The sequence below is a fragment of the Chionomys nivalis genome, chromosome X (assembly GCF_950005125.1).
Source record: "Chionomys nivalis chromosome X, mChiNiv1.1, whole genome shotgun sequence".
Lineage (NCBI taxonomy): Eukaryota > Metazoa > Chordata > Mammalia > Rodentia > Cricetidae > Chionomys > Chionomys nivalis.
This window is the reverse complement of record NC_080112.1, coordinates 25,790,168-26,071,479: the sequence shown is the minus strand read 5'-3', so window position 1 is coordinate 26,071,479 and position 281,312 is coordinate 25,790,168. Positions and strand designations below refer to the sequence as shown.

General features: G+C 46.2%; 14 protein-coding genes, 1 non-coding gene and 1 pseudogene across 34 annotated transcripts; 6 read left to right on the top strand and 10 right to left on the bottom strand.

Moving 5' to 3' along the window:
• Positions 1-3,907: 3,907 nt before the first annotated feature.
• LOC130867702 (40S ribosomal protein SA-like) lies at positions 3,908-5,253 on the top strand (annotated as a pseudogene).
• A 4,685-nt stretch (positions 5,254-9,938) lies between these two features.
• On the top strand, positions 9,939-21,611 carry Glod5 (glyoxalase domain containing 5). The gene is made up of 4 exons (XM_057759822.1): positions 9,939-9,965; positions 12,475-12,612; positions 19,588-19,743; positions 21,486-21,611. Exons 1-4 carry the CDS (start codon positions 9,939-9,941, stop codon positions 21,609-21,611), a joined length of 447 nt encoding a protein of 148 aa, XP_057615805.1.
• A 36,773-nt stretch (positions 21,612-58,384) lies between these two features.
• On the top strand, positions 58,385-65,993 carry Gata1 (GATA binding protein 1). The gene is made up of 6 exons (XM_057760222.1): positions 58,385-58,441; positions 62,185-62,420; positions 63,003-63,380; positions 63,483-63,628; positions 64,643-64,768; positions 65,230-65,993. The coding sequence occupies exons 2-6, from the start codon at positions 62,204-62,206 to the stop codon at positions 65,599-65,601; spliced, it is 1,239 nt and encodes a 412-aa protein (XP_057616205.1). The 5' UTR covers positions 58,385-58,441; positions 62,185-62,203; the 3' UTR covers positions 65,602-65,993.
• An 18,593-nt stretch (positions 65,994-84,586) lies between these two features.
• Positions 84,587-107,953, top strand: Hdac6 (histone deacetylase 6). Of its 5 annotated transcripts, none has more exons than XM_057759963.1 (29): positions 84,587-84,770; positions 85,491-85,610; positions 85,699-85,824; positions 85,958-86,046; positions 87,943-88,027; positions 88,122-88,162; positions 88,895-88,991; positions 89,134-89,231; positions 91,042-91,146; positions 91,250-91,318; positions 98,295-98,421; positions 98,512-98,577; positions 98,675-98,734; positions 98,802-98,891; positions 99,853-99,959; positions 100,044-100,111; positions 100,309-100,480; positions 100,564-100,692; positions 100,857-101,025; positions 101,237-101,370; positions 101,939-102,007; positions 102,128-102,320; positions 103,836-103,985; positions 105,464-105,638; positions 106,115-106,629; positions 106,711-106,812; positions 106,940-107,086; positions 107,180-107,308; positions 107,550-107,953. In XM_057759963.1, exons 1-29 carry the CDS (start codon positions 84,663-84,665, stop codon positions 107,616-107,618), a joined length of 3,609 nt encoding a protein of 1,202 aa, XP_057615946.1. In that variant the 5' UTR covers positions 84,587-84,662; the 3' UTR covers positions 107,619-107,953. The 5 variants fall into 5 exon arrangements, with proteins under 5 accessions (XP_057615946.1, XP_057615945.1, XP_057615948.1 ...); XM_057759962.1 differs by having other exon boundaries at positions 85,696-85,824; XM_057759965.1 differs by lacking the exon at positions 84,587-84,770 and adding an exon at positions 84,860-84,985 and having other exon boundaries at positions 85,696-85,824.
• A 4,973-nt stretch (positions 107,954-112,926) lies between these two features.
• Eras (ES cell expressed Ras) lies at positions 112,927-113,613 on the top strand. Its single transcript, XM_057758953.1, has one exon. The coding sequence runs from the start codon at positions 112,927-112,929 to the stop codon at positions 113,611-113,613; it is 687 nt and encodes a 228-aa protein (XP_057614936.1).
• Positions 113,614-114,447: 834 nt separating this feature from the next.
• Positions 114,448-117,954, bottom strand: Pcsk1n (proprotein convertase subtilisin/kexin type 1 inhibitor). The gene is made up of 3 exons (XM_057759994.1): positions 117,746-117,954; positions 115,118-115,584; positions 114,448-114,781 (listed from the first exon to the last, which is right to left on the bottom strand). The coding sequence occupies exons 1-3, from the start codon at positions 117,854-117,856 to the stop codon at positions 114,586-114,588; spliced, it is 774 nt and encodes a 257-aa protein (XP_057615977.1). The 5' UTR covers positions 117,857-117,954; the 3' UTR covers positions 114,448-114,585.
• A 2,514-nt stretch (positions 117,955-120,468) lies between these two features.
• Positions 120,469-121,963, bottom strand: LOC130868282 (E3 ubiquitin-protein ligase RNF26-like). The gene is made up of 2 exons (XM_057760550.1): positions 121,015-121,963; positions 120,469-120,791 (listed from the first exon to the last, which is right to left on the bottom strand). The coding sequence occupies exons 1-2, from the start codon at positions 121,961-121,963 to the stop codon at positions 120,469-120,471; spliced, it is 1,272 nt and encodes a 423-aa protein (XP_057616533.1).
• Positions 121,964-131,387: 9,424 nt separating this feature from the next.
• Positions 131,388-139,972, bottom strand: Timm17b (translocase of inner mitochondrial membrane 17B). Its single transcript, XM_057759745.1, has 6 exons — positions 139,912-139,972; positions 138,413-138,512; positions 135,946-136,009; positions 132,056-132,184; positions 131,862-131,972; positions 131,388-131,765 (listed from the first exon to the last, which is right to left on the bottom strand). The coding sequence occupies exons 1-6, from the start codon at positions 139,935-139,937 to the stop codon at positions 131,677-131,679; spliced, it is 519 nt and encodes a 172-aa protein (XP_057615728.1). The 5' UTR covers positions 139,938-139,972; the 3' UTR covers positions 131,388-131,676.
• Positions 139,973-140,060: 88 nt separating this feature from the next.
• On the top strand, positions 140,061-145,729 carry Pqbp1 (polyglutamine binding protein 1). 5 transcript variants are annotated; one of them, XM_057759440.1, is made up of 8 exons: positions 140,111-140,190; positions 140,543-140,587; positions 140,828-140,907; positions 144,034-144,145; positions 144,313-144,425; positions 144,532-144,810; positions 145,195-145,258; positions 145,416-145,729. In XM_057759440.1, exons 3-8 carry the CDS (start codon positions 140,841-140,843, stop codon positions 145,570-145,572), a joined length of 792 nt encoding a protein of 263 aa, XP_057615423.1. In that variant the 5' UTR covers positions 140,111-140,190; positions 140,543-140,587; positions 140,828-140,840; the 3' UTR covers positions 145,573-145,729. The 5 variants fall into 5 exon arrangements, with proteins under 5 accessions (XP_057615422.1, XP_057615426.1, XP_057615423.1 ...); XM_057759442.1 differs by having other exon boundaries at positions 140,808-140,907; XM_057759439.1 differs by lacking the exon at positions 140,543-140,587 and having other exon boundaries at positions 140,061-140,190.
• Positions 145,730-145,802: 73 nt separating this feature from the next.
• Slc35a2 (solute carrier family 35 member A2) lies at positions 145,803-155,562 on the bottom strand. The gene is made up of 5 exons (XM_057760540.1): positions 155,254-155,562; positions 153,739-153,921; positions 149,212-149,363; positions 147,339-148,072; positions 145,803-146,055 (listed from the first exon to the last, which is right to left on the bottom strand). Exons 1-5 carry the CDS (start codon positions 155,342-155,344, stop codon positions 146,028-146,030), a joined length of 1,188 nt encoding a protein of 395 aa, XP_057616523.1. The 5' UTR covers positions 155,345-155,562; the 3' UTR covers positions 145,803-146,027.
• Positions 155,563-155,822: 260 nt separating this feature from the next.
• Positions 155,823-161,825, bottom strand: Pim2 (Pim-2 proto-oncogene, serine/threonine kinase). Its single transcript, XM_057760587.1, has 6 exons — positions 161,476-161,825; positions 161,237-161,346; positions 160,329-160,379; positions 158,277-158,649; positions 157,474-157,650; positions 155,823-157,379 (listed from the first exon to the last, which is right to left on the bottom strand). The coding sequence occupies exons 1-6, from the start codon at positions 161,534-161,536 to the stop codon at positions 157,216-157,218; spliced, it is 936 nt and encodes a 311-aa protein (XP_057616570.1). The 5' UTR covers positions 161,537-161,825; the 3' UTR covers positions 155,823-157,215.
• Positions 161,826-165,625: 3,800 nt separating this feature from the next.
• On the bottom strand, positions 165,626-195,533 carry Otud5 (OTU deubiquitinase 5). Of its 5 annotated transcripts, none has more exons than XM_057759427.1 (10): positions 194,436-195,533; positions 194,194-194,306; positions 183,802-183,895; positions 173,642-173,706; positions 173,399-173,555; positions 173,152-173,300; positions 168,244-168,447; positions 166,719-166,920; positions 166,523-166,636; positions 165,626-166,250 (listed from the first exon to the last, which is right to left on the bottom strand). In XM_057759427.1, the coding sequence occupies exons 1-10, from the start codon at positions 194,785-194,787 to the stop codon at positions 166,126-166,128; spliced, it is 1,575 nt and encodes a 524-aa protein (XP_057615410.1). In that variant the 5' UTR covers positions 194,788-195,533; the 3' UTR covers positions 165,626-166,125. The 5 variants fall into 5 exon arrangements, with proteins under 5 accessions (XP_057615410.1, XP_057615411.1, XP_057615407.1 ...); XM_057759428.1 differs by having other exon boundaries at positions 165,626-166,247; XM_057759424.1 differs by having other exon boundaries at positions 194,194-195,533.
• Positions 195,534-199,122: 3,589 nt separating this feature from the next.
• On the bottom strand, positions 199,123-216,409 carry Kcnd1 (potassium voltage-gated channel subfamily D member 1). The gene is made up of 7 exons (XM_057760813.1): positions 216,361-216,409; positions 213,772-216,150; positions 205,406-205,568; positions 205,227-205,310; positions 205,041-205,139; positions 204,425-204,675; positions 199,123-201,042 (listed from the first exon to the last, which is right to left on the bottom strand). The coding sequence occupies exons 2-7, from the start codon at positions 214,890-214,892 to the stop codon at positions 200,805-200,807; spliced, it is 1,956 nt and encodes a 651-aa protein (XP_057616796.1). The 5' UTR covers positions 214,893-216,150; positions 216,361-216,409; the 3' UTR covers positions 199,123-200,804.
• Positions 216,410-218,213: 1,804 nt separating this feature from the next.
• Gripap1 (GRIP1 associated protein 1) lies at positions 218,214-249,340 on the bottom strand. 5 transcript variants are annotated; one of them, XM_057759156.1, is made up of 26 exons: positions 249,285-249,340; positions 246,417-246,483; positions 246,217-246,278; positions 244,253-244,279; positions 243,418-243,525; positions 239,457-239,607; positions 238,137-238,321; positions 237,894-237,941; positions 237,250-237,281; positions 237,110-237,157; positions 236,876-236,975; positions 235,047-235,124; positions 234,745-234,837; positions 233,979-234,113; positions 229,032-229,127; positions 228,572-228,784; positions 228,333-228,446; positions 226,767-226,844; positions 226,569-226,664; positions 226,390-226,446; positions 226,205-226,304; positions 224,407-224,537; positions 220,774-220,896; positions 220,544-220,637; positions 219,512-219,666; positions 218,214-218,776 (listed from the first exon to the last, which is right to left on the bottom strand). In XM_057759156.1, the coding sequence occupies exons 1-26, from the start codon at positions 249,324-249,326 to the stop codon at positions 218,684-218,686; spliced, it is 2,526 nt and encodes an 841-aa protein (XP_057615139.1). In that variant the 5' UTR covers positions 249,327-249,340; the 3' UTR covers positions 218,214-218,683. The 5 variants fall into 5 exon arrangements, with proteins under 5 accessions (XP_057615139.1, XP_057615142.1, XP_057615140.1 ...); XM_057759159.1 differs by lacking the exon at positions 234,745-234,837 and having other exon boundaries at positions 249,285-249,329; XM_057759157.1 differs by lacking the exon at positions 237,894-237,941 and having other exon boundaries at positions 249,285-249,329.
• Positions 227,076-227,239, bottom strand: LOC130868746 (U1 spliceosomal RNA). Its single transcript, XR_009056559.1, has one exon. It is a non-coding gene; the product is annotated as a U1 spliceosomal RNA (small nuclear RNA).
• A 13,879-nt stretch (positions 249,341-263,219) lies between the features above and the next one.
• Positions 263,220-276,495, bottom strand: Tfe3 (transcription factor binding to IGHM enhancer 3). 4 transcript variants are annotated; one of them, XR_009056468.1, is made up of 11 exons: positions 276,190-276,495; positions 273,698-273,811; positions 271,768-272,071; positions 271,027-271,272; positions 270,696-270,800; positions 269,194-269,311; positions 267,891-267,947; positions 267,647-267,722; positions 265,895-266,042; positions 264,258-264,971; positions 263,220-264,223 (listed from the first exon to the last, which is right to left on the bottom strand). XR_009056468.1 is itself a non-coding variant. In XM_057759669.1 (10 exons), exons 1-10 carry the CDS (start codon positions 276,303-276,305, stop codon positions 264,531-264,533), a joined length of 1,725 nt encoding a protein of 574 aa, XP_057615652.1. In that variant the 5' UTR covers positions 276,306-276,495; the 3' UTR covers positions 263,220-264,530. The 4 variants fall into 4 exon arrangements, 1 of the variants encoding a protein (XP_057615652.1); XR_009056470.1 differs by lacking the exon at positions 276,190-276,495 and adding an exon at positions 275,270-275,314; XR_009056469.1 differs by lacking the exon at positions 276,190-276,495 and adding an exon at positions 275,240-275,273.
• Positions 276,496-281,312: the final 4,817 nt, after the last annotated feature.

Genomic DNA, 281,312 nt, shown 5'->3' with positions numbered 1-281,312 from the left:
AGGGGAAATGGCACAGGAGGTCCAAACTCCTGCTATGAAAGCCTCAGAACCTGACTTCTATTTCCAGAACCCACGTAAATGTGGAAGGGTAGAAGAACCCACTCCACAGAATTGCCCTCTGACTGTCACATATGTGTCATGGCACATGGGCCCATACCCACATATGGACATAACAATTTTTTTTTTTTTTTTGCTTTTTTCGAAACAGGGTTTCTCTGCAGCTTTGGAGCCTCTCCTGAAACTTGCTCCAGGACCAGGCTGGACTCGAACTCACAGAGATCAGCCTGCCTCTGCCTCCTGAGTGCTGGGATTAAAGGCATGTGCCATCACCACCCAGCATAATAATAAATTTAAGTAAATGGAGAGATAGCTCAGAGGTTAAGAGCACTGACTGCTCTTCCAGAGGTCCTGAGTTCAATTCCCAGCAACCACATGGTGCCTCACAACCATCTGTAATGAGATCTGGCACCCTCCTCTGGCATGCGGGCATACATTGAGGCAGAATGTTGTATACACAATAAATAAATAAATCTTTTTTTTTTAAAAAAAGAATTTTCAAATAAAGTATGCATTAGCTCCAGTTTTCTCATATGAGAACGAGCATGTGGCACTTACCTTTCTTTCCCTGGCATAATGACCTCCAGGTCCATCCATTTTGCTGCAAGGGACATGGGTTCACTCTTTTTATAGTTGAATAGTATTCCATTTCATTCTTCTTCATAGCTGAATAGCACATTAATAGTATCCTAATAAACATGTGCAAGTCATATGTTAATGACAAATGAATTTTTGGCAGTGCAAGGAATTGAACGGATGCTAGGCATGCTCCCTACCCTCACCCACAGTCACTGTCTAGAGTATCACACTATATACACTGCATGGTGTAGCTAAAGTTCACAATGTACCCTATAAGAGATATTTTGTTTCGTTCTCAAGACAGACTCTCTATGATCCAGGCTATCTAATTTAGAGCTCTCTCTCGCTATCACAGGCTGTTCTTCAGTGCGTGACCCTCCTACTTCAGCCACTTTCTGGCCTCTACAAGTGTCAGACACGCATGTAGTGTACAGGCACACATGTAGGCAAAACACTCATACATATTAATTTTTTTTGAAATTCAGTATCTGGAACTATCATCTGGATGGGTCCTAAATGGAATCATAATTATTCTCTTTGTTTTATTCTGCATGTGTCTGGGGCAGGGGCGACACCCAGGGCCTTCAGTATGCTAGGCAAGCACTCTAGCACTGAGCTTCAGAACCAGCCCCTACAGTGTTTTCTTTTTTAATTTTAAAATTTATTTTATGTGAAGCCAGGTGGTGGTGGCGCACACCTTTAATCCCAGCACTCAGGAGGCAGAGGCAGGCGGATCTCTGTGAGTTCGAGCACAGCCTGGTTTACAAGAGCTAGTTCCAGGACAGGCTCCAAAGCCACAAAGAAACCCTGTCTCGAAAAAAAAATTATTTTATGTGTATAAGCGTTTGCCTGCATGGATGTGTTGACCACATGTTATGCTACATACAAGCCTACAGAAGTCAGAAGAGGGCACTGGCTCCCCTGAAACTGGAGTTATAGACAGTTGAGAGCAGCCATGTAGGTGCTGAACCCAGGTCCTCTGCAGGAGCAACAAATTCTCTTAAACCGTTGAGCCACCTGTCCAGTCTCCCAGCCACAGTGTTCTTACAAGAGGAAGGTAGACCAGGTGGTGGTGGTGTACACCTTTAATCCCAGCACTTGGGAGGCAGAGGCAGGTGGATCTCTGTGAGTTCGAGGCCAGCCTGGTCTACAAAGTGAATTATAGGACAGCCAGGACAGTTACACAGAGAAACCCTGACTCAAAAACACAACAAACAACACAACAAAACAAGAAACAAACCAAATGATGAAGGTAGAGTGACAGAACACACACCCAGAGGAGAAGGCCACATATCAAGAAAGGTTGGCAACCATCAGAAGCTGGAAGAAGCAGGGAATGAAGTCTCCCATAAAGCCGGGGAACAGCAGTCCTGCTATCTGCCTTTTGCATTTGTGTCTCCCACCCTCCCCCAACCACTAACTGGGAGAGAATAGCTTTCTGATGTTTTCCCAGTACCATCTGGCCCCAATCTGTGCACACAATAGATTGTCAATAAATAATGTTTAAACAGGAAGAAGCCAGGCAGGGTGGTGCACACCTGAAGCCCCAGCTATCTGGGAGGCTGAGCCGGAAGCATCACTTGAGTCCAGAAGTCCAGATCCTCTTGAACAGCTGAACGGGAGTTGTCTGTGCAGTGGGTTGGCTTGCTGAAGGGACTCAAGGCGGTGTTGCTACAGGGCTCGGCCTGCAGGTGGCAGCAAAAGCATAGTCAGGGAGACAGAAAGGCCACTTTTTCCTCTGGGGCAGGCAGGGTGGGATTTCTAAGCAGCTGAACTTAAAACATCAGCCTGGAAGGTAGCCCTTGCTCCCTGGACAAGGGAGGCTCTGCTTGCTTTCTCTGCTTGCTCCTCTCATCCCTCACAGCAGGCTCCTCACGACCCCAAGAGCACAGACCTTACTTTTCTCTTCTGCCCTTGAGCCACTCGGCCCCCAGCATCTAGGAGCTAAATTCAAGACCCTGCCTGATTCCTTCATTGATCAACTGGAGAAACAGGGACACCAAGAGGCCCAGGAACCTGTTCAAGATCATCCAACATGACAACAGCAATGAAGCTAAGGCACAGATTTCCAGAAATGAACCTGTCTCCCTTGTACACAGTCACAGTGACCTTTTCTTTTGTTTTCCTTCCTTCCTTCCTTCCTTCCTTCCTCCCTCCCTCCCTCCCTCCCTCCCTCCTTTCCTCTTTCCTTCCTTCTTTTATTTTGAGACAGGGTTTCTCTGTGTAGCCCTGGCTGTCCTGGAACTTACTCTGTAGACCAGGCTGGCCTCGAACTCAGAGATTCACCTGCCTCTACCTCCTGAGTGCTGGAACTAAAGGTGTGTGTCACCACCACCTGGCAATAAAAAAAATTTTTTTTAAAGGAAATGGTGCCAGGCATGGTGGTGCACGCCTTTAATCCTAGCACTCATGAGGCAGAGGCAGGAGGATCTCTGAGTTCGAGGCCAGCCTGGTCTACAGAGTGAGGTCCAGGACAGCCAGGCCTGTTATACAGAGAAACCCTGTCTTGAAAAAAAGGAAGGAAGGAAGATAAGAAAAACAAGGACTTTTTTTTTTTTCCTTTTTGAAACTATATACCTTGGAAAAGGACCTTTTTTTGTAGGGTAGAAAAACACTCTCTAATAGAAAGGCGACCCATAGAATGGAAGAAACTATCTGCAAATCATACCTGGTGAGGAATTTATATCCAGAGTAGATAGAGAATTCCAGAAACTCAATACCCCCCCCCCAAGAAAAAACAACCAATGTAGAACTGGGCAAAAGGGGCTGGGGAGGTGCTCAGGCAGTGGAGTATTTTCTCGCAAGGCTGAGGACCTGAGTTCTAGGGCCAGCATCTGTCATTAGAATGCCGGCTGGTATTGCGGCTCCCAATGACAGGAAAGAGTAACTGGTGAGCTCCAGGCACGAGAAGCATTGCTGGAGGGAACGACTGAGCTTGTCCTCTGGCCTGTACATGTGTGTACACACATGAGCACACCTACATAAACACACACATTAAAATAAAATTTGAAAACTTTTAAAAAAGAAACGGACAAGGAGGAGCTGGAGAAATGGCTCAGAGTTTAAGAGCACAAATGTAGACATTTTTCTTTTTTTCCCCCACCTTTCCTACATTGCCCTATATGCTGTTCTTTTTTTTTTTTAGAAATAGACAAGGAATACACGTACATACATTTGCTTATTTTTTCCCACGTTTTCCACACTATGAAAGCAACAGGTCCCTATGGTGCTGTTCTTGATTCCCATTGTAACTTAAAGGGACACTTACACAATGTTCAGAGCTATTGATGTCCTGAAGATGAAGGAGAAGGATGTCCTCAAATCCCTTGTCATAGGAACCCACTTAGGTGGCACCAACCTCAACCCTCGACTTTCTTTTTTTTTTTCTTTTTTTTTTTTTTTGGTTTTTCAAGACAGAGTTTCTCCGTAGCTTTGGAGCCTATCCTGGAACTAGCTCTTGTAGACCAGGCTGGCCTCGAACTCACAGAGATCCGCCTGCCTCTGCCTCCCGAGTGCTGGGATTCAAGGCGTGTGTTGTCACCACCGCCCAGCTAACCTCGACCTTCAGATGGAGTAGTTCATCTACAAAAGGAAAACTGATGGTATCTACACCATAAATCTGGAGAGGGCCTGGGAGAAGCTGTTGCTGGCAGCTTGGGCTCCTGTTGCCATTGAGAACCTGGCTGATGTCAGCATCATCTCCTCCAGGGACATTGGCCAGCGAGCCGTGCTGAAGTTTGCTGCCGCTGCTGGAGCTACTCAAATTGCTGACCGCTTTACATCATGGGTCTTCAGTAACCAACACCAAGCAGCCTCCAGGAAATCACTAGAAGTCACTACGTCTAGTGGTGACTGATCCCAGGACTGACCTCCCCACCAGCCCCTCACAGAGGCATCTTACACCAACCTGCCTACCATTGACTCTGTAATGCAGACTCGCCTCTGTAGTATGTGGACATTGCCAGCCTGTCAGGAGCCGTGTCCCCCCAAAATTTACAGGAAGCACCGCCGTGAGGAGTTTTTGCAGAGGGCTTCACTTTCCAATTGTATTGAGAATAGTCTTATTGACCAAGCCTATCTCACACCCAAATTAACTGTTAATAGAGAGCCTCTGTTAAGGGAACCTGCCTCACATTCCAAACTATCTAGACAACTAGGTGTGTCAACTTGTGACTTCCTGACCAAGGAATCGTGACCTGACCGATCATAACCCCTTGGCCTACGTGACGGACCTGGACCACGTGGCAAGACCCCGTGCCCCAGCCCCCCAAGCTCCTCATCCAGGGGCTATATAAGCTGTAACCATGACTCTAATAAAGGGAGGCTTCGACAAATATGCCTAGCCTCCTTCCTTCTTATCAGCCTATGTCTTTCAGGTAGTGCCTCTCCGTGACCCTGGAATAACTGACCAGCCAGGCGGGTTACAAACCCTAGACAGAGTAACCCGTCAAGGCGGCTACACCAGCCCACGCAACAACGAGGGTACTCACTCGGTGGGTCTGAAGCGGATGCTGGCCCCGGAAGTACTCAGCATGGGATGTTATGCCTGACCCAGAGGAGACTAAGAAGGAGGATCAGGCCGCTGCTGAGAAGACTGGGACAAAGGAGGAATTTTAGGGCTCCTGAGGTCACTGTTGCTCAACCAGAGGTGACAGCCTGTTCTGAGGGTATGTAGGTACCCTCTGTACCCAGCCAGCAGTTCCCCACCGAGGACTTGAGTGCCCAGCCGACCTGAGGATTGGTCAGCAGCTCCCACAGTGCAGGCCACAGATGGGTTGAAGTCACCACCGAGCGATCCCAAGCCGCTCTGCAGACACCCGCGCAAAGAAAGGAAAATAAAGTTCCTAAAGCTGAAAACATTTTTTTTTGCAGGGGCTGGAGAGATAGATGAGCGGTTAAGAGGACCTGGGTTCAGTTTCCAGCACCCATGGCCAGTTACAGCTACAGTTCCATGGGATTGGTCACCTTCTTCTGACCTGTGTGGACACCAGGCATGCATGTGGTGTACACACAGACATGTAACATACACGTAAAATAAACAAACCTAAAAATATATCTTCAGCACTCAAAAGGCAGAGAGCCAGGTGGATCTCTGTGAGTTTGAGACCAACATAGTTGACTTAGCAAGCTCCAAGCCAGCAAGACTTGAGCTTCCAGCCCTCTATCAGTATTTAAATATTGCTGACCTTACTGTTAAGTTGTGGGATATCAAGGGGGAAAGTCAGCAGGCTCAAGCACTTTACCTCTTCTGGGCAGAGACTGCTGTGTCAGGTTAGGGGAACAGCTGCCCTATTTACTGTACTCATTTGGTGATTAGCGTGGCTTTATGAGATGCATGTCAGTGCCAAGTTGACAAAGGGTATATATCTTAGTCACTGGTCTATTGCTGTAAAGAGACAACATGACCTTGACAACTATTATCAGAGAAAGCATTTAATTGGTGCTTTAATCCACAATCATCACAGGGGAAGAGCAGGGTGCAGGCTGCAGGTGTGGCAGGCACTGTGCTGGAGAAGTAGCTGAGAGCTACATTTTGATCCGCAGGCAGGGACTGGAGTGGGCTGGGCCTATATAGGCTTTTGAAACCTCAAAGTCCACCCCAGTGACACACTTTCTCCAACAACGCCACGCTCCTAATCTCTCTCAAGTAGTACCAGTCTCTGATGACTAAGCAATTATATGAGCCTATCGGGGGCATGGGGCATTCTTTTTGCTTTATTATGTATACAGGTTTCTTCCTGGATGTATGCCTTCTGGCCAGGAGAGGGTGCCAGATCTCATTACCGTTGGTTGTGAGCCACCATGTGGTTGCTGGGAATTGAACTTAGGACCTGTAGAAGAGCAGTCAGTGCTCTTAACCTCTGAGCCATCTCTCCAGCCCTGGGTTTTGAGACAGGGTTTCTCTGTGTAGCTCTGGCTGTCCTGGAACTTGCTATGTAGATCAGGCTAGTCTTGAATTTACAGAGATCCTCCTGCCTCTGCCTCCCAAGTGCTGGAATTAAAGGAGTATACCACCAAGCCTGGCAAGGGTGGGGCTATTCTTATTCAAACCACCACAGGTGAGCTTTGCTGTGTTGGGCTGACTGTGATGTGAGGTGCCCCAGTTGAACATTTTTCTGGGTGTGTCAGATGAAGTGACACTCACTTTACTGAGTGACTGGACTAAACAATATAGAATGCCCTCCTTCCCTTTTGTGAACAGGCTTCATCCAACCCACTGGGGGTCTAAACAGAACAAGAGGCAGAGGAAGGGGGATTTCCTCTTTGTCCCTCAACTGAACTTCTATAATTGTCCTCCTGGTTGTTATAGGTTCCCAGTTTTCAGGTGACTTATTACGGGACCTCTCAGCTTCCATAATAATGTGTTAGTTCCTTTAAATAAATCACATATTGGTTTCTTGGAAGAAGCCTTAGTAATACACCCAATAATTTTACTTGTGCCCCTAACACTAACATAAGTACACAAAACAGTGGACACAAGTCTGAGAGGAATGATGAGGAAACCTTGTAAAACGCAAAAGATTTGTGCTTGCTGCTCTTTCAGAGAACCCACGTTCAGGTCCCAGTACCCATGCCAGGCAGCTCACAACTGCCTGTAACTCCCGCTCCAGGGGACGTGATGCCTTCTTCTAGTCTCCATGGGCACCTGCACATGCGTGACATTTAATACATACACATCAATTTTTTTTGTTGTTTTTCGAGACAGGGTTTCTCTGTAGCTTTGGAGCCTGTCCTGGAACTACCTCTTGTAGACCAGGCTGGCCTCGAACTCCCAGAGATCCGCCTGCCTCTGCCTCCCAAGTGCTGGGATTAAAGGCGTGCGCCACCACCGCCCGGCCATACACATCAATTTTAAAATTAATTTTTAAAAAGTGTAACAATGAAGAGAAACATGAGTGGAACAATCCTTTTTTTAGATTTATTTATATTTATTATGTATACTACATTCTGTCTCCAAGTATGCCCACACACCAGAAGAGGGCGCCAGATCTCATTACAGATGGACGTGAGTCACCATGTGGTTGCTGGGAATTGAACTCAGGACCTCTGGAAGAGCAGCCAGTGCTCTTAACCACTAAGCCATCTCTCCAGCCCCAGAACAATCTTATAAATCTTCACTTATAACTCAGGTATACACCCTGGAATTCCAGCACTCAGAAAGTTGAGGCAGAGTCAATCACTCTGCAGTTAAGTTCATCTTGGGCTGCTACATAAAAAGACTCTCTAAAAAAGCACAACAGGCCGGGCGGTGGTGGCGCACGCCTTTAATCCCAGCACTTGGGAGGCAGAGGCAGGCAGATCTCTGTGAGTTCGAGACCAGCCTGGTCTACAAGAGCTAGTTCCAGGACAGGCTCCAAAACCACAGAGAAACCTTGCCTCGAAAAACCAAAAAAAAAAAAAAAAAAAAAAAAAGCACAACAGGAAAAGGTCATTCCTAGTCAATGACTATTGCTGAGTGATTCAGATGATCGGGGTACGGGCTTCCTATTGTATACAGAGTGGCCACTAAGTACAGAGCAGAATACATGCACTCTGCGTGTACTTACAGAGTAAGGTGCCCTTTGCAAGACAAGCAAAGGCAAGCCACTTGTGGTAACCCAGACTGCATGCCTAGACATGCTCACAAACACACAGCGAAGTATCTAAGAGATGAAACACCTGGAGGTGCCTCTGCCCATGGTCACTTTGCGGATGGCACAGGGATGGCCTGTGTGGTCCATACACTAATAACAGGTGGCATTCACATGCATCTTTAGTTTTCAGTGCTGGCAATCAAACCCACACACAGCCTGGTACTGTCAAGGCCTGAGTCACTAAGTCACATCCTCAGCCCTTTTTTTGAGGCAGGGTTTCACTATGGAATTCACTCTGTGGCCCAGGCTGGTCTGGAAACCACAATTTTCCCGCCTTGGCCTCCTGAAGGCTGGAAATGCAGACCTGTCCCGCCAGCCTAGTTCTACAAGACAGCTTTCTCTATTGTGCTGGGAACTGACCTTAGAACCACTAAGCTGCATCTCCACCCATTTTCACCTTTTATTTTGATAACTTGCCCTGGTTGGCCTGAAACTTAAAAAATATACATTTTTATTTTAGGTGTATGCATGTTTTGCTAGTGTGTATGTCGGTGAGTTACTTGTATGCCTGGTACCTGAGGAGACCAGGTTAGACCTGGTTAGGGTGTATCTAGAAGCAAAAAATCTCAAACTCACCTATCCCTGGGTCCAGATAGGTAACCCAGTAGAGAGAAGGGAGCTTGATTTAGAGTGAGGCAAACAGTAGAGGGGGAGGGGACCGAGAGTGGGTAGGAACTAGGTATAGCAAGACCCTGCTTCAAAAAAACCTTGCCTCTGGGTAGAGAAATGCATCAGCAGTTAAGAGCACCTGCTGCTCTTCTGGGGAGCCCAGGTTCAATTCCCAGTACTCGCATAGCAACTCAGGCCTGTCGGTAATTCCCATTCCAGGGGATCCAATACCCTTTTCTGGTCTCTGTGAACAGGAAGCAGGTAGGTGGTGCAGACATACAAGCAGGCAAAACATCCATATCCCTTGTAGAGAAATCTTTTTTAAAAAATATTTATTTATTTATTATTATACAATATTCTGTCTGTGTGTATGCCTGCAGGCCAGAAGAGGGCACCAGACCCCATTACAGATGGTCGTAAGCCACCATGTGGTTGCTAGGAATTGAACTCAGGACCTTTGGAAGAGCAGGCAATGCTCTTAAGCTCTGAGCCATCTCTCCAGCCCCCAAGAAATCTTAGCTCAGAAGCAGACTCACAATAAATGAGAATGGTCATATTCTCTAACTCAGACATTGAAATGCTTCCCACCCTGGTCCAAGACTCCAAGATCAAAGCTTTCTCACATGGTCATGCTAGTCATGCTAGTCTCCAGACGGACACTCGGGATGGGTGGCTTTCTGTGAGTTGCTGGATTCCACACATCTGGAAGCTGGCGGAGAAGGAGCATTAGAGGCAGCCTGACGAGCAAAGAAGGCCCTCATCTCAAGAGGAAGCTTTTATATTTGTGCTGTTACTTTCAAGGCCTTCGGGGTTGGTTTAGCATTTGCAGTGCCTGGAATGGAACCCAGGGACTCTTCAGAAGCACACTGTCCCCCCACTGAGCTACACCCTGAGTTTTAAGTTAGAGTCTTGGTGCTTTGCACCTCCTGCCTCTGTCCCCACCCAATGTCCTCAGTCAGCACCTCCCATTCCTGCCCCTTGATCTCCAGGCACAGAGCCAGCCCCAGCCCCAACTTACCTGCCAGGTAGCACTGTCTGCTCTCCGGTCCACCAGTCAGGATGTCGGGTCCAACGTCCGAGACTCAGGTGAGTGTGGGGGCCCTGGAGGCTTTTGGCATGTGTCTTGGCGAGGCTTGGGGTACCCAACCTGGGTCTGCTGACTTGCTTCTCTTCTCGGGAACACTTGTGTGGTCTTCCCATCCTTTCACCAGCTTCCCTGGGCCTCTTCTCTCAAAGATCATCAGAGGGCAGCAGAGGCCCAGCTTAGGCTGGTGGAGGCTGGTCATGTGTGGCATACTTGAGAGAGCCTAGGCTGAGGGCTGGCTGCTCTTTAGGGGTGGTTCAACTGGGGGTCAGTTCAGCCTCAGACTTGTAGAGATAGCCCAAGCTGGCCCCCAGGGAATGCTCTGGGGCTGTCCTGATAGAGCAAGAGAAGCCCCCCCCCCCAAACCTTGACCTTGAAGCCTGTCAGAAGTTCCCGAGGCCCCGAGAGCGTGAAGGAAACGTTGAAGAGGACTCTGAGGTAGACCAAAGGAGGGAAGGCGTGGTGTCCAGAGAATTGATTACTAAGGCGACCACCACACCACCACCACGGTTGCCACTGAATTGGTGCTGAGCGGGAGCCAGGCATAGACTGGAAAAGAAGAAACTAAAAGTCAGTGACCAAAGCGCCCATGTCAAGAAGCTGGGAAACACAGCTTTTCTTAAACCATAAAAAAACACTGGAGGAGGGAAAAGATAAGAGCAGAGCTAGGGAAAGAGAAAGCAAACATTCAATAAAGATCGGCAATGTCCAAGGCTGGTTCTTCAAACAGATTCAGAAAATACTAGTAATTTCTGTTTACACCCTAGAAATTAGAAGAGAAACATAAATTAGTGATATCAGGAACAAAACAGGGCGCCCATACAGATTCTACAGACATTTTAAAAAGTTGAAAAGACATTTTTGGATTTTTTTTTTTTAAATCATGTGGATGTTAGTACATACCCACGGAGGCCAAAAGAGGGCACCAAATCCCCTGAGTTGGGGTTCCAAGCGTTTGCAAGCTCTTTGGAAGAGCAGAAAGCGCTCAAGCCAAGTCACTGCTCAAATCCCAAATAGGATTGAAAAAAATAAAACAAAATATACGGCTTTCTCTTCAGTGGGGCCTAAGTGGCAGCAATTTACGTCTTTGGTTAGTTGGTTGGTTTTGAGGTTTTTTTTTGGGGGGGGGGGTTCCAGACAGGGTTTCTCTGTGTAGTACAGCTCTGGCTGTCCTGCAACTCGCTCTGTAGACCAGGCTGGCCTCTAACTCACAAAAATCTGCCTGCCTCTGCCTCCCAAGTGCTGGGATTAAAGGCATGGGCCACAACCTAGCTGGTTTGGTTTTTTTTTTTGTTTTTTTTTTTTTGGTTTTTCGAGACAGGGTTTCTCTGTGGTTTTGGAGCCTGTCCTGGAACTAGCTCTTGTAGACCAGGCTGGTCTCGAACTCACAGAGATCCGCCTGCCTCTGCCTCCCAAGTGCTGGGATTAAAGGCGTGCGCCACCACCGCCCGGCTGGTTTGGGTTTTTGAGACAGTTTCAGAACTGACTCTGTAAACACACACATTCCCAGAAACTTTTCTTTAAAAAAAAATAACTTGTTTTTGTGTATGCATGTTTTGCTTGTATGTATTCATGTGTGCTGTGTGTGTGAGTGATTGGGGAGGCCAGAAAAGGTGTTAGAGCCCTTGCTACTAAGTTACAGACAGTAGCTACTAAGTTAGAGCCACCCTGTGGGTGCTGGAAACCAACCAGGTCCAGCAAATACCCTTAACTTTGCTGGGCATTTCTCCAACCCCCTTTTTCTGCGATTTTGTTTCATTTTTGAGACATGGTTTCAGGGCAGTCCCTAGTTGACCTTGAATCTGTGACTTCAGCCTCAGCTTCCCAAGGGCTGAGGTTACAGGTGTACAGCAGCACCCTGGGCTTCAGATACCTTTAGTTCATCTCAGACACTCCTTTTTGTGGGGGCCAAAAGAAGACATCAGAGTCCCTGAATCCACAGACACAGGTGTCAGCCACCATGTGGGTGCTGGGAATCGAACCCAAGTCCTTCGCAAGAGCAGCCAGTGTTCTTAACCACTGAATCATCTCTGCAATCCTACCCACCCCAGGTTCCTCCTTGCCATGCCCCCAACAATTAGAGCTGCAGATCAGGAAGGGAGAAAGTGAGGGGAAATTGGCCACTGGAGGCTTTGAATGGCCTGGTCTGAATCTTGTAACGTCTTCAAAAAGAAATTCCAACTTGGGGAAAACAAGGGCATGTTTGTGTCAATTTCAACTTCCCTAGTCTTCACCTTTGCCCTTCTAGTAGGAAACAAAGAAGAAAACAGGGAAGAGGTGACATGTGGCCTCTTGTATGACTCCATACAGGAGCAATGGACTTTACAGAGATTTTCGGCAGGAGTTTTCTCTTGAAATGGGGGCAGGCGAGAGGGATCACAGTGTTTGGGGAGGTGGTGGGAGACGAGCAGAAGAAAACAGGAAATGTCTCGTGGCATTTTGGCTTTATCTGAGTTTGGGTGGGTTTTTTTATTTTTTTTTATTTTATTTTATTTTATTTTTACATTTTAGTTACAGAGGAACAGCAGCCAGACCCCTTCCCCGGGTCTTATCCATAGACTTGACCACGTTGTGATGACTGTAAGGAGCATTGAAGACACTATCACGTTCTATTCCAAGATCCTGGGCATGGAGGTCACAACCTTCAAGGTAATTGTGTCCCCATATTTAAAACTTCAAGTCTGGTAAAGTGTATGTATGTGTGTGTATGCACCCGTGCATATGCAGGTGAAGTGTGTGTGTGTGTGTGTGTGTGTGTGTGTGTATGTGTGTACCTGTGCAGATGCAGGTTAGGCCGGAGGTCTAACTTAGCTAGACCAGATGGCTATCAACCCCAGGGGGACTGCTGTTTCGGCCTCCTGAGATAATGAGTGTGTGATGTCCCCCCTGGCTTTTTTTTTTTTTTTTTAACATAGATGCTGAGGATCCAAACTCGGGTGCTAAGGCTTGTGTAGCAAGCATTTTACTGAGTCATCTCCTTAGCTTCCTTCATTAAAATTGTTAACATTTTTTATAATTTATTTAATTTTGTGCACATTGTTGTGATGGTGTCAGACCACCAGGAACTGAGATACAGACGGTTGTGAGGGGCCATGTGGGTGCTAGGAATGTTTCCTCTGGAATGGCAGCCAGTGCTCTTAACCGCTGAACCATTTCTCCAGCCCCAAAATTTGCTAACATTTTACGGCAGGGGATGAAGCTCAGTTAGTAGAACGCCTTATATACACAAAGGCCTTGGGTCAGTCCCCAGTACCACATAAACCAAGTATGGTTGTGCACATAGTAATCCTAGCTGGAGAGACTGAAGAGGTGGATGCAGGAGAATGAAATCTAAGATCATCCTTGGCTACTTAGCAAGTGTGGGACCAGCCTAGGATACATGAAATGCTGTCTTTTTGCTGTTGTTGTTTTTTGAGACAGTTTCTCCGGGTAGCCCTGGCTGTCCTGGTGAGATACTATCTTAAAATAACTGATAATACTTTAAACGTAACTTACAGCTGAGGGTACAGCTCTGTGATCATTTGCCTAGCATGCATTAAACCCAGATAGCAATCCTAAGCCCTGCCAAAGAAATGTTTTTTAAAGATAAAACATAGCTTAAGTCCAAACCCCCAAACACAGGGAAAAAATGAGAACTATGAGAGAAAAGGTAAGAGATTGCAACCTACGAGCAGGGAGATATTTGGAAAGAGGGTAAAGAAAATGGAAGGGGGTAAACTTTGAAAGACATAAAGCAAGAGGCTTTGTTAGTTCGAGGTCCCTGGTCTCAAAAAAAAAGTGCAAGAGAACTTTGCAACCTTTATATACAAAGAGTTAACTGTGTGCCCAGCCCAGGGACACTCAGATATGCCCTGTGGGAATTGCAGAACATCCCTCTGAAAAAGTCCATCTTAAGACTTTGCCAAGAGATTAAAAAGTAGTTCATCTACAAAAGAAAAAGAAACATGCAAATGTCAGAATTCTTGAGTCACACCAGAGGCCAGAAAACAATAGGACTATACTCTTAAGACTCTGGGAAAAGCACTCCCACCCCGCCTCCCGTTCTGCCTCAGCATCTCTCCATGTGGTCCCTACTCCCAGAACAAAAGCTGTTCCCAGCCTTAATCAGAGAAGCCTCTCCCTACAAAGAAAGGCGATGAATACAGACACTCAGGCTGCCTAAGATGCAGAGAATAGCAAGGGTTTTGGACCCAGCCCTACACAAGATATTCCAGCCACCCCCTCTAAGGCTCAGGAACATTGTGAAAAGGGGGATGGCAAATATGTAAGAGCCAGGAGATAGGGTGAAGGGCTATGGAATTCCATTCTATAGACTCTATACAATTAGTGCAATTATTAACTCACAACTGTAGTTACCTGGGCCCATACAAGACTGATCCTATCAACAGGAAGTAGAGGAAGGGGGAGGGATTCATGGGGCCCTACCTGCTACCTCTGAACTATTGGCTACTGATAGACTCTGGGGGGAAGGGACCATTGTCTTTAATTGTGTACCCACTGCTGAGCCCACCAGGCTCCAAATGGATAGCTCTAAAGCCATGATTATAGAGACACCCTGGTTAATCTCAGTGGGGCACTAAACAAAGCGGTCCTGAAAGTGCAGGAGCGATTTGTAAAGAGGAGGAGGGGCTGAAGGGGTGGCAGGGAGGTGGGGGGAGAGAGTGGTTGGTATGCATTGTGAAATGGAAATTGTCTAAACACAAATGTAATTAATTGAAAAATGATTCTGGGGGGAAAAAATGCAACCTGAAAGTCTGTGTCCAGCTGAATGGCAATCAGAGGCCAGTGTAGAACAAAGCATTGTTAGCACAAAGACCTGAGGGGCTGGAGGTGCAGCTCGGTTAGCAGAGGACTTACCCAGCATACAAGAGTCTAGGTGTCACTCCCAGCACCGCAATACACAAAGAAAATGAGTCATTAAGGGCTGACAAGATGGCTCAGTGGATAAAAATATCTGTTGCCAAGTCTGAGGTCCTGAGTTAGGTTTCTGGAACTCACATGTCTGCATAGAGAAAGGAGAAAAACAATTCTGAAGAGCTGACTTTTGACCTCCTCTCTCTCTCTCTCTCTCTCTCTCTCTCTCTCTCTCTCTCACACACACACACACACACACACACACACACATCTTTGGCCCCTGTACACATATACACATACACCACACACATACACTCACCTGTGCACACACACACACACATCTTTGGCCCCTGTACACATATACACATACACCCACATGTGCACGCACACACACACACACACACACATCTTTGGCCCCTGTACATACATGTATACACATATACCACACACACACACACTAAAACTGTAACATATAAAATAAAAAGGATGAAAACAATTAACATCATTTTCACTTACTTATTTAGTATTTATTTGGAGGTAGAGGGAGATTGAGACCTGATTTCACTATGTAGCTCTGGCTGTCCTAGAACTTACTCTGTTCACAGAGATCTACCTGCTTCTGCCTTCCAAGAGCTGGTATTAGGAAAAGAGGACACTTCTGCATTGCTGGTGGGAATGGAAGCTGGTAGAACCCCTTTGGATGTCAGTGTGGCGATTTCTCAGAAAATTAGGAACAACCTTCCTCAAGACCCAGTAATACCACTTTTGGGTATATATCCAAAGGATGCTCAATCGTGCCACCAGGACATGTGCTCAACTATGTTCATAGCAGCTTTGTTTGTCATAGCCAGAACATGGAAACAATCTAAATGCCCCTTGATTGAAGAATGGATAAAAAAAAAATGTGGTACATTTACACAATGGAGTACTACACAGCAGAAAAAATAATGACATCTTGAATTTTGCAGGCAAATGGATGGAGCTAGAAAACATCATTTTGAGTCAGGTAACACAGACACAGTAATATAATTATCACATGTACTCACTCATAGGTGGTTTTTAAACATAAATTAAAGAAAACCAGTGTACAAACCATAATTCCAGAGAATTTAGACAACAATGCAGACACTAAGAGAGACTACATAGATCTAATCTACATGGGAAGTAGAAAGTAGAAAAAGACAAGATCTCCTGAGTAAATTGGGAGCATGGGGACCTTGGGGGAGGATTGAAGGGAGGAGGGGAACAGAGAAAAATGTAGCGCTCAATAAATATCAATAAAAAATTCCAGAAAAAAAGTTTTTATTTATGAGTGTTTTGCACATTGTGTGTGAACTGTCCACAGAGGTCAGAAACAGTTGTTGGATCCCCTATAACTGGAGTTTCAAACGGTTGTGAGCCACCATGTGGGTGCTGGGAACTGAACTCAGGTCCTCTGCTAGAGTAGCAAGTGCTGTTAGCCAGTGAGCATCTCTGCAGTCCCCAATATCAGCAACACCAGATCCAGGAAGATAATCAGCAATGCGTTTATCTTTCTTTCTTTTTAGTCGTTTAAAAGAGAATTTCTCAGTGTAACATCTCTGGCTGTCCTGGAACTCACTCTGTAGACCAGGCTGGCTTTGAACTCACAGAGATCCGCTGCCTCTGCCTCCTGAGTACTGGGATTAAAGGCAGTCTTAACAGTCTAGAAAATGGAATCTGGGATGTCATGCCTGCTAGGTGAGTGCTGCATCACAGGGAACCCCCCAGTCTGGGAGCAGATATGTAAAAGGCTTTGAGCAAACAGCTTTTACAGAACTGTATACTGGGCCAAACTGCCCTTGCTGTAGGAGTGCAATGGAGTCTCAATTGTGGGGATGAAGAAAGAGATCATGAAATCATAACAGAAATGGCAAGTGCTAAGGGCTATAAAGAAGGAAGAGACAGGAGATGACAAGGTGACAGTGGTTATTTATAAAAAGAAAGCATTATTCCCTAGCATCTGAAAAAATATATACAGAATCAGCTATTTATTTTTGGTTTTTTGAGACAGGGTTTCTCTGTGAAGCCCTGACTGTCCTGGAACTCACTCTGTAGACCAGGCTGGCTTTGAAATCACAGAGATCCGCCTGTCTCTGCCTCCTGAGTGTTGCAGTTGAAGGGGGAAGTAATACTATTGAGCTAAACTCGCCTCGGTCTTGGCAGAGTGAGGACAAAATACACGAAGGTGGTAAACCAAGAAACAGGTAGTGGCTACAGCCATGGCTGTTCTTGCAGAGGATCTGGGCTCAGTTTTTAGCACCCACATGGCAGCTCACAATCATAAATAACTCCAGTTCCAGGGAACCCAACATCTTCTTCTAATCTCCATGGGTACGAAGCATGCATGTGGTATGCATATATACATGTAGACAAAACACCTACACATATAAAAAAATATATCTTTAAAAAAGAATATGCATCAGTTATGGACTGTTTGGAGGGGCAAAGGAGAGAACTACCATGGATTAAATGAGACAGTTGTCTTTTTCTCTCAATTGAACAAGCAGTCAGACGAAAGTGTCATTAGGAGGAAATGAATAGGCACAAAGCCCTGGCTCAGTGGGCAGGGAGATTCCTAGAAACCCCACCAGCAACCACTCCCTGCTGAGCACAACTCAGAAGGTCTCCCTCACACAATGGCCTCTTAGCCAGGAATGCGGGGAACAGAAGTGAGGTTTGTTTGCTTGGTTCCTTTTGATTTTGTTTTGTTTTTGAGCAAGGGAGCACAAGGTTAAGTCAAACTTTATCCTCCTGACTAGAGGTCCTAAATGCTGGGATTATAAGTATGTCATCACTCCTGACTTAAGATGGACTTGTTTTTAGAAAGCTTGGGAACAAACCAATGACTGTACAGAAATTTGAGCTGTTCTTATAAGGAAAAATAATAAAAGGGTGGGGAAGATATGCAGTAGATTGAAGCAGGACCACTTGAGTCCAAGCGTTTCAGGCTAATCTAAGCAACATAATAAGATCCCAAAGAAAGGAAAGAGACACAGAGACAAAGACAGAAAGATAGGAAGGAAGGGAGGGAGGGAGGAAGGAAGGAAGAAGGAGAGGGAGGGAAGGAAGGAAGAAGGAGAGGGAGGGAAGGAAGGAGAGAGAAACCTGGGTAGACAGAGTGGTATCTCTGCCATGGATTGGTTTTTTGTTTTGTTTTGTTTTTTGTTGTTTTTTTCAAGACACAGTTTCTCTGTAACCCTGGCTGTCCTGGAACTCACTCTGTAGACCTAGCTGGCCTTGAACTCACAGAGATTCGCCTGTCTCTGCCTCCCCCAGTGCTGGGATTAAAGGCCACCACTGCCCAGCCCATGGGTGGATTTTTAAACACTTGGCGAAATGGACATTCTAACAAGAAACACACAAGGCTGCCCACCCATGGAGCACTCACTAAGAGCAGATGCCTGGAACAAACACGGTGAGGCACACTTGCAAGACCAGCATAAGGCAGGAAAATAATGAGTTTTGAGAGTGTGAGGCCAAGCTACATAGTAAGATGCTGTCTCAGGAAAAGAAAAAGAATAAGAAAAAGAAAAAGAAGTTGGGAGTTCTGGTACGGCAGTTAAGAGAGCTTGCTATTCCTCTAGAGGACCCAGATTCCAATACAGCTCTCACACTGGGAACACACACCTGCCTGTCATTCCAGTTCCAGGAGGTACTTGACATCTTCTGGCCTTTGTGAGCGCTGTACACACATGTGTACACACATACGCTCAGACATATGCACACATTCAACAAATAAATAAATCTCAAAAACATAAAAGAGAAGCTGGCCATAATGGTGATCTAAACACATGGAGTTGGAGGCAAGAGGATCAGGAGTGGCCAGGCAGTGGTGGCGCATGTCTTTAATCCCAGTACTCGGGAGGCAGAGGCTGGTGGATCTCTGAGAGGCCAGCCTGGTCTACAGAGTGAGTTTCAAGACAGCTAGGGCTACACAGAAAAACCCTGTATCGAAAAACTAAAAAGAAAAAGAAAGGAGGATAAGGAGTTTAAAGTCAGCCCTTGATTCATAGTGGGTTCAAGACCAGCCTGGACCACAGGAGATTTTTGTCCCTGAAGAAAATGGTGGTGAGTGTGGTGTGTGGTAAGGAGGCTAAATGGGTAAAGGCACTCACCAGCAAGCCTGACTACCTGAACTAGTTCGATCCTTGGAACCAGCATCGTGGAAGGAGAGAATGGGTCCTGAAAGTTGCCCTCTGGCTTCAGCACACAACATCCACCTCCACACAAATAAGTGTGCAAATATTACTGGGCACTGCTGTCAATGAGTACCTTTGAGACTTCTGTGTAGTGCTAGATGACCTAGGACTTGCTCTGTAGACCAGGCTGGCTCTCAATTGATAGAGATCTGCCAGTTTCTGCCTTCAAAGTGCTGGAATTAAAGGTATGTCCCACCACACCTAGCCAAAAAAAAATGTTTTTTTAAGAAAAATTTAAAGACTGTTGGGCTGGAGAGATGGCTTGGAGATTAAAAGCCCTGGCTGCTCAATCACGAAGACTGGATGGTTCAGGTCCTAAGACTCAAATAACAAGCCAGGCATTTCACAAATACCTTGAACTCCAGCCCTGAGGAATCAGAACCTTCTTTTGGCCTCTGTGTGTGCACACAGGCATGCACAGACACTAATTTGCAGTATGCTAGATGGATCAAGGGGTCATTGTGTAGCAGCCCTTTCTCCTTATTTTTTGCAGTAAGTTCAAACTCATCTTGGCAGCTCAGTTCTACACTGCTTTCTCGCTCCTAAACAGGGAGACCGGAAGGCATTGTGTTTTGGAGATCAAAAATTTAACTTACATGAGGTGGGAAAGGAATTTGAGCCGAAAGCAGCTCACCCGATTCCGGGCTCCCTGGATCTTTGTCTGATCACGGAAGCACCTTTGGAGGAGGTGATCCAGCGCCTCAAGGTGAGTGCAATGCCATTCACATAAACAAAGTCTAGCCTTAACAAAAAGAGGAACAGGAGGGGATTTGGGATGAGGGGGGATCGGGGACTGGGAGGGGAGGATGGAGGTAGATACTGCCAAGACAGAATTGTGACAGACACAAGAGATGCCATCGCATCGATGTCCTGCCTGTGCAGTTATCTACTTGCTCCTTTGATTGATGTCAATGTCACGGAACCAAAATGAATTAGAAAGAGATACTACAACTCAATGAACATCCATACACTTAGAATAAGCATTCAGAACTGTGGAGCTTTATATTACACTTTACACACAAGTCAGTATTGAATATAGTTTATACACTTATCCACCACCCAAAACAAAACAAAAACTACAGAATTAGAAGCAGAAAAGCAACTGGGTCTGGTTAATTTTGGTGTTTGAAGTTTTGTTTATTTGCAAGACTTTTTTTTCAAAGACAGGGTTTCTCTGTAGCTTTGGTTCCTGTCCTGAAACTAGCTCTTGTAGACCAGGCTGGCCTCGAACTCACAGAGATCCGCCTGCCTCTGCCTCCCGAAGATTAAAGGTGTGCACCAGCACTGCCTGGTTTGCAAGACTTTTAATATAGTAAATTATATAAAATTTAAAGAAGAATATGTGTAAATAATGTTCTGACATACTCAGTCGTTTGTCATGTTAATGTTTAAGTAAGAAAAGCTACATTAAAGCCGGGCAGTGGTGGCGCACGCCTTTAATCCCAGCACTTGGGAGGCAGAGGCAGGCAGATCTCTGTGAGTTCGAGACCAGCCTGGTCTACAAGAGCTAGTTCCAGGACAGGCTCCAAAAAGCCACAGAGAAATCCTGTCTTGAAAAAGCAAAAAAAAGGGCTGGAGAGATGGCTCAGTGGTTAAGAGCACTGGCTGCTCTTCCAGAGGTCCTGAGTTCAATTCCCAGCAACCACATGGTGGCTCCAAACCATCTGTAAAGAGATCTGGCTCCCTCCTCTGGCGTGTGGGTATAAATGGAGGCAGAAAGTTGTATACATAATAAATAAATCTTTTTTAAAAAAAGAAAAACTACATTAAAATTTAATCAGAGCCAGGCCATGGTGGCACACACCTTTAATCCCAGCACTTAGGAGGCCGAGGCAGGTGGATCTCTGTGAGTTCGAGGCCAGCCTGGCCTACAGATCAACTTCCAGGACAGCCAGGACTGTAACACAGAGAAACCCTGTCTCAAAAAACCAAACCAAACCAACAAAACAAACATTTTATGTTGTCATAAAAAGAAAGCAATTAAAACCAACAGTAACAGGTCTGGGAACATAGCTTAGTGGTAGAATGCTTGCTGGTCCCACAGGAAGCTGTGGGTTCAATTTCCAGCGCTGTTTAGAAAAAAAAAAAAAACAATGAATACAGACTTTCATTCAGGTACTACACTTAAATTCTTGCTTACTAATACTACTGTCACCCCCAATTTATGAATTGAGGAAATTGAGGTTCAAGGCAATTACATAGTCTGCCCAAGGCCATATATCTTGAGTAGAATGAGGGAGGGAAAATGCCAGTAGATGGGGTCAGAAACCAGGCATTCTGGACACTATTAGGAATTAAACTCTGGCTATGGTTGTAACGTGTGTAAGTTCAACCCCTAGAGCGCTGGGGCAGGGAAGGAAGAAGACGGGATTCTTAAGGAATTCCTTAAGTTTTGATCTCATATATCTGTGACACATGACTTTTGTCTTTTCTGCACACTCCATTCAGGCTTTCGATGTCCCCATTGAGGAGGGCCCAGTACCCAGAACAGGAGCAAAAGGGCCGATTATGTCCATCTACTTCCGCGATCCTGACAGAAATCTCATTGAGGTGTCCAACTATGTCACCTCATGATTGACACCGACCTTCCTTCATTCTGTTCCACAAGATGTCATCTTATCCCTCATTTCTTGCAAATCCCAGTGACCTCCAAGAACTGAGAAGGTTGGCACATCACCAATCCTGCAAAGGAGACCTAAGACAGGTTTATGTTCAAACTTTTGTGTATAGAACGCCTCCACCTAAAGCTATTCCAATAAAAGATTACTCTCTCCACATAAGTGCGCCGTTCTTGGTCCTGCGTCTGGAGGCTTGTCTAGGGCATGAGTTCTCTGAGGTTTTTGGAGGGCTGGGCTAGAGTTTGGTGTCCTTCTGAGGTTCAAGGCCCATGACAGATTTCTGCTTGTCATTGATCCATCATCCCTCTCCCAGCTTTTCAATCCATTCCATTTCTCTAGCTGCCTGCTGGTGTTTCCTTTACCCTGTGAGCCTCCCTGAGCCTCAGGATCTCTACAGCTCCTATCAGGCTACCCAGAGTCACAGCAAACAATGCCACCTCCTTCTGGAGAGCTTTCTCTGGTATCCTTCCAGGCTAGCCATCGCTTTCTCTCTTTAGATCTTTTTGTTTGTTTGTTTTTGTTTTTAAAGACAGGGTTTCTCTGTGTAGCTTTGGTGCCTGTCCTGGAACTCACTCTTGTAGACCAGACTGGCCTCGAACCCACAGAAATCCGCCTGCTTCTGCCTCCCGAGTGCTGGGGAAAAAGGTGTGTGCCACCATCGCCCGGATCTCTTCAGATCTTAATTGAAGTTCAGCTCCCAAAATGGAATAAAGTCAACTAGCCCCCTTCCTTCCCTCATTCCCTTCCTCTCCCTCTCTCTTCCCACTCTTTCTTTATATTTCCTTCTTTTTCTTCTAGACAGGGATATTTAAGTCAGATTGGCTTCAAACTCAAGGCAATCCTCCTGTCTTTGCCTCATTATGGGTGTGAGTCACAACCACAACTGGCAAGTTTCTTCTGCTTCTGTCCCTTCCATTATTGCTATGACATTCTCTCATTTGTTGACTGCAAAGCATTATCTTAAACACATATTGTGTGCTAGGCCCTGTTTCAGGCATTGGCGAAGCAGTGTTGAACAACAGATAAGCTTATCTAGCCAGGCATGGTGGTACTGTTCTAAGCCAAGCACTTGGAAGGTAGAAGTAGGAGCATAATATGTTCTAAGCCAGTCTGATCTACATAGCAAGTTCCAGTCCAGCTAGGGCTACCTAATGAGATCTTGCCCCAAAACAAAACAAAATCTTATTTTTATATATGGAGCTGGTACTCAAGTAAATGCTAGAGAATGAATAAGATTAGAACAGGGGCAAGTAATAAAGCTGCTTTCACTGAGTTTGCCATAACCATCGCCATTATAAAGCAGAAAAGTTATGGTAAACTACAGGAGATCTTGCCCAATGAAGTAAACAGAATTATACAACAAATAACTAGGTCTTGCTGGGTGGTGGTGGTGCTGCCTTTAATCTCAGCACTCAGGAGGCAGAGGCAGGTGGATCTCTGTGAGTTCGAGGCCAGCCTGGTCTACAGAGCTAATTCCAGGACAGCCAGGACTGTTTCACAGAGAAACCCTGTCTCAAAAAACAAAACAAAAAAAACCCAACAAAACAAAACCACTAGATCTGCAGTAATATTCCCTCTTGGAGGAGAGATAGGGGAGAGGAAGGGTTAGAAGTTGTTTGTATGAGCAGAGACTACAGAAACAAGCATAATCAATAGAATACAAGAGATAGAAGAAAGAATCTCAGATTCTGAAGACATCATAGAGAAAATAAACGCACTGATCAAAGAAAACAGCAAAACCAACAAATTCTCATCGCAAAACATTCAGGAAATACGGGACACAATAAAAAGACCAAACCTAAGAATAACAGAGGCAGGCGGATCTCTGTGAGTTCGAGACCAGCCTGGTTTACAGAGCTAGTTCCAGGACAGGCTCCAAAGCCACAGAGAAACCCTGTCTCGAAAAACCAAAAATAGGGCTGGAGAGATGGCTCAGAGGTTAAGAGCATTGCCTGCCCTTCCAAAGGTCCTGAGTTCAATTCCCAGCAACCACATGGTGGCTCACAACCATCTGTATTGGGGTCTGATGCCCTCTTCTGGCCTGCAGACATACACACAGACAGAATATTGTATACATAATAAATAAATAAGTAAATATTTAAAAAAAAAAAAAGAAAAAAAGAAAAACCAAAAATAGCAAACCTAAGAATAATAGAGATAGAAGAAGGAGAAGAGTCACAGCTCAATGGCCCAGAAAATATTTTTAACAAAATTATGGAAGAAAACTTTCCCAACATAAAGATATTCCTTTGAGTATTCAAGAAGCATACAGAACACCAAACAGACTGGATCAAAGAAAAACATCCCCTCGCCATATAATAATCAAAACACAAAATATACAGATTAAAGAAAGAATATTAAGAGCTGCAAAGGAAAAAGGCCAAGTAACTTATAAAGGTAAACCGATCAGACTTACACCTGACTTCTCTATGGAAACCATGAAAGCCAGAAGGTCCTGGATAGAGGTACTGCAGAAACTAAGAGACCATGGATGCAAACCCAAACTACTATACCCAGCCAAGCTATCGTTCACTATCAATGGAGAAAACAAGACATTCCAAGATAAGAACAAATTTAAACAATACGTTGCCACAAATCCAGCCCTACAGAAAGTAATAGAAGGAAAATCACAACCCAAGGAATCCAACATTGCCAACACTGCCTACAATAACCCAGGCATCTAGCGACCCTTCACCAGCACAACTCAAAGAAGGGAGACACACAAACTCTACTACCAAAAACAATAAGAATAACTGGAGTAAACAACCACTGGTCTCAATTCACCTATAAAAAGGCACAGGCTAAGAGATTGGATACGAAAACAGGATCCAACATTCTGCTGTTTGCTAGAAGTTGTTTGTAAGACAACTGGGACTCCAGTTTCTTCTCTCTCCCTCCTGCCCCAGCTACAAGTACTCCCAGACATGCTAATGCAATGAGAGGTGAAAATTGATGGCGCAGTGGGACATTTTAGTGGTGTAGTTGTTCCTAAGTCATCCGCACTTTTAGAAGGACTTGCTAAAACCTATTTAGTCACCAAGCTGGACTTGACGATCTGTCTTTGGTCTGTCAGCTCCTTCCCTATTTTGGGTAAAAAGGCATTTCTTTCACATCTATCCAGAAACATCACAAAATGTGACCAAACAGAACAGGGACATGACTGAAGCAGAAATGAGCGGAGAGTCCACAAAGAGTCTTGGGTGACCATCTTCCTCCCTGGTCAATGTGGCCTATCACATAAATGCAATGATGACCTGGATCCAGCTGGTGAATAAAGAACATACTGCAGCCCCTGAGAAGAACACAGACGGGCCAGGAGTGTGAGAAAGTTGCGGTGGAAGCTGCATAATTCCCACTATAGGTGGCAAGACATGCAACTGAGGCTGAGCTGTCTTCCTGAAGGAAATGGGCCTCAAGAAAGGGATGTGTGGATGCCATCCTGCACGTTAGTCTCTAATTGGGGAGAAAAGGTGGAAATAATAATGAAATAGGGGTGTTATCTTGCAATTTCTTTTTTCTGTTTTGTTTTGTTTTCTTTTTCAAGACAAGGTTTCTCTGTAGCTTTAGAGCCTGTCCTGGAACTAGCTTTTGTAGACCAGGCTGGCCACAAACTCACAGAGATCCGCCTGCCTCTGCCTCCTGAGTGCTGGGATTAGAGGAGTGCACCACCACTGCCCAGCAATCTTGCAATTTCTCCCCCCCCTTTTTAAAAAGATGTTATTTATTTATTATGTATACAGTGTTCTGCCTGCATGTATGCCTGCAGACCTGAAGAGGGCACCAGATCTCGTTACAGATGGCTGTGAGCCACCATGTGGTTGCTGGGAACTGAACTCAGGACCTCTGGAAGAGCAACCAGTGCTCTTAACCTCTGTGCCATTCCTCCAGCCCTCTTGCAATTTTCTTACAGCTGGCAAGGTGTTAGGCAAGAGCGTGGAGTAGAATATGCATCGAAAATCCCCTCCTGGGCTGGAAAGATGACTCAGGAGGTATAAGCACTCACCACACAAGTCTACCAACCTAAGGCCAGAGCCTCAGGACACATGTAAAAGTAGGGCACTGTAGACAATCTGTTTGGAATCCCTGTGTGTCCCTATGGGGGGGGTGGAGACAGAGAAATCTCCAGACCTTCAACTTCACCTGGCCAATAATGGTAGGAAAGTGAGGACCAACACCCGAAGGTTGTTCTTCTGACCTTCATACATGCAGTGACATGCATACCCCCCCATGAACATCCACTAACACGCATTAACATGCACTCACACATATACACACACGCACACACACTGGGGTTAAAAAAAAAACTTGACATTCAAGTTTGACTACCTAATTTCCATCTACAGAATCCACAGTGGAACCAGAGAACTGACTCACAAAAGTTGTTATAAACACACACACACCACACACACATACACACAAATTTTTAAAAAAATCTTGAAACTCATGAGGGCCTGGAGGAAAAAAGTGAGGTTCAAGTAATAAAGATACCCTTCAGGTCTGACCTTCAATAAAGAAGAAGGGAAATTCCTGATTCAGCATGTACATGGAGGCCTTAGGTAAGATTTTTGTTCTGTTGCTCTGGCTGGCCTGAAACTTGGCCTCTGCCTCCCAAGTGCTGGATTAATGGTGCATGCCACCGTGTCTGGCATGGGAAAGATGCTTAAACAAGAAATCAAAGATCCTCTTACAGTTTGTCTAGTGAGGCTGTGGGACACGCAGGTAGATGAACTTCAGTATGCCTATCATGGAAGCAAAGACGCAGCAATAACCACTGTCAGAGAAAGAAAGTGCAAACGAATGCAACCAGTTCCTGAGGGACTGGCTCACTTGAGTCATTAGGGCCATTTGCTAATTACTTGCTGGAGTTGCCATGGACATTAGGGACTGGAAGACAATGAGGATAGACATTACTTACTGAAAGGACTGCGAATAAAAGAAGTGGGATTTGATGCCCAGTTTGCTGACAGATAAGAAGTCATTTCTTTGGGAACCTTGGGAAAGAATGGGTGTTAACAGCTTTACTGAGCCTCGGGGCTTCCAATCTTTGTGAGGTAGCAGAGGCTGGTAGGTGTGAATCACTTAGACTAGCAAGCAAATTGGGATCAGAAAGTGCTGAAGCAATCAGGAGGGAATGCGGAGAAGAAAGCAGACAAGGGGGCCTGTCTGGGTCTGTTTGGCAAGATCTGTGTTGAGCTGGAGTTCTGAGGGGAAAAAAAATTCTGATCAAACGCCAGGGCTGTGTTTGTGAATCTCTCTAAGGCTCTGAAAGGGAAGAGCAGCTCATCAAAGCAGTGAACAGTAGTAGGGGTACAGGTGATCCCCACTGTTGAAGGAGCTGCAGGCTGTGTTCCTGCCGCCCCAGCTCCTGGTAGCCTGGCTAGCTTATGCCCCAAAATAACAACACACAAACTGTATTCTTTTAAACACTGCTTGGCCCATTAGCTCTAGCCCTTACTGGCTAATTCTCATATCCCGATCAACCCATCTCTAATAATCTGTGTAGCACCAGTCTTACCAGGAAAGATTCAGCATGTCTGACCTGGCGGCTTGCTTCATCGTGTCTGCCCTGGAGAGCAGCGGCATGGCATCTGAGCTCACTTCCTCTTCCTCCCAGCATTCTGTTCTGTTTACTCCACCCACCTATGTTCTAACCTATGAGGGCCAAGCAGTTTCTTTATTTTTATCCAATGACCTTCCTCCATCACCCCACTGTATCCTTTCCTGTGGAGAAAGGACAGCGCATGTGCTATCAAACTGGTGGATCACAACTTATGCCCTAAATCAGGTCTTGCCACCTGTCCTCAATAAGTCAATTAGAAGAGCCAAATTGAAGTGATTTGAAAGCAGGTAAAAGGATTTATTCAGTGTGGAAAGAGGGATAAAAGAGAACCAGGAACCACCACATCTATCTTTGGGGTCCTTTTCCCAGCATGAAATTCCAGAAAAATTCCCTTTTCTCTTTCTCTCTTCTCTCTCTCTCTCTCTCTCTCTCTCTCTCTCTCTATATATATATATATATATATATATATATATATATATATGTGTGTGTGTGTGTATATATATACTTACTTATTCATTATTTGTTTTGTTTTTCGAGACAGGGTTTCTCTGTGGTTTTGGAGCCTGTCCTGGAACTAGCTCTTGTAGACCAGGCTGGCCTCAAACTCACAGAGATCTGCCTGCCTCTGCTTCTCGAGTGCTGGGATTAAAGGCGTGCGCCACCACCACCCGGCTCTTTTTTGTTTTTTCAAGACTTTGTTTCTCTGTAACACCCCTGGATGTCCTGGAACTCACTCTGTAGACCAGGCTGACCTCAAACTCACAGAGATTCAGTTGCCTCTGCCTCTTGAGTGCTGAGGTTGAAGGTGTGCACCAATAGTGTCTGGCATAGCCTAAATATCTTTCAACTGACTAATGGATAATAAAAATGTGGTACATATAGACTATGAATACTATTCAGCTGTAAACAAAATGAAATAAAGATCTTGCAGATAAATGTATGAAACCAGAAAAGATCACAATGAGTGACGTGACCCAGACCCAGAAAGACAAACTGTGGGTTTTCTCCCATCTGTGGTTCCTAGCTCCCTGTCTTCAGATGTGCACTTATAACTTGGATTAAGTGCAGAAACCAGGAAGTAAAGGGAGAGTATGGGGGCCAGGGGGAGCAACAGAGAGGGGAATAACAGAGTACAATGATCTAAATGGAGAAATGCAAAATTATAATTACACATGGGGAGGGAGATGAGTATAGAAAAAGGACGGAGGAGAGTGAAGTAACATTAAGGATGTCTGGAAAAATCATAAGGAATCATAATATTAATACATATTAGCAATCCAAGTCTCTCTCTCTCTCTCCCCCCCCCCTGTATGTGTGTGTATATAGTTTAAATGAAAAAAATGTAGTTTAAATGAAAAATGTCCATTTCTGCTGACAATGCTCATCCTAAGATCCATAGACTACTTAACAATGAAAAGTCTCCTTTGAGTTGATGGTCAGAGTTGTGCAAGAGACTCCCAAAACTATACAGAAGTATTCAGGTTATTGCTGCAGCCCTCGGTCACCTCCCAGAGATGGAAGCTAAGGTACCTATTGCTGAAGACACCATGCACCTCAGACACTGGACCCAGAGAACCTGAGCCGGATCTGACCTGAAAACCTCCTCCCTGAGGACTAGCTTTTATGGTCCCAGAAGGCACCATGCAAGCTTCCAAAGGAGGGAAGCAACCAACAGTCTTACCCAGCTCTGGTGCCTGTGCACCACAGCAAACAGAGAATGACAAACTTAAGGGCATGCATCCCTTGGCCAATTGGACTTACAGCTCTCTCAACAAAAGAAAAGCCACGCCTGATACTGGGCTCCAAGTTATAGATATTATTCTTTTTTTTTTAAAGATTTATTTATTATTTATTATGTATACAACATTCCTTCCATGTACACCCGCATACCAGAAGGGGGCACCAGATCTCATTACAGATGGTTGTGAGCCACCTTGTGGTTGCTGGGAATTGAACTCAGGACCCATGGAAGAGCAGGCAGAGCTCTTAACCTCTGAGCCATCTCGCCAGCCCCAAGTTGTAGATTTTAGAGAATAAAGTACAACTGCCACCCCACTAAGCCAGCATAATTCCGAGCTCCATTCTAAATGTTGATCCTTATTCCCACAGAAAAGCATAGGTCGCACCCCTCACCAAAGAAACATCTGGTAACAAAAGCAAACAGAGAAAACCCAAACCAATCGAAATGCAGAGAACAAGTGACTCTGGGGAGCTCAGGCCCAACTGGTCCATCTACACGACCACTCCCACACCAAAGGCTCAGGCATCATTTCGGGAGAGGGGGCTGAAAGAATGTAAGAGCCAGAGGACCAGGAAATTTGCTGTGACACTGTGTCTCCTAGAAATGTCAGTGAAGATACACTCATGAAGGCTCATCAACATGACCATAAGAACAGAGCAGCCAGGCTGCAGCACTTGGGAGGCAGAGGCAGGCGGATCTCTGTGAGTTCGAGGCTGGCCTGGTCTACAGAGCGAGTTCCAGGACAGGCTCCAAAGCTACTGAGAAACCCTGTCTTGAAAAAAAAAAAAAACCAACAAAAAGAACAGAACAGAACAATGACAAAATGACAACACCAATAGACAACTTAACATGGAGAGGTGAAGTCCCCAATTGATTATCCTAAAAAAATCCTATACAATATATATTTTGCATATAATATACACATATATTAGAATATATTTTAAAATCCTTATGTACTATATACTGTAGACTTTATTAGACTGTATTTATATATTTAGGAATACATACACACACCACCATGACCACCATTGCCCCAACAACAATAACACCAGTTTTAAAGAGTTCATGAATTTGAGAGAGGCAAGGTGGGGAGTACATGGGATGGGTTAGAGGGAGAAAAGGGAAGGGGGAATGATATCACAATTTCAAAAAAACATTAGTTCCTCAATGTAGACATTTGATTATATATTTTTTTCTTTTTTGGTTTTTTCAAGACAGGGTTTCTCTGAGTAGCTCTTGCTGTCCTGAAACTCACTCTGTAGACCAGACTGGTCTCAAGCTCACAGAGACTCACCTGCCTCTGCCTCTCAAGCACTGGGATTAGAGGTGTGTGTCACCACGCCTAGTGACATTTGATTATAAGAAAAATAAAATCCTGACTTTTGTACAAAAGAAAAAAAGATTGGTCTGTAGGCATGTTCTTGATTAATGACTGGTGTACGAGGGTAGTGCCAGTCCTGGGCAGGTAGTTGTGGGGCATGTAAGAAAGCAAACTGAGCAATACAGGAGGAATAAGCCAGGACAGCACTCCTCCATGGTCTCTGTATCAGTTCCTGCCCCAGGTTCCTGCCTTGGGTTCTTGTCCTGACTTCTGCTCATGAAGGACTACATCTGTAAGATGAAATAAACCCTTTCTTCCCCCAAGTTGCTATTGGTTATGGTATTTATCACAAAAATAGGAACCTAACTAAAAGAGGACCCCTTGAGCCCCTGCTCTCTCCATGATATGCTGCTAACTGGCAAAGCTATTGCAAGTCTCTAGCAGGTAATCATAACTGCTAAGGCTTCCAGAGAGCAATGGTCATGTCCCTGCTGAGGAAGCTGTCTCACCATTCCACCTCTTCTTCTGGCTTTTACATTCTTTCCGCCTCCTCTTCCTGCTCACGTTTCCTGAGCCTTGGAAGGTGTGCTACAGACGTGCCATGTAGGGCTGAGTGTTCAAAAGCCACTTGAGAAACTGCAGTAAGTAGGGCCCACTGCCAAAAACCTCCCTGACTAAAGCTGACGGCTACACTCATCTGCAGGCAAAAACAAAACACAACTAGACAGGCCTATCATGCCCATTTAGAAAAACTGCATGAGAATTCCTCACTTAAATCCAATCGGGAAGCGATTGGTTGAACCTATATCAGTCCCTGCCACTATTGCACCACCAGAGACGTCTTTTCTGGCAGATCAGTAGTGTGGTATGTATGTACACAGGACCCACAGTGACACTTATCCCCAACAGCCTGAATAACACCTCTTAGCACTGGGAAAGCTAGCTGGCAGGGAGAAAGCTCGTTTTTCGTTTTCCGTGTCCCACAATCAAGCACTCAGTGTCTAAGCAATAGGATCTTACCATATAGTTCTGGTAGACAAACGATAGCAGTGTCAATAATTACAATAGCCTGTATTATTTGGATGGCCTTGAGTGTTGGGGGCACAGGGGTACTTGTGCTCACAGAAAAGCACTAAGACAAGGAGGGACATTAATCACGCAGGGGTGTCTCCTCAATGGAGATGATGCAAATAAAATACCTGCATTGCATCCAGAAAGCTGAGAATGGGTTTTGTTAAAGACCTAGTGCCCATTTTGCTATCCACAGAAGCAGAGGTCACCTGCCTTTTACTAGAGAGGCAGACCTCACCTAAATTCCCCAGAATAATCATCCCAGATTCTTTCCTCTCTAGACCTTCACCATCCTTAGGGGAGATGTCACACATACTTTGTGTCCTACTGACCTCTGTGCTATTTGGTCAGAGAGCACAGCCTTTAAGCTGTAGAACCCACCCTCATGGTACTTTGTAAAGGAGTTTCTATGTAGTCACACCTCTTTTTTCCCTCATTTTTCGAGACAGGGTTTCTCTTCAGCTTTGGAGCCTGTCCTGGAACTAGCTCTTGTAGACCAGGCTGGTCTCGAACTCACAGAGATCCGCCTGCCTCTGCCTCCCGAGTGCTGGGATTAAAGGTGTGCACCACCACTACCCAGCACCAGTTCCCTAAGGTTCATGAGGATCTTAGCCAGCAACAACCAAGTGTCCTTACTAGCTCAAGTGAGACAGTCCATCAGAAATAGCATGATACAGGCAACTCCAAAAATTCCACAGTTAGCAACAGATGTGATAAAAGACAATGCTTCCCCCAAAGCTCAGAAACACACAAGGAGGTGGTCTCTTACTGCTCCCAGTCAAACCTGAACTGGAGGATTGATCCAGGGTATTAGACAAGGAAAGGGAAGTGAAAGACATCTCCACTGGACAGGAAGGAGTAAATCTCTCTCTGATTTTGTACATAGACTATTCTTTTTATTTATTTTTTTATTATATTTATCTTAAAATTTTTCATACAATATATTTTGAGAGCCAGGCATGGTGGTGCACACCTTTAATCCCAGCACTGGGGAGATAGAGGCAAGTGGATCTCTATGAGTTCGAGGTCAGCCTGGTCTACAGAGCTAGTTCCAGGACAGCCAGAGCTACATAGAGAAACTCTGTCTCAAAAACAAAACAAAACAAGCAAACAAAAACCCCTGATATATTTTGAACATGTTCTTTCTACTCTCTCAAGTCCTTCTATACCTTCTTTATCCCTCCTCCCAGCCAACTTCATGTTTTGTTTTCTTGGGGGATTTGCTGTTGTTCGTTATTAGTTTTTATTTTTTTAATGTTTTAATAATTTAACTTTATTTTATGTGCATTGGTATGAAGGTATCATATCCCCTGGAACTGGGGTTATAGATAGTTGTGAGCTGCCATGTGGGTGCTGGGATTTGATCCTGGGTCTTCTGGAAGACCAGCCAGAGCTCTTAATTGCTGAGCCATCTCTCCAGCCCTGTTTTTTATTTTTTGAGAGAAACCAATAGAAGATTCTAACCATCAGAGTCCCATTGGTATATGAATTCAGCAAGGCTGCAAGATGCAAGATTGTATGTGATGCAAGATTATGCAAAAGTTAATTCTATTATGAGAAATTAACAAACTATAAAATGAAATCAAGGTGTTAGGGATTTAGGGCTAGAGAGATGGCTCAACAGTTAAGAGCTCTTGCTGCTCCTGCAGAGGACTCAGGTTGGGTTCCCAGCCCCCTAATGGTGACTCACAACCATGGGAAACCGCAGGCCCTCTTGTTGATTTCAATTTATAGTCTGTGAGACTGGGGCTACAGCTCAGCAATGGGGCACTCGCCTAACATGCCTGAGACCCTGTGTTTGATCCCTGGCATGGCAAAACAAAATTTTCAAAAACAATACATCAGTGTACATGAAGAATAGTAAAAATAACTAACCTGGAAACTATGGAGTATTGGGCTGGGGATGTGGTTCAGTTGATCGAGTGCCTGAGAAGAATAGTGGGACCAAACAACTTCAAGTGAGTTAGGCTTGGAAGCGGCAACACTGAAGAGGCAGTATCAGGAGGATCAAAGCCTGGACCACTTGAAATTCTGTCTCAAAAAGAAAATTACAGTGGGTAAAGGCACTAGTGGTGGAAACCTGACAACCCGAGTTAATTCTCACGAACATGTGTAAAAAGCCAGATGTGATGCCACGCATCTGTAATGGCATCTCTCTTACTGAGAAATGGAAGATAGAGACAAGATGTCATCAGGGAGCTCACGGGCCTGAATTATATAGTTCATACTTCAGTAGGAGAGATAGCAAGAAGCGACTCCTGAGAGTGGCCTTTAACCTCTCTATGTGCATCATGGTGTTACAGGCACACAACTTAAACCATGGGAGAGAAGCCTAGGAGTGTAGTTCGGTAGGTAGCGTGCTGGTGTGGCATGCACAAAGACCTGGATTCAGTCTCTGCCGCCACATCCAACAGGGTATGGGGCTGCATGTTCGTAATCCCAGAACTGAGAGGTAGAGACAGAGGGATCACAGGCTCAAGATAATCTTCCATTACATAGGAAATGTGCGGCTAACCTTCGTTATATGAGACCCTTCCCCCCCAAAAAAGACTTTTAATTTGCAAAATTAAAAAAGAACTCCCACAAACAGGGGCTAGGAAGGTGACTCTGTGGGTAAAATACTTTATGAGGACTCAAATTCAAATCTCTAGAACCTACAGAAGCCAAGCATGGTAACCAGAATCTGTAATCCCAGTGTCCCTACAGCAACATGGTTAGTGGAGACAGGAGAACTCTAAGAAGCTCATGGGTAGGTTATCCTACCATACACAGCAGCCACCAACACCAGAAGGAGGGTGAGGACCTAAACAGGGATTGGCTTTTGACTTCCACATATGTACTATGGCACATGTGAGTCCACATTCATATTAAAATGCACACACCAAACACACACACACACACACAATTTTAGTTACTTGTGTTGTAAAGAGATCATGACCAAGGCAACTGTTATAAAGGAGAGCATTTAATTGGAGGGCTTACTGACAATTTCAGAGGCTTAGTCTGTCATCATTATGGTGGGGAGCATGGCAGAAGGCAGACGGCTCATTCTCATCGTATGTCATCATTCACAGGCAGAGAGAGACTCTGGGCCTGGCATGGGCATTTGAAACCTCAAAGCCCATTCCCAGTGACATATTTCCTCCAACAAGGCCCCACCTCTGAGTCCTTCCCAAATAGTGCCACTCCCTGATGCCTAAGCATTCAAATATATGGGCCTGTGGGGGCCGTTCTTATTCAGGCCACCACATATACATATACAAAAATCCCACTGAGCTATTTAAACTTGTTACTGGTGAAAAGGCACAGTGTGTGTCCTCCGGTTCCTCCTCATACAGTTTCTTTAAAATCTTGTAAACTTGTCTGTTTAGTTTTGTGCACCGGGGGAGGGCACACATGCCACCATGTAGAGTGTGTTCTTTCCTTTCACATTTGCATGGGTTCCAGGGATCAAACTCAGTTTGCTTTACCTGCTGAGACATCTTGTTACTCTCCTCCTTTCAAATGGTTTCTTTTTGGTGTGTGTGTGTGTGTGTGTGTGTGTGTGTGCGCGCGCGCGCGTCTATGTGTGGCTGCAAATACATATGGGTCCTTCAGCACTGCCCACTGAGGCCAGAAGAAAGAGTCCAATTCCCTGGAACTGGAGTAACAGGCAGTCTTGAGCTACCCTATACTGGGAAATAAGCCCAGGTCCTGTGCAAGAGTAGCAAGTGCTCTTAATGGCTGAGTCTTCCAACTGCTCACAGGCATTTTTAAAGAAAGGGTCTCACTGTGTGGTCCTGCCTGGTCTAGAACTAAGGGTGAAGCCAAGGTCTTGTCTGTAACTCACAGATCTCTGCCGGTGTCTGCCGGTAGTGTTCTGGGACTAAAGGCATGTGCCGCATCTGCATAGCCTGAGTCCATTTCCTCAACAGCTGCTGAGAGCCACCTTTTCCCCAAGGCCAGCATACTCAGTAAAGATGGAGAAGGAGGAGCAAGGTAGGCCAGCAGTTAAGAGCACTGGCTGCTTGTGCAGAGGACTCTGGCCCAGTCCCCAACACCTACAAGGTGGCTCACAACCATGTGTGACTCCAGTTCCAGGGCATCTGGCACCTTCTGAGGTCCATGAACACCAGGCATGCATGTGGTTCACTTACAAACACACAGGAAAACACTCATACACATAAAAATAAACAAACAAAAATCAAAACCGAAACTGACTCTACTGCACAAAACTGACCTGGTGTCTCACTCAGCACTGTTCCTCATTGCCGCCTCCCTGACCCCACTTCCTCCCTCCTTGCACAGGTTCACTTCTCAGAGTGCCCCTTCTTCCTCCTTGGTTTTATTTCATTGCTATTGTTTTTTTAAGTTGGAAGAGTCTAGGTGTTTGGTAATGCGTAGCAACTTGGCAGGGCACCAGGGGAAAACTCAGGATGAATTTTGAACTCAGGAGAGTTGAGACACCAAAAACTGCCAGCTGCCAGGGTCTTTACTTCTGCTGAGGACTGCGTTTGTTTGGGGTTCCCCTCTCCCCACTACTCTGCTGCTGTCCCCTGTCCCCTCCCCTCCCCTCCCTTCCCCTCCTGTCCTCTCCCGAGCCCTCTCTCCTGTCTCTCTCCTCCATTCTCTGCCATCTCTAACTATCCTTTAGTCACAGTTCAGGTCAGGAAACAGGACTTTGACCCTCTTTGCAATCTAGGCATCAAATAGCCCATGAAGTGAGGTCTCCATAGCTACCCCACTGTCAAGTTGAGAGGTCCAGAAGGTCCTCCGGAGGCCAGGCCATCCTGGGTAAAAATCATGGCAAACAAGTGATTCATACATCACGTCACATGCCATGTGGAAGGGGGTTGTAGAAGTCTCCTAGCTGCCTGGTTTATTACACACCCTTTGGTTTTTCCTTTGGGGAAAGGTTTCCTGGCCTCCTCAGGTAATCCGGCAGAGAAAAAACTCAGCTGCTCCGCGTGTTCTTACTGTTTCCACAGCCTAGAGAATGAGGGCTCCATCCCATCCTCCTCACTGACAGTCTCTTCCTGGTCCTTCTAAGACACGCTTTGCTGTGTTAGTGTCCGGAGCAAGAGGGAATTCTTACAACTCAGAGACCTTGAATTCATTCCCTGAAAGCCTATCCCTTCCTTTAATAAACTACCCACACCCTGCTGGGTCAGATTCTCCATAGGACTACATGGGACAAGAGCTGTCATATTCGCATACATGCTGGTTCCTGGACTTTATATCACTCTGCTGGACAGCAATGCACCGTGGACTAGCAAAGTTATGCAGCCCCTAAACATGAGGCACTGAAAACATTCCAAAGAATTATGGCAAAGCCCAAGAAATCACTCAGCAACAGCAAGAGTGCAATCTCGTCATACTTCTAGGCGAACTGACGAAGCTCTTAAAAACCATAACAATATAGACCCTAACTCAGCCGATGAGAAAGTCCTCATTACTCTGGATTCTACTGCCTGACAGGCCCCAGACATTAGGAGAAAATTACAAATTAGGACGGGGCATTAAACTCCTACAGCCCGGTTAATGAACTCTTTAGGGTGTTTAATAAGAAAGGCAAGACAGAGGAAGCTCCCCAGGATAAAAGGTTGGCTGAAACATTCCAGGTTTTATCTTCCTTAATCTATTTGCCCCTCTAAGTTATCCCAGCAAAAGCCTTCACTAGAGCTTAGGAATTGCCGACAGGCTCTGCAGCCCGAGTCACTGCACCTTTTGTCGCACAGGGGTTTATTAGCAATGGGAATGCCCTGACCTTTCCAGTCAGGTGCAACCGCATGGCAACCTGAACCAAAGGCCCCTTGCGGCCTCATGGAGAGATGATTCTGCAGTGGGATAATGGGGCCGGAGCATCACACAGTTCCAGGAATTGAAGCTGACATCACATATAAAGAGCCTTGGTCATCTTAGACATGACATGAAAAAAGATAATTCTTATAAACGGGGGATTAATATAGAGGCTTTCTTTTCTCCCTCTGGAATTGTCTTTTTCCCCTTTTGTTAAAAAAAATAAAAACAAAAAAGCAAACAAAAACTCCATTTACTCAAAGTTGTTATCTCAGCTATGCCAACTTAACACTATTTAAGGGTAAAAGCAGGCCATTTTAAAGCCGATCTGCTAGGAGGTGCAGCTGCTTCACCAGAATTTACATAAATTTTACAATCTTAATCTATAAATTTACCTTTGGGTAAGTACCTTCGGGTAATTCATGTTATATGGTAGTTTTTTAAAATTGTTTTTAATGTGTGTTTGTGTACTATATGTGCATGGTATATACATGCGAGCATGCACATACATGAGTCCATGTGCACGAATGTAGATGCTGCAGAAAGACATTGGTTGTGCCTTATTGCCTTGAGACAGAGTCCCTTACTGACATTTCTGACTTGGCTGGTTAATCCAGCAAGCTCCCAGGATCCACTTGTTTTTTTTAATCTTCCCAAAGCTGAGATTACAGCCATGCACATCCATGCATATCCATGTACAGCCATGCACAGCCATTCACAGTCATGTTACATCCATGTACATCCGTGCACAGCCATTCACAGTCATGTTACATCCATGCACAGCCATGTACATATGTGCATAGTCATGCACATCCGAGCACAGCCATGTACATCCGTGCACAGCCATTACATCCGTGCACAGCCATGCAATCCGTGCACAGCCATGCACATCTGTGCACAGCCATGTACATCCGTGCACAGCCATGTACAGCCATGCACAGGCATGCACATTCGTGTACAGCCATGTACAGCCATGCACAGCCATGCACAGCTTTTAATGTGGGTGTGGGTATTTGAATTCAGGGCTTCACACTTGCACAGCAAGGATTCTTACCCACTAGTCCACCTCCTAGCCTTTTATATGGTGCTTATACCATAGCATCCTTCCAGATTTTATTTTCCTTTTAAATATGGTTTCTTGGGCCGGGCGGTGGTGGCGCACGCCTTTAATCCCAGCACTTGGGAGGCAGAGGCAGGCGGATCTCTGTGAGTTCGAGACCAGGCTGGTCTACAAGAGCTAGTTTCAGGACAGGCTCCAAAACCACAGAGAAACCCTGCCTCGAAAAACCAAAAAAAAAAAAAAAAAATGGTTTCTTGTAGTGTGTGGTTCTTAAGCCCAAACTCATGATTCTCCTGCCTCCACTTCCCAAGTGCTGGGATTGCAGAAGTGCACCGCTACACTCACTTGTCTTTTAGTTTGCAATATTTAAGTTAAAAAAATTGGCCTTTTAGAGACAGGGTCTCATTCTATAGCTCTTACTGGCTTGGAACTCATGACAATCCTGCCTCAGTCTGTCAGTTACTGGGGTTACAGACATGAGCCACCAAGCCTGGTTTAAATAAAATTGATAAATTATTTAATTTCAGATTTTTTGTAAGGTAAAAATAAAACAAATCTCTAAATTGTTAACATATGTTCCTGTTTCTATACCTATTATATGCTTTCTTTATAATTTACTATTTCTGTTGTATGTGCATGTATCACATGTGTGTACTTCTATGTGATCTTGGGGGACAGAACTCAGATTGTCAGTCTTGTAGGGCAAAGGTCTTTACTTGCTGAGCCATCCCCACTGGTCAATTTCTTAGATGTTTTTAAGTTACAATATTCAATGCTTTCCTTTTTATGTTGTTGTTGTTGTTTTGAGACAAGGTTTCTCTGTGTAGCCCTGGCTGTTCTGGGAAGAAGAAAGGAGTCGCCGCCAGCTGGATATAGAGGAAGCAGGACATGCAGGAGGAGAGGTAAAAGCATCATGCATATTAATAGAAATGGGTTAATTTAAGTTATAAGAGCTAGTTAGGCTGGGTGGTGGTGGCACATGCCTTTAATCCTAGCACTTGGGAGGCAGAGGCAGGCGGATCTCTGTGAGTTCGAGGTCAGCCTGGTCTATAAGAGCTAGTTCCAGGACAGACTCCAAAGCTACAGATGAAACCCTGTCTTGAAAAACAAAAACAACAACAACAACAACAACAACAACAAAAAGCTAGTTAGAAATAAGCCTAAGCAAAGGCCAGAGTCATAATTAATAAGAAATCTTCATGTCATTATTTGGAAGCTGGCTGGTGGAACAGAGAAGGACTCCTTACAATATAACTAAAGGTTGGCTTTGAACTCCTGATTCTTCAGCCTCTACCTCCAAGTATGTCATCATGCCCCATTCAGATCTTTTTCTTCGTCCATTTGGACAGTTCTGTCACTTCAAAGCTGGCCCACAGCCAGATGTGGTGGCTTATATCTATTATTCAAGCATCTGAGGCTGAGACAGGAGGATCACCACAAGTTGGAGGCTAGCGTAGGTTACACAGTGAGGTTCAGGCCATTCTTGGGCTAGGCTGCAATGTATGACCCTCTCTTAAAAAGTAAATAAGTTCCAGGCCAGCTTGGATCACATGGTGAGTTCTTGTCATTAAATAAAAGGAAATGAATAAATAAAATATAAGAAGGTTTGGGCTCGGGATATATAGCTCAGTTGGTAGAACACTTGCCTGGCATGTACAAGGTCCTAGATTTGTTATCGAACTTGGGGGGGTCATAACTTGTGCCCCAACCCAGGTCTGGCCTTCTTGTCCTCACTAAGCTAATTAAAAGAGCCAAATTAAAAGTGAAAAGCAGGTGGTTTCGTCAATAAGGCCACACAGGGAAGAGGGACAAAGAGCTCAATGCAAGGGTCTCTTTAGAATATCTTCATTATTTCCAGACTGGTCCCAGTGCCCTACTTTCTGTTTAATACCACCGTCTTGAGGTGGCACGTATCTATGTCTAAAACAAGGTGACAAATAAAGTGACAGTAGGGATGAAGGTTCGAACCTATTTAGTTAGTGTCAGGTACCATACATAGGAATCATTTTTCTGACTGTGGTGGCCCACACCTTTTAAGCCCAGCAATTGAGAGGCAGAGTTCAAGTTTCGTCTGGTCTGGTCTACAAAGAGAGTTTCCAGAGAGCCAAGGCCACAGAGAAACCCTGTCTTGAAAAAAAAAACAAGCAAGAATCATTTTTCCAGCTGGGCGGTGGTGGCGTACGCCTTTAATCCCAGCGCTCGGGAGGCAGAGGCAGGCGGATCTCTGTGAGTTCGAGGCCAGCCTGGTCTACAAGAGCTAGTTCCGGGACAGGCTCCAAAGCTACAGAGAAACCCTGTCTCGAAAAACCAAAAACCAAAAGCCAAAACAAAAACAAAAAAATAATAAGAATCATTTTTCCTGGCTTTTAGTTACTTTTGGAAGGGCTGACACAGCAAACTCCATCTCATTGGTTTGAGATAGGCTCTCATCAGGAGGCCTACGTTGGCCTCAAACTTGTGATCCTCAATATTTGGGCTTCCCAGTTGCTGGGATTACAGGCAACTGCTACCATGCCTACCTTGACTTTATTCAGGCCTGACAACCTCCCCACCCCCATCTCTGAACAAACATTTTCTGAAGACATTGTTAATTGACCATCTGGTCGTTTTGCTCTCCACCGCCCATGATGCTAAGGCAAGATTCACCCTGGTTGGTCCGATTTGCTCTGCCTCGGGGCGGTAAATGACAGATGTTAAGAAGCTAGTGCTAACAAACCCCTCAGGCCTAAATTGAACAACTGAGGTGGAAAAGGAATGGCTCTTTGATCAGGAGTACCTGGAAACCATTCTACTTGTCCTGTGGCTAATGTTCTAGCACCTCACAAAAGTTCAGGTTCATTTGTCGGAAGCCGTACTTCTACTTCTGGAGAACGTTAGACAGTTCAGTTATCAAGCTGTATAAAACACATCAGGCAATCCACAAGACTTCACTAAAACGCTTTACAAAAAACTGCCCAGGGGCTAGACAGATGGCTCAAGAGGTTAAGAGAACCGAGGTGCAGGTTTCCAGCACCCACATTCAGGTCACACCTGTCTGTAACTCCAGTCCCAAGGCATCCAATGCCCTCTTCTGATTTCCGTGGGCACCTGGATGAATGTGGTGCACAGACATACATGCAGGCAAAACAAAAAAGAAATGATTCTTATATATGTATGTATGTATGTATTTGTTTGTTTGTTTTGCTTTTTGAGACAGCATTTCTTGGTAGCTTTGGAGCCTGTTCTGGAACTCATTCTGTAGCCAGGCTGGCCTCAAATTCACAGAGATCCGCCAGCCTCTGACTCCCGAGTGCTGGGATTAAAAAGGCATGTGCCACCACCACCTGACACGATTTAAAAAAAAAAAAACACATAATCAACAATAGTAAAGCTACTTTGAAAATTAAGCAATCAAATCATGTACAAATTTACAAATACTTAACGTCTGCCAATTTTTAGAAGGCTGGCAGAGTTTAAGAGGCATCTACATGTAAAAGGAGCAACAGTTAGCATCATGGTACAGAAGAATATATATGTTGCTTTTCCTTTTGTTTTTTTCATGACAGGATTTTCCTGAGTCGTCCTGACTGTCCTGGAACTCACTCTGTAGACCAGGCTGGCCTTGAAGTCAGAGATCCAACGGCCTCTGCCTTCCAAATGCTGGAATTAAAGGCCTGTGTCACCGTTGCCTGGCTAGATGTTACTTCTAAAGCAATATTTAAATGTCTTTGGTTTAGTAAAATAAAACTGTATTAGTTGCTCATTTAAAGGGGCAAAGTTCGGTCCAGCTGTGCCGATGGGAGGGTTTTCCTTGTTAGTGCTCCCGAATCCACAATCTCATTGAGTTGGCTCTCTTTCTCACCCAGGTGCTGTCATGTGGCTTCTTGCATCTTTTCATCCCCAGTGCCCATTGCTCAGGCTGGCTTTGACTGGTTCTGCCCCCTTGCCCTCTCTTTAGTCACAGCTGGCTGCTGCAAAGGCATTGTGCTGAGTAAGCGCACTTGCTGGTTACTGTGTATAGGATATAACGGTTAGCTACACATCTCCACGTTTCCAGTCGGATACACAGTGTATTAAACGCACTAAAGTCAACTAAAAACAGGTGTTCAAACAGTCAGCTCACAGGCATCATCTGAAGACCATGACACAAACTGATCCCTAAAGGGAGTTGGCCTTTAAGACAACTTCCTAAGCAGCCAACTGTTTGAAACAGAAAACAGAAAACAATGCTTTTTTTTTTTTTAAACCAAACATAAAACCTTGTCTTAGATTCACCACATAGAACAAAACAATTCCTGTCAGAAGGTGGCAGGCTGCCATACAGACAAATGCCACACAAAGCAAAGACTTCTGTAAAAACAGCCACCCTCATCTATCTACTGCACATTAGGAGCTAAGCAACCAAAGTTAAAGGAGCTGTCCTTTTTTTTTAAAAAGTTACTTATTTTTATTTTATGTGCATTGGTGTTTCACCTGCATGTATGTCTGTATGTGGGTGTTGGATCCCCTGGAACTGAAGTTAGAGGCAGTTGTGAGCTGCTAGGTGGGTCCCGGGTCCTCTGGAAGAGCAGCCAGTGTTCTTAACTTCTGAGCCTTCTCTCCAGCCCCAGGAGCTGTCCTTTTAATAATAATAACTAGACGAAGTTTACAGTTTGAAAAAAAGAAAGGTTTCAAAATTGCTTGCTTGGTGTCTCCGAAGTCACACCCACTGAAATGAAAATGGGAGACACAGACGCGGTGACATTTTCAAAGCAATTAACTCATAAAAACTCCGAGAGTTAGCTAGTCTTAGAGAAGAGTGAGCTAAAGGAGACAGTGTAAGGCATAGAAAGCCTTTACAGAGCCGGGTGGTGGTGGCGCACGCCTTTAATCCCAGCACTTGGGAGACAGAGGCAGGCAGATCTCTGTGAGTTCGAGGCCAGCCTGGTCTACAGAGCTAGTTCCAGGACAGACTTCAAAGCTACAGAGAAACCCTGTCTCGAAAAACCAAAAAGAAAAAAGAAAAGAAAGAAAGCCTTTGCAGAATCTCAGAGTTGTTTTGATTTGCATTTCTCTGATGGCTAAGGATGTTGAACACGTCCTTAAGTGTCTTTTGGCCATTTTAACTTCCTCTGTTCAGAGTTCTCTGTTTAGGTCTGTACCCCATTTTTAAAGGCAATTTCTCAGAAAATTAGGAAACAACCTTCCTCAAGACCCAGCAATACCACTCTTGGGTATATATCCAAAGGATGTTCAATTGTACCACAAGGACATGTGCTCAACTATGTTCATAGCAGCATTGTTTGCCATAGCCAGAACCTGGAAACAACCTAAATGCCTCTCTACCAAAGAATGGATAAGGAAAATGTGGTACATTTACACAGTGGAGTACTACACAGCAGAAAAAAATGACATCTTGAAATTTGCAGGCAAATGGATGGAGCTAGAAAACATCATATTGAGTGAGGTAACTAAGACCCAGAAAGACAATTATCACATGTACTCACTCATAAGTGGCTTTTAGACATAAAAGAAAGCCAGCCTACAATTCCCAATCCCAGAGAACCTAGACAACAATGCGGACTCTAAGAGAGACACACATGGATCTAATCTACATGGAAAGTAAAAAAGACAAGATCTCCTGAGTAAATTGGGTGCATGGGGACCATAGGAGACGGTAGAAGGGGAGGGGAGAGGAAGAAAAATGTATAGTTCAATAAAATCAATTAAAAAATAATAAAAAAAAGAAAGCCTTTGCAGAAACTGGGTTTTACAAGAAAGCTTATGTTAGATTTGAACTAGGTTATTAGGTCATGTTCATCTTTGTTCACCTGGAGGGCTTGCTCTCGCTCATAAATGCTTTAAACAAAAACAGCAGGTACCCCATGTCTTTACTTTTCCAAAGCAGCTTCCCGTGACCTTAATCAATCAGGGGCACACTCCACCTAAGAGAACCATCAACTAAACAGAGCTTAGGCTGCTTCCGTTCTTGTTTTTCTCTGACAAAGCTCATGTGGCACTTTGTTTAGTTTTTCAAGACTGGGTTTCTTTGTGTAACGAGGGGCCCTGGCTTTCCATCCTAGAACTCACTCTGTAGACCAGGCTGGCCTCGAACTCACAGGGATCCACCTGCCCCTGAATTAAAGGCCTGTATTGCCACCACCCTCCAGGCAAAAATTAACTTTGTAAGGGAGAGGTCTCCAGGCTCACCCACTGACTCATGGCTTACCATTCCTGAGGAACAAAGTAAACCTTCTTTTCCTGTGTGCTAACTTTTGGAAACATTCTTTCTGTTTTTTTTTTTTTTTTTTTTTTTTTTTTTTTTTTTTTTTAGGTTTTTCTTGTTTATTTTGTTTTTGTTTTTTGAGACAGGGTTTCTCTTTGTAAAAGCCCTGGCCGTTCTGGAACTCACTCTGTAGACCTGGCCTTGAACTCAGACTGAATGAGCCTTTCTTTAGTATGTTAATAGAAACGCAGGTGTTTAGTAGGTTTCAAGAAGTTCCAGGAGAGGCAGAGCAAATCTCAGCTGTTTGAGGAACTTTGACTAGGAAAGAACTCAAGTAAATGTAGAATTTCCCCACCTATTCTCTCCATAAAAACCCAGGAGACCACCTCCCACTTCAAAAATGGGGGCTGTTGCCGGGCGGTGGTGGCGCACGCCTTTAATCCCAGCACTCGGGAGGCAGAGGCAGGCGGATCTCTGTGAGTTCGAGACCAGCCTGGTCTACAAGAGCTAGTTCCAGGACAGGCTCCAAAACCACAGAGAAACCCTGTCTCGAAAAACCAAAAAAAAAAAAAAAAATGGGGGCTGTTTCATTCCGGTTTCTACTCCATTTTCCCAAGGCAGGGCAATACAACCATCTCCTCTACCAATTACTCACTTTCAATTTGTTTTGGTAGCGGCTACAGGCGTTACCCACAGGTGCTAACAACAACAACAATAACAATAACAAGCTTGCTTTGTTGCCCCCACCTCTTTTTTTCCCCAAACTAAAAGGTCCTGGAGCTTCCCTCTGAGCCTTGTCATTATCCCTGTATCATACCCTAGCAAGTAACTTAGATACTAAAATACATATTTACAACACAGTATATTATCTTAATAATTATTTCAAAGTGAAAGTCAGAACTCTCAACAGAAGTATCTGTGGACACAGGTCCCAGAAATTAATCTTTTCACTGTACACTTTGTTTGTCTAGCAAATGCTGTTCAGATATTTTGAACACTTAACAAAAAATATGTTTAGCTATCTTTAGGTTATCTTTCCTAAATTTTGTAATCAGATTTTTTTCTCAACCCATTTCCATAATTAACAGTTAAAAGCACCGCCCCAAACCATTTTACAATGGAAGCTAAAAATTAACATTTCAGCCCCATGTGACGGCCAATGCCTTTGAGGCCAGTACTTGGGAGGCAGAACTGGGTGGATCTCTATAAATTCAAGCCTAACCTGTTCTACACAGCAAGTTCCAGGCTAGCTAGGGCTACATAGTGAGTCTCTGTCTCAAAAACAAAACAAAAAAATTAACATTTTAATTAATTTTAAATAAGCTTGTCCCAGGTAAAGTCTAGAAATGAGTTTCTTTTTTAGCTTTCTGAATCCTTGGATTTTAACTTGGAAAAAAAAATAAATACAGAGCAATTGCTCTTATGTAGTATAAAATGAGCCTAAATATATTTACACATACAAACATTCAAACATCTTAGAGGCATGCCAATCATGATTATTAGCACGTGATGAGCTTCAAACAGAAAAGACAAAGCTGAAGTGGCCAGGGTTTCCTGTTCAGAAGTTCCAAGGGCAGAGATGCCCCCCACTGCTGTCTTAGAAATGGTTTACAAAAGACCAGTCAGCTCAGTTCTCTCTAGTCCACCAAACGAGTAAAGACAGTATCTTCACGGTGACATAACTATTCCGAATGGCACCAAACTGCAGAAGTTCAAGAGAGTCCCAACCTTTCCTCTCCCATGGTAGATGCCCCAGAGAGTTCCGCAGAACTTTATGGACCTATCTCTTTAAGACACTTGTCACTCTAGGAAGACAAGCCAACTTCCCTCCTAAAGTTGACAGACCCCCTTCAACACAGATCACAGCAAACCCAAGCCCTGAGGCTTCTTATGGCAGGAATGGCAAAGCTCACCTCCCCCTGTCTTTTTGTTGCTGTTGTTTTTTGTTGTTTGTTTGTGGGGTTTTTTTTTTTTTTTTGGTTTTGTTTTTTTTGAGACACAGTTTCTCTGTGTAGCCGTGACTGTCCTGGAACTCACTTTGTAGACCAGGCTGGCCTCAAACACACAGAGATTCACTTGCTTCTGCTTCCAGAGTACTGACTGGGATTAAAGGCATGCTCCACCATCTCTCAGCTTTTTTATATTTATTTATTTAGATTTTTCCAGACAGGGTTTCTCTGTGTAACAGTCTTGGCTGTCCTGGAACTCTTTGTATAGATCAGGCTGGCCTCAAACTCAAAGATCCACCTGCCTCTCAAGTGCTAGGACTAAAGGTGTGCGCCATCACCCCCCAATGCCTTTTTTAAAAAGGAAGTTTTAGCTTATGGTCATTGGTGTTCTACCTGCTTGTATGTCTGTGTGAGGGTATCAGAAGCCCTGGAACTGGAGTCACAGTTGTGAGTCACCATGTGGATGTTGGGAATTGAACCTGAGCCCTCTGGAAGAGAGGCAATGCTCTTAACCACTGAGCCATTTCGCCAGCCCTGGTTCCCAAAGCCTTTGAGAACTCTCTGCTTCACCACCATTGTCTATTTTACAGTAATAATTCCAATATTCTTCAACAGAAGAGTAGCTAAAGGCAAAATCAACCAAAAGGCAACTCCTAATGACTCAAAAGAACCCCAAATGGCTCAAAAGATCCCAAAGGCAAGCAGGAAGGCAAAAGCTGATCAGGTAGAGACTTACCAAGGGTCACATTTTCTGAGAATTCAAAAAAAATAATCCAAACTCATTTTCCTGCTTCATTGGGTAGAGGGAAGCAGCGGCTGATACCACTGAAGTGGAAAGAGTAAATGACTCCAGCGCATCTAGAAACTTCCATTTTTCCTTTCCTCTCTACCTAGGGTCAGTTCGATATGAGTGGCAAACACCCCCAAATTATCCCCTCATGAATGCCGTTTTGTTACACAGGGGTTTCACAACTTGTGCCCCAAGTCAGGTCCCATCCAAAATAAGCCAATTAAAAGTTGGAAGCAGGCCAGGCGTGGTGTCAACCAACACTCAGGGAGGTAAGAGCAGGAGGCTCTCTGTGAATTTGAGGCCAGCCTGGTCTACATAGCTCATTCCAGACCAGTCAGGACTACACAGAGACCTTATCCCCAAAGTCACTCCCACACAGTGGAAAATAGTAAAAGGAGATTTATTCAATGTGACCACACTGGGAAGACGGACTAATCTCTCAAGTCTGTCTTTGGAGTCCTGATATGAGATCAAAGTTTAAACAGGGGACCAAGGATTCGCACATCTAAGCAGTCCAGGTCAAGGTGTGGCCCCACCCACCACTGACCCATCATTAGCTGTCTTCATGTTTCCAGTAAGATGGTCCCACCAGTTGTCTTTCTGAGAGACAAGTTCCCCTTCTGGCTGCTGTCCTTTAGAATGAGATTCCTAGCAGAGATGATCATTTTAGCGGGTCCATTGTTTCAACAATGCTCCCTGTTAGAATGAACCCCTAATAAAACTGAAATTACACCAAACTATGAATTCTGCTCAAAAGAATACTTTTTGTACTAAAAATTAGTGTTTCCAAAATGAGGGTTATAGTATAGAACTAACAGGGTTAAAAGGAAATAGGGCTTAACAAAGGGGCCACTGTCCTCAGGCCCCAAAGCATCCCTGACCCAAGAATTACAGAGTTAAAAGGAAAGTCTAATTCTTCCATTACAGGAAGGTTCAAAATAAATAAATAAAAGGCTAATATTTTGGCCCTCCCTCTCCCTGCTCAGCCAGAGTCCAGAGGACATCAGTACCCCTTCTAAAAGGACCAGCCAACTCAGGGAAGTCACTCTTTTCGAGAAAACAGGTTGTCCTGGCTGATCTTAAACTTGCAGTGTAGTCAAGTAATGTTGGGAGTACAGTTTTTGTGCCAACAAGCGCAGTTTAAACAGTGCTGGGAATCAAATTCAGGGCTTCATGCATGCCCCACAAGCAACCACCAATTGAGCTATACCCCTAACCTGATATAAAAGGTTTTGCTTTTGTTTCTGTTTTGTTTTGCGACAGGGCTTCACTATGTAACCTGGGCTGGCCTGGAACTCACAAAGAGCCATCTGTCTCCACCTCCACTGTCATTAAAGGTGTGTGCTACCCAGAAGCCGCTGAGCGCTTCACTGGCCTCTCCGAACGTGGTTCTTATGTGGTTCTGAGAAATACCATCATGGATCACAAGTAGGACGAGGGCTGCTTGGCAACCAGGCCCTGTGTGGACTGGTGTCCTCCTCCATATACCCCTCAGGCTCACAACGGCTGTCGGGTCTCTTCTGGTATCCTCCTCACTGTGTTTGACTTTGAAGCCTCCTACCTGGAGCACTACAGAGAACACTCTGGGAGGGACGGGGGAGGACAAAAAGCAGGAGGACTAGACCAAGAAAGGGCTCTGTTGGTATGAGACCCAAGATGCCACTTTCTTCGCCCTCCCTTCCCTGATCTTTGCTTTCCCATTGGCTTTTGTCTTTGGCTTTCAACTTTAATTGGGAAAAGGGGGTGGGGGGAACCAGAGCAAGAAACCTGCCTTTCTTGACCTCTGACTATTGATCTCGGGTTGAATTGACTACTTCTAGTGGTGTTCTCTTGGATCTCCTTGTACCCCACCTCCAGCTTGGTCAGTGATCAACACATACCTCTCCTATAGTCCAGAAAAAGAAGCTGGCCAAGAAAGAGGCCCCAGGATGATTCCTAAAAATCAGAAATTTAAGTGCTTTTCATGGTCTCCTGGGAATCTACTTGTTTCTAGAAGTTGCCTTCCTGATCTTAACTTCCAGAACACTTGCTTTGTTTTTATCCAGAAGCCCCAAGCAAAGATCTGTCGCTGTCCACACGTTTGTACTATGGGGCGCTTCCTCTGTAACCTTTGAATGGTGCAAGACAACTGATTGGTGTCGAAAGAGTAACCTGTGGGTCTTGCATGGAACCTGTCTTTCTGTGCTTCCCCGAGCCACTGGTGAGACTTAATGGCCCAGCAGATGCTGGGGATGTCACTCAGTGGTAGAATGCTGGCATGCCAAAGTCACCAAGTTTAGTCCCCAGCTTTGCTGTCTTTCTTTGTCCTCCCCCTTCTATGCCAAGAAAGAAGTTTGTGAAAGACTAACATTTTTCTCAGGTCTGTTCCACACCACTTTTGTCACGTGGGGTTGAGAAAAAATGAAGCTCTTGAGTTGAGGAATGTGTTCCTGTGTCCATATTTATCTGGGGGTGTGACCTTGGGGGAAGGTGCTGCAGGGGCAATTAGAAGAGTAAATAATTTGCCCTGGGGTGAATGTGTGGGTGTGCACTACCACGGTCAGCTTGCTGTAAAGGGTTTTGAAACACATTTTATTTATTTTATGTGTGGGGGTGTATTACCTGCATATATGTCTGGGCACCACGTACTCATCTAGTGCTCATGGAGATCAGAAGAGGGTGCAGGACTCCCTGGATCTGGGGTTACTGATGGTTGTGAGGCATCAAGTGGATGCTGGCAACCAAACGCAACTCCTGTGCAAGAGCTGTCTCCAGTCCTCAGTATAACAGCTTTAATAAAGAGGGCTAGTGAGTTAGCTCAGCCAGTAAAGGCACCTCCCACCAAGCCTGACTCCCAGAATTCAAACCCTAGGTCCAATTCCTGGAAGCTGTCCTCCAGCCTCCACACTAACACCATGGACCAAGAGTCAACATGAAACACACATAAAATAAAATTTGTGAAAGTTTATACTTGCTGAGTGGCCTGCGCACCTTTAGTCCCAACACTGAGGAGGCAGAGGCAGGTGGGTCTCTGACTTCAAGGCCAGCCTTGTTTACAGCTTGAATTCCAGGACAGCCAGGGCCACACAGTGAAATCCTGTCTCAAAAACACCAAAAATAAAGTAAAAAGTTAAAAAAAATAAATAAAGTAAAACGTTTGTACTTTTTATACATAGCAGGGGCTGGAGTCAGTATTCAGAACTACATAAAAACCAGGCATGGTTGTACAAGACTGCAATCCTCAAACTCTGAAAGTTGACCCAAGAGAATCAGAAATTCAGTCATCTCAGCTACACAGCAAATCTGAGGCCAATGTAGACCACACTGGGTATGAAAAGGTCACACATACTTTCCCCATAACAAACTGGGCTCTTTGAACTTGTTATTAGGTTTTTGAAAAGTGTGTATTCTCTGCTACCCTTTTTCACACGGTTTTTTTTTAAACAGTTATCTCGGGCCGCCCTTATCACAAGGCCAGACCGTTCAAATCAGGAATGCAGCAGCTCCTGGGAAAACAGCCCACTCCTCCAGGACCAAAACGCTTACGCAGAGAAAACATCTTTCAAGATTGGACATAGAGTCGAACAACTGTAATCCTTGCACTCAGGAGGCAGAGGCAGGAGGATCATTGCAAGTTCTAGGACAGCCCAATATCTGAGGTAAGTTCCATGTTACCAGGGCTGCATGGCAAGACCCTGTCTCAAAAAAAAAAAAAAAAAGCCGGGCGGTGGTGGCGCACGCCTTTAATCCCAGCACTCGGGAGGCAGAGGCAGGCGGATCTCTGTGAGTTCGAGACCAGCCTGGTCTACAAGAGCTAGTTCCAGGACAGGCTCCAAAGCTACAGAGAAACCCTGTCTCGAAAAACCAAAAAAAAGAAGGAAGGAAGGAAGGAAGGAAGGAAGGAAGGAAGGAAGGAAGGAAGGAAGGAAGGAAGGAAGGAAGAAAAATGTTTTGGAAAATGAATTGTACTAACTTGCTATAAAAGGTGATTTGTGTCAGGTATGGTGGGGTAGACCTCTAATTCTAGCATCTGGGAAGTGCAGGCAGAAACATCAGGAGTTCAAAGCCAGCCTTGGCTGAAGAGCAGATTTCAAGTCTGTCTGTGTTACGAGACCTTGTCTCAAAACAGAAAAGTGACTTAGACTAGACAGACAATGGTAATACAAAAAACGTCTCTGTCTATCTTTTGTCTTACTTCTTTCTTGATCTTTTTTTTTTTTTTTTTTTTTTGGTTTTTTTCGAGACAGGGTTTCTCTGTGGTTTTGGAGCCTGTCCTGGAACTAGCTCTTGTAGACCAGGCTGGTCTCGAACTCACAGAGATCCGCCTGCCTCTGCCTCCCAAGTGCTGGGATTAAAGGCGTGCGCCACCACCGCCCGGCTTCTTTCTTGATCTTAATGGTAGTCCCTCTTGAAAACACTTCAATGTAAGGATGGAAGAACTCTGGTTCCCAAAGTTATTTCTAGCTAAGAAGTTTTGACTAACAGACATATCCCTAATTTGAAATTCTTTCAATGATGTCTCTTTCTCAATTTTTTTTCTTGCCTGAATGGTGACACTGGAAGACGACCTTTTGAGAGCGGGACAGGGTTGAGATTGTCAAGTGTCAAGCAGTATTGGTATTACATTCTGTACTTCATCATTTGGTAATTTAGCAAAGATTGGAGGTAGGGAATAGAGGAGGCTCATGATACAAAAATGCATATTAAAAATAAAGACCTGGGGCTAAAGAAATGGCTCAGTGGTTAAGGCACTTACTTGCTACTTTAGTGGAAAACCAAAGTTCAGTTGCCAGCATCTACATCAGGTGGCTCACAACTGGCTGTAATCCAGTATTAGGGGATCCAACACCCTCCTCTAGCCCCTGTATGCACAGGGTACACATACATACATACATACATACATACATACACATACACACACACAAATTAAAAAATCTAAAATAAATAAAATACCCAGAATTATCAGGGTCAGAGCTTAGGCCCAGGCAGCCCAAACAACCTAGGTTCAGTCCACCATCCTCAATGTGTCAACTAGAGGGACAGGGTGATTTATTCAACATGGCCACGTTGGTAAAAGAATAAGGTGGTCTAGCGACCATATCTCCATCCTCTATCCCCAAGTCTTCTACCCGCCCCCAAGTCTGTTTTCCAGGGTCCTGAAAGGTTTGGGTTTAAACAGAATGCAAGAGTATACATAACTAAGTAGTTCTGGTCAAAGGTGTGTTACTGCCCACCACTGACCCATGACTGACTGACTGACTGTCTTGGCTCTAGTCTGTCTGGCAAGGTGATTTGATAAGCTGTCAGAATTATGTGAATCTCTTTCCAGGAGACAAACTCCCCTTTAGCTGGCACTAGAGTTCTAGCCTTTTCCTTCTAGAGAGAGCATCCTGGGAAAATTGTAGTTTCTTTGATTCTATTTTCTCAATAGCCTGCCAGTAGAAGGAAGGGCACAAGTGTCTCTCCTTAGGATATCTCAGGTCTTGCCAGGCTAATTACAGTCAGAGTATGGTGCTTGCATACCTATGGCCCCAGCGCTTGGGAGACTGTGCTTGAGGCCAACCTGGACTCCATTGAGATCTTGTCTCAAAATAATAATAGTGATAACCATAATGGCTTCTCTTCAGTGTCTTTGCTTTTTACAGAAATAACTGTTTCAAAAAATTCACAGAAGCAAAGGGAAGAAAATTTGGTTACTGCACAAAATTAATGTTGATATGTTAACATATAATTTCTGTTTTGCTTTTAGTGTTGAGGCTTGAACCTCAAAAATTCTAAGCCACAGCTCTATCACTGAGCTACACCCCGTACTCCTAGTTCTGTGTACACATGCTCATTCTTTCGGTTTTCCAAGACAGGGTTTCTCTGTGTAACAGCCCTGGTTGTCCTGAAACTCGTTCTGTAGACCAAGCTGGACTCGAACACACTGAAATCTACTACCTCTGCCTCCAAGTGCTGGGATTAAAGGTGTGCACCACCACCACCCAGCTCATGTTCATTCCTAATTTTGTAAAAAAATCTGAAGTGAAGTCGTCCTCTACTTACTACTTGTAACCAGGTAGTTTCGTTGTTTTCTTTTTCTTAAAAAAAGCCCACATATTTATTTGTGTAATTTATATTATAAATTAGAAATGAGCTCAAAGATGGAAGAATCTGGGTTGGAGAGATGGCTCAGCAGTTAAGAGCACTGGCTACTCTTCCAGAAGACCTGGGTTCTTTTCCTAGCACCCATATGGTGGCTCACAACCACCTGTAACCCCAGTTCCAGGAGATACAATGTCTTCTTCTGGCATTTGAAGATACCAGACATACATGCAAAACACCTGTACACATAACATAAAAATAAATCTAAAATAATCCTTTAAATAGAGTCAGGCAAGGTGGCACACACCTTTAATCATAGCAGAGGGGGACACAGGGGCAGGTTGATTTCTGTGAATTCAAAGCTAGTCTAGTCCACATAGAAAGTTCCAGGCCAGTCAGAGCCACATAGTGAAATCTTGTCTCAACAACAAAAGAAAACAAAACTTAGAAAAAGGAAGAATTCAAGAGCTATAAGAACCATTGGTGTCTGTATATAGGGTTGGTTAGCTTTGACCTGACAGCAAAGAGATGTGTTCTGTTAAAAAAGATGAAAACAAACATCATAGACCACTGGGAAGAATACAAAGACAAATAGAACATTCGTGTATCAGTTACTTTATTCATCGCTATGGCCATTTTAAATAAGATTTATTTTCATGTGTATGAGTGCTTTGCCTGTGTATGTAACATGTGGTGCCTACAAAGGTGAGACATAGGCATCAGATCCCCTGGAAGGGGCGTTACAGTTGTTTGTGAGCCCCTGTGTGGGTGCTGGGAATTGAACCCAGGTCCCCACTTTTTTTTTGTTTGAAACAAAATTTTATATATTCAAGGCTGCTCTCAAACTCACTACGCAGCTAAAAATGACCTCGAACTTCTGATACTCCTGCCTTCAACCTGAGTACAGAGATTACATTTGCTACTCCGGAGGTCCTTCTCTGTGTTATTTTCTTTATCATTAAATAATGACAACAAATACTACATTTAATTGGCTGTTGCAAACCAGCCACCCTATTGGGCTGTAAGGCATTAGACATACTCAACCTTTCCTTCCCAGCCTCTAATGACCATTATTCTAGTCCTTCTATGTAATCAACTTTTTCCCCTTCTAAGAAACCATTGGTGCTTGGTGTTTAAAGTGGATATGCTAATCACCCCAATTCAACCATTGTGCATTATGTGCCTGTATCAAATGACCGTGCTGTGCCATAAATATGTATAATCGTTACGTCCCGATTAAAAATAATTCTTGAGATAATAACCAACAGTTTTACTCTGGAGTCAAACACATGACTCCTTAGTCAAGTTTTGGTTGCTTCTTTCTGTGGTAGCGCTACCGAAGTGAGTCCTATTCTGTACCACTCCTCCAGTGAACTCCAGTCTAGAGTGAGACCCAGATAGCCTTAGTGCTATGGCTTGAGTCAAACAGAGGCTCCAGAACCTCAAAAGATGCCAGGAGGGAGAGGGAACCGTCAAGGAATGATTCCAGGAAGAGAGGACATTGGCATGGGTCTCAAATGGAAGCCTGACAGAGAAGTCGCTTCAACACGGACACCCCACCCCCGCCCTCACTGGGCTCCCCCAAGCCTAGCCTGGCCCCCGCTGATTCCCTTATCTATGCCTTCCCAGCTGCCTCCCTGCTGGCTGAACTGTGGCCACAGACTTCTGGGCCTGCACCCCCTCCACAGGGATGGGGGAGGGAATGGGGTGAGGCCTGGCCTCAGAGGCACCCTACTCCCCACCCTTCATTTCCTTTACTGAGTCCTTTGTCACCTCCAGGAATGAAGAAATGGGATGTGCACCGAGCACCACACCATTTTATGGGACATGCCTCTAGCCTTCCCCTCCTAATGAGGCTTCCCCACAGACTTCACCTCAGCTTCAACCTCGGCAAATAACCATACTAAATAATGATGAGAATGATTGCTTACGTAGCATACCGTTTGTGGAGTGCCAGGCAGGCACCATGCAGACTAGTGACATTTGGTGTGGGGAAAGGAAAGTCTACAACCATAACCATTTTCCAGGGGAGGCAACTAAAGCCCAGAGGATGACTTGCCCAGAAATTAGGCAGTCAGTCAGTGTGAGAGTTGAGATGAGTACCAGAGGCCTTGGAAAGTGTCATTTCTGTGCCCCCACTGCAGTCTGGCAGGCAAGAGTGGTGATATACCACAAAGACTGCAATAGAATTATCCAGGAAAAGTACTTAGCACAGTACATGCGTTCTGCCAACCAATGCTGCTGCTCCTGGTGGTCTGTTTATTGCTATGTTCCTGGGGGTAAAAGTTCTAGCTGAATCGGGTGCTGGGGATGTAGCGGTTGGCTAAGCACATGCCCAGCGTATGAAAGGCCCTCAGTTATACTCCCAGCATGGGGTGGGGGTAAGAACTGGAGGTTGTTCTTAGAACTGGAATGGATAATAATTAGTTTTAAGGCTGTGGGTATGGCTTAGTTGCAAAGCTCTTGCCTAACATGAGAGACGCATTAGGCTCCATCCCTAGCACTACAAAAATAATAGTTGGCTGGCAGTGGTAGAGCACGCCTTTAATCCCAGCACTGAGAGGCAGAGGCAGGCGGATCTCTGTGAGTTCGAGACCAGCCTGGTCTACAAGAGCTAGTTCCAGGACAGGCTCCAAAACCACAGAGAAACCCTGTCTCGAAAAACAAAAACAAAAAACCAAAAAACAAAACAAAAAAAAAACAAAAGATAGATAGATAGATAGATAGATAGATAGATAGATAGATGATAGATAAATAAATCTTAGATTAGAATTAAAAAGTAGGGCTGGAGAGATGGTTCAGCAGTTAAGAGCACAAACTGCTCTTCCAGAGGACCCAGGTTCAATTCTCAGCACCTACATGGCAGCTCACAACTGTCTATAACTCCAAGATCTGATGCTCTCACTCAGACAAACATGCAGGCAAAACACCAATGCATATAAAATAAAAAGAACTAGATTATAAAACAAGAATTAACATACTGTTAGCCAACCCCTGCTATTAGTAGTAAAACCAGCATTAAAGCGCCTATCAACTTAGAGTTAGTATCAGTGTTCCTATTGGCGCTGCAGCTAGAATCCACAGCAGAGCTAGTCGCGAAGGGAGCGAGCGGGACTAGCATACAATAAGCACCCAGGAGACAAATCTCTACTTGGAGATTGCAGAGTCACATGAGTACCCAATAAAAAAAAAAAAACTAGAATATTTGATATATTGAGAACTCAGATTAAAGACAATTGGATCACTTCACATTCAAATTCATTTATTCTCCCCAATATGGAAGTAGCTATCATGCATGGTTACCCCATTACAGATGAGGGCATGGTGACTCATGAATAACTAACGCCGTCTAGGTCTCCCATCTAGTAGCTGGTTGGGTTGGAAGAGAATGATGGGCTAGCCCCAGGTCCAGGCTCTGTGGCCTTCCTTGGTAAACAAGGGTTCCCCAAAGGAAAGGGACACACAGCAGCTTAACACAAGCCTGCCATTTTTAAAGCCTGGGGACAATGGCTTTCTGAGAAACACAAGAAGATCAGCTCCTCTGGAACAGGCTGGTAGGCAGGCTGACTCATGACTTCTTCCTTGTCTTTCCCCTTGATGGGTCTCAGTCTCCCCAAGTGAGAAATTTCTAGGGCTATGACAGAAAGTGTGTGTGTGTGTGCGCGCGATGATTTTTTTTTTTTTTTTTTTTTTTTTTTTTTTTTGGTTTTTCGAGACAGGGTTTCTCTGTAGCTTTGGTGCCTGTCCTGGAACTAGCTCTTGTAGACCAGGCTGGTCTCGAACTCACAGAGATCCGCCTGCCTCTGCCTCCCAAGTGCTGGGATTAAAGGCATGCGCCACCACCACCCGGCACGCGATGATTTTTTTATGCAGAAACGGTGCTCAGAATCTACTGATAGAGGTTTGTGTGGGTGTGAGGCACTAGTGGAGCGAGACAAGAAGATAGGGGTGGACTGTAAGCATCCAGTGACCAGGGCTGGAGAGCTGGCCCCTCAGCGCAAGCTGACAGCAGAGCCACATCCTCACACCAATGCCACCAGCATGGAGCATATCCTAGATAGTTCCCCCTGGGGGTCATACTCTCAGACTCTGGCACTGTACATCTCTCTCCAACATTATTTTTTACTTCCCCCTTCCTTTCTCTGTGCCCTAGGCCCCTGCCATTTCCAAGTTTTTCCTTCGTTTGCCTCCTGTCCAGCTCTGCCCCATCTTGTCTCTTTGACTCTCCCTACATATTTAACATCTCAGGCTCTCTGAATCTCTCTTTTCTAGGTGCCCCTTGCCTCCTTCCACTTCTCTCTTTCCTTTATTTACGGCTGTCCCTCTGTCTCTTCTTTGCCATCTCCTGTGTATCTCTGTTCCTGCCTCTGCCTCTCTCTCACTTACTATCCGTCCCATTGGTCATCTTATCCCAATCCTCGGGGACTCACAAAGGAGTCCACTCTAGGTGTCCCCTCAGTTTCCCGCCTCTAACGTATGGCGGGCAACAAGTTGAGGCACAGTCCCTGTGTGCATCCCCCACCCTGCCCCCCAACCCCAAGACAGCCTGTTACTGCGGCACCAACAGCCACAGTCGCCTCCATCTGATAAGACTTATCTGCTGCCCCAGAGCAGGCCAGAGCTGGCGTAAGCCCCAGGCACAAGCCCCAGACACTAAAGAAGTGTACCTCCACTCCGCTGCTCCTAGCCTAGTCCCCGAGGCTGGTCCATAAAGGTGGCTCACAGGTTCTAGTTGAAACACTCCCAGATCTCTATAAACCTCATTCTTCTCACCTGCAAAATGGGTACAGCTATACCACTCCTCTCCCAGAATCCAGGAGGGCTCACACACAATACAGGTCCAGTTCACACATAGCCTGGCACAGAGTAGGGGCTTTGCTAGTGGTGCGTGAAACTTATATTTAATATTGCCATGTATCTTGACTAGAGTTCACTTGACTAGACACTGGACTCCATAGAAGTCAAAGGCGAACTAGATCCAACAATCTACAGGATAGACAGGAAGGGTGGAGGGAGTACAAGTGCCTAAGAGGTCCCCCACAAGTAGGCGGCACACCCCCTCCCCTGCACCGCCCCACCCACTCGGGCACCAGCCACTCCCTGGGGAGGAAAGAGGAGGGAGAAGGTAGGTGGGTGGGAGGGAGGGCGGGCTGGCAAGAGGGAGGGAGGAAGGGAGCCTCAAAGGCCAAGGCCAGTGAGGACACCCCTTGGGATCTCTGAGCTCCACCACATCACTAAGGTGGCTGAACCCTCGCATCAACCATCCCAGGTCAGTCTCAATTCCCAAAGAGCCTCCAGCAAGGCAACCCCAGCCTGCTGCCCAAGCCTGCTCCAGGCTTTCTGACCCACATCTTGTCCCTAAAATGTGGGTCATCCCCGAATTCTTCCACAGCTCCCCAGACTTCTTCTGCTTCCAACCTCCATCTCTCCCCCCAAACCCTTCCTCTATCTGCCCCAACTTCGCCCCATTCCTTCTAAGATGCCTATGTCCTCTAACCCCTTGTCACTCTCCTCCTCCTCCTCCCAGGCCTACCACCCATAGATATTACCTCGCAAAAACCAAAAGACTATGTCTTCATCCCCCAAGCTCTTATCTCTGTCCCAAATTGTATTTCCACTAATTGAAACTTGTCTCTGCCTCTCTGATCTCCTGAAGAAGAAAAACATTCACTTTGGCTTCCCCAGGTCTCACATTTCTAGTCCCAAGTGAATACTTCTGTTTCTACCCCCGTCTTTCTGACTAACGGCACCTGTCTCTGATCTGTCCAACCCTAGCTTTAACCCCCATCTTTGCCTTTCAGACCCCATGCCTGCTCCCCGGGTCTTCTCTCTGGCCTCCCCAAATGGCCTCCTTCCCCTACTTCTTGGCCAAAATGCGTTCGTTACTTTAGACGCTAAGTTTGCTCTCCCCAAATCTATTCTGTCACAGTGACCCTTGTGGCCATCTTTTATAAGCTCTAAGGTCTAACTGCTCGCTGAATCCCACTCTTTCCGCACCTTTTCTACTCCGACCCCCTGTTGGCTTCTCCCACTCTTTCTGTGTTCCCAGACTTCATCTAGACACCAGCCACAGTCCGGTCTGGCCCCTCTCTCCTAAACCTAACAGCTGCCCAGGAAAAGACCATGTCTCTCTCCCATTTTACCATGACCCGCAGAACCTCTCTCTCCTTTAAACTACATTTCTAACTTTTCAAACTTCACCTTGATTCCCTAACCCCATCTGTTTCCCTAATCCAGTTTTGAACCCAAAATGTGCGTCTGAACTTTGAAGCTTGGCTCTACTCCTCAAACTCATGATTTCCTTTCCTAAACTCCATAGCCATACCCAAACTTCTGACTTCAACTCCACATTGGAGTCGGAAACTCTCCCTCTAGCCCCGAAGTACTACATCTGCTCCCCAGATCCTGCCTCAGTGCCTTTGGGCCCCAAGGGACCCTTGCTGAGGCCTGGGCAAAGGCTGTTACCTGGGGTGAGGGGCTGGGCCCAGGGAGAGCTGTAGGTGCAGCTTCTGTGCCTCCTGGCTAGGGCAGCACTTTCTCTAGTGAGGCAGCTGATAAGGAGCTCTCATATCCCCCAGCCTTGAGATAAACTTTATCTCTTGTTGGGAGAGTGATAACTGGGGTGGGGGGTGGGTCCTTGCTACAGGAGGGGTGGGCAGCTCTGAACCCACCAAGGTGAGAGGTCCAGGGGCGGGCAATGAGGCTGGAGATGGAGGATGGTGACAGAGAAAGAGATCAGGAGATGGAGTGATACAGAGAGGAGGGGCACAAAAAGAACTGGGGAACAAGAGACAGAGACACTGAGAGAAAGACCACTGAGGCATAAAACACATGAAGGTGAAATAGAGACTCAAAGAAAAAGTCAGACAGAAAGAGTAACAGTGCAATCAGAGGAGAGGCAGAAGGAGGGTCGTGGACAGAAAGCGAGAGAGAGGCGGAAACAGAATGGAGAGAAGGAAACATGAAGGGAGAACAAGTCAGGGAGAGTCAGAAACAATCGTAGAGGAAGCAAAGGGAGGGAAGGTAAACTGGTGGTCAAGAGGGAGAAGAGACACTGTCCAAAAAAAAATGTGGGAATTCTGAGGTCAAAGTGATGGTGGACACAATTATGAGCTGCCTTATCCCCAGCATGGTCCCCAACCCTGGGGTCAGCCCTTGCTGATCTACCCAGTGGGTAGGGAAGGTGGTCTTGTCCTCAGTCTGTCTCCCACTTCTCCCTACAGGGGCAGGGGCAGGGGCAGGTTCTGCAACTCCTTTACAAGCTGTGTGTAGTAAGGCACGTTGTGAGCTGTGGGAATAGTGCCCTGTGAGCTGTGGGGACAGTTCAAGGTCAGAGAAAGAAATGGGAGGAACAGGCACTGGGAGGCAAAGAGATTCGGACTTGGAAAGACTGAAGAGACAGTATGAGTATAGGAGAAAGCAATATTAACAGACACAGAAGGCAAGTCGAGAAAGATACAAAGACATAAAGAAATTAATTAGATATGGTCATACATGGATGGATAAAAGAAGGGCAGGACACACAAATTCATAAAAGCATAGAAAGAGGGGGCAAGATACACACACCCTAGACGGCCGGGGAGACAACTCAGTGAATAAATTATTTGCTGCATAAGTGTGAGGACCTGAGTTCAAATCCCCAGAATCAATGTTGATGCAGTAGCATGCACATCAATAGCCCCAGCATACTTATGGGGAAATGGGAGGTGGAAGAGAATCTCGGGAAACTCACAGGCCTATCCCGGTGTATGCACACAGTAGAAAAATAGGAAGGGCCCCTGTCTTTAAAAAGGTGGAAAGTGAGGACCGACACCCATGTTTTCTGTCCTTCCCATATGTGTGTGCACGTACCCGCCCCCACTACATAAACACACAAAGATAAAATCTTTTTTTTCAAAGGTCCATCCTAGAAGCATAGCAAGATGTAGGGAAAACACAGTCAGCCCTGAAAGGAAATGGAGGGAGAAACCCAGGGAGCCAGAGAGTTAAAGAGATAGACATGCAATATAAGACAGAGGCAAAGGGTCACCACCCAGCTCTTCGTGTACCACCTCCACTATAGCAGATGGGGAAACTGAGGTCGAGCAAGGGTGGTAAGACTTGAAGGTTCCTGAAATAGACCCTTTCCTCCAGAGGGAGGATACCAGGGTGGGAACACCTCCCACCTGTCACTCTCCTCAGAGGAAGCCAGTAGCTTTGGGGTGATTTCAAAAGTTGGGCGGGGATGGCAGAGATAAGAAGTGTGGAGGCAGGGGTACTGACCCCTCATAGAGCAGGGAGGAACTAATGGGGCCCTCTGTCTACAGACACAACTGAGGTGGGGGAGGGGGTAAAGCCGGAAACCACGGGTTTCTGAGAAAGTCAGATGGCGAGATACAACAGATAGGATGAAGTTGGGGAGCACAGAAGGGTGAACCCCAAGGTCCTGAGGGAGCTGTCAAGGGGTCCAAGGGACCTTGGTTGCACACTTTGCCTCCACAGAAGAAGAAAGGAAGGAGAAGAGAGAATAAAAAGAAGAAATAGAAGGATGGGAGAAAAGAGAGAAGAAAAGGCTCATGGGAGGAGGAGAAAGAAGAAGGTTGGAAGGTAGAGAGCAGAGTAAAAGAGAAGGAAGGAAGGAGGAGATACAGAAAGAGGAAGAGAAACATGGCACATGAGACGGGGAACAAGGAAGGAAGAAAGAGAATGGAGAAAGGAATGAAACAGATGACAGTGGAAACAGGAAGGGGGAAGACAAAAGAGGGAAGAGAGAAGACATGGAGGAATAAGAGGAAGAGGAAAGGGTAGGGAGATGAGCAGTTGAGGATGGAGGGAAGAAAGACAAGGGAGGCAGTAAGAAGAAATGAGGAAGTGCTCAAAGGAAGGAAGATGGGTAGGAAGTGAGGATGGAAGGCGAGACAGGAGAGAGAACGGCCTGAGAAGGGAGGAAGCGAAGAGGAAAGAATCTGAGTCCTAGGTGACGACTTGGAGAAAAAGGATTTCCGTGTCTGACAACCCTTCCTGTCCTCACAGGTTAAACCCCAGTTTCTCCATGGATTTTCCTGGCCTAGGGGCCCTGGGAGCCTCAGAAACCCTGCCACAGTTTGTGGATTCTGCCCTGGTATCACCACCAGATTCAGGAGGGTTCTTCTCCTCAGGGCCTGAGGGTTTGGATGCAGCAGCTTCCTCCACTTCCCCAAGCGCAGGCACAGCTGCAGCCACTGCGCTGGCCTACTACAGGGACACGGAGGCCTACAGACATTCCCCAGGTAACTGCTGGGTAGTTGCCTTGGCACTGGCTGGGGACTGGTAGGATTGCCACACAGACCATTAGCCAGTTCACAATTCTACTAGGGGGTCATCTTGGAAATAGAAGCCATGTGTATGAATGTACTGACCCTTCCCCCGACGACAGCAGTACTCCTTTCTGTATGCCCTACTGGAGGGACACTTTAAGAGGCAAGGTTGGCAGTATGTGTTAGCTCTCTTTGGTGACAGTAGTCATTGCAATCCCAGACAGAAAGGGAAGGACAGTGTTGTCATTGCTACAGTGATCAGAGGGACTTAGAACCCAGGAGTTAGCCAGGAAACTATTGTGGCTGCGTGGTGGAGGCATACACTCTCAGCACTTGGGAGGCAGAGGCAGGAGGATCTCTGTGAGTTCGAGGTCTACAGAGCTGGTTCCAGGACAGGCTCCAAAGCTACAGAGAAAAAACATAAACAAACAAATTATTATGGGAAGATTGGAAACCTAGCTGCCATGTTGGGACTGAAGGACACCATAACATTGATTACCCTTAGGTTTATTGTTCTCCTTCTTCCCCCACCTCCGCCCTGTACCCCTTTAACAGTCTTTCAGGTGTACCCACTTCTCAACTGTATGGAGGGAATCCCAGGAGGCTCCCCTTATGCTAGCTGGGCCTACAGCAAGACGGGGCTATACCCTGCTTCAACTGTGTGCCCCAGCCACGAGGATGGCCCTCCCCAGGCCCTGGAAGACCCTGAAGGGAAAAGCAGCACCACCTTCTTGGAAACCTTGAAGACAGAGCGACTGAGTCCAGACCTCCTGACCCTGGGGACTGCACTGCCGGCATCGCTGCCTGTCAACAGCAGTGCTTATGTGGGACCTGACTTTCCCAGTCCTTTCTTCTCTCCCACGGGGAGCCCTCTCGGTTCTGCAGCCTACTCTTCCCCCAAGTTTCACGGAAGCCTCCCCTTGGCCCCTTGTGGTGAGGCTCTCAAAAAGGACAGGGAGGATGAGCTGGGCTAGGTAGCTCAAGGCAAAGTTAAACTGAGATAATGCTTAACTTTTTTCTCTGTTCACCCACCAGAGGCCAGAGAGTGTGTGAACTGCGGAGCAACAGCCACTCCACTGTGGCGAAGGGACAGAACAGGCCACTACCTGTGCAACGCCTGCGGTCTGTATCACAAGATGAACGGCCAGAACCGGCCTCTTATCCGACCCAAGAAGCGATTGGTAAGACCAGGGGTTAGCCTGACCTATGCAGATGAGTTCCAGCCCAGGACAAGAGGCCGTATTCTTCCCTCCTACAGGAAACCCTGCCCAACTCATGTTTGTCTCCAACACATCGTATACTTGCCCTCATCCTCATCCTTTCCCCATGGGGACACACCCATCCCTTTCCTATGCAGGAGCCCTACTCTGATCTAGAACTCTCATCCTTTACCTACCCTTTGAGGCTTCAAACAGAAACCCTGTTCTCAAATTTGTGTGAAAAACTTCACCCACATCCTTAAGTGGGCTTATTGCTATGGTTCACATTGTAATCTCCTTGGATGCCTTCTTATAGAAGGCAGGACATCACTGAACTGGGCAAAAGGATTTTATTTTCTGTGCTGGGGATGGAGTCCCAGGCCTCGTGCATGCTAGGCAGGTACTCTACCATAAGATTACTGAGATTTCTGTAGCTTCCCAAGAAATTCTTTGTTTTGCTTTGATTTTTTTTGTTTTTTGCTTGAAATGGGGCTTTGTTATGTCATCCTGGCTGGCCTGGAACTATGTACACCGGACTGGTTTTGAATTTGTCACGATCCTCTTGTCTCTGTTTCCTGAGGGCCAGGAATGTAGGTATGACTCACCACACCTGGCTTCTTTCAAAAGATTCAGATATGTGGCCAAAGTTGAAAACCAGAGATGGAAGGAGTCTCACACAGATTATAAAATAAAGTCCTTGGCAGACAGTGGTGGAGGAGGCAGAAGCAGGAGTTCTGTGAGATCAAGGCCAGGCTGGTCTATAGAGCTAGATCCAGAACAGCCAGGACTACACAAAGAAACCCTGTCTCGAAAAAAACAAAATAACAATAATATTAAAATTAAGTAATTTCCTTATCCTTGATAGGAATACTTACATTCAGTGTGATTCACATGCCTTCAGGAGTGGGACTCCCACTCCTTTTCTCAGGCCCTGTAAGCCTCTGTCCCCAACTTCTACTTTCCCAGAGCTCTGATCTACATCCTTTTGTCCCTCAGATTGTCAGCAAACGGGCAGGCACTCAGTGCACTAACTGCCAAACGACCACCACAACCCTCTGGCGCAGAAATGCCAGTGGAGATCCCGTGTGCAATGCCTGTGGCCTCTACTACAAGCTACATCAGGTGACACTCTCCTTCATGGTGCTTGCCGTCCTTCCTCCATGATGGTGTCCTCACACACCTTGAACTCCCTCTCCCGCCCAGAGTCTTCCTCCTCTGCCCTCCCTTCCGCTTCTCTCAGCTTTCTCTTCTCGCGATTTCTTTCTCTATTCGCTTCTCCTCACACTCAGCCACTCTTCCCATCTCAGGCCTCCTTTCTGTCCTTCCCCTTTCTCTTCTTGCCACCTCCACTACCTTTCCCTCCCATGCACTAAGTCTTGGGTACCTCTTGCCAGTCTAGGAAGATATTCCAAGTTCAGGGCCTCACGGCCACGTTTCTCTACACCAGCGGCCCTGAGTACATCGCAGTAGTCACTGAATTAATTCCATATTCTTAAAACAGTGGGGTTGAGAGGATGTCCCTAGCCCAGAGATATACACACAAAGGGCTGGAGCTGGCAACCCTGTGGTCTCCCTTTCTCCAGGTGAACCGACCATTGACCATGCGGAAGGATGGAATTCAGACTAGGAACCGCAAGGCCTCTGGAAAAGGGAAAAAGAAGCGGGGCTCAAGTCTGGGAGGAGCAGGAGCAGCTGAAGGGCCAGCTGGTGGCTTCATGGTGGTAGCTGGTGGCAGTAGTGGTGGAAATTGTGGGGAGGTGGCCTCAGGCTTGACACTGGGCACTACAGGTACTGCCCATCTCTACCAGGGCCTGGGACCTGTGGTGCTATCAGGACCTGTCAGTCATCTTATGCCTTTCTCTGGACCTCTGCTGGGATCGCCCGCAGCTTCTTTCCCCACAGGTCCTGTGCCGCCTACCACCAGCACCACTGTGGTAGCTCCCCTCAGTTCTTGAAGGTACACAAAATGGCCTAGGCCTTGTGGCAGAGAAGGTGTCCCCTCTTTTTTAATTTTAATTTTTATTTTTGAGACAGGATCTCTGTAGCCCAGGCTGACCATGACAAATTCCTGATTCTCCTGCCTCTACCTCCCAAGTACTGGGATTATAGGCATGTATTGCCATGTCTGACATTTTTTTTCCTGTTTTTTGTTTTGTTTTTTCTTGAGACAGGGTCTCACTCTGTAGCCCAGGTGGCTTTGAATTCCCAATATAGTCTGGGATAGACTCAAACTTGACATCCTTCTTGCCTCAGTTCCTGTGAGCTGGGATTCCAGGCATCTGCCACCATGCCCATTTCTTCCTCCTCTTAGAGCCCAACCCAACAGGCCGCAGACATCACCTTGCATGTACCTTCAAAGATTTTGTAAAATAAAACCACCAAAGACCTGAAACTGGAGCCATGAGTTTGTGTTTGGCTAAATAAATGTCAGTGTCTAGTGGGGGTGTGGAGTGGCGCCTGGGCTCTTTGACAACAGAATCTAACAGAAATGTATGAATACACAAGCCTGGAGGAGTCTGCAGTATAACATTTCACAACTGAAAATCACCATCCAAAAATGTAACCGCACACATGAAGTTTTGTGGACAGCATCCAGGTGGTTCCATGTGTCTTTGTAAGATGGTATAGGACTGGTTAATTGTGGGTGAGGTGGTGTAAGATGGCAAAGGTGTCACCAAGCTGCAGGAGAACAGCACGTAGAAATGTGTGTACGGTGACAGGCGATGAGACAGGTGAGGTTGGAGTTGCACGGTTGTGCATGACTCTGGATGATCACTGAGACAGTGTGACATCACAAACTGGGCCCAGAATCTGATGACTAAGCACCTTTGAGACACTGAGCAAGGACTATGTACGAGGCCCAATGTGCAGCAATGAATTCTTTTGTTGCTGTTATAGAAGACCCAATAACAGTAACTTACACGGGGAAGATTTATTTTGGCTCAGGGTTTCAAATGGATTCCAATACATCACAGTGGAGAAAGCATTTTGGCAGCTCTCGTGGGGGTGGGGACTACAGCAAGACTCTTCATGACAGTCAGAACAGAAAAGTAGAGAGCGACACTGGAAGCAAGAAGTGTTATGACCCACAAAGGTCACCCCAACCAGTCAGGCCTCACAACCTCCCAGAATAGTGCCACCAGCTAAGGACCAAATGTTTAAAGATATGAACTCGTGTAGGACATTTCATTTTCAAACTGTACCAAGATGTGTGTCTCTCTAGAACATCTTTATTGCTGTGGAAACGGCAGTTCTTTCTCTGCCAGTGTCTAAATATGTCTGGGTGCATGCACCATGTAGACTGTGCCGTGGCACTGTGTGTCTTAGGGCTGACAATGGGAGCAGCTCTGTGTACATTCGTGGAGCATACTTTCCCACTGAGTTAGGGGCCCTCCTCCATGGGAAAAGAGACAATCTTCAGGAAAGGAAAGTGGGAAAGAGTGAATTACATGGAAAGCTCAAATGTGTTCCCTGAGCCTTCCTGGAGGCATCCAGTCCTTAACTAAGCCTGCTGCCCTATAGGGAATGGGAAGAATGAAGGGACGGACAGACAAAACATCTTCTGAAACAGGATGTGGTAGCGCAAGCCTATAATCCCTGCACTTGGAAGGATGAGACAGGTGGATTGCCACTAGTTTGAAGCCTCATCTTAAACCTAAGCTCCGTGTGAAGGCTCGGATCGGCAATTCCAGGGTTTGGAAAGCTGGGGACAGGCAAGTTAAGAGTAAAAAACGACAACACAAAACTAGCATCTGGAGGCTGGAGAGAGAATTCAGAAGCTAAGCGCAGCACTCTGCCAGAGGACACTGCTGGGTCCCAAGCACTCACACAGTTTCTCACAATTTTCCCTAACTCCAGTTCCAAGGGACCATACCCCTTCCTCTGGCCTCCCAGGGCACCACCAGGCATGCAGGTGGCGCACACACACACATGCAAGCAAAACACTCATCCACATAAAATTAAAATTAAAAATGGCCTGTGAGCCGGGCGGTGGTGGCGCACGCCTTTAATCCCAGCACTCGGGAGGCAGAGGCAGGCGGATCTCTGTGAGTTCGAGACCAGCCTGGTCTACAAGAGCTAGTTCCAGGACAGGCTCCAAAACCACAGAGAAACCCTGTCTCGAAAAACCAAAAAAAAAAAAAAAAAAAAAAAAAAAATGGCCTGTGAATCTTATACCTGCAAGGTGGCGAGTACCACACTGCCAGGTACCTCTTTACACTCCTATTAAATGGGGTGAGTTGTTCCCCGAAGTGAAATATGTCATTCAATTTAATAAGCATAAGTTGGGAGGATGGCTATAGAGAAAAGGCTCAGCAGTTCAAAGCACTTGCTGCTCTTGCAGAGGAACCAGGTTTGGTTTCCAGCACCCACATAATGGCTCACAAGCAGCTGTAACTCCAGTTCCTTTTCGGCTTACAGTATACATACACGTAGGCAAAAGCACTCATATGCATAAGGTAAAAATACATGTCTTTAAAAATAAAAATATTTTTAAGGAAATTAAACACTTAGAAGATAATGTACTTTTAAGTTGGGAACATTCTAAGACAAGTAGGTAAAGTGATTCACCCAAGGCCATACAGTTTAGCATAGAGCTGGGACAGGTAATCTGGTCAAAGACTGTCTGGCCTCTTTCCTTCTAAGGTAGAGGCTAGAGGGATCCTAAACTCAAGGTTATCTTTGACTGCCTGTGAAGTTCATGGCCAGCCAGGGACATATGAACCCTTTCCTACAAATAAAACAAAATAAATTAGGTATACAGGATATCCCAGAGGAAATCTGGTGAGGATCCAGTGACGATGGTGTACCAGAAACCAGAGGCCTTGAACCAAACCAGTGACTCATTGCAATGAACGTTTACTAATAAAGCTGATAGGACACAAGGGTATATATACTATATGACACACTGTGGCTCCCAATGCCACCAGGATGCATCAAGAGATGTTGGAGAGGCAGGCGAGGAGAAGCAAAGAGGCTTTTTGTTTGGGGGGTTTTCGTTTGGTTTGTTCTTTTTTGGTTTGTTTTGTGTTTTTGTTTGTTTGTTTTATTTTGTTTTTTTGAGACAGGGTTTCTCTATAGCTTGGGAGCCTGTCCTGGAAATAGTGTTTGTAGACCAGGATGGCCTCGAACTCAGAACTCACAGAGATCTGCCTGCCTCTGCCTTCCACGTGCTGGGATAAAAGGTGCGTGCCACCACTGCCCAGCTGGTTTGGTTTGTTCTTAATTGTGTTAGTTTGCTTGCTTGCTTTCTTACTGTGTTTTGATTTCTTTGGTTGGGGGGTGCTGCAGGGGTGAGGGGAAGAAATGGGGGGCTGGGGTGAGTGGAATTGGGGTGCGTGATGCAAAACTCTCAAAGAATAAAGAAGTTAAAAAACAAATAATTTAGTAATATAAAATCATGAACATATATAAATTAAAACAATTCTTCAGTATACATACAATCTTATTCATCAGAAAAGGAAAGCAAATTTTCATACTAATAAGATATTTATTTATTGTTTTTGTTTTTTGAGACGGGGCTTCTTCCTGTATCCCTGCCTGTCCTGGAACTCACTCTGTAGACCAGGCTAGCCTCGAACTCACAGAGATCTGCCTACATCTGCCTCCCAAGTGCTGGGATTAAGTGCTCACCAGTACTGCCTGATTAATAAGATTTTTTTTTTTTTTTTTTTGGTTTTTTCGAGACAGAGTTTCTCTGTGGCTTTGGAGCCTGTCCTGGAACTAGCTCTGCAGACCAGGCTGGTCTCGAACTCACAGAGATCCGCCTGCCTCTGCCTCCCGAGTGCTGGGATTAAAGGCGTGCGCCACCATCGCCCGGCTTAATAAGATATTTTTTTTTCATAAAGTGATGTAGGAGGGTCATCTGTCTATGTGTTACTTTCATTGATTAATAAAGAAACTGCCTTGGCTTTTTGATAGGGCAGAATTTAGATAGGTGGAGTAGACCGAACAGAATGCTGTGAGAAAGAAAGCAGAGTCAGGCAGACACATGCTTCTCCTACCCAAGACGAACGGTGGTTAGTCTCATGCTGGTAAACCACGGTCAAGTGGCGATACACATTAATAGAAATGGGTTAAACAAGATGTGAGAGTTAACCAGTAAGAGGCTAGAGCTAATGGGCCAGGCAGTGTTTAAATGAATGCAATTTGTGTGTTGTTATTTCGGGTGTAAAGCTAGCCATGTGGGAGCCGGGCGGGATAAAAAGCAGGCCTGCTCTCCTCATTACTACAATAAAGAATTAAATCTTGGAACAGGAAAGACGGCAGTTAGTAAGTCATCTGCTTTGCAAGTGTGAGGACCTGAGTTCAAATCCTCGAACCCATGTAAAAGGCTAGACATTGTAGCCTGCACATGTAATTGCAACACTGGCGAGACAGAGGGGAAAGACAAAAGGACCCCTGGTGCTCACTGGTCAGCCAGCCTAGACTACTTTGTGAAGTTCCAGGCTAGTAAGATACCAGGTCTCAAACAAAAGGTGAGAGGTGACTGAGGAGTGACACTAGAGATTGTTCTCTGACCTCCACACACATTCAGAAGAAATCTTGGCTGAATACTTGAAACTGTACAAGTATATCTTGATTTTATTATCAATACTGAGAATGTCACTTCAGATAAATATGTAGTGCAAAATGCGAGAATTACATTTAAGCCTGGGCTAGCAAGATGGCTCAACAGGCAGGGGTGCTTGATGCCAAGCCTGATGTTGAGTTCAATTGGAGGGGCACACATAATGAAAGGAGAAAACTGACTCATGCAATTTGTCCTCTGATACACACACACACACACACACACACACACACACACAAATTGTATTTATTTTTAACAAGTATGTTTTGTTTTGTTTTTTTTTTTATTTATTTATTTATTTATTTTTTTTTTTGGTTTTTCGAGACAGGGTTTCTCTGTGGTTTTGGAGCCTGTCCCGGAACTAGCTCTGTAGACCAGGCTGGTCTCGAACTCACAGAGATCCGCCTGCCTCTGCCTCCCAAGTGCTGGGATTAAAGGCGTGCGCCACCACCGCCCGGCTTTAACAAGTATGTTTATGGCTATTTTAGAAATTGTTAGAAATTCTCTCCTAATCCTAAACAAAATTTATTTAATGGCTTTAAAAATGAAGTTAGCACTTCAAATAGTAATTTAAATTACTTAAAATTTATTTTACTATCTTTTGTGTATGAGTGTCTGCACAGAGGTCTGTGAGCCATATGCATGCCTAGTGCCCATAGAAACTGGAAGAGGATGTCAGATACTCTGGAAGTGGACTACCTTACTGTTTCTTTTTTTTTTTTTTTTTTTTTTTTTTTTTTTTTTTTTTTTGCTTTTTTGAGACAGGGTTTCTCTGTGGTTTTTTGGAGCCTATCCTGGAACTAGCTCTTGTAGACCAGGCTGGCCTCGAACTCCCAGAGATCCGCCTGCCTCTGCCTCCCAAGTGCTGGGATTAAAGGCGTGCACCACCACCGCCCGGCTACCTTACTGTTTCTAAGCCACGTTTGCTGGGCACTGAACCTGAATCCTCTAGAAGAGCTCTTAACCTCGGAGCTATCTCTCCAACCTCACTCAAACACTATTTTTTTTTTTTTGAGACAGAGTCTGTCTACATAGACCCAGCTATTCTGGAACTCACTCTGTAGACCAGGCTGGCCTTGAACTCACAGACACCCACCTGCCTCTGTCTCCTGAGTGTTGGAATTAAAGGTGTGTGCCACCATGCCCAAGAACCGTATTATTTTATTTTATTTTGTGTTTTGAGACAGTGTTTCTCTGTAGCTTTGCAGCTTGTTCTGGAACTCGCTCTATAGATCAGGCTGGCCTTGAACTCAGAGATTCACCTGTCTCTGCCTCCTGAGTACTGGGACTAAAGGCATGTGTACCACCCAGCTGACAATAATTTTTTTAAGTCAAACATTCTAATACAATATAATAATGGGGATTAAACTCAGCCTAATTCATGAGAGGCAGACACTCCACCACTGAGCTATAACCCCAGCTTCTTTTCCTTTTTTTTTAAATTTTGCTCACACATGAATATAATTAATTCTGATTACTTGTTTACCCACACCCTTTCTTATCTATCTCCCATTTATTTTTTTGTTGTTGTTGTTAATTTTTCGAGACAGGGTTTCTCTGTAATTTTGGAGCGTATCCTGACACTCACTCTGTAGACCAGGCTGGCCTCAAACTCAGAGATCCACCTGCCTCTGCCTCCCAAGTCCTGGGATTAAAGGCGTGCGCCACCACCACCCAGCCTGTCTCCTATCTTTTTACCTTTTAAGATAGAGTTGCACTAATTTACCTGGACTAGTCTTGTATTTTTCGTACTCCTATCTCAATTTCTCAAGTGCCTGGCATTACAGGCCTGTGCCATGAAGCACATAGTAATTTGATACTTGCATCTTAAAGAATGATAGTAAGAAACCAGAGCTGCATTGAAGTCCTATTGTAACAAGGTCCCAGATGTTAGTAGGCCCCCAAATCTTAGCACAACTAACTCCATGATGGAAGTGTCATCCAGTTTGTAAATCTCAGCACATAGACAGCACCACCTGCCAAAACTAAAACAAAGGCCTAACCTATCAAAGTCCATAGTTCTGGGAAGTCTCTAAATGTACCAACCTTGCTTTTGGCTTCTGTAGTTCTGCTTCTGGATAACTGTTCTTGCTAACGAAGTATGTCAGTTCAGAACATGGCTTTTGTGCTTTAAGGCTCACCCTGAGAAAGGCTCAGGGTTACACTAGGATCCCAAACACCCAGTGTAGTTGCCGGCTGACTAATAAAGACTTTCTTTTGGCTTAAACCCATGTCTGAGGAGTCTCCTCTGGTGGATACCCCACAATACTATGATTCCACACAAGCAAGTGCTACCATAAACATGCTGGATATGCTTTTGGATTAATTTTTGACCATTAAACTCAGAAATGCTTTACTATTGCCAAACTTTCCATGACCCCTACATTCAGTTATGTAAGCCCATATTCAGTCAATACTTTCTTGTTTTGTCTTGAGTCAGGGTCTCATCATGTAGCCCAGGCTGGCCTGGAACACAATATGTAGACAAGGCTGGCCTCAGAGAAATTCACTCATCTGTTTCCCCAATGCTGGAATTAAAAGTGTGAGCTACCACGCGCACAGCTCCATATTCAGTCTCAACTCACAGTTTAGGAAGGTCTACTTTAGCTGGACAGAGGCAAAGGCAGGTGGCTCTCTGTGAGTTCAAGTCCAGCTTGGTCTACAATGTGAGTTCCAGGGTAGCTAGGATTGTCACACAGAGAAATCCTGTCTCAAAAACAAAAAATATGGAGCTGGAGACGTGGCTCAGTGGTTAAAAGCACTGGCTGCTCTTCCAGAGGACTGGGATTCAGTTCCCAGCAACCTCATGCTAGCTCATAACTGCCTGTAACTCCAGTTTTAGGGATCTGACACCTGCACACAGACATACATGCAGGCAAAACACCAATGCACATGAAATAAAGATAAATTATTTTTCAAAGGTCTACTTTAGTTCGTAATGCCTGAAGAAAGTCTATTCACACTCATCTTACCAATAAAAACATGAGGTTTGGACCTGTTAAGTATCTTGTCCAACCACCCTGAGTTCAATGAGTGGGTTCTGAACGGAGTGACTGTCCCCAGCCCTGCAAATCAGCTTTGTTTGTATTAGTAGAGATGTCTTCTCTTGGAACCCCACACATGAGCGCTATGGAGGTACAGAAACTAAACACAGTTGGTACCTAACTTCACCAGAGAGCCAACTCCCCGTCGTTAGTGCCAATTGAACACAGCCAGGTATGGAACAGACACCTGTGATCCCAGAACTCAGCAAGCTGAAGCAGTAGTACTGTCCTGCGTTCAAGGCCAGCTGGGGTTACACAGTGAATGCAAGTCCAGCCTTGAGATATAGGGAGATCTTTTTTTTTAACCTTTAAAAAATTTTTTAATGATTTATTTAACTTTATTTTATTTGCATTGGTGTGAAGGTGTCAGTTCTTGTGGAACTGCATTTTCAGACAGTTGTGAGCTGCCATGTGGGTGCTGGGAATTGAACCCCAGGTCCTCTGGAAGAGCAGTCAGTGCTTTTAACTGCTGAGCCATCTCTCCAGCCCGATATATAGAGATTTTATCTCAAAAAAAAATCACAATCACTTATATTCCTTTCAGAGAGTGTCCAGAATGGCTGTGGCCCCAAAAGAAGCTCAGTGCTCAGCTCTCACCCCTTATCTAAGCGGAACTGCTGCTATGTAGGTTCCTGGTCTTACGTTAAGGGATCCCAGGTTCACCCCCTCCTAGGGGTGAGTGCAGGAAGCACAGGTCAGTTCTGAGACTTTATAGACCTGACCTCTTGTTCACGTGTGTGTGTGTGTGTGTGTGCGCGCACGCGCGCGCACACACACACACACACACAAGCACTCTCTTCCTCTTCCTCCCTCCTCCCCTCCCTCCATTTTTCCATTTCCCTATTTCCCTCTCTCCCATACCTCTCCCCCCTTCTTCCGTCTACCCCCCTACCTTTCTTCTCCTGCTCTCCTTCCCTTCATCTTGCCCTCTCTTCCTCCCTGGTCTCACTTCCATCTAGTTGTTTTGTTTTTCTCGATTTTTCTGACACAGGGTCTCACTCTGTACATAACCCAGGCTGGCTTTCTGCTCAGTATGTATCCAGACTGACTTTGAACTCATGGCAATCCTCCTGCTTCAGCCTCAAAGGTGCTGGGACTTCAGGCATGGACTTCACACCTGAAAGGGAGCCCCTCTCTAATGATCCACAGGGAATCCATCCTGATTCTGGATACGAGCTCCAGCCCTACACTAGCCCGGTTAAGAATCTCGGACCACACACAGCAAGGAGCCCCTGTACCACCCACCCCTGACCTTCTGTGTGAGTCTCAATCTCTCTGTGGGTCCTGTGTGGACCTCCGGCAAGAACATCACTGGCATACCACTGGGTTACTTCTCTCTCCTCCATACAACCCATGTGTAATAAACTCATTTATGACTTCCATAGATCTGACTTTTTCTGTATAGAAATTTCCATCCTTAACTCCTTCAGGAAATCTGATCATGTGTAGAAGCTCTTGCTTTTATTGTCAGCAATAAGCCCTGACCACTACCTGGTACAAAAATCCTATTAAATATCACGTCTTACCAAGGAACCCAGAATCCACCTTGTAACACAGACTTTTGTTTGGAACTTGTTGAGAAAGTTCTTTCTTAGCTGGGCATGGGGATGCTTGACTATAATCCCAGCACTCGGGTAGCAGCGACAGGCAGGGATACACGGCTAGCCTGGTCTAGGCCAGGTAGGGCTATCGTACCTCAAAACAAAAAGGTGAGGGCCTGGAAAGATGGCTCAACGGTCCAGAACACTGGCTGCTCTTTCAGAAGACCCAGATTTAATTCCCAGCACTCACAAGCACCTTTTACTCCATTTCCAGGGGATTTGATACCCACTTCTAGCCTCTTTTGGCACCGGGCAAGCAAATAGTGTATAAACATACAGGTAGACAACCACAATACACATAAAATTAATTAATTGATTGCAAAAAGCCAGACTAATCTAAACAGCAAGATCCTATGAGAAGAAATAGCATGGATACCTGTAGTTTACTTTCTACTTGGAACCCTGCCAATCTTATTTATTAAATTATGGACCTATGGCTTCACCTGGCAGAAGAGCTCCTGATTGGAGCTACCCTGGCCATGGCGTTATCCTGAAAGCCCTGCCTTAACCTGCATGGAGCCCCACATTTTGTTGTTTTGTTTTGTTTTTTAGTTTTTGAGACAGGGTTTCTCTGTGCAGCCCTGGCTGTCCTGGTACATTCTGTAGACCAGATTGACTGTTCAAGTTCTCTTGAACTCACAGATTTACCTGCCTCTGCCTCCCAAGTGCTGAGATTAAAGGTGCGCACTATCACTGCCCTAGGGGCCCACTGTCTTGGACCAACAGAAGAAACATGAATCCAAGTCTTGGAAATAACCACAGTCCAAACTCTGCAGAGAACTATGACTTCCAGCAGGTACCTCCACCCTGAGCTGGTACAGAAAGCTTTTGCCATTAAATTCAATAGGAACCTTCTGTCTACCTTTTTAGAGGAACCTAAGGAGTGAATCACTATAAAAATGCCTATCCTGTAGGGGAACCTGTGGTGGTCTCATTAAATAATCCATATTCCAATGTGGACATGATGGTACACAATTGAAATTCAAACCGTTTGGCTGCTGGGTTTTGTTGTTATTGTTTATGTTGCCAGGGATGTAATCCGGGGTTTCACATGTGCTAGGCAAAATGCTCTACCAAGTAACTACAGCTCCAGAATTATCTTTGCTCTTGTTTCCTTCCTTCCTTCTTTCTCAAATATGCTAGGTAATTATATACTAAGATACATCCCTAGTACATGTCCTAGCTACTCAGGAGGCTGAGGCAGAAGGATCCCTTGAGGCCAAGAGTTTAAGACTAGTCTGGACAACATAGACAACATGGTGGCTTCATTTCTTTTTTTTTTTTAAAAAAAAAAAGTTTGCCGGGCAGTGGTAGCACACACCTTTAATCCCAGCACTTGCGAGGTGGATCTCTGAGTTCGAGGTCAGCCTGGTCTACAGAGTGACTACCAGAACAGCCAGGACTGTTACATATAGAAACCCTGCCTCGAAAAACAAAACAAAACAAAAACAAAACAAAACAAAATGCTCAGTTGATAAAGTGTTACCTTCCAAATACCAGAACCTTTGTTTGATCCCCAGAACCTGGTACAACAAATCATTGTGGGGGAGCAAACCCCTAGCACTTCCTGGCAAACCTGCTTAGCCTATCTGGGGAGTTCCCAGCCAGTGAGAAACTCTGTATCAAAATAATAAACCTGCACTCCGCCTGGGGAACGACACCTGGGCTTTACACACATACACACTCACCTCTACACACAGCAGCACACACATACAAACACATACACGTGCATGCCAGGATGAAAGAGTTCTATAACTCACAGTCTGAATTGCCATAAACATCTGTCTGGAACTTGTCTTAGAATCTTTAGTTGAACACATACAGGATTTCATGATCCCGATCAGCTCCTATTAGCTCCAGTGCTGTATAGAAACACCTGGATTTTTTCCTAATTACCGTTTGACACACCTATGGAATATTTTACACTCACCTGTCCCTGTGGGGTGTAAGAAATGCCCATGTTGCAAACTATTTTATGCTGGGAACAAAGATTTTTAAATGCAGGCGCTGTAAAGGAAGAACACTGTCTTGAGGTACTGTGGATGACCCCTGAAGGCAAATACTCCAGGTCAGTGTGTGGAGAGGTGGAAAAATGGGGAAAGGTATTAACAGAAACATTCCCAAATCTTACTCTCCAAAGAAGGAGACAAGAGGAACGTCTGTCAAAGGGCTTTGAACTGTAACCCTCTGGGTTAATGTTGTCATCCGTGACACCTGGCCTATTATGCTGTAATCCTCTGGCCTGAATAACTGCAGAAAGCCTTAATTCTTCAGGCCTTAAAAGGAATTTTCTTAAATCTGTACAGAAAATCAGAGCTGTCACATCCTCCCCTCTCCCTTGACAATGGCTTCAACTGCTTAGTTTCCTACAAACCTGCCTTCCCGGCTAATATAGTCATTCTCCTGACTCCAGACAGCAGACACTAACTTGAACCCACAGAGGACTTCTTACCTTTGCAGTAAAACTCCTGTGCCAGGCTGGAGGGTGTCGTTTAGTGGCAAAGCACTTGTCCAGCGTGTGTGAGTCTCTAGATTCCATCCCCAGCACTGCATCAAAGAAAGCAAGTGTGAATACCTGGGATTTTAAGCTAATCGAATTATTTTTCAAGATTTATTTTTAATTCTGTGCAAGTTTCATCTATGACTTCTAGGTCTAGGCCACAAAAGCTTTCCATGCAAGCCTCTGCTCTGTTTCCCCATCTACCACTAGTGAGAACTCCAAGTATACAGAGGCAACTAGGCCATAAAAAGGTATTTCTCTAGGTCCATGAATGAGTAGCCACAAACATTCTGATGGTATTTTATGAAAAAGAAATAAACACTTACTTGTTAAGCCCTTGAATTTCTCATAACAACTAGCATAATGTAATATTTAGGTCAATTAATAACAATCCCTCAACCTGAAACTGTATGAATACCGCATTTTTTTTTTTTTTTTGGTTTTTCGAGACAGGGTTTCTCTGTGGCTTTGGAGCCTGTCCTGGAACTAGCTCTTGTAGACCAGGCTGGTCTCGAACTCACAGAGATCCGCCTACCTCTGCCTCCCAAGTGCTGGGATTAAAGGCGTGCGCCACCACCGCCCGGCCGCATTTTTTTTAAAAGCACAGGCTAGCCTTTATCTTACTACGTAGCCAAGGAGGACCTTAAACTTCCGAATCTTCTGCCTCTACCTCCCAAGTGCTGGGATTACAGATGTCTAAAGCTAGGACTCCATGCATGCTAAGCAAGCCCTCTACCAACTGAGATACATCTTCCATCTCAGCCCTCAGTGTATACCAATCTTAATGTCTCTGTGAACATAAGCATGGTAGCTATACAGAAAGCACCTAGGTGACCTGGAAATTGATCACCTGACTTCTCATCCTAGGGCTAGAGAGATGGCTCAGGCAGTAAAGTATTCGTAGTGAAAGCATGAGAATTGGAATTTGAGCCCCGGAACCCATGCTTGTGATTGTTTGTATTTTTTTTAAAGCCAGAGACTATGGAGAAGGCTCAGCAGGTAAGGGTGCCAGCCACAAATCCTTGAGGATTTTGAGTTCAATCCCTGAGACTCAGATGATAGACTTTCTCCTACCAACTCGCCCAAATTGTCCTCTGACCTCCACAAACATGATATGGCACTCTCATGCTTGCACGAATGTACACACGTGCACAAACAAAATGAATAAAATGCAATTTTCAAAAGCTAAGTGTGGCATGTACCTGCAATTTCAGCACCAAGGGGACATGAACAGGATTCTCGGGGCCTGCTGGCCAGCCAAGTCACAAAGCTCAAGTGAGACTCAAGTGGGCACATTCAGTAGAGGTGCACGCCTTTAATCCCAGCACTCGGGAGATGAAGGTGGGTTGATCTCCAAGTTTGAGGCCAGCCTGGTCTACAGAAGAGAGACACTGTCTCAAATGCCTCCCCCACCAATAAAAGCAACTCTGTTTCAAAAAATAAGATGGAGGGGGCTGGAGAGACAGCTTCAAGGTTTAAGAGGGCTTACTGCCCAACTGTAAGGGAAGGGCCTGGGTTCGGATACAAGCACGCATGTGACAAGCTGGGTCTGACTTCATGAATGCCTGTAAACTGAGTGCTGGGATGACGTTGAAGGAAGAATGATCCCTGGAGCTTGCTGGCTGCTAGCCTAGGTAAAAAAAAATATGAGTTCCAGATTCAGGGAAACTCCTGTCTAAAAGGAATAAGGTAGATAGAAAGTAACATAATATCTGACAACCTCCTCTGGCCTCCACACAAACCACACTCATGGATACACAGAGACAAATAAGAAAGCAGTTTGGAAACAGTAAGGTGAAAAGTGAAGAAGATACTCAAAGTTGCCCTCAGGCCTCCATGTGCACACACAAACACAGGCATACACACATCAACACATACACATACACAGAGAGAGAGAGAGAGAGAGAGAGAGAGAGAGAGAGAGATCTCATCTTGAACTCTCATAGAAACTTATAATCTGGAACTTTCTAGAAACCATCTTGTTCTGCATAGAAGCCTCTTTGATTCATTAAAACAGCAATACTACAAGAAGAGTCCCTATCCTTGTACTTCCCAGTAGCATTTGTTTGGTTCAATAAAGAACAGCAGAATTAGTCAGGCGTAGCGTCACATGTCTTTAATTCCAACACTCAAGAGGCAGAGAGAGGTGGGCAGATCTCTGTGACTTTGAGGCCAGTCTGGTCTACAGATCAAGTTCCAGGACTGCCAGGGCTGTTACACAGAGAAACCCTGTCTCAAAAAAATAAATAAATAAAAATAAATAAATAATAGTAGAATTGATGTGGCCCTGTCGTCACAAAAGGAATACCTGTCCTCAAGGAGAAATGGAACTCTTGCTATCTTCGTTATGGTTACCATTGCTGAGATGAAACACCATGACCAAAAGCAACTTGGGGAGGAAAGGGTTTATTTCTCTCATAGTTCTATACAACAGTTCATCAACAGCAGTGCAGGTAGGAACTCACGCAGGAACCTGGAGGCAGGAGCTGATGCAGAGATCATGGATGGGTACTGCTTACTGGCCTGCTCCTCATAGCTTGCTCAGCCTGCTTTCTTATAGAACCCCTGACCACCTGCCCAGGTGGTGCCATGCACAATGGCTGAACCCTCTCTACCAATCACTAATTACAATAATGCCTTACAGGCTTGCCTACAACCTGATCTTATGGAGACATCGCAACTGAGGCTCCGTCCTCTCAGATGACTTTAGCTTATGTCAAGTTGATATAAAACTAGCCAGCACAATTGATCCCTTGTCAACTTTACACAAACACATCACCATTAAGCCACAACCTTTTCTTTCTCATCCATTCCCAATATCTCACATTAAAAATATAAATAGCAGGCCATGGTGCTGCATGCCTTTAATCCCAGCACCCAGGAAGTAGAGAGAGGCCTGTGAGTTTGAGGCTGGCCTGGTCTATAAGCAAGTTCCAGGACAGCCAAGACTGTTACACAGAAAAACCCTGTCTCAAAAACCCAAAAGAATATATACATATACATACACATATATATGCATAATATACATGTATATTCTTATATATGTTTATATATTTTATATATATTTAAATTTGTAAAGATCATGAAGTTTCATCATGGAGCGTCTATATCAGGATATAGATTTATATCCTTTTAAAACTCCATGATCTTTACAAATTCAAACACGCTGGGTGGTGGTGGCGCATGTCTTTAATCCCAGCACTCGGGAGGCAGAGGCAGGTGGATCTCTGAGTTCGAGGCCAGCCTGGTCTACAAAAGCTAGTTCCAGGACAGGCTCCAAAACTGCAGAGAAACCCTGTCTCAAAAAAAAAAAATCAAACACATTAAAAGTTCAGTGTCTTTAAAATAGCCAATCTCTCTTAAAATCTAAAGTCTTTTAAAATTCAAAGACTCTCGACTGTGGACTCTTGTAAAATCAAAAAATAAATACTTTCTTAATTCAAGGGGGAAGAACCAGGGCATGGTCACAATTGAATCAAAGCAAAACCAAACTCCAACAGTGTAAATAATTCAATGTGCAGTGCCTGCGATTCACTCACGCTCTTCTGTGTTCCTCCAGGAGCTTGGGTCACTTCTCCAGCTCTGCCTTCTGTAGCATGCAGCGCTTGTCTTCTAGGCTCCAGCTGACTCCACTTCACTGCTGCTGCTTTCCTTAGTGGTCCTCCCATCTCCAAAATGCTGGGTCCCTTGCTGCAACTGGGCTACACTTTCACCAATAGCCTCGCCTGGACTCTTTTCATGGCGCCAAGCCTCAACTTCTCTGCATGACCCCATCAGTCCTGGGTGTCAACTGCCACTGAGGCTGCACCTTCAATGGCCTCTCCTGGCCTCTCACAGTGCCAAGCCTTGGCTGCTTTCCACGACCCCTTCATGCCTTCAAAACCAGTACTGCTTGGGTGATGCTTACACTACCCCCTTCAACTGTTAGCACAAGGTACAACCTTGACCACCTCTGGAACACAGCCCCTGTCTTCTGACTCTGAAGAAACACTTCCCACACCACGAATTTCTCAGCTTCAGCTGACCAGCCTTGAGTATTCCTGCAAAGGCCTCACTTTAATAGTTCTGGTATCCTGTTAAACACAGCTGATTCTTCAGCCCCAATAAAGTCTTTAAACTTCCCTCTGAACAGACATGGAGAAACCATGTCTCAAAAACAACAGCAACAACAGAACTTCCCGCTGAAACTTTACAAACTTGCCTCCATCTTTGCATTGCCCTCAACACAACATTCTTATCTTCCAACTCCTACAGAACAGCTCAATAAGCACCGAACAGTCAATGGCTTTTCTTGTCTCAAGTTCCAAAGTTCTTCTACAATCCTCCCCAAAACAACATGGTCAGGTTTGTCACAACAATATACCATTCCTGGTACCAATTTTTGTCCAATTTATGGTTACCATTGTTGTGATGAAACACCATGACCAAAAGCAACTTGGGGAGGAGAGAGTTCATTTCACATTTTGCTCACAGTTCTCGAAAACAGTTCTTCATCAACAGCAGTGAGGGCATGAACTCACGCAGGGCAGGAACCTAGAGGCAGGAGCTGATGCAGAGGCCATGGAGGAGTGCTGCTTACCGGCTTGCTCCTCGTAACTTGCTCAGTCTGCTTTCTTTCTTTTTTTATTTTTTAAACATTTTATTTATTATGTATACAGTGTTCTGTCTGTATGTGCGCTTTGCTGGCCAGAAGAGGGCACCAGATCTCATTACAGATGTCTGTGAGCCACCATATGGTTGCTGGAAATTGAACTCAGGTCCTCTGGAAGAGCAGTCTTAACCTCAGTCTGCTTTCTTATAAGAACCCAGGACCACCTGTCCAGGGGTGGCACCACCCACATTGGACAGTCCCTTCGCATCAACCACTAATTAAGAAAATGCCTTAGGGCCAGCTAGAAAAACAGATCTGTGTCTAGCCCAACAGGGCTCAGAGAGGCTTCATCCAGCAATGGATAGAAGCAAATGCAGAGACCCACAGTCAAACATTAGGCAGAGCTCAGGGAATCCCTCAGGAGAGGGGAAGGAAGAATTATAGGAGACAGAGGGGTCAAGGACACCAGGAGAACACAACCCACAGAATCAACTAAGCAGAGGTTATAAGGGGCTCACAGAGACTGGAGCAATAATCAGGGCACCGGCATGGGACTGTGCTAAGCACTCTACATACAGGTAACAGTTCTGTAGTTTGGTGTTCTTGTGGGGCTCCTAACAGCAGGAGCAGGGGCTGTCTCTGACTCTTTTGCCTGCTCTTGGGACCCCTTTCCTCCTACTGGCTACTTACCCAGCCTTGATATGAGGGTTTGTGCCTAGTCTTTTGGTTGATTTTGGTTTTTTTGAGACAAGGTAACCTGCCTCTGTGTGACCATTTTAACAGGCCTGTAGACCAGGCTGGCCTCAAATTCACACAGCTCCAACTGCCTCTGCCTCTCAAGTGCTGAGATTAAAGATGTGTGCTACCACACCCAGTTGATGGAGGCATTTCCTTAATTGAGGTTACCACCTCTCACATGACTTTAGCTTGTGTCAAGTTGACATAAAACCATTCAGCATGCTGGATGGTGGTGGGAATCCCTAGTCATAAAATTATTTTTGTTGTTACTTCATAACTGTAATTTTGCTAGTTATGAGTTGTAATGTAAATATTTTTGGAGATAGAGGGATCAAAGGGATCATGCCCCACGTGTTGAGAATCAGTATTTTAAATGGTTGTTGGAACAGAGAGATGGCTCAGGGCTTGAATCCTAGCACTCACATCAAATGGCTCATACACACTTGTAACTTCAGCTCCTGGAGAGTCCAGTGCCCCTTTCTGTCCTCCTTAGGCACTGGAACAAACACAGGCAAAATAAATAAAATATGCTGGGCATGATGACATGTGCTTTTAGCCCCAGCACTGGGGAGGCAGAGGCAGGCAAATCTCTGAGTTCAAGGCCAGTCTGATCTACAGAGCTGGTTCAAGGACAGCCAGGGCTGTTACACAGGAAAAACCCTGTCTCGAAAAGCCAAGAAAAAAAAATGATTACCTGTGACTGCAAAGCCTTTATTTGCTCTGGTGCCCTTTATAAACTGTACTGACTCCTTTTGATTCTACAAGAAATGAGACTTCGCTGTTTGTAAGAATCTTTACTATATTGCTTTGCAGCTATCACACCCCCGAATGTTCATTATGTATCATTATATATTTTCTTTCGTTTGTGTAGATTTAGATCCGTAGCCCTTAAGGCAATGGAGGAGGCTGAAACCGGCATTTGCAAGTGGATCTAACTACTGGGTTACAGTACTGTCAATGTATTTGCTAGTCAGTGATGCAGAACTCCAGGCTTGTTTCCGGATTCAGCCTGGAGGGGGGAAATGGGAGGGGGAGATTGAGAAGGGGAGATCAGGACAAATTGGCCTCCTGTGGGAGTGACAGTTAGACACAGGGTGGGCGTCCCAAAGAGTCACAAGGACAAATTTCCCTCCCTAGTCCATTACGTGCTATTAGTTTGATTACTCAGCAGAGGGGGCAGGTAGGATGAGCTGTTATCCAGGAGAAACATCCCTCCAAAGTCTATTCTGGCCTTGGTACTAGCATCATAATTTTGCAGATAAGGAAACTGAGGACAACGCTGTGACTTGACCAAGATCGCAGGTCTAAGTCCCTCTGTGTGTTGTCTGCAAAGCAGCCGTAACAATGCGAACATCACAGAATTGTGGCTTTCAGCAATGTGTGCCACTTAGTGAGTCCTTCTGCGCCCCTACCCATTTTTGCAGAATGTTAATAGCTAGCATTTGGAGATACTTCTTGCGTACCATGATAGTGACTATTAACTCAGAAACTTCTCAACGCTTATCATCACTGTCATTTTGGCTGCCAGCAGCCACAGGCCTTATTAGTCCATAGCCATAGCCTTTATCTCGGACTAATCACCCGACTACGCTAGCTACGTCATCGCCAAGCGCAGCGCAGGAGTCCCCAAGATGTCCCTTCTGAACGTCCTCCTTCTTTGATTTGCTCTCGAATCAGTGCAAAGCACGACCGATGCCAGTCTGTAGGGCTCCTAAAACGACAGGCCTGGAACTGAGAACGGCAGTCATAGCAATCAGAACAATGGCGGCAGTGGATGGGGGTGGGGGAATTGGGTGGGGGGGCGCAGCGCTAGGGGCAGATCCGGGTCTCGAACCAGTGAGTCATGCTTTGCGCAGGCGCAGAACGATCCACGCCCATCTATTAGGTGAACTCGCGAGAGGTGTGGTGTGCGCCAGAGGCGTTGGAGGCGGACTAGATCCGCGCTGTGGGGTGGACGTGGGCGGGCAAATTAAAATGCTCAGCCCAATGGAAAAGAAGGGATCAGGTGCCCGGGGCCACACAGGTCGCCGGGAATTAGGCGGTGCGAGCCAAGGGCGGAGTTTGAGAAAGGGGCAGCGCTCAGTGAGTAGCGGGGGGGAATGGGGGCGGGGGGGGGGAGGGGGAGATTGGTCAGCTTTGATGGCCGTGTGGAAAGGGGGCGGAGGCTTGGAACTGGCGGAGGGAGCTTGGTTAAACGTTAGGCTCTGAGAAGGGGGTGGGGTCTAATGGATTCTGCTCGAAAGGGGCAGTCTTCTGAGCAGCGGGACGCGGTGAAAGGATCGGGTCGTGATCAGAAGGTGTGGAAGGTGCGGGTTCGGCCTTATAGGAGGTGGAGTTGAGTGAGTCTTTAAGGGTAGTGCCGAGGCCACCGCAGCCTGGCCTGGCAGTCTAGAAGGGTCTGTGATTGTCCGGGGAGATAGGCTGAAGAGGGCAGGTTGCGGAAGCCAAGCGTTCTGGGCGAGGACTAGAGGTATGAAAGGGCTTGGGAAGTAGATGGGTGGGGGGCGGTGATTGGAAAGGGCAGGTCTTAGAAGAGCCGGATTGAGCCTGGGATTACCTTGTTTAATGAAAAGGCAAGATGAGGAAGGAGAATCGTATAAAAGCAGCAAGGTCCAGGAGAACAGGAGACACCAGGTTTCCTCTGTGGCAGAAGATGGCCTTGAGGGGCGGGGTTTAGAAGGCACGGGTAGGGAACAGCGCGAAGGATGCGGTCTAGAATGGGGGCGGGGCCTGGAAAGGGTTAGAGATGTGGGGTCCTCTAGATACCCCAAGGACCTCATCACCAGCCTACACCCCTGCTAGAGCCGTTCCAGGAGCGAAGGCCCTTCAGCCATGACCTCCACCGGCCAAGATTCTTCTACCAGGCAGCGAAAGAGTAGGCACAATCCCCAGTCGCCCCCTCAGGACTCCAGCGCCACCTTGGTGAGGCTCCAGCCCGGCCCTGATGAGGGGGGAGGGAAAGCCAGCCAGCCATGTTCAGACTCTGATCTTTCTCTCTGATTGGCAGAAGCGAAGTGTTAAGAAGGGTACTGTATCCCACTCCAGCCCCAATCTAGCAGAGGTAAAGAAGAAAGGGAAAATGAAGAAGCTCAGCCAAACGGTTGAAGAAGACCTGATCGTGGGACTTCAAGGGCTGGTGAGAGAAGCCTGGCTACAGTTTAGCCTTCTTTACCAAACAAAACAATGCTTTTCCCCATCCTGGACAGTATGCAGTGTTTTCTCTGATTGGGGACCTGAATGAATCTGTGTTTCTTTCTTTGCCCCTACAGGATCTGGACCCTGAGACAAGAGTATTGGTTGGTACTGGATTGGTGTTTGATGAGCAACTAAATGACTTCCACTGCCTTTGGGATGACAGGTGAGGCTGGGACCTCCAGATTGTCCCCACAGTAGAAAATTTACACATTTGCCTCCCCTCCACCAAGCAAGAGTGAATCTGTTCTTATTCTGGCTCATAGTCTGGAGGCAGATGATTTAGGGAGGTGGGGATCATTCTTGAAAGAGTTTCGTTTTAAGCCAACACATCTATCGATGTGTCTGCTGTGTGCCAAGAGTTGGTGATGTATGTGAACAAAATACAAAAATCCCTTCTCAGCTGATTGGTGAGTATGAGGGGAGGTCATTAAACAGCCAACAACAGTGTTAAGGTTTTTTTTTTTTTTGGCTTTTCGAGACAGGGTTTCTCTGTGTAGTTCTGACTGTCCTTGAATTCGCTCTGTAAACCAGGCTGGCCTTGAACTCACAGAGATCCGCCTGCCTCTGCCTCCCAAGTGCTGGGATTAAAGACGTGCACCGTCACTGTCCAGCTAGCCTTAAATCTTTGGTGATTATCCTGTCTTAGCCTTCTGAATGCTGAGATGACAGGCATGAGTTACCTATCGCACTTGACTAGAAGTATTTATTAGAGGGCCCTAGACTAGTGTTAGCATGCAGAGTCACAGAGCCTCCCTTGAGAAAGAGACAGTTATACTGAAGTATACTTCTCATCTGCTCTACTTTCCAAAAGAATCTGCTTATTCCTTTTGGCTCTATGTTCAAAACATATTCGCTATCTGACTCTATTGATCGGTCCCCTGCTTCCAGTTTCCACATTGAAGCCTAAAAAATGTTTCAGATGATGTTCCCCTCCTTAAAATACTTCAAGGGCAGAGCATTGCTCTTAAGGTAAAGTCTGAATTCTTTATCCCGGCCTCTAAGATTCCACGTGATTTGGCTCCACGTCACCCTTTGTGACCTAGTCAGCCAGTCCTTATTTGCTTCAGTTCACTTCACCGACATTGGTCCTCTTGCTGTGCTTTCGGCATGCCAGACACCCTCTAGGCGTGGGTCTTTACCCTTGACTGATCCCTCTTTTAACTTTCACAACTGTTGAGATTCTCTTCCATCTGATCTTAGATATCTTACCAGCCTCTGTGATGGTCTGTTAATCATTGCACTAATATTTACAAATATAGTGGCTCTCTCCCCGATCCTGACCTAAAACTAACTCATGATGTCAAAAGCTTTCATTTATGGTCTCCATTTGTTGAGGAGCTAGGGATACAGCAGTAAACCAGACTGCCTTCAAAGTCAGTGTCAAGAAAAGTGTCAGAGCAGGGCTGTGCAGAATGACTGAGCTGGGAGGGAGAGGAATGTTTGAGGGGAAGGGGTGTTGCCATTTTTTTAATACAACAGCCAGGGAAGGGACTGCTGACATTTGAATAAAAATCCCGGGGGAGGGTCATTAAGGGAGTGTTCTAGACAAAAGAAATTGAAGTCTACGGACCTGACTGAAAGGTATGTGTTCAAACTGAAGATCAAGGAGACCATTACAGGTGAAATAAAGTGAAGGATGCGGCATGCGACAAGAAACAGGGTCAGAAAAAGGATGGGGACACGGTTTTTAGGACCTTCCAACTCTAATAAAGATTTTGGTTCCTACTGGGAATGGAGTAGGAGCTACAAAAGGGTTTTGACTTTTCACCACTGTCTGACTGCCATCTACAGAAGGGGCTGTTGGGGGAGGGCGTGTAGAGGTAGGGAGGTTCTTGAGACGGCTACGTGGCAGACAGCTCAGACTGGAGCTTCTGCTGGCGTGAATGGTAGTAGGGAGGAAAGTGTAAGACTTCAGAAATGACAAGAGGCAAGGCTAAATGGCACAGATAAGAGGTGAGCAGCTATGGGAGGTGAGCTGGGAGGTGTGGCTAAAGCAGACGTGGTTCCTAGTGTCTTACTTGGCTGGGTGGATTATATGACTGCATCTCCACCTCCCCAGTTTCCCTGAATGCCCTGAGCGGCTCCATGCCATCAAAGAGCAGCTGATCCTGGAGAGCCTGCTGGACCGCTGTGTGTCCTTTCAGGTGAAGGCCCCCAGCATGCGGGTGGTGGGCAGGGACCTGGCAACACCAAGGCATGGCCTGGGCTCTAGCCCCTTTATTCCTCATGTCTCCCCAGGCCCGGTTTGCTGAGAAGGAGGAGCTGATGTTGGTTCACAGGTGAAAACTTGGGAGCTTGGTAGGGTGGGAGGAGGATGCCCTCACCAGGACAGACTGAATGCTTTGGGAAAGAATCCCATAGGCTCTGTGGCCGGCCTTGGGCAAGTTCCTGAGCCTCTCTAAATCTGTTACTGCTCAAAAACCCAACTTCCAGCCAGGTGTGATGCTGCATGCCCATAATCTCATTACTTGGGATGTGAAGACAAGACAATTAGGAATTCAAGACAATCCTCAGCTATATAGCAGGTTCAATCTGGGTTACATGAGACCCTGTCTGAAAAAGCCTCTAACCACCCTAAAGAAAAGAAATCTCAGTTTTTCAGGAGGGTCAATATGTGTGCCAGGTACCTGACAATCTAAGATCCTAAGCCTGTGATAGGCTAGTGTTCTTATAATCTGGTTAGTTAATTGATGGTGAATGTCTGGCAGAGTGATCAGGAGGCTCCTAGGGGGCTGTAGGACCTCAAAGGAAGAGGCCTGATACAGTGTGGTTCACAGAAAACTAGCTTGGCAGAGAGTATCTGAGTTGAGCTCCAAGAGCCAAAAACGGGGATGAATCCAATGAAAATAAGAGCTGAGGTGGGCTAGAGGAGAAATAGGAACCGTGGCCTGCATCCCAACCAATCCCCTAGGTGGGCTGGAGGTCTGATTTGGCCAGAGGCCTGGTTTGTAGAAGGTATGGCTTGGGAGGGAACAGGGCTCTCAGACCTATCCCCTATCTTGTGTCCCCAGCCTGGAATACATTGATCTGATGGAAACAACCCAGTACATGAATGAAGGAGAACTTCGCATACTAGCAGGCACCTATGATTCCGTCTATCTGCATCCGGTATGCATGAGAACTGTGAGGTCAGGGTGGGGCAGCAATTCTGGGGTCTCCCATGTCTGTGCCAACTTCACTGTGGGAATAAAGCTAAGTAGATAGACCAGTCCTTTCTCATTTCTTCTCTTTGGCTCTCCACTGTCTCTAGAACTCATACTCATGTGCCTGCCTGGCCACAGGCTCTGTCCTCAGGCTGGTAGATGCGGTCCTAGGGGCTGAGATTCGGAATGGCATGGCCGTCATCAGGTAGGACTCTCAAGCATTTGACTTCTTACATTTTTATTTCATTTTATTTGTTTTTTTTTTTTTAAGACAAGGTTCCTATGTCTAACCCTGGCTGTCCTGGCACTCGCTCTGTAGACCAGGCTGACCTCAAACTCAGAGATCTGCCTGCTTCTGCCTCCCAAGTGCTGGGATTAAAGGTGTGCACCACTGATGCTTCTTACATTTAAAAATAATCTTTCTACCTAATGGTGCATGGAGGTAATACTTTTGAGGTGGAAGGATCAGGAATTCAAGGCTAGCTTGAACTACATTGTAAATTTGAGGCCAGCCTGGGCTACATAAGCTACTTTCTCAAAAAATAAAGTCCTTCTCTCAAATGTAAAATGTGTTAGCTCGGGTACTATGTCTTCATATGGTTGAAGAGTCAAATTGCATGAAGGGGAATTCAATAAAAATTCTCTCCTCTCTCCTATCCTTGGGGATGTGCTCCTGAAAGATAGTCATTGTAACCAGTAACTTCTGTGTCTTCTCACAGATAGTCTTGTGAGAAAGTAATAAGTATCATAGTTCACTGATTCACAGGTATGTGTTTCTTTTCTATCTGGAACATCTTGAAATCCAATGTAGCCAACAAACCGTGACATCTCAGATTTTAGTCAATAGCATTTTCTGTTTTGTTGTTGCCATGGAAAATCATAGAACATCTTGTCACAGCTGACTTTCTAGAACTGATAAAATGCAGAAGATGGCCTTTGTCCTTTCCATTCCTTTTTTAAAATCACCAATGGTAAAAAGCACACAGTGTGCTCCCTTCCAGACTGGAACTAGCTCTTGTAGACCAGGCTGGCCTCAAACTCACAGCGATCCACCTGCTTCTGCCTCCTGAATGCTGGGATTTAAGACGTGCGCCACTACTGCCCGGCTGAAAGCTTTCTCTTAACAATATGTGTTATACCTGAGTGAGATGCCATTGTGAAATATACTTTTTTGCGGGGGTGGGGGGAGAGTATTGAGACAGTTTCTCTGTGAAGCAGTCTTGGCTGTCCTGGAGTTTACTCTGTAGACCAGGCTGGCCTCGAACACGTAGAGATCCTCCTGCCTCTGCCTCTGCCTCCCAAGTGCTGGGATTAAACCACTGCCCAGTGGTGAAATATACTTTTTAAGTTAGGCATTCTCATGCTGTTGGGCATTTTGGTTTCAGTCATTTGCTGCTTCAAACTAATACCTTAGCAAATAACAGTGGACCATTTATGAACATAGCAATTTTTACTACATAGGTTTCACCTAAGGCCATGTAGCAAAATGGCTGGGTATGAGAAAATATGTGTGGACAACTTCATTTTTTATTTTTTGAGACAGGAGTTTGAGCTATATATTTTCTTGCTTCAATGTCTTTGAGTGCTAGTATTACAAGCACGTGCCACAATACCAAATGGGTGCATGGCTATATTCTCTTTGTTTCTTTCTCTTTTTTTGAGAGTCTCACTGTATTGTTTTGTTTTGTTTTCCAGACAGGGTTTCTCTGTGTAGGGTTTCTCTTTGTCCTAGAACCGGCTCTGTGTAGACCAGGCTGCCCTCGAACTCACAGAGATCAGCCTGCTTCTGCCTCCAAAGTGCTGGGATTAAAGGTGTGTGCCACCAGTGCCTGGCATATGGGTACATTTTAATGGTTATTTTTAAATCTTTTTTGGTGAGAGCATTGGATTGGGGGTTGTGAAGCTTCAGAAGCCACAGTTACTCAGTTGCTGGCAGATTCACAGAATCTATGCTGAAAGAATTGGGAGTGCGGGAGGAAGACTCCCAAACCTGTAGCCTTCCCTTTTCTGCTTAGGCCTCCTGGACACCATGCCCAGCGCAGTCTTATGGATGGGTACTGCATGTTCAACCATGTGGCTGTGGCTGCCCGCTATGCTCAAAAGAAGCACCGCATTCAGAGGTCAGCACCAAATGACAGATGGAATTGGGGCACCATGGTCTAGGCTGTTCCTCCATATTTCACTTGATCCCCTGTACAAAACTCCCCTCTTTCCTGCTCACAGGGTTCTGATCGTGGATTGGGATGTGCACCATGGTCAAGGAACGCAGTTCACCTTTGACCAGGACCCCAGGTATATCCCAAGTCCCACCCTAAATACTGGACTCCTGGCTACTTGTTAGGCCCAGTCATAGGTGTTAGGAAGAAGGGAAGGGCATTCATGTTCTTTAGTTGGCCGGGACTGAGGAAATGCGCTGCTTTCTGGTTGTCTGCTATCTCCTAATTTTACTCTGAAGCAAGAACTGTGGAGTTCCCATTTTACAGATGGTGAAACTGAACCTTACAGGTTACAATGTCGTGCAGAGAAGTGAAAGAGGTGGGGTTTGAATTATAAGTATTTGGAGATCTTGTTTAACAATTTACCCCCGAGGGCTGGAGAGATGGTTCAGAGGTTAAGAGCATTGCCTGCTCTTCCAAAGGTCCTGAGTTCAATTCCCAGCAATCACGTGGTGGCTCACAACCATCTGGAATGGGTTCTGGTGCCTTCTGGCCTGCAGGCATACACGCAGACAGAATATTGTATACATAATAAATAAATATAAAAAAAAAAAACAATTTACCCCCGAGCTGGAGTGGACCTCAAATTAATACTTCGTTTGTTTTCAATTATGACAGTACTTCAAACTGTTCTTTACGGTTAAATAGGAGGCTGGCAAGATGGCTCAGCAGGTAAAGGTGCTTGCCTGAGAACCTGAGTTTGATCCCCAGGACCTACATGGTGGAAAGACAGAAAACCAACTCCTGCAAATTGACCTCTGACCTGTATATACATACCATAGCATACACACACACACACACATACACATAAAATAAGTTGACACTTTAGGTTTTAGCCTCATAGATTTTTATGCATATGTAAATAGTCACCTTTATTAATAATATACTACCAATGTGATAATTCTCCACATGTTCATTGGCAACTTTATTTCATCTCACTATTGGGGATACATTTACCATGTTGGTGCTACAAAGCATCTTATTCTTTGTAGATTATTTCATGGCATGGTTGTATTTCTGGTCAGTTAATCCTGGGACATTCAAGAAACTTCCCAGTTTTTGCTAGTATAAACAATTCTACTATGAATAGTATTAAAAATATATAATTTATATCTTTAGGTATATCTGCATAATGAATTTCTAATAGTGAATTGCTGAGTCAGGCAGATCAACATGCTTTAAGGTCTGGTACATACTGCCAAACTTTACTCCAGAAGGGTACCAGTTTATCCTCCTAGAGAAAATAATTAAGTCCTTGCCACTAGGGAGTATTATATTGTAAGTAGTAGTTCTTTTATGTGGCCTTCCATCCAACTTATTACATTACTTGTGCTCTTGTGGTCCTTGGTCCTATCTAGATGCTTTTTTCTTTACTTTCTTTTTTGCTTTACTATTTTCCAGCACTTGGTGCTGATGATAATTGTATTTTTTGCTTCTTTTTGAGTTACCTGTTTTGCTCTCTGAAAGGCTTTCGGTTCTTCTCTTTTTCCCATATAGTATCCCACATGAACTCTAGGTCCTGTTAACTTCTCTTTAGCAGTGGGTTGGTATTTTACATCTGCAGTCTTACACCTTCTGTCTTTGCACATGTTCTTTTTTTTTTAATATTTATTTATTATGTATACAATATTCTGTCTGTGTGTCTGCAGCCAGAAGAGGGCATCAGATCTCATTTCAGATGGTTGTGAGCCACCATGTGGTTGCTGGGAATTGAACTCAGGACCTTTGGAAGAGCAGGCAGTGCTCTTAACCTCTGAGCCATCTCTCCAGCCCCTTTGCACATGTTCTTATATTAGATCTTTGATAATTATTTTCTCTGTTCTCTCAGACTCCTATTAGATGTTAAACCTCCTGGCTTGATCCTTTATGAAATTTTGTTTTGCTTTGATTTGACTTTTTTTTTGAGACTTGTCTAGCTCAGACTGGCCTCTAACTCTGTATATAGCTAAGGATGACCTATTGTTTTTAAGTGGGGGCAGGAGCCATTTGATAGTCCAGAGCCAGGGCAAGTATGTAGCTGTCTGGGATAATTGTCCCTTCCCCTCTGCCCATGAAGGCTACATGCTGACAACAGGTCTCAACTCTGCCTCTCGCACATGGCTGCCAGGGAGCCCAAGACCTTTGCCACATCTGCCCCTCTAAATGGATCTCTTTTGTGTCTCTGCTACATAGTTTCATCTAATCCACTTTATTCTTAGAGTTGTAACTTGATTTTTATTTCTCTACTCTGCCTTTTCAGTTCTGACTTCCTGCTCTAAACCCTCAATCCTAAGGGATTGTCTGGACTTTATTGTGTTGAACTCTTGATTCTCCTGCCTCCACCTTCTGAGTGCTGGGATTATACCAGGTGCCACCAGGCCTAGTTTATATGACACTAGAGATTGAACCTAGGGTTTCGTGCATGTTAGGCAAGCATTCTACCAACTGAGCTACCAACATCCACAGCCCTGTGTGGCTTTTTAAAAATAAATCTTTTTTAATTTATGTGTATGGCTATTTGACCTGCATGTATGTCTGCACCAGCGCCAAAAGAGGGCGCTGAATCCCTTGAAACTTGATTTACAACTATGAGCTGCCATGTATGCTGAGAATCAAATGCAGGTCCTTTAGAAGAACAAAAATCCTCTTAATTGCTGACATCCCTCCTCCCCTATACGGCTTATTTCATGTTTTCTATCTCTTTTTACTTTTGCTCAGTGTCCTGAGAGATGGCCTCAACTCTGTTTGTAAATCCTCCCTCTGAATTATGTACTCTTGGTTTTTTTTCTTTTGAGATAGGGTCTTACTGTGTAGCCCAAACTGGCTTTGATTCTTATTCTCTATAGTCCAGGCTGGCCTCCAACTTGAGATCCTCCTCTCTCAGCCTACTAAGTGCTAAAACTGCAGACATGTGCCAACCTCTCTAGCTAGACATTCCTTTGATCAGCACAAGCATTTTGTTTCTCGCTTGTTCTTATACCCTCTCTTTGCTGAGCTTGTTTTTATAGAATAAGAATTAGAAGTGGGCGGTGGTGGCACGCCTTTAATCCCAGGACTCAGGAGACACAGGCAGGAGGATCTCTGTGAGTTTTATAAAGTGAGGTCCAGGACCACTGGGACTGTTCAAAAGAGAACCCCTGTCTCAAGCAAACAAAAAAAGAAAAGAAAAGGAAAAAAAAAGAAAGAGAAAGTAATCCCAGCACTCGGGAGGCAGAGGCAGGCGGATCTCTGTGAGGTCGAGGCCAGCCTGGTCTACAAGAGCTAGTTCCAGGACCAGAACCAAAAAAGTTATGGAGAAACCCTGTCTCAAAAATAAAAAAAAAAAAATTTTTTAAAAAAAGAAAGAGAAAGAAAGAAAGAACTAATTAGAAGTGCCCTAAACATTCTACGTCCTTCCATTCCATATTGTTATGTCTCTTCATTCTGAGGCTAACTGAATTGTCTTCATGGTTCTTTTTTTTTTTTATATCAGTGCCTTTCCTCAAATGTATACTTTTGGCTATTTATACCTTAAATTTAAGGGCTGTTCTTGGGGCCATCATGAGATTACTGTGCTGTGCTATTTATGGGTCTGTGTTCCTAAAAAGCATTTCCCCAGAATGGAAACAGAGGATGTCTGTTGATACAGATCTCAGGTTTAGGGACTGCGGGAAAAGATCCAAGCACTAGGTTGCAGTTTGCAAATACCAGGAAAAAAATAATGTCTTTTTTGGGTGGAAAGAGGGCATACATCTTTGATTTAATTTTATTTTTATTGTGTATGCCTAAGTGCATGTATGTGTGCCATGAGTATGCATGACTCTGCAGATGTAAGAAGAGGGAGTCAGATCCCCTGGAACTGGAGTTAATAAAGGTGGTTGTGAGCTTCCATGTGGGTGTTTGGAACCGAACCAGGGTCCTCTACAAGAGCAGTAAGTGCTCTTAAGCAACATCTCTTTTTTTAATCCGTCAGCCTTGATAAAGGTATGCGTCACATCCCTTGGATCTGGAGTTACAGATAGGTGTGAGCCACCCACCATGTGGTTGCTGGGAATTGAACTCAGGACCTCTGGAAGAGCAGCCAGTGCTCTTAACCTCTGAGCCATCTCTTCAGCTCCTCACTTATTTTTCTAATCTAATCTCTGGCTCCTTCTGTCATCTCTACTATTTTAATAATTAACTAATTTTCCTGTTTTTATCTTCTTAAGTTTTGTATTCTTTATTTTGTTTTTGTGGCTTCCTGGATTAAATGCTTCAACATTAATAAATTCATTGGCCATTTTTTCATCCATATCTACACCTACTACTCTACTCCTATTTTATTTCTGCATAAATTCTAGAATGCATCTTTTAATTAGCGATTATTTTTTAGAAAAGGTATAGCTCAGTGGTAGAACGGTTTTATACAGTTTAGATTTGGGTTCTATCCCTAGCATTTTTTTAAAAAGCATTAACCTCAGTATCATGTCTGAGAAACTGAGCCTTGGCTGTCCTGGCACTCACTTTGTAGACCAGGTTGGCCTTGAATTTACAGAGATCTGCCTGCTTCTGCTTCCCAAGCACTGGGATTAAAGGCTGTTTTTCTGTTCTCTGAGGGGGGTTCTTGTGGAGTTGGGTTTCTTCAGGTCTTTGCTTATTTACCCCTGGGGGCACTTACTCTCCAGTAGCGTTCTCTTTCTTCCCTGCTCAGTACTTTGCTGAATGTTTAAAGTCAATATTTACCTGTCAGTGTCAGGAATTTTAAAATAATACAATTAAAGGCTAGAGAGAAGCTCAGTGGCTAAGAGTACTGCTTGCTCTTCCTAAGGACCTAGGTTCTAGTCCCAGCACCACATGGCAGTTCCTGTCTGGAACTTCAATTTGAGGAGACCAGTTGCCTTTTTCATCTCCACAGGCACCGGGCACATACATGGTATACACAGACATACAAGAAAGCCAAACACATAAAATAGTACAATTAAACAAACAAAACCAAATAATCCAGACTGGGCATGGTGGTTCTCCATGAGTTCAAGACCAGCCTTGTCTGTGTAGCAAGTTGCAAAACAGCCAGAGCTATATAGTAGAGATCCTGTATCAAAACCAAAACAAAAAATCCTCCTCTACCCACTCAGACCAGAGGTGCTTTGTGTTCTTGTTCTCTCCTCCATTACATCCCTACTGCAGTTTCCCCTCCATCCACTCCTCTCTATCCCCCCCCCCCAGACCTCCCCTCTCCCCTAGATCCACTGCTCCTCAGTTTCCTTTCGGAAAAGAGCAGGATTCCCAGGGCTGTCATCCGAACACAGTAAGATGAGGCACAAACCTTCAGATTAGGGCTGAACAAGGCAACCCCATAGGAGGAAAAGGGTCCCATAAGCAGGCAAAAAAGTTAGAGACACCCTCTATTCCTCCTAAGAGTCCTACCAAAAACTCCAAGCTAAACAACCACAGAGAACCAAGCATAGACCCATGCAGCCAGGTTCACTGATGGTTGCCTCAGGACTAAAGCTTCTTATGGGGCTTTCATTCCCCAATTCCAAGATACTTTTCTCCAATTTTAAGTATCATTTTCTATTTTTAAATTCCATAGCTATATTATTAGCATATGAAGATGTCTTTCTTGAATTAGTCTAGATTCTCTGCTCACTACTATTTCATTTCCTATAGAAAGGCGGGGGATGCTGCCCCAGACTCCTAGAACAAGGCAGGGTGTAGCTGATCAGATAGATGGTAACAGGACAGACAGATGGACAGATAAATGATAGATACTCATTTTGTCTTCCCCTCACGCCCTCTGTGTACTTTCTGTTGGGATATGACCATCATGTTCTTTTAGTGTCAACCTGAATATCATGCCTTTTTAAGCTAGACTCTGTTCTTCATGTCTTTTTATTTATTTTTATTTTATGTGCATTGGTGTTTTGGCTGCACATAAATCTGTGTGTGAGGTTGCCATGTGGGTGCTGGGAATTGAGCCCAGGTCCTCTGGAAGAGCAGCCAGTGTTCTTTACCTCTGAGCCATCCGTCCAGCCCCCTCATCATGCGTTTCTACCCAGAACTTGTACATGTGTCTTGTCAGTTTGCACCTGCAGGTTTTATCAGTCAGAACATTTCCAACATCAGTTTTGTGTGTTGGTCCTTCTCGCCCCTGTGGGCACTTTCTCACCTATGAAATAGCAGTAGTAGCCGGGCGGTGGTGGTGCACGCCTTTAATCCCAGCACTCGGGAGGCAGAGGCAGGCGGATCTCTGTGAGTTCGAGGCCAGCCTGGTCTAGAAGAGCTAGTTCCAGGACAGGAACCAAAAAGCTACAGAGAAACCCTGTCTCGAAAATCCAAAAAAAAAAAAAAAAAAAAGAAAGAAAGAAATAGCAGTAGTAGAGGTGACTTTGTGACATATTAAGGAAAAAGGACTGTCCTCACTGACTTCTTGACAGCATCCTTCACTTTAGCTCCACACACAAAACCAAGCCCCATCTTTCCTCATTCCTGGCCTCTGCATCTCTCCAACTCTTTCATTGGAATCACTAGGTTCCCCAGCATGGACTTGAGGCTCTTTACAGCCCAAGCTGGCTTCTGCAAATAAGGTCCCCCAAGACTCCTATGGACCTCCAGTGCCATTATTACCTTGGGATAACACTGGGGGGAGCAATGAGAAAACATGACCTAGAGTTTCTCACAGGGTCATCATTGCCCAGGTTCTTGGGTCAACTCAGTAGCTCTTGAGACCTTGGACTTGAGTCTGAAATCGGGTGGACACTGGAGAGGCAGCAGTATTTAGTGACAGGAGGGTTCTGGTGGGAGGTCAATGAGTATGTAGAAAAAATGGGCAAAACCCTGGGGGAGGAGTAATGAATGGGAAAGTGAATAAATTGGTGAATGAATAGAAGGGTAAATGAATAGAAGAATTGAGAGTATAGATTGGGAACTGGAAAAACTTATGAGAGGGACTGAATGGAGTAGTTGGTAAAAGCAGCTTGTTGAATAAATCCCTGCAGCTGTAGGTTGGGAGCCTTAAGTTTGTCTTTTTCAATTCCTTTATTTTTTTTTCTATGCTGGGGGCTGAGTTAACACATGCTATGCAACCCCTCAACATTTCTTTTCTTTGCCTCTAGTGTCCTTTATTTCTCCATCCACCGATATGAACAGGGTCGGTTCTGGCCCCACCTTAAAGCTTCTAACTGGTCCACAGTAGGTTTAGGCCAAGGCCAAGGATATACCATCAATGTACCTTGGAACCAGGTCAGTGTCTTCCCACCGGAAGTGAGCCTAGTGCTGCCCTCCCACGGGCTCAAGAAAGGTGACTGTCATAGCATGTTTCTGTGTCTGCAGGTGGGGATGCGGGACACTGACTACATTGCTGCTTTCCTGCACATCCTGATGCCAGTTGCCTTTGAGGTCTTGGAGAGCCAGGAAATTTGGGGGTGAGGGGCAACACTGAGGGGTGATGTTCTATGAAGGCAGGTGTTCTCACATAGTGTGTTCTTCTCCTCAGTTTCAGCCTCAGTTGGTCCTGGTGGCTGCTGGATATGATGCCCTCCAAGGAGACCCCAAGGTAAGGCAGGTTCTCTGGGGTATTCTCAGGTTCAAAGGAGAGTATTCTGAGCTTCATGTTCCCGTAGGGAGAGATGGCTGCCACTCCAGCAGGATTTGCCCACCTGACCCATTTGCTCATGGGTCTGGCAGGAGGCAGGTTGATTCTGTCCCTGGAGGTAAGTAACTCACTTTTATCTAACGCTGTAGATAAAAGGCTTAGAATTTTTATATTATTTTTTGTATATACACATACATACACTAAGCCACGGGTACTGTGAGTGGTGGTCTGAAGACAATTTGGGAGTTGGTTCTCTCCTTCGACCACGTAGATTCTTTTTGGGGATTGAACTCAGGTTATCAGGTTTGGTAGCAAGCCCTCTTGTCCTCTGATCCATCTCACTGGCCCACTTGAAGGCCTAAGAACAGATCTTTTGAACCTTGGGGATGGAGTTAAAAGGTAGAATGCTTATCTGATATATGCAAGGGGTTCCATTCTCAGAACCACTAAGAACAAAACAAGAACTTTGTGTATATAAGAAGTCCCTGGGGCCAGGCGATGGTGGTGCACGCCTTTAATCCCAGCACTCGGGAGGCAGAGGCAGGCGGATCTCCGTGAGTTCGAGACCAGCCTGGTCTACAGAGCTAGTTCCAGGACAGGCTCCAAAACCACAGAGAAACCCTGTCTCGAAAAACCAAAACAAAAAAGAAGTCCCTGGGGGCCGAAGAGATGCCTAGTAGTGAGAGCACTTGTTGTTCTTCAATATAGGACCTGGGTTCGATTCCCAGCATGGTGGCTTGCTGGGAATCCATAACTCCAGTTCCAGGAGATCTAACAGCCACACACATACACATATACAGGCTACACATTCATAATCATAAAGCAAAGAATTGATTTTTTTAAAAAAAATTTAATGGGATTATTTTGGTAAAGTTGTTCCTTGCTCAGCCTTACTACTTCATACGTCTTTGTGTCTCTATAATCACTTTACATCACTGTCCCATGAATCAAATGATGTTACCCTTGAAATTTTGTGTCACTTCACATAGTACGCGCCCAAATATTGTTAACTGTTATCAATATCCTTCCCTGGTAATATCTGACCCTCTGCTTGCCTCCCCCAATAACTCCTTCCCCAGGGTGGCTATAACCTCCATGCCCTGGCTAAGGGTGTTAGTGCATCACTCCACACCCTTCTTGGAGACCCTTGCCCCATGCTGGAGTCCCCTGGTGTACCTTGTGCAAGGTGAGCCTGGGAAAATGGGAAAGGAGAGCCCTTATTGCCTGCCTGGGAGCCATTTAATCACATTTCTGCTTCTCCCACCCCCAGTGCCCAGACTTCGATCTCCTGCACTCTAGAAGCCCATGAACCCTTCTGGGAGTTCCTTGTGAGATCAGGTGGGGAATGGGCACCATTAGCATCAGACATGGAATGAGCTATTGGGGCTATTCTCTTCCAGATTTCCTCTTGCTTTCCTGAGTTGCCTTGGTGGGGAGGGCTGTATGGGTTTTAGGCCTTGTCTGGGGCACATTTGTCTCGGAATATGATGGGATCCAGATTCAGGAAGTAGGGTGATCTGAGCCCCTCTTTCTAGTCGAGCCCCAGGAGGAAGATGAAGTGGAGGAAGACAAGGTAGAAGAGGAAGATGAGGGCCGCTGGGAGGCTGCTACGCTGCCACTGGATACATGTAGATGGCCAGTGCTGCAGGATCGCACTGGGCTGGTCTATGATGAAAAAATGATGAGTCACTGCAACCTATGGGACAAGTATGTCATCAGAGGCCTGGGTTAAGTGGTCGTTGGATCACTCACCTCAGTCACTAAACCCCTGTCCCCCCCCCCACTACTAGTCATCATCCTGAGACACCTCAGCGCATCTTACGGATCATGTGCTACTTGGAGGAGCTGGGCCTTGCAGCACGCTGCCTCATCCTACCTGTGCGGCCTGCCATGGATGCTGAGCTTCTTACTTGCCATAGGTCAGACCCTGTGCTGGGGTGGACCAGATGTAGGACTACAGGGAAGTTCTAGGAGTAGGGCCTAGGGCTCTCCTCCAAGGTGGGTAGAGCTACTGCTCACCTAGAGAGGTCCAAATTCTTATCTGGGGATATGCTTGTGGCTAGTTGTTCCTCTGTCTCTCCAGTGCCGAGTACGTGGAGCGGATGCGGGCCACAGAAAAGATGAAAACCCGGGAGCTGCACCGCGAAGGTTCCAGCTTTGACTCCATCTACATCTGCCCCAGCACCTTTACCTGCGCACAGCTTGCCACGGGCGCTGCCTGCCGCCTGGTGGAAGCTGTGCTTTCAGGAGAGGTGCGTTTTCTCTGGAGCCAGTGCAGTTGGACTGAAGAAATGAGGTCCTGATATCAGGTCCTGAGGAAATAGAGAGGACCACCTACCCCTACTTAGGAGGACAGAGGCAGTGGGAGAGGCGCACCCCGAGAAGACAGGAGAAAGGGAAGGGAGGAACAGAAAGGACAAGAGTGAGGGCCAGAAATCCAGTCTCGCTCCTCTCCCTCTGCAGGTTTTGAATGGCATTGCAATAGTACGCCCTCCAGGACACCATGCAGAGCAGGATGCTGCTTGTGGTTTCTGCTTTTTCAACTCTGTCGCTGTAGCTGCTCGCCATGCCCAAGTCATTGCCGGACGTGCCCTGCGGTAAGGGCTCTCCAGAGACCCCAAAGCCTGATCTTGGAAGAAATCTGGACACTGCTTTCCCATTCAGTCTTACTTGGCAGATCCATGGTACAGCCCAGAAGCTTTCATAGAAACAAGCAAGGGTCCACTGGGTAGCACTTGACCACAGACGGGACAGGAGGCTTATGTTAGTATAACCAGCTCATTCATTCATTTAGATCGTAATAGAATAGGATCCAGGATATTACAACAACATTCCTGAGCCTTGACAGATCATTCTAACAGAACCCAAGCCTAGGCTCCCAGGGCTTACTCCAAAAGACTTAGGGTTTGGCATGTGACGTTAGCCAACCAGACCTGGAGTTCTGTTCTTTAGTCAGTCCTCAGAAGTGTCTAGGATCTAGCCTCAAGTACTTGTTTCTGCCCATAGTAAAGCCCTTTACTATGTCAGTGCTTTCTTAAGATACTCATAGTCCTGCTACTTGGTAACAAATGCTTCTGAAGACCCCTGGAATCTAGCTAGCCAGAGCCCTCCTTCTCCTAGGGCTAAATGTCCTAGACTGCTAAAAGGAGCTGTTTCCCTCCCTAGGATCCTGATTGTAGACTGGGATGTTCACCATGGTAATGGAACTCAGCACATGTTTGAGGATGACCCCAGGTGAGGGATGGGACAATGAGCGGGAGTGTGCTGTGGGAGGGTGCTGAACCATCCTTTTAAGGCTGTTTAGAGTCCTTAGCTTGTCACGGCCGCCTTCTCATTTTATTCTCTCCCTGGCAGTGTATTATACATGTCCCTGCACCGGTATGACCGTGGCACTTTCTTCCCCATGGGGGATGAGGGTGCCAGCAGCCAAGTAGGCCGAGCCGCAGGTACAGGCTTCACTGTCAATGTGCCCTGGAATGGACCTCGCATGGGTGATGGTGACTACCTGACTGCCTGGCTTCGTCTGGTACTTCCCATTGCCTATGAAGTAAGGCTCTGGTCATTATGTGACATCTGTGTAGGTAGCAGCACTATCTGCCTCCTCAGCATGTGTGTTTGACTACCAGATCATATGTTGGCTGTTGGGACAGGGGTGGCAGTGATGTCCTTATATATCTTTCTGACCATGCACATATGACTGTGTAAGTACTCTCTATATAACGTTTTATATGTGAGCAGCTGTCTTGGCTGTATGTATATATATATGTGTGTGTGCCTTCTGGATGTCTGCCATCATGAGTGCATGGTTGTAAGGGCATCCATAAGGGATGCTGTCTCTGTGGAACTGTGTGTACAAGGGAGGCAGGAGATGAATACGTGTGTAATGTTGCTCAGTGACTCTTTATGTGATATGTGTGATGCTGTATGCCACTGAATGCTGCTGCATTATGCTAGCCTGAGAGAGACGCTTTGAATGTGGGAGGCTGGACAGAGATCATCATCCCTGTCTGTTGGACTGGGTCTGGATGTCTCTGTTGGGTCTCTGAGTGCTCTGACTCAGGGGTGGCCTAGCTGTGTGTGAACTGGAGGCAGGACCAATGGCATATGTGTGACTGACTCCATGAGGACGCAACTCTGCAAGTCTGGGCGCAGGAGTGTGCTTTTAGATTTGCATGCATATGGCTGTGCTCAGGGGGCAGAGACTACCCTTTGTGTCTGTGCAACTATGTGCGAGTGATTGCTTCCTGTGACCATGAACAGGGCGTGTCTGACCATTCTAATTGTAGTGACTGTGCTGTACATCATTGTGCCTATGCAGAGGTGGCCGTGTCTTATTGTCCCCATGAGAAACCGAGTATATGTGTGTGCCTGATATGATTTGCAGCCCTGCCAGTGTGGGACTGTAAGATTGCGAGTGGGGGTGTATGACATTTGTGTTAGTATATATTATTTGTAGAAAAGCCTGCATCATGTACCTGTGTGTCCCATATTTGACCCTTGTGTGTGTGAGAGAGGACATGTCTCTGTCTCTCCGTTTCTCTTGTCACTATCTCTTGCCATCTGAGTTTCAATGTTTCTTTGTCTCTGTGATCCATATCTATCTCATGACTCTACCTCATGCCCCCTTCTGTCAATTTATGGTGTTTACAATATCTTTTTTCAAAACTTTTACTTCTATTATGTGTTTGGATGTTTTGCCTGCATATATATTTATGTATCACATGCATGCCTGGTACCCATGGAAGCCAGAAAAGGACAGCAAAGTTACAGACAGTTGTGAGCTGCCGTGTGGGTGCTGGGAATTGAACCCTAGTACTCTAGAAGAGCAGGCAGCTCTCTTAACCTCTGAGCCATCTCTCCAGCCTCTGTCTCCCAAGATTGTGACAGGCTGGCCATGTCTGTTTCTGCTGGGTTCTCTGTCTTCCACTCCTTATTTTCAGATCTCTGTGCTCACATCCTCTAGTTTAGAACCTGCATTTTCATGCCTTCATTTGCCCTCATTCTCATCACTTACTGCCTACCTAAGCTTTATGCCCATGTTTCTCTTCTCTGATTACTGCAGTTTAACCCGGAACTCGTACTGGTTTCCGCTGGCTTTGATGCTGCACAAGGGGACCCACTGGGTGGCTGCCAAGTGACGCCTGAGGGTTATGCCCACCTTACTCACCTACTGATGGGCCTTGCCAATGGCCGCATTATCCTCATCCTCGAGGTAACTCTCTTGATCCCTCTTCCCAGGATGGGAGGGCAGTTTGGAAAAGTTGACTTTGTTGGTCTTTCAAGTTTGCTTGGCAAAACAGTACTGTGAGGCAGTCTGTTTAGCTCATTTTCTTCTCAAGGTCAGGGGATCTAGCTGGCTGTGATGGCACATACCTATAATCCCAGCATTTGGGAGGAGGAGGCAGGAGGATGGGGTCATCCTCAGGTACATATCAAGTTTGAGGCCAGCCTGCGCTCCATGAAACCCTGTTTCAAAAGCCTTACCCCCCCCAAAAAAAAAAACAAATCAGAGAATTGAGTGGAATAGTAACTAGTCTGAGGTCACACATTTAATAAGCATTAAATGCTTAAGCATTTGATTGAGACTTAAGCATTTGCCTCTGGGGGGCTGCTGTTCCCCACATATGAATTGCTCCTAACATGGTAGAGAGACAGAGTAAATTCACTGACCTTTTATAAGTGACTGGTGCCTCCAGCCTTGTTCCTGGGTTTCCTGATCTACAGATGGGGCCGTCTAAGTAAGGTGGCATTCCTGGCAACCAGTGTGTGCTGGAAAGATGCTCTGTCATCTACTGTTACATCTTTTTGACATTAACTTAACCTTCTCAGCAAACTTGGGTGCCGTTTTTGTAGATGAAGCCAGTAAGTCCCAGAGAATCTAACTAGCTTATGCATTGTCCCACTTAGGTTTGCACAGTATTTCTTATGGAAGGTTAAGGATGTTGGTTAGGAACAAGAGCTAGGAACAGAAAGAGCTGGTGCTTGTCTGGCATGTACCAAAGGCCTAGGCGCAATTCCTTGGTCACACCCACAACAACACAAACTATTTGGTGAGCCCAGGTTCAAATACCAGCCCTGCTTCTTCAATTGCTGGGACCTCAAACAAGTCGTCTAACTGTGCTAGGCCTTGCTTCCCATATGTGTAAAACGAATAGAAGTTTGGGTCGAGCAGGAAGAAACTCAAGTTAGGGGATCACATAGAGAGAATATTAGTTGTTCCTGTCCCAGGTCACAACAGGGACTCTTTATGGATCTGCCATGTTCGTTTGTGTGGGTCAAATCTCTGCTATCTATGATGTGAGGTCAGAGGTTCCTGAACACTGTGAAGATAGGTATGGCATAAGGGCGCACTTCTGTATAGATTGAGCATCTGTCATTGTGAGGATTGTATTAACATACATAAAATATTTAAAATAGGGTCTAGCTCACAGCAAATAACAAATGTAAGCTATTGTTTATTAATACTGTTACTAGTATTGCTATTGTTGTCTTGCACTTGACAGCACAGTTTACATTCCCCAACAGCCACCTCACACAGTGAGTGCTGCCCAGCATACAAATGTGTGTTACACTCATTTTTCTCTGGTACCACCCTCTAGAACAAGGAGGAGAACAATTTGGAGAGCCAGGATATCTAACCCTCAATTCCCCGATGAACCCTCATTGAATCCTTCCCTCTCTTTTACAAAGGGTGGATACAACTTGGCATCCATCTCTGAATCTATGGCTGCCTGCACCCATTCCCTCCTTGGAGATCCACCACCCGCGCTTACCTCACTGCGACCTCCACAGCCAGGAGCCCTGGCCTCAATCACTGAGACCATCCAAGTCCATCGCAGATACTGGCGCAGTTTGCGGATGATGAGTGAGTGGCCAAATGGTAGGGCGCATGCCCTTAATCCCAGCACTTGGGGGACAAAAGCAGGCAAATCTCTGTGCATTCAAGGCCAGCTTGGTCTACAACCAAGGCTACATAGAGAAACCCTGTCTTGGAAAACTTAAAAAAGGGGGGGAAAAGGAAAGAAAAGAAAAAGCAGAATGAATGATAGCCAGGCGGTGGTGGTGCATATCTTTAATCCCAGCACTCCGGAGACAGAGGCAGACAGATCTCTGTGAGTTCAAGGCCAACCTGGGCTATAAGAGCTAGTTCCAGGACAGGCTCCAAAGCTACAGAGAAACCCTGTCTCGGAAAAAAAAAAAAAAAAAAAAAAAAAAAGAAAGAAAGAAAAAAGAAAAAGAAGAATGAAAGAAAATTGAAAATAATAAGGGAATTCAGAAAAGGGAGAGTAAAGGCAGGAGAGGGGTGGTATTCACACTCAAGTGTCTTTTCCATTATTCCAGAGATGGAAGACAAGGAAGAATGCCCCAGTTCTAAGCCTGTCATCAAGAAGCTGCCCAAAGCAACCAATCCTGTGTCAGCTAAGGGAACGGCCACACCTTCTGGAAAGGGTCCAGAAGCAGGCATGAGGAAGACTGCAGCAGCAGCATCTGCAAAAGAATCTCCGCTAGGCCATACTAAGTCAAAGACAGCTAAGGCCGTGCTTGCTCAGGGCCAGTCCTCAGAACAAGTTGCCAGAGGAGCTTCACTGGACCAGGCCACCTCAAAGGAGACTTCTGTGATAGGAACAACAATGGACCAGCATGCCTCAGCAGAAACCATAAAAAATACGCCTAACCAGAACACCGTCGATCCTGTGGGAGAAACTGAGCCAATCCGAACTCCCCAAGCCTCGTGCGCAGACAAGCAGACTACAGAAGCTTCCCCTGTGCAGGGAACCACAGCCCAGCAGTCCCCTGACCCAGTGAGCAATCTCAGTGGGCGTCTCAGCACTTTGAAACTAAACAGTGCAGCTCTGGTAAACTCTGCCATGCCTGGGAAGAGGGTGGGGGAGTGAGAACTGGGCATTCTCAAATATGTCTTTTCCTTCTGTTTCTAGGAGGTCTATGACTATGAGGCGGACCTTCTAGGAGAAGCAGCTGGAGGGCAGGACATGAACAGCTTGATGCTGACACAAGGATTTGGGAACTTTAATGCCCAGGTGAGCTCAGGTAGAGCCTGGGGTTCTAGCTGCTGCTTCTTGTCTATTCACGCCTCCAGATAGGAGCACGTGATGTATGTGGAGAGGTGAAATCTTTTCCTTACTCGGTTTTACCTACCCATTCTAGGATGTCTTTTATGCTGTGACTCCACTATCCTGGTGTCCCCACTTGGTGGCAGTATGCCCCATTCCTGCAGAAGGCCTGGATACGGCCCAACCATGTAAGACCTGTGGGACACTCCAGGAGAACTGGGTGTGTCTGACTTGCTATCAGGTATGGAGCAAAAGAAGGGAATTGATCGGGTAGAAGCTGGCTCAGCAGCGAACTTGAGCTGGTACGGCTCTCACACACACCCTTCCACCACAGGTGTACTGCAGTCGCTATGTCCATGCCCATATGGTCCACCACCATGAAGCCTCTGAGCACCCATTAGTCCTCAGCTGTGTTGACCTGTCTACCTGGTGTTATGTCTGCCAGGCTTATGTCCACCACCAGGTAAGCCTGGGAAGGGTGGTTAGCCCATGGACACCGGGCCCTGTCCCTCTCCACCTCATATCCCTTCTGTTATTTGGTAAGAGGAGAACACAGAGCCCTTTGCATGGCTGCCCCATGGGTATTGGCAGGGATCCGTAGTCTGTGAGATGCAGTAGCTAAGGGCTTCAGTGGTAACAGCCTCTTTGTGGTTACAATAGAGCCACCTTCACATTCACCTACCTTGTCCCTGCTTCTTCCTCAGGATCTCCAGGAAGTGAAGAGCGCTGCTCACCAGAGCAAGTTTGGGCAGGATATGCCCCACTCACACTAAGTCCCAGAACATGCTGCTGCCTTCTGAGGCCCCAGACAGCAGCTTAGTACACTGCAACCTGTACCTTGGATGAGGGTGGCCTCACTTGAACCCATCCTGAATATCCTTTGTACAGTGCTTACTTAAGTGCACATCCTTTTAAAAGGACTTATAATGTTCAGTTGTAAATCTGCCCCTGCTCACTGCCTGCTCGAGGAACATTACTGTTCTACCCCAGAAGGAAGGAGGGACAACTTAGTAGCCCTAAGAAGAAGCTGAAATCACAAGGATGACATGGAAGGGTACAACTGGCAGTTACAGCAGGCTTGCATATTTAATAAAGTTTAAGTTGTTACAAAACCTAAAGAAAGTTTTTTTTTTTTATTTTGAAAAACCCCTCATTCCCAGCCACCACAGCTGACGAAAAAGGGAGGGGAGAAGAAAGCGGTGGGGTGGAGGGATTGTCATCAAACGAACTGTCCATCCATCACCCCCCAAAAAAATCTAAAATTGAAGCAGGCAGCTAGATTGGCTTTATTGGAAATTAAATAATAGAATTCATGATAAAATGATTACCCACCACAGAATAGGAGTCTCACCAGGCATGGTGGTGACACAAGCCTTTTATCCCCAAATGGGAGTCAGAGGTAGGTAGAGTTCTGAGTTCAAGGCCAGCGTGGTCTACATAGCAGAGTTCTAGGTCAGTCAGAGCTACTGAAGACAAAGACAACTAAAGGGTCTCAGCCTGTCCCAGCTGAACTCTAGGGTGAGAAGACTGAAAACTGTCAGGAAGTAGTGTCAGTGTCACTGTGTCTGCTTGCCCATCACTCATTGACTTGCTGGGTGAGGGAAGATTCACTCTTAGATGTAGCAGTTATGAGTGGCATCCCGAGGGGAAGGAAGATGGCCGTGCCATTTACCAGAGTTGGATAACTGAAGGACTTTTCTGGACTTTAATTCCACATCTGAAAATTGCTTTGTCTGGAGTTGGATAACTGAAGGACTTTTCTGGACTTTAATTCCACATCTGAAAATTGCTTTGTCTGGTGTTTAGGAATTTTGTTGATTGCCACCTTCTGATCCCAGAGACTGGGCTACTCAAGAAGACAAGGGCAGCTCTGCACCCCACCCCTTTTAGATAGTATCTTTTATGAGTCAGACTGATTTCACACTCTGACCCTGGACATCCTTTTTAAATTTATTTGTATGAATGTTTCATCTGCACCATGTACATGTCTGGTGCCACAGAGGCCAGAAGAGGGTGACAGATCCCCTGGAACTGGAGATGGTTTTGAGTCATCATGTGGGTGCTGAAAATCTAACCTGTGTCGTGGAAGAGCACCAAGCACCAAGTGTTTTTAATCCCTGAGCCATCTCTTTGGAGCCTTCTGCTTCCACCTCCCTGATGCTGGGATGACAGCAGGATGCTACTTTATATGTTCTATGCAGTGCCTGCCTGCTTAGCAAGCACTACCACCTGAGCTAAGTTGCAACCCAGTTCAGTTCCTTTAGGGAAGCATTACAGATATCCCACCTTATGTGCTCAGAATTCTAGCCTAGGATTGTCATAGCTGCAAGAGAGTCTGAGGGATTTGTAACTTGCACTTCTGCCTCAGATCAGGTTCTTTCTGTCCTTATAAAACAGCACTTCTGTAACTGTTTTCCTTCATGACAGACACAACTACCCCAGAGCTACCTAGAAACACAGCTGAAGTTATACAAGTTCTCTGGGTCCAAAAAAACAAACAAAAAAAAACCACAAAATGGTTTCCAAAATGTTGTCTTCCAGGTCAAATCCTGTACACACACAAACGGCCCATGCTGAACCAACCCTAAAGCAAGCAATCCAGGCGAGGGAGGGGCGGGCCTGAGAGGGGGGTGCTGTGTAGAGAGGGGCAGGTGGAGGTCCCGCCCACATTTGCTCTCCACATTGTGCGATGGCCGAGAGGGAAGGCGGGGGTCAGGGGTCGGGCAGGTGGGAGGGGGCAAACCCACATCCCCGCCCTCTGCCGCTGCTGGGGGTAGGGAGCATCCTAACCCCCAGACTGTCCGGCCAGAACAGCCTGCGGCCCCTCAGCAGACCGCCACTCCGGGGACACAGGTAAGCGGAACGCTGGCATTCCTGGTGCAGACTTCTTTTGGCGCGGGGTTCCAGGGCCCCTTCCCCGTCCTTGCCTTGTGGAGTGAGCCTCACACTCTGCACTCGCTTCAGCTTCACCTTAGTCGAGTGCCTAAGTGCCCTGTGCTGAGCGGGAAGCAGGGCTGTTTCTTAAGGTGGGAGGAGGAGAAAGGAGCACCAGTGCGCTACTGCCACCGTTCTAACTTGAGTCCGAAGTGGAGGAGCACGGATCAGGGTCGCCCTTCCCCAGCTCCGAGCTTTACACTTCACCTGACTCCGACACGGGAAAGTGCAGAGATCAAGCGAGTTGTCCAAGCTAACCCTGGGAAGGACACCACGGAGCTCTCTTATTTGGACCAACCCGGTGCCCTTCCCTCTTTGACCCCGTGTGCCCAGCCTGCTTCTGCTCGCCTTCCTGGGGCTTCTGCCTTCCTGGGTCGGAGATGCGAGTTCAGAAGACTGGTGCAAGCGGCTCAAAGCCGGTGTCCACAGGGTTCACAGAGTTCTCTGGGGATGCTTCAGCAGCACTCCACATTTTAGAGGCTCTGTGTAAGTTAAGCGGAGAGCCGAAGCGCCGGTCTGTGATGCATCTACCGTTCCTGCCGAGGAGCCTGGGGCCAGTCCCCTCACTCTTTCCCCTGTTTCTTGGGAATAAAAGACCTGGAGACTATATAGCCCTAGCCTTCCTGAGGTATCACAAAGATGAGGTTGAGTGGCCATATTGGGGGCTCACTCGGCCTCCCCCAAGCTCCTACCATCACTGTGCTAATCGCTAGCCCCTTAGGGAGGCGCCCTTCTCATATTTATCCCCACCTCTGGTCACAGCACCCCTAGATTGGCAGTTGCTCTAGCCCCAAGTTTAATAGTGATTCTTTCCTGACCCTCGTCTTTTAATCTGGAAAGGAAGCTGTTCGTTTCCACCAGAACCTGACCTCTCTTTTCCACCTGTTCGACTGCCACCACCAGCACCACTACCCCAGCCCCTGGGTTCTACGATTTGGGCCTCGTCACGGAGGCCATCCTGATTCTTTCTCTCTTCGAGTCTCTACGGACTTTTCCCTCTCTGCATCCCTAAACATTGCCTTACTCCAAAGCTCCGTTCTCTGCCCACCTTTCTTCTTATCCTGCATCCCTTTGTGGGTTAGCACTTCCAGTGGCCCCTTTCAAGGATCCCTCCACCTAAGACCTTCCCCTGTCAGCCCCATCTCTGTTCACTTCCCCAAACGCTACCGCTGCCGAATCTGCTGGGGACCCCTGGAACCCACCACCTGCCCCCAACTGCCACCCCTCCCAGTTTCTAGTGAAATGTCTGGCAACCACCATTCCGGGGCTCTCTCGGAAGGCCCTTCCCCAACCGGATATGGAGGTGCATTCAGTGAGCTAATGACTTGCTATTAGTAGCTAACACAAATTGAGCACCTGCTGTGTGCCTAACCTCTTCTACTATGTAAGATAATTTCCTTACTTATCATATTTATTGTCCCTCTTTTCACTAGCACTGTTCCAAGGCCCCAGGAGTTGAATCTGTTTTTTGTTTTTGTTTTTGTTTTCCGTGCCATATCAATGCTTGGCGTACAGGAAGATTTTTTTAATTAATAAATATTAAATAATAAAATACCTAAAATTAACTTATTGGCAACGGTGTGGATTATAAAATAAAATGTAGAAAGTAATGTTAGTTCACAGCAGTTAAGGTTGCTTTGGTTGGGAGTGCTGCTGTTTTGAGATTTTTGTTGCTGGTGGCAGTGGCTTTGGTTTTTGAAGTTAAAGTCTCCCTTTGTAACCGTGGCTCATCTGGAACTCCCAGAGATTCACCTGTCTGTGCTTTCTAAGTGCTGGGATAAACCTGTGCGCCAATTAACATGGGCTCCAGTGAAAACTCAGCTTGCTAGGCTTTCCCAGCAAGCATTAGTACCTCCTGAGCTGCCTTGCTGGTCCTCTGCCTGATTTTGTATTATACTCAGGATCAAATCCAGAAATTCGTGCATGCTAGGCAAGCTTTCTACCAACTGAACCACATCCACAGGTTTTTTTTTTTTTTTTTTTTTTGACTTTCTGTGCCTATCTATGTCCCTGCCTCACACAGGTGGTTACTAGGCTACATGATTTGGTTTGCCTTTTTCTTTTCTTTTTCTTTCTTTTCTTTCTTTCTTTCTTTCTTTCTTTCTTTCTTTCTTTCTTTCTTTTTTTTTTTTTGTTGTTGTTGTTGAGATAGGGTCGGCTCCCAATGTGTTTTGTAACCGAGGCTGATCTTGAACTTCTGCAGTAAGATGTTCTTTAGAACACAGATCTCTTGGGTGGGAAAGTTCCAAGCAACCATTCAATCACCAGACAGTCACTACTGTGCTAAGCTGGGGTTCAAAGACAACCAAACTACACCAAATCCCACTCTCCTTGTGCAATGGAGAGAGACTGCTATGGGACAGAGATTCTTTTCCACAAGATAAAGATGGTCAAAACTTTCAACATTCTCAAATTCAGCTATAGTAATGGCTCCACAGGCGCCACACATTTTAACTGGGTGGGCTTTATGGAGTGCATGCTGATATCAGTAGAAGCAAGACTTGAAAAATTCCAGGACAGGACAGGTGACTCAGAGATAAAGGCATTTGCTCCCAAACCTGACTACCTTACTCCTGCATGGGGAAAAAAAACAACAACAAAGAAAAAGCCCTCCTTTCATAGATTGTCCTTATACAGCCACACAAATGCTACGTACACAAGCACAACTCTACTCCTGCAAGGGTTAAGTCCCCCTCTATCAATCCCAATCCAATACCTCCCATGCACAAAAAAATTGCAATTTTAAAAATGAGATATATATGAAAAAGAAATATCCTTGCTCGGTGTTGAAGGAGTAACTGAATGATAGAGACTCTGGTTTTGATTCCCAGGCTTGCTAAAAGAAAAACTGCCTTCTATCTCTAAAAGAAAGAAACTGGACATGGTGGGACACACTAACACTGGGAAAGCAGAGGCAGGAGGCTTGCTGAAACTTTGAGGTCAGCCTGACCTGGAGGACAAGTTCCAAGCTAGCTAGAGCTACAGTTAAGACCCTGCCCCACCCCCAAATAAGGAGAAAACAGCAGTGTCTACTTAACTGTGTTGATTCAATGGCACCTGGGGTCTCCAACCAGTCTCACCTGACCTGTCATTGTCTTCTCTCAGCAGTGGCTATTTATATCTCTTCCTTGAGCTGACTGGTGGGAAATGGCATTGCCAACAAGGTCTAGCATCTTGGACCTGAGCTCCAACACACAGTGCACCAGATCACCAGAGGAAAGCCACGAAGCTTGGGCACAATGCAAAGATGCTGGTAGGCAGCTTCCGGAGTACAAGGCAGTGGTGGTGGGCGCAAGTGGTGTTGGGAAAAGTGCTCTCACTATCCAGATGACCCACCACTGCTTCGTCAAAGACCATGACCCCACTATTCAGGATTCCTACTGGAAGGAGGTGGCCCTGGACAACGGGGGCTACATTCTGAATGTGCTGGACACGGCGGGGCAAGATATTCACAGGTCCCTTCGTGACCAGTGCTTGGCAGCTGGTGATGGCGTGCTGGGGGTCTTTGCTCTGGATGACCCCTCATCTCTGGATCAGCTACAGCAGATCTGGTCGTCCTGGAGCCCTCATCAGAAGCAGCCTCTAGTACTCGTGGGCAACAAGAGTGACCTAGTGACCTCTACTGGAGATGCTCATGCTGCTGCAGCTGTCCTTGCTCACAAGTGGGGAGCCCCCTTCGTAAAGACCTCAGCCAAGACACGGCAAGGTGTAGAGGAAGCCTTTTCTCTGCTTGTCCATGAGATTCAGCGGGCCCAGGAGGCGGTGGTGGAGGCAAGCATGAAGAAGCCCCGACACCACAAAGCCGTCTGTAGCTGTGGCTGCTCTGTCGCCTGAAGATCTCTCACAGCAGATCAAGATGACAATTCTCTTTGGCATAAGAGTCCCCTTCCCCACCAAATAAGTTACCTTGGACACCTTTTTATTTTTCATTTGGTGAGGAGTTGGTGGTAACATGGGTTGTCTAGTATTGGCTGTGTTTTATGAAGCTTTATGCAAAATTAAATAAATCTTCTCAGGATTCAAAGCTACCTCCATAATGTCTTTTCTTTTTTTGAGACAGTCCTACTGTGTATTATGTAGCCCTGGCTGGAAATGAGAACTCCCTGCCTCTGCCTCCTGAGTCCTGGGATAATGGGATAAAAGGTATATTAAAGGAGGCAATGGCAGGAAGGTTAAAAAAAGCTTTATGAAGTGACATTTGTTCGAAAATGTGCACATATCGAGGGCAGACAAATAACCAGTGTAAAGGCCATGGTGGCCTGAATATCCAGAGTCCTTTATGGTCAGGGCTTGGCAGTTGGTGTGCTGGGTGTCTGGGTCAACTGCAGCATATGTAATCCACCTGGGGCTCTCACAACAAGCAACCCCTGGTCCTGGTGGGCAACAAATGTAGACCCTTGACCTTTAGTGCCATGGACCCCTGGCAGAGGCTGAAAGGGACCTCAGAGCCTCTCAGGGAACCCCATCTCAGTGAAGCCTAGAAGGGTAGCCCAGGCACCTGGTGAGTACTGCACGCCTTTACTGCTCTCTGTGTAGGTTCTTTTTTGCCAGGGAGGAAAGCAAAGACTAGGCAGGGACATATTCCATGTCAGTAGTGGACCCGAAGAGACAGCCACTATAGCTCGCCCAGCCCACCAGCCCCTAGAACACCCCACTCAGACAAAGAACTGCTATAGATGGCATTTATTGAGGATTCAAAGGATGGGGATCTCAGGGTTGCCGAGCAGGCGGCTGTGGACGTGCTGGCAGGAAGTCAGGGTTGCTGGGGAGCTCCTGGGTTCCAGGGCTTGCGGGATGCTGCAGCGCTCAGGGAGGCAGGAGGCGGCGTGCCGGCGCCTGGGGCGAGGAGTTATCCAGGCGTTTCACGCGTAGCAGCGCCCCCAGCACACTCTCGGGAGGCACCTCAGGACCCGGGTCCTGGTCCACAGCTCGGCGGAGGCGGCGCGGAGCAGCAGCAGCCTCTGGTTCCGAACTTCCGGTGAGGATCCGCCCCAGCAAGTACCTGCAGGTGGAGTGGAATGCTGTGAGAGTGCGGCTACTGTTACCCCAGTAGACCCGAACCTGAACACAACTTTGTAACACCACATTGTTCTCACCCCCCACTCAAGCCGAGGGACTCACTACTTTCAGAGGAAGTCAGAGGTCCCCGCCTTCCATCCCAGAAAGTGCCTCTCCAGGCAGAAAGCGATCCACCCCTGGAGCCCTAGTCCTGCATGTTCCCACCCAGTCCGATCGAGGGGCGTCTGTCCCTTGTACCGGGATCCAGGACTTCACTTCCTCAGGCTCCAGCACGACAGCGCTTTGGTTATCTCTCCCTCCCTCCCCCTGACCCCGGCACCTCAGCAGCTCCGGGTCCACATCAGGAGTCTCGTCGCCGGTGTCCTCGACATCCGGGCCGGTGGGGCCATCATCGTACACTGGAGGCCGGGGGCGCAGCGCAGCGGCGGGCGCAGGGACAAGCTGGGCCGCGAGGGCGGCGGGGTCTAGGCGAGCGCGGAGCAGAGCACGTGCCAGCTGTGCAGCAGGAGCGTCCGGGTCGTCGTCCGGGGCTAAGGGTGGGTCCGAGGCACGCGGGGAGCCCCAGACACGCAGCAGCTGCGCCAGGACACGCGCCTGCTGGTCCTCCGCCTCCTGTGCCTCGGCACGAGCGCGTTCCTGTCTCTCGGCCTCCAGCAGGTGCGCCAGCGCCCGCGCCAGCTCCTGCACCGCACCCGCCGCCTCTCCGCGGGGCAGGGCCCGACGCAAGCGGCGGGGAGTGCCTGTCTCTGCCAAGGGCGCTGATGCTGCGCTCAGACTGCGGGACTCCTGCGAGAAGATGAAATGGGGGGAAAAAAGATATTGTCATCGTCCCTCTAGCTCAACTAGGGGTGGGGCTCCACGGATTTTAAATGACTACCACATTCACTGAGCCCCTCAAATTCCTATCGTCTCTAAGCCCCCGCCCCCCCGCCCAGATTCCCCAAGCACTCAGACTTCTTCTTCTTCTTCTTCTTCTTCTTCTTCTTCTTCTTCTTCTTCTTCTTCTTCTTCTTCTTCTTCTTCTTCTTCTTCTTCTATTTTTCGTTGTTTTTTTTGGTGTGTGTGTGTGTCGATATCAGGTTTTGAATAAAACTACAATATTTCGCTGCTGGAAATTAAATTTGCAAAAATAAGTTGGGCATGGTGCACACACCTTTGAACCCAGCAGGCAGATCTTTTTGAGTTTGGGACCAGCCTGGTCTACAAAGTGAGTTCCAGGAGAGCCAGGATTACACAGAGAAACCCTGTCTCACAAAACAAAATAAATAGCAAAGATCATTTTGAAAGGGAAATCCATATCTCAAAATAATAGATTTTATGACCCACTTCTAGGGTGTTGCACTCAAAGCCTACTGGACATAAATTATTGAACCATCATAGTAGTATTTTATAATAGCATGAAAGTAGGGGAAATAAAGGAAAGCGTTCCCCAGAAATAGACTAGTAGACTCATGATACACTTGCAGGATATAGTGTGGCGCATCAGTAAATGAACTACAACCACACACTTCAATAGAAATGAATCTCCTACCAAAGCAGAACTAAAGAAGGTTCTGGGCGCTAGCATGCAGAAAAGCCTCAATTCAAAACCACATGCACACACACACACATACACACACACACACACAAAGGCAAATTCTAGAATTGCACTTTAGATAGCCTAAGACTATCCAACACCAGAGACTTCTTAGTGAGATCATCAGAAAGCAGAGAGCTAGCTTGACTCCATTTCTATAATGTTCCAAAAGCAGAAACTAAACAAAATGTCATTTAAAGCTAATGGAATCAGTGGGCAGAAATAGAAGGTAGCGCTAGCAAAGGAGTCCTAGTATCAGTCATACTTTATTCTTTAAGCTGAATAGTGGCTATGATGATTATTTCATCATTTTTATAACCTACATATCTGCTAAATAGATTGTTCCATCCTAAATATTTAATAATTAAAAAAAATCCTCAGTGATTCAGACAGCTTTTAAGAGGTAGAGGAGCAAGCTGCTCCATGTCCCTCCCCTTGGTCAGGATCCAGCACTCAGCCCCTGGGGAAATCAATCACCAGCAATCCCCTACACACACACACACACACACACAGCCCTTGAAATGTCACACATGCAACCCAACACTGCTGTATCTACTGCAAGGAACTGCATAGAAGTGGTCTTTTGTGCCTATGTGCACATTACTGCTGTAATGCTCTTTGAGCCACCCAGGTGCAAGGCTAGACATCCTTTGAAAAACACAATGCAGAGCAGAGACATCATGGCTTCTTCCCCTGCAATGACACAGCTCCACAATGAAGCAAGAAGGAAATCATCTCATGGATGCACAAGGAAAAACCCAAGCACTCAATCTGACACCATGAAATATGTACCCTGAGGTACAAGGACCACTCCTTCCAAAATGAAAAAAAAAAAAACCCACAGAAACACATAGGTACACAGGAAGATACGCCCATATACTACGTCATTACACATAAGGGTTCACAAATATACACATGGTATCACTGAGAAAGCAATCAGGCCCACAAAAAAAAGTCAAAGAAGAATCTCCAGTATTGCAGGACGTTTAGGGGCAGTCAAACCAAAAGACATACTAAAAGAACACAATACTTATACACCTCAGTCATCACATCTCAGGCTCACATACTGATACACCGACATCTTTTCTGAATATGCCCTACTGCCATGGACACAGCCACAGACCACTCGCGGGGCGGGTCGAGGTCAGACCAGGCCCCAGATGCTGAGGGATGCTCAGGATGCATCTGCTAGCTGAGCCCTGAGCACCAGCTCCCTCACATCCAGAAACTGCGCTTGGTTTATGTGGGGGGACTGTCAGCTGCAGCCCAGGACACCCTTGCCAATCTCTATGCACAAACCAGCAAGAATGCTCAACAACACTTTCCCCCATCTTCCTCCCCACCCCCACTCCTTGCTAACTGGTATCGCACCTTTACGGGCCTCGTTGACAGGGCTGGGGGAAGCCGCAGAAGACCCATGAGCAGCAGCACCAAAAGGCCCACGCCCCCGGCCCTCGGCCCCCAGAGCAGCGACCCTGCCATGCTGCCCCAACGAGCCGGGCTCCGGACGGGCGAACTGGCTGTCAAGTGCGCAGAGCTGGGACTAGTGGGCACAGCCGTGGCGCTCTGCGGCTGCGCACATCCAAGAGTCTGGCCCCCTCCTGTTCACCCCCTCCTGTCACTCTACGCAGGCGCAGAATTGGGGCTCTGGCCTCTTCATCCTGCGCATTGCCATGGAGATGTCCAAGGGGCAAAGTGGAGAACTGAAGTCTGCACTGGCGGTTGCCATGGTAGTCGAAGGGCAGTTGCTAAGGCAATAGACCTTGCTGTTGAATTACCAGACAAGGAAAATTGACTCAGTGGACTGAAATAAAGGTCTGGTTTATGTCCTTGGGGAAACAACAGACTTTATACACTATTAGATGGATAAACAATTACTGGATGCATGCCGTGGAGCACAATGTTCCCAGAAAAATGAGTTCAGTCCAGAAGACATGGTGATGGACAGCTCAGTTCATACTGCTATGAATTAGCCTTGTACCAGCAACTGCAACCTCAAAATGAACACAAAGTTCTATAGGAGTGATATGAGGTAGAAGCTCACTAAATTCTCCTTTGCATTCGCTCAGTTCTTTGTCATACCTTCACCTCTCCATGGCTGTGTTTATTTTGTCCTCTTGTAGCCTCATCTCTCTGCATCTTCCTTTCCCCATCTGTCTCCTCTGGTTTCTAAGTCTCTCATTTAATCTCTCACAATTTCGTTTTTAATTTACTGTCTGTATTTACTTGTTTTCCATAAATGCATAGATTTATACCCAGATGTTGTTCCAGAAAGAATTTCTTTTTTTTCTTTCATTTATAATTGAAACTAAAGAAAAAAATCAAAATAGAATTAAAACAAAGTATGGTGACATGACATACATTAAAAGTGAAGAAAAAAGCCAGGCATGGTGGTGAGCCCCTTTTATCCCAGCACTCGGGAGACAGTAGAAGGAAGTGCTCTATGAGTTCAAAGTCAGCCTGGTCTACATAGAAAGTTTCAGCTTAGTCAAGGCTATACACTGAGACCCTATCTCCAAAAAAAAAAAAAAAAAAAAAACTTAAAATAAATAATAAAAGTAAAGCAGGAATGGAGATGGTTCAATGGATTAAGAGCACTGGCTGCTCTTCCAGAGGACCTGGGTTCAATTCCCAGCACCCACATGGCAGCTCACAACGGTCGGTATGTAAACTTGTTCCAGGGGATCCAACACCCTCATACAGATATATATGCAGGTAGTATACCAATATACATAAAATAAAAATAAATTATAAAAAATAAATAAAAGTAAAGAGCCAATCCCACTGGATCACTCCTATAATTCTAGAACTTGGAAAGCTGAGGCTGGAGGATAGTGAACTTCAGCCTAACCTGGATAAAAAAAACAGGGAAAAAAAGATCCATCTGTGTAGCCTAGGATCTAATCTATTGGTTACATCTATATATCCCCAGGGTCACAGATAATATCAGAATGCAAATCTTTTCCTGAGTGCTTTCATGGAAGCCTGGGGCAGGAGGATGGCTGCAAGTCTAAGGCCAGTTGGGGCTACACAGTAAGTGCAAGGCCAACCAGGGCTGCATAGTGAGACTCTGCCTCAAATCACACACAAAAAAGTACATTTCTTTCTAGACCTGAAGATTAAACACCAATATAATGGACACACACTTGTGATGGCTTCCATTTCTCCCATGTCTTGATGCTCACATCTTTTATTATATAACCCACTCCTATCAAGTGTGTGACCCGTTATATGTAACATATTTGTACATTAAAGATGAAACAACCATCTACTGAGGAGACTCTTACTCTGCTGCTTTTGTTAAAGCAAGCAACCACCTGAGGCGTAGTATACCCCACTTTGCCCCCCAGACAGGGTTTCTCTGTGTAGCCCAGCTGGCCTCAGACTCACAGAGATCTACCTGCCTCTGCCTCCCAAGTGCTGGGATTAAAGGTGGGTACCACTACGCCTGGCAACTTGGGACATTTTAAGTGGCAAAAGCTAGAGGCTGGTTGGCTAGACTATAGGAGCTAAGGAGTACTCTTCATAGAACATTCAATAGGAAACTGAAGCCCTTCGTTCTATATGTTTTATTTATTTTTTAGAACTATTAACGCCGGGCGGTGGTGGCGCACGCCTTTAATCCCAGCACTTGGGAGGCAGAGGCAGGCGGATCTCTGTGAGTTCGAGACCAGCCTGGTCTACAGAGCTAGTTCCAGGACAGGCTCCACAGCCACAGAGAAACCCTGTCTCGAAAAACCAAAAAAAAAAAAAAAAAACAAAAAAAAAAAAAAAGAACTATTAATAGGTGTTTATTCATAGAAACTGGGCAGGCAGACCTAATGGCGCTGCATGCCCCAAGGCCTAGCCCCTTGTTCGAACCCTGGGGAAATGCAGAATACCACGAAGAGACTAGGAGGGATGCCATGTTCAGTGCCGTATGAGGTGTGAGAGGAACGAGCAGAAATCTGGGAATCCCTCCTGAAGTTCATTCAGGAACTGAGTGCCTCAGGATAAATAGTCCCAAATTCAGGTTTAGCCAAAACCCCGAGGCAAAATGCTGCTGCGGTCCCATTAAGTGGAGGGCAGAGGGTGGGCGGGCAGGGAGGGAGTCTTCAGAGGTAGACATTGAGTGTTTGCAGAATGCGGCGGCGGCAGAGTGGGCAGTTACGGACACAGAGAGGTTGGTGCATGAGGATCTTGGTGCAGGCCTGGCACAGGCACAGGTGCCGGCAGGGCAGAAGCAGCACGGTCTTGGTTTGGTCCTGGCAGATGATACATCTCTTCCTCGCCTCGTGCTCCTCCAGCAGCCTCCATGGGTCTTGCCTTGCTGGCGGTTCATCCTCATTGAGTCTCTCTCGGCCTCTAGTGGATGTGGATGCCGATCTGAAGCTCCTGAGGTCTTCTTCTTCTTCATCGACGTCGTCGTCGTCTTCTTCTTCTTCTTCTTCTTCTTCTTCTTCTTCTTCTTCTTCTTCTTCTTCTTCTTCTTCTTCTTCTTCTTCTTCTTCTTCTTCTTCTTCCTCCTCCTCCTCCTCCTCCTCCTCCTCCTCCTCCTCCTCCTCCTCCTCCTCCTCCTCCTCCTCCTCCTCCTCCTCCTCCTCCTCCTCCTCCTCCTCCTCCTCCTTCTTCTTCTTCTTCTTCTTCTTCTTCTTCTTCACGAAGATTGTCCCGTCCCTGGATTCTGGCTGAAGACACCCTCCTGGCAACACCTTGGGGGGGCCCCAGCGCTCCTCCCTGATTCGGCCAGCTGGCCAGCTGCAGGCTAAGTCTCCAGACTTGGCGCCAGGCCTCCAGACCCAGTGCCAGGCGAGAGAGCCGAACATCTTCTCGGAGCTGGTGGTAGGATAGTCGGGCATGGAGCTGATTGAGTGCTCCGGTGGCCAGCCTCAAGGTAAAATCTGGGTATAACACAGTCAAAGTCACTGCCAACACATAAACCAACAACAGGAAAATAGTAAGATTGGAAAGCATAGAGCCGGCCAGGAGGAAGACCACTGAGGCCAACAGCTCTAGCCCTAGCTGGCAGGGGGTCCAGAGGAGGTTGGCCATGGCCACCCTGCTGCTAGAAAGGTGAGCGAGGAAAGCCGCCAGCACGACTGTCATCCACCACAGAGCCCCCGCCACGGCAGCCCACAGGGCCAGCACCAGGGAAAAGAGGTTCTGAGTGCTGATGAGGCAGATGTTGACCAGACTGTTGATCACATAGGCCACCAGGCTCATGGCAATGCCACAGATGTCACAGGCCTGGCGCAGCAAAGCATGGCCGCTGGAGACCATGTTCAGGATGCCCTTGGTCAGTATTTCTCGGCTCCTCAGAGCTCCGTGAGAGGCCAGGTGCCCTAGGAGCTTTAAGCTCTCCAAGCTAGAGTAGCAGCTGTAGAGAAAAGCAAACAACTGCTGCAACCCCACAAAGGTAAATTCGACCAGTGCTTCAACCAAGGCCAGCAACGAGAGCAGGACTCGCCCAAAGTAGAGAAAATAAGTCAGTACTGTGTGTGGCAGGTTGTAGATGAGGGCCAAAAGCCGGGCCAAGCTTGCCAGGAGGAAGGACACAAACAAAAAGTTAAGATCCAACAGAAAAGTCAACCACTCCGGCACTGGGCCCATCCAGTCCAGCACCGGGACCGTCCAGTTTACCAAGGGGAACACAGCCTCCATGATAGGGCTGTTGTGTTCGGTACAAAATCAAGGCTGGCGGTCCTCAGTGAAGGCGATGTCAAGTGTTTGGAGAGTTGGGGTGGGGATTAATTTGGAAGGGATGTGAATGCCTAATCCAAGGAGGGGGAGAACAAGGTCTGAAGTGGGTTGGAGGGAAGAGTTTTAGGAGAGGGGAGAGAGTCCAGGTTTGGAAGCCAGGCTGTTAGGGAGCGAAGAGGCAGAACAAGTCCAAAGTGACAGTGAATAGGATTGTAGGAAATCCCACAGTTTTAGAAGCTTGGAGCAGCAAGGAGGCTGGGGATCGGTCAGACCGGGAGGAGACCAGGAAGGAGATGGGATCAGGAAAAGCCAGGCCCACCCGGACAGGCGGGGGCCGGGGCCGGGTGGGGGCAGCACAGGCTGGGCACGACTCGCAGGCCAGCCACGCAGGTGCTCCTGTCCCGCCCGGCCCCTTGTCCTCCAGCTTGCAGCGACTCTCTCTATATGTTTTATAATTGTAAAGGCTTTTGAAGATCCTCAGATGACATTGTGACGACTCCTTGAGAATCTTAAGTACGAAACACACGGCCGCCGGCAGTGGTGACGCACGCCTTTAATCCCAGCACTCGGGAGGCAGAGGCAGGCGGAACTCTGTGAGTTCGAGACCAGCCTGGTCTACAAGAGCTAGTTCCAGGACAGACTCCAAAGCTACAGAGAAACTCTGTCTCGGAGGAAAAAAAAAAAAAAAGAAAAAGAAAGAAAGTAGGAAACACACTAATTCAAGCTTTGTCTTCTCCCTGCCTCCCCTGGAGGGATGGGAATGGGACCCAAGGCCTTGCACATATTAAGCAAATGCTCCTCTACTGACCCCATTTCCCCATCCCATTCCTAAACCCTCACTCCTGACCAAAAAATAACTCAAAAAACCAAAAACCAAAAACCAACAACAAAAAAAAAAACCCTGCCTATTTACTATCTACTTGTTTGTTTTGTAGTGCTGGGGATGTGATCCAAGGAGTCTGTCTAAACCCTGACTACAATTTGAAGGCTGTATTAACATTTAACATAAAACTAGTGTAAACTAGGCGGTGGCGCACGCCTTTAATCCCAGCACTCAGGAGGCAGAGACAGGCGGAACTCTGTGAGTTCGAGGCCAGCCTGGTCTACAAGAGCTAGTTCCAGGACAGCCAGAGCTGTTACATAGAGAAACCCTGTCTTGAAAAAAAAAACAACAACAACAATAATAATAATAATAGTAAAAAGATGATTTGAATACTTGAAGACACAGTTCATGAAACTTTTATGATAGAATTACACATTATGAAAACTGTTTTGAAAGGGTTCTTACAACAAAAAGCAATTCTGTGCATGTGGAAGGAGAAAAGAAGACATAAGGGTGAAGAGAATGTCAGAAGAAAAGTCTCGCCTTTTACAACTATTACATGCTTTAAAAATCCTTTCAAAGGGACTGGACAGATAGTTTAGCAGTTGACTAAGAACATGCACTGTTCTTGCGGAGGATCCAAGCTCAGTTCATACAACCCTTATTGGGCAGGTCACATCTGCCTGTAACTCCAGCTGCAAGGGATTCAAAACATGCTCTTTTGGCCTTTGTAGATGCACCTCTCTCTCCCTCCCTCCCTCCCTCCTCCCCACAATTATGAGTGTTCATGTATATATGTCTGGTGCTTGCAAAGGTCAGAAGATGTCAGATTTCCTGGAGCTGGAGTTGCAGAGGTTGTGAGCAACCATATGAGCGCTAGGAATCGAACCAGGGTCCTCTGCAAGAGCAATAAATACTCTTAAATGCTGAACCAGCTAGTTCCCCAGATAAAATAGTTCTTAGACATCTTAAAAATGAAGTGTTCTTGCTGGGCGGTGGTGGCGCACGCCTTTAATCCCAGCACTCAGGAGGCAGAGGCAGGAGGATCTCTATGAGTTCGAGGACAGCCTGGTCTATAAGAGCTAGTTCCAAGACAGACAGGCTCTAAAGCTACAGATAAACCCTGTCTCAACTCCCCCCCCCAAAAAAAAAAATCCAAATAAAAAGTGTTTGGCAGGAAACATGATGTGACAAATGGCAATAATGATGATAAAGGAAATCAGCCACAGTGACTGAAAAAAAAAATGAAGTGTTCTTGCTATTCTATTCAGGCTGGTCCTAAATTACCAAAATTAAGTAGTATTCCTTCTTAGCCTAAGTAGTTAGAACTGCAAGTTTGCACCACACTGTACTAGGCCATCACATTATTACTCTGTGTGTGTGTGTGTGTGATGCTGGGATTCAGACTCAGTGTTATCATTTATAAAGAGGTAGGACCTGAGGCCAGCCCCATAAGGGCAGCAGTCCCACAAGGGGCGGCAGGGGCGGGGCGGCAGGGGCAGGCCACCCGAGGCCTCTGCGGATCCCTTTGCGGGTGGGAGACCATGGAGAGCGAGAGACAGACAGAGAGAGCTGGAATATAGAGTTTATTTAGTGGGTTATGGGGGGGGAGAGAAGGGGGGAAGGGGAGGAGAAGGGAGAGAGAGGCAGAAGTTGCCTCTCCAGAAGGAAAGAAGGACAGAGAGAGAGCAAGAGAGCAGGCTGGAGAGGAGGCGGAAAGGGGTATGTGTGTGTGTGTGTGGGGGGGGAGACTAGGAGTTTGTCTCTTAAAGGGACAGGGTGTCCAGGTGACAGAGCAGGCCAGCAGATTACAACACTCAGAGCCTTGATACTAGACAATCACTCTTATCACTAAGTTGCATCCCCACTTTTACATTTTCAACCTGTAATAGTGGCTGATACTTGTAACCCCAGAGCTTGAGAAGATGAGGCAGAGAGAGTGCCTTGAGATGATGACCAGCTAGGGTTACATAATTCCAGGCCAACCTGGCCTAGAGCAAAATGCTGCTTACAAACAAAATATTCTTTTTTTCTTTTTCGAGACAGGGTTTCTCTGTAGATTTGGAGCCTGTCCTGGAACTTGCTCTTATAGATCAGCCTAGAACTCACAGAGATCCGCTTGCCTGTGCTTCCTGAGTGCTGGGATTAAAGGCGTGCACCACCACTGCCCGGCGACAATATACATTCTTTCCAAACTGATAAACATTATTTGTGGTGCTAGGGGGTCCAACCTAGGGCCTCACATTTACTAGGCAAGCCCTCAGCACTGTCATACAATTGTAATACAATCTCAAACTCCAGTTGAATATTTTTTGTATTGGGAGATCCAAATTCAGGGTGCCAAGTATGTAAGATAAGCACCCTACCACTGACTTATACCTCCAAATCTCCAGCTGAATATTTTAAGGAAAAAAAGTCAATAAATAATGTATGAATTACTGCCCAAATATGTACTTGACTATTCAAATCAGCATATAAATCAGCTTACAAATAGAAGGAGGCCAAGTATTCATCAGTAGCTAAGTAAGAGTCAAACTTGAAGTAGACAAAGGGAAAAGTTTGGGGATGTAACTCAGAGGTAGAGTTGCTCAGCATTCTTGAGGCCCTGAACTCCAACAGCACAAAAAAGTTTTAAACGAAGTTTCCAGGGACTTGGGACATAGCTCAGTTGATAAGAGTGCTTGCCTAGCACCCTTGAGCTCTTCTATCCCTAGCGCCACACAAAGGGTTGGGAAAGGCAGTGCACTGTGATCCCAGTACCCAGAAGGTAGAGGCAGGAGGATCAGAAGCACACCCAGATCAGCCTCAGCTGCATAGCTAGGTAGAGGTCAGCCTATACTACAGGGGATCTTGTTTCAAAACACACAAACAAAATACCACAAGAGTTCCAGAGTTGCAGAGAAGAGCAATGGTGCTGGTTGCTTTGACAATGTGAACTTGCTTAATGCCTTTAGCTCAACTCTATGCTTTAAAATGGTTGTGATTTTTGTAAAATACATTTTTGATCTTTGCTTCTGTTTCCTGGAATGCAATTCCTAAAATGCTTGGAATATTCAAAATGATTATCTTTTTACATGCTAATGATTGCCTGTTGACTGCCGCCTCTAGGTAGCTTCAGAGTGGGGGGCTGGGTGACCAGATGCCAAATGGAATTAGAAAGCTGGGACTTGGGCCCCACCCCCAACTTCTCCAGAGACTGGCAAAAGGTTCATGTTTATGAACCATGATTGTAATAAATTGTGTTCATAAACATGCTGAAAAGGACTAGATTCGAAGGGGTTCTGTTTAGCTGAACACATAGTAGTTCCTTGAGATTGATCCCCCTGCAGAGGGCATTAGATCTCTGTCCCTGCCCCCATCCCCAGCACTATCCACCTCTTCCTTTGGTGTTTAATCAGTATCCTCTGTAGCAACTATTATAATAACTAGGTAAGTAAAATACTGCCCTAATACATTAATCAAAATGAGGAGGGACTTGGGGGAACCTGTTTCTAGTCTATCAGTCAAAAAGCACAGTAAGTACTTCTAGGTGTTCACAGTAGAGTGCTGTGTGGCACTATCTCGCCTGTTCCCCCCCCCATTCTCTCCCCATTCCCTCCCCCGTGGGGGGGGGAGACCAAAAAAAAAAGAAAAAGAAAAAAAGAAAAACAAGTTAAACCACCAGGACTTTGTAATTAGCATGAGAAGTGGAGGGAGCAGTCTATTGGAATTGAGATCACAGAAACAAGGTGATGCTAAGTCCAAGTACACTGTGTGAAGATAGAATTGAAAAATTGATTAGAAGACACCTACCTACCTGGTCACAAGTTTTCTATTCTGATTGTTAACTGAAAGTATAGGAGAATCTGAATCAGGTTTTCTTCCTAGAGTCTCTGGATGGTTTAAATGATAAATTTTAGTTTATGTCTATTTGATGACAATTTTTAAATGAACACTTTTAAAGAGCTATTCAGAGCTGGGGGTATAGCTCAGTTGGTAGAATGCTTGAAACCTGCATCAGGCTCTCCAGCATCAATGGGCTCATTACATCTGGCTTCTCTTTATTGTTTTCTCACATTTTCTTTCTCCGCTCCTGCTGACAGGCACCTAAGCAGATTCCCTAATGATTTACTGTGAATGGTGTTGCAATGAATATGTCTTTGTGGAATGGTGGCTCCTTTAGGCACACACCTGGGAGTAGCAGAGCTGGGTTGTTAGTTTTTGTTTTTTTGAGTAAACTTTCTACTGATTTCTATTACATTCCCAGCAATACTGTATAAAGCATATCTCATTCCCCGTACCCCTACCATTTGGTGACAGCAATTTGTACTTCAGAAAGATGGAATCTTGATGGAATTTTAATTTGCTTTTCCCTGATAGCTAAAGATGTTGAACTTTTTTTTTTCTGTTTTCTTTTGTGAAGACAGGGTCTTGATATGTAGACCTGGAACTCACTATGAAGACTAGGCTTGTCTCAAACTCACAGAGATCTTCCTACCTCTAGCTCCAGAGTACATAAAATACCACCAAGCATGGCAAGGTGCTGAACTTTTAAGAAGTTTCTGCTTAGTTCATTTGCCATTTACTGATTGTATTATCTATGATTGGGGGGCTCAACTTTTAAAAATAATTTATTTTTATTTTATGTACACTGGTGTTTTACCTGCATGTACATCTGTGTGAGGGAGTCAGATCTCCAGAACAGGAGTTCTAGACAGTTGTGAGCTGCCATGTGGGTGCTGGGAATTGGACCCTGGACCTCTGGAAGAGCAGTCAATGTTCTTAACCACTGAGCCATCTGTCCAGCCCTCAATTTTTCTTTTCTTTAGTTTTTTGTATTCTCTGGCTATCAATCACCCTGTGGAATAGCCATAAGGACTTTCTCCTATTATGTAATGTCTCTCTCTACTGTGCCTATCTCCTGCCTTTTCGGAGTCTCTGCAGAGCCCCCATCACCCTAGGTCCTAGGCTGCTGCTTCAGTTCTTACCTGAGGCTTGTTTTAGTCTCTCTCCCATTTCTCTTTTCATCCATCTTTTTTTTTTTTTTTGCATTTCGAATTTAAGATTTTAGCAGCACAAAATCCCGTTTGTAGAGTAACCCCTCCCACCAAGCTTAGGAATGTGGGCCTGCTCTTTTGTACAGAAACCACCTAATGTCCTTGCTGGGTCAGGAAGACAGAGTCCAATGTGATCGAGTGCAGTGAAGTTATGCATCCAGGAGAGCAAGCTGAAAGAACCACTTCCAAGTTGCAAAGGTCGAGCTGCACCCTAGTGGTAGAAACTGGAAACTGGATCTTAGGGTTTGAGAAACTGCACCTCCTGGAGCATGGATATGCCGCAGAGGACTGCTACATCTAAGCGTCAAAAGTCAGGCAATAAGTAAGGCGCCCAGTGTAGCACGGCCCAGGCAGATACTCAGGGAGGGTCTATAGCAATCATAGGGAGCACCAAAAGATGGGAAGACCCCACCCCTCATGGGAATTCAGCACATGGAATTCAGCAAGTAAAACTCCAGCAGGTGGCAAGCTTAGATCCACATAGGGGAGCTTGTTCCCCAAAGGCTAGAGGGCCAGGGCCTGTGTGTGCAGGGATGCAGGGACGGTGGTGGTGCCCGACAGAAACCCTGATACTCTAGTTATGATGGAATCTTGTCCATCAGAGCACTGCAGCTGCAGTTCCAAGCTCACGAATGGCTGCACAGCTGGGTTCTAATTGGGTGTGGTGCATATCTACAAACCTCAACCCATCTTTTCCTTCCTAGGACAGTCGATAGACTGGTCATGCATTGCTAGGCGCTGAGTTGTTCAAGGAAGAGGTGTTGCAGTTGCCATTACTGAGGGCCACAAAGCTCTTGTTGGGACTTTCAGAGGCCCTAGGGACTGCACCTTTGTTTGTCTCCAGATGTACCAATTGTATATGGAAGTTCCTATCTCCTTGCAGCGACTTGTAGTATTTATATATCATCCATGAGCCCAGTAGAGACAATGTTTATCCCATTAGAGGTTTGAACAGAATAACAGAACTTGGGAAATGTCCACCCAGGATAATCTTTCTCATACCTCTCCTCTCCCCAAATGAGACTCATTTCTGGATATGTTATGGTCACTCTTAAAAAAAAAATAAGCAACTAGGTTGCCATAGTCTTACTACCCAAATTTGATCCTGAAAAGCTTTCCTCTGACCTGTACATATGTACCATGGCAGGTGTACCTGCCCCCACACCAAGAAATCAGTCTTTAAAAAAGAATTGATAAACTGGGCAGTGGTGGCAGATCTTTAATTTCAGCACTAGGGAGGAAGAGGCAGGTGGATCTCTGTGAGTTTGAGGCCAGGCTGGTCTATAAGAGTTAGTTCCAGGACAGGCTCCAAAGCTTCAGAGAAACCCTGTCTCGAAAAACAAAAAACAAAACAAAACAAAACAACAACAACAAAAAAAAAACGATAATTCCAGCACTTGGGAGGTAGACAGCTTAGGAGTTCAAGGTGAGTCTAGGCTATACTAATGAGTACCTGTCTAAAAACAAAATAGAACTGGTATGGGTGTAATGATTGCTCTGTCTCTTTAAGATACAAGCCACGCCCACTCCCTCCCCCATCCACTGAGGCAGGCAGGTCTTCCTTCCTGCTTGCAGCCTTAGTCTTTCTCTCTTTTCTGTCTCTCTCTCAGAGAGGCAGCTTTGGTCTTTCCCTTCTCTCCTCTCTCCCTCCCTCTCTGCTCTTCTCCCCTTCTCTCTTCCCTTCCATAACCACTAAATAAATATCCAACTCCACTCTGCATGGTATGCCTATTCATCTGTCTCTTGCCCACAGCCACTGCCACCACATGGCTCGCCGCCCGGGGCCAGCCACCTTCGGAGACCTGTGGCATGGTCTCATGCACAGTCCCTGCCTAGGACTGGCTGCTCTTGGGACCCCCTGCTCACTGCCTGCAACCACATGGCCCGCTACCTGCTGCTGCTTGGGGACCTGTGGCGCTTCTGCTGCCTGCTGCCACCAGGGATCCTGCAGCATTTTTATTAATCCATTACAATGGGGGCATACATCTGTGATCACAGCCCTTAGGAAACTGAGGCAGGAGGATCAATTGACAGGCAAGCTACTATTACATAGCAAGTTGGAGGAAAAACAAACAACAAGCCAGGTGTAGAAGCTCACGCATTTAACCCAGAACTCTGGAGGCAGGAGACAGGCAGATCTCTCTGAGTTCTAGGTCAGTCTGGTCTATAGAACAGTTTGAACAGTCAGGTCTACACAGTGAGACATTGTTTGAAAAAACAAAAGGACATAACGTTAAATAGATAGTGAAATGGGGAAGATCTGGAAGGGTTGAAGGGGAAAAATACTACCAAAATATATTATGTAGAAAAATTTAAATAAAAAAATTTAAAATGTAATTAAAAACAGTAACAAAAAACAGCAAATGTAAAAACTGTAGATACCACCAAGCAAACAAGTGACAGGAGACTAACACCCCTAGGGCACCTTTATTGGGAAAGCAGTTCCCCTGATGCCTGGACCTCTACCCCACACATCCCAGAGCTGGTATGAGGCCATATGGAGTTTTGTTTTGTTTTTAGAGACAGGTTTTTCTGTATAGCCCCGGCTGTGCAGAAACTTGCTTTGTAGAACAGATTAGCCTTGAACTCGAAGATCTGCCTGCCTGTGCCTCCCAAGTGCTGGAATTAAAGGTGTGCGCCACTACTGCCTGGCTGGATCGTTTTTTTTTTTTTTTTTTTTTTTTTTGGTTTTTCGAGGCAGGGTTTCTCTGTAGCTTTGGTGCCTGTCCCGGAACTAGCTCTTGGAGACCAGGCTGGCCTTGAACTCACAGAGATCCGCCTGCCTCTGCCTCCTGAGTGCTGGGATTAAAGGAGTGCGCCACCACCGCCCGGCTTCATTTTTTGTTTTTGTTTTAAAATAGAATTTTAAAAAATAGAATGACTGGTATTCAGTCAATGCTCCCCCCTCCCAGACAGAGTTTCTTTGTGTAGACCTGGCCATCCTGGAACTAGCTCTGTGTAGACCAGGCTGGTACTGAACTCACAGAGATCTGCCTGCCTCTGTCTCCCAAGTGTTGGGATTGAAGACATGCACCACCACATCCTGGCTTAGAACAGGCTTTTCTTAAGGGTAGTGTCCAGTCTACACAAGGGGAGCTTATGCTGGGGGGGGGGGGCTAGCATGGCATACATCATACCCAGCAATCCTGGAGTTCCTGAGCTTCTTTCCCAAGCTTACTCCTGTTTGCTCGTTGTATCCCTTGGCCCCTAACCATGCTTATTCATGGTTCATATCACTGTGTATCTTACCTCCCTTGCTGATTCATTCTGTAACTCTTTACTAGAGGCTGGCTGTGCTAGCAGCATGCAAGTTCAAGTTCAGTTTGGATAACATAGTGAGATCTTGCTTCTTTCCCCTACTACCCTGCAAAAACTCCTTACTAGAATCCATTCACTGTGGAATAACAAGTCCTAAACTTTTAAAACCCTTCTCCTGAGGAGAGGGTCTTCTGGATGACTAAGGAGTGCATACACAGACATTTCAAAACTGGCTTTAAACATTCATCAGGGTGCCACATGGAGGATCTGGGATGAGAGACTGTTACATGTGTGAGGCTGGGATGCCCTGAGAGACATAAAAAGGGGACCCATGGGACAAGACTGCTGGGGTGCCCCCACCCCTACCACAGAACAAGAAAGTAGAGTAGAGGCCCTCTCTGGAGGGTCTCAGGGATATATAGGAGCCAGTCCTCCCTTGGAGGTAGATCGTCCGGGAAGGAACTGAGGAGTAGCTCCCACGGTGGCAGGGGCAGGCGGCGGCTTCCTCAGTGGTACTGCTGGTAGTTGGGATAACCTGGGGCCGGAGCTCCTTCTTTAGGGGTTAGCTGGTTGGGGTCCTCCAAGAATGGGGGTGCTAGAGAAGGGAGAATGAGGTAATGAGGTGAGGAAGAATGGAGAAGGCTGACAATGCTTCCTGACTCTCCCTGACCATTGCCCACCAGGTCCTCACCATTGCGGAACTGCTGGGCGGTATAGCGAGTGAGAAGGATACCAACACCCTCGATGAGGGCCAACAGGATGCCCCCCATCATGGCAGAGCCCACCATAGCCAGCGGACCACCTGGGAGGCAGAAAAAGAAACAGAGCTGAGGAAGGGCAGGCAGAACAGGGAAAGGACTGGGGGCGGGGGCTGGAGGCACTCACTGCGTGCAGCCAGCACTGCTCCAGTCAACGCTCCACTGGTGATGGAGTTCCAGGGGTCTTCTTTGCCCCGCAGCCGTACAAGGCCACAGTCAATGGTGGAAAACAGGCCTCCCCACACTGCAAAGCTACCTGTAGGGGGATAGAGGCCTAATCAGTGAGTACCAGAAACTCTGAGGATCTGTATATCTCAACATCTGGCAACTTCCAAGGTCTGAAGACTGACCGAGAAAGGGGCTTCTGAGACTGTAAGATGTGGCTCAGCAGTAGAGTGTTTGGTTAGGGAGATCCCCAGCGAAACACACAAGCACACACATGCACATACACAACACCCATGGCTGGCATAATCCCAGCACCTGGGGGGCTCAGGCAGGAGACTGCAAAGAGTTAGAAACCCATAGAATGAGGGCCTGTCTCAAAAAGAAAAGCAAGTTGGGAGAGTCACATAGCCTGTAGAAAGTCATGGGTTAAATGTCAACATCAAATACAAGAGGGAAGAAAGTCCAGACATAGAGACAGGTGGAGGCCCTTATGCAACACTCCATCTTTCCCACTGTGAAGAGTTCCCCATTTAATCAGGTTTGTAGTAATCATCAAAATCCTTTCACTTTTAGTTGGTAAATGGATACAAGCAGATTAACCTTTCATACAGCTTTCAATGAAGCAACTTCCACCCTTTCTTTAACTATCACATGGAGTTGGAATTCTGGTTTTGATTTCAGAGAGAAGGAAAACAGGACAGAAAAGCCAGAACACAAGATATATATTAAACATGCATAATCTAGAAATCCAAAATGTTTCAAAACCTACAACTTTTTGAGCATGATCATGATACCAGTGACAGAAAATTCTAGGCTGACGTCATGTAACATGAAACAGGAAAAATGCAGGAGAATGCTGGCCGGGGTGGTGCACACCTTTAATCCCAGCACTCAGAGGCAGAGAGAGGCAGGCGGATCTCTTTGAGTTCGAGACCAGCCTGGTCTACAGAGCGAGTTCCAGGACAGCCAGAGCTACACAGAGAAACTCTGTCTCAAAAAACCAAAACAAACAAAAAACTCTGGAGGTGTACAACTGCAGTTCCAGCTACATGGAAGGCTGAGGAGATCACCGAGCCTAAGAGTTAGAGACCAGCCTGGAAAACATAGAAAGCTCCCTCTACTTGTTGTTTTTGATTTGGTGGTGGTAGTGGGGAATGGAAGTCAGGGTTTCAAGCCAGCCAAGTACTTCCTCAGCCCTCAGACTCCCCGCATCTCTCCCTCTTTTTTGAGACAGGATATCATGTAGTCAAGACTGGCCTCAAATCTTTCTATGTAGCCAAGGATAATCTTGAAGTTCTGATCCATCTGTCTTCATCTCTCAAATGCAAGATTACAAGTGGACACCAATATCCCCAGTTTTTATGCAGTGCTGGGGACTGAACCCAGGATTTTGTACTGTTAGGTAAGTACTCTACAAACTGAACTACATTCTCAGTCTTGAGACTCCATCTCTTAATTTAAAAAGAAATATATAGTGTTGGGAATCTGTTTTAGTGATAGAGTACTTGCCTAGCATGCTCAATCCATCCCTACCATAAAACAAGAAAAATACATACATATGTGCGGTTTTTTGTTTTGTTTTCTCTTTTTGTTTTTCGAGACAGGGTTTCTCTGTGGTTTTGGAGCCTGTCCTGGAACCAGCTCTTGTAGACCAGGCTGGCCTGGAACTCATAGAGATCCGCCTGCATCTGTCTCCTGAGTGCTGGGATTAAAGGAGTGTGCCACCACCGCCTGGCCAAAAGCATATTTAATTTTTTTTTTTTTTGAGACAAGGTTTCTCCGTAGTTTTGTCTGGTGCCTGACCTGGCACTAGCTCTTGTAGACCAGGCTGGCCTCGAACTCATAGTGATCCGCCTGCCTCTGCCTCCCAAGTGCTGGGATTAAAGGCGTGCGCCACCACTGCCCAGCTATATATGTGTTTATAGTGTATAAAATAACACTTTGAGGCTGAGACAAAATTAGTGGTAGAGCACTTGCCTAACATGCTGAAGGTCATAGTTTCAATTCTCAGTATCTCAAAATAAACTAATTATGTTTTTAAAAAGAGCTGGGCATGGCTCACATCTGTAATCTTAACACTTGTGGGGCTGGGGCAGAAGGATAACCTTGAGTTTGAAGCTAGCCTGGGCTATAGAGTGAGACCTGTTTCAAAAAACAAAGATATTCAAGATACTTAAGTATGGTGTATATAAAACACAAGTGAATTTTGTGTTTAGACTTGGGTCTCATTTCTAAAATATCTGACTATACATATGCAAATTTTATAAAATCCAAAATCTTCTGAAATGTGAAACACTTTTGGTCTCAAGCATTTTGGATAGGAATATTCAACCTGTAATCAAAATGTTTATTGCGGGCTTACTGTGTTCTAGTACTTTTTTTTTTTTTTTTTTTTTTTTTTTTTTGGTTTTTTGAGACAGGGTTTCTCTGTAGCTTTGGAGCCTGTCCTGGAACTAGCTCTGTAGACCAGGCTGGTCTCGAACTCACAGAGATCCGCCTGCCTCTGCCTCCCAAGTGCTGGGATTAAAGGCGTGCGCCACCACCGCCCGGCTCTAGTACTTATTTGAAGTACTGTGTCAGTTGACTTCTGCAACTTTAAATTAGGTAATATTATCAAAATGGGCTTAGCATAGTAACTAGCATTTAGGAAATACTACGTGAGTTCTTTTTTTTTTTTGGATTTTCGAAACAGAGTTTCTCTGTAGCTTTGGAGCCTGTCCTGGAACTAGCTCCTTTTTTTTTTTTTAAAGATTTATTTTAGAGCCGGGCGGTGGTGGCGCACGCCTTTAATCCCAGCACTCGGGAGGCAGAGGCAGGGGGATCTCTGAGTTCGAGGCCAGCCTGGTCTACAAGAGCTAGTTCCGGGACAGGCACCAAAGCTACAGAGAAACCCTGTCTCGAAAAACCAAAAAAAAAAAAAAAAAAAAAAAGATTTATTTTAGGGGGCTGGAGAGATGGCTCAGAGGTTAAGAGCATTGTCTGCTCTTCCAAAGGTCCTGAGTTCAATTCCCAGCAACCACATGGTGGCTCAAAACCATCTGTAATGAGGTCTGGTGCAGGCAGATCTGGTGCTGGCCTGCAGGCAGACACACAGACAGAATATTGTATATATAATAAATAAATAAACATTTAAAAAAAAGAAGTATCCTTTCTCATATGAAAAGATGAAATTTAAAAAAAAAAAAAGATTTATTTTATTTATTGTGTATACCGTATTCTGCATATATGCATGCATGCCTGCAGGCCAAAAGAGGACACCAGACTCATTAGAGATGGTTGTAAGCCACCATGTTGTTGGTGGGAATTGAACTCAGGTCCGTTTAGACGAGCAGATGGTACTCTTAACCACTGAGCCATTTCTCCAGCCCCAAGGAACTAGCTCTTGTAGACCAGGCTGGCCTCGAACTCACCGAGATCTGCCTGCCTCTGCCTCCCGAGTACTGGGATTAAAGGCGTGTGCCACCACCACCCGGCTACGTGAGTTTGTTTTAACACTACCTGTTGGGTGGTCCATGCTATCATTATCAGATGAAGTTTGAGGAAGGTATGCTACTAGCGTTAAGGTCCCCTAACAGGGAAGAGGTGAGACATAGATTTAAATTGCACAATACCCCAGGCGTGGTGGTGCAAGCCATTAATCCCAACACTCAGTAGGTAGAGACAGGGCTATGTAGAGAGACCCAGTCTCAAAATAAACAAACAAACGGCAGAAGACACAATCTTGTCCTTTCACATTAACTGTTGGGAAATGTCTCCATCCCAGGAAGTTCTAGTCAGACTTCTGGACCTCTACAGAGGATCAACTACCTTCAAAGTTGCTATCATGTCTTTATGTTCCCCCAATCTCCTCACCTCCAATCTGGGGTGCTCGAATCCTCACAGCATTGACACTACCTCTGAAGCGGTGTCGTATTCCCTGGAGAAAGCAAGGAAAGGGTTCAACGTAGGGGTAAGCCCACTGGCAAGGCAGGGTTTCTAGCCTATACAAGAAGAGGTGCTGGGGGGCTGGAGAAATGGCTCAGCGGTTAAGAGCATTGCCTGCTCTTCCAGAGGTCCTGAGTTCAATTCCCAACAACCACATGGTGGCTCACAACCATCTGTAATGAGGTCTGGTGCCCTCTTCTGGCCTGAGACATACACATAGACAGAACATTGCATACATAATAAATAAATAAATATTTAAAAAAAAAAAAAAGAAGAGGTGCTGGGTGCTTACTGGTGGGCACTTGCATAGAGTGAACAAGGCCCAGGGTTCTTCTACTCCCAGCACTGCAACAAAAAGAGGGAAGACATGGAAAAGCTGTTAGATGCATAGCAGCAGCCAGAAACGCAGGAGAATGGGGAATATACAACAAAGAGTGGGGTTGGTAAGTTTTATTCATCTGTTCACTTGTTCCTTCAGTACACAATGAGTAGATCTTGTGCGCCAGGCTTCATCTTATATGCAGGGGTACAACAAGGAACAAGGTACTCTCAGCCTCTTGCTTTGGCAGCCGTGCTCCTTGTTGTCAAGTCTTCCTATCACAATGGACTCTTCTCCCTCTGGAATTCAAAGCCCAAATAAACTCTTCCTTCTATTAATTGCCTTGGTCATGGACTTTATCACAACAGAAAAGTAACTGATATATCCCAAAAGGTTCACACCCATTTCATAGAGGAGCAGGCACCCTGTCCATCTTTAAGTCTTAGAGTAAAGCTCATGAGTCTAAGTCCAATTATCTCCGTGGTTGAAGGCCATCTTGTTCTAAGATTTATTTAGTAGTGTTCTGCCTGCATGCATGTATGCCTGCATGCCAGAAGGCACCAATGATCTCATAGATGGTTGTGAGCCACCATGTGGTTGCTGGGAATTGAACTCAGGACCACTGCTCTTAACCTCTGAACCATCTCTTCAGCCCTAGTTCAAGGCAATCTTTCCAGTATGAGGCTTTGCAAAAATTAAAAATAACAAAGTTACACCGGTCTATGATGGTGCATGCCTTTAATCCTAGCACATGAGAGGCAAAGGCAGGCAATTCTCTAAGTTTGAAGCCAGCTTGGTCTACAGAGCAAGCTCCAGGACAGCCAGGGCAATACAGAGAAACCCAGTCTCAAAACAAAGCAAAGGTTTGCGTGTGCCTGTGTGGCATATATACACATGAAGGTACAGGTGTGTGAATGTGTGGAGGTCAGAGGAGGACATCAGGGGTTTTCTTGCTTTTGGCCTTGAGACAAGGTCTCTCACTGAGTCAGAAGCTCCACTTCCAGCTAGGCTGACTAGCCAGCAAGTTCCTAAGATATGCCTGTCTTGTGCCCCACCCCCTCCAATGCTGGGGTTATAGGCACAGGCAGTCATGCCTGGCTTTTAACATAGGTGCTGGGGAATCAAACTCAGGTCCTCATGCTTGCAAAGCCAAGTACTCTTATCTACTGAGCCCTCTCTCTAGCCCCTTCCCATGTTTTTAAAACAGTGACATGTAATAAAGTCTCCAAGGGCAGGGGGGCTTAAGGGAAGAGGTGGAATTATATTAAAAGGTCCCCCCATTCAATGTAAATTTGTCTCTCTGTCAAACTTCTGTCATTTTTTTCTATAATAGGATTTAAACTCAGAGTCTGCTTTGAGGTAAAATCTACATTGCATACACATTTAAGATTTGATGCTAACCTTTTTCCTTTTATTCTGATGCTGAGGAATGAACCAAGGACTTCTCTCTCTCTTAACCAACTATTCTACACCACTGAGCTATGTATTTGCTGTGGAACAACCTTTGTACACTGTAAATATGTATTGTTCTCATTGTTAATAAAAAGCTGATTGCCTATAGTTAGGCAGGATTTTTGGGACAGAGAGAATGCTGGGAAGAAGGAGGAGAGAGTCAGAGGAGCTGCCAGCCATACAGAAAGGAAGCAGGACATGCAGGAGATAAATGCCACAAGCATTGGGACAGCACATAGATGAATAGAAATGGGTTGATTTAAGTTGCAAGAGCTAGACAGTAACAAGCCTGAGCTATTGGCTGAGCATTTATAATTAATAAGTCCCTGAGTGGTTATTTGGGAAGGAGCTGGTGGAACAGAGCTGATCATGGTGTCGTGGTCCCCTGGTCCCAACAAAAAACTCTGCCTACATATACTTCTAGCCCCTAAGACTGTTTCTGACAGTACAGCATTTCCACAGAGGTCCAGCTAGATAGTTGAAGAATAGAGTCCCTCAAATCATAGATCCAGGAGCCAGGCCCAACAAGTAGGTGAACAAGCAACAGAATGATTGTGTTCAGAGCAGGATTCTATGTCAGCAAGACTGCAGACTCCCACACCACTGGGGGAAGGCCCAACTCACAACAGGGGCATTGCGAAAGCCCTTGATAGCCTGGAAGACTCCACCACCAATGACACCCATAGTGAAGGCTCCACCGCAATCATCCACAATCCGCCATGGGCTGCAAGCAGGAAGGAAAAGATTGGGTTAATGTGAAACCCTTGCCCTGCCAAGCCTGGACTCTTTGGAACTTGGAGAACCAAAATGGGAAGCTCACAACTGGTAAGAAACAACTCAGATAATAACAAATTAGTTCTGTCTGTTTTGATACAACCCACAAAGCCAGAAAGGAAAGCCAGGCAAGGTTCCACATACCTGAAGTCATAATACTTGGGAAGTTGAGGCAGGAGTATCACGAATTGGAGTCCAACCTGGGTTATAAATGGAGACCCTGTCCCAAAAAGAAAGTTTGTGCAGCTGGACAGTGGTGGCACACACCTTGGCCTTTAATCCCAGCACTTGGGAGGCAGAAGCAGTTGGATCTGAGTTCAAGGCCAACCTGGTCTACAAAGTGAGTTCTAGGACAGCAAGGAATACACAGAGAAACCCTTTCTGGAAAAGCCAAGAGAGAGAGAGAGAGAGAGAGAGGAGAAACTTTGTGTTCTGGGTGTGCCATGCCTTTCATCCCAGCACTGCAGAGACAGAGGCAGGTAGATGTGTGTGTTTGAGGTCAGCCTGATCTACCCAGAGTTCCAGGACAGCCAGGGCTACACAGCAAGAGCCTGTCTCAAAACAAATAAACAAGACCTAAAGGCTTTGTAAATATATCTGTGACAGAAAAGTGGGAAAATTTTTACTTTTTCTCTTTTTCTTTCTTCCTTTTTTTTTTTTTATTTTGAGGCGGGGTAGCCTTCCAAATGCTGGTCTTATTACTGACAACCAAGCATCAATCAAACTGTTCTGTTGCTATGGAAAAAAAAATGAATTGATCGGTACAAAGATTTGGCAGGTTTCAACAGTGTTAATTAGCTAATGTTACTTAAGCAAAGCAGAACAGGGTGGCACTCTGTTCTCAAAAAAAAAAAAAAAAAGGCAAGCACGTTCAGGGAAGCCGTGTACAGTGTCCTTTAAAAATCTAAAACAGAAAAAAAAAATCAAATGAAGTTCCAGGTTCCACCTCTTAGCCCACAGCCACAGTGGGTTCATACATGCCCTATCCGGAGTCAAAAACCAGTCTGGGAAAGTCACGCGAGGAAACCCTGTGGGTTTTGGCACCACGCCTCTCCTCCCCCGCTGCCGGAATGGATTTGCCCAGAGTTTCTCTTTTGGCTCACGAAAAGGGTCTAGGAGAACAGTCAGGGTAACAGTGAGGTGGTTTGTCCCATACAGGGACACTCCACTCTGGCGGGTTTTAACGAAGTCTAAGTGGGCGGAGCCATGCCGGACGCGCTGAGGTACTGAAGTTTCTAAGCCTCCCGCGTCAGGGACTTGGCAATGGAGCCGTTGCCTTCCCCGCCCGCCTCCCGTGGTTGGCCTGGGCGTCGCAGGGACTGTCCCGAAGCCTGTGCCCATGGCCGTACCAAGGTTCGCGAGCGTACTCCTCCATGGCGCCTGGAGCAGTCGGTCGCACTGGCGAGCCACTCCCCCTCCCCTCGGACCGCCCACAAGTGCGGAGGCGTCGTACGTAGGCCAAGGAAACAATTGGTTTTCCTTGCTTACGTAAGGCCGTGGGCGCGTTCTTATTGGCTAGACAGGCAGGCCACGTCCGTTCCCTGTAAGCCCCTGGCGTCGACCAGTTAACTGCGTCTGGGGAGAGCGGGGAGCATTTTGTTCGTTTAAAGGAGAGCCCTTCGATATTGGTAAGTATAGTGACAAAGAGGGAGGGGAGGGCAAGTGACAGACTTTGCTTATTCGCGTAGCTGGACTGGTAACGGCGGGGTAGAAGCTTTCTTCTAGAGCTGGAGATGGTGTTGTCATTTTTGCGCCCCCATCCCAGCGCCTTGGTTCCTCCCACTGTGGTGACTTGGAGGAACGTTGGGTGATCCCATTTGGGGTTGCGGGTGTGTTACACTTGGTCCCTCCGGCGGTGGGCGGAGCCTTAGCCTGGAGAGGAACTGGGTCTTCGGTGCATCCGGTCCCGGTGCCCCAGTCCGTAGAGTTCTGGTGGTACTAGCCCAGACCATACCGCCACGTATTTCTTTCATCTTTTAGCCCGCACTTTTGTTCTGTCCTTCGAGCTACTATTGGTGCAGTCAGGTAGGTGTGTGCGGGGTGGGGGGGCGTCAAATGAGCACTCGCTGCCGTGTGGTACATTTTTACTGGATATCCTGATTGGAATGTTTATCGGCTCTGCCGCTGTCGTGTGATGCATGGTTACTGGATATCCTGACTGAAATGTTTATCGGCTCTGCCGCTGTCGTGTGATGGATGGATACTGGATATCCTGACTGGAATGTTTATCGGATCTGTCTTTCAGTACCGTCTGTCGCTTCCTAGGTCTGGCCCCACAATGCCGCTCCCGGTTGCACTGCAGACCCGCTTGGCGAAGAGGGGCATCCTCAAACATTTGGAGCCCGGTGAGAAAGCAAATAACAGATGGGTCTACCATGTGCCGGTGTTACCAGACGTCTGTTGTTCTGTTCTCTAACCCCGTCCTGCCCCTCTCAAGCCCAGGTGCATGCTAAGCAGGCGCAAACCGTCGTCCCCAGCCCCGAAGCACACACCTTTTCCACGCTTGCGTTGCTGGCGTCAAACTCAAACTCTTGGATGTGCTCTACTATTGAGGCTTCGTTGTTAATACTTGATATCTTGTATGGCCTGGCAGGCATCTTAACGCCAATATAATTTCCTGGTATCCATTACTATTGCATAGTAAGTACTGTGTGAAGCGTAGACTGGAGGATAGAGTTTAATTTAACTCATGAATAAAGTGGGCATGGTGGCATGTACCAATTGTCTCAGCTACTTAGGAGGCCGAGATAGGAAGATGACTTGAGCCCAGGAGATCAAGGCCAGCCATGGCAACTTGGCGAGACCCAGTCTTCAGAAACTAAAGCTAAGCTGCCCCGGCGGTGGTGGCACACTCCTTTAAAACGCAGCACTCCGGGCCAGATATTTTTTTTTTCCGCACACTCCAAAAATAACTAAAATCCAAAGGGGTGACTACTTGCTATTAATGTTTGAGACATGGTTTTGGTCTCACTCTATAGTTCTGGCAGGCCTGGAACTCATGTAGATCAGGCTGGCTTTGAATTCACAAAGATCTGTCTGTCTCTGCTTTTCTAATGCTGGGATTAAAGGTGTCCACCACCACACTGGGCCAGTATTTATTTAATAACAGTGATATATTCTGCAGTCTCTGTTTCAAATATAGTGACAAGGTGTTAATGCTTTGTGCTTTTAACCCAGCAGATGTACTGTGATGATAGGCATAACCTATTAACATTTATTTGGGGCCACCTAAGTGCCTGGTACATATATTAATAGTCTAAAATGATCATTTATCAATTAGGTTTATGAAGTGGCATTTCATTTGTATTTTAATAAATAAAACTTGCCCGAGGATCAGAAAAGTAAAACAGCTACACTGGCCAGCCTCACAGACCACGCAGCAATAGCACACACCTTTAATCCCAGTAGCGCCGGGCGGTGGTGGCGCACGCCTTTAATCCCAGCACTCGGGAGGCAGAGGCGGACGGATCTCTGAGTTCGAGACCAGCCCGGTCTACAAGAGCTAGTTCCAGGACAGGCTCCAAAACCACAGAGAAACCCTGTCTCGAAAAACCAAAAAAAAAAAAAAAAAAAAATCCCAGTAGCTACACTAGCAGTGGTGGTGCACGCCTTTAATCCCAGAACTAGAGAGGATTATAAAACGGGAGGAGACAGCTCTCAGTCTCATTAGCAGAGGTAAGAGCCAGTGACTGGCTGCTTTGCTTTTCTGACCTTCAGGTTGAACCCCAATTTCTGTCTCTGGGTTTTTATTACCTGTGCTACAGGTTTACTGTATTACTAGCTGCTAATTACACATTATTGCCAATAATAATAAAATCTGGCGTGAGTTTTGACCCATATGGTGTGTTAGGCACTGGAAAGTGCATCATAATACTGTATGGATAACTGACATCTATTACAGGACTACTTTGGGCCAGCCACAGACTTTGTACCTAAGAGTGCTAATTTTTTTTTTTTTTTGGTGAAGCTAGGGTCTGAATCCAGGGTTTTAGGCAAACCCCATATCATTTTTTTTTTTTTTTTTTGGTTTTTCGAGATAGGGTTTCTCTGTGGTTTTGGAGCCTACCCCATATCATTTTTGTTTAAGTCTCTTGAGTACTGAGCCCATTGCTGAAAGCATATATCTATTTGCACTCTGAGTATCACAGAAGTTTGTTTTGTTATGAAAATGTACATGACCCAATTCTACACCCTAGTCAAACAGTCCTTTCGGGAAGGATGTGAACTCCTCTGCTGAGCAGCCATTGTTTAGACTATTTCCAAGGCTTCTGTTTCCTTGTATGAGCACCATGCCGGTGTTATTCTGTTGCCCTAGTGGCCATCTCCACTCATCAGTCACAAGATTCATAAAGGGATCCAAGCCCTGAAGAATTCCTTGTACATGTCTTCCACCATTTAATTTCAATGATAACTTCTTGTTCATAAATTTCTTCAGTTCGGGAGGGTGGGCCTTGCTCATAGTGACTCTTCAGCCAGCTCCGCATGGGAAGGAGCAGGTGGCCTTGCAAAAGTACACGCAGCAGGCCGGGTGCTCGATAGTTTATCTTTTATTAGCAATAGCAATATGGATGATCATATGTGACATTTCTTTTGATGTCACTGGGCTGGGATGGGTTTGGTTTTTGGAGTTTTGAGACAGGGTTTCTCTGTGTAGTGTTGGCTGTCCTGGAACTCACAGAGATCCTCCTGCCTCTGCCGCCCAAGTGCTGGGATTAAAGGTGTGTATTCCACCACCAATTTGGCATGGCATATGCATTTTATTGTTGGTTATACCCACAGCTGAAATCTGTTATGGGCCTACTGATAGCCAGGCATTGAGCTGATAATAAACACCATTTTTATTCTATCACCAGGTATCTTGCTGCAGGCTTACTATATGTTAGCCCTTGGGAGTAGATTCAGAGCAATGTTTGAATTAATTCCTTGCTGTACATGACTCAGAAACCTATCACAGTTCAGAAGGTGAATAGGTGACCCATTGTTTTTAGGCAACACCCCTGCTATTTATTTTTTTGGTTTTTCGAGACAGGGTTTCTCTCCCCCCTGCTATTTAAACCCATTCATTTGAATAGGTTTGGATGATACAGGGCCACATGGTATCTGAACTCAGGAACTGGTAGGTTTTTGAAGATTCTCTATCAAATGTCAATGCATAGCTCTGTCTTCTATGTACAGTGGTGTAGATGTGAGTGGTTATGGCCCCAGGCCCTGAGTATAGGAAGAGAATCCCCGGGGTTCTTTTTTTTTTTGATTTATTGATTTATTGTTTACACAGTGTTCAGCCTCCTTGTATGCCTGCAGGCCAGAAGAGGGCACAAGACCTCATTACAGATGGTTGTGAACCACCATGTGGCTGCTGGGAATTGAACTCAGGACCTCCTGAAGATCAGCCAATGCTTTTAACCTCTGAGCCATCTCTCCAGCCCTCCCTGGGGTTCTTAAACTGCTTTTCTGTCTCCCTGTTCTTGCAGAGCCAGAGGAAGAGATTATTGCTGAGGACTATGATGATGATCCTGTCGACTATGAGGCCACCCGGTTAGAGGGTCTGCCACCGAACTGGTACAAGGTGTTTGACCCTTCTTGGTGAGCCTACCAACATAAGGCAGGAGGGATGGCTGGCTTTTCCCTTCCTGTGTTAATGAGGAAGGTATCTGCTATGGAGCCATGGAGAAGATCTAAGCAGAGGTCAGGGAAACAGTTGACATAGGGGACATCTGTGCTGACGTTCCCTTCCCTCTCACTGCCCACAGTGGACTCCCCTATTACTGGAATGTCGAGACAGACCTCGTGTCATGGCTCTCACCACATGACCCCAACTTTGTCGTTTCCAAATCTGCCAAGAAACTGAGGACCAATAATGCTGGTGAGTTGGCAAATGCATGGGTATCTCAGTGATTCTTACAGTCTCAGAGAGGGGCTGAGGAGACCATATGTAGAAGAGAGGGCTTCTGACTTCTGTGTTACCGCAGAGGCTGAGGACAAGTTGGACCGGAATCATGAGAAGTTGGACAGAAATCATGAGAAGTCAGACCGAAGTCACGAGAAGCCAGACAGGAGCCATGAGAAGGCAGACCGAAACCATGAGAAGTCTGATCGAGAGCGGAGCTATGACAAAGTGGACAGAGAGAGAGATCGGGACAGGGAACGAGATCGGGACCGGGGGTATGACAAGGCAGACCGGGAAGATGGCAAAGACCGGCGCCACCATCGCAGAGAGGAGCTAGCTCCTTACCCCAAGAGCAAGAAGGGTAAGCAGGGCCGGGCGGTGGTGGCGCACGCCTTTAATCCCAGCACTCGGGAGGCAGAGACAGGCGGATCTCTGTGAGTTTGAGGCCAGCCTGGTCTACAAGAGCTAGTTCCAGGACAGGAACCAAAAGCTACGGAGAAACCCTGTCTCGAAAAATCAAAAAAAAAAAAAAAAAAGAAGGGTAAGCAGATCAGGTTGGGACTTGGATGAGTCAAGTGAGGTACCAGGGCACAGGAATGTAAGGAACGCATATCTAGACCCCGCCTCCTGGAGAACGGTGCTGTGGGCCATGGTAGCCCCTGGCACTTCTTCCTTGGGAGAAGGGGCTCAGTGATCTGGGGCTCGTTGGACCTTAATTGAAGAATTTAACCACTTATTTCTATAGCGGCGAGCCGGAAAGATGAAGAATTAGACCCCATGGATCCCAGCTCGTACTCAGATGCACCCCGGTAAGTGAAACCCCCTGCCAATCCTGGCTTTTCATGCTTGTCACTATACCTGTGAACAGCACCTTCCTCCTGTATTTATCCCATTCTTTAATCATGCGCAGTTGGGAAAATGTCCACTACACCCTTTTCCTGTCCTCTAATTCTCTGTTGTCCCCAGGGGCACATGGTCAACAGGACTACCCAAGAGGAATGAGGCCAAGACAGGTGCCGACACGACAGCAGCTGGGCCCCTCTTCCAGCAGCGCCCATACCCTTCCCCAGGGGCTGTGCTCCGCGCCAACGCTGAGGCCTCCCGAACCAAACAGCAGGACTGACCCTTTGTTTGCTGTAGCTTTGGCAGTTTGCCTTCCTGCTTTCTTCCTTGTGGCTCTGGATGTAGGGCCCAGAGCTTCGCACATGCTGAATAAGTATCCCACAAATGAGCTACACTCCCGGCCCCCCTAATTGTTTGTAATAAAACCTTTGTTGTGGATCATACTGAGGAGGCTTGAGTGCTTCCTTCCTTTCCAGCCTTCCCAACCCAAGCTGACAAGATGCAAAACACATTTTATTTGCAGAAACTCACCTAAGAAATACTGCAAAGTAGCGGGAGTTGAGGTGGGCCCATTAACAGGTTAGTCATGTCAGCCCTATGTGGGGCAGGGTTGGTGGGGACAGGGAGTTCCCATGTCTACCTCACCCTACCCCTAATACTGATAAGAGTTTAGTCCCAGCTGGGCCAGGGCAAGAAGGGAGAACGAAGGCAGGCCAGCATCTTCAATTCCAGCAGCTACGAGCCCTTCACCTTGGTGAGCAACCTGTGGTGAACACGGGAAGGAAAGAGAAACACAGAAAGCTGGGGTGGGCTGGCAAGAGGGTTCCCCAAGCAAGCGAAGGTGGTAGTAGTAAACTAGGGATCCTGGGGTTAATATCGGTGCTTATGTGAGAGAGCAGGCCCCGGGTCAGAGAGCTACACATGCGCTAAATAAATACATCTTTATTTGGCATTGGGTATCCTGACATGTTCATTACAGTTCCTTAGAAAACAACACCCTCCCAAAAATCAGAACAAATTAATCAAAAATAAAGATCCAATGGCCCTATTTACAATAGCAAAGACAGCCCAGGCACCTTCCATGCGTGTATTTATGCACACACGCGCACGTACACTCACACACACAGGCACACACATCCGGGATACAGTTAAGGAGTTAATAAGCTTTGGGGAGTGCGGGGGTGCAGGTTCCATGATTCATCAATTCTGACACCCGCCATGAAGTAAGGGTGTTTTAAACAGCCAATGGGGCTGAAGAGTGGGACTGGCAGCTTTATTTTTCCTCTCTGGATGTTTCAGAAGATAATCAATCCTTCATCCGTCTCTTCAATTACGTAAGATTCAGCCACTTCAGGATTTCCCCTCCCCATTTCCCCAACACTCTGGATCATTATTAATCTGATTATCACAAATGCCCAAACTACTGAACAGCGAATGGTGCTTATTGCACCCTCCCCAACATGAGCTGATACAAAATTCTCAGCTTGTGCCTCTCTCCTCACTCCAGGCACTTACAACAGGCCGATCTTCAAGGGTCTCTGTACCAGGGAAACTGCCCAAAAGCCACATCAGAGACCAAGCTGTTGACATGATCCAGGATGGTGCAGGAGAGAAGGCCTCACACAATAGGAAATGGAACCCCACGGGTAGTCATTAGTCGTTACTGAAGAGCTACAGGGCTTTTGTCCAGTCTGCAGGATGGCTGGGATGAACTGTCCCAGGCATGAGAGACAGGACATCTCCAGCAGAGGGTCGTGGGGAAAAGCCTGGAATAGCAGTGCCCCAACCCTGTTCCCAAAGAGGTTAGCCTTGGTCAGAGGAAGCTGCTCAATAAAGCTCCTTCAGGAAAGGGGGGGTCCATCTACCAGGAAGGCTCATATCCCTAGTTCCATATCCCTCTAGAAGTATGGGAGAAAAAAACCCTCCAACCCCACAAAAGTCAGGCCCTGGCAACAACTTTGGACCTGCAGCAGCCCAACCCCCTCCACCCAACCCCCTACCCTGGCTCCCCCAGCTACTACCAGCTCTCACTTCACCAGCACTGACTTTGGCAGAAAGGGCTCCGTGATGAGGTCTCCTCGAGAAGACAGCTGCGGTGGTGGTGGCTGCCCAGGAGGCTGCTGGTGAATGCAGGGCCCAGAGGCAGAGGCAGAAGCAGAGGCTATGGCTTTGACTGCACCTCGGGGGAGGCTGTAGAGGTAGACGGCACCAATGACCAGCCCAGCGCCCAGGGCAAATAAAGGGTCCAGGTGGAAGCCAAAGAGGCGAATGGAGGCAACAGTGGACAGCACAATGGACAGGGAGGTGGCAAAGCCCTTGAGGATGTTATCAGCATACTTGACAACGACAGCCACCAGGAGCCCACCAAAGGCTTGGTTTAGTACCACACCCCAGACAGCAGGTGTGTACCCAAAGAAGAAGCCTTGATGGGCTACAGCAGTGCCGTCAGCCCACCAGAGCCCCACCAGGCCCAGTGCTGTGCCAAAAAGGCCTAGCTGTAGGTTACGCAGCCATACAGAACCTGAGCTGCCTTTGAGGATCTTCTCAAAGTAGACCCCTGCGAAGCCTGAGGAGAGGCAGGAGGCCACGACAGCTGCTAGTCCTGCCCCGGGATTCTGATCCAGTGGCCGAGGGCCACCGCTACCAGCTTGCTGTGCCTGGACAATCGCAACACCAGTGAATAGCAGTACCAGGGAGGCCCACTGCAGGCGTGAGAGGCTGCGGTTCAACATGAGCACGGAGAACAGTGCTGTAGTCAAAATCTTCAGCTGATATGTCACCTGCAAGTTGCATATGGAAGGCACTGAGGGCTGGCCCCAACTCCCGGGAAGTGCAAGGGGCAGGGGACAGTACCCACTGTGGCTCTTCAGGCATAATGAAAAGGAGAGGTGGGGTACATGACAATAAAATTAACCAACCACTGACTACTGACTAATTTGTGGCTAACTAGTTCCCAAAGCCCCTCCCAGATGGCTAGGAATACAGTCAATAGGTAACGAGCTTGCCTAGCATACACAGACTGCTGGCTTCCATCCCCAGCACCAGATGCACTGGCATATGCCTATAATCCCAGCACTTGAAAAATGGAGGCAGGAGGATCAGAAATTCAAAGTCATCCTTGGTTATGTAGAATCAGAGGCCAGTCTGGGCTAGAAATGGTCTCAAAAAAGAAAAAAAAGAACCTCCAGGCCAGGCAGTGGTGGTGGTGCATGCCTTTAATCCCAGCACTCAGGAGGCAGAGGCAGGCAGATCTCTGTGAGTTCAAGGCCAGCCTGATCTATAGAGTGAGTTCCAGAACAGCCAGAGCTGAGAGAATCCCTGTCTTGAAAAGCAAACAGAGGAGACTCCATGGATCCGCTGCCGGAGATACATACTGGACCTTTGCTGGTAGGCCACAACCTCATGGTGATACACAGATTAATAGAAATGGGTTAAATCAAGATGTGAGAGTTAGCCAATAAGAGGCTAGAACTAATGGGCCAAGCAGTAATTTAATTAATACAGTTTCTGTGTGGTTATTTCGGGTGTAAGCTAGCCAGGCAGCTGGGAAAAACAAGTGGGCCCTCTCCCCTTACAACAATTGGCACTCCAGTGTGTTCAACTAACCCCACGTAAAACCTGAGAGGGCTTGAAAAAAGGAATTCTAGACAAAAAAAAAATAGAAAAAAAGAAAAACAAACAAACAAAAAAGAAAAGAAAAAGAACCTCCCAGTGAGTTACAAAAAGGTAGCTGTGCCAAAGTGTATATTTTCAGTTTTCCCAGCATCCCCCTTATTCCCAATTTTGACACATATGGAAGCCAAAGTGGAGGGAGTTCCAAGAATATTCTGAAAGTGACATAGTTCCTGCTCTTTACAGACCACCTCCCTCCGTCTCCCTCTCCCACTTCCCCAGGAGCTATGCTGGGCTGGGGGCTCACCTGGAAAGTGGCAGCTGGCAGGTTGGAGATGGCAACATACTGGAGGTTATTCTGCAAGGTATAGATGAGAGACGGCACCGCAAGCTTGAGTGTGTCCACATACTGCACCAGGACAGCCTCATGGAGGAAGAGAACCAGGTGCTTCACATTACCTATGTGGGAAGAAGGTCTGCTGAAGATTGGGACCAGGCTTGGCCTCTTTGCTCACCTCCCAGTCCTGCCTTCCCTCACCGCCTAACCACTCTCCCCCTCCTAGCAGCTCAGTTTCTTCTACAGTAGCACAGCAATGCCAATAGGAACTTTTTCTGAGTTTGGCCTGGTGGCACACACCTTTTATCCCCACCCCTGGGAGATGGAGGCAGGTGGATCTGGTTAGTTTGAGGCCAGTGCCAGACCAGCAAGGACTACATAATGAGATTATGTCTTTTAAACAAAAACCTTTCTGATAACAGAACTTAATGGCTGCAAAGGGGAATGGTGGTATAGTTCAGGGGTTGGGCGCTTGCCTAGCAGATGTGTGTGTGTGTCCCCAGGTTCTACCCCAACACTGTAAGAAAAAAAGACTAATGCTCACAAAACTATTATCTATCCCACTATGCCTGCTATCAACCAGTCTACCCACCTGAGAGCTACCTCCCTGGCATGAACCCATTCAGGGCAAGCACTTGACATGTCTGTACAATGAAATAATTACCAGTAACTAGAAGCATGTGACATAGAGCTTCTTGGTTCCTGGGCAGGGGTATACAACTATCTCTCAGAAGGGAGGTTTTAGATTTGTTTGTGATTCGTCCAGGGCCTCACACACCACTGAGCTACACATCCAATCCAAGGCTTTTAAACATCCTAGTTCCTTAATGGTCCACGAGCCACTTGAGGACAGAGTCCATTTCCCATCAAACAAATCTTTTTTCTCAGCCCTAGACACATTAAGCTGCCCCCGCCCTATGAATGAATGCAGCCCTTTTTCCTTTCTTCTCAAAACAGAGTCTCTCTATGGAGCCTGGGCTGGCCTCAAATTCTCCACCATCCTTCTGCCCTAGCTTCTTGAGTAAGCACCAACATGTACCAGTTGAATGTAATCCTTTTTTGTTTTTTGTTTTTTTGAGACATGGTCTCACTTTGTAGCCAAGACTGGTCTTGAACTCAGAGATCCACCTTGCCTGTCTCCCAAGTGCTGTGATTAAAGGCGTTCGCCACCATGCCAGTTCTTGATCATTAAATAAAAGTCTGGTTGAGAATTTCTACAATTAACTGAGTATCATTTCCTATGTAATAAGGTCTATGTAAAGCTCACCACGTTTTTTTTGAGACAGGGTTTCTCTGTAGCTTTGGAGCCTGTCCTGGAACTAGCTCTTGTAGACCAGGCTGACCTTGAACTCACAGAGATCCGCCTGCCTCTGCCTCCCAAGTGCTGGGATTAAAGGTGTGCGCCACCACCGCCCAGCTAAACTCATCACATTTTTAGTTTTGGTCTTTGAGATTAAACTTAAGACCCCCAAGTGTATTAAGCACATTCTTTACCAACTGAGTTATATACCCAGCCCTACATCTTACTATTATTTCATTTAGACAGATTTCATAGAACCCAAACTGGTGTTTGGGTTATCACCAACTAATTCAAGGAAAAGCAAAGTGAGCAGAGAGTGATGAAGTGCCTGTACCTGCAACCCAAGCTACCACAGAGGCAGAGGGAGGAGGGACACTTTAGCCCACCAGCTGGAGTTTAAGATGGGTCTAGTTAGTGCAGTGAGATCTTGTCTCAAAAGGGGAAAGAGAGGGAGAGCCAGACGGGCAAACAAATTGAATTTGTGGGTCATCATGGTGGTGCATACCTAAAATCCTCATATTTGGGAGGTAGAGGCAAGAGGATCAGGAGTTCAAATTCAAGCTCAGCTACAGTGTTAGAAACCAGCCTGGGCTATCTGAGATGATCTCAAAAAAAATCAAAATAGGGCCAGCAAGATGGCCCATCAGGGTAAGGGTACTTGCTGCCAAGCCTGACATGAATTCCCAAGACCCATGTGATGGAAGGAGAGATTCAGTTCTTTTAAGTTGTCTACTGACTTCCACATATATGCATAGCACATGGGTGCCCACCTCCCAAATTAATAATAATAATAATAAACTGTGGATAAAAGCTATTGTTGCCAGGTGGTTGTGGTGCATGCCTTTAATCCCGCACTCAGGAGTGAGGCAGATCTCTGAGTTCAAGGTCAGCCTGGTCTACAGAGTGAGTCCCAGGTCACTCAGGGCTGTTACACAGAGAAACCCTGTCTTGAAAAAAAAAGTAAGAAAAGAAAGAAGGCATTATAACTTTGAACACTTATGAACCACTTAATCTTTTGGGTTTCTGATTTGTGTGTGGGAATGTGGACGGACTGGTACCCTCCTCCATGCATGAACAAGTGGACAACAGAGGCTGATATTGGGTGTCTTCCTCTATCACTTTCCACCTTATTATTTTTTGCTTGTTTGTTTTCGAGACAGGTTTCTCTGTGTAACAGTCCTAGCTGTCTTTTTTTTTTTTTTTTTTTTTTTTGGTTTTTCGAGACAGGGTTTCTCTGTGGTTTTGGAGCCTGTCCTGGAACTAGCTCTTGTAGACCAGGCTGGTCTCGAACTCACAGAGATCCGCCTGCCTCTGCCTCCCGAGTGCTGGGATTAAAGGCATGCGCCACCACCGCCCGGCTAGTCCTAGCTGTCTTAGAACTAGCTCTTGTAGACCAGGCTGGTCTTGAACCCACAGAGATCCACCTGCCTCTGCCTCCCGAGTGCTGGGATTAAAGGGGTGTACCCCCCCCCACCATTTTACCCATGAAGCCATCTTCCCCGTCCCTAATGTTTTGGTTTTTGCACGCACATGTGTGTGTATGTGTGTGTTACTGGGGATGAACCTACAGCCCTAAACAAATTAGGCAAGTGTTCTACAGCTGGGCTACATTTCCAGTCCTTTTATCTGTATTATGTGTGATGCATGCGTTTGAGTGTGGGCATGCACAGTCCATGGTGTGGAGATTCAAGGACAACTTAGAGGCTAAAGTCAGTTCTCTCCTTCCATCATGGGTCCTGGGAATAGAGCTCAGGCTGTCAGGATTGCATGGCAAGAGCTTTTACCTTACCTGCTAAGCTATCTTGCCAGTCCTATGTTTTATTTTGAGACTAGGTCTTACAAAGTTGATCAGGCTAGTATTGAACTTACGATTTCCCTGCCTCAGCTTCTCAAGCAGCTAAGATTACAGACCTGCACCATCAGGTCTTATTTTGCTTTTTTGTTCATTGGTGGTTTGGGGGTTTTGTTTGTTTGTTTTGAGGCAGGATCATGTTTCCTGCCAAACACTTTTTATTTGGATTTTTTTTTTTTTTTTTTTTGGTTTTTCAACACAGGGTTTCTCTGTAGCTTTGGTGCCTGTCCTAGAACTAGCTCTTGTAGACCAGGCTGGCCTCGAACTCATAGAGGTCCTCCTGCCTCTGCCTCCCAGTGCTGGGATTAAAGGCATGCGCCACCACCGCCCAGCTTTGAGACAGGATCTTGCTTCAGCCTAGGAAGACCTGGAATTTATGATCCTCCTGCCTTAGATGACAGGTATGAACCACCATACCTAGCTTTATTGTTATTTCATCATGTATGATTTTTATTATGCTTCCTTGTTTTAGATAGAATTTCAGATAGCTCAAGCTATCCCTGAACATTCACTACATAGTCAAAGATGACCTTGAACTTCTGATCCTTCTGCCTTAGATTATAGGCATTTATCATAACTGTTTTATGTAGTGCTGGAGATCAAACCCAGAGCTTTATATATGCTAGGCAAGCACTCTATCAAGTAAGCTACACCAACTCTAGGTATTATAATTCCACTTATTGCTTGTTTTCTTGTTTTGCAGCTAGCCTTGAATTCATGGAATTAACTGATGCTATGCCTTAGTGTGCTGACCAGCTGCGGTTACAAGTGCAGATGTGTAAAAGATATGTAGATCAGCAGTGAGCAGCTAGCTTTCTGACAGGGTGGCCAGGAGTTGAGAGTTGTGAGCCTGGATAATGTGTGGAAGGATAGCTTTACTATTTTATTATTCTTTCTGACTCTGTGTGTGTGTGTGTGTGTAGTGGAATTCTCCATATTCTTTTCCCTTTCTCTCTCTCTTAGACAGAATCACATGTAGCCCAGGCTAGCCTTGAACTTCCCATGTTATCTTGAGCTCCTCGTCGTCCTGCCTCCACCTTCCAAATGCTGTTACTAGAGGCTTGTGCCACTACACTTGGCTTCCACGGGATAAAGTTAAATCTCTGAATCGCTGCTGAGTGTTCTGTTGCCTATTGGGCAGACTATGTCACTACTGCAGTTCCCAGGTTTAAGGGACATACAAGTGCCGAGGCAACTTGGCACAGCTGGAGTGGCAAGGAAGCTTAGATGGCACTTACATACTCCGCAAGCACTTTCAGAAAGATTCTCCCAGAAAACAAGCCTCCCCGGCGTGCTTACACACAGGGAGTCAGATCAACCACCCAGCCCCTTCCCTGACTCATACCCCTCTTCTGTGCGAAGAGCAGCAGGAGACAGGTGACACCTTTGAGTACTTCAGCCATGACTACAGCGGTGGTGGCAAAGAAGCGGTCCCCAGGCAGTGTGCGAGCATATCGAATGCTAAGGATGAGGGAGGCATTCTGGACCACCAGCACAGCTAAGGATATGTACTTGAGGCGCCGGTGAGCTGTAAGGAGTGGAAGGGACATAGAAGGATGGGGTCAGAAGCTGTCAGGGTTTAGCCACACACCTCCCCTCTCTTCTCAATCAAAATCCTTCCAGCCACTGGAACTTCCTCTGCCTGCCCTTCCTGACTCAACTGAGAATCTGATTCCCTACCTGTTTCCACACCCTCAGTTGCCGGCAAGTGCCAGACAGGGTCCCATTCTGGCCAGCTCTTACTGTGGAATCCCTAGTAGGGTGTGAGGAAATGGCCCTGGACACACATACCCACTTCTCCCTCCCCGGGGAAGCAGCTCTTTCCCAGACAGCATTGCCCGTATTTACTGAATGCGTGCAGCATGCCTACTACTGTGCTATGGGATTCACATGGATTCCCACCCAGCATTTGGTCTCTGAGGGTACTTTGAAACATCCAATTTTGTGGATGAGCAAATTGAGGATTTCTATGAAATGATGTTTCTACTTGCAGGACTGTCCCATAAATGAAATATCAGAATATAATGAATGGGGCAATTGTTTAAAATGCCCACCTCCTAAGAACTGTCCTACTTTCCTATCTCCTACAATGGTTACCCAACAGTCTGATTACCTTAATCACACACGGAAATACTTCCCTACTGCTGTACACCCTCCTCCTAGCCAAAAAACAATTCTTTGTTCTACCCACACTGACAATGAGCTCTCTCTGCTATATAGGACTTGGCACCCTCAGAATGTTCTTTCCCTGACCTATAAGGAAGGAACCCTCCCACCTCAACATAAATAGAACTATCTCCATTTGGATGGGACAGCCCCAGAACATACTCTCCATGTAATGAAGGACAGCCTCATGCTCAAAATGGACCCACTAGTCATACAAGGATGTGCCCCACCCTGACAATTTATAAGGTCCCTTTATAAGGAAGAAACCACCACCCTAAGAATCGTCTCCCTTCTATAAGGAAAAACTCCTACCCCAGAATCCGTCTCTCCCTTCTGCAATTAAAGATTGCCCACAGCCCCCGAACATTCTCAGTGGTCTTAGCCTCCTCAAAAGGAAATTTCCCCACACATCCATAATGGTCTTTATTTCCAAGTCCAGGGCCCCCGGCACAAACACCCACAAAACGACCGACTCCTACCTGCAACCTACAATGGTCCGTTTTCTCCTCCCTTCTTCCAACAACACACACACACTCTCGCTCTCACATACACACACACACACACACACACACACACCACACACACGTCGGTCCGTTCACACGAGATGCCGCTGTCACTTCAGCCAAGGATCATTCCACCCCCAAGGTCCCCGAACTCCGCCCGGCCAACTGCTCTCTGCCTGAGGTCATCTCACCCGCTGTAGCGGACCCAGACTCCAGCACGCCCGCGGACACGGCCCCAGGCCCGGCCGCCGCGGATGATCCGCCAACCCCAACCGCTGCCATGTTGGCATCTGCCCGTCCCGTCCCCTCGGCAACAGCAGGCTACTTCCGTATCCATCACGTCCGCTTCCGGACCTCCGGCGTGGAGGGCGGGGCATTAGCTGGGATTGAAAGATGGTGTTTTTAGCCCATTCCAAGCCTGATTCTAAAATGGTGGTTTCGGACTTCCCAGATTCCATCAGCTGGAGACCAAAGACGCCGGAGACCCGTCTCCCACAGCCTTTACACATCTATTGGCACGCTCGCGACACTAGACCCGGCCCACACCTCCCGTTTGCCCGCCTCACTGACCCGACTGTCCGAACCACCTTCCCAAACCGTCCCGCGGTTTCATTGGTTCCCTTGTTCATCCATCTCCGCTTTTATTGGAACCTTCAGCTGGCACCACCCTCCTCGCATCAGAAACTCAGTTCTATTCCCACCACCCAGCCAGGTCCCGCCCTCTAAGGCCCGGAGGCCAACTGGGAGGAATCGGACTTTCGAGAAGGCGGGACAAGTGAGTCATAGGCCTACCGCTAGGTTCATAGAATTCATTGCTGAACTAGAGTAGGGAAGGCTTAGTCACCATAATAGAGGAAAATGAGAAGCAGGTTCAGGACAATTGACGTCAGGATTAGAGAGACCAAGGGAGGTGAGCTGAGGAAGATGCAAAGGAAGAGCATGAAAGGCAAAGACAAAATTAAGATTTAAATCAAGTTAAGAGCTACACAGAAAGTGCTAGAAAAATTCCAGTTGGAGCCTGGGATTTATTTTTGTGCAAGTAAATCCCAGCACTCCAAGTTTGAGGCTAGCTTGGGCTTCAAAAAGACCCCATCTGAAAACAAAACAAAAATGGTCAGACTGACCCCCTCTCTGACTTGGTTTTTCTTCAGAAATTTTTCTCCAGCCATCTAAACTCAACAGGCAGTAGATGGTCCACTAATGCCTTCCTCTATAAATGGCCATTCATTCGTGACTTCATTATTTATTAAATAGGTTTCCACACATGGCTTTTTAAATAATCCAGGCAGGGGGAGAAGGGACAGGAGGGCACAGCTGCAGCTCTCCTACCTCCAGTACATAATTATTTACACTTTACCACTGGACAATCCTGGCTCAGGAGGAGGCAGCAAAAGTTGGAGAGGGGGGACCCCAGGAGAACAAACAGTAAGACTTATTTCCTCCATCCCATCCCCCCAAAACCATCCATCCCATCCTAGTCTCTGGTGGTGTCCGATGATGTCCATCCCCCATTCCTTCCCAAATTATGGAAGTAAGGTTCTTCTCACCAGAATAAGAGCACTTGGGATAACAATAGGGTCCCCTCACCAAAAAATAAAATAAAATAAAATAAAAATTAAAAAAGCAGTGGGATACTAATTAATAGGGCTTAATAGGGTGTTACCTTCCCCAGAATAATCATTTCTGGGCTAAGGCAGGCAAGCAGCAACTGAATTGAGATCCCAGGGTAAGGGCCCTTTTGCTAAAGAGCTGCTGGGGTATTTAAGGAAAGCACCCTTGCCCGAGTGAGAGCATTTAAACTAAGTGTCTAAGTTTGTGGTAGTAGTATAGGAGGTGCCAGTGTAGGGACTACAGTGTCATAATAAGAATCATAGGGCCTAGAAGGGAAGGAATCCAACCAAATAAACATCCTTAACAGAACAAGAAACAACTAACTCCCCCCTCCCAAATAAGGGACCACAGGTTCCGGGAGGAGAGCTCCTTCACAGGATTGGGCTAGGAACTGGGCAGACTTGGCTATCTTCTGACCCCTGATCCTTATTCCCTGACCTTAGTAATACTGGATCTTTAACAACCTGTATAACCAGGTCAACAGATGTCCATCTATCCCTGTAGCATGACCATGGGATTCCAACCAGAGAGCCTGGCTGGGCCTAGGGAAGCAGGGACCAGGGTAAGGGGGTGGTGCTTCCTTTGGAGGGATTGATGGGCGCTTCTTCAGCTGGTGTTTGCATCCAGGGGTCCAGCAGAATCTCCTCCAGTGAAGGTCTGGAGCAGGGTTTAGGGGCCAGGCACCGGCGGATTAGGGCACAGCAATCTGTGGGGTCAAGAAGCACAAGGGAGATTAGCAGTCAGCAAAGGGTACCCAGTCCTGGGAGGAAGGAAGCCTGTGGGGTCAGCGAGGGCCTTACCTGGGGAGACATGAGCAGGAAAGTGGGGCTCAGCCTCCAGAATCTCCTGGTCCCTCTCGAAGGGAATGTCCCCACAGACCATGTCATAGAGGAGGACACCCAGTGACCAGACAGTAGCTGGGAGGGCATGGTACTGATGTCGAGAGATCCACTCTGGAGGGCTATACACCCTTGTCCCTGCACACAAGCCAAGAATTAGATCTTTCCCTGATGGTGCCCTTTGTCGAACCCTGTGTCCCTAGAAGTATAATCTGTAAATTAAAGGAGAGTATCCACTTGCTGGAGAGAACTGCTTCAAATTTAACAGTAGAGTCCTGTCAGCAGCAAAACAGCTTAAAAAGAGCACTTCCAAGTTAACACTAAGATTGTCTTACCAGAAGCAAAACAAACAAAACCCAACACTAACAAGATCCCCACACTAAAAAATAAGAGCCCAGAAGGTTAAGAAACTGTAACTGGGGGCTGGAGAGATGGCTCAGTGGTTAAGAGCATTGCTTGCTCTTCCAAAGGTCCTGAGTTCAATTCCCAGCAACCACATGGTGGGTCACAACCATCTGTAATGAGGTCTGGTGCCCTCTTCTGGCCTGCAGACGTACACACAGACAGAATATTGTATACATAATAAACAAATAAAAAAAAAAAAAGAAAGAAACTGTAACTGGGCTTGAGAATCAAGAACCTTAATGGGAACGATTTAGGTCAAAGGTTACAAGGACAATCCAATAGTAAAGCTCAAAAGCCAGAAGAATTAAAGACAAAAAACAGCCCCCTCCCCCACATAAATTGTATGGAAGAATCCTTACCATCAAAGTCCGTGTATGGTTCATCATGCAGCAGGGCCCCAGAACCAAAATCAATGAGTTTAATACAACCCCGGCACAGGTCTATCAGGATGTTCTCATCCTTGATATCGCGATGGACAACTCCACGAGCATGGCAGTGCTGGACAGCTGCCACTACTTGGGTAAAGAAGCTGCGGCTACGGCTTTCACCCAGTGGGCCCTTCTCTGTGATGTAGTCAAAAAGATCCTGGGCAGGCATAGGCCGTTCAAGGACCAGCATGAAGCCCTCTGGGGTCTCAAACCAGTCAAGCAGGCGTATCACACCTGGATGCCCGTTGCCTTCACCCACCTTCCACAGCAGTGCTACCTCAAGTGGGCAAGTCACTGAGTCTGACTGGGGTGGGAAGTGAAAAGAAAAAAAAAAGAAGGTAGATGGTAAGTCTGAGCCCTACTGTCAATATAGCAGTTTATTTTCAGAACACTGGTTTTTGACCTTTGGCAAGCCATCTCCCTTTACAGACCTCTCAGTAGCCTTTCAAAGGCTCAAATCCATCAGAGTGAAATGAGCAGAAGCCATATACATCTGGCATGTAGCAGCTCAGTAAATATTTGAATAAGTTAAAGTGTTTTCTTTCTGGGGGGGGGAATGGGGTTTGAGACAGGATCTCTACATAGACCAAGCTGGCCTGGAACTCAAGAGATCCACCTGCCTTTACCTCCAGAGTGCTGGGATTAAAATGTGCACCACCATGCCTGGCCTTCAAATTTAAAATTTAAGTCCCTCTGCATACGAACTATCATGGGACCTATTTACCTGTCTTATTAGCCAACATCCAGATCAGGGCAGTTTTTATGCACACTAAGATAACTCTATGAATGTTTCTAAATGGAAGTACTTTACAGGAAAGAGAGGCTAGCAATGAAAAGTAATTAACTACTATTATTGTATAAGTGTTGAAGGACTCAATACGCTAGATGGACAGAGCAGTTAGTAGAAGAGATCTAGTACCTACTGAATTCGAATAAATGTCGTACATTGCAAAGTGCCTATAATTATGTCACTGCGTAGATGTTCTCTGGCTTTTAAATTTTGTCTCATTTTTGAGACAGGATCTTGCCATGTAGCCCAAACTGGCCTCAAATTCACGGAAATTGCCAGGTGGTGGTGGTGCACGCCTTTAATCCCAGCACTCGGGAGGTAGAGGCAGGCGTATCTCTATGAGTTCGAGGCCAGCCTGGTCTACAAGAGCTAGTTCCAGGACAGGCTCCACAAACTACAGAGAAACCCTGTCTCGAAAATAAATAAAAAAAAAAAAGAAAGAAAAGAAAAAAAAATCCACGGAAATCCTAGTGTCACAGCCTCTTGAATGTTGGGATTACAGGTATGCACCACCAATCCTGGCTTTCATTAGTTAAAAACAGCTTACAGTGATTAACTGCAAAGAACCTGGCATAGAGCAAACATTCAATGAACGCGACGTTTTGTCAGTTCAACTAGCACAACTCAATAACACCACCCCCTACACCTATACAGGCAGTGCCAAGGGTCTTGTTGCCTCAGGTGAGGTCCATGACAGGCCCACTAACTTGCACAGTCGCAGACAGGTTTTCTCAGGGAGACGCAAATTCTTCGGCTACTGCGCAGGCTCGCCCTCCCTTCTCCGTCCCAGGGCCGGCACAGACTGTCTGAAATGCCCGCCAGGGGGAGCTCTCACCTACAATATGCCCAGACCCGCCCTGATGTCCGTTAGCTTTCTCCGGGTGGCAGAGGCAGCAGCCAGCATCACCATGACAACCAGTGACCTAGGCCCCTCCTTCCCCACCAGCATGTCTTGTGAACAGCCCCAGAAGCAGTGTTTGGAAGAAAGATGCAAAAGGAGAGTTTGAGAGGAGAACCCAGAGCTCTGGACAAATTGAGGTGAAATCAGAACTATCACATAAAGGCAGTAAACACAGGTTGGTGAGGTTCTCACGGTTTCAAGGCCCAGGGAATAATACATCCCCTAGAAAAAAATCAGGGGGTGAGTTCGGTGATGGAGTCCACGGGTCATGACGTACACCAAAGACACTCACCACGGTGGACCAGCCTAGCACACGGTTCCGGGAGATTACTTTGATGGCCACCTAGAAAAAATACTGAGATAAGGGGGCCAGCCGGTGATCCCAGACTCTTCTCAGTCTAGACCCTCTGCCCAATTCCAGTCTCTCCACTCTAGTATTTCTAGTTCCCATACGTATCACACCCACTGGAGCTTGGATGCCTATCCAGCACGCTGAAGGCCCCAGAATCGTGTTAACTCCATCCATCTAGCATCTTTACTCCTGAGCTCTTGTCGGGAAAGCATCAAGACCCCCTGAAATCCAGAATGGAGCTGTATTTTTTCTTTTGTTTTCTCTTTCCCACTGTCTCCCTACATCCCCCACCCTGTGACGCTGGTGTTGAACTCAGTGTTTGTGAATGATGGACAAACGACCCACCATTGACCCATATCCCCACATTCAAATTCTAAGTTTTTTGACATCGCAAGCCCTCCTCCATAATTCTACCCATCTCCAGGACACAACAACTATGTATCTGGATTCTTGTTTTCACGACTCCACTCTTAACACCTACTCAAAAAAAAAAAATCCCCACTTCCCCCCCAACACGTACACACGCGCGCGCGCACACACACACACAAACACACACGCATGAACGCACGCACGCAAATACCATGGATCTTGGGGTCCAGTCCTGAAGATCTGCCCCCTTCCCAGTAGAAATACCCGGTCTTCCAGAATTCCAGCCCACCCCCATACCCACCTGGACTGCAGACACACGCGCGCACTCACACATTCACACACATAGACACAGCAACCCTGCTCCTTATGATGCTACTACACATTTGCAAGCTCCCCACTGGAACAAGTGGCATCTCCGTTCCTCCACCACCACCCTTCGCCAAAACATCTGACCCTCCCAGAACCCCTCTAGGGGATACCTGACGTCTATCCGTGACGCGGTGTCCCGCGAAGACGGTGCCAAAGCCTCCCTTACCCAGGAGGGGGCCAAGTCGGTATTCGGCCTCGAAAGCTGCCCGATTTTTGCCACCTACGCAAGCGGAGGCGAGGAAATCAGGGTGGCGGTGTACTCTGATCCCAGCCGTGACTCTCGCCCCCACACCGACACCCATCATTCCAGTCCTCCCAACCTGCTTGTGACAGGGGAGATTACGCTCACCTGGAGGCTGCGTGGGGGTTACAGGGGGCGAAGGAAGCCCCTGCAGAGGCTTGGTCAACATGGAGGAGGAGCTGCGTAGATTGAGCCCGCTGAATCCGCTGAGCCCGCAGGGCGTGGATGCCCGGGGCAGAGCGGCTGGAGAGCCAGGGCTGGGGGGCGCCAGGGTGGAAGGTAGGGAATCTGGTGGCCCGGAAGCGCCCGCAGACGGCGCGGCGTTAAGATTCGTCGCCCGCGCCAGCCCCAACGCTACTGAGCCGGGGCACGCGCCTCCCGGAGAGTCGCCCTGTGCGACAGCCCCGCCCACCTGGCTTTGATCAATCCGGACACGGCACCTGCTGTACCCCGGCCAATCGGAGCCAGTCCTTATTTGCATGCCACCATCAACGTTTCAAGTGTCCCTTATGCAAATACATGCCAGGTTCTTCCGCGGAGGCGGGGCCTGTATGCAAATATGGGGGCGGGGCGGTCGCGCGCGCGCACAGACACACAGACACACGCGCTCGTGCACACGCACTCACGCACGCTCGAACAGGTTTTGGGAATCCCTTTGCGACAACCCCGTTTGTTTTGGTTTAGTGTGGTGGGGTGTGTGTACACACTTAAAAAAAAAAGCGCAGCCTCCTTTCCCAGGATGCAGGTTTGCTGCCACCGTCGCTTTTGCAGCCTTGGATCGGTGAGGAGACAACGCCAAACCAGCTTTTAAGAATCAAAGCCTGACCGGGCGGTTGTGGCGCATACCTTTAATTCCAACACTCTTGAGAGGCAGAAGCAGGCGGATCTCTATGAGTTCGAGACCCGCCTGGTCTACAGAGCGAGTTTCGAGACAGTCAGGACTTGTTATTCAGAGAAACCCTGTCTCGGGAAACAAAAAACCCCAACAACAACAACAACAAAAAACCCAATCAGAACCTGGAGCTAGGCAGGGTACTAGGATGCAAGGGTGTTTCTCAGCCAAGCTTAGGCATCCTTTGCCTCAAAACTGTAACCAGGCCCTTATAGAAGAGCTGGTCTATTATTCCATTATTCAGGGAAGGAAACATTTATCTCCACCATGACAAGAAGGGGAGCAGGGCCATCAATGGCAGTTTGGCCCCTGTAGGGTGATTTTTTTTTAATTGCCATTATCCTACACAAACCTGGCTAGACTTAGCACTGGACCCAGTCAGGGGGTCTAGAATCTATAATGACAAGGCTTGGTTCTTGTGGGAACTACAACGTCCTTGTTTAAGAGGTAGGATCTGAAAGGCTGAAGAAGTGAACAGCCATGTCTGTGTAAATATCCAGAGGGCCTCATGTCCAGGAAGACAGCCACACAACTCCAAAGATACATGGAAAGGTAGGCGATGTAGAGTACATGTGAAATCCAAGTCCTCTGTATGGCTGAGTCAGGAGGTTCACCATGAATCGGCGGTCAGACTAGGGAACATAGTGAGAATGTGACTTAAAACCAAAAGCACTGCAGGTGAGATGACTCAGAGGGAAAGGGTATTTGCTACCCAAGTCTGCCAACCTGTATGCGATCCCTACAAGTTGTTTTCTGACCTACAGTTGTGTGTGGAAGTCACATACCCACACAGAGACATACACAGAGGGAGGGAGAACTACCATGAAAGATACAGTCAGATACATTTAGGCAGACTTGTTCTAGACCTAGATGCACATGAAGATACACCCAAAATAACATCCCAGAAACACAGAGATACGACTTTACTTGTACTGTCCCATGGGACCATTTAATACCTATGTCCCACCAGAAACTGACAAACCTGTTGCAAGCACACCACTACCACCAGATACCCACATTTACATAAAGATTGCCCCAGATATGAGGGACCCAGATTCTGTCACAAGAATATACACAGATGTTACATGTGTGCGCGCATGTGCACACACACAGCTCCAGAGCAGGCATGTAGTGATCTGAGCACTACATAGATAAGCAATGTCACAAAAACAGATCCAATCACATACACACTATCAGATAACGCAGTCTTATCACTGAGAGTATCCAGACAAATTACAGATGCACTGGCACTGACAGACCCACGCAAACATGCAATTCTCTCAGATACCAGACACAAACTGTCATAGGCAGAGTCCCACACTCAGTCACCATCTGACACACCTGGAAACAAGCCCTCATTGGACACAGACACATACACTCAGTGAGAGACACTGAAATACTCCGAAGTGGTAGATTCACTGTGGTCACAGGACAATACACACAAAGCACAACAGTTACATGTCATTTCCCTTAACTAATCCAACATTACTAGGTGTTTTACTGTGAGCCTGACAGGCTTTAGTGCAGGGGTAGATCTTAAGACACACACAAACAAGATAAGTAAGCATCACAGCCCCAGCCCAGAAGTTTATTTATAGTACAGTTATTGGGGATAGTTGTAGACAGAAGTGAGAATGTGAATGAGATCGATCACACAGGGGTTTCTCAGGTGACCCCTCTGTCTTAAAAGACAAATAAGGTTGGTAGCTGAAGATAGGTTAGGGCAAATTGCAAGAAAAAGCCAAGAGTAGCAAGAGGCAGGCTGAGGCCAAATGGTACAAACTTACAAAATACGATAATACCCCCACCCCTAAGTCTGTTAATAACCCCAACATTTGTGCTCTAAGAATGTACCAGGTACTGTACCCAGTAGTACATTATTGACCATACACATTCTCTGTCAATACTCACAAATCAGAGAGCATGAGGTAGCAGACATTAATCACCCCTGTAGTTGCAGATGGGGCACTTTAAACTCAAAGAGAGGCCAAAGCCACACAGCTAGAAAATGCAGATAGATTTTAAATCAACCTTCTTGGCGTGCTCATGCTTGACCATGTATTTCAGATACCCTGCAGCCGGCCACTGGGCAAACCACACCCTCACCTGTGGGGCCACCACACACAGCCTTCTGCAAGGACCCCACTGAGGCATGGTGGGGAGAATACTGTTTTGAGAAAATCTGAGGGTCAGCCAGCCTTCTCAACCTGGGCTTTACAAACCCTAGGAGGGATGGACAGAGGTGTCAACAGAATTTGGAAGCAAACAATAAAAAAGGATTTAGCCACTTCATTCTCCAGCTTATGAAACCCAGTCAGGCAGGGGCCACCTCTGGTCACTTTCACTAAACTCATGTAGCTTGTTATCAACTGTTTTTATTTCTTCATCAGATTATCACAAGAATGAACATTAAGGTTGAGAGTGGAAATTAAAACAAATTTTAGTCATGGCCTTTAGCCCAAACACAGTCCATAATTATCCCTAGCCTCCCATTTAGAAATTTGGTTAGGTGGGAGTAAGGGCTTCAAAGTAGATTTGCTACTGAGAAAGTTTATGAATTTTGAGAAAAGCATCTCATTGTGTAGCCCGGCCAGCCTGCAACTCTACTATGTAGATCAGGCTGGCCTGAAAGTCATAGATCCACCTGCCTCTGACTTCCCAGTGCTGAGATCAAAGGCGTTACCCAGTTCTAGAAGAGGTTTCTTGTTGCTGGTTCTGTTAAACAGAATCCTGGTTATGTGGCCTAGGTTAGTTTCAGCTGCCTAGGCTCTACATACATTGCACCTGGCAAGAAGTTAATTTAATAAACAGATCAAAGATGAACCCCAGCCTACAGACAGCACCTACTGGAGAACAAGTAGAACTCAGGGCAAGCCAAACTCTGTGCTTCCCAGAGGCCCATCCACCCCTGCCCCATACAGAACAGAGTTGCTCAGGAAAACTGACATTTGGTTTTATTGTGCCAAGGACATTACAGATGGTGGATCTTGTCAACACCTGCAGGGCACAGGCGCCCCACCTGTGGAGGCTGCTCCAACTCCCTAAACTCAAATCTTGAGTAGCAGCCATGATCTCCAAAGATACCCCCACCTCAAGAGTCCAAACAGACTAGTGGTGGAAGCAAAAGGAATGCAGCAAGGTCAGGGTTCATTGTCCAAAGCCAGTCTGCCACTGCAACCCTGCCACGTTCCTCTGGCTCATATTCTCAACCCCTCCAAGGAGCTGGAGGCCAGAAGACAGCAGAAATTCATCTCTTTGCCTGCCCACCATGCCCCATGGCCAGCTTGACTGTCTCCAAACCGGAGATACCATCGTCAAGGAGCCAGTGTTGCCATGAACACGGTTCTTGATTTTATAAGATAAAAGTACATTTCATAAAGAAAAATTTAATATGGAAGGCTCAGATTTTTGGGGTACTAGGAAGGAAAATTTCCCACTCCCGCCTTTCCTGTCACCACTATGGCAGAGGTGCGGCAAGTTTTTCTGATCTGTAGGGAAGGGCGAGCAGAAGACTCCCTTTGTCTCAGTGTCTCTCTTTTCGGGGGCTGCCTGGATGCCACATGGTCTGTCTCTGTGTGCCTCTCGCCTACCTTCGGCACCCTTTCCAGAGTCCCCTGTGGAATGCTGAGATGGTGCTGTGCAGGGGGGCAACAGAGCACATCAGCTGGCAGAGACCAGTGTGGTGGTGGCAGGGATGAGATGGATGGAGCGCATAAGTGGGCCAGCCAGAGGGGAGTGGAAAAGAAGGATAAGAGGAAATGAACAAAGGAAGCCAAGACGGAAGAAAGCCAAAGAAGGCTGGGTGGCATCAAAGGGCAGGAGTGAGAGGGAGGGTCAGGGGATTGTGTCCAGTCCCTGGGTCTCCATCAACTCTTGTCTGGGGGTGGGTCTCTGTGCACTTTGTTTTTCTTCATACTGTCTAGGTATTCCTGTTGGGACACTGCCAGCACCGATGCTAAGATCTCGTCATCATCCCAATCGTTCAGACCTGCTGGGCAGGAGAGAGAAGAGGACAATGATGACTGGGGTCCTCAGCCCATTCTCCCTCATGCCTATCTAATCCCTGGCTCTGGAAAATCCACCCAGGTCCCAGTCACTCATTGGCTCCCTTAACTCTGTGAAACCCCACTAGAACCCTGTGGAGAAAATCTTTTGGGCCTGAAATTTTCCCTCATGCCTCTCATTTGGGAAGATGCCCAGGAGCTTCAAAAATCCTCCAGGCTCTCCCAGCTTCCAGCTGGCCCATCCCCTAAGGAGGCTTACCAAAGGCAGAGGGGGACATCTGCTGGATGAGGGCCCGGCACTCCAGAGCAGGGTAGAGGGACACTAGGGGAGATGTGGCCCGGTCAGCCCCTGATGAGAACTGACTGCTTGTACCTGAGGCAGATGAACAGTCTGAGGTAGGGCCCACCAAGCAGAGCCTTAGCCCAAGCAGGCACCCTGAGAGCAAGTCACTGACCTGGTGCACAGGGTGAAGGAGGTTTGGCAAGAGCTAACACAGTGCTTGGGGAAGGGGGCTTAATGCCTAGCTCAGCATGCAGTTCAGGGTGCTCGGGTGACGAGGCTGAACTTCGTTGCCTTGGAGACCGACTAGTCCATTCCTCCAGGCCACTGGAGGCTGCAGCTGTGGCTGAACTGCATGTGGCACTGGCTTTCCGGGGCTGCAGTAGGGAAGGAAAACGTGATAAGGACCTACCCCAGCTATGATCCTCCTATGCCAGAGTGCTTAGACCCCTTCCAGAGTCCTGGCTACAGTACAGCTTTAATGTGCCGCAATGGAATAGAGGCAAAGTCCTAACCACTACCGAATCTTTGGAGGCTACTGAGAAAAATCACTACTCTTTTTTTCAAGAGATCCTGACCCCACACCACGACCACAGTACCTTCACCATGTACCTAGTAGGCTGCTCCTCACTGGTCTCCTACTTCTACCCTTGCTTTCTAGCTTAGACTGTTTTACTCAGTAGTCAGGTGATCCTGCGACATCCTAACTCACATCCAATCCTTTTTCCTTTTCACTGTTTCTGCCTCATTCAGAGCAAAATCAGAGTCTTCTCCAGAGTTCACAAGCCCCTATCCAACCTAGTCCCACTGCCTTGATTTCACCTAATACATTCTGTTCAGCGCCAGGCTATGTCTGAGTTATACCAAGTATGGCGCCCTCACCCCAGGCTTTGCTCTGTCCACATACTCAACTAACACAGCCCTTTCTCATCTCATCTGATGAGGTCTACCTCATAACTGTTTAATACTGCGAACTCAAACCAGCCCCACTCAAGTCTCATTCTTCCCCTGTACCAACTGTCCATTTTTCATCTACCATACCTCCAACTAATTTATTCATTATGATTATTTTATTTCACTTTGAAAAACCGAGTAGCCTAAGGACAGAGATCTTGCCTGCTAGGGCCACAAACATATCCTGCTACACTAGGAACAGGACCTCCTGCTTCCTGGCACAGGCCTACAATAAATACTTGCGGAACAGATTATTTAGCTCTTGCAAACGTCTAATCCTCCTCAGATGCCTGCCTTCCCCCTCCCCACCCTAATAAAGCAACTGGTTAAAACCACCACTCCTCCTGGTTTTGTACAGCCAGGGTCACTGGCCCCACCAATGCCTTGTCTTCCTCGACAGACAGGATCATTGAAGGCAGTGAAGGAAAAGGTTTTACATCCTCAGTACAGAAGGCAGCATGCAAAGGGTTTCCAAAAAAAAAAGCTGGTCTCTTTGTAGCTACCCATTGTTCCTTTGTGCCACCAGCAGTGGTGGCTGCTCTCCTTTGTTTCTTAAAAGCTGCTCTCCTTTACTTCTTAAAAGCAAGTGTTGAGAGTTCCAAGGTACGATGCCAAGACTAAAGACGAGATGAGTAACCGATGGGGCTGGGAGCTTCCCTCTCCCATATTTTATCCCTGTTCATTAGGGGCCAAAAGATAAGAAGTAACAGGTCTTGGTCAGGCCAGTCACAGAGTCCATGACCCACCTGGCTGGGTCCCCGGACCTGGCGGGCCTGTTTCTCCTGATCCCTCAGCCATTGCAGGTAGGATTCTCGAGCCACTTGCTCCTCTATGGCCTCATTTGTGGCCTCCCAGTCTGTGGCTCGTTTCTTGTCTTCCAACATTTGTTGTTCAATCCATGATTCCTCTGATGTCTTTATGGCATTCTTCATCAGGGACTGTTCTGCAAACTGCCAGGAGAGGAACAGGGATGTGGGGTGATGCTCTGAACCTGGGCAAGAGCCTGAATGGGCTCAGGAAGGTAGGCTTACAGGCCTTAGTAAAAACAACACAAGAAAAGTTATTTTTACAAAGTACTCCTCAGCAGATTGTACAGATTGGTAACTGGAGGAAAGCAGGCCTAGATCATAAGACCTGACATTCTGAATTCCTATAGTCAGAAATGCTGGCCCAACCCCAAGACACCTCAAGCGAAGCACTAAGTCTGGGGATTAAAGGGGCTCTTCAGTCTAGGCCTTAATTTAAAGAAGCCTCACCTAGTAACGGCTCTATTTCACAATGCTGAAGCCTTTCTCAAATATTCACAGGGCAAAGGAAAGAGATGAACAGAGAAGTGAACTGTACAGACAGACATGGAGTGGAGGCAGGAGTCAAGCATATATGAGGCTGGGTGTGGCTATGTGAGGGGATGAAGGGTCAGTATCGGCATGGTGTGGGTGCTAGGACACTGTATGAGAGAACTTCATGCCAAGTTTTAAGACACTACAGCATTATTTATTTGTTTGTTTAGACAGGGTCTCGCTACATGGCCCAGTCTGATCTTGAACTCACTATGTAGGCCAAGCTGGCCTGGAATTCATGGCAATCCTCCTGCTTCAGCCTCCCAAGTGCTGGGATTACAGGCGTGAGCCACCACATCCAGCGATGTGACACTAATGAAATAATAGAGAACATCAAAGTATATTTCAGGGATTAAGTGTAAATACTGCTTCATAAAGTTTTAGTTAATGTTCTTTTTCCCCAAAAACAATGGCTTTGGTATGCAGCCCAGATTAGCTTTGAATTCACAATTCTCCTTTCTCTGCCTCTGGAGTACTAGGATTAGAGGCATGTTCCACCATGCCCTAGCTCAGTCTCAGTCTCAGTCTCTCTCTCTCTCTCTCTCTCTCCCTCCCTCCCTCCCTCCCTTCCTCCCTCCCTCCCTCCCTCCTTCTCTCCCTCTTTTCCTCCCTCCCCCCCCCACACAAATACATAAATGCATGTACAACATATTTTTCTGTCATATAGCATACTAGGGTAAATGTATGTATAAATGTTAGATTGAGCCAATTTAAAACTAGGCAGCTATGGTCTGTCTGGCTCAGTGATAAAGAATGCATATATAAAATGAGGATTTAGCCGGGTGGTTGTGGCGCACGCCTTTAATCCCAGCACTCAGGAGGGAGAGGCAGGCGGATCTCTGTGAGCTTGAGGCCAGCCTGGTCTACAAGAGCTAGTTCCAGGACAGGAACCAAAATGGTACGGAGAAACCCTGTATTGAAACACAACAACAACAAAACATGGATTCAATTCCCAGCACTGCAAAATGACAAAAATGAAAGTAGGTAAGCAATCTAACCACAGAGAAAGAGATACAGAGATGGTAAGTGGACATGTTAAGAGACACTCAGGCTGGGTACAGCTCAAGGGTAGAGCACTAAAACAGTGTTCAACACATTGTTACCAATTCAAATAAACCTAAAACTTCCAAAAATGGCTAAAATACAAAAAAGTAGTGTTAGGAATTTTTCCTAACACGAACTCTCTGCTGATGCAAATTCTCAATCAAACCAAATCAAAACAAGCCAAATTAAAAAATATCCAGGTTTAATGGGAGTCCTTCACTTTCAGGTGGCCCCAGGGGGAACCCGGAGGCCACAAACAGGAACCACCAGAAGGAAAGAAAAGAGACCACGTGTTCCTCTTTTGGGAGTTCACTTAAATAATCTGTGGGAGTGGCTCTGACCCCTCCCTGGGGGGAGTCAGGACCTGGCCTGCTGGGATTTGGAGTCCAGATCAATACAACTCTCAGGCCTGGGGGCTGGGATAGATGTAAGGGGCTGGGGTCTACACTCCCTACTTAACAAGTAGGAAGATCAATTCCCGCGAAAGTGAACTTTCATTCATTGTGATAAACACACACGCACACAAAATCAGTCCACTTCATACAAAGCCTAGCAGTTCCTTACAAATCACAGTATAGTTTTTAAATTCTGAAATCCTGCTTCAAGTTGTAATACAACTAAACATAAAATTTAAGTTCCCACAAAAACCTGCACACAGCAGTTTGCAGAAGCTTTATTAATAATCATCTAAACCTGGAAGCAACCAAGGATATCTTTCAATAGGTGAATGATTAAACAAACCGTGTGCCTCCACAAATGGAACAGTGATAAGAAAATAGCTAACAAGCCATGAAAAAAAATGGAAGTTTGATGCATACTGCTACCTGAAAGCAGCATTTTGAAAAGGCTACAATTACGTGACTTTCTGAACTAGGGAAAAACAGAGTCAATAAAGGATCAGTCGCTGAAGGGGAAAGAGTGGGGGAACCTTCAGGGGCTAAAACTATTTGAATGATTAGGTGCCTAAAATAGATGCACTTTGTTGTTATGCATCTGTCAAAACCCAAGGAACTTTACAAAACAAAGACTAATCCTTAATGTATGCTAATCGCTTTTTAAAGATCAGTTAAGAAGTGAGGCTCCCAGTGACAAAAACCACCTTACAAATGTATGCAAGGACAAGCAGGTGGTGGCCTCAGGCACTTAGGAAATGAATAGACTCAGTAACACTAAACATAAAAAGAACTGGGCTTATCACTGGACTCCAGGGGGTCCAGTTAATGAGTCTGCCCCAGTTTATAGATGTATATGTAAATGACTGGTGGGTGGTGGGTAAAGTTTTCTCAACTTTAAAGTGGGAATTTTACTCAAAACTGGAAAGGGGGCAAGAACGAGGCCTGTGATGGAGGAATTTTAACTGGAGACATCAGCAGTAACTCTGTGTTTAGGTTAACATAAATTCAGGGAGATAGCTATAATCCTCATTCCTCAAGTGTGATTTCCTTCATTAACAATACAGTATTCAAAAGGTGGGAAACTTAATCCTACTTCTGTCAGATGATCAAAGACAACATCAACAGTCACGATCTTATTCCTAAAATATACTCGATATATTGTTCTGAGAACAGCACTTAATCTTAGTGCTTTCCCTCCGCGAACCCAAAATCTGGGTTTAAATAATGACAACATTCAGAAAGAAAATTTCCCTGTAATACCTTTAAATGGTACTCCTTTAAATTCCCAAAGTCAATAAAAATAATAAAAAAATTCCCAAAGTCATCAAAACAAGAGTAAGGAATGAGGCAGGAACTTAATAGGAATGTATTACCACTGCGTCAAACACTATAAGAAATGTACCAGAGTCTCTATGCCTTGGGAGGAAGGAACTAGATGGAAACTCTGTGTACTGAGAAAAACGATTCTGAAGGTTGGCAAGATTGCTCTGGGAGTAAGGGCACTTGTGTCAAGCCTGATGACCTGAGTGAGTTTAAACCTCATAGGCATAACTGACTCCTAAAGTTGTTCTTTGACCTTCATACACCCCTACCTGAAATAGATAAATGTAAAGAAATTTCAACAATTAAGTCTATTAATTAGAGAAACTTTTAAACATTCCAATTTTTTTTTAAAAAAAAAGGAAAGTCAACCCAGGAAAAGTTATAGATGAATCTTAAATAGTATTGAGTGTGTGTGGGGGGGTCATTCTGGTAAAGCTACATACATATTGCATAATTCCCAATATATGGCATTCTAGAATAGACAAAACTATAGAGTGGGTCCACAAATAAAAAAAAATGAAATTCTTTAAAATTTGTTAAAGCCAGAAGAAGTCAAAAGGAACAATTAAATTAAATAGTGTCCTGGGTAGGCTTCCCGCAACAGAAAAGGTTCACCAGGAGGAAACTGAGGAAATGTGAATAAAGCGTGGTCTTTACTTAATGTATCAATACTGATTTGTTAATGATGACAAATGTGCTCCATTAAATGTTCATCATAATGTGGCATATGGAAACGTTAATAGTCTCACAATCATTCTGCAAATCTAAACCTTTTCTACAATTTGTTAAAAAGCAAAACAGGTCCTCCGACCCCAGGTTTGCAGGGTATGTTAATGCTAGTGTGTTTCTTAAGATGAGGCAGGACCACCTTCTGTTCGAAGGAAGTGAGACTTGAATAGAGGATTTCAAAATCCCCAGGAGGGGATAGAGGGAAGACAGAGAAGAGGGAGGAGAGGGGGTGGGGAGGAGAGGGGGTGGGGAGGAGAGGGGGTGGGGAGGAGAGGAAGTAGGGTTAGGAATAGGAAAAGCAACCTAGGAGAAGTGGGAGAAGGAAGGTCAAGGGACAGGATGAAAGGAGGGAGGAAAGAATAGGGAAGATGAGAGGAGAGACTATGAGAATGAATGATTTCTGCCAGGAGATGTGGGAAAATGAAATGCCATCTTCTGACACTTACTAGGTCTCAGGCCTATGGGAAGGTACTTTCAGTATTGGCCCGACCTATACAATCTGCCTCAGGGTCCATTCCAGTAAGCTGTACGTGGGTCAAGGCTACACACCAGGCCCGTGACCCCAACTGTCTCTAACTACTATGAAGCTGTGCAAGCCTGGCTACCCAGGACAAGGTATCCTAAGAGGCCACTCTCAACAAGCATAAGATGAGTGAGCCAACTCATGGACAAGCAAATCAAAACCATAGAATGAGTTCTAATCAACAGTAACTAATTTTATATACAGGTGAGACTTCAGGAGAGACTCAAAGAGAGGACATTTTGTGGGCTAAGGGCAGAACCAACACTCTGTAAAATACCCATGGCACAGGGACCCACTTACCCCTGGTTTAAATGATGGCAGGCCGAGCCCTACACCAATAGTGGCCTTGTTAGGATTCACCACTGAATTATAGTGGATATTCCGGTGGTAGCTGACACGGATGGGTTCATCTTCATTTTGATGGATCCCATGGAATGTGTTGATAGGTTCTGCAGAGAAAGAGAAGGAGGGAGCATCCACAGGAGACCCAGTATGGTTGGCTCTGATGAAGCACCATTAGTCCCTCATCTACCCACTACAGAAGTACCTGTGCTGTATTGATACACCTCCACAGGACGGTTGTACATCTCTGCCATAGCCTGCATCTCAATGTGGTTACCATGGCAGTTGTTTTTCCTCTTGCGATTGATATAGGTCGTGAAGTCTTCTGTGACATAGTTGGAGAAGTAGTCAGCATTCTTCATCTGTAGAAGGGATTAAAAATTAAGGTCTGTATACAAAAGAGATCCTCCTACCCTCCTCCTGTCCCAAGGCCTCCCCAGGATCTCACCAGATAGTCCATGCAATGTTTTCGTACAACCTCATGCATGTCCTGGTCTCCATACACCTGGTCAGCTGGGGGTGCGGGGACAAAAGAAAAGAAAGGATGGAGTTACAGCTGTCATCACAAGAGTTCTGAGTCACAGAACATCATTCATTAGAGGAAAGACGGGCTGAGGGACTAGGGAAAGTCCCTTTTCGACACCAAGCCCGGAGAGGTCTTTTGTGTGCTGTAATGGGGTGGTGGTAAATGGCAAGCTAGGTCTGAAGATGTGCTGAACTTGCACACATAAACCAGGTGTGGTGGTGCCATGTCTTTCATCCCAGCCCTCAGGATATGGAAGTGGGATGATCAGATTATCTTTATCTACAATGTAAATTCGTCAGACTCTCTCAGAAAAAAAAAAAGAAACCAGGTTAGACAATCTTGAAGAATGAGAAAGTATAGGGTGTATATATAAGTATAGCACAGTCAATGGCCAGCAAGATGACTCTGAATAAGTCCTGACACGTGAGACTCACATAGTCCTATGACCTCTCTACATATGCCCCGTGGCATGCCACCACAATCTCCATACCCACCAAGAAATAAAAATGTAGTAACAAAAGGTTTTAAAGTGACAATGTCAAACTAGAGGTTTCCTCAAAAAGTAAAATGGCCTTTGTAAATTACAAGTACAAAGGAGGTTAGTACACACCTATAATCAAGGCTAGTCAAGAGAATTGCCAAGGTCAAAGACAACCTAGATCACTGGAGTGAGACTCCATTTCAAATGAAAACAAACCAAACCCTACATTCAATGCCTACCACCACTACCACAAAAAGCATAAAACCACCATGCCCTACCATGATTAGAATCTTTTTGTTTTGTTTTTTCAAGATAGGGTTTCCCCGTCTGTAGTCCTGGCTGTCCTGGAACTCTTTGTAAACCAGGCTGGACTTGAACTCACAGAGATCTACCTGTCTCTGCCTTTTGAGTGCTGGGATTAAAAGTGTACAATACCATCACCCAGCTATGATTAGAATCTTAACCAGAAGAAAAGAAGAAAAAATACTTACTCTGCCAAATAATAACTAGTAGGTTAAGTAGCCAGAGACAAGTTTTCTGGCTTGATTCTCTGGCTACCAGACAGGTACGACCTGGCAGGTCTCTAGTGGACAATAAGTATAAAGTGGTAGAACCTCTCTATTACTCAATTCATTAAAGGTGTACACAAGGCCTCTACTGAAAGTAGAGGGCAGCTCACACCTAAGTGCACTGCCAGCTCAGGACCTGGTATAGCAAAAGAAATTGAATATAATCTGCTGAGCAGCCACATAGGCTGAAGCACGGAAGCAGGAGTCTCTTCTCCCATAACGTGGGTCTGAAGATAAGGCAAGCCTGACTTTCACTAGCTGCCTTGAAAAAGGGAATTTCCCTGTGTTTCCCCAGAGGTTCACCGCACTGATGGGATCCCCCTGGGGCTCAGGGATGCTAGAAATGGGAGCATGTCCACCAGTCAGGCCTGGCAGTCTTTTCTCTGAAGACTTGCCAGCAGGTCTTCACTGCTTTCTGATTCCCTCCATGAGGGTTCTGTATGGTACGGAAACAAAGGCTGCACTGAAAAAGAAAGTGGGCAGCTACAACAGCCTCAACTCATCCTAGAGGTGAAGATACCTGAGGGGTGGAGGAGAAGGGTCTGTGAAGGCAGGAAGGGGTAGCCCCTTCACTGATGTAAACAAGGATGTGGCTTCTGTGGCCACACTCCCCTCCCCAGCACTTCCAGCAAGTCACATGTCCTGCATACAAGCTGGGGGTGGGGATTAGGGGCTGCTGCTGCCTTTCTTAGAAGCCAGGACCACAGAGGCTGCTGTGGCTGCTTGGGCTGCTGGAGGAGCTATTTCTGTAGGCTGAGCTTGGAGGCAGTACAGTCTGCAGCTGCCATAAACAGGAACTAAGATGGGAGTGAAAGGGTTAAAATAGGGGTAGGCTACCAGGCTCCATGAACTGAACTGAGATAATGGGGACTATGTATCTCCTACAGAAGGGATCTCTCTTTGTCAGAGCTAGATGCCAGATTTGGGGGGGACACGACGGGGTCTTTTATCTTGTCTTTTTCTGGCAGAAAGTTCATGTCACCTCTTAGCTGTGTGGCACTGGACAAGGTCTTTCATTTCTGGGTTGAAATTCATAAAGTGGGGACGTAACTCTTCTTTCACTTAAAATGGTATTATAAAGACTATAGAGGGCTGGGAATATGTCTCTGTGGGAGAACATGGGTGCTAGGTTCAATCTCCAGTAAGGGGATGGGACTACAAGAGAAGGTTTGTCAACTATTTGTAACATAAGCAGTGGTCAAGAAAACAGGTGCTCCAGGCCAGCCTGGTCTACAAAATGAGTTTCAGGACAGCTAGAGCTACGTAGAGACCCTGTCTCAAAAAAAAAAAAAAATCAGGCAAGCCATTGCAACTCCTATTATATTGCAAGCTATCCACCAGTCAGGGAGAGTGCTGAGAGAATTGCTTATTAAGCCCTTCCTCATTTCTGTTGCACTTCCTCCACCAGAGGAAAGCCCCAAATGCAGAAAAGGAGGGGTATCCCTTCAATTACAAGCACCGCTAGCTCTCTTTACAGAATTCAGTGCCTTTGTTCAAAACTTTGACAACCAAATTCCTACCAAACTAGCAATACTCGCTTTATGTGTAGGGCCCTTAGGCACAGGCAAGTTATAGTACTTATAGACTCATCCCAGCTTTTGTAAGAAGCAACAACCTTGCTGGCCTCAACCTTACAACAATCCTCCTTCTTTGGCCTCCAAGTGCTGGGATTGTAAGTATATAACACCATACCCAGTGTATACCTTAACTTCGTAATTATTAACATCTAATAAAATATGCATCTCTAGTCCAAGGATATAGACACAGTACCTCCCCATCAAGAGGAAAAATTTTTCTTCAATGTTATAGGCAAAGCACATCATAACATGAATTAGCTTTTCTAATTTTCCTAGTCCTACTAATTCTGTCCTTAGGAAAATTCCTCCTCCTCCCAGATTAGCATGTGGGGGCCAGGATGGACTTCCCTGTGAGGGGTGGACCAAGGAAGGAGAAAGAGTGGCCCACTGGAACCACAAATAAAGGGGGAATTCAGAGAAATTGTTTTGACAGAAACTGAAACTTTTCTTGCTAACACTGCACTTGGCCATATGCACCTGGTTTCTTCTTCCAGGGTCCAGCTGGAAGGGGGTCCCCCACTATATTCCACCTCTGTCCCCTTTCTACGCAGGACTCACAAGTTCTCAGTACAGTAAGATCATTAATTAGTTCTATTACAGACTTTTCAAACAACTCATTTGATCCTCACCAAAAAAACAAAACAAACAAAAAAACAAAAGTTACACAAGATGGGGGAGGCACTGCTATAGAAATAGCATAGCTAGTTCAGGATCACGTATTTATCACATGGTTGCTGTCAAAGATGGAAAGGCACCAACACCTGGTCCCAAGTGACGTTCCCCCACCCCACCTCATGTCTCACAGCCACCTTATTATTTTCCTAGGGCTAGGCCTGATCCTAGATGTCAGTTTCCCTGCTAGCACAAGGAATGATTTGAAACAAGGGAAAGGCCTGTAACTGAGCAGAGATAACAAGTATCAGGGACTGCACACCACACTTCTCTAGATTCAACACGAATCTTCCTCCCCACACACCATACTACTTTGCTTTCTCTGAACACACAAAGATACTCACATAGAAGCACACATATATACCCACATGCAGCCTGTAGGGCCTCCAAAAGACTGAAATCTTTGAGACTAAATACCCACATGACCAACTCCACAACACAAAACCACAGCATACTGTGAGTATATGTCCTTGTCACCAATCAGGAAAGAATGAAGACTAGACAAGATGTGAGACTGCATACTCAGGAAGCCATGCCACTTCCTTCCCAGCCTTTGCTAGGAATAGGTGGGAGAGGAATGATCAACATCTCTAACAAACTTCTTTCATCCTTCTCCTCTACTGTCTGCAGAAGTTCTTTTTCTTCAGGATCCCTAAAATGCTTGAAAAACAAAAAACAACCTGCATTTGCCCACACATACCGGGAGAAGCAAGACATAGATTATTCTGCACCCCCCACAAAGATTATCTTACTGTATGTTCATGAGTTTTGCCTGCATGTACATATGTGTGTCACATGCATACCTGATACCCACAAACAGGAGACGGCACTGGTTTCTCTGGAATTATAGTTAAGGAAAGTTGTGAGCCACTTTGTGAATGCTGGGAACCCACGTTGGTTCCCACTTGCAAGAGCAGCAAGTACTCTTAAGTGTCTTTCCAGATCCACTACTTTTCTGCTGTGAGAGTCTGTTCTCCTCTCATCACATGAGTCTTATGGACTGAACTCGGGTTGCCAGGCTCAGCAACAAGTACCTTTACTGACTGAACCATTTCACTTCACTGATTTGAGTCCAGATTTCTAAAGGGCAGTAAATATAGGGTACTCCCTGCACTGGAGGGACATGGAACCACGTACTCCTCAGGTGGCATCTGCCTGACTATTTTCCCACCATTAAGTTCTGCTAAAGACAGAAAAGGAAGCTTGGAGGCTATGCAGATGACTCAAGAGGTAAAGGCACCTGCTGCCAAGCCTGACAACCAGAGTTTGATCCCTAGAGCCCACGTGGTGGAAGGAAGAAGAGACTTCTTTAAGTTTTTCTCTGATCTCCATGTAAACATACTATGTTGTGTACACACACACACACACACAACACACACACACACAATGGTATGCTTAATAAAGAAAGCTTGGTTTTTATGGAGACCCTAAAAACAAACCACACAAACATGGATACACACAGCAGCAAGGAGCAACAGTAGATCTCCACTGTCCTTCTGCTCCTGTGGGAACACTGGTCCCACTGATGAAAAAGGAGTAAGGAAAAGGTCCTACCCATCTATCAACCAACAATGGTATTGCATACCCAACTGTTCCACTGGGTACAAACTATGCACAAGACACATGACCTCAGATCCAATCTGAGGTATATGCTTTTTTGCTTGAGGATTCCCAAGGGGAAATGGGAAAACACAAAGATGCTGAACAGAGAGAGGTCAACGGAGACAGGTGTACAGGAAATAGCACAGAGAAATCTCCTGTGTCTTGATATAATCTCAAACACTGCTGTTCTGACATTGGTTGAGTGACCTACATAAGACAGGGTCCTGGCTTTATGGTGAGGCCTTAGTTGCTCATTTTATAAAGTTGTCAAATCTAAGGCCAAGAGGTGGTGGCGCACGCCTTTAATCCCAGCACATGGGAGGCCAGAGTCAGAAGGATCTCTTGAGTTTGAGGCCAGCCTGGTCTACAGAGTGAGATTCAGGACAGTCAGGGCTACAAAGAAAAACCCTGTCTCAAAAAAGCAAAAACAAAATGAAAAACCTGTCAAAATTAAGTTACAAAGCATGACATCAATATGTCTGCAATTCCAATACTCAGGAGGTTGAGACACAAAGAGCATCACAAGTTCAAGGCCCAAGGCCACCTGGTCAACCAAGAAAGTTCCAGGCTAGACTGGGCTAGGTCTGCTCCAAAAAATAAACAATAATAAAAAGCAAAATCTTAAAAAATTACCTAACAGCCATCCTTCCCAATGTTGATGATCCATGTTCCAAGTCCAAAACAACCAGAGACATGGGTCTGGATAATATTTCTGGGCTATAACACAAAGCTCTAGGTACTCTCTCCTGAAGTCCATGCAGACACCTCTATGTGGCTTCTACTTGGCCCAAAGGCCGGCACCACTGCCATGGCCAGGGCTAGATGTTTCTGCTGAGTCAAACCCAAATGGAGGAAAAGGGAGCGAGACTTAAGTTTCTAAGAGGAGGTTATCTTGAGCACAGCAGGGGCAAGGTGGATCATAGGATACCCACCTCCACCCAAGAGTTCACTGATGCTCATAAATCTCTAGGAAGAGGTGCCAGGGAGAAATGGGAACAAGCAATTGATACTGGTTCAAAAGTGTTGTCCTAATGTCAGTGGTAAAACAAAGGGAAGAAAACCACCTGCCTAAGATTCTCAAGAATGGAAGAATAAATTCTAGCTGGAAGGAAGGTCCAGAGATGTCAAAGAACAGACAAACTAAGAAGCTAGACCAGTGGTTCTCAATCTTCCTAATGCTGTGACCCTTTAACACAGTTCCTCATGTTGTGGTGACCGCCCCCTAACCATAAAATTATTTTGTTGCTACTTCATAACTAATTTTGCTGTTATGAATTATACTATAAATGTCTGTGTTTTCTGATGGTCTTAGGTGAAAGGGTCATTCAACACCCTGGGGCCTCCTGTGTATTCTTTGAACACCTAAATGTCCCCACGCAAACTCTACCATTGTCACTTCCCTTTCTATCTCTGGTAGTGCTGGGCATCAAACCCAGGGTCTCCTGAATGCTAGGCAAAAGCTCCACTACTGAGCTAATACCTTCTGCCGTCTTTTCAGACCTTCAACTGATTCTATTTCATGGGATAATGATCCAAAATTTTCAGGAGGGCCTGGAGCACACAGATGAATGTATGGCACACAGTAGGGTCAGGGAAACAACAACAAAGTGCCATATATGTGGGCAAGTCACTCAAGTCCAACTCTCCATTACATGTTCCCTTCACTGTTTAATACATGGTAGGAAGTTAAAGCCTGCAAGCCCTGGTACAAAGCCTAAAGTGATGACCATCTGTCCCTGTATAAGCCAGGCTAGAAACAGGGGGACAGCAGAAAGCCTGGGGACAAAGTCCCCTTCCCCGGCACACGTATTGTGTACTCTGCACCAGGGAAACCTCTAGGAGGCCTAGAGACCAGGGACCATGTACTTCAGGGGAGAGGCCATAGGACTTGAGGTTTTACAGAGAAAAGCTGAGGGCAGCCCAGTCAGGGGAAATGTGTAGCCATAATGCTGATAAGGAAAGGCCTTTTAACCTGCTGTGGTCAGCTCTTCCTGTGTGCTTGGGCCCCTTACTGGAAGGCCCCAATTGAGGGGGGGGAGCTAGATAGACAGACACACACATACAAAAATTGCTCTTAGCCGGGCGGTGGTGGCGCACGCCTTTAATCCCAGCACTCGGGAGGCAGAGGCAGGCGGATCTCTGTGAGTTCGAGGCCAGCCTGGTCTACAAAGGGAGGAGTTCCAGGACAGGCTCCAAAGCCACAGAGAAACCCTGTCTCGAAAAACCAAAAAAAAAAAAAAAATTGCTCTTGATGTGAGGTACTATTCATACCACGTCCTCAACAGCCCCAAGCTTCCTCAGTGAGCATGAACCCATATGCCCAATAGTAATCTTGCCTCTCCTCCATCCAGCCTGAGGTTAATACAGGGCCTAGAAACTACTAGGTCCTCCTCACCTTTTCATTCTCTGCCTTCCCTTTATCCCCAAGATACCTCTAAAGCAAGTTCTTTCTCTAGTAAGTAGCCCAGGGATAAGATGACTTCAAACTAGAGAGTAGGTAAAGTTAGGATTGTCCTCTCAATTAACAGACACCATTTTCTGAATAATCTCTGCTTGGTAGAGGGTGAGCAGCCATTTGTCAATCCATCCCACGAATATTTCTGGCTCTGGGGCACAACTGAGAATACTAGTGCTACTGCTCCATGATAACCTACTATGTATCAAGCATTATGGGATTTACCAAAGCAAATAAACCAGAACAGTAGAATCCTTCAATCAATTCTCCAGCTAATAAAAGAGGGTCCAGAAAGAAGAATCACTTGCCCAGGAGTGGTACCTGATCCAGTATAGCTTATAACAGACATGAGGGTCACCCAGAAACTAAAAACAGACCTAGAAAGAACTCAAGGAGTCCTTGGGACCACCACCATTTCACACATCAGAAAACAGTAGAAGAGCCACACAGCAGTTATAAACTGGGCCAGAACTAAAAGTCAAATCTTTGGCTTCCCAGCAATTTTCCCTGGAAGACAGAATCACTGGTGCGGGAAGAGAACAGGCCACACTCTTGTCTCCCTTCAAGTTGGTATGGGATTTCTTCACATTTACTCGTTTGGACAAAGATTCATAGCCACAAGGGACTCAAAGATCTAGCTCAGGCTTAGTAGACAATATTTAGAAATTATTAATTCTACCCTGGCACAGTAGTACATGTCTATAATCCCAGCACTTGGGAGGCAGACTCAGGTGGATCTCAAAGTTTGGGTCCAACCTGGTCTACATAGACCGAACAGCCAGGACTAACAGAGACCCAGTCTCAAAAAATGACTAATTCTTGGTGGCTGGAGAGATAGCTCAGAGGTTAAGGCCCTGAGTTCAATTCCTAGTAACCACAAGGTAACTTACCAACATCTATAATGGGATTTGGTGCCCTCTTCTGTCATGCAGGTATACATGCAGGCAGAACACTGTATACATAACAAATAAATCTTGAAAAAAAAATTACTAATTCTTAGCTGTACATAGTGTCTCACACTTATAATCTTAGCTCTTAGGAGGCTGAAACAGGATTATTCCAAGTTTCAGGTTAGCCTGGACTAGAGAGTGAGACTGTCTCAAAAAAAATTAATTTTTCTAGTTTTGACAGCTATACAGAAACCAATACAGATGCATCTGTTAAAGAAACATACAGAAGCCAGGCGGTGTTGGCTCATGCCTTTAATCCCAGCACTCGGGAAGCAGAGGTAGGCAGGTCTCTGTGAATTCGAAGACAGCCTGGGTTACAGAGTTCCAAGACAGGCTCCAAAGCTACAGAGAAACCCTGTCTCGAAAACCAAACAAACAAACAAAAAAAAAAAACAGAAATATTTATGAATGAAACGATTCTGTGTCAAGTTATACTGTAAAAACACTGCTTCAGGGAAGTGAGAAAGAGTGGGCAGGGTAGTTATAAAGTAAGGCTATCTATGTGTTAATGATTGTGTGTGTATGTGTGTGGTTTCTTTTTCTGAGATAGGGTTTCTCTGTGTAACAGTCCTCGCTGTCCTGGAACTTGCTCTGTAGACAGGCTGGCCTCGAACTCACAGAGATCTGCCCATGTCTGCCTCCCAGATTAAAGGTTTGTGCAACCCCCACCCAGCTGTGTTAATGACTTTTTGAAGCTAGATGAAGAGTCTGAAAGGGCTCACTATTTTCTCTACTTTTGTGCAAGCTAAAAGAAAAAAAAACCTAATATAGAAACCTATAAAGATCTAGATATTTTTTTTTGAAACAAGACAAAATATACTTGGCTGGCACGTAGACCAGGCTGACCTTGAACTCATTGAGATTCACCTGCCTCGGCCTCCTGCATGCTGGGATTAAGGGCATGTTTCATCACGCTCAGTTTCACAAAAGAGGCAAACGCACAAGCACAGAATAGAGACCTTCCCCAACACACCACACCACACCACAGGAAACTCTGGGTACAAACTCTTACATACCAAAGTGACAACGTGATATGATTAACCTAGATATAAAATCCTGACTACCACATACTTTTTGTGTAACCCTAGGCAAGCCACTCCCCACTTCTGAGACACCTTTCTCATCTGACAAATAGAAGTAACATCAGTCCCCACATTCACCTACACTGTGGGATAATAAAAGGGTTTCCAGGCCAGGTGGTGGCGCATGCCTTTAATCCCAGCACTCTGGAAGGCAGAGACAGTTGGATCTCTGTGAGTTCGAGGCCAACTTGGTCTACAGAGTTGAGTTCCATGGCAGGCTCCAGAGTTACACAGAGAAACCCTATCCTGAAAAACAAAGAAAGCGGGGGGGGGGGGGGGGGGCTGGGGTTTCCATGCTAGGTGGTGACTGCTCAACCCTTTAATCCCAGCACTTGGGAGGCAGAGGTAGGCGGATCTCTAGGTTCAAGGCTAGTATGATTTACAGGGAAGCCAAGACTACATGCAGAAAAACCCTGTCACAAAAACATGGATAGATGGATGGATGGGTTTCCAGTAGTGTTAAGTTTCTAAGTGATGTCACTTTATCACTACTATTGCTGTTATTATTCACTCAACACAATCCAAGACAAGAGGCCAAACGCTAACATTAGGTTCATGCCTGACTATCCTAAAATACCAACTAACCAACTAGTTAACTCTGCTGAAATCCTGTCTCAGGGGCTGCTGACAACAGGGACACAGCTCAGAGGTATCTTTAAGCCCCACAGCCCACAGGACCAAGGCAGAGACTCACCTACAGCCCGGAATAAACAGGCACCATCCTCCTTCATCTGTTTGATGATGAAGCCTTTCTTGTCCCGTAAGGCCTTTTCAAACCAGTGTTCCTGCTGAAGGAAACAGTGGGAGGTCAGCAACAGGGAAAACCCATACCCAGGGAAGCCTGTACCTCTTCCCCAGGATCCTGTCCTCAATTCCTGAGAGGACCTGATGATTGGCAAAAAAGGATACTGGGAAATTCACAGCCCTTCTTGACTACTCTGTAACCAAAAAGCAAGAGATTCAGTCACTGGACAAGAACAAGACTTAATCCCAGAGAGGTCCCAGATCCCCTAGAAATGGAAACTTCATCTGGCTTCAGATCCCTGCTCTAGATATTGCAAGACCTGGCCCAGGCAGCCAGAGGCCTGGACCCCCTAAGTCCTTAGATGAAGAATGTGGTTCTCTATCAAGAAGTTTCACTCAGGGAAGATGCTAAAGAGAACAACTAGCTAGAATATAGATCTTGAGCCTATAAACATCTGGGAAATTCTAAAATATATTTTGTAAGGCAGAAAGTGAGCCAACTATGATATCAAGTGTGTCCAAATACACTTACATGTACATTTACACAAGTCTCTACATATGTATAGTACAAAATGGAAAAAAGGAGACAATAAAATATAATCCTAAGTATTCATGCTATAGGTGATTTTTCTTAACCTCCTTTCTCAGTAAGATACACTATTCTTCATTTAAAATTCCAAATCCCTAAATGCTTTGAATATCAAGGGACTTCAAACAATACAGAAATCCCCAAGTCTTAATCTAATGTCCCATCATAACCTGAAGAGAACTGACATACAACCAGATGGCCTACTTGAGGGTGAAGACTGAAACACTGTCACAAAGAAACATTCAGGCATGTGATCCTGAGGTACTGCTCTAGCCTCTGCTAAAGTATTATATAATCAAAGTATAAACACCAGGAGACTTTGCCAAATTCTGAATAGTTTCTAAATTCAAAATTACATTTGATCCCAAAGGTTTGGTTAAGTGAACCTATACAAACTCATACTTCCAAATTAAAATAATAGTAATGACCTTGACAGCTTAAGACATTTCCATTTCAAAATGAAGCAGAAGCAGATCTTTCTCAGGCTCCTCCCGCCCTCTGCTGGTTGCCAGAAGCAGACAGCCTGACCCAGCAACAGGGCTGTACAACAGAATGTGAAGCCTATTCCTAGGGGGCATTATTCTACTGAGGAACTTATAGGATCCCTGCTAAAAGGGCCATTTTTGTACCCCATTACAGGCAATGGGTATACTCCATTCCATAAAAAAACAGGAGAGCTCTCTGGCAGAGTGGGCACAGTATCTGGAAGTTTAAAGACCTGGTTTTCTTCTGTTGTTTATTGATTGTTGGAAACAGGGTTCTCTGTGAGGTCCTGGCTGTCCTGGAACGCGATCTGTAAAAAAGCCCTGGTTTTCAACTCAGCCAGCTTCATTACTGTACTGTTTCCTGGTTGTAGGAAGCTGCCTAAGCTTGTCATACCAGCTATAAAAATGGGAAGCATTTGATGTACTTGACACATCTGTCAAGAACTCAGGACTTTAGTCAGGACCTAAAGAGGCTCTGTAATAACATATACTGGTGAAGTGGTTACTAAACATAAAAGGGAAGAGACCAGCATAAAGAGATGATGTACAATGGAGATACCCTCAGAAAGTCTTAGGTGGGTGGCTTGACAGAGAATGAAGAGGGACAAACAAGGGAAGACCTAGCCAGCCTCACCCTCAGGTCCCACCACATCAGGAAGGTGTGGCTTCATTTGCAGAGATGACAAACGTACCTATGTCTTTAATGTGCTTCCCTGGGCAGCACAAACACACCTGTTTATGCACAACCTTCCAGTAGCCCAGGTGCTCCTCCCACCCTGGAGTCTGTGCACTAGTACACTAGCTAGTTACTCCAAATTCATCCTTGTTCACACTGTCAGCCATTTCCCAGAACCACAAAGCCTAGACCATCAAGGGGTTTCCAGAAGAGGTACTTCTAACTCTAACCCCACACCTGATAAAGGGGAGAGTTAAGAGGGAAAACAGCATCCTTCCAAATATGGGAGGAAGATAGAAAAAAGGATGAGGGGAGAAAGGGGGCTTCTAGTTAATCATCTCCCAAAATATGAGTCACCATACACTGGACAGTGAGAGGACTGAAAAATGAAAGAGATTTGTCTCTGTCTTGATAAACTAGGGGAGGGCAGAGAAATAGACAATGACCACACACAGTATGAGTGGCACTGCAAAACAGATGAACACTCCCTTGCTTTTATGAAACGGAAAGAGACCTTACTCTGACATTAAGGCTGGCACTTAAGTATTAATACCCCGGGCTGGAGAGATGGCTCAGTGGTTAAGAGCACTGGCTGCTCATCCAGAGGTTCTGAGTTCAATTCCCAGCAACCACATGATGGCTCACAACCATCTGTAATGAGATCTGGTGCCCTCTTCTGGCCTTCAGGTAGAACACTGTATATATGATAAATAAATAGATCTTTAAAAAAAAAAAAAGTATTAATACCCCAAAACCTCCAGAAATGCCTGATAACTGGATGAGAAAGTCATTTCTGCCTCTAAGCACCAGAGATGCTCAGAGCCTGGCAATGTGTACAGTAGAGCAAAGATACAAGCAAGACTAGGCAGCTACGCAGGGAAGACAGGAAGGATGAACTCATATTAGCTGAGTGCTTTGCCCCATGTCAGGTACCAGATACAAAGATGACCTCATTCAATTGTCCTCACCACAACCCAAGTGGCAGGAAGCATTATCCACATCTTACAAAGGCAGAAAGGAACTACGGTTGGGTACTAGCAAAGTCTAGTAGTATAGCAGCAACACAGTATGTGCCATGAGCAGTGACACACACCTGGCAGCAAGTCCTGGGGGAATTCTGGCTTGTCCCTAAACTAAAGGAAGCCTGAACAGACAGTCCTTTTGCATAAGTGGGGTGTGGGTCCTAAAGAACTAAATGGCATCTAGGCCTGCATCTAGAGGATGGACCACTAAGCAATCACTGGCCTTAGTACCCATTTTAAAATGCTAGGGCTCTAACTTCTACCTCTCTTTCCATCACTCTCCCACTTTGGGAAGAAAATGTTTAGGAAGTAATGGAGTGCTGGAAAATAGTTAACAATCAGTAGGTTTAATCAGTATTGACGTCCTGACCCGAAAAGATCAAGTCACAAACCCTGAACTTTACAAGTTCAAGGCCAAACCTGGAGCAGAGAGTCTCTCCCTATCTAGAGATAGTGTCCTTTGCAAAAGGACTGGACAATGCTCTCCTTCAGGAAGTTCTCACATAGGTTTACATCACCACCATGACCACATAGGCTGGAGTCTTGGGCTGAATAAAAAGGGCAAAAAGAAAAAACAAGTTGAGCCGGGCGATGGTGGTGCACGCCTTTAATCCCAGCACTCGGGAGGCAGAGGCAGGCGGATCACTGTGAGTTCGAGGCCAACCTGGTCTACAAGAGCTAGTTCCAGGACAGGAACCAAAAGCTATGGAGAAACCCTGTCTTGAAAATTCAAAAAACGAGACCAGCCTGGTCTACAAGAGCTAGTTCCAGGACAGGCTCCAAAACCACAGAGAAACCCTGTCTTGAAAAAAAAAAAAAAAAAAGAAAGAAAGGATAATGCCCAAAAGCAGTTTCTAGACCAGTGGTTCTCAACCTTCCTAATGCTGCAACTCTTTAATACAGTTCCTCATGTTGTGGTGACCCCAACCATAAAATTATTTTCAATGCTACTTCATAACTGTAATGTTGCTATGGTTATAAATCAGATATGCAGGATATCTGATATGTGACCCCTAAAGGGGTCAGAACCTACAGACTGAGAACTGCTGCTCTACCATAAAATGCAGAAAACACTCTAGAGAGGTGTACATACAGTCTTGCACCAAGGTTTCAGAAAATCAATGAAACCAGGTAATGTGTGGCAGGGTCAGATTTCCTGCAATAAGGCCCTAAGAGGCCATTTTATGAAGTTATGGAGGTGATGCCAACTTGCAATGGTGACCTCAAGTATATTGGAGATGCCAGAAACATCAGCCAAGGAAAGCTTTAGACATGGAGTAAAGTTGACTCAAGATAGAGCTACATACAGCCAAAGCATCAGAGCTGAGGGGTACAACTACCAAGCTTGTTGGACACATATGGTGTCATCAACTGCATAAACTCGGGGTTTAGTGTTTTCCCTGCTGAGTTTTAGTCTTGCTTTCATCTAATCTTTCCTTGCTAACACATCCCTATTCCTCTCTTCTGGAATGGGAATGTTTGTTCAGTGCCATTGTATTGCTTTACTTCTGGTTCTCAATGCCTGATAGCCATCTCAAGATAAGAGTAAACATTAATATTTAAAAGTAACAGGTTTGGGTACCTCACTGTCAATTCAAAGAAGTTTAAAATGCCCTAGGAGCTGGGCGGTGGTGGCACACGCCTTTAATCCCAGCACTTGGGAGGCAGAGGCAGGCGGATCTCTGTGAGTTCGAGACCAGCCTGGTCTACAAGAGCTAGTTCCAGGACAGGCTCCAAAACCACAGAGAAACCCTGCCTCGAAAAACCCAAATAAATAAATAAATAAATAAATAAATAAATATTTAAAAAAAAAACAAATAAAATTCCCTAGGAAACACACATCTTGGTGTGCCTTCGAGGGATGACATCATTTCATGGGCTTGGGGTCCTATGCTGAATAAAAGGGGAAAAGGAGAAAGTGAACTGAATACTAGCACTCATCTCCCTCCCTGCTTCCTGACTGCAGACACAATGAGACCAGCTGCCCCACACTCCTGCCACCAGACTCACTATATCCCCTCAAACTGTAAGTAACAATAAACTCTTCCCTTCCTTGTTTTTTTTTCTTTTTTTGGTTTTTGAGACAGGGTTTCTCTGTGTAGCTCTGGATATCCTGGAACTCACTCTGTAGACCAGGTTGGCCTTGAACTCACAGAGAACTGTCAGTCCCTGTCTCCTGAGTGCTGGGATTAAAAGTGTGAGCCACCACTGTCCAGTTTAAGTTGCTTTTGTCACCAGAAGAGTAATACAACTGTTTTTACAGAGAGAGGAGATTTAATACAGAAAAGAAAACCACCACACATAAACATAGAGAAAGCAATGTAAAGACAGAGGCAGAGATTGGAGTGATACAGTTACCAGAAGCTGAAAAGGTCTAGATTCTCTCCTAGACCCCCTGGAGGATGCTCAGTAAGTACCAACACCTTGATTTTGGCCTAGTGAAACCCATTTTAAACTTCTGACCACCAAAACTGAAGCACAAGATACCTGTTGTTCTAAGCCACAGTCCAGTTATTTATCATAACAGCCACAGGACATTAATACATCCTCCTTGTAGTAACCCTTTGGTATGTGAGCTCTAGAACTTTGTGGCTGTGAGACAGCATAGCATGGCTCCCATTCTGCACCATCCACCTACCTAAAGAGAGGGTTAAAATTAAAAAGCAGTAGGGGTCTGGAATCCTCCCTCTCAGCCTGGGAAGTTGCTGACCCAGTCTGTGGGTAAAAGAGCTGCCAATAAAGGGGGAAGGGTGCAGGAAAAGGATGGCAATGGCATTGGACAGATGTCTTCTCAGCGCCCATGGCCAAGAGGTGTTTAGTATTCCAGGCCTCCCAGCTTTGTCCCAGCAAGCTCGGAGCCAACACCACCCCCTCACCCGAAACACCCAGGAACACTGGCCCTGCTCCAGGGGTAATAAATACCGGCAATCTATCCAATGAGAAACACGGACATACTGCTTCTCTAAAGACCCACATAAGCCCACCAAAATAGAAGAAAGAGAAAGACCCCCCCAACCTGTTCCTGGACCACTGAGGGACTAAAAAACCCAAGATCCTATTATTTGGTGATAAAAACAAAGTACTGATATATGCTATCCCATGTATGTGCCTGGAATACAGGCTAACTATAAAAAAAAAAAAGAGGAAAATTACAAGGACTATATGATTCTGCTCTGCTTGTGTCAGAATAGTTGATCAGTCCAGACAAATTAGTGGGTTGCCAGGGGCTGGAAAGAGATGAAGGAATTGGGGGTAGGGGTTAAAAGGTATAAAGGGTTCTATGACATTTAAAAAAAACATTCTAAAACTGACTGATTACAGAAGTACGATTCTATGGATTTCTTGAAAACCATTAAACTGTACACTTTTTATTTTGGCTATCTTAGCATCTCAACACTATAACTCAGGCTGGTGTCAAACTCTTGGCAATTGTCTTGCCTCAGTTTCCCAAATGATGGGATTATAGGTATAAGCCATCACATTCAGAAAACTGTGTACATGAGTTTCATCACAATAAAACTGTTAAACACAAAACCACCAAAGGACCTACAGCATCTACCAGGAAGAAAGAAGTTCAACACTGGCTGCAACATTATAGCACATCTTCTAAAAGGTTAACATCTGCAGAGTCAAGGCTCCCACATAAAATTCCATAAAGGACAGAAGAGTGTAAAACAGGAAATTAAAGGCAAGATTATAACTTTCTTCAAAGCAATGAGTCCAACCACTCTCCTCACCACTACCTATTTAATAGGTAGAGAAATCAAGATCCAAGCCGGGTGTGGTAGTGCATGCCTTTAATCTCAGTACCTAGGAGGCAAAGGCAGGCAGAGCTCTGAGCTGGAGGCCAGCCTGGTTTACAGAGTGAGTTCCAGGACATCCAGAGCTACCCAGAGAAACCCTGTCTAGAAAAAAATGGAGAGAGAAAGAAAGAATGAAAGACCCTGAAAGGGGAACTGTGCAAAGACCACAGAAAAGTTTAATATAGAAAAAGGACTCAGATCCATGTTGCCAGGTCAGAGACCATATGCTGCTTCCTTACCAGCCAACCACCCAATCCAGGTGGGCAAGCTTCTAAATGTGAAGAGATGGATCCTATTGACGGACAAAGCCTCTTGGGAAGAAAACAAGATGGTACTGGGGCAAAATATTCACTCTGAGCAAAAAGAACCAGCCAAGATGGTTAAGATATTTACATTCTAATAACCCTCATGAATTTTTTTTGCCCTAAAATGTGAGTTCTACAATCATAAAACCAGTTCAACAGTTAACACTAGAGTTTGAAGTCAAGCCTGCCCGGCTCCAAATCCCAAATTCTTTCCACATACAACTGTGGAACTTCATAGCTGGCTACAACATTGCCACCCATTATCCTTAAGCCTCATACCAAATCCTACTCATCAAACCTCTATGATTGGGGAAGAAGTAAGGAAGAAAAAGAAGCTCCTCTTCAAAGAACACTTATTATTCACTATCAACTTCAGGTATAAGGGGCTTTGAAATCCCCAAAACAAAGCTAACTGGCAATGCATCAGCACATGAGCAAGAGAGAAAGGAAGGAAACTGCAGAGAGAAGCAGAAGCTATACAGACTGAGAAGTAGGCTCCACACACTGACTACACTGCTAAGCCTAGCATCTTCCACTATCTCAGCATATATGCCCCTTTCTCCAAGATCTCTGTGAGGTCTCTCCTAGGTCGGGATGCTTACAAGCCAGTTTTCAGTGGACAGGCTTTCAGTAAGGTGACCGTGCCAAAAGGAACCCTCTGGCATCATCTCCCCAGCACCCTGACCCCAGGTACCTGGAGAATCCTAAAGGGAACACGAATACATATTCATAGAACTGGAACCAGATTCACCACCCAGACTAATCATCATCCCCTTCTGTCAGTATCAAACTAGCCCCTGAGTTATAAACATCTTCAGCAACAGTTGTGGGCCAAGATTAATTAGGGTAGCAGAACCATTCTCCCTTCTTCTCATCCCCAAAAGGCTCAAAGTTTGGCCAGGAAAGGTAGCAAGAAAAGGAGGAGCTATATCTTCCCTTTGTCCCACAGCAGAACAGAAAGCCTCTCCCCTGTCATAGGTAAGAGTAGGTTTTAGGAGTCCATCAGATCTTACTTATATTATGAGGACAAATATAAGGGCAGAACTGCAAACTGCCTTTTGCATCTCCATAAACAATATACCTTCTCTGTCCCTGGAACAAAGAATGTATAGCTCTGTAAGGGGCAAACAGACTTTACAAGAATCAGGGATTCATAACTCCCAGACCTGACATCTGTGAATCCAGATGATTTGTTCCGTCAGAAATGATAAGGAACAAGAACAGTAAATTTGAGACCACACTCTGTTCCCTGTAAAATAGAAAAAAAATGTGACAAACAAAATGGATGTGAGAGAAATTTTCAGGACCATTGAAGTAGGAAGCAACAAATGAAATAGAGTCAGAATCTCTACCAGTTTGAGGGATGCCTCAGGCTTCTGGGCCCAGGATCTGACAACCTTGTAGGCTCTGACCTGAGGGCAAAGAACTGTTATGAAAAGAACACCCAGGTCCTCTCTGTTCAAAGGAAGAAGCTTCTGGCCATACTCAAGATGACTTCACATCCTCTCCTTGGTGAGAAAGAATCACCTGAGATGTTGGGAGGAGAGCTGCATGCCTAAGCAAGGACTCAGGCCTCAGTCCCCAAGGCAAAGAATCTCTTGTCCCTGAGGGAAATGTTTCAGAGGTAAGAGGCCCAAGCTGCCAATGTCCCTGAGCCTCAAGTTCCCCCCAAAGAGAATCTTATGTTCCTAAAAGACTCCTATGAAGAATATACTTAGAACCTAAGGAGTAGAGCAATCCCTCAAACAATAGATGTGATGCTGAAAGCCCCTGGAAAGAGACTAAGTTCCTGTTCCTCAGGGACCTTATAATCATGCCCAAAAGAAAGTGCCACAACTCAGTCCTGGTGGGAAATGTCATCCTGTCTCTGAAGAGTACCTCAAGTTCTTTGAGCAGGAACTTCAGACATTACCTCTAGAATGAGTCTTTAGGAGTATGTATGAAGCTCCTGTTCCTAAGAAAACTCTTATATCCTTCACAGAAAAGAAAGCCTCAGGCCTTAAGGCAGGTTTAGAAGCAGAACTCTGACATCATCTCTGGGTCTCCAAACTGTCCATGCCCTGAGGCTGGAGTTTCCAAAGCAGGGATTGGACAGGGCCCAGAGATTCTAGGACCTCATCTGCAAAGTCAATAGGTGAGAGTTCTCCAGGGGAGATGGAGCTCTTCCTGAGAGAAGCCTCGGGGTTTTTTTCCAAGAAACTTAATCTGTGTTTAGTAACTTGAGAGTTTTTATTTCCCTGTGAGATTAACAGCTCAACCCCTGGGGGATCAGAGAAGTCTTTAGATTCACTGAAGGGGGGAAGATGGGATGTTGACTCCCTGAAGTGAATTTCAATCAGTAAGACATATATCCTTAGGGGAATATATGACTCCCCCAAGAGCAAAGACACCAGTCTGAATGAAAGCATGTCCTGAAGAGCTCTTCTTGCCTGAAACATCTAGAAGTGTCACACTCCTGAAGAGACCACAGGCCCAATCTGTAAAACCCCAGACCATAAGCAAAGAGGTCTTTGTCTTTACATCAACATCAACAAAAGTTCTGAGTCTCATTCATTTGAAGAAAGGCTCAGGTCCATGGCTGAATGGTGGGGTGGAGGCAAAGAACACATCTCCTAGAAGAAATCTAGGACCCTGGTCTCCAAGGACACAGGTATCAGTCCACTGATAGAAAATACAAGCCAATGTCACTCAGAAAGGGTATGAGACAGGAAGTCTCTGGTCCTAGCTTTGGTTTCAGCCTTTGTCTCCAAGGGTTAGAGAACTTTATTTCCTGGAAGAAGTTTTACATCCCTGGAGGGATGCCTTGAAAATCACTACCTACAGGTGAGAGCTTACTCTAAACCCTCAATTCTACAAGGAGGTGGTCTAGGTCCTTCAATAGATGCTTAGCACTCCCGAGGAGGTCACGGGCATGGCTGGTCAACAGACCTGTCACCTCTGCAAAGGCGAAAAGGGTCTTTCCTACATGAAGAATGTCAGATTCTTTAAAGTTTTAGGTTTCTTGGGTATGCTTAGACCTTATCTTTGAGTACACTTCCTTGTCTGAGTTGTTTGGAGAGAAAAATCACAGACTCGTCCAAAAAAAAAAAAAAAAAAAAAAAAAAAAAAAAAAAAAGACACTCTTAAAGTCACTGAACCAAAGTCCCTTAGCAAAACCTGAGATCTCCAACCTACCTGTGACTCCTGGGGCCTTTCAACCATCAGTCATGCAGATGAGACCCCAGGACCAGGACTGACAAGTATGGGGTGCAAAAGAGCTCCAAGTTCTCATCTAGAAGTATCTTAGCGTACTTAGGACCCCTAATACTGTCTTTGAAGCGGGGGAATGAGGTTTCATCATGCCTTCTCCACCAGATCAGGTTCAGCAACAAGACCTAAGTTTCTTGGATCAATCTGAAACAACATTTCCTTAGGTCCTTTTCAGTCTGGCGGACTCCCATGCTCTCACCTTCCAGCCCTTACCTGTTCCACAGTGGCAGGATCCATGGCCTCGATTCGTGCCGCGGCGGCTTCATATTCGTCTTCACTGTTGTAGCCTGCTCCGACCTCTTCACGCTCCGGACTGCCCCCGCCAACTGCGCCAACGCCGGGAGCTTGACGCCGCCGCTTGCTGTGCCCCGGGCCCGAGCAGCAGCCGCCCACGCCCACAGCACCACCCACGCCCACCACCACCCCTGCCGCGCCCACCCCCGCAGTTGCCGCACCAAGAGCGTCACCAGGACCGCCGCCGGGGCCACCAGGGCCCCCACAAGGAGGTGGAGAAGCCTGCTGTGGCCGAGGGCCCGCCACTGCACCAGGCGGCACGGCTAGTGCCCAACGATGAAGAGCACCAGGCGGCCCCGGTAGTGGGCCCTGAGGTGGTGGTGAAGCCCGGGGACGAGCCCCCACGACGCCGGAGTCACGGTCGCGTTCTCCTCCACCCACGCCCGTGCCGCCGCCGCCCACGCCCACACCCCCACCGCGCCGAGGCGCTGGGGGCAGCGGCCCGGGCGGCGGCGGTTCGTTGGCCGGGTCAGTGTCGGGAGGTGGCGGCTTCTTTTTGGGGAGAATAGTCATGGCGGCACCGCCAAGTACCCCACAGCAAACCAGTCGCGGAGAACGCCGGGAGAGAACCCGGATGAGGGGGCTACTGTTGTGCGCGAAGCACGATGGGAACAGCGAGGCCTGGATAAAGAGACCGGCACACCGGTTCAAGAACCGTAGGCCGTACGCAGGTCACACCCGGAGGAGATCCCGGATGTGAGGTCCAATAGGATGGTACAGAGACGAACTTGTCGTAGCTTTTTCTCCCTCCAAGTCCAGCCAAGCTTATTGCTACCTTGTTCCGGGATTCAGCTTCAAAGGAAACACAACCAAAACAAGCACCTCTTCGCCCCGCCCCTACACAGGTTCTTGAACTACCGGGTGGGGCCTCCTGGGCTACGCGCACGCGCAGCGGGACACAACCCGGTCTCTTTTTTCGGAAGTACGTGGGCAAAATCGTCGCCGCGGTCCCAACGGCACACATCAACCAATTGAAGAAGCTGCGTAAAGCCTTGACAACACGCACGAGCCAATCAGGGATGAGCGCTCGCTCTCTCGTGTCCTCCGTCTCAAATTTCAAAGTCTGTAGCCCTGTTCCCAGCTTTTCTCGTCGGTTCCGTTCTGTTCTTTATTTCCTCCAAGGTCCTAACCCACAAGCAGCGGTACTATAAACAAACGAAATGGTGGGCCTCGCGAACAGTACACCTCGTTTCCTCAAGGAGCCCATCTGGAACTCAGAACACACTCATTGGAAACTATCAACATTCCCAGAGCGTATCACCCCCTCTGTCATCACGTCCGGTACTACCCACCTGTAAACCGGAAAAGGCGGCAACCTGCGTCACCCTGACAACAAACATAATCTTGCGGTGATTGGCTTAACGATTCTGCCCATCATTTCAGATCGTCCAACCGCTAGATAGGCATGCACCCTACGGATAGTGTTTGGCGGAAAGACACGCCTTCTCTGTCCCCTCCGCCTTCTTACCCTCACGTTGACCTCCTCAAGCCCATGGCTATTGCGCAGGCGCGGTACAGCCTTTATCGCCACTTGCACCGCCCCCCATCCTAGTTTACTCAGGAAAAGAGAAAGTTTACAAATCAACACTGTCAGCAGCTAGTGTCTCCCAGTGGTGTTGGCAAAATCCTTGATATTGAGCAGCTAGAACGCTACTAGCGTGGCCCTTAATGTTTGAGTATTTGGAGCAAGTTAGTTAACACCTGATCCATCCTCTATTTCTAGTTCTCTGTAAAACAGCAATAGTTTCTGTGTTAGAAATTAATGCCAAGCCGGGCGGTGGTGGCGCACGCCTTTAATCCCAGCACTCGGGAGGCAGAGGCAGGCGGATCTCTGTGAGTTCGAGACCAGCCTGGTCTACAAGAGCTAGTTCCAGGACAGACTCCAAAACCACAGAGAAACCCTGTCTCGAAAAACCAAAAAAAAAAAAAAATTAATGCCAATAAATGGCCTGGTTCTGTGCATGGCGTACAGTAAGTGCTACATAAATTAGAATCTATGGTAATGCAGGAGAAGGATCCTGGATTTTGATTCCGTAGAAGGAAAACCTCGGTTCTAGGCACACATAGATCATTATGAAACTTTTGCAGATCATTGTCTCTTTTAAGATTTCCTATCCAGCCAGCGGTGGTGGCGCACGCCTTTAATCCCAGCACTCGGGAGGCAGAGGCAGGCGGATCTCTGTGAGTTCGAGACCAGCCTGGTCTACAAGAGCTAGTTCCAGGACAGGCTCCAAAGCTACAGAGAAACCCTGTCTCGAAAAACCAAAAAAAAAAAAGGATTTCCTATCCAAAGCGCAATATCAGCAATGGGCTATCATCGTTCTGGAAGTTCAGGCAGGACAATCAAGAGCTCAAAGCCAGGGGCTAAAAAGACAGCTAAGTGGTTAAGAGTATTTCCTCAGCTAGGTGGTGGTGGCACACGCCTTTAATCCCAGCACTCAGAGGCAGAGGCAGGAAGATCTCTGTGAGTTCTAGGCCAGTCTGGTCTATAAAAGCTAGTTCCAGGACAGGCTCCAAAGCTCAAAGTTACACAGAGAAACCCAGTCTGAAAAAACCGGAGGGAGGGGGAGAGAGGAGAGAGAAAGTGAAGAGAGAGGAAAGAGAGAGGAGAGAGAGAGAGAGAGAGAGAGAGAGAGAGAGAGAGAGAGAGAGAGAGAGAGAGAACACGCATTTGCTCTTCCAGAGCAGGTTCAATTTGCAGCACCCACATGGTGGTTCACAACCATCTGAAACTCCAGTCCCAGGGATCTGAAAACCTCTTTTTGCCTCAGCCTGCTGTAGGCATGCTAGTGATGCAAACACATACATGTAGACAAAACACCAATACATATAAAATAATTTTAAAGAGAGAGAGTTCAAGGCTAGCCAGGACTACATGGTGACCCTGTCTCCAACAAAAAATATTTTGGAGGAAACAGAAAGACCACCTAACCTCCTCCCTTCAGATGCTAACCTTAACAGAAGCTTTTCTCCGAAAGGCATCAGTAATACATGGGTACATATGGGTCCTAGTGATGTTTTCTGTTCCTGAGACTTCACAGGAGGAGAAGACTCATATCTCCTGGGACTTCCGTATTCAGGGATTTCTGCCCAATGCTGATGAACATTATACCGACTTGTCTTATGGTTGTCTTTGGACATATATCCCATTGCCTACAGGGTATCTGCTCAACACTACTCGCCTAAAACTAGACTAGCCTTCATCCAATACTTAACTATATACCTGACACTGTAGTAATAGCTTTCATGTGTCCTTTAATATCAAAATGACCCCTCCACCAGTTATTGCCCAAACCAGAAACCTGAGTCAAATTTAACAGCTTCCTCTTCTCCAATTCCCATTTGCCTGTCAATTCCAAGTCCTGTTCATTCTATCCCTGGAATTTCATGACTTTCTTTAGTTTGGTTTGGTTTGGTTTGGTTTTGAGACAGAGTTTCTCTGTGTAGCTTTGGAAGACTGTCCTGGAATTTGCTCTGTAGACCAGGCTAGCCTCGAACTCACAGAGATCTGGCTGCCTCTGCTTCCTGAGCAACAACTTTTGAATTCTACTGCTATCAAAATAGGCAAGCCAACATCCCCTACCAAATGGACTATCACAAAAGTCCTTGACGGAGTCTCCTTCACTCAAGACTTTTTCTCCATAACTTTTTCCTCATGGCCAAAATTATCCTTCTGAAATGGAAACTTAATGACTTCCCTGTTTCTGAGTCTTCAGTGGCCCCCTCTTATGCAAGACCTTTTGCAACCTGTACTATCTACTTCCCTCCCTTCAGCCTTGCACCCTCCTTTCCAGTTAGACTGAACTACTTTCAGTTCCCCAAAGGCATTGAGCTCACTCTCTAGCCTCCAGATCATTGGACACACTGTGCCCTCCACCCACATTTTCAGCCTTTCCTCTCCTGCCTAACTCCAACTCCTTGTATACATACAAATCCTATGCTAGTCAGTTTAGGTTACCTTGCCATCGATGTCTCTATAATTCATCACTCTTAGCTCCACCACTTCGTCTGCCTTCCATGCTCAACTCTGTATATCAAACATAGTAATGCCTCTTTGCCCATCATTGTACCATAGTGCTACTACATGATGGGCAGTTAATAAATATTTGATGATTAAAAAACTACTGGCCGGGGGTGGTGGTGCTGCCTTTAATCCCAGCACTAGGGAGGCAGAGGCAGGTGGATCTCTGTGGGTTCAAGACTAGCCTGGTCTACAAGAGCTAGTTCCCGGTCTCGAAAAACCAAATAAATAAATAAATAAATAAATAAATAAATAAATAAAAAACTACTGGCAGGGCAGTGGTGGCCTTTAATCCCAGCACTTGGGATGTAGAGGCAGGTGGATTTCTGTGAGTTCAAGACCAACCTGGTCTACAGAGCAAATTCCAGAACAAACTCCAAAGCTACACAGGGAAACCCTGTCTCAGAAAACAAAACTAAAACAAACAAAAAATTTTTTTTTTTTTGTTTTTTTTCGAGACAGGGATTCTCTGTGGTTTTGGAGCCTGTCCTGGAACTAGCTCTTGTAGACCAGGCTGGTCTCGAACTCACAGAGATCCGCCTGCCTCTGCCTCCCGAGTGCTGGGATTAAAGGCGTGCGCCACCACTGCCCGGCTTAAACAAAAAATATCTATTTCAAATTAGCGACCTGACACAAAAGTTGATCCTCTCACCCAAGGCCTGAAACATGGCAGTCGAATCCACTATTTGTTTTCACAGTGCTCTGCAGAGCTCAGTCACACACTAGCCTGGCATGGCCAGCATCCAGGAGTGAACGTAGGGGACATTCATGACAAAGGAGGATATAACAAACTCAGAAATAATTTTATTAGGGTTAAATGTGTAGGTTTTTGCTCTCAGAAAGCATGAGCTTGTTACCCCCCTAAGTAACAACAATGTTGCTCTGGATCTTGGTTTCTCCATCTGTGAATGAAGGACTTGGAATAGATTAATATCCATGGTACACCACTGGGCATGGTGGCACATGCCTTTAATCCCAGCATTCAAGAGACAGAGGCACGCAGATCTCTTGAGTTCAAGGTCAGCCTAGTCTATAGAGCTAGTTCCAGAACAGTTAGGCCTATACAGAGAAACCCTGTCTTGGAAAAAAAATCCCAAGATACATCAGTCTTAGTACCCTTTGGCCTGCTTTACTGCCTCCAGAGACGAACTCTTCCTATCACCTTCTTTCATTTCTCCATGATCCTCATCTTCAAGAATACATCACTAGCCATCCGCCTCCCATACCCCATACCTCTACCCGCATCAGCCCCTTCACTGTTGAAAGAAATTGAGACCAGAGTGTCCTTAACCCCTCAGCCAAGCCCTCAAAGTCAATCCAAAGTCAGTAGATGCTCAATCCACATCTCTCCTCTTAAGTTTTATTGACTGATGAAGACTTCATCTTTGTCAGCTGCCGGCTTCAGGGGGACAGAGCTGGGAGACAGGGAACCTGAGATGACGTGAGATTTCAGTCTGAGAGCACAGATCCAGCAGGTGACCCAAGAGAGAGAGGAGAAGACTATGTGGAAATTACAGGGCAGGAGGAGGCAATCAAGAAGTCTCTTCTGTCCCTCCCAGGCTTCAGAAACAACCCAGGCTTCTGCCTACAAACACTTCTGGACTCCCGCCCAAGACGACAGAGTCAGCCCATGATCTCAAAATCCAGCCCTGCTCTAGCTGGGTGCCAGGCTCTTATCTCAAGGTCCAGACTCCAGACCAACCCAAGAAGAAAAACACCAGAGAAGAAAGTAGTTAGATGTGGCCCATCTGATCTGGGCAGACGTATATGCTGCAGCAAATCGCTCGGAGGCTTTGCATATGGTTACGGCAGCAGCTGCTATTGCTAGAGTTTGCTGGAGGCCCAGCAGAGGGCAGGTGGCAGGAACTCATTTCCGGCAGCCGGGGAAGCAGGTGGTGGTGTTTGTGCTATCTCTGTGTTAGGAGAAGCAGCCTGAGCCCTCAGCCAAAGCTTGGGGGTAGTGGGTCACTCCAGAGGCCACAGCCCATTAAGACAGCCCACAGCTGTATTCCAAGCTTCCAAATCTGGGAAGTGCTGGGCCTGGTGAAGGGCAAAGACCTTGCCCACTATAGGCTAAATTGGAGTTGAGGGTTCTCTTTTCTGAACCCTCGAACTTGCACAGCACAACCAAAGAGAAGAGGAACTCTTGACTCTTCTTGTCAGGCCAGACCTCAAATGTTAGACTACAGAGCACTTTAACCTGCCTCTGAGGGCCCAAGGGAGGAGCATGCAAGAGGCCAGCTTAGAAGAGAGAGGCCAGTCCCAGCATGCTGAGGCAAGGAGGACAGGACCTATGGAGTCTCAGTGCTTCAGCTCCTGTTAGGAAAATTGTTTCCCATGCCCTAGCTACTTCCCCACCAGATAGGCCATTCCATGAAACTCCATTGCATAGTTCTTGGCAGGGAGCATAAGAGGTCCCCAGGTCTGCCCTTCTTTGCCTCTCCCAAATATGGCTTTGGAAAGGAGTTCCCAAAAATTAAGAGGCTCTCTGAGTGGGTAGACCCATCCCTCACAGGGAAGAGATCTTCACAGTCTCAGGAAGGAGGCAGGGGGTACCCAAGCGGGAGTTCCTGAGGGTAAGGTTGCTTCGGCCACCACTGCCACCACCACCACCAGGGGAGGAAGGTTGACTCTCATCTGGTGTGTTGGCAGGAGGGGTGGGGATACTGATGATGGCAGCCACGAAGTCCCGGCTATCACAGTTCAGGTCAAGGCTGTCATGAGGCTTGGCATTGAGGCTTGAGCGGCTGTGAATAGGGTGGGGAAGATGGAATACTCTTAAAAAGTCATCTTGATAATTGCCACACCAATTGTCACATTGATGAAGCACCTACTTGGTCCCTTGCACTGTGCTACAAATTCTTCCTGCATCCTCAATTACGGCAAAGGAGGTCCATTCTGCAGTCAACTGGTCTTAGGTTCAAATTGTGATCACATTTTACCACACTGAAAAAAGTGCCTGGACATAGGGTACACACACACACACACACTTTTTGTGTGATGTTGGAGAGTAAATCCAGATCCTTGCCATGTTTGTCTGAGTACTGCATGCATCGAATAACTGAAACTGGAGTTATAGGTGGTTATGAGCCACCACTATGTGGGTGCTACTATGAATTGAACCCAGATTCTCTACAAAAGCAATAAGTACTCTTTTTGTTGTTGTTGTTTGTTTGTTTTTGTTTTTTTTTTTTTTGAGACAGAGTTTCTCTGTAGCTTTGGAGCCTGTCCTGGAACTCACTCTGTTCACCAGGCTGGCCTCGAACTCACAGAGATCCACCTGCCTCTGCCACCAGAGTGCTGGGATTAAAGGTGTGCGCCACCACTGCCCGGCTCAATAAGTACTCTTTTTTTTTTTTTTTGGTTTTTCGAGACAGGGTTTCTCTGTGGTTTTGGAGCCTGTCCTGGAACTAGCTCTTGTAGACCAGGCTGGTCTCGAACTCCCAGAGATCCGCCTGCCTCTGCCTCCCGAGTGCTGGGATTAAAGGCATGCGCCACCACCGCCCGGCTTCAAGAAGTACTCTTAAGTAGGGCTGCCTCCCTAGTCCCTCTATTGTTTTTAACAATGCCAAAACTATTGTAAGGATCTATAATAGGAATAGGTAATAGTGACACACACCAGTAATTCTGGCACTCAAGAGGCTAAGGCAGGCAGACCCTGAGCTTGAGGCTAGCTTAGGCTGCATACATAGTGAGACCCTACTTCAAAACCAAACAGAACAAACAAAAAGTTAAAATGTCTACACTAGGATCTATAAAACTGAGTCCTCATTCCTTTCTGACTGTCTGCCTTCTTGCTTGTCCCTGACTTCCCACTCTGACCAGAGGAGGTTCCTTGCCAGACCTCCGATGTACAGAGGCTTCATGGCATTTGCACAGTGCCTGGAAAGCGCTTCCTCTAGTTACATGTATGGCTTCCTCCCTTGCCTTCTTTAGACCTGGACTCGGACACCATTTCAGAAAAGTTTTCTTTTCTTTAAAAGAAGATTTTCTTTTAGATTATTTTGTTTTACTTTATGTGCTTAAGTGATTTGTCTGCATGTGTGTTTATGTATCACAGCATGCCTGGGGCCTATGGAGGTCAGAAGAGGGCATCAGATCCCCTAAAACTGGAGGCAGAGGTAGTTGTGAACCACCATATATGAGCTCTAGAAACCAAACTCAGGTCCTCTTCAAGAACAGCCAGTGCTCTTAACCACTAAGCCATCTTCCCAGTCCCCAAATAGCTTTTTGTAGCCAGGCAATGGTGGTGCACACCTTTAATCCCAGCACTTGGGTGGCAAAGGCAGGCGGATCTCTGTGAGTTCAAGGCCAGCCTGGTCTACAAGAGTTCCAGGACAGGAACCAAAGCTACAGAGAAACCCTGTCTCAAAAAAAAAAAAAAAAAAAAAAAAGCTTTTCGTGACCACATTACTAAAACTGCGCATGGCTCAGTGGTAGAATATTTAACTAACATTTGTGAGACCCCAGGTTCCATTCCCAGTACTAAGAAAGATCATTCTTATTTTATTTTTTGAGACACTTCTCACTATGTAGCCCTGGCTAGCTTGGAACTCACTATGTAGATGAGGCTGGCCTTGAATTCACAGAGATTAGGTTACCTCTGCTCCAGTGTTGGGATTAAAGGTGTGTGCCACCATGCCCAACCTGAAAACAATGAGGCTGCTTGCTGTGGAACAATCTTTGTACACTGTGAATATCTGTTGCTCTCATTGCTCTAATAAATGACTGAATGGCCGGTAGCTAGGCAAAAAGGGGTTTTCTCTCTGGTGGGAGAGCCAGACTAAGAGGAAGCTCGGCAGAAGAAGGGCAGAGTCTGGAGAATTGCGAAGAGACTCAGAGAGAAGAAAGATGAACATACCGTGCTGAAAAAGGTGCCACCATGTGACAGAGTGTAGATAAGAAATATGGGAAAAAACAAAACAAAACAAAACAACAAAAAAAAACAAAACAAAAAAAAAGAAATATGGGGCCGGTCGGTGGTGACGCACGCCTTTAATCCCAGCACTCGGGAGGCAGAGGCAGGTGGATCTCTGTGAGTTCGAGACCAGCCTGGTCTACAAGAGCTAGTTCCAGGACAGGCTCCAAAACCACAGAGAAACCCTGTCTTGAAAAACCAAAAAAAAAAAAAAAAAAAAAAAAAAGAAAGAAAGAAATATGGGCTAATCTAAGTTGTAAGAGCTAATAGTAACAGGCCTAAGCTCTTGGCCGAGCATTTATAATCAATGATGAGTCTCTGCATGGTTATTTGGAAGCTGGCTGTCGGGACAGAGCTGACCTGCGATCTCGACGAAAGACTGATGGCTCAGTGACTGAGTACTGCTCTTCCAAAGTGCCCAACTTTGGTTCCTAGCAACCACATCAGGCAATTCATAACCTTCTATGACTCTAACTCTTGAGGACCTAAAGCCTAGGGCTTCCATGGGCATCTACAATCACATGCACATACCCACATATAGATACAGAATTGAAAATAAATCTAAAAGGAACCCCTGTATCATCCTCTGCTCAGTAGTCTCTGGCCACTGTTCCTGATTTATTTTTCAGCCTGCTACTTTCAAATGTTTGATTCAGTATGTCATCTGTAAACTTGTTTGTTAATTGTTTTTTCCTATTAGAATGTAAGTTTCAGGACACACGGATTCACTCCCCAAGCCTGTGTGTGTGTGTGTGTGTGTGTGTGTGTGTGTGTGTTGGGTGGAACCTAAGGCTTCCTTCATACTAGGCAAATGTTTATCATTGAGCGACATCCCCAGCTCAAGGGATCCTCCTGCCTTAGCTTCCTGAATGACTAGTTGACCATAGAATATGCCACTACTATTACTCAGTAAGTATTGAAAAGAATGAAGAACAAAGTGAACAAAGTGCAGTGATGTTCGAGTATTTTCTACCACCTGATGGCTGGGGCTGAATTACCATAAGCTGAAGGTCAACTTGGTCTATACACAAAGCAAGACCCTGTCTTAAAATTTTGAAACATGAGGGGTTTCCAGGACAAACTCAAGATCCTTGCCCAGAGGAATTTGGATTTAGGCTTGACTTGCTAGGCCTACAGTCATGAAATCTCAAACCCATGGCCCAAATTCTGCACTTTCTAATGGTGGACAAACAAGTGAGCCCGGCACTTACCTCTGAGGGGCGGGGCTCCTCCGAAGCCCTGCTAGTGTGTCTAGCTCCTGCATGCTGCCACGGCTGACCGAGGCAGTGGAGTTAGCAAGACGGATGGCTCGACGCTTGACCCTTCTAGGGCAGCAAGATGATAACAGGCTGCCAGGCCCCATTGGCTGGGAAGACACTGAGGTACTACGGCTGGTGCGACCACCCAGGGAGACAGCTCCAAGGGCCTCACTGAAGGTTAGCTCATCTGTGAACTCATGACACTGTGGGCAGAAGGTAAGCAGGATCACAAGGTAGCCCATGCCATGGAAACCGATACAACTCCCAGACCTTTACTTAGAGAAAGTCATTCACTCTCCCTTTTCTTTCCTTACCCATCCTAGAAGCCTCTTTTTTTTTGAGACAAGGTGTAGCCTATGTAGCCTTGGCTGGCCTAGAATTCACTATGTAGATCGGGCTGGCCTAGAACTCATTGAGGTCACCTGCATCTGCCACAAGACTCGGTCTCTTAAAGGGAGCACCATGTGATGTTCACAACTACGTGGTAAGGCTTTCATCTCAGTGAGGGAACCAACTCGGTGTCCAGAAAGACCTCCCTCCTGCCAGGTGACATCTTGTTTGGCCTCACCGTAGTCTTCTCTAGACAGTGCAGCAAATGGTGATGCTGCTGTTCAAAAGCAGAACGGCTTCGAACGCACAGCGCCTGTCCCTCCCCGCTGCCACTGTCCTGGAAGAGATGGAGCAGAAACAGGCAGTGAGCACCTTCCCCTCACAACCCTGCTCACCCCTAACCCCAATAAATGCACCTCCCCACCTCAAGGCCCCCATTTTGCTTATACTGCAGGAAGGCATTGGTGGTGCCGCTCTTGGCCAACCGGATTCTTGCCAGGCGCACCTTCTACAGAGAGGAGACAAAAGATTAGACACGTGAGGCCAGGGGCAGACGGGTTTAGGTGTAAGGAACGATGGTGCTCTGAATGGCGATAAAGTTACCTGCTGTGCTCGGCGCTTGTCAGCACGCTGGTTCTGGTGGTAGATGCGGCTAAAGTTGGACACAATGACTGGTACAGGCAAGGCAATGACCAAGACACCACTAAGTGAGCAGATGGACCCAAAAATTTTGCCAGCAATGGTGCTAGGCACCATGTCTCCATACCTGGAAAAGACAGAAGCAGGCCAAGGTTGAAGAGGTGTTCAATAATCCCCGATTCCACCCACCCACACCTGATGTGTTCTGCAAACTTGGCCAAACACACGGACTCTCTGAGCTTCAGTTTCTTTCTTTCTTTTTAACTTTTTGTTGTTGTTGTTGTTGTTTTGTTTTTGGAGACTGTTCCTCTGTGTAGCCCTGGCTGTCCTGGGAACTTGCTCTGTAGTCCAGGCTGGCTTTGAACTCAGAGATCTGCCTGCCTCTGCCTTGGGATTAAAGGGGTATGCCATCACTGACCAGCTCTTTTTTTTTTTTTTTTTTTTTGGTTTTTCGAGACAGGGTTTCTCTGTGGTTTTGGAGCCTGTCCTGGAACTAGCTCTTGTAGACCAGGCTGGTCTCGAATGCCCAGCTCTTTTTACGTTTTATTTTTTGTGCATGAGTGTTTGCCTACATGGAAGGATGCGTACCACATGCATCCAGAAGACAGTGTCAGATCCTGGAACTGGAGCTAAGGATGGTCGTGAGCAGCAAGTTGTGAGCCATTTCCCTAGCCCCAGTTTCAGTTCCTTACACTGAAAAATCTGGAGAATGTGGCCTAGAGAAATAGCTTAGTGGTTAGGCCTTGTAGAGGACCCAAGTCCAACACCCATGTCAATCAGCTCACAACTACCAGTGACTCCAGCACCAGAGGATCCAACGCCCTCTTCTGGACTCCAGGAAAACCTGCACTCACATGCACATACCCATACACAGACACATACTATACACATAATTTAAAACTAGTAAAAAATAAATCTTCAAAATGCGAAGAATGGGCTGGGCGGTGGTGGCGCACGCCTTTAATCCCAGCACTCGGGAGGCAGAGGCAGGCGGATCTCTGTGAGTTTGAGGCCAGCCTGGTCTACAAAGGGAGTTCCAGGACAGGCTCCAAAGCTACAGAGAAACCCTGTCTCGAAAAAAAAAAAAAAAAGCAAAGAATGGACAGGCAGTGGTGGCACACACCTTTAATCCCAGCACTTGGGAGGCAGAGGCAGGTAATCTCTAAGTTTGAGACCCACCTGGTCTACAGAGTGAGTTCCAGGACAGTCAGGACTACACAGAGAAACCCCAACTCAAAAACCAAACAATTCAAAATGTGAAGAATGACCTCTCTGGTCCCCAGCAGTAGCGGTCAAATGAGAAATGGGTCTGCCTTCAGTTTCTGCCGTCTGCTGCTCTCATCGAAGCCATGCATTGGGCATCATTGTCATCTGGAAACCTACTAACACCAGCAGAAGGGAAAACAAGGAACAAATACAGGATCCTGGAGGCTAGAGAAATGGCTCAGTAGTTAGAGAGTCCCGCCTCTCCAGTTCAGATGAGAGGCTCTGGATCCCAGAAGCAGTCTGTCGGTTTTACTTGCTTTTCTACATTCTTTAGGAAGGACCCCTTCAAATATCCCCCAGAAGAAGCCTGGAAAGTGTCCTCCTATGAAAGATAAGGAGCCTCCAAGCGGTAGTGGTGCACACCTTTAATTCCAGCTCTCAGGAGGCAGAAGCAGGCAGATGTCTGAGTTTGCAGCTAGCCTGATCTACAGAGCAAGTTCCAAGAGTTCCAGGACAGCCAGGGCTACACAGAGAAACCCTATCTCTTGAGAAAAAAAAAGATGAAAGAAAGAAAGAAAGAAAGAAAGAAAGAAAGAAAGAAAGAAAGAAAGAAAGAAAGAAAGAAAGAAAGAAAGAAGTGTGTTATTTTAGGGGCTGGAGAGACGGCTCAGAGGTTAAGAGCACTGGCTGCTCTTCCAGAGGACTCAGGTTCAATGCCCAGCACCCACACGGCAGCTCATAACTGTAACTCCAGTTCCAGGGGACCAGACACCTTCACACCAATGCACATAAAATAAAGTTAAATAAATTATTTTTTAAAAAGAAAGACAGGGAGCCTCAAAACTACCCTGCCTTCCTTCAAGCCATCACTCTCCCATGGAACAAGAGCAGAACCAACTTCAGGCTTGTTTCTCCAAGGAGGGGAACAGCTCAGAGAGGGCGCCAGGAACATGCAGCACACTTTTCTAACCACAAGACCAACTGCAACTCCTTTGAGAAATTCAGCCTCTGCAGTCTTCAGACAGGGTCTCATGCATCCCAGGCAGACCTCAAACTTACTATGTATATGAGGATGACCTTGAACTTCTGATCCTCTTGCTTCTGCCTCCCACTGTGTACTGGGGTTACAGGCACCTGTAATCCCGCTCAATTTATGGAGTGCTGGAAATTCAACCTAGAACTTTAGAGGTGCCAAGCGAGCACTGTATGAGTTGAGCGACATCTCCGGACCTTCTCATTTGTTCTGAGCATTCAGGACTGTGCCCAGAGCCTCTCTAGCTTGGCCATTTCCAGCTATGTGATAATCATCTCAGACTATGTCTCACCTATGTGCGACAGGAGCGCCTACCGTCACAATTGTTCTGAGGACAGTATATGGCAAAAGACAGCAAGATACCTACTGCTAACTTGTTCTTCGTACTCAATATTTATTGATTTGTTCCAATCATGAACTTCCAAGCAGAATTAATCTGTACTTCTTAGAAACTTTTGTACTTCTATTGGGCACTGAACAAATTCAACCATTCTTTCTACAGACATTGAATGACAACAGTCTCCCTAATCCTAGAGATGGGAATTTAGAGAAGAATCACAGCATCTGCCTTACACAATGTCTGAAAAGCACTGGAAGGAGGTGGGGGAGATGGCTCAGGTGGTAAATACCTGTTGTACATGCAAGCATGAGAACCTGAGTTCAGATCTCCAGAACCCATGGTAAAAGCTGTATCAGGATGTGTGCCTAGAATCCCAGCCCTGGAGGGCAGAGATAGGTGTGGCACTGGTCAGCTAATCTAGCTGAATGGATGAGCTTCCGGTTCTGTCTCAAAAAAATAAAGGTGGCAGCCAGACAGATCTGTAGTGTGAGCTGGGGGCTACGTTCCTGGCATCCGGCCGCCTGCACAGCTAGCTTTATACCTGAAATGATTACACAGAAACTGTATTCTTTTAAACATTGCTTGGCCCATTAGTTTTAACCACTTATTGGCTAGCTCTGACAACACTCTGGCTGGACCTTCTCAAAAAACTCAGAGGCTAGTTACAATTTTCTTAGGTCAAAGGTTAATTTGGGCATTTTACCTTCATTTGCTTTCACAGGACCCCCTAAGAAGAACGTCGCCCCCATGTCAGCTGGAAACAATCTTAGAGGATGACGTCCCCTCTCCCAACAGAGTTTGCCCTCAGGGTTAGGGACATCATTTACTGGTTGATATAGGGTTGAGGGGATGGGGGAGATATTTTATGGGATTAGGGGTACTTTCAAAAAAAGGGGGGGTCCTTTTTTTGGTTTGATGGGATGATTGGTATTTGTGAATTACTGTTTTTAGAAAATTGTATTGGTACTGATTCTTGTATATTGATATATTGAATATTGAATGTGAGTGCTCCTACCTCTATTGTATAAGAGTATGCTTATACCTCTGCCTATATTGTATTGATATATTTACCATATTGCAATGTACATTTCTACCTCTGATATTATTTATGTAATGACATTGTTTACATTTGGAGATCATTGTCTTCATATATTGCACAGTTGTTTATTCTCATAGTCTTCAAGTTAGATAGGTATTGAGAATTATATGTTTGTCATATTTATTTTTGGTTAATCAGGTTTTTTAGATACATAGAGATTATATTTAGTATAGATAGTATAATCTTCAGCCTCTTTAAAGAGCTGTAGAAAATGGCCTTTAATCTAACCTAGAATTCTGTGCCAACGAGACACAATCACTCCTGGCGACACCGCTCTACTCCCGAGAGAACGTTGAGCACCAAAGACACTCCACTGGGAGCTTGTCTTCTTGGCAGAACTGGCCTTTGGGTTAAGAAAAGCCCATACCTCAACTACTGACAAAGATACAGAATATCCATAAGTGGATGAAACAGGATTGTCTTATCTTGCCAAGACAGGGTAGGATAGTTCTAAGAAAGTTCCTTGCCTTTAATAATGGCATGTCAGTTATGTTAGGCCTTAGCCAAAGTTGGTTGACTCAACATTGCAAACGAGACTTTGGGTGATTGCCCAGGTAGTCAGTTATCTCTGTCATTTGTTGCACATTTTGAAAATTTCTCGTTTGTCCTTCCTGGTTGCTTAAGTAATATTATTTCCCTTCTCAGATCTTTGACGGAGTTGAAGATTAGATAATTGTAGTTACTCTCTACATTATTTAGGCTCCTTGAAATAGAATGTTTAGTAAAACTTTTGTTATATTGTTTGTTATTTGTAATTTTATATTTATTATTTTTTCCTATTGTATATAGTTGTATTTGGTTTGGTTCTGTCTTATTTAGACAAAAGGGGGAGATGTAGGGGAAGCCCAGCCAATCACCTTCCTTGAAGGGTGGGATCCCCTGAGGTTATTTTTTACTTATAAAGATTGCGGGTGTGCTCCCTGCGTTCCCTTCTGTTTCCCTGTTCTCTGCGGGAACCTCGGCTTTGTAAGTCCTTCCCTTATTAAAGTTGAATATTTTATAATAAATTCTGTCTGCCGTTCTTTTACGCCGTAACACAGATCTCTGTGAGTTCAAAGCCACCCTGATCTACAGAGAGAGTTCCAGACAGCCACGGCTACACAGAGAAACCCTGTCTCGAAAAATAAATAAAACATTGTTTAAAAGGTAGCAGAGTGTGGTGGCGCACACCTTTAATCCCAGCACTCAGGAGGCAAAGGCAGGTGGATCTCTGAGTTTGAGGCCAGCCTGGTCTACAGAGTTCCAGGACAGCCAGGGATACACAGAGAAACCCTGTCTTGAAAAACAAAAACAGAAAACAAATTTCCTGGACTCCAGGTAAAGGTAGAAGGAGAGACTACAAAGTTGTCCTCTGACCTTCATATGCATGTTCTTACATGTACATGCTCAAAGCACACACGCGTGCGCGCGCACACACACACACACAGAGTTAAAGAGAGAGAGGAAGCTGTGAATTGTGACACAAGCCTAGAATCCCAGCATTTGGGAGACAGAGGCAGGAATAGGATCATTGTAAATCTGAGGCCAGCCTGGGTGTACAAATTGAGAGTCTGCCACAAAACAAAACACTGACAGCTGGGGCAGAGCCTGTGGTTACTGTGATGAGGTCTTGGGTTCAAGTCCCAATAATGTCCCTCCACAAACAAAAAACATCATGAGTTTGGCGATTCCATTTGTTGTATCTATCTCAACTGTTTCCTCTCAGGGATTGACAGTAAAAAAAATAATACTCATCCCAGCACTTGGGAGGCAGAAGCAGGTGGATCTCTGTGAGTTTGAGGCCAGCCTGATTTACAGAGTGGGTTCCAGGACAGCCAAGACTGCTACACAGAGAAACCCTGTCTCACAGAACCAAAATAATACTGATATAGTCAGCTGGGTGCCATAGACCCGGAGTCCCAGCACTCAGGAAGCAAAGGCAAATGGAGGGTGAGTTCAAGAGCAGATTGGCCCACTTGGTAAGAATCTATCTCAATACAAAAGTAACGCTGAAAATATCTTCTGGAATCTCTGTGAATTCGAGACCAGCCTGGTCTATAAGAGCTAGTTCCAGGACAGGCTCCAAAGCCACAGAGAAACCCTGTCTCGAAAAACCAAAAAAAAAAAAAAGAAAATATCTTCTGGAAAACATCAAGGAATCACGAACTCCCAGCAACTGTGTCTGTACAGTCATACAGCAGACAGTTTTAGAAGGCTGAGAGACATGGCATGAATGTTCAAAATGGAAAAAGTTGGTGACAAGAAGCCATGCACCTAGATATCCTGCGCCAGAAGCATTCAGAGAACTCACGCGGTATCACTGAATCCTCTTAAGGCGCTCATTTCCCACTTTACAAAGAGGGAAACCTAAAGCCTAACACGGTGGCTCATGCCTACAATCCCAGTAGTTAGGAGGCTTTGAGTCTGAGGTCAGCTCGGACTATACAGTGAATCCAGGCAGGCCTGGGCTACACAGCATCTAAAAGAAAAGAGAAGGAAACTGGGACCCTGAGAGAGTGTGACAAGAAATGAGAGCAACATGGACAATTTTTGAAGCCTAACCAGGAAAAATCAAGATATGTTCAGAGCCGAGAGGGATTGTAAACTTTAAAGATAGGGCCATGCTATGTAACCTCATTGGGTTGGAATTTGCTATGTAATCTAGGCTGGCCTCAAACTCACAGAGATCCGCCTGCCTCTGCATCCTAAATGCTGACGTTAAAAGCCTGCACCACCACACTTGACTTCTCTAAATTTTTTTTAGATAGGATCTCATTGTGTAGCCTTGGCTGTTCTGGAACTGATAAGTAGACCAGGCTGCCCTTGAATTTACAGAGATCTGCCTGTCTCTACTGAGGTGGTGTGATTAAAGGTGTGCCCCACCAACCAAGCTAAATTTTACTTTATTAATATTGATATATTTTACATTTGTGAGTGTTTTGCCTGCATGTAAATTTGTGTACTGTTGCAGAATATTTGTTTAGCCAGGCAAAGATATGTTAAATTTGTTCATCCTGCATCTGTTAACTATGTAAAGATGTGTTGTATTTGCGTTAATTAAATAAATTAACCTGGGCTCAGAGAGGCAGGTTTAGTAAGAGGTTGACAGGAAGTAGCAAGGAGGAACTTTGTGTGTGTGTGTGTGTGTGTGTGTGTGTGTGTGCGTGTGTTTTAGTTGGGGTGGTGTGGAAGGGATTGGCTTCTAGGACACCAGCAAAGAGACAAAGTTAACCAGCTGTTACTCTAATTCTCTGAGCTGGCAGGTTTTCACCCTAGCCTTTGAATCTTGAATTTTATTAGAACGATAGAGATTTAGTTAGAACTACCTTTAGAAGCCTGGCAGTGGTAGCACACCTTTAATCCCAGCACTCAGGAGGCAGAAGCAGATGGATCTCTGTGAGTTTGAGGTCAGCCTGGTCTACAAAGTGAGTTCCAGGACAGCCAGAACTGTTAAACAGAGAAACCCTGTCTCAAAAAAAAAAACAAAAAAAACAAAAAATAAAAAATATAAATAAAAAAATAGAGAGAGGAAAAAGAAAAACGAACTACCTTTAGAAGCAGCCACAGAGCCACAGAAATCCCCCCACTGGCTTTAGGACTGGGTACATCTTGGCTGGGCTGTTAGTTTAAAGGACCCTCTGAAATTGGAATTGCAGATGGTTGTTAGTTGCCATGTGGATGCTGGGAACCAAACTTGGGTCCTTTGCAAGAGCAGCAAGTGCTCTTAACCAGTGAGCCATCTCTACAACCCCCTAAAATTTGTTTTAAGAGGTTTATTTTGCTAGGCATAGTGACACATACCTTTAATCCCAGCACTTTGGAGGCAGAGGTGGGCAGATTTCTATGAGTTCAAGGCCATCTTGATATGTATAGCAAGTCCCAGGCCAGCCAAGGTTGCATAGCGAAATTCTGTCTCAAAAAACTAAAAAACCAGATGATTTATTATTATTTTATTATTTTTAATTACATATATGTGTGCAGACATGTGTGCAACTGCACAGACGCCTGGGTGGCCAGAGGCATCAGATACCCTCAATCTCAAATAACAGGCCATTGTGCGCCCTCCAACCTGGGTGCTAGGAACCAAACTTCGGTCCTCTGGAAAAAAGTATGTACTTTTTTTTTTTCGGTTTTTCGAGACAGGGTTTCTCTGTGGCTTTGGAGCCTGTCCTGGAACTAGCTCTGTAGACCAGGCTGGTCTCGAACTCACAGAGATCCGCCTGCCTCTGCCTCCCGAGTGCTGGGATTAAAGGCGTGCGCCACCATCGCCCGGCTAAGAAGTATGTACTCTTAACTGCTGAGCCATTTCTCCAGTCCCAGTTTTTTTTTTTTTTTTTAATTTTTATAGATTAGCAAACTGGAGCTCAAAAGGAGATAAAGGAGCCAAGCATGCTGGTATGTATATACCTGTAATCCCAGCCATGGGGAAGTGGAGGCAGGAAGGTAATGTGTTTGATCCTAGCCTGGGCTATACATAGCACAACAACCTTGTCTCAAAAGGGGGTTGGCAGGCAGAGGCACAGCACATATTTTGTATGTGTGAAGCCTCCATGTGAGGCTCTGGGTTTGATATCCATTACCGTACAGGTATGTTCTAACCTTTTAATGTTACAGAAAGGGTATGTGTGTCTGGCAGTTGGATACCCAGCTCCCAGCTCAAGGTCTACACTTACCCAAGTGTGGTCATGGTAACAATGGTATACCAGAAGGCAGCAGGGATGCTTGTGAAGTTGGTCTTGCTAGTGCCCTTCTCAGCATAGAACATGACAGTCGCAAAGATGATGATGGCCATGGTGAGGGAAAAGAGGAGAAAGCCCAACTCAGAGGCACAGCTCTTGAGGGTGTAGCCCAGAATCCGCAAGCCCTGGGAGTGTCTGGAGAATTTGAAGATTCTGAAAACCCTGAACACACGTAGGGTGACGAAGGCACCAGAGACATCATCATTCTTGGGCACAAAAAGCCCAATGTAGTAGGGCAGGATGGCTACCACATCGATGAGGCTCATCACACTGCGCAGGAAGCGGCAACGGCTGGGGGCCGCAAAGAGCCGCAGAAGGTATTCCCCGGTGAATATGAGTACGCAGGCTGTGTCCATACAGAAAAAGGCCGTCGGGAAGCGGTCACCACAGGGCTGCTCTCTCGTGGGTCGCCGGGCAGGGCCACGGCATGGGATGGTCTCCACTACATTGGCGATGACCGACACGGCTATGAAGAAGCCAGTGACATAGTAGAAAACGAGTGCTGCAGTGCTCGTGTGTGGGTTTTCGAAAGCCCTCCAGAGTCGCTGTCTCAGGGAGCTGCCTGCTGGAAGGGCTGGACCTTCCCCGGCCTGCTCAGCCTCCTCGTCTTCTGCTAGGCGCTCTGCATTCTCCTTCTTTCGGTCCCTGTACTCTTCAAGACAGCAGTCGCCCACAAGCTCTGGTACCAAGCCATAGAAGGCCAGCTCCTCATCAAAGGCCTGGATGCACTCCTGCCTGGGGCAGTGCAGCCGGCCTGTGCGGTAGAAGTTCAGCACGTGCCGGAACATGTCTGGGTCACGATCAAAGAAGTACTCGCCTGATTCAGCATCATAGAAGAATTCCTTCTCCGAGCTGCCCAGTAATGTGTCTGGATAGCGATCCAGCGTGTTTTTCCAGGTCTCAAAGCGCCGACCGCTCACATTCACCACCAGTACCTCATCACCTCGGGATGCCTTCACCTCCGGTGCAGGGGGCAGGGGCTGCTGGGCTAAGGGCAGCCAGCCCACTGCTGCAGCCCTTGCAAATGGTAGCCATGTGGCCACACCGGCTGCCATCCTACAGCTCCCCAGGCCCACGGAGACTTGGGGGTGTGATGTTTAGGAGAATGTGGCTAGCTCCAGGATGGTGGAGGCTTGGAGAGACCCTGGGCTACCCAGACAAGGAAACTGGTGTGTGTGTGTGTGTGTGTGTGTGTGTGTGTGTGTGTGTGTGTGTGTAGAGGGAGAGAGAGAGAGACCAATAGGAACCAGAGGAGGAGGAAGTAGAGAGACAGACAGGTGCTTGGGGAGTATTGGGGGTTTCTAGGGGACTAAGAAGGGGTTAAAGAGCTAGAGGAACCAAGAAGGATCCTCAAGTCTAGAAAGACTGAGATGAATCTAGAGTCAACACATTCCTGAGAGATGTCTGAGGGTGTTCAGAGGGACCAAGATATAGGTGGAGGGTTGTTCACACTCTCAAGAGTTCCCAATAAAGGAGGGCCTGTAACCCCTCGGTTGAGCTGAAGAGAAGGCAGATAGAGGCATTCAGAGAGTTGAAGAACAGGACCAGAGATGTTTGAAAGAGGCTGAAGGGCTGTCCACGCCCAGAAGACTGATGGGAAAAGATGCCTGGGTTGGAGCCCCCTTGCTGATCAATAAAGGGGACTGGAGCATCTCAAGGGTGGCTAGACAGCGGGAGGTTGTAAAGATACTAAAAAGTGTCTGGGGAGTGACTAGCGCTGCCAAGAATAGCCTGGAGGATGTGTCTACAATCTCCAGGAGTTCCGGGAAAAGTAGCAGAGGTGAGGGCCCTCTAAAGAGGATTGAGAAAGGGGGATAGTTAAAGTGGTATATGGGACTAGCTTATTTTTTAAGAGGCCAGGGGATATGCAGCAGAGAGGTTCCCTGGAGGGGGCTTAGGAAGCCTGGTCCCTATAAAGAGCTCTGAATGAGAAAAGGGGGGATGTGGGGAATCCCAAAGGGCCAATACTCAACTGGACTGAAGTTGGGTATAGCCCCCTGAGCACACAAGAAACTCGCAAGACTATGCAAAGAGGAAGGGAATTCCCTCAAAATAGGTTGGATAGGGGGCGGGGTATTGGAAGAAAGTTGGGTGTGTCTTCCAGGAGAGGGGGCTGCTGAACCTTGCAGGAAGCTGGTAGGGGAGACCAGGAGAAGGCTGGGTCCCACCGTTGGAGGCAGGTCTGAGGAAACCACACCCCGAGGGGCTGGCGGTGTGTACCCAGCAACAGCAGTAGCAGCAGCCGGAGCAGTAGCAACAACAGCAGCAGTAGCAGCAGCAGAGGAGGAGGAAGAGAAGAGCCACAGCCAGGCCCTAGGAGGGAAAGGTGGCACAGGCGGGGGCGGGGTGGGAGACAGGGGGAGGAGGCTGTTGGGTCCTTGGAAGAAAGCTCTGGAAGGACAAGGTCCAGTGGGACACCTGGAGACTGTTCCAGGATGGACTAGGACATGGGGACCGCACCAGGAAAAGACAAGGACAGAGCTAGTGATGGTCCCCTCCCTCTCCCCACAGGGCTGTCCTCACCTGTGTCCCTGCTGCAGCAGCAGCAACAGCGTTGGGGCTGGGGGTACCAAATACCGGAGCTCCTGCCCCCTCTGCAGAGCTGCCGGAGTTCCTCCTCCTCCAGCGTTCTCTCCCCGCCCCTCTGGAGCTTGTCGGGAGATGAAGCGAGAGGCAGGGAGGGGCCACGTGGCTCCCAGAGCCCCTTCCCCTAGGATAGCTTGAGAGAGACCCTGGGGAGACTCCGCCTCCTTACAAAGCTGGTTGGGCCTCAGTCGCGTCATCTGGAAAATGGGGGTGGCAGGGAACTTTGCCAGTTCTCCCCACCTCCTACTTCCTGGACTCCCCCTTCTTTCTGCCCAGCTCCTACCCCCACTGCCCCCAGGGGCTCTCACCCCCACCCGTCTGAATCAGCAGCACTTAGCAGAACCAATCGATGGGGAGGCGTCTGTTAATGGCCCCAGAGCGGAGTGCCACGGGGAATGATGCAGTGCTGTGTCCCCTCCCTGCCCCCCCTCTGTGGAAGGGCGGGGAGAGGTGGGGGAGGGGGGGCTGGTGGGGATGACCAGGCCTCCAGATTCACTCTGGGGGGAGGGCATAGGTCAGAGTCCAACTTCTAAACCAGACTTTGTGGGGCTCCAGTATACACTTTCCAGTCTGAGGATGCAAGATGCAGAGCAAAGGTAGTGCAGATGGGGACAATCCAGGTACCACTCCCTACCCGTAGGCCCCTTGCCAAAGGAGCAGAATTCCCATCTGTTTGTATCCAATGCCCTCAAATCACACCTCTTTCCATGGTGGGATCTGCTTCTGCCCTTCGAAACACATAACACCGAGTGCCTCTGGGATAAGTCTGTGAGTTCTAACCCCAGCTTTGCCAGACTTGCTGTGCCCTTAACCAGGTGACTTGTTTTCTCAGTTGTCAGAATTATCCCAACTTGACAGTGTCCTTTTGAGCATCAGCTGAAGCAATGTGAATGGGGTGGGCACAGGTAAGGCCTGGCAGGATGCCTGGTCTTAAGTAACTAACAGTGTCTGATGAGAGTGCCTAGCCTTTCAATCCACCCGCCTACCCACAATACTCACTTGCTAACTTTTCATACTCCTGATCTGTCCATTCTTTCGCCCACCCATCCTCCTACCCACATAACCAATGACTCTACCCATTCCTCTAGGTACCCCTCTGGCCATTCAGTCACCTACCTACCCCTCAGCTTCTAACCATTTGCCAACCTTTTCCTAAGACCTTTTTCCATGCATCTATGCATTCTCCAGCTTCCCCCATCATGTATGCCTCCAACTTACCCTTCCCTTTCATTCGCTTATGCATCCATAATTCCACTCTAGCCTTGCCAGTTTACTTCCAACTTATCTATAAATCCATCAATCTACTAACAGTTAATTCACCCATTTATCCATTTGTCCACCCCGCTAGACATCCATCTGTCCATTTGTACCTCCATTTACCCATACTCTATCCACTTACAGATTCATCTGCTCATTTATTCATCCAGCCATGCATCTGTCTACCTATGCATTAATTTCCAGCCATACGACCACTTATTTATCCTTCAGTCCATCTAACCACTTATCCATCCTCCCATCTGTTCATTCATCTATACCCTCAATTTAATACACCCCACCCCCCACATATCTGCAGATATTTCTGCTACTCCCTTTGAGAGGTCTGTCAGCAACCAGGTGAGCTGAGACTGGAAGAAGAAAAACGAGCCAGAGGCCACCTTCCCCATTCCAGAGCAATGATCACCCCACTCCCAACACGTCCCTCTTGATTGGAAAGAACGAGACCACACAGTCAGTGCAATGACCACCCCACTCCCAACACGTCCCTCGATTGAAAAGAACGAGACCACACAGTCAGTTGGTGGGCCCGTCTGGCCAGATGGTATTTGGGCTGCAAAGCCTTTACACACACACACTCACACACATACACACATTGCTGGAACATTGAGCATGGACTGCACCCCCACCCAACATCCCCAGTCCCAAATGCAGAGTAGCCAGGCTTCCAAACATAAATTAAAAAAATAAAATGAAAAGAGTTGGTCTCTGGGAGGGAAAGCTCATGCAGAGTTGAAGGCAGATGCCCCTGGGAGCCAGGGCCAAGAAGAAAAAAATCCATGCCCTTCCTTCAGGATCTTTCCCCCACAAGGGCCTCTGGCCATATGATGGGGGTCATCAATACCAGCCATAGATAGGCTTCTAGCCCTCTTAATGTCCATCTCCTAAAATATTAGATTTGGTGCCAGCCTCTATTTTCCCACCACAACCCAGGGAGTGAATGGCATTCTGGAAGGGAATGGAAGTAGGTGCAGCCCGTAGGTCTTTAGTTGGCTTCTCCAGGTTCTAGGTCCGGGTCAGGGGACCCCACACATTCCTTGCTGAGCCGTACAATTTCCTGGGATAGAACTTCCATGTCCTAAGAAACAAATGATCCATCAGGAGCTAGAGAAGGGGACAAAGGGCGCAGCAGCTCTGGTAGCAAATATGAGATGTTATCTGTAGTTAAATGGACTGTTGGGTTAACCAGAGCCCAGTGGTATCAGGCCTTGGATGGGAAGATCCACCACCTTCTCCTCTAACAAATGTCCACTTGCTTCTCCAAGGTAGGACCTGGGTATGACTCCCTTAGTGATGAAGGAGTATTTGGGTGGGTGGGGGAATCATTGTGTGGATGAACTCATCAGGAATCTTTGGCAGACAAATAGGTTCACAAATGAACTTTGTAGAGGACAAAAAGGTAGGTAGGCATGTGACAAGTAGGTGAGGGAAAGGGTGATTGCTGAGTAGATGAAAGAATGATGCATCACCGGCACACGCCTTTAATCCCAGCACTCGGGAGGCAGAGGCAGATAGGCGGATCTCTGTGAGTTCGAGGCCAGCCTGGTCTACAGAGCGAGTTTCAGGACAGGCTCCAAAGCTACAGAGAAAAACTCTGTTTTGAAAAACAAAACAAAACAAAAAAACTGAATGGATGAGTGGGTGGAAGGACAGATGGAAGAGTGGTAGGCTCAACTGGTAAGTTGATCAGAGGGTAGAAGAGGGAAACACAAAAGGATGGCCGATGAGTAGAAGGTGGTATTGGGAGGACAAGGGCAACTAGGAAGGGCACAGCCAAGGACTGTGGGTAGGGAGGCAGGTGGTCCACACTCGCCTTGTGCAAGTGCATATTCTTGGTGAGTTGCTCCTCCAACATGTTCTGCAGCTTCTTGTTCATTTCCCGAAGGTTCTCATCGCCTGGCTTCACTAGGTCTCTCAGGACACTGCCCAGCCCACTTCGGTCTGTGTGGCCTGCTGCCACAGACACATCTGCAAGGGTCCAGGCTGAGCACCGCCCCCTCGGCAGAGCCAGGGGCAGGGAACAGGAGAGAGTAGGCAGAGCCAGAGGAGACAGGAGAAAAGCAAAGAGCAGGCAGGAGGGGAGGGAGAAAAGCAATGTTATGTTGGGGGCAGAGGCTTAGATAGGTGAAACCCAGCTGTCATTAGTCATGTGACTCAAAAATAGGGATATTCTTAACTCATGGTGCTGGGAACATATATATGACTGCATGTGACACACAGAGCACATAGTAAACCCTCAGAGCATGTCAGTGGGTATTGCTAAACTAGGAAAAATCAGGAAGTAGGGGAAGATTCGAAAGTAAGGAATAAAAGAGAGGAGAGAGAAGGTAGCAGATAGGAGAGGAAGGGATAGCCATAGAGGTCAGAGAAGAGAACAGGAAGGAAGATATAACAAATGAAGATGTACGGCTAGGTACAGTCATGCACACCTGCAAACCCAGCACCTGGAAGGCTGAAGCAGGACTGTTGAGAGTCTGCGGCTAGCCTATGCTACAAAGCAAGTACCAGGCCAGCCAAGGCAACAGAGCAAAATCCAGTTTCAAAGAATAAGCAAACAAATAAAAATGGAAACAGAATAATAGTGCTACTAAGTAGTGGAACAGAAAAAAAAACATAAAAAAATAGAAAGCAGGGGAGAAAGAAGGGTATAGAAGAAAAGTCCTGGGAAAACACTAGAGAATGCAGGGTTAGAAATGGTAAGGACAAAGGGAGGCCACGTAATAATGCAAAGCCTCCCAGCTTTCCCTCCATGGGTCAAGAAGAGAGAAGTAGCTGCATAGAACAATGGAAAAGGAGGGGCAGGTGAAGCTGCACTGGAGGTGAGGGCTGGGGAAGGAGCACTGACCAATCCGGCTGTCCATGACATAGGTCTCAATGATGGCGCTTTTCCGGCAGAGGTCCTCTGCCATAGAGGCACTGCTCACCTCCAGGTGTTTCACCTGCAAGATGGTCCACCCCATCTCAAGCCCCTGAACTTGACATTGCCTCCCATGAGGATCCAGCCAGACATCCTTCCCACCTCCACCCCCATCCCAGGACACTTCACGCGGGGACTAGCAGGTAGACAGACAGCACCTTCTCCTCGAGCATCCATTTCTCCTGCTGTATCTCGGCCAGTCTCTGAAACAGCTCAGCTACCTCCTCATCTGAGAGCTCTGCCGGCCGAGGGGGCTGGGCCTGAGGACTGCTAGATAAAGACTACAAGAAAGAAGAGAGAGAAAATCTAGCCATTCTCAGCATCACCCATCCACCTGAGTTAGGGGGGTAGAGGCACATCAGCGACTATAAGTTCTGAGGCAGCAGCTGAAGGCCAGACTTGGCACTCCTAGAAACTCCACATTTCCTTTGGCCTAAAGGGAGGCAGACAGTGTTACCACCACCACAAGAGTGCTACTGAGAGGACGAAAAGAAGCAAATGACATCTAATTCCCAGATGACAGGAAATGGAAGCAACAGTAGAACAAGCTAAATGGTACCATTAAGAAGCAAGCAGAAAAATCTAAAGGTGGGATGTTTCCTACAGGTCAAATGGTTTGGTTTCTTCCACCAGCTGATGTCAGGAAAATAGCATCAGAACAGACACACAAAGACAGAAGGAAAAAAAAATAAACAAGCAGCAACAACAAAAACCAAGGTCTACTCTGAAGCTGAATGCTAGCTTTTACAAAAAAAGGGACACTTTAAAAGTCCTCTAGAAGGCCAGGCAGTGGTGGTGCACACCTTTAATCCCAGCACTCGGGAGACAGAGGCAGGTGGACCTCTGAGTTTGAGGCCAGCCTGGTCTACACAGTGAGTTCCAGGATACACAGAGAAACTGTGTCAAAAAAGCAAAAAGAAAAAAAAATGTAAAACGTCCAACAAGGAGTTGGAGAGATGGTTGAGTAGTGGTTAAGGGCACTCGCTGCTCATGCAGAAGATCAGGAATCAGTTCCCAGAACCCAGATAGCAAAGCACAACCGTATACATACATATCTGGCTCTAGGAATATGATGCCTTCTTCTGACCTCTGTGAGCACCAGGCACACATATGGTGCACACATATATGCATGAAAACCACACAAAAATAAACAAATACCTTGGCTGTCCTGGAATTTGCTCTGTAAACCAGGCTTGCCTTGAACTCAGAGATTCACTAGCCTCTGCCTCCCTAATGTAAAAATTTTTTAGTTAAAAATATTTTTCAAAAGCCAGGTGATGGTGGCACATGCCTTTAATCCCAAAACTCAGGAGGCAGAGGCAGACAGATCTCTGTGAGTTCGAAGCCAGCTTGCTCTACACAGTGAGTTCCAGGACAGGCAGGACTATTACACAGAGACACTCTGCCTCGAAAAACAGAAACAAGGACTGGAGAGATGTCTCAGAGGTTGAGAGCACTGACTGCTCTTCCAGAGGTCCTGAGTTCAATTCCCAGCAACCACATGGTGGCTCACAGCCATCTGTAATGAGATCTGGTGCCCTCTTCTGGCCAGCAAGCATACAGACAGACAGAACACTGTATACATAATAAATAAATGTTTAAAAAAAACAAAAACAAAAACAAATTTTTTTTATTCGAGACAGGGTTTCTCTGTGGTTTTGGAGCCTATCCTGGAACTAGCTCTGTAGACCAGGCTGGTCTTGAACTCACAGAGATCTGCCTGCCTCTGCCTCCCGAGTGCTGGGATTAAAGGTGTGCGCCACTATCGCCCAGCTAAACAAAAAAATTTTTAAAAAGTCCTACCAGGAGCTGGGTAGTGTGTTGCACGCCTTTAATCCCAGCACTAGGGAGGCAGAGGCAGGTGAATCTCTGAGTTTGAGGGCAGCATGGTCTACAGAGTGAGTTCTAGGACAGGCTTCAAAGCTACAGAGAAACCCTGTCTCAAAAAAACAAAAAACAAAACAAAAATTCAAAACTGTCCTACTAGGGCTGGAGAGATTATTTAGCTATTTTAGCTAAGATTACAACCAAAAGGACAAAAATTTCCACCAAAAATGTCTAGCAGTGTATACATATTAATTGTGTAATGATTTAAAAAAAATTCCAAATAAGCTGGGCAGTGGTGGCGCACACCTTTAATCCCAGCACTTGGGAGGTAGAGGCAGGCGGATCTCTGTGAGTTCGAGGCCAGCCTGGTCTACAAGAGCTAGTTCCAGGACAGGCTCCAAAGCTACAGAGAAACCCTGCCTTGAAAAACAAAACAAACAAAAAAAACAACAAAAAAAATCCAAATAAAAAGTATTTGGCAGGAAACACGATGTGACAAATGGCAATAATGATGATAAAGGAAATCAGCCACAGTGACTCATGCTTATAATCCCAACACTTGGGAGGCTGATGGAAATGGAACATGAATTCAAGTCTAGTCTAGGATACATAGTAAGAATTCAATATCAAAAAAAGGAAAAAGAAAGAAAAAAAAATTAAATAGGGGATAGAAAGATGACCCAAGAGTTAACAGCATTGGCTTCTCTTCCAGAGGACCTAGGTTCGGTTTTTGCACCCACATGACAGCTCACAACTAGCTATTGTACTAGCTTGTTGTTCCAGGGGATCTGACAACCTCTTCTGGCCTCTAAGAGTACTGCATGAAGGTGGGGTACATGCTGATAGAACATAAACATAAAATGAAAATAAAAAATTATTTAAGGCTAATCGTGGGGGCACATGTCTTTTAATTCCAGTACTTGGGAGCAAATCAGGCAGATCTGAGGCCAGGTAATACCTAGTGAGTTCCAGGACAACCAGGGCTATGTAGAGAGAGACCCTGTCTCAAAAACCTATTTAAAAAAGCAATAAATAGGGACTGGAGAGGTGGCTTAGAGGTTAAGAGCACTGACTGCTCTTCCAGAGGACCTGAGTTCGATTCCCAGTACCCGCATGACAGCTCACAACTGTCTGTAACTCTATTCTAGGTGATCCAGCTCCCTTACATGGACATACCTGCAGGCAAAACACCAATACACATAAAATAAATAAAATTTTTAAAAAAGTAATAACTAGCCAGACATGGTGGCACACACCTTCAATCTTATCACTCAGAAGGCAGGCCACACAGATCTCTTCTATGAGGTTGAGGTCTACATGGTCAACATAGCAAAACACTATCTCCAAAAAATAATAACAAATAAGTTGGAAAACAGGATTTCCTACATGAGTGGTGCACTTCCCACAGTGCTTGTACTTTAAAGCACTAGGAAGGTGGGATTAATCTATGGTGATGAAATAGAGGGGCAGAGAGAATGACTGGCCTCTCAGTCTTAATTTAAGTTGATGAGTTTGGGAAGAAGTTGACAAAATGTTTGTTAGAGGCTGGGACTGCACCTTAGTAGAACAGCAAATGTTGACATGTGTTCTGCATGCATGTATATGTGTGAGGCCCGTGTTCTGCATGTATGTATATGTGTGAGATCCGTGTTCTGCATGCCTGTGTGTGAGGCCCATGTTCTGCATGCATGTGTATATGTGAGGCCCGTGTTCTGCATGTATGTGTGAAGTCCCAGGTTCAATCCTTAGCCTGAGAGAGACAGAGACAAACACATAAATACAGAGAAAAAGATAGTAGGTAGGTAGGTAGGTAGGTAGATAGATAGATAGATAGATAGATAGATAGATAGATAGATAGAGACATAGACAGAGAAGAACTGCTTGTCTGGAGGTCAGTGTAGACAATTTCAAGTGAGGGAAAAATGGGGATCCTCCAGTCTTAGTAGGTGAAACTTGCCCCTTACCCTGGCTGGGACGGCTGTGGTCTCCTTCTCCTTCAAAATCTCCCGGTAGCTGAAAGAGGAGATGCTACTACTGTCCCCTGTCTGGGTCCGGCTTGGTGAGTTCACCTCAGAGAGAACCAGCTCCTCAAGGCCTGGGGAGTGGAGGAAAAACAAACCTGAATCCCTTGGAATCTCGGGACAGCAACCAGCAGAAAGAGGCACAAACAGAGATTTTTTTCCAGTGATGGAATGAGGAAAAGACACCAAACTTGAGTAGGCAAGCAAACTCAAGATCTGGATCAGGAAGCAACAAGGAACTACCTCTGTTGGTACGCATATCCAGTGGAAGAAAGGGAAGTGGGTGAGGCTGGGTGTGGGCAAGGAGCAGACACCAGATTTCAGTGGCATCAGACACTGCTGTAGAAAAAGGAAGCTAGAGAGTTGAGAGTGCACAGCGGCACACACACATGCAGGGGAAAGCCCAGACAGGAAGCCAGTACATGACGAGACTGACAGAAACCACCGAGAAAGACACATTCAGAACAAAGATGGAGACGGACTTGTAGTCTTTCACCTAGACCCTAGTCCCATCTAATGGATAAGAAAGATGTACAGTATGAAATTCAAATCTATTCCCCACTTCTTAAATTAATCTATGACAAAACACCACTATTATAAGGGGAGGTTCCTTCAGGAGGTTGATTGCCTCAGTGAGAAATTGGTTTGGTGAGAGCTATATGCTTTGCCATATCACTTGAACACTTGCTGAGCATGGTGGTCCATGCCTGCAGGTAGATTACTTGAGCTGAGGAGTTCAGGGCCAGCCTAGCAACTCAGAAGAACCCCATCTCAAAAAGAAAACAGAAAGCATTGGTACTGAGTTTGTGACACTGCCCTTATAGCTGCTTCCAGGCATCAGGGAAAGGGTTAGCACCATACTCTGAAGGAAACTCCAAAGAATCTCCGAAAAGGATGCAGTGCCCGACTAGGGTTCCCCTAGCACCTCAGTTGATGGCAATTTTCTCTAGGCCTGTCTGTGATCTAAGAAATGCATCAAAACCATTACTGAATCTGAGTTATTTCGATGTATTTACAGCTACTCGCAAGCAAGAAAAGGTAGAGAAACAACTCCAGGTTTGTGTAGACATGTCTTCTGCCAGAAGTATCGCATGTTGAGTTAGCAGTATATTGAAAACAGTACAAGCCAGACGTGGCGGCTTATGCCTGTAACCAAGCTCTTAGGAGGCCAAAGCAGAGCACCATGAGTTTGAAATCAGCCTGGGCTACAAAGTGACGCTGTCTTAAAAAGCCCAATGCTAATAACAGTGATGATAGTAATGAAGATGACAGTGTTAGCACTCCTTTAATCCCAGCACTCAGGAGGCAGAGGCAAGTGGATCTCTGTGAGTTCGAGACCAGTAAGGACTGTTACACAGAGAAGCCCCGTCTTGAAAAGAGAAGGAGAAGACAGTGAGGTGCTGTTGCCTATGGGATTCTGTGTCCCATGATTCACTGTGAGTTCCTAGAGGGGAATGACTTGGGGGTTGGGGCTTGTATCATGGATCCTAAACTCATGTGAGGATTTCTAGGGTACAAGAATAGGAACGGTAGAGAAAGCAGAGAAGCAACAGCAGATATGGAGCAAACAGGAAGAATAGGCAGAGAGGAACAGAGAAGGTAGTAAGAAGCCACAGACACAAAAAAAGCAGACAGTGCAAAGAGAGAAAAGAATTCAGGCAGGACAGAGGGCTGGAGCAAAGGCTAAAGGAAGTACAGAAGGCAGCCCAAGGGCTGACTTCCACCCAGCCTGCCCTCTCACCTGAGCGGCTCTTGCTGTTGGTGAGGATGTCCTGCAGCCGCTCCTGCAGCTTGTCAGCCCGTTTCCGCTCCAGGTGCAGCTGCCTCTTAAGGTCTTTGAGCTAAAGTGTGTGTGAGAGGGGGTAAGAGCTGGGGTCCAGGGGGTCCAGAAAGGAGGGGAGGAGGTCACAGGCCTCACTAGCTTACCGCAGCACTGCCCTTCTTTTCCAGGATCCGCTGCCCATCCACTGTGTCCTTTACCTCCTGTGCTTAGAGAAGGCACAGTGGGCAGGTGAAGGCACAGCCGCCTGCAGTGCACACCCTCCCTGCCTCATTACGCAAGTTTCGGCCATGGCTATGTCTGGGACCACAGAGATACCACAGACCTGCTTCAGGCTGCTGATGGTCTTCACGTGACCATCCCGCTCCTCCTGGGCCTGCTGGAGCTGATCCCGCACATCCTGAAGCTCTTTCTCCTTGCCCTGCAAAGCAAACAATGGCTCAGGCCATTGCCTAAGAATTCCATGTTCTCCTGCAGCGGTACCTGGTACCCAGAGACAGGAACATCACCCTGCAAGAATCACCTTCAGCTCAGCGGCATGCTCCTCCCGGCACTGCTTGAGAGCTTCCTCTTGTTCCTGTTGCTGCTGCTGCAAGGATTCCTATAAAAAGAGTTCCAGGTCTGCTCATGCCCCCCAAAGATAGTATGTTCAGTTAGTCAAGGGCAAGTGACTTTTAGCAGAGCTCTTGGGGTGTGACAAAAACACCTTTGGGCTTTTTTTTCTTTTGAGACAGGTTTCTGTAGCTTTGGAGCCTATCCTGGAACTAGCTCTTTTTTTTTTTTTTTTTTTTTTATGAAGCAAGTCTTTTAGTCTTACTTTGAACTTTAAGATCAGGGGAGAGTGCGAACGCAGTCCCCCACTACCACAAATTATGCAGTCGAGTTTCCCGCATTTGGGGAAATCGCAGGGGTCAGCACATCCGGAGTGCAATGGATAAGCCTCGCCCTGGAAAAACCACCTTCGTGATCATGGTATCTCCCCTGCCAGGTAAGTATACCTGGAACTAGCTCTTGTAGACGAGGCTGGCTTTCAGCTCACAGAGATCTGCCATTGTGTTATGTGTGAGTGCTTTATCTGCGTGTACACCTGCAGCTTGTCAGCCTGTTTCCGCTCCAGGTGCAGCTGCCTCTTCAGGTCTTTGAGCTAAAGTGTGTGTGTGTTAGGGGGTAAGAGCTGGGGCCCAGGGAGTCCAGAAAGGAGGGGGGAGGAGGTCACAGGCCTCACTAGCTAGAGGGATCTGATGCCCTCTTCTGTCATAAAGGTGCTGGGAACTGAACTCAGGTCCTCTGGAAGAGCAGCCAGAGCTCTTAACTGCTGAGCCATCTCTTCAGTCCCACTTTTGACTCTGAGACAAGGTCTCAGTATATAGCCTGCGCTGGCCTTGACCTCTCAACCCTGCCTCAGCCTATTGAGTGCCGGGATTGACAGGTAACTCACTACCGTGCCAGGGAGAAACAGCATATGCCCTGAGGCAGAAGTAGGAAATGGAAGCCTACACCATTCACATAGTAGATCAAGTGATTTACATTTCTATTTCTTTATTTAACAAAAACAACACTGCATGCCAGGAATATTCAAGTGGTTGTACATACATTAAGTCAGTTTCTAATCTTCCTAAAATACCTATACAGTAAGGCATTATTTTCATCATTAATATTTTTACTATTGGGAACTGAAGTTGAGGTCTCATTCATGCTACCAATGAATTACACTTTCTATCCTTCTTATTCCCTTTCTGTCAAAGGTGAAAATGGGCCATAGAAAGATGAAATACATTGCATAAAGTCCCACAACTAGAAAGTGGCTCAGCCGGCATGCAAATTTAGGGAAACACTGGCTCCAGTGTACGCTCTTCTCTGCTACAGGATACTGCCTCTTATTATTGTCATGAGTTTTCCAGGAAAAGGGGCAATAAATGTTCTTGTTAAAGTAAATATTAGTGTATTGCCAAACATGGAAAGATAGTATATTATAACTTTTTGGCAGAGAAACAATCCAGGAGAAAGACATGCCTGTTAAATCTGCACAAAGACTGAGCATGGGTGCCCCTAACCAGCTCTGTACCTTTACCAGGTACCACCAACTTACCTCAGCCTCTTTCAAGCGCCGTTCAAACCAGCCCTTGGCTCCATCCATGGAGTGTACCTGAGCCTGAAGTTCTTCCACTGTGTGCTGAAGAGTCTCCAGTTCCCTTGTTCGAGCCTGGAAGGGGAAGACAGTCAGGAGTTAGGCAGCAAAGCACTGGGCACCCTACATATCACCTACCTGACCACCAACACCATGGTCTTCAGCTTTTAGAGGAGAAAGGGCATCGTTACCCCACCCACCTTCTCCTCCCGAATCTGCCCCCGGAGCTCGTCCTCCTGCCGTTTCTTGTCCTCATGCAGCTCTCGAAGTTCACGCTCATAACGGGCTCGCACCCCCAGCATCTCCTTCTCGTGCCGTAATCGGACAGCTCCCAGCTCTTCTTTGTGCTGGGACTTCTCCTGCATTGTCTCCATTGCCAGCTCATCCAGCATGACCTTACGTTTCTCAGCACTCTGGGGACCCAGAGGGTAGGCCAAGAGAGTGGGAATTAACTTTACACCACAAAACACCACCAATCTGTTCCATGCCCAAGGAACTAGCCAGACTTCAGCTCTTCCCTGGCCCTTGAAACTGGCTGAGTCATTTGCCCATCCTTTAGGAAAAGGTCATTTTCTCTCTTTCCAGTTTCAAGATTTGGCCTTATCACTTCCTACCCTCAAGGACTGGGCCATCTCTTTCCTTCTTCTCAGGGTGCCCCACCTTCCGAGCTTCCTGGAGGTCCTGGGTCAACTGCTCCTTCTCCTGCCCCATTTCTTGAAGTTGTTCCAGCAGTCGGCTATTGGCCCTTAATGACTCCTAATTCAGGAAAGAAGGGGAAAGTTTGAGGAGAGTCCCTGGTAGGTGCCAATAACCTAGAACACTTCTAGTAGACCTTTCCCTAATAAAGTGGGTGTTATAATCACAATCATAATGGGAAAATGACAGATGCTGCTGCTTGGTCCCCAGTATTTACTCTTCCCTACGCCCTTAGCAACAGAATTTAAATTGGGAATATGATAGTCTATAAAGTATTTCTCTCTTCTCCTTTTCCGACAGGGAGGGCCATGTGATTCATTTCTTGTTTCTTAGTATTCTTTTCTCTTTTTTTGAGACAGGGTTTCACTGTGTATCCCTGGCTTGCCTCTGCCTCTCGAGTGCTGGGATTAAAGGTGTGCCCAGTCATACCAGCTACATTCCCTTTTTTCTTTTTGAGACAAGGTCTTATGTCAAAAGCCTTTCTTCTTGAGATAGGACCTCATCTCAGACTTGCTATATAGCCAACAAGGACCCTGAACCCTTAACCCTGACTCTACCTACCAAATACTAAGATTACAGGCATTGGACACTATGCCTGCATTTGTTTTCTGCATGAACAAGCTCGGGCAAGTTTTATTAACGAAAAACTTTCCTGGTTTACTTTTCTTTTTTTTCTTTCTTTCTTTTTTTTTCTTTCTTTCTTTTTTTTTTTTTTTCGAGACAGGGTTTTTCTGTAGCTTTGGAGCCTATCCTGGCACTAGCTCTTGTAGACCAAGCTGGCCTTGAACTCACAGAGATACACCTGCCTCTGCCTCCTGAGTGCTGGGATTAAAGGCATGCGCCACCACCGCCCGGCCCTGGTTTACTTTTTTTTTTTTTTTTTTAAAATTTTATTTTATTTTATTTTTTTATTTTTTTTTAAATATTTATTATGTATACAATATTCTGTCTGTGTGTATCCATTCCTGCAGGCCAGAAGAGGGCACCTCATTACAGATGGTTGTGAGCCACCATGTGGTTGCTGGGAATTGAACTCAGGACCTTTGGAAGAACAGGCAATGCTCTTAACCACTGAGCCATCTCTCCAGCCCCTCCTGGTTTACTTTTCATTAGCTTATTCTGGCATGCTTCTAATACCAGAATCACAAGGGTCAATAAAGCCAGTGCCCATACCATATAATATTTTCCATATACTGTGCCCGGTTCAATTTTACTGCCACTGTGAGGATGGACAACAGTTTTAGCCATGGAATAATGGTATCCTATTTTGGATTGCCTCAAAGCTGGGCAGTTGTTGGTAAGGATAACCAATTTCATTTTTCCCTGTTTGATCATCTTCAGAGTCTACTTGTATCCCAGCATGCATTTTCCACTTTTCATAGTAAACTGGAACCTAGATCTAATCATCTCTTCTCTGCAGCCACCGTCATTGTGCTGTGAGTGCAGGACAGCTCCCAACCAAGAGCAGCCTCTAAGATGGTCAAGAACAAGAAAGCTTGTTCTTTCCTTTTTTCTTTTTTTCTTTCTTTACTCTCTCTCCTTCCTCCCTTTCCTTCCTTTCTCTTCCCTTCCCTTTCTGGTTTGTTTTGAGTCAGGGCGCTCTATGTAACCCTGACTGTTCTGGGACTTGCTATGTAGACCAGACTGGCCTTAAATTCACAGAGATCTGCCTGCCTCTGCCTTCCAGATGCTGGGATTACAGGTGCATGCCACCACATCTGGCTTGTGTTTTCTTTCTTGAGACTGGGTCTTACTCTGTTATCCTGGCCTTGATTCCTTGATTTAAACAAGCCTACCTCAGTTCCCCACACATCTAGGAATAGAGATGAGTATCACTGTGTCCAGTTAAAGTGATTAATTTGTATCTAGAACTGGTGAGTGTAACCTAGATCTTTAATTTATTATTATGATTTTTTCATTTGTTTGTTTTTGAGACAGTGTCCCACCATGTATCCCTGACTAGCCTCAAGCTCATGGGGATCCATCCGTCCCTGCCTCCCAAGAGCTTGGAATAAAGGTGTGTGCCACCTGTTATTTTTTGTTTGTTTTTTTTTTTTTTAAGTTTTTCGAGACAGGGTATCTCTGTAGCTTTGGAGCCTGTCCTGGAACTAGCTCTTGTAGACCAGGCTGGTCTCGAACTCACAGAGATCCGCCTGCCTCTGCCTCCCGAGTGCTGGGATTAAAGGCGTGCGCCACCACCGCCCGGCCTTGTTTGTTTGTTTTTTGAGACACAGTCTTGCTGTGTCACCCAGGCTGGCCTCAAATTCATAATCCTCCCGTGTTAGCTTGTTTAAATTTTTAATTATTTTAGAGTTATTTGGTTTTATGTGTTTAAATGTTTTGCCTGCATGTATGTATGTGCACCACATGCATGCTTGATGCTCAATGAGGCCAAAAGATGGCATCAGGTCCCCTGGAACTAGAGTTAGACAGTTGTGAGCTGCCATGTGGGCACTGAGAATTGAACACTGGTCCTCTGGAAGAGCAGCCAGTGTTAACCGCTGAGTCATCTCTCCAGCCCTGTGTGAGCTTTCTGAGTGCTAAGAATACAGCCATGACCCACCATACTCAGCAGAGTATGGTCTTAAAAGAAAGGAAGGTGCTCTTTACTGTTATGCGTGCTCCCTTTCCTCTTTCCTTCCATATGCAATGTAAACATGAAAGTGAAATGGTTTCAACAACTACCCTGGAAGCAAAGACTAGAAGTCTGTGTCAAAAGCTGTAAAACTGAAAAAGAGAAAGAACCTAAGTCGCTGGTAATTGGCGATCTATAATTCAACACAGGTGTGGTGGCTCATGCCTGTAATAGCAGTTCTTGGAAGGCTGAGAAACGATGAATGTCATGAGTTTGAGGCTAGCCTTGGCTACATAATGAGTACCAGGCCATCCAGGAATACATAACAAATAACTGTCTCAAACAAATTAAACAAAAATAAAAAAAAAACCACCATCATTAGCATCATTCATACCTGAACAACCCACTTAGCATTTTATTTTTTCTTTTGGCAACAAGGTCTCACTCCGCAGCCTTGGCTGGCCTTAAGCTCCTATGAGCAATCCTCCTGCCTCAGACTACCGAGTACTACCATACCAAGCTCCCTACTTAAGTGTTTTACATAAGAGAAAACTAAACTTGTATGCGTATGTGTATGAATCCTTTGTGTACATATGTCCATACAAATATGTAGAGACCCGAGGAGGCTATTGGGTATCTTCCTCTCATTTTTGACCATATTTCTTTGAGCCAATGTTTCTCACTAAATCTGTGGCTCATAGCTTTTGGCTAGGCTGGCTAGCCACCAAGTGCCAGCAATCCTGTCATCACCTCCTCCCCCTCCCAGCACAGGAGTTACAGGCATACTTTTTACAGGATGCTGGGGTCTGAACTCAGATCCTCATACTTACAAAGCAAGCACTCTTACCCACTGAACCATCTCCCTAGCATCCCCCTTTGATACAAGGTCTGCTCATGAGGCCCAGGCTGGACTTGATCTTGCTGTAGTTAGGATGACCTTAAACTTCAGATCCTCCTGTACGTACCCCCTAAGTGCTAATATCACAGGTCTGTATCATAAAGCCTGGCTTATGCAGTGCTGTGGATTGAACCTTGGGCTTTGTGCATGCACAGCAATATAAGTGCTTTGTTAAACAAGCTGTATCACCAGCCCTACACATTTTTAAAATTTATTTATTATGTATACAGTGGTCTGTCTACATGTATATCTGTACACGAGAAGAAAGTACCAGATCTCATTTTCAATGGCTGTGAGCCACCATGTGGATGCTGGGAATTGAACTCAGGACTTCTGAAAAAGCAGCCAGTGTGGCGCTCTTAAGCTCTGAGCTATCTCTCCAGCCCCCCTACACTTTTTTTTTACTTGAGACAGTGTCTCACTATGTAGCCCTGGCTATCCTGGAACTCACTATATAGACCAGGTTGGCCTCAAAATCACTGAGATTGGTCTGCCCCTGCCTTTCAAGTGCTGGAATTAAAGGCATGTGCCACTATGTCCGGCCCCAAATTTCTTTATTTAATCTAGTACTATTCTAGCCGACAGCTTATGGCAGTCGTCCTGCCTCAGCCTCCTGAGTGCTAGGATTATAGGTAATACACAGTATACCTGACTTAAAATCTAAAATTTTTTGAGTATGCACATAATGCCACATATGGGAATTCCACACCTGGCCACCAATGAGTCACTCTTAAAGTGCCTAAGTGCTAGGTGTGGTGGCACACACCTTTAATCTCAGCAGTTGTGTGGCAGAGGCAGGTGGTGTTCTGTGAATCCAAGGCCAGCCTTGGAGCAAGTACTAGGACAAGCAGGGTTACACAGAGAGCTCTACTTTATCTCAAAAAAAGCAGGGGCACTAAAAAGATTTTATAAAATTACCTTCAGGCTATATGTATAAGGTATGTTTAGATTTAGGTTTTGTCCCCCAAATATCTCAGTAATTATATGCAATGTTCCCAAATGAGACAAAATCTGAAGCAAACACAAACATTACATATGAGAAATTGTACATTATAATACCAGAATGGAGACTCTAGCTGGAATTTTGTTGTTGTTGTTTTTGTTTTTCGGGACAGGGTTTCTCTGTAGCTTTGGAGCCTGTCCTGGAACTAGCTCTTGTAGACCAGGCTGATCTCGAACTCACAAAGATCTGCCTGCCTCTGCCTCCCGAGTGCTGGAATTAAAGGTGTGCGCCACCACCACCCGGCTCTAGCTGGAAAATTTAAGCTCAATTTTGCAGAAGTCAAATTTCCTGTATCAGGACATATAGATACTAGGATGTTAAGCAGCCAGCCAGGAATTCAGGTCTCCCTGACTCCAAAGTCTTCTCCGCATTCCTCGAGGACAATTCACTGCACCAGTACTAGGAAACTACAACCCAGGTCAGAAGAAGCATCACCTGGAGCTGGGAGTTGAGGTCGTCTTTCTGTCCCATTAGATCTTCATATTTAGTCTGCCGGTGCTGTAGCTCAGCTGTCAATTCAGTGGTCTGCTCCCGAAGCGTGTTCAGCTCTTGTGTCTTTGCTGTCTGGATCTGGAGAAAGTGGTAATGGTGGGAAATGGAATGCAGGGAGTCCTACTACTCAGGGACCCCTGGGTCTCCCAGTTCTAAGGAGATAGAAAGAAGTATGAAGTGAGGTAGAAAGACAGAAAATTTAAAACAGAAAAGCAGAGAGGTTAGTGGAATATTTGTGAGATAAAACACTATGCAGTGATAAAAGAACCCATGCTGCATACTGATAAAGCTCACAGACATAAAAGGTACCAAAAAATTGGCAAGGACAGAATAGCATCAATTTCATTTATATGAAAAGAACAAGCAACATGATTCTATGTTGCTAAAGGTCAGAATATTGGTTACTTCCAAGGATCTTCTACCACACTGAAAAATGCTCACACAGAGTTATAAAGGGACATAAATAGACAGACACATTGGATTCACTGACCACACACAAGATTATTAATGTTTCATGCACTTTATCATAGAGAAACTAGAATGCCAGAAAAGCAGTAATAAATGGAGAAGAAAGCTGGAAGGCAACAGAAAGGAGGAACAGAAACAGAATTGAGTAAAGGGTCCAGACCACCCTGGTCAGATGTGGACCAAAAGCAGAGAGAGATAAAGGAAACGGAAAGATGAGCAAGGGCTCCCAGGTGTCCTGTACCTGCTCCAGAGCAGCCAAGCTAGTCCTCAAGGCACTGTTCTCAGCCAAAAGCCCTTCCACTTGTTCCTGCGCATCTGCACTCTGGATGGACACCTGGCCCCACCCCCACGACAGGTGAGAGCAGGTCCAGAACAGAGGGACAGGACCTACCCACAGCCAAGAAAGAAAGGAGACAGACACACAGGCACACAGAGCAGGACTAGGAAAAGCAAGACCCCGTGGGCCATGCTTGCTTGTAAAATACCAATTCAGCCAGCTCCCACCCTCGAGCCCAGCTCCCAAGCCCACCAAGTATAACATACCTGATCTTGTAGGGCACGCAATGCCGCTGCATGCTCCAGGCGCTCCCCCTGCCGCTGATCTCTTAGCTCCGCCAAGCTCTGTGGGAAGTCAGGTACCCCATTTCAAACCTCATCCTTCCCTGGGTGCACAAAGATCTACAGGTTCCCTCTATGAACACCTAAAAGCATGTTCTCAGCACCTGTGAGGCTTGAACTCATTACCAGAGATCTCGGGTTCGCCCAGAGTCCAAGCTATTAGGCATAGGGCTCTCAAACACATTCGCTCCCTCTCTCCGAGCCTGAGCATTTCTGACATACCTAAATTCCTGAACCTAGCCTCTGAGGGGTTCATAGTCACCCAGATTCAAGCTTGGAGCCCTAGGATTTTCAGCCCCCAAGGACTGTAACTTTACCCTAATTACCAGGAGTTATTGACATACTTAACCCCCATGTCCTAAGCTTAAGAGCCATAGTTCACACGCTCCTAGTCCCACACCCTAAAGATTGCAAACTTATGACCTCCTAGTTTCCAGCTCTTGAAGAAGCCTCAGACTGACCCATCTCCATTGCTACTCTGGCTTCCCATTGGAACACGATTAATAAAAACTCAGAGACAGAAATTAGAGTTCAACCTGAAGACCAGAAAAACAAAGCAGTCACGGGCTCTTAGCTCAACCTCCACAAAACCTCAGAATGAGACTGAGACTGAGAGCTGTCTCCTCCCGTTTTGGGATTAAGGGTGGCACCACTACTACCTGGTTTCTATGGCAAACTAGTGTGGCTACTGGGATTAAAGGTGTGTGTCATTGCTGCCTGCTCTGTAAAGTGGCCAGTGTGGCTGTTTTACTTTTTTGATCCTCAGGCGAGCTTTATTTATTAAAATACAGATGAAATGCCACTACATCCCATCTCTGGGAGTCTTTATACCTAGACCAACAACAGCTCCGGAGGATTTTATCCAGATTCTTTCCCAGCCTTCACACTCCAATCTTCTAGGAGTCCTGCTTCTACAAGATACCTTATCCTCCATTCTGAGAAACTTCAGACTTGCCTCCTCTCAGAGGAAATTCAAAGGCTTTCAAGTCAGACAAGCCCTAATCCCCAGGAACTTCACACCCATGTAAACTTTGGAGGTCTCAGCTTTTTACTGCCACCAAGGATCTCAGAATCTCAGGACCACCCACCCAATAAACCCACCTCTTAACATCACAGAACCACAACAGCTTTCCAGACCCTGAAGGTCTCAATTATATTCTGCCTCTAGCTCCAACTGCTCCATATTTGAAAGTCCAGTGTCACTCGAACTTCATGTCTTTGAGCCCTAGGTGTCTCCAATATACTGATGTCACAGCTTTTAAAATTTATTATTATTGTTGTTTAAACAGGGTCTCACTATGTATCTCTGGCTGTTCTTGAACTCACAGAGATTCACTTGCCTCTGCCTCGCAAGTGCTGTCTCTAAAGGTGTGCGCTACTACAGCCAGCTGATACCACAGCTTTGAAAAGTCTCAGCATCACCCAATTTCTACTGGGAGAGTTCCACAGCTCACATTCACTCTAATTCCTGGTCCTAGACTCCAGTGAGAGTTCTGATTTATACAAACTTGTGGTACATAATCAGAATCCTTAGATTCCTACCTCAGGATCTCTGATTCATGTAAACTCCTAACCCAACTCCTAGGGCTCTGGGGTTTCTGAGTTCCCATTTTTCTAGCTCTTAGAGGGCTTACACATACCTATCAGGTTGTTGTATTTCAAAATCTTAGATACCCCAATCAGTTTCTAAAGACCTCATACCTCCCCAGACTGTCTACTCCAAGAATCTTGAGACCCAGCCCCCATCACATCACCTGATTGGCAGCCTCAAGTTCCTGCTGCAGCTTTTGGGTGCGAACCAACTGGGCTTTGAGATCAGCTTCCTTCCGCTGTTGTAATTCTTCAATTTTGTTTCTAGGGGTAACAAGGATAGAGTACATTAGGCAGGGCTAGAGGCCCAGTCTCTCATCTGTACCCCCCTATGGTCTTTGGCTAATTTGGCTGGGAATGGTACCTATTTTTCTACTATTGACAACCCCAGTAGTTACCTGCTATCATTAAATAGTGTCTCCTTCTCTGTCTGCAGACGACAAAAACTGCATGCAGAAAGACAAGCATAGATATGTTATTTCCATAAGCCAATCCCTCTCTCTTTAGGCCCCCAAAACCCCTGGAAAGAAAAGTATACCTTTCCTGTTTCTTTTTCAGTTTTTCAGAGAGCTGAGGGAGAAAGAGGAAGGAGTATAGACAAATAACAATGAGAACACTGACAAAATAAAATAAACAATAGAAACATTTATAACACTTCACACTGAGTCCTTCTACAAGTTGGGTTTTACTTATGATAGTCTTGTGGAATTCTCAGGACATCCTTGAGAACTGAGAGTTATTGATTTTACAAGTGGGTAAACTGAGTCTCAGAAGGGCTAAGCAATTTGATGGCCCAGTTGTCAGCAGCAGCAACACCATCTCCAGCTAGCTCCCTTGGACTCTAAAGACCATTATTTATGCTCCCAAAGCAGCAGCCAATGGCCACATCACAGAATGGTTAGGCTGGGAGGCCTGGAAAGCAGGATCATGATTGGTTGTCTCACCACTGGGCCCCCAGGTTCTAAGGGCATTCTTATATGGATGAATTGGCAAAGCTGCGAGGAAACAGAAGGGATGGGACCTGCCATGCACAAGGTAGAATGGGACTACATTAGCTTATTCCACAATGAAAGCAGCTCTGAAATTTGTGAGCCTCTATTTCACACATGATCAAACTGAAGCTCTGAGGATGCACAATGCTCCTCTGCTGTTAGGAGAAAGCCAGGCGGCGGCAAACCCCACCTTAGCAAGTTCCTCCTGTAGTCTGGAGGTTTCAGCTTGCTTTGAGCTCTGCGGGTGGTAGGGGGGGGAAGATAAGGGATGGAGTTGTTATCAGCAAGGATGGAGGAAGGCCTCTACTTTTGCCTGTCCCACCTCCCTTTAGCCCATGAGATGGTGATGTCACAGACATCTCCATGGGCCCACAGGCAGGAATACGGCATCTGCTGTCTCCCAGCATCCCAGTCCCAAGAGACCCAGTTTTACCTCTAAGCCTTGCAGCTGCTCCCAAAGCAATTTCTTTTCTTCTTTCTCCATTTCCCATTTCAGCTCCACTTCTGCTAATGGCATGGGAGCCAGGGCAGTGGGGAGTGCATCTCCTGGGGGATCCCCTTGGCCCTCACTGGCAGCTAAGGACCTCACAGTCTCTTTCCCATAACGTTCCTGCAATGCTGTTGAGTAGGACAAGAATATCTGATGGGGGCTGGAGAGATGGCTCAGCGGTTAAGAGTACTGGTTGCTCTTCCAGAGGTCCTGAGTTCAATTCCCAGAAAACACATGGTACTCACAACCACCTATAATAGGATCTGATGCCCTCTTTTGGCATGCAGGTATACATGCAGAACATTCATACATTAAAAAACAAAAAAAGAAAGAAAAAATAAAAAAGTATGTATGATGAATGAAATCATCTCTGAAGCCTTTTGTTATGTCTCAAATACAGGGAGACCTATCTATCCTTCAGGTTGCATAGGAACCTGCCCCAGATGAAGCCTCATTCTGGCAGGTCACAAATAATTTTTAAGCCCCACCAACCTCTAAAATCCTATCTACCATGTCCCATATATATATCCATCCTAATTCCTACCCATATTGTACCTGGTCTCATTCTTGATCGTGAATGCAGCACCCACCACCATATAAGCCCCAGCTACTCACCAAAGGCCCACGTTTCAGACCCTCCTCACATTCTATCAAGCTGTCTTTCTGCCTTCATCTCAGACCCTATTTACAATTTGGGCTCAGAATCTTACCAATGTTCTATTTCTGCTTAGTCAATATTTCCTTTTCAACATCCATTCAGCTATTCTCTAACATTTGATAAGAACCAGACACTGGGGGGCTGGAGAGATGGCTCAGCGGTTAAGAGCACTGACTGTTCTTCCAGAGGACCTGAGTTCAATTCCCAGCAACCACATGGTGGCTCACAACCATCTGTAATGAGATCTGGTGCCCTCGTCTGGCCTGCAGGCATACATGGAGGTAGACTGTTGTATACATAATAAATAAATAAAATCTTTAAAACAAAACAAAACAAAACAAAACAAAAAAAAAGAACCAGACACTGAACTAATGCAGAGTGAAACCTCTTAATTGCTCCATCTTCCTGGCACAAATACTCTAGTGTACTGTGGATGAGCAGGTTTAGACTCAGAGAAGTAAAATAACCACCAAAATGCAAAATCACACACTTGTTCAGGCAAGGCCAAGTCTCACTCTGGAATTTCTTCTCTTTCCCATAAAAGGATTATGTCCATGCTTGCTCTACTCAAGATGTCCCTATATCCCAGGAAGGCCTCCATGCACCTGCCATGTTCTTCTGCAAGGCTGTGTTCTCTGCCTGCAGTCTCAGCAGCTCCCCGTCCACATGTGGGCCAGCTTGAACAGTTCCTGTTCCTGTAGCCCCTTCCTTCAGTTGCCGGTTCTCCAGCTCCAGCTGCTCCAGCTGGCTGCAGAGCTGAGCAGGGGAAGAGATGACAGAGAAATAGCAAATCAGAACAGTAGCCACCAAAACACAAAAAGCACTCGGTCACTCGGTGTAGAATTCATTAAATTCCCCTAAGAGCCCTATAATGCAGTTCCTCTTACACTTTGAGGATACAGACACTGAGACACAGAGATATTAAACAATTTCCAATTTACACATCTGTTAAGTAGCAAAGTCGAAAAGGGTGAGAATACTGAGAACAACATTCCATTTGTCGACTCCCAACCTCTGAGATGTTAAGCACCATGGACAGCCCCACTGACACACACACCCTCCCCTAATCTGTGTGAAAATATCCTACCTCCCTGGGTCCCTGGTTGAGAGGACAGCTTCCTCTCAACCCAGGCATCACAAACAGCTTGTAAGACATTTCTAGAATAAACACAGCTTACAGCTTTTATACTTCCAATCTTTAGCTTTGGAGAGGTATGCCATGAAAATAAAACTCAGCAGGTCCCACTGTTCATTCACCTCCTGGTTAAAACAACAGTTTCACAAGACAATCCCCTGTCTTCACTTTCAGACCAGACTACTGTGGCGGACAATTTTTTTTTTATTGCCTAGGATATAACATCACTTCTTTTAACAATCTCTTCACCTGACTGGCTTCTATGTATCCGATAGTGCTCTACTTGGATGTCGTCTTTAAAGTAGGATTAGCCAACACAAAAATTCCAGTCTTTTGCCACAATATTCTCAGTTTACTTATTTTTCTACATTTACTTATTTTTGACCTAGTGTCAATCACAAATTTATTTGTTGGTGGTGAGGGTTTTTTTTTTTTTTTTTTTTTGGTTTGTTTGGGTTTTTTTTTTTTTTTTTTTTTTGGATTTTTCGAGACAGGGTTTCTCCGTAGTTTTTGGTTCCTGTCCTGGAACTACCTCTTGTAGACCAGGCTGGCCTCGATTTTTATCTTGTGGGCTGTTTTTGTGGAGGTTGTTTTTGGTTTTGGGTTTCTTTTTATGCTTTTTTGTTGTTGTTGTTGTTGTTGGTTATTGTTGCTTTTTAAGATGGAATCTCACCATGTAGCCCAGGCTAGTCTTAAACTCAAAATTTTAGCTCGGTCTTCTAAATACTGGGATTACAGGCACGTACCACCACAATGCCTGGCTAAATTTTCTTTTATAACATGGAATCACAAAACAGTCTGAAACTAGATGGCTTGGATATGAAGTTCTATCATGTTCCAGCTGGCTAATCTTGGGACAAATTAATTCACCTCCCTGGGGCTCAATTTTCCTCATCCATTAAAAGGGGATACTAAAAATATCTCATAATTGTATTGTAAGCATTGAACGAATAATGTAGGGCAATTCAAATGGGAATAGGCATAGAAGAAACAGCATTGGTAAATGATCACTATTACTGTTCCCCCCACTCCACCGCACCTACACTGATACAGTGTTCTTGCCAGTTTTTTGTCAACTTCACACAAACTAGGATCATCTGGGAAGAGAAAACCTCAGTTGAGAAAATGCCTCCTTCAGCTTGGTATGTAGTTGGGTCTGTTGGACATTTTCTTGATTACTGATTGATACTGGAGGACCCAGCCCACTGTGAGTGGTGCCACCCCTGGGATGGAGGACAAGGGTGGTATAAGCAAGCAGGCTGAGTGTTCCATGGAGAGCAAGCTAGTAAGCACCGTTCCCTCCATGGCCTCTGCTTCAGTTCTTGCCTCCCTTGACTTCCCTTGGTGATGAAATGTGAACGGTGAGCCAAATAAACTCTTTCCTCCTCAAGTTGTTTTTGATCAGTGTTTTATCACAGCAACTGAAAACAAACTTTTTGTTTGCAAATTACCCAAGTGTTGGGACCATTCTGGGCAGCTTCCAACTTTATTTCCAGAACACAGACTACATAGCAGGTTCCTTTAACTATCATCTGTCCAAGGACGAACTCCTTTGGCAGGCTCTAGCATCAGGTCTTTCTGTAAGTACCATCAGGGCCTGAGAGGAGTAGGAAGGGGATTATGCAAGAGCCCAGAGTGGTGCAGAAAAACACTACCAGAAGTTACGAGAGCACCAGAAAGCTCCAGGGACCAGGGAGAGGGGCTGATACCAGAGAGTATTAATTAAAGTGTAATAAGATCTAGAGTTTGGAATAACTTCTGTGGAACAGTGAAGTGGACCAATAGAAAAAACTAGAAGTAAGGAGATCATAAGGCTGTGGAAGCAGACTGGATGAAAGGAGGTGGAGGTGAGGCAGGCCAAAAACACAGAATGAATGCAAACATGTTTCATACTAAGCAAACACTCTTTCACTGAGCCATATTCCAAGATCCTGGTTAAAAAAGATCTCCTTCTCCTTTGCCTTCTTTTGTTCTCCCCCATCCACTGGATAATAACTGTTTTAAGTATGGAGAGGGATGGGAATGCAGCACAATGATAGAACACATGCTTAGCATGCACGATCCCTGGGTTGGATCTTCATCACCACAAACAAGACATAGTTTAGAGAGGAAATGCACTAATGAGATAATGTCATTAGGGGATACTTCTATAGCTCATACTATCTATGTAGGAGGCTTTACATGACTTACATAGATTTACCCACTGAATCGTCATGAAAACCCCGTGAGGCAGGTGTTTCTATAATCACCACTTCCATTTTAAACATTTAGGAATCAAGAAACAGGAGGCTAAGTGACTTGCTTAAAGTTATAGTTAGTCAAAAGGTACAGCCAAGATCTTATTCTAGGCCTTCTGGTTCCAGAGACCTTACTTGGAATTACTGACTGTTAAATTGCCTCTCCTGGCATTGTAACTGCTTAAAGACTAATTTCTGTTGTATTTGGTCTTGAGTCTTTTACTTTTTAAATAATTTTTGTTTATTCTTTGTCATGTAGCCCAGTCTGGCCTGGAACTCACTATGTAGCTGAAGATGACCTTAAGCTTCTAATTCTCCTGCTCTACTGCCCAAGTGTTAAGATAACAAGCATGTGCCACAACACAGTTTATGCAGTGCTAGGGACCAAACCCAGGATCTCATTCATGTGAGTCAGGCACTCTACCAAGTAAGTTATATCCCAAGAATTTCTGTGGGTTTTTTTTTTTGCTGTTTTTTTTTTTTTTTTTTTTTTTTTTTTACAATTTCTTACTGTATTCATGTATTATAATTGCATTCTTCTTCTTTTGCTCTTTATAGCATCAGATGGAGCCTTGGAAACAGAATTCCTTTTCTCTACAGCATATTTTTCCTTAAAATGCACTGAGACTCACAAAATGATCAACCATGGATACAGAAGACTAGTAGGAGAATAAAACATGGGATCTCCAATTGGTCAGGAGGGTTAGAAACAGCCAGGACATTAAAACCAGTAAGGAGATAGAATTAGTCAATCCAGGATGAATTACCTGGAAGAAGTGGAACCCCAGACCCATGTCAGATGAAGGAAAGAAAAAGAAAAGGAAAGCAGTTCAAACACTTTTCCATCCATATTAAGCATTAAGAACTTTACTTAAAGCCCCAGAACACACTTGGGTTCCATAGCACCAGCCCAAAATTATACAAATGGAGACTTGAATTAAATAAAAGGAGTGACTTAGGAACCAAATGAACTCAGGGGCTCAAAGGATCTAATTCCATGAGAGTGTTTGGCCCCACCTGTCAAATGATTGCCCCCAGCAACAAACTAAGGCCTATTTCAGCACCATGGACAGTGTTCAGAGGCAGACCCTGTCCACCCTCTACTGCTGAGCTTTCAGCCTAAGTGGCTCTTGCCCATGCATACACATGTGCACCATTCCCATTTCCCCCCTCAGCTATCCCGGGCACCAGCACCTTGCTGAACTCGGCCATAAGTGTACTGTTCTGCAAACGGAAGTCCTCCTCCTGGCTGTGCAGCTTTGCCTGCAGCATCTCATTTTCACTCAGCAGTACCTCCACTTCCTGCAGTGGCAGACATGGGCCAGGACTCCAACAAGGGTAGAAAGGATGGGGAAGTAGGTAAAGAAGGGGAGAGAAGGAAAAAATGGCATTGGGTAGGAAGTATATAGGGCAGAAAGAATGAGGCAATATATGGGAAGAGAGACATACAGTGAGGTCAAGAGAGACATGGAAAAGGAGGAAAAGAAACAGGAAGGGAGATATAGACAAGGGGTTAAGAAGGAAGAGAAATAACGATAGAGAGATGGGAAAAGGAGAGAAGAGAAGGAATGAGAGGAGGATCAGGGAATAGAAAAGGCAGGAAGACAGGAACAAACCAGTTATCAATGGAAAAAGAATATAGCAAAGAGGAGAGACAGAAGGAAGGGGTTTGGGGAAAACAATGAGTAAGGAAGATAGAGGAACGGGAGAAAGAGAAACAAGAAGTCAGAAATAGAAAGGAAAACCAGAAAAGAGAAATGAAAGAGACAGAAACAGGAGGAAGAGAGACAAAGGGAAAGTCAAAGAGAAGAAACAGAGGGGGAGACAGGAAGGCAGGACGTGGATTCATGAGGATAAAGAAAAATATACATAGAGACAAACACAGGAAAACAAAGACATAGGAAGGCAGAGCAGTGAGGAAGTTGCAGATACAATGGGTTTACATAGATAAGGCCAGGACAATGCCACCAAACAAATATCCCACTAAGACAATCTTGCACACATATTCACCCACCAAAGGCCCCCTTACCTGAGCTTTCTTGCTCTTGCTTAGTGCCTAAAAGGAAGGGTGGAAGAGAGCTAAAGTGAAGAGCAATGGACCCCTCCGTGGGATATAGAAACTAATGTGGCAGGGGTTACGTGAGGGCAATGATGTGTTGTGGGATGGAAATATGTTTAAACACAGAACTTTCATAACAGTTAGAAGCCCACAGAAAGAACACAAGAAAAGAATGAAGAATGATTGGGAATTCTGGTGCCTTGGTGCCACAGCACCTCAAAAAATTCTTCCTTTCTTCCATGTTTTTGAGGGAGAGAGGGAAATAGTGTCTTAGATTTTAACCCTTTATAATACTGGATCTCCAAGCTGGTAAATTGTGGCTTCATCTCTACATCTGTTCAAACACATCAATGTGCTTCTCTCTCATGTAACATAGCAACTTCTGTCCCTCTGCTTGGCAGCTAAGGATATTGTCAGGCTGTGGAAATCAACACCCTACCAAGAACTCCAGTTTCCTGACTGCTGGATTGTCTGAATTCTGTATAATTCACCCAAAAAGTTTCATTTTAATAAAAATATTTTAATAAAATAAAACTGTATTTATTTATTATTGATTATTATTACTGTGTGTAGGTGCACACACACACACTTGAGTGGTACAGCTTACACATGGAAGTTAGAAGATAACTTCATGACAGTCAGTTCCCCTTCCACATTTTTTTAAATTTGTGTGTATGGGTGCATGCAGTGCTCTTGAAAACCAGAAGAGGGCATCATATCTCCTGGAAGTGGACTTAGAGCCAGGTTTGGGTGAAGCCATGCATCTGAGTGCTGGGGATGGAACTCGGGTTCTGATGCAAGAGCAGTCAGTGCTCTTAACCACTGAGCTCCAGCCCCTCATCCAACAAGTATTCAGCCTGTACTGTATGCAACATTGCACTATACATGAGGACAGAGCAATGAAGAAGGATAAAAATAAGGATCTAGAATATCTCAAGGGGCCACGCTAGGCTATATTCTACCCTATTTTCAAAGAATCTGAATGGTGGGTTTGGTCTCATGTCACCAACAGGACCAGGACATGTAGGCGCATAAAGAGGCAGTGTGAGTGCAAGACAGGTGGTAGACTCAAGGCAGATTTACTGATAGACTTGACTAATCAAAAGATAGTGAATGAAGCCACATGTGGTATACATGCCTACAGATCCAGCTACTCAAGAGGTTGAGGAAGGAGGCCGACGTGAGGCCAGAAATTTGGGAGCAGCTTGGAAAACACAGCTAGATTCCCCTTTCAAGACAAAGTTAGTGAACGAAGGCTGGAGATGTAGCGCAGGAGACAAGACAGCTTGGAGCCGGGTGTGGTGGCAGACCCCTGTAATCCCAGTAGGAGTTGGAGACAGGAGAATGAGGAAAGGAGGATCAGGAGTTCAAGGCCATCTTCAGCTACCTAGCAAGCACAAGGGCAGCCCAGGCTTCAAGAGACCCTGTCTCATAAACAACAAAAAGATCACTTTTGAGCCTTTTGGCTAAAAGCAAATATGAAGAGCTTGCCTAGCATGCATGAGATCCTAGGTTTGATCTGTAGCACCACTCAAAAGAAATTTAGTGAATGAAAATGAATAAGCAATTGATATTAGAATGAATTAAGAGTAAATTTTTAAAAAAATCAATAAATTAAGCAAAGCCAAGCATGTCAGCACACACCTATCATCCCAGCACTTGGGAGGCTGAGGGAGGACAACCAAGAGTCTAAGGCCAATCTTGGCTACACAGCAAGATCCTGTCTCAAAAGAAACACACACACAAATTAAATAAGCAAGACTGATTAAAATTAGCAAACTGAAGAGACTTCTGTGAAAAAAATTTCCAGTGACTGTAAGAAAGCGGCATGTATCATTAGGTCTGGTTCAGTGTAGGTGTTCACTGGGAGATAAATGAGTCAGATGGACAGAGGGAAGCAAGAGGTGGGTGGATGGGTAGGTGGAGGGAGGTACCTTCTGAGCTTTAGTGAACTCCTTATCCAGGTAGGCGACCTTCTGCCGAAGACTGGCAAGTTCTGGTGCAGGGAAAGCAGGGAATCTCAGCCTCAGGCGGTAACAAGGAACTGAAGGGTCATCTTATCAGGCCTCTAAAGGAAAATCTTTGCCTCTAGTCCCCCAAAACCACCCCATCTAATGAGACTCTCTGGGCTCACCAACACCATTCTTCCGAAGTTCATCTGAAAGCTGGTAGTTATTTGTCCGGAGTTCCAGGAGCTGGGTCTTTGGGAGAAGCCAAGAAACAAAAAGATTTATCAGGAAAGCATTCCTTCCCCAGACATGAGGCAACCAAGCCCCTGAGCTCCAAAGACTGGACTGGTACCTCCTAGGTGTTTCCTTAATTGCTCTGCCTTGTCCAGTTCCATTCCCATCACAGCCAGCCTCCCCTCTCCATTGCCCCACTAGTCCATTTCACACCCGGGGCCACTGAAAGGTATTGGCCACTGAAGGGTACTGGAATAGTCGAGCTCCTGTTTATATGTGTTCCCGTGACTCAATACATGCAGGATAAAATCATCTCGACTGACCTCTTAACACCCTGAACACTGCCTTGGTCAGACCCTGAAAGCCCCTTCGGCAGAAGGCCTATAAAACTCTTTCCCAAGCAAAGAGAATCTGGTCTTTCTCCTTCTCAACTTTCATGAGTCAGGGGGTGTTCCCCCAAGGTCCTGCAGCACTCCTAAGGTTTTCAAAACATGTTAGAGGGGCTGGAGAGATGGCTCAGCGGTTAAGAGCATTGCCTGTTCTTCCAAAGGTCCTGAGTTCAATTCCCAGCAACCACATGGTGGCTCACAACCATCTGTAATGAGGTCTGGTGCCCTCTTCTGGCCTTCAGGGATACATGCAGACAGACTATTGTTTACATAATAAATATTTAAAAAAAAAACATGTTAGAGTCCCCTTAAGTCAAGAATTAAGGGAAAATGCAGCATGGGGCACTGAGCCCTGAAGCTGATTCTTCCCAGAAGCACCCACTGACCCCTCCCTCTACTTTTACGTCCTTCTCAAAGCACCAGCCTCCACCTCTCTCACCACAATGGGTTTGGTCCAGATCAGAAGGCTGGCCTGGCTATTATGGGATCTTTCTTGCCCATTCTCCCCAGGACGCAGATAGCCTCTTTCCTAATCCTACACCAACTGCAACACCTTTCTTTCTTTCTTTCTTTCTTTCTTTCTTTCTTTCTTTCTTTCTTTCTTTCTTTCTTATTTTTTGAAACAGGGTTTCTCTGTAGCTTTGGAGCCTCTCCTGGAACTAGCTCTTGTAGACCAAGCTGGCCTCGAACTCACAAAGATCCACCTGCCTCTGCCTCTGCCTCTGCCTCCCAAGTGCTGGGATTAAAGGTGTGTGCCACCACCGCCAGGCTTGCAATACCCTTCTACCCACCTTTAAGTCCCTCTCCAAAAGAGCCCAGTGATTTTTTTTTCTCACACATGACCCAATGGGATAAATCTTCCTTGTTTAAATATCTACCCACTCTTCACAAGATGCCTTCAGTCATGATCCAAAAACGGTGACACTATGTCCCTCCAGAGTCTCTCTCAAATACCCTTGAGCGGACCAGCTGAAATAATCTTATTCAAAATCTTCTGTAATTTACAGTGCTCCTTCCCATTTATGGTCCAGTGGTCTCATTCTTTTTTTTGGTATATTGAATATTAAAACTTTATTAAACAATAACATCCATACAACTGTAGCTGAATTGTTTAAATAGGATGCTGGCCCAGCCATATCAGAGATATATATGTTATAAACATTATTTTGAAAACACGCAATTAGTTGGTCAGACTTAACCTGTCTAATATCACATGAAAGTCATTATAGAATAAGCAATAAATATTACTTAGTATAAAGTTTATTCACATGTATAAAAATCTGAAATGTTATGGATGACATGCTATTAGAGGAATGTCAAGTATTTATGTAATTTTTTTAAGATTAGATTTTTGGAGACAGGCATGGGGACATATACCAGAAATACCAGTACTTAGGAAGCTAAGGGGAAAAGATTAATACAGCTTCCAGGCCAACCTTGACTACAGAATGAGACTCTGTCTCAAACAAAAGGATGAAGGAAGGAAAGAAACAAAGAAACAGTGGTCTCATTCTTACATCTTTAGTGACCCTCAGCAGGTCAACTAGCTCCCGGGCCAATAGAATTACTTCTACTCCCTCAACAAACAGGACTCGAGGGTTTCCCCATTTCAGTTTTTCCCACTAAGGCTCTCTCAAAGTGTTCCTTCATTGTGCAGTGCTACCAGTCCCTCTCAGAGTGCCCCTTAAAAGAATCAACAGGTCTGTGAACCTGGTCAGACTTCTCCCCAAAACCTAGTGATGTTCCCCCCCTGAAATTCCAAAATATTATTCTTTTATATCCGCCAGTTGTTCCTCTAACATGGTATTACCCACTCAGAATAGTCTTCACCCCAGATCTAAAGGAATCATCCCAATCCATGCAACTATCCCCCTACCTCTTAGGATCCTCTACCACCAACGGCACAGCAACTCTAGGGAATAGATCCACGGTTTTCCCTACTCCCCCTAGCCTAGTGGTATCTCCCTCAAACTTTACACCTCCCACCACATGGTCTTGCCCTGTCAAACCACCCCCACCCCCACACACACATGACGCAAAAAGCCAGATTCCTGCTTCCTTTCTCTCCAGACAAAATAATTTCTCCTTCTCAGGCTCTCCATCCTTCAAAGTCAAACATCATCACCAGTTAATGGTATGCCCTACACAAGAGCACAAAGGTCTCGCCCGCACCCCGGACTGAGAAACGTATCGCCTACTTAAATACGTTCTACCAACCTCACAAAGCTAATAGAATCTAACCTTCAGAACCCCCATAATAATCTTCGAAGTCAATAGCGTCTCCACTCAAAGCCTCAGCTTCCCTTCTCCAGACCACCCTCTTATACTCAAGGCCCATCCCAACCAAATCCTCAGAGCCTATAGTACGACCTCTTTCTACCCCGCCCCCAGACTCCTAGCCGGGTGGTCTTTCCCCACGTCGAGCCGCACCTGCATCCGTTGAAACTCCTCTTCAGACAGAGCTTGCGCCATGTTCCTCCCCCCCGCCCCCCCGCAAGCGTTATGCGCAAGCGCAGCTAGTGCGGCCTGTCAGTGCTAAGGTCGGAGCGAACCACTGACCAGGAATGGGGGAGGGAACTAATCAAAAGTTCAGCGTTTCAGAGACAGAGAGAAGAAAATGATGCTTAAAGGTCAGGCAAATTTTATTTTGATGTTTCACCAAATTGTCAATTGTCTTTTATGGCTTTTGAGCATTTACAGACTACTCATTGTTATGTGATGTTATGGTATCTCTGTATCATGGGTGGACTTGTCCGTAGGGAAGTAGTCCTCCGACAGAAAAAAAAATATATAACCCTTCCGCGACGCTCCTTTAAGAAAAAAGTGACTTAATAACCATGTAAATGAAAGCGGAAGCTTCCTGCGGTCTTGTTCCGGCCCTCCTCCGAGTGACCCCAAAGGGGAATCCCGCCTCACGTTAAAGACCTTGACCACTTACCCCTCATTTTTTTTAAAAGATCTGACAATGATTTTATTAACACAGCGCTGGATATCATATTAGGGAAAAGATGTAGTCATTGATAAGCTAAAAGTTTGCGAGAAGAGACAACAGCAATTAATAAAAAAGACCCAGAAAACTCCATTAAAAATAAAAACAAAAACTAGCTCCGTGGACGAGAGTTTGGTAGCATAAACAAGGTTTTGGTTTTGATCCCCAACACAGAAACCAAAACAGAAACAAGTATTTAAATGTGTCCATACCCTCTCGGATCTGAAAGAAAAGGTTGCTCAGTGTAGTTGCATTATTTTCTCATAGAAATGAAATTATTTTCCTGCTGCCTATGAACAGAAGGTCCAAGAATCCATAGTTGTTTGGTTCACAAGGCTGAACAAATTAACTGGTCTTCAGTATTCACTGGAAGTCTGAAGAAGTGGGCTCTAACGCCAGTGAAGTAATGGACTTGCTAGCAAGGTGAGAACAATCAGGCAAAGAGAGGGAGCAAGCCTCTTTCTTCTGTGTCTTTTTAATAGATTGCCAGCAGAAGGTGTGGCCCAGATTACAGGTGGATCATCCCACCTCAAAAGATTGGGATTAAAAGTGAGTCTTCCTACTGTAAATGATTTAATTTTTAAAAATCCCTCACAGGTGTACTCAGTCATTTGGGTTTTAATTTCAGATGTAGTCAAATTGGCAACCGAGAATAGTCATGACTGCTTGTCATTTATTTTTCATCCACATTTATCACAGTAGCTACACACATATATCATATATATGGGCATACATGGTGGGATATATCACCTATATCAACACACATATATACATACTATTTTTATTTCTATTCTAATTATTTCCATATGTGTCTATACATATTTTAAAACTGTAGGAGGAGAGGCTGCTCACTTGTCCCCAGTCGCTTAGCCCTGAAATAATTACACAGAAACTATATTCATTAAATCACTGCTTGGCCCATTAACATTAGCTTCTTATTGGCTAACTCTTACATCTTAATTTAACTCATTTCTATTAATCTGCATATCACCCTGGCCTACCAGCAAAGTTCTGGCATGTCTGACTCTGGTGGCGGCTCCATAACGTCTCTGACTCCACCCTTCTTCCTCCCAGCATTCAGTTCCATCTTCCCCACAGACCAAAGTTCTGCCCTATCAAAAGGCCAAAGCAGTTTCTTTATTCATTAATGGTAATCACAGCACACAGAGGGGACTCCCACATCACAAAACAAACATGAATTAATACTGATATTCCAGTACCACATATATGATTTATTACAGATTTCCCTTCCTCTTATCTGGGAATTCTTACTCCAACAGTGAGAACCTACCTCCAACTTCCACCATCCACTTATTTAATTCTTCACTCCTAGTATACATATACAGCAGTATTAAAACTGTTAGGGCTGGAGAGATGGCTCAGTTGGTAAGAGCACTGACAGGTCTTCCATTATAACTGGGTTCATTTCCCAGCACCTACAATCAATGCTCATAGCTGCCTATAACTCCAGCTCCAGGGTATCCAATGTCTTGTTCTGGTCCCTCTGGACACTTGCACATATATTCCACCCATACACATAATTAAAAACAGACTGTTGAAGCACATATGTGCCTTTGGGAAATAGTGGCACTTGACAGCCAAGTGCTTTTGTATAGTTTCTTTTGTCTTTGAAGTTTCCGTATCAAGTTTCCTTCCTTTCTCCCTTCCTTCCTTCCTTCCTTCCTTCCTTCCTTCCTTCCTTCCTTCTTTCTTTCTTTCTTTCTTTCTTTCTTTCTTTCTTTCTCCTTCTCTCTTCCTTTCTGTTTTTGTTTTCTTTATTTTTTTATTATTTTTTTCAAGGCAGGGTTTCTCTGTGGTTTTGGAGCCTGTCCTGAAACTAGCTCTTGTAGACCAGGCTGGCCTCGAACTCACAGAGATCCACCTGCCTCTGCCTCCCAAGTGCTGAGATTAAAGGCGTGCGCCACCACCACCTGGCTGGAAACTATTTTTAAATATATTTTAAAATGTGTTAGGCCGGGTGGTGGTGGCGCACGCCTTTAATCCCAGCACTCGGGAGGCAGAGGCAGGCGGATCTCTGTGAGTTTGAAACCAGCCTGGTCTACAAGAGCTAGTTCCAGGAGAGCCTCCAAAACCACAGAGAAACCCTGTCTCGAAAAAACAAAAAAAAAATAAAAAAAATAAAAATAAATAAAATGTGTCTATGTTAAGTATAAATAGGAGTAAATTCTAGTGTGCATCAATAAGTCAGAAAAGATAGTAATAAACCCCAAAGCTGGTCTCTGAGATAAACTTTAAAAAGCTGCAAGATTTGTTTAGGAAGGAAAAGAAAAACATGAAGGGAGACAATCAGCCAAGGATGGGGTCTTAGTCAGGGTTTCTATGGCTGTGATGGAACACTATGACCAAAAAACAAGTTGGGGAGGAAAGAGTTTATTTGGGTTATACATGCACATGCTGTTCATCACTGAAGGAAGTCAGGGCAGGAACTCAAACAGGGCAGGAACCTGGAGCTGAGGCAGAGGCCATGGAGGGGTGCCGCTTACCGGCTTGCTCCAGTTTCTAAATGACTTGAATCAGCACATCTTTCCTCTTCACTCTCTCCCTTTAGTGAGGTTTATCATACATTTTATGGTAGTTTTATTAAACTCATTTTTAATCCAAATCTTTCGGGTCAGAGGATAAACCTTTAATCCAGGTTTTTTTTTTTTTTTTTTTTTTTTTTTTTTTTTTTTTTTGGTTTTTCGAGACAGGGTTTCTCTGTGGTTTTGGAGGCTCCATATGAGGACATGGAAGAAGGAAACTTGCTCTCTGCCTGCTTGTTCTCCCCCTCACTAGGGGGTCCATTCTTTTTTTTATATTTATTTATTTATTATGTACACAATATTCTGTCTGTGTGTATGTCTGCAGGCCAGAAGAGGGCACCAGACCCCATTACAGATGGTTGTGAGCCACCATGTGGTTGCTGGGAATTGAACTCAGGACCTTTGGAAGAACAGTCAATGGTCTTAACCTCTGAGCCATTTCTCCAGTCCCCTAGCAGGTCCATTCTTTCACTGGCATTAGAGTCTACTTCTTTGGGATTCCAGCATATAGTGAAGACCAGCTGAGACATCCAGCCTCGTGTGTGTGTGTGTGTGTGTGTGTGTGTGTGTGCATGCATGTATTCTACAACTTTTGTTTACTCTAGGCGAACTCTGAGTAATATAGATTTTAGTACCAGGAGTGGTTATAGAGCAACAGAAGTGTAGGGTTGAATATTTTAAATATCTGGAATAGGCTTTCTAATTTGCTGACACCTACATTTATTGAATCCTCTCCAGTTACTGAAGCCTCTCTTGGGAGCTCAGAGAGTACTGAGAGTCCATGGGTTGAACTGTTTTACAAACTAAAGGAGACAAATGCATTTGATTATCCTGATTCACCACTTGTGAGAGACAATGGATTGGTGACTCTGTATATAAGGCTTTGGGCAATTTGTGGAAAAATAAGGGAAATGATGATGCTGGGCAGTTGTCCTACCATCTCTGGATAGATTGACGAAGGATAGGAATGAGCTCCATGATCAAATTAACCAACTTCCAGCATCTCAGACTGTAGAGGACAACAGTGAACTCAGTGATAAAACCGACCGGCTCCAGATGCACATAAGCAGTCTACAGGTTTCTAAATGTGCCCTGGAAGCTCCAGCAGCCAGAGCTCAAGTTGTGGAAAATCAAACCAAAGCCCTCAGTAAAAGGTTGTCTGAATTATAGTAAAAATTCAAGCTCCAGCCTCAGAAGGCGTGGGCACTTAGAGTAAGGGCATTAATTGGTGTCCTGGCTAGTTTTGTATTAACTTGACATAAGCTAAAGTCATCTGAGAGGAAGGAACCTCAATTAAGAAAATGCAGCCGGGCAGAGTGGTAGTAGCATACGCCTTTATTCCCAACCCTCCAGAGACCGGGGCAGGCAGATCTCTGTGAGTTTGAGGCCAGCCTGGTTTATATAGTTAGTTCCAGGACTGGCTTCATAGCTACTGAGAAACCCTGTCTCGAAAAACCAAAAAAAAAAAAAAAAAAGAATAAAAGTAAAATGTTTCCAGGGGCTGGGGAGATGGCTCAGTGGCTAAGAGCGCTGACTGTTCTTCCAGGGGATCTGGGTTCAACTCCCAGCACCCACATGGCACTTGCAACTGTGTGTAACTCTAAAATCTGACATCTTCACACAGACATAGACGTACATACAGGTAAAACACCAATGCAAACAGAATAAAAATAAGTTAAAAAAAAAAAAGAAAATGCTTCTCTAAGATAGGGTTGTAGGCAGACCTGCAAAGCATTTTCTTTACGAGTAATTGATGGGTGTTGCCATCCCTGAGCTTGTGGTCCTGGGTTCTAAAAGAAAGCAGGATGAACAGGCCATGGGGAGCAAGCTGAGAAGCAGCACCCCTCCATGGCCTCTACATCAGCTCCTGCCCTGTTTGTGTTCCTGTCCTGATTTCTTTCGATGACGGACAGCGATATGCAAGTGTAAGCCAAATAAACACTTTCCTCCTCGGCTAGCTTTTTGCTCAGGTGTTTCATCACAGTAATAGTAACCCTAATTCAGACAAACGGGCTCTTCAGGGAACTTGGAATGGAGATGTGTGGGAGGACCCTACTGATGCTGAGAACTCCGAACCCTCAGATTCTCAAGGTTTATCTCACCTGAGGAAGTCCTCTCTCCACCCTCAGCAGGAGCACTCTTAGTCCACCCCCTGAAATACTGCCTTTTCTACTTTGATTGAGGAAATCAATCCCGAGTTGTCCGCTAAACCAGCAGTGACTTTCTCTGAAGGTGATACCAGATAAGACAATACTGTTGTCCCTCAGGGCCCAGAAACAGTTGCCTCTAGACCTCTAACCAGACTCAAGGCAAAGCAGGAGCCTAGAGGGGAGGTAGAAAGTGTAGTGCAGGAGGAGATGCACTAAGCTACTAGAGAGCTTAATGAGTTTGCTATTTCATTCAAGCAGAAGGCTGGAGAATACGTGTGGGAATGGATTCAAAGGGTGTGGGATAATAGTAGAAGGAACCCAAAAATGGGTCGATAAAAGGGTCCACTGAATAGAGATTCTAGGTCTAATATGGGAACTCACTCAGTTCAAAGGTGTCAAAAGTTTGTTTGAATGGTTGGCCGAGAAACATTTGTCAAACGCTTGCCTACTGAAAAGGAATTGGAGATGCCTGATAGCTCTTTGTTAATGTTGATGAAGGGATTGTAAGGCTCAGGGAAATTGGAATGGTTGAGTGGGTACACTGTGTAAATCCTAATCCCCCGCAATGGGAAGGCCCAGAGACAGACCCTTCACTAATCCTATAAGATGCAGAATGGTGAGGGGCACCAGCACATCTGATGAGCTTCGTTGTTGCCCTTTTCCTTGTGCCAGACCTTAGGGCTGGAGATGCTGCTGCTCAGTTGGATGAATTAAATGCAGTGGTTTAATTGGGTCCTGAGGTAGCAGGGGCCAGGTGACAGCATTGAATTTCCAGAGACAAGGTGGCTGTAGTTGTAATGGGCAGCACGGACAAAGCCGTGTCCATAATGGCCTAACCAGTAATGAGCAGCACAGACAAAGTGAATTTTCTGCTGGCATGACTCATATGGACCTTTTGTACTGGCTAATCAATCATGGTGTTTCCAGGCATGAAGTAGATAAGAAGCCTACTGCATTGTTGTTTGATCTGTATACGTGGGAAAGTTCTCAAACAAATGAAAGCAAGGCCCCATTGGACCATGGCAAAGGGAATCTTGGCCTGTGAACCAATTTCCAGGCTTGAGTCAGTTTGCAGACCCAAGAACCCATTGAATGAACGGGTGGCCAGGTTCCCTTAAGGAAGCACCTTGTTAAAATACCTAAGAGTTTTGCTGTTAGCCTTTCCCCAGTCCTTCCCTAGAGGGACCCCCAGCCTTTTACAGGGGAACTGTATACTGGGAGAAAGGAAACAGCCAGATTTTCTGGGGTTTATTGAATACTGGTTCTGAATTGATGCTGATTCCAGGACACCCCAAGAAGCACTGTGGCCCTCCAGTTAAAGTATGGGCGTACGGAGGCCAGGGTATTAATGGAGTTTTGGCTGAAGTCCAATGCACAGTAGGTCCAGTGGGTCCCGGAACTTGTACTGTGGTTATTTCCCCATTCCCCGAATGTTTAATTGGGATAGATCCTCTTAGAAGCTGACAGAATTCCCACACTGGTTCCCTGACCTGCGGAGTGAGGGCTGTATTGTTGGAAAGGCTAAATGGAAGCCTTTAAAATTGCCTCTGTCAGAGAAAATAGTGAATCAAAAACAGTGTCGCATCCCTGGAGGAACTGCAGAGATCAGTGCCACCACCAAGGACTTGAAAGATGCAGGGGTGGTGGTTCCCACATCTACTTTAACTCTCCTACCTGGCCAGTGCAGAAGACTCATTGCTGGAGGACACTCATTTCTGTAGCAGTTGAGTCTCGTGGGACTCCCCTGGGAAAAGATGTTAGACACGTGTGCTGCTTCATCTGAACTGTGAGACGCTCAGCTTGTGAATGGAATTCACAGATCAAACAGGCAGTGTCTTTTTTCCTTTTCTAATCTTGTTCTATCTATATTCTTTCATTCTAAAGAAGCATGGCTACCATCAAATCTGAGGGTGCTCGTCAGGTGGTGGTGGTGCAGCCAGGCAGTGCCTTTAATCCCAGCACTTGGGAGGCAGAGGCAGGCGGATTTCTGTGAGTTCGAAGCCAGCCTAGTCTACAAGAGCTAGTTCCAGGACAGGCACCAAAGCTACAGAGATACCCTGTCTCAAGAAACAAAACAAAACCAAACCAAACAAACAAACAAACAAAAAAAAAGAAACTGAGGGTGGTCTTGGAGATCCTCAAGACAAACACAAGCACAAAAAGGTTGCTGGGAAAAGAAAAGATGATAAAAATATTAACACTGGAACAGCTGGTTGAAGGTATATAGGCACTGCTGCTTTGTGACCTCAAGTCTGAAATTATTTTAAAATAGAAATCTTAAAATTGAGTGCAGTCTAGTGGTATGTTTGCCTAGTATATGCCAGACCTCCGGGTTCCATCCCTAGTGTGCATACGCACACAGATACACACACAAGAATATTGCATCTGTGGTACATGAAGAATAATTAGCTTTCTTGAAATGGCTTTCTCTGGGTTTAGAATGGAGTAATACTAGTCTCTTAGAACAAGTATCTTTATTTTAAGATCAGGAAGTATCTCCTCAATTTTCTAGATGAGTTTGTACAGAATTGGTACTATATTTCTCCTAAGTATATGGAAGAATTCTTCCAATCTCCCCCTGCCATACACACACACACACACACACACACACACACACACACACACTGGCATTCTGTGTCCTTCAAAGAATTTGCTATGAGAACTGTTGACATGACGTTGTTCCCTTTATTAGCTAGCATATATTAATTATACACAGTAATGGGCTTCATTAAGACATTTTCATACATGTATGTATTTTGGTCATATTCACCTGCATTATCCTCTCCTGTTTCCCTTCTCCCCCCACACTCCTCCCTCTCCCCATGCAGTGCCTTTTTATTTTCAAGCATGGTTTGTGATCTAATGAATTTCATTAGCATGGGTGAGGGGTTATTTACAGGAACATGAGCCTCTCCCTTATCAGTAGCCACCATTGAGGAAACTGTCTCTCCCTTCTGCCAGCCTTCACTAACTGCCGGTAGCTCCTCAGGGAGGAGTAGAGGCTTATGCTTATGAGGCCCTCCCCACTAGCAACAGTGAACTGCCTAGAAATCCTTAGGGACTAGGTGTAGAGGGCCGGTTTTGAACTGCACAGAAACTCTGTGCAAGGGAGACTTGAGGTAGCATTCTCACTGACAGGCTTGGCAAACCAAGTCAGGAGGAGGCAAACCTCTCCCATCAGTAGAGTGCCTTGCCAATGGTCAGTCCTTGAGAACACAGATGTGCACTGTAGTTCAAAGGCTCTGATTAGGTTGTGGTTTGTCTTCTGATGAGGTGTTTTTACATATTATATTACAACAAGAGTTTTACCTATAACACCTAGGTTTTTGTTTAGATTAGCTAGGGCACGAAGCTCTTGAAATTATTTGCAACCAAGTGACTAGTCTATGAAACTATTTTCATGTATTATGGGAACCTAGTTTGAATCGTGATCTGAGTATTATAAAAAGAGCACTGGTTTTGCAATAAAGCATGCAGTTGTATCTCCTTCTCTGCATCCCCTGTGTCCTGATTTCTGCGGCACTACTCAGGGTCATCCATAACCAAGGAGGTTGGGGAAGGGTCCCCAACAACTAGGAAAAAGTTGTGATGCAGAATTTTACTCCAAAGTCCCAGCTGATCTCGACATTCCAGAGAGTCGCCTTCTAGCTAATCTCCTGATGGGTTAAACATGTGAGCCCCCATGCCTAGCTGCTTTTGTCGTTTGAAAACCCGTGTAGATAGGAGCTGGCGAGTTGGTTTGGCTCTTAAGAAGAACAGTTGCTGTTTTATTCCCAGCACCCACACGGCAGCTCACAACTGTAAAGAATTTCAGTCCCAGGGGTCCAATGTCTTGTTCTGACCTCAGACGGTGCCTGAAATGCATATGACACACATACATACATGCTGGCAAAACTCTCATACGTATAAAATAAGAAATTGTGTGTGAAGCCGGGCGGTGGTGGCGCACGCCTTTAATCCCAGCACTCGGGAGGCAGAGGCAGGCGGATCTCTGTGAGTTCGAGACCAGCCTGGTCTACAAGAGCTAGTTCCAGGACAGGCTCCAAAACCACAGAGAAACCCTGTCTCGAAAAAACCAAAAAAAAGAAAAAGAAAAAAAAAATTGTGTGTGTATAGATGGGTGTGGTGGGAATCGCCTTTAATCCCAGCACTCAGGAGGCAGAGGAGGTGAGTTCAAGACTAGTCTGGGCTACAGAGTGAGTCAAAAATTTATTGTATTTGTATAACAAAAATTAGCATTTTTATTATTTTTTTAGATTTATTTATTTATTATGCATGCAGTGTTCTGCCTGCCTGTATGCCTTCAGGCCAGAAGAGGGCGCCAGATCTTAGATAGTTGTGAGCCACCATGTGGTTGCTGGGAATTGAACTCAGGATCTCTGTAAGAGTAGCCAGTGTGTTTGGTGTTCTGTATGTTTCTTGAATATTCAAAGGAATATCCTTAACATCTGCACTGTGTACTAGAAGGCGTGTTTACAACATCTCCCAGTTTTTTCCATGTATGAGAAATTGGCCTACTTGTTTCAGGCTAATGCATCTATTTTCTTCTAATATTTTAAACTTTTGGGGATTGTTTTCTCAACATCTTTTATTTTCTCCATATTCTTAATATAAGAGAGCAAACATTTACCAAGAAAATAATTATTTTCAGTATATTTGTTTCTTCTCTCATGTCATAATGACAAGAATTCAAATATTTTCTCCAAATTAATCTAAAAACTGTAGAAGATGTTTAAAAAATAGGAAGACTTGACCTTAAAGTTGAAGAAAAAATGATCAGTGACCATAGCAGGCAGCATGCACCCAAGCTCCTAATAACACCAAGCAAGGCTTTGTTTGCAGCTAAGGCACCAAGCTGTGGGCTTGGGGTGAATACCAAAGTGCCACAGAAAACCAGAATGCTGTGGACTGAGGAAGGACATGTGAACACAGACTATGCTGAAGGGGAGGGAAGAGCAGGGGTGTCGGTGGAGGCACAGCGATAGTTGGGGTCTGAGATCTCAAGGGAAGAGCTTTAGTAGAAAAGTACACCCCAAACACTTTGTATTAAATCTCTACCTGAAGTGTTCCATTTCTGTCGCTAATTCATTGTCCTGTTGGATTGTAATTCATTACAGATTTCATCTTGCTCAGCAGGACTTTCTTCTCTCCCAAAGATGACATTTTTCATAAGCTGAACTACTTGTCTTCAATAATTAGTAAAAATCATGAATTCAACCTATGCTTTCAATAAGTATTTTTATCTATTAATCATACATGAAACACTCAAGAAAAACTGAGGCCCAGCCACCAAATAGTCACTACAGATTATGGATGTTTAACACAATAAGGGATCCTTAGTGTTTATTTGATCAATAGAAGAAATGAGAGAAAAAAGAATAGAACTTTGATATGGATTAATGCAAAGCATTGTTTAAATAGTTTGTTGTCTCCTGTTCTTAGGGCAGATGGGTATGAGGTGCCACTGCATATAAAATACAGACTACACATAAGACATATATTTTCATTTTCCTTCAGGTCAATTATGCTTGTTGTCTTTTTCAGAAGTTCTAGAATGTTTCAATATCCCAAGTGTTACAGGGTGGGCAGTCCAGGAATAACCCAAATTTGAAACAACAAAAGATAACATAGGGCTGGCAAGATGATTCGTGAATAAAGGCACCTGCTACAAAAAAAAAAAAAAAAAAAAAAAAAAAGAGTAGCCAGTGCTCTTAACCGCTGAGCCATCTCTCCAGGCCACATTTTTATTATTTTTAAATGTAAAATTTAGGGGCATTAAGTACGTTTGCAATGCTTAGCCATCTCTACTATGTATCTATTGAACTTTATCATCCCAAATAAAAGCTTGCCTGGCAGTGGTGGAACACGCCTTTAATCCCAGCACTCTGTAGGCAGAGGTAGGTGGATCTCTGTGAGCCTGGTGTACAATGACAGTTCCAGAACAGTCAGGAGGAAAAAAAATTTTTCTTGGATTTCAGAGACAGGGTTTCTCTGTGTAGCAGCCCTGGCTGTCCTGGAACTTGCTCTGTAGACCAGGCTAGCCTCAAACTCATAAAGAACCACCTGTCTCTGCCTCCCAAATGCTGGGATTAAAGGTGTGCTCTACCACTGCCCAGCTGAAAAACCCTTTCTTGATTAAAAAAAAATCCAGGATTCTGTATCCTTAAAGCAACAATCTCGGGTCTGGAGAGATGGCTCAGTGGTTAAGAGCACTGATGTTCTTCCAGAGGACCTGGGTCCACTTCCCAGCACCCACATGGCAGCTCACAACTGTCTGAAGATCCAGTTGCAGGGGATCTGACACCTTCACACCAATGCACATAAAATAAAGTTAAATAAATCATAAAAATATTTTTAAAAAGCAATAATCTCCTATTATACTGTACTTGTCAGTCTCTGATCATCTCTATTGGACTTTCCATCCCTGTAAATACCTCATACAATAATATATGCCCTGTGTCTAGGTCATATCGCTTGGCATAAGTGCTCCCAATAGGGAGCAGGGCCGTTATCACGATCACTTTATCTGCCAGATATCATTTTCCTCCTGTCATCTATTTTGGTTGTGAACCTTAGCCTTTAATGGCTGAGCTACCTTTCCAGCGTGGGTTCTTGTATCTTGAAAACTTATGTTTATTGCTTGGTTGTTGTAGGGTTTTGGAAATAAGGTCTTGCTATGTAATAGATTAGGAGCCTGGAACTGTCTGTATTGAACACACTCATCTTAAACTTGTGGTGTGCCTTCTGCTGCCGCTTCCCAAAAGCTGACATTACAAGTGGGCATTACCCTACCTTGCTCGATTTTCTTCCTCCTCCCCTCCGTCTTTTTGTAGCCCAGGCTGGTCTCAGACTCATAGAGATTCACCTGCCTGTGCTTCACAAGCACTGGAATCAAAGGTGGATAGCAGCATGCCTTTGTTCTTTATTTTGATAATTACCTCTATTATTTTTTCCTTTGTTTTTTAGGTGTATGGGTGTTTTGTCTGTCAGTGCACTGTGCACATGCAGTACCTGACATGGCCAGAAGAGGGCATCCTATCCCTTGGGACTGGAGTAAACTGTGAACCACCATATAGGGCCTGGGAGTTGAATCTGGGTTTTCTGAAGTGTATACAGCCAGTGCTCTTCACCTCTGAGCCATCATTTCTCCAGCAGCAACCTCCACTCCTTTTTTTCTATAACGTCATTGTTTTTGAGACAAGGTCTCACACAGCCCAGACTCACTTCCAAAGCTTGCTGTGTACCTGAGGCTGACCTTGAGCTTCTGATCGCTGTCCACTGTCTCCTCCTAAGTGCTGAGATTTTAGGTGCTTTTACCCAGCGGGGCTGTCGTTTTTTGGTTGTGTGGGTTATATGAGAACACGTGTCATGACCCACATGTGGAGGGCCACACACACGCCATGACAGTCAGAAGACAACTCCTTGGACTTGGTTCTCTATTTCCACCTCTGTGTGAGTTCAAAGGACAGAACTCAGCTATCAGGTTCAGCGGCAAGTGTCTTTATCACTACGCTCAGCCATTATTACCTGTCTATTGGTGTTTTGGGACAAAACCTCACAGCATAGCACAGCCTAGCTTGAATTCACAGCCATCCTCCTGCCTCAACCTTGGGAGTGCTGGGCATGCTTCAGCCTCCTAAGCACTGGGTTTACTCTCATGGGAGAGATGGGGTAGCCAGGACTGGCCATCTATAGGGCCCAGTATGGCGGTGATAACTAAGGTCTAAAGCTTGTCTTGGCTATCAATCTGGTTGAAGTGTTGTCAGAAAAATATTCTTCCCAGCTTTGATGTTGCAAGACAGGTATGTAATTACTGTCTTCAGGAGGTGGAGCCAGCATTTGAAGCCAGTTTGGACCACATGAGACATTACATGTGCACTTACCTCCATTTAGGCACCCCAAAACCTCAAACTAATGTGTTTTCTTATCCCCCCCCCCCCTTTTTTTTTTTTTTTTTTGGTTTTTCGAGACAGGGTTTCTCTGTGGTTTTTGGAGCCTGTCCTGGAACTAACTCTTTTAGACCAGGCTGGTCTCGAACTCACAGAGATCCGCCTGCCTCTGCCTCCCGAGTGCTGGGATTAAAGGCGTGTGCCACCACTGCCTGGCCTTTCCCCGTATTTTCTGTTGTTAAGATAGGGACTGTGTAGCCTGGGCTGTCCTTAAACTTGCAAACTCTCCTACCCCAACCTCCCAAATGTTGGAATTCCAGGCATGGTGGCAATGCCTGCTCCCTGCACCTTTTTGTCTTTTCCACCATCTTGAATACCTTTGTTGAATACCTCATATACCTTGTCAGTTTCTAAAGTGAGCCTGCAAGGAAAAATTTGAGTATCTCCCTTTCTCCTTCATCCCCACGCACAGCACTGAGGTTTGGCGCGCTTACAGGCTGCCCATCTGTAGAAGTTCCTGACTCTCCTCCTGGCTTCTCTGAACAGCAAATGGAAGGAGCAGCAGCAGCAGCAGTACACAGAGCACCCCCGGGGAAAGCACAGCACTTTGGCTGCTCAGGGGCCGGCCCTTAAGTGGGTTCATTGCTTTTGCTTGTAGGTGGTTTCCTTCTAGGCTCTCATTCTGTTTGGCCCTCTGAAATCTGTTCCATTTCTTCTAAAATTGTTATTCCACCTAGCCTGCAGGGGCCATGTTCACTGAGCAAAAACAAGAACAAGAGACTCAATGCCAAAGTTAAAAGCGCATCAAACACGCCTAGACATTATTTATTATATGTCACAAACCTACAGACCCCTCAGTAAACCCTCCTTGGGGCCCGGCCCCAGCAATCTAAAGCTGAAGACCTGGGGTGCAGGTGGCAGGGATGGGGCTAAGTGGGGACTGGCTCTGAAACTGGGGTAGTCCCCCAAAGGGAAAACTGTGTGGGAGGGACAGAGGTCAGGGCTGAACCGGCTCAATAAAAAAAAATCCCATAAACAAATGAGGGGTACAATACACTTTTGCTACCCTTCCTCCAGGCCTCTGCTTTTTGGGGGAGACTTTTTTCCCTGGGCTAGGAAACAGTCTGGACATGCCCTTTCTTTACCATTTTCTGTAAGTTGGAGAGAAGTAGTATTAGGGTAGTATTTTGGGGTGCCTAGACTGGGTCCACACTAATTTCTATCATCTCCCCAAAGTCCCTTAAGGCAGAAAAGGCAAGATCTCCCCAAGGGGTGAGGATCTAAATCTCACTCTTAATCTAGGTCTAGAAAGTCAAAACCACAAGGTTTTAAAATCTGTTCCCTCCCCAAGAACAAGGTCGGCACAGAGCTGTCATAGGTCAGGTCCCAGGTTGGTCCTAGGTTAAGGCAGGGAGTTTAGAAACAGTTCCTCCCTGCTGAATGGAATGCTTGCATGGGATGGTGCTAAGGGTCAGGGCTGAGGCTGAGGCCTCTACAGGGAAATTGTCCATACCTGAAATACCTGTGCTGGGCCTTTCCTACAGAAAAGGGGCGCCTGTCAGGGGAACAGGCTGGAACATACCCTTACTTTGGTTCCTTCCCAGAGCAGGGCAGGGGGCAAAAGGGAGAGATAAGGTTGAACCCTCTAGGGGTGGGACACCATCATTTTTATTTTTCTTCCTCCAGTACCAGGAAAAGCTGGCCTGGCAATCCCCAGAGAAGGAATGGAGTAGGATCCTGGCACCTCCTTTCCTTGGGAGACCTGTTTATAAGGGTCCCTAGTGGCCAGGGGCACAACCTTATCCTGGCAGGAGTAGGGCCAGGGGAATGACTGTGATTCTCAGATGAACCAAGCTTTCACAGCGCTCTCCTGCCGTCTCCCTCAAAAATACCTGTGCAGGGTGGTTCCTTTGGAAAAGGGGCAGGGCCTCACCTGATTCCTCCTCCTCCTCCTTGCCTACTACAGGGGTGGGGCCTGATTGCAACTCCTCTTCCCCCAGATTTCCTGGACAGGGCAATCTCACAGGAGGGTAGGTGAAAGGGTCTCATCCAGGCTTGTCCTCCTTCCTTGGGTGGGGAAGTCCAAGGGGAGGAGTGAGGCCTCATCAGGACTCCTCCTCCATGCTGAAGCTGCTGCGCCGGCTGCTGGCCTTGGACACAGCCGGGGATACTGAAGAAAGTAGGGGGTCAGAGGCAGCACGCAGTGGGGACAGGGCACCCCCTGACAATCCTCCCACGACCCCCTCCTCCTCCATCAGAATGTCCTCTAGCCCTAGGTGGAAGGGGTCTCCCAGGTCCCCCAAGTGGTCGCTGGGAAAGTGCAGGTCCAGAAGGGCATCCGAGGGTGGTGCTGGAGGCTGCTGCTGAGGCGCACTCTGGACAGGTCCCCCTGACACATGAAATGTGGTTGTGCTCGGTCTGCTCTCCTCCTCAACGTCCAGCTGCTCTGCCTTGAGGCTGTCGGAGACGGAGCTAGTGGCTAGGGAGAGCAGTCCTGGGGTCGGAGGCACTGGCAGACCATGGATCTGGGCCTGCAGTTCTAGCTCCTGCAAAAAGGAAGGAGTGGGTGCAAAATAAGATGGGGTTCAAAGTCCCTCATGGATAGAGGAGTGTACTCATGAAAAGGGCAGGCTACTAGGTTCCAATGCAGCCTCTGAACTCCAGAGTCCCAATCTGCACAATGGTACAATGGCGTGTTATTCCACACGGCTGTTTCTGTGAATTAAATGTGTTAGAGGGCATACAGCGCTTGTTCCAGTACATAAGATACATGCCATTCGCATTAGCAAATATTCATTGCTACTATTTTTAATTATTTAGAGAATCTCTCTCTTTCCTTTTTTTTTCCCAAACAGGGTCTCACTATGTAGTTCTGGTTGTCCTGAAACTTACTATGTAGACCAGGTTGGCATTGGAATCACAGAAATCTGCTTCCCTGGGATTAAATGTGTGCCACCATGCTCAGCTGAAAATCTCCCTTTTTACTTATTGAACTTGCTCTGTAGACCAGGCTGGCCTCGAACTCAGAGATCTGCTTCCCAAGTGCTGGAATTAAAGGCATGTGCCACCACTACCTAGTCAGATTTATGGGTGGTTAGCTGGCATGTATATGCATCATGTGTATAGTGCTTGTGGCAGCCAAAAGAGGACATCAGATCCCTTGGAACTGGAGTTACAAATTGTTGTGAGCCACAATTAATAATTTTTTTAAATTACAGTCTCACTATACAGCCGTGGCCCTTGATCTCACAGATCCACCGGTTTCTGATCCACCAGTACGCATTAAAGGTGTGGCCTACCATTCTAGGTATCCTTATTAGTCTTGTTAATGGTGTTCTAATTACTTATTATTTCCATCATCATTTGAATTGAGCTGCCCAAAGGGAAAACTTGTCCGTTCTCTCTCTGCCTCCACCTGCTGGAAGTTTCAGTCACCCTCACCCTTTTCTCCCCTCCGCCCCCCCCAAACCTGAATGCGAAGCTGCAAGCTTCGGTTGGCTTGCTCCAAGGATCGCTGCCGGCTCTCCAGGTCTTTGGAACGCTGCTGCTCCTTCTGTAATTTGCGGATGTAGTCCACAGATGCCTTTAGGATGGTGCCCTTATTCCAGCGCATCTCCCTGTGGGGCCCAAGAGGGAGAAAAGACCGAGTGCTGCATATGAAGTCTCTTAGGGGACTGTACCAGGTAGATGGAATATCTGACCACATCACAACTTGAGGTAAACCAAATGGTTAGAATGCTTACAAAACCCCTCTGCTTGCAATCTTCTACTGGTGGTCATTATACCCTAAAACCTGAAAGCCCTCTGTACCATGACCCCTTCTGCCTCCTTTCCCCCACTATAGCCAAGGTTGGCCTCTTAGTGTTCACATGGGAAACAACTCTCATCTCAGACTCTGTACTTGGATACAACCTTCACCCGGAGCACTCTCTGTTCACCATGTGGCCCCCTTAATCTCGTCCATCCCTGCTAGGGAAGAAAGAACACGGGGCCTTCCACACAGTAGGCAAGCACCGTGCTTAGCTATAAGCACAGCTCCATGTTCAGGCTCTCTACTCAAGCATTTGTCAGCTGAGGCCTGTTCAGTCCTATGCTCCTCACACCCTGCTTTGCCTTCCCAACATTCGCCCATTCTCCTTTGGTTGTTTTTAAAAAGTTTTGCTGAGATCTATTTACTTCTATGTGTATGGTGTTTCGCCTGCATGTATGTGTGTGCTTCAATAGTGCCTGCCTGTGGCCCACGGAGGCCGGAAAAGGGTATCGGAACTAGAGTCATGGACACCATCTGGGTGCTGGGAATCAAACCCAGGTCTTCTGGAAAAGTAGCCAATATTCTTAACTGCTGAGTCATCTCTTCAAACCCCACTGTGTTATTCCTGTTGTTTTGAGGTTGACCTCAATCAGTAGATCCCCCTGCCTCAGACTGACGAGTGTTGGGATGACAGGCCCTGCTCCCTTCTGTTCATTATGTTAAACAACCCTCATTAGAACATGTGTCATAAATTCTACTTGTCTTTTCTTTTTTGGTTTTACAAGACAGGATTCCTCTGTGTAACAGCCCTGGCTGTCCTGGAACTCACTCTGTACACCAGGCTGGCTTCAAACCCACAGAGATCCACCTGCCTGTGCCTTCTGAGTGCTGGGAGTAATGGCGGGCGCCCGGCAGGGTTGTAGTTGTCTCAACTGTCTACATGCTCCAACTAAAGTATCAGATCCAAGAGGACAAGGGTCTTCTCCTTTGTGCCCTCTGGTATGCTCAGAGCCTAGCAGACTACCTGCTACAAAGCAAAGGCCGAATAACTAAATCCTGAGTAAGCAAAAAAAAAAAAAAAAAGCACTGAATGACTGGAACACTTGTGTTCAACAGGGTGCAGATAGGACAAACTGACATGCCTGTTTGCAGTCTGAGGGGCTACAGTCCCCCAGCTAAGAAAAGGCAGAGAGCTCTTTCCGGGGGAGGTATTGTTTTTTTGATGCAGAGTCTCACTCTGTAGCCCAGGATAGTCTAGAACTTATTATGTAGCACAGGCTGGCCTTCAACTCATGGCAATATTCCTGCCCCAGCTTCCCCAGTGCTGGAATTACAGGTATGAGCCTCAGCATCTGGCTTAGAGAACTTTTGTCTGGGCAAGACTACATGGCAGACACCAAGGAACAACTTTCCTGGTCCACAGTGCTTGTTCCACCTCCCATTGGCCTGGGGTCCCCAGCCCAGACTCACGGATCATTGGACTTGGGGATGAGGGTGCCCAGCTCTTTGATCCTATCGTTAATGTTGAATCGCCTGCGTCGTTCAACTTTCAAGAGAGGGGGAGAAAAAGAAAGAGTAGGAAAGAGTCATCAATGGGTAAAAGAAAGAGAGGAACAGGGGTGCTGGGAGGCTCCCCATGGAAGGTGGCCCTTGAAGCAAGGAGCACGGCAGGGCTGAGTGGCAGGTGGGCAAATGCGCCTGCTCTGGGGCTTACTTAGGTTGTGATTGTCTTTCTTCTGTCGCTCCTTCAAAAGGGCCTTTGCCTCGGTTTCTGGAAGAGAGTGAGGGTGGATATCAGGGCTTCTGGATACAGGAAGCAGAGTCCCTGAAGATGCAGAGTTAGGGACTAGTGGGAGAGGGACAGAAGGTGCGACTTTTCTTAGAGACGGGGGGGTCTTGCTTTGTTGTCCAGGCTGGCCTTGAACACCTGACCTAAGCCATTCTCCTTCTCAGTCTCCAAATTAGCTGCAACTAGAGTTTGGCCACAGAGCCAGACTTGGAGGGATTTTTTAAAAAGTAGATTTATTTTTATTTTCTGTGTATGGGTGCTTTGCCTTCACACATGAGTGATACCACATGCATGCCTGGGACCCAAAGATGTCCAGAAGAGGGCTCTGAATCCACTGGAACTGAGTCACAGATAGTTGTGAGCAGTCATGGGAATCAAACCCAGGTCCTCTGCAAGAGCAGCCAGTGCTCTTAACTGACTCGCTGACCCTGACGTCAACAATGATGATGATGAATGACAACTTCAATTTCTTCTTCTTCTAATTCTTCTCTTCCTCTTCTTCCTTCTTCTTTTCTTTTCTTCTTTCTTCTTCTCCTCCTTGTCTTCTTCTTTTTAAAGACAAGGTCTCAATATATAGCTCATACTGGCCTTAAACCTTCCATGTGCTGGGACCACGATCATGTACCACCATACCTGTTGACTGCTTTCAAAGATGTCTTGAGCCAGGCATGGTAGCTCGTGCCTATAATCCCAGCATTGTGAAGGAGAGGCAGGAAGATCGCTCCAAGTTCAATGCCAGCCTGGGCTATATAGAGAGTTCCAGAACTGGGCATAGCTCTGTAATTTCAGCACTCAGGAGGCTGAGGCAAAAGAGCTGTTGGAAATCTGAGGTCAGCCTAGGCTACAGAGTGAAACTGTGTCTCAAAAAAATAAACAAAATGCCTTTCTTCGCTAGTTTTTTTTTTTTTTTTAAATGAAAGCATGGTGGCACAGGCCTTCTGTTGCACCCAAGAGGAAGTCAGAGAAAATGAGGTGAAAGTAGGACCAAGAGTCACATGAGGGAAAAAAAGGGGTGGGGGGAGCAGTTGGCTTTGTTTCTCTCCTCTGTGGTACTTCGGATGGAACCTAAGGTCTTCAGATACTAACCTACCCTCCAAGCCCCAGCCTCAACCTGTTTCTGAAAAGCTCAAACCCTCTCCCTAGAGTCAGGTCTAGCTCCAGACCTGGCAGTGACAGGGTTTGACTCAAGGGACAGGGTGGGATACAGGGCCAAGACCCTAGCACTTACCAGAGATCTCCCGTTTGATATTAGGCAGCTCGGCTGGACAAGAGTTGCTGACAGTGATGGCCGGCGTGGCCACTCCTTGGCTGCTGTACACATCAAGCAGATTCCCTGACACAGGCAGCTGCGGACACCAAAGGCACAGCACAGCCTCCTCAAACTCGGGCTCCTGATCCTCACATATTAAAAGCCAGAGCCCTCTAATGCAAGGATCGGGGATTCCAGGGGACCCCTTTTCCTTCAGGGAAGTGTTACATGGTACTTAAGAGCAGGAACAGAACCAGGTGAACTTACTCTGGTTTGTAGGGGTTGGGGTCCACCCACCCAGCCCCTCAAATGCCTCAGTGATCTTTCTGAAGCCCTTCTCCAAACCAACTCTTGGGCTGGCTCTGAGAAGAAAAATGCTGGAAAATCCCAGCTCTCAGGTCTGTCAATTCTGGTCTGACATTCCAGGCTGTTAGCTGCTTCCAGCACGGCATTCCAAGCCAGCATTCTTGGAACACTCCAACTCAGTCTTTTCAGACCTTGGTAAATTATCATGGCAACATGCCACCCAGAATCTGGCTTTCTGGAGAGTTCCAGCTGAATTCCCAGCTTTAAGTGTGATCACTACTTTAAAAACCATAAGCTCCTACTGGCTCACCCTCACACTGATACCTCAGGTGGTCTAGTCTAACTATTTCACAGCCGGTGCAGCCTCTCTCTTACCATGCTAGACACAGCCCTAGCCCTTGGTGAGCTGTCACATACTGAAACCCCTTTGAGGCTTTCAGATCTGCCTCCTAACCTCTAGCTGTGTCCGAAACAGTGAGAAGTTAGGATAAAAGTAGAACTTTGTGTGTGTGTGGTACTGAGTACAGAACCTAGGACCTCATCACAGGCTAGGCAAGCACTCCTCCACTCGGCTGCATCCCCAGCCCCAGACCATTATCATTTCTATATAAGGTGCTAGGCTCCTGGTAAGTTGGGAAAAGCCATGAGATTAACTTGCCAAGGCATGCTCTAGAATCAGATTGTTATAATGGTAGCTCTCTTGCTCTGGAAAGTTTTATCCATTTATGAGGACCCAGCCTCTTGGCCCAATTCATCACAAGGGACTTGGTACACTCCAAATAGTAGTACAATGTCCAAACACTTGTTATAACCCAAGCCTTTGGTTCCGATTACTACACGGTAGTACCGGAATCCCTTGGGATACTCAAACTGCTACATGATTCCCACTTCTTAGTCCTCAGCAGAGCACAGCCCAAGTGCCCAAGTAATAGTATGTCTATAAACGCTCCACACTGTATGTCTAAGTCTACCAGGGCCACCTCTCCATGAAGTCCAACAAAGGCCCAAGGGCAGTGGTGGGTCTAAGCCCCATTCTCAATATAAGGCCTCTCTCTCAATCTTAGAATAATAATGCATGGCAAGGGTCACTCATATACACACAGCCAGTGCGGGTGTGGTCTTAGTGACAGAAGAATGCCATAGTTTTCAGACCACCTCCCTTTGTAGGGCCTCACCGTGCTGGGGAGCTGCAGCCCTGCAGTGCCTCCGGGAAGATAGCTGAGCATCTCATCGTTGTAACTGGACTCTAGGCTGATGATCTCATCAATGACATCATCAATCTGGGGGAAGAAGTAAATACTGTACAGGATTAGAAGAACTGGGAGGGGAGGCTGGGGGTGGCAGTACTTAATGGTAGAGTGCTGGCCTGGCGTGTGCAAGGCCCTGGGTTCTATTCCCAACACCCAGCGTTCACACACACACACACACACACCACCACCACCACCAACAACAACAACAAAACAACTGGACGAAGGGCATAAGGGAAGGTTACCGACAGACTCTTACCTCCTTCTCTGAGCTGGACCCAATGGTGAGCAGTGCCATGGGGCTGTTAGGAGCACTGCCTGTAGGGCCAGTGGCATGGGCAGTTTCAGGGGCAGGAAGTGGCTGGGCACTGGTAGGCCCTGGTGGTGGGGTGAGGGCCTGGGAAGCCAGCTTGGGCCCAAGTGTGGTAGACAAGTACTGTTTCACCTGCTGCCGGCGAGCTTGCTGCAGATGGTAGCGGGTGGGGTTCTCCAGGTGGGTCTGAACCTGTGAAATAAAAGAGAGGGAAGGCGAGGAGGCACAAAAGAGAAATAACTGAGCCCCAGCCTGACCCTGTAACTCAACGAATTTTAGGCTCATGTGGACAAACTGGGCCTAAGATTGGAGAACATCTCAAAAATATTAGTGAATCTGCCAAGACCCTAAACTTCTTTTCCCATAAATCCTTGAAAACCTCCAAAATCTCCCCGAGCTAGTAAGTTCTCTCAAGTTTCTAGTTCACGCTGTCAGAGTCCTCAGAGTCCCTGCTAAGTGTGATACTACCCAATAGAACCAGAGACTCTCCCACATATGGCTTTCCTACATATCCTCACGAGTCCAGAAGAAAACCTAAGAGATCATCAGCACACTGGCACACTATCATGACCTGTCCTTAGAACCACATGGACGCTGTCCAAAAGTCACCTGGACCCCAGGCCACCCCTTAGCTCCTAGGACCGCTTCTCAGTCACTAACTCCCAGAACTTCTGAATCTGTCCTTACCTTGAGCACCTCCCTGGGCACCTGAGCAGGGGGTGGACGACCCAATGTGTGGCCACCAGCGGACACACCAATCACAGAGATGGCTGGGGAGGCAGGTGCAGGATTGGGGAAGGGAGCAGCTGCTGCCTGTTCCCGCCGCTCACGCCTCTCCTGCTCCTGGGCCTGGGCCCGCATCAGCTGCTGACGCAGCAAGACCCGAGATGAAGATGATGATGACATGGCAGGGGTCCTGGAGCCCCCTGCAGAAGACGATGCAGACAGTGTAGCTGGAGTGGTTGCTGTGGCCTGCAGTGATATTGGGAGGCTGCGGAAAGGGAAATATGGGGTCACAGGTAAGCTAGAAGTCTCTTTTCAAGCCTAAGGGTCAGTCTGTGCTGGACTAGATCGAGAAACTGTCTTGTTCTGTGTTCCCAGACCACAATGTATGGGTAGGAAACATAGGTACCAGGCCTGGATGTGGGCCTCAGGAGACGCTGGAACCGGACAAAGCTCCATCACTCAGAGGTCACAGTCTGACCATTTGTTTCAGGGGAAATAAGACTGTGGCCTTCAGTCTTAATGCTGAAGCCTCAGTTGGAGCAGGTTCACAGAGTAAGTGCAGAAGTTGGGCTCTAAGAAAAGGAGTATCTTGGGAGGCAGAGGCAGGTGGATCTCTGTGAGTTCGAGACCAGCCTTGTCTGGTCTACAGCCAGGACAGCTAGGGCTACACAGAAAAAAAAATCCTGTTTTTTTTTTTTTTTTTTTTTAAAAAAGTTTCACCCGGCAGTGGTGGCGCACGCCTTTAATCCCAGCACTCGGAAGGCAGAGGCAGGTGGATCTCTGTGACTTCGAGACCAGCCTGGTCTACAAAGTGAGTTCCAGGACAGCCAGGACTACTACATAGAGAAACCCTGTCTCGAAAAACAAACAAAAAATTGGGGGCTGGAGAGATGGCTCAGTGGTTAAGAGCACTGGATGCTCATTCAAAGGACCCAGGTTCAATTCCCAGCACCCACATGGCAGCTCACAATTGTCTGTAACTTCAGCTACAGGAGGCCTAACATTCATATATATATTATATATATAATATATATATGTAGGCAACATATCAGTGCACAAAAAATAAAAATAAAATTATTTAAAAAAGTTTTTAGTTTGAGCACTCGGGAGGCAGAGGCAGCCGAATCTCTGTGAGTTCGAGGCCAGCGTGGTCTACAAGAACTAGTTCCAGGACAGGCTCCAAAGCCACAAAGAAACCCTGTCTCGAAAAACCAAAAAAAAAAAAAAAAAAAAAAAAAAGGAAAAGGAGTTTCTCTTACTAAAAGCTGGTGAGCTCACGTGGATCTGAAGCTGGAGTGAAGTGGGAACACGAGAGTTGCTAAGCCTCATCTGGAGCTCCTAGAAGTGGGCAGCAGGCTCCAGGGCCCCAGACTCCACTTCCTCCCTGCCCAGGCAGGGTTTTGCTGCCAGGAGCCAGTTAGTTTTGAAAATCTCAGAGGTTTCACAATCCTCTCTTCCTGCCCCTCTTCCAGGTCCCCTCCCCTTTCTAAGCGCCCCGGCCGATGACTCAGCACATTTGGTCTTCCACCCACTAGACTGGAAGCTCCAGGGCTGGCGGGGGGGGTGGGGGGGGGGCTTGCCAGGTGTGCGGAGGGCTGAACAGGGGCTGCACGGCCCTACCCCCTGGAGGGCGGGAGCTTAGGAAGGCCACGCCCATCCACGCAGCCAGGCCTGCGAGAATTACCAGTAGGGAAAACAAGGTAGGGCAGGGTGAGGGCAGGCCAGAGACGAGCTGGCTTGCCCACCTGCTCTCCACCTTCGGGCCTCCAATCCCAACACAGGGAAAATACAGGCTGCTGAGAAGGAGAGAATGGGTTGGGTGGGCTCAGAGGGCCCTTGGCCTTCAAGTGGGGAGGGGGACCGGGGGAAGGGTCAGTTAAGCCAGGCCTACCTGGAGCGGAGGGGTAGGGGTTGGCTTTTGAGCTCGTAGAAGCTGTCAGGGTCAAGGATGTTTTCTAATTCGATGTCAGCAACAATCCCGGATTCCGGAAGCAAAGAATTGAAGCTAAGGGTGGAGGGAAGGAAGGAGCGGTGGTCAGCGACTGCGGGAGCTCTAATGCCCTCCCTTCCCCAGACCCTGAGGCGGGCGGGCTCCCACACACAAGTCCCATATCCTTTCCCTCTTCCCATTCCTCACTGCTACCCACAGGCCCTTAAGGGTCAGAACAATAAGAATGCTTGGATCCCAACTCCCTCGCTCCAACAACCACAACCTGGGTTTAAGAGGGGGAATGAAGAGGACTTTGGGAATGACAGTTCACTTGGTAGAAGGACTCCAGGCTTTGCATTCAGAGTTCTCCCAGCCCCCAAACCCCCTACTGTTTTGCCGACAGCTGAATGTGAACCCAAGTCTGTATACATGCACACAGAGCAAGTACAGGCACCCCTCAGGCTGAGAGTCCATTGTAACACAAACTGAATGCATCACAAAGAGCACTGGGCTCCCTCATTTACTTTGCATCAGGAGCTACCACTCTGCAAAGGAATTCCAGCCTCAGTTCATAGGCTGCTGATACCCATCCAAATATAAGAACTGAATGAGGAAAGGCTCCCCTCACTCCGCCGGTGAGCATCTTCAAAGACCAAGTCTGAGTGCAGGATCCGCCTGGCCACACGAGCATCATTCTTAGCTAAGAAGAAACTGCCCTGTCTCCTCCTACTTTTTAGATCGATCAAAACACACACCCGTTTTCAGTATCAACAATCACTGCCACACAAAACAAGCCTTATCTCCGATGAAGGAAGGAGGCTGAGGTCAGCCTAGACTAGATGGGGAGGCTTCCTCTCAAATTAGAAAGAAAAAGACACAGGAGCTGGAGTTTGCTTAGCATATAAGAGCCCTGGCTTCCACTCACAGCACAACATCACTCCCATTTAACTGTGCCAGCACTGTGACGGTCTGGGCTGTTAGAAGGAATCGAAGATGGTTCTGCTCAGGACTCCCTGCTGGGTATAAAGAGGACCCTAGTGTCCAGGCCCAAGACACATAGAGGGTGAATATGTATCCTTGTTGGAAGTGTACAGCCCAGTGGTACAGCACTTGCCCACCAAGTGTGGGGCTCTCGGTTCCACCCACCGCATCCCCAAATAATATTCACCCTTGAGTTTAGTCAAGTTTGGAATCCTGAAAGATTGTGACTTCGGTTGGTAAGAAGTCTCTCCCCTGTCTACCAATGGTCTTCTTCCCCTCCTTGCCCACAGATGGGGCTCTAAAACAACCCAGGAAGTTGGGAAGAGGAAGCCGGGAGAGTAGCTGAGTTCAGCACAACCCCGGGCAGAAAGGTGGCGGCCCCCTCCCACACTCCCACACCACTGGACATAAATTGGGGGAAAATGGGGACTGGAAAGAGCAAGGTTGTGGCCAAGGAAGAGCTGGAGTTTTCAAAGTAAGGCTGATGGAAGAGGATGAGAAGAGGAGAGACGGAGGACCCACCCAGCCAGGGATGGTGCAATCGGTACTCACTCCAGCTCTAGAGACTGATTCAAGATTACACCCGGGAACTGAGAGACAGGCTGGGAGGGCGAAATAAAAGGAAGAGGGGGTGTGTGGGTAGGGAGTGGGCAGGGCTGGCTGAGAGGCTAGGGTGAGTGGCAGCAGAAACAAGACCCTCCTCTGGGTTCCCAAATAAGGTTTGCGGCCTCCCCCACTCCTACGGCTAAGAGTGAACCATCTATCCCGTCTGCCCGGCCGCCCCGCATTTAAGCTCACACTCAAGACGCAAGAGGGGTTTCCACTATCCCGGCATTTCTAGACTGACTCGCGGACGGGGGGGGGGGGGCGCAGAAGGAAAAGGACGGGCCCATCAAGTTGCTCCGCTCGGTTATTCTCTCTCACACAACACACACATATCTGAGACTGCCCCCTAACCCCCCTCCACATTTGTTATCCCCCAAACACAGCGCCGGCGGCTACCGGCAGTCACTAAGTGCCCCAAACAGCACCTCTACCTCCCAGGATCCTTTCTCCCACACTAAAGGAAAAAGATTACAGGATTTCCTTAAAATCGGTGCCTCGCCTAACAGTGCACCCTCCAATTCATCCCTCTGCGACCGACTCAACAATTCCAAATTCAGCTTCTAACCAGTTTCCCAAGTTCAGCTACCTCGGACCAGTTTCTGTATACTCCACAATGTGCCCCGCTAGACCTGGGCAAGAGCCCCCCCAGATCTGACCCTGCCCTCCTCAGCAGACTCACTACTCTTTTAAGCTTTAGTCTAAGTGGGTCGGTACTAGATTTCTGAGGTGCCCACCCAAGATGGGCACCCCGACGTCCTTCAAGCCTAGGCCAAGAGTCTCCAATCCCAGTCCGGGGCCCCCCAATGTTCTGAGGTGAGTACCCAGGGAACCTCATTTGTCACTCCCGGCCCCAGGTGGCCCCGCACCTGAGCAGCTGGGCCGAGTCGGTTGGCCTGCGCTCTTCCAAAAGCACGAACACGGCTCGAGGGCCCTCCGCGCTGGCCTCTACGCCGTCCCGAGCTGACTCGGCTGCATGAGACATGACGCCCGGCCCCGGGCGAGCCCTGCCAGGCCGGTCGGGCCTTGGCCCGGTCCCCCTAACAAAATAAGAGTCCCCCTCCCCCCGCTCGCCACTGCCTCCTCCGTTAAGCCAAGGAGCTAGCTCTGCGCGGGCGGGCGGCGTCGGGAAGATGGGATGGGCCGTGAGTCATCACCCGCCCTGAACGGACCGACACCCCCCCAATCTAACCCCGAACGACCGCTCGCCTCCCCCTCGTCCTCTTCCCCCTCCTCCCTGGACTGGGGAAACTCCACAGGAAGTGACCGCACGGGGAATGGAAGTCTAGTAGGGCCATACCTCCTGAACAAGGCAGCCAATTGCTACCAGAAGATTCGAGGGTCCGCCCTAAACCACGACTTCGAGGCGTAGGGAACACCGGGTTTGCACCGCCCTTCGGAGAAGGGAGCCCTTAGGCCACGCCCTCGGCGGCGGAAGCAAATAGGCGAGGAGAGATTTGGTCGAGCCACGCCTTCATTTTTGCGTAGCTTCCTGAGCCACACCCCTCTTCTCAAATTACCCCCACGTTCCCCATCCCCAACCCCCATCCCCAGCTAGCTATTAAACTGAGTCTTGGGTTTTCTGCGCCTGCGTGGAAAGTCTGCAAGCCAAGCTTTTAGCGGAACCGCGCCGGCTCTCTTAGCCCAGGGTCATCCCAGACCGCACTCCAACCTCTATATACCAGTGTCTTCTCAAGCCACTATATAACCGAGGCAGGAGCAACAACATTCCTTGAAGATGGTGCTGAAACCATTCCCTTTCGGTGCCCGCGATCCCGCCACGGAACTGGTCTTCCTGAGAGAGCTCTGCCTGTTTTGTTATCTAAAGTGTTTATTGTACTGTGATCATTGTACTACGCAATAGATGGTTAATGAATCTTTTGACAGATGGATGAATGAATGGACGGATGTTAATTAGATCTGGTTTCCAATGAATGACTTCTGTAATCATAACGAACTATTTGAAAATCGCAGGGGACCTGCTCCACTCTGTGCCTACACTTTCCTGCTCTGTCAATTGGGGGTCACAATGTCTGTTGTCAGACTTATGAGGATTAGAGAGAAATAATATGAAAAGGCTAGCCCGCTGTTTTGCATACAATAAATTCCCCAAAATTAGTTGATTCGCTCACTTGTTCACTTATCCAGCATTTAGGAGATGCCTCTGTGTGGCAGATAAATGCAGGGCGGCGTGGCGGTCCCATCCATAACCTTCAGTTACACAAAACAAGCCCACCACTTCCCCTTACTGCTTCCCAGCACCCCAAGACCATCAGTTGACTCCCCCTAAAGTGGGTGTGTAAATATGGTGGGACTATGTAATCACAGTACCAGGGAAATGAAAGCCAGGAGAATCCGATATTCAAGATCACCCTTAGCTACACTGTCAGCAGCAAAACGGGCCAAGATACACGCAATCCTGTCTCCAAGAAAAAGACTGGAAAGTTCACTGGACTCAAAATTTGTGACACTGGCCATCTTAGTTCCCAAATGCCTCCCTTGGTTTAGAAACTTGCACATTTCTTTCTACAAAAAAAAAAAAAAAAAATAGAGTCTTAAGTTGTTTTTGAAAATGTTCTGTTTTGTTTTGTTTGAGACAGGATCCATTTTGTAACCCTAGCTGGCCTGGAACTTGTTCTGTAAAGCACATTGGCCTTGAATTAACAGAAATCTGCTTGCTTCCTACTCCTCAGCGCTATTTAGGCCTCTGTATGGGCCTGCCCTTAGGGGCCTGACAGCTGCAGCCATTAAGAGCACTTCCTGTGTACATTTGCTACATCCCTTTTTAAAAGGTGGGCCTTACCCACCTCCCACGTCATTCTCTCGCTCTTTCCCTCCCATTCTCTCCCCCCCTTCCATCGCTCTCGTCCCCAGGGACCAATCTCTGTCCTGCTCTCCTTCTTCCAATATGCCTCTCATGCGAGCCTTGTTGCATGGTGTGACTTCTCTTTGCGGCGTTTTGTTTTGTTTTGGTTTGCTTTGGTTTTTCAAGACAGGGTTTCTCTGTAGCTTTGGAGCCTGTCCTGGAACTAGCTCTTGTAGACCAGGGTGGCCTCAAACTCACAGAGATCTGCCTGCCCCTGCTTCCTGAGTGCATGCGCTACCATTGCCCGGCCTTAGAGGCGTTTTTTAAAATTACAACAGCAACTGCCACCACTACTACAGGCTACTCTTATTTATTTGTTTGTTTGTTTTTCAAGACAGGGTTTCTCTGTGGTTTTGAAGCCTGTCCTGGAACTAGCTCTTGTAGACCAGGGTGGCCTCGAACTCACAGAGATCCGCCTGCCTCTGCTTCCCGAGTGCTGGGATTAAATTAGGCATGTGCCACCACCGCCTGGCTCTTTTTATAATATGTATTTATTTAGGGTATGTGTGTGGCTACATGTATGTATGTGAACCATGTATGTGCAAAAGCCTATGGAGGGCAGAAGAGGACACTAGATGCCCTGAAACTGGAATTGCAAGTAGCTGTAAGCCTTCATGTGGATACCAAGAATCAGAACCTGGGTCCTCTATATGAGCAGCAAATGCTCCTAACCACTGACTGATTTCTTATAATTCTGTTAGATATATTTTTCTTTGTCTTTTATATGCTAGATTTATTTTATGTGTATGAGTGTTTTCCCTGTATGTTCGTTTGTGCACCAGCTGCATGCCTGGTGCTAGAATCCAGGTCCTCCGGAAGAGCAGCCATGTTCTTAACTGCTGAGTCGTCTTCTCCATCCCCAAGAAGAGACATTGTAGTATTGTTATTTTCGATTTTTTGAGACAGGATATCTTTGTGCATCCTTGACTGTCCTAGAATTAGCTCTGTAGAGCAGACTGGCCTAGAACTCACAGAGAAAACTACAATGTGGTCTGGCAGTGGTGGCACACACCTTTAATCTCAGCACCCGGGAGGTAGAGGCAGGCGCAGAGGCAGGCAGATCTCTGTGAGTTTGAGGCCAGCTTAGACTACAGAGTGAGTTCCAGGATGGCCAGGGCTACACAGAAAAACCCTGTCTTGAAAAAAAAAAAAAAGAAAGAAAGGAAGGAAGGAAGGAAGGAAGGAAGGAAGGAAGGAAGGAAGGAAAAAAGGAAGGTACAGTCTGAGCCAGAAGAGGTGATACATTCCTATGGCCCCAATTGTTCAGGAGGCTGAGACAAAAGGATTACTTGAGGTCAAGAGTATGGGTCTAGACTAAGCAACATAGTCAATACTTCATCTCAAAAATAAATAAGCGTTCCAGGACAGCTAGGACAGAGAACTGTCTCAAGATAGATAGATAGATAGATAGATAGATAGATAGATAGATAGATAGATAGATAGATAGATAGATAGATAGATAAAGAAGCAAGCTGGATGTGGTGGTGCACGCTAAACCCAGCACTCAGGAGGCAGAGGCACATGGATCTCTGTGAGTTCTAGGCCAGTCTGGTTGGTTTACATAGTGAGTTCCAGGACAGCCAAGTCAATGTAGAAAGACCCTAAGACTCTGTCTCAAAAAATCAAGAGGGCAAACAAAACAAAACAAGACATGGGCTGATAAAAACATGCAACAAGCTGGATGTGGTGGCACACGCCTTTAATTCCAGCATTTGGGATGCAGAGGCAAGTGGTTCTCTGTGAGTTCAAGGCCAGTCTGGTCTACAGAGCAAGTTCCAGGACAGCCAGAACTACACAGAGAAACCCTGTCTCAAAAAAAAAAAAAAAAAAAAGAGAGAGAGAGGGGGAGAGAAAGAGAGAAAAGAAAAGCAACAGTGTGCAAAACTTTCAACAGACAGAAACCAACTATTTACAGTTAATTATTATTTTTTTATTTTATTTTTATTTTTATTCTTTTTTAATTAAAATTTCCACCTGCTCCCCGTTTCCCATTTCCCTCCCCTCCTCCCAAATATTGCCCCCTCCCCCCACTCCCCTCCCCCTATCCCCACTCCTTTTCTCCTCCCCCCACACCATTCCCCCTCCCTCTCGATACTGAAGAGCAGTCCAAATTCCCTGCCCTGCGGGAAGACGAAGGTCTTCTATCTATGTCCAGGAAGGTGAGCGTCCAAACAGGCTAAGCTCCCACAAAGCCAGTTCATGTATTAGGATCGAAACCTAGTGCCATTGTCCTTGGCTTCTCATCAGCCTTCATTGTCCGCCATGCTCAGAGAGTCCAGTTTCAACCCATGCTTATTCAGTCCCTACAGTTAATTATTGTCACATACACCCTGATGTTACAAGCACCAGCTTCATATACCTATCTCATATGTTGTCATGACAAGCGCTTTCCTAAGGCATACCTTGCACAACACACCTACATCTTCTTTCTTTCTTTCTTTCTTTCTTTCTTTCTTTCTTTCTTTCTTTCTTTTTCTTTCTCTCTCTCTCTCTCTCTCTCTCTCTCTCTCTTTCTTTCTTTCTTTCTTTCTTTCTTTCTTTCTTTCTTTCTTTCTTTCTTTCTTTCTTTCTTTCTTTCGTGAGACAGGGTTTCTCTGTGGTTTTGGAGCCTGTCCTGGAACTAGTTCTGTAGACCAGGCTGGTCTCGAACTCACAGAGATCTGCCTGCCTCTGCCTCCCGAGTGCCACGATTAAAGTCATGTGCCACCACCGCCCAGCTCCTTTCTCAGTGTTTTAATCCTCTCACCCTCAACTTCCTCGACAGTCGCTGTCCTCTTTCCCCTCTGATGTAAGAGGGGTTTCATTGTGAGATGAACTTGGGCCCAGTGAAAGGGAGATGTGGAGGGCAGAGGGAGAATAATTGATGGGTAAGACTGAAGGTGTTTAGGGGTACATAAACCTCGTGATCAGGGGTAGGTAAGGGTGAAGCTGAGGTCTCTGGTGGGCTACCGTGTAACTGAATGAGCGTGTAAGGGCTAGGAAAAGGACTGCTGAGGCAGTTTCAGAATGAGTTGGGAGCTCATGGGGGCAGATTAGAAATATAGTTGGGAGACCGGAACTCGCCAAGATGATAGTAGCTATTTATGGTAGAGTTGTAAGATAATTGGAGTATAGTATAGCATCCAC

Excerpts from the sequence above, each read along its gene's own strand:
- Hdac6 (XM_057759962.1), top strand. The coding sequence starts at position 84,663 with ATGCTCAGCCCAATGGAAAAGAAGGGATCAGGTGCCCGGGGCCACACA. Across the intron at positions 91,147-91,249 it reads AAGAAGCACCGCATTCAGAG|GGTTCTGATCGTGGATTGGG; the intron begins GTCAGCACCAAA and ends TCCTGCTCACAG. Across the intron at positions 100,693-100,856 it reads GAGCTTCTTACTTGCCATAG|TGCCGAGTACGTGGAGCGGA; the intron begins GTCAGACCCTGT and ends CTGTCTCTCCAG.
- Eras (XM_057758953.1), top strand. The coding sequence starts at position 112,927 with ATGGCATTGCCAACAAGGTCTAGCATCTTGGACCTGAGCTCCAACACA.
- Pqbp1 (XM_057759439.1), top strand. The coding sequence starts at position 140,841 with ATGCCGCTCCCGGTTGCACTGCAGACCCGCTTGGCGAAGAGGGGCATC. Across the intron at positions 140,908-144,033 it reads CCTCAAACATTTGGAGCCCG|AGCCAGAGGAAGAGATTATT; the intron begins GTGAGAAAGCAA and ends CTGTTCTTGCAG. Across the intron at positions 144,426-144,531 it reads ACTGAGGACCAATAATGCTG|AGGCTGAGGACAAGTTGGAC; the intron begins GTGAGTTGGCAA and ends GTGTTACCGCAG.
- Gata1 (XM_057760222.1), top strand. The coding sequence starts at position 62,204 with ATGGATTTTCCTGGCCTAGGGGCCCTGGGAGCCTCAGAAACCCTGCCA. Across the intron at positions 62,421-63,002 it reads GGCCTACAGACATTCCCCAG|TCTTTCAGGTGTACCCACTT; the intron begins GTAACTGCTGGG and ends CCCCTTTAACAG. Across the intron at positions 63,629-64,642 it reads TCCGACCCAAGAAGCGATTG|ATTGTCAGCAAACGGGCAGG; the intron begins GTAAGACCAGGG and ends TTTGTCCCTCAG.
- Slc35a2 (XM_057760540.1), bottom strand. The coding sequence starts at position 155,344 with ATGGCAGCGGTTGGGGTTGGCGGATCATCCGCGGCGGCCGGGCCTGGG. Across the intron at positions 149,364-153,738 it reads GCTCTTCGCACAGAAGAGGG|GTAATGTGAAGCACCTGGTT; the intron begins GTATGAGTCAGG and ends CTTCCCACATAG. Across the intron at positions 146,056-147,338 it reads ACGGAGCCCTTTCTGCCAAA|GTTGCTCACCAAGGTGAAGG; the intron begins GTCAGTGCTGGT and ends TGTTCACCACAG.
- Tfe3 (XM_057759669.1), bottom strand. The coding sequence starts at position 276,305 with ATGTCTCATGCAGCCGAGTCAGCTCGGGACGGCGTAGAGGCCAGCGCG. Across the intron at positions 269,312-270,695 it reads GGCTGCAGCTCCCCAGCACG|CTGCCTGTGTCAGGGAATCT; the intron begins GTGAGGCCCTAC and ends TGGTGTCCGCAG. Across the intron at positions 267,723-267,890 it reads GAAAGACAATCACAACCTAA|TTGAACGACGCAGGCGATTC; the intron begins GTAAGCCCCAGA and ends CTCTCTTGAAAG.
- Timm17b (XM_057759745.1), bottom strand. The coding sequence starts at position 139,937 with ATGGAGGAGTACGCTCGCGAACCTTG. Across the intron at positions 138,513-139,911 it reads GAGTACGCTCGCGAACCTTG|CCCATGGCGGATTGTGGATG; the intron begins GTACGGCCATGG and ends TCCTGCTTGCAG. Across the intron at positions 136,010-138,412 it reads GCTTTCGCAATGCCCCTGTT|GGAATACGACACCGCTTCAG; the intron begins GTGAGTTGGGCC and ends TGCTTTCTCCAG.
- Otud5 (XM_057759424.1), bottom strand. The coding sequence starts at position 194,787 with ATGACTATTCTCCCCAAAAAGAAGCCGCCACCTCCCGACACTGACCCG. Across the intron at positions 173,707-183,801 it reads CTGTTTATTCCGGGCTGTAG|CTGACCAGGTGTATGGAGAC; the intron begins GTGAGTCTCTGC and ends CCGCACCCCCAG. Across the intron at positions 166,637-166,718 it reads TCCTTCACCCTGTGCACCAG|GTACAAGCAGTCAGTTCTCA; the intron begins GTCAGTGACTTG and ends CATCTGCCTCAG.
- Kcnd1 (XM_057760813.1), bottom strand. The coding sequence starts at position 214,892 with ATGGCAGCCGGTGTGGCCACATGGCTACCATTTGCAAGGGCTGCAGCA. Across the intron at positions 204,676-205,040 it reads ACTGTCTAGAGAAGACTACG|TGTCATGAGTTCACAGATGA; the intron begins GTGAGGCCAAAC and ends TTCTGCCCACAG. Across the intron at positions 201,043-204,424 it reads AGGAGCCCCGCCCCTCAGAG|CCGCTCAAGCCTCAATGCCA; the intron begins GTAAGTGCCGGG and ends CCCTATTCACAG.
- LOC130868282 (XM_057760550.1), bottom strand. The coding sequence starts at position 121,963 with ATGGGCCCAGTGCCGGAGTGGTTGACTTTTCTGTTGGATCTTAACTTT. Across the intron at positions 120,792-121,014 it reads CCAGGGACGGGACAATCTTC|AAGAAGACGACGACGACGTC; the intron begins GTGAAGAAGAAG and ends AAGAAGAAGAAG.
- Pim2 (XM_057760587.1), bottom strand. The coding sequence starts at position 161,536 with ATGTTGACCAAGCCTCTGCAGGGGCTTCCTTCGCCCCCTGTAACCCCC. Across the intron at positions 160,380-161,236 it reads GCGTCACGGATAGACGTCAG|GTGGCCATCAAAGTAATCTC; the intron begins GTATCCCCTAGA and ends TATTTTTTCTAG. Across the intron at positions 158,650-160,328 it reads TGCTAGGCTGGTCCACCGTG|TCAGACTCAGTGACTTGCCC; the intron begins GTGAGTGTCTTT and ends TTCCCACCCCAG.
- Pcsk1n (XM_057759994.1), bottom strand. The coding sequence starts at position 117,856 with ATGGCAGGGTCGCTGCTCTGGGGGCCGAGGGCCGGGGGCGTGGGCCTT. Across the intron at positions 115,585-117,745 it reads TGTCAACGAGGCCCGTAAAG|GAGTCCCGCAGTCTGAGCGC; the intron begins GTGCGATACCAG and ends ATCTTCTCGCAG. Across the intron at positions 114,782-115,117 it reads GTGGACCCGGAGCTGCTGAG|GTACTTGCTGGGGCGGATCC; the intron begins GTGCCGGGGTCA and ends CTCCACCTGCAG.
- Gripap1 (XM_057759156.1), bottom strand. The coding sequence starts at position 249,326 with ATGGCGCAAGCTCTGTCTGAAGAGGAGTTTCAACGGATGCAG. Across the intron at positions 238,322-239,456 it reads CTTGCAGAAGAACATGGCAG|CATTGCAGGAACGTTATGGG; the intron begins GTGCATGGAGGC and ends CCTACTCAACAG. Across the intron at positions 228,447-228,571 it reads GGCAGATTCGGGAGGAGAAG|GCTCGAACAAGGGAACTGGA; the intron begins GTGGGTGGGGTA and ends TTCCCCTTCCAG.
- Glod5 (XM_057759822.1), top strand. The coding sequence starts at position 9,939 with ATGTCGGGTCCAACGTCCGAGACTCAG. Across the intron at positions 9,966-12,474 it reads GTCCAACGTCCGAGACTCAG|TTACAGAGGAACAGCAGCCA; the intron begins GTGAGTGTGGGG and ends TTTACATTTTAG. Across the intron at positions 19,744-21,485 it reads AGGTGATCCAGCGCCTCAAG|GCTTTCGATGTCCCCATTGA; the intron begins GTGAGTGCAATG and ends CACTCCATTCAG.